We start from the raw sequence: 217,670 nt of genomic DNA, 5'->3' as shown, positions 1-217,670 counted from the left end.
ATATTGATTTGGCACTTAGCCTACACACATTTATTATCGATTGGAAACATATATTTGGCCAATTCAACATTAAGACATGTTTTAATATAACAAAATAATAATTATAATTTAAATATATTTTTAATCATTAATGTTATTTTCGTTATGAAGCTGAAAAGTGATTAGATTCAAAATGCTAAGAACCTTAATAAATGAAAGATATTGATTTTCATATTTGCCTCATTAATATTTAGGGGGCCTTAGATAAGATTTTATGATACTATTAGGGTGACTAGGGATTTTAAGAAAGTTCATTGACAATATTTCAAACAAAGATTCAAACAGTTAATAAGTTGTTATATTATTTTTTTTTATTTTTTGTGTCTGATGTTTGATATTCACATTGATGCTTAGTTAAATTTAAATTTGTATCAAAAAGTACTACATTAAGGGTGAAACGTCACCTCACCAGGACGACTCCATATTCAGACCTTAATACCAATAATGTATAATTAATTAGAATAAAAGAGTATTTACTATTCCAAGACGTAGATCGACATATCAATATTCCATGAAATAAAAAGTTGAATTTCATGTTTTCCACTTTGATATTTAAGGAGAGTTCCACAAGTTTATGTTATTTGACTTGTCATTGCCAATATTCTAAAATATATATACCTCTCTTAAATGCATTTCAAATACTTACTAATTAACAATATTATGAGACATGTTTAATTAAAAAAAGAATCATACATGTTTAATTATCAATTACTCCTAATAAAGGTGATTTTGGGACATCTAACGTATTTTTAGTGTAACACCATATAATTTAAAAGTCTTTTTTTATTTTCTTAATTTCCGTATCAAAAAATCAAATTAAGACAAAAAAAAATACTAAACAAGAAGACATTTATTTTCACTAGAATACAACATGAATTTAAGTTGTCTTATTTTGAATATATTCACATTATTGAAACTTGTATTAATTTGGTACTAGTCATTTTTTTTCATTTTTGCTCTCACAACACATTTTAGACTTGATCACTTTTAGTTTAGACGTTTGGTTTATTGAACTAAAAATGAAATATATGAGTATAATATAAAATATGTATTTGACTATATTATAAAATACGTGTTGTACATGTATGTCAAATCATGTCGTTTACAATTTTTTTTGTAAAATAAATTAATATGCAATTTAGCAAAGTGGACAAATGTTATTCAAGTAAAATGAAAATCTATTGCAAATTGTTGTATCGACTTCACCAAACATTCACAGATCACTAGTTGTCCATTAATTAATCACCAATAATTTTCTTCACTCTTTTATCATCAAAAATAAAAAGTTAATTAAAATACCTATTTATTGAAAATATCGACTGAAATATAAGTTGAATGATTTTGTAACAATTCAACGATTTTTTATAGATTTTCTTAATCGACTGACAAAAAATATTAAAAATTTTTTGGAGGGGGGAGAAAGGGCAGATGGAACCAAAGAATTTGGTGAAATTGTAGTAATTGGGTAGGTTAACTGTGACCTCCTACTGGATTTAATTAGGTCATCATATTTGAACCAATTTTTTTTTTTTTTTTTGGTTTCAAACATAATTGTAAGAAAATACTCACATGTTCCTCTTAAATTAGAAAGTCTATTAAAATAAGAAAGTCAAACCAAGAATGTTAGATGACAAATGTTTTCATGACACGTTTCTATTTTTAAAAAATAATAGATTAATAATTATTATCCACGAAAGATAGAGTAAGATCTACGTAGAATATTCTACTCTCGCCGGATCCTATACTTCTGGAGTTGTGTATTTTGTTGTTGTTGTTGTTGTTGTTATTGTTCTCTACTTGATTTGGATCCCAGTCGATTCAGATTTGTACCTCATAAAATTTATTTTAAAAAAAAGTTTTTACCAATTATTCGTTTTGAGAGTTCAGACCCGAAATCTCTAAAAGATAATACTAGCTAGACGAATTACTCATATTACATATCGTATATAGGCATACTACATAAACAAAAGTTCATACTTGGTCTTACCTAGCAGGTTTTAAACTTGGTCTTATCTAACAAGTATTATATGCGCTCAAGTTTTGAGAGAGAACATCTAGATACATTAATCCGTATTTATTATGTCAATTGAACGCTCTAATTAATTACAAATCGATCGTCTAATTAGAAATAACCTCTGAAATTTATATGTCACATCTATATCAGATGTCCACAAGCCACACTAGTATGGAGGAACTTGAAGTGTTTGGTTGTCAATTAAGGCAGTAGCGGAGTCAGGATTTTAAATAAGGGGGTTCAAAATCTGTAGAAATAGATTCACGAAGTAGTCGAAGGAGGTTCGACATCTACTATATATACATAATAAATTATTTTAACCATATATAAATAATATAAATTTCCGCTGGAGGAGATTCGAAAGAACCCCCTTATACTAAAATGACTCCGCCCCTGAATTAAGATGTCTAGACATGAATTATCAAAATTAAAATGCTTAATTACTCGTACCGAAATTATATGTGTGTATTATGCCTATCGTATATAATATGAAGTCAAATCTCACCCATGTATTGTTGGTTTCAAGAGTTAATTATTTTCTTATGTAACACCTTTATATTAATTAGTCAGCATCTTTATGAGACTGAGTTTGATATATTAATGTAAATCCAATGTATACATCTATATCATAATTCAAGTCCATTACCACAAAAATAAATTCACACTAAAAAATCACGTTCATTCGTTAAATTCGAAAAAAATCTAATATATAATAAGTATATTATCTTTGTACAACTCTATATTAGTTTCTTGGCACCGTAAACAATAAATGTCATTTGAGGGCATTGTTGTAGGTGCCTGCCCATGTGCTATGTAATTTGGTTTGATAGATATCGAAATTTTGATATTATAATATTTGATATTATTTTTTTATATTTAATATTTTATAAAAATTAAATAAAAATTCTTTTTATAGACCAGGACATTACCGAATTATTATTGATTGAATCGACTTTACTATGATGATCGATTGTGAAATGAAATTGTGTATTTGATTTGCAGCTATGAAATTTTCGATTAAGAAAAAACCGATAAGCACTAATAAGGAGAAATATTTTATTTTTTTTGAAAAATTGTACTCGATCATCAACACGACATATTTTTAATAGACATCAATCATTGAATAATTACATTTTCTCTTAATCGAGCTTAGATATGTTTGTAGATGTTTTCTAGTACTCAAGTAATTTGTCCTAATACTCTTTAAATAAGAACAATAATTTTACAATTATAAAAATGAAAATCAAATTGAAACGAAAAAATAAAAATGACATATCAAAATGAAACGAGAGACATTAATTAGGCTGAAAAAATAAAAATAACATATCAAATTGAAACCTATGACATTAATTAGGCTGAAAAATAAAAATAACATATCAAATGGAAACGAAAGACATTAATTAGGCCGAAAAAAGATAGAAGCAAAAGTCACACATATATACTATATATTGAAATAATTCACTCATGGTGTGAAATAGTAACATGTAGGGCCATAAAATAAAGACTTGGTCCTATTAATTGGACATACAATAATTATATATGTCATTTTGTTACATAGTTCTTATAATAATTATAATTATAATAATTATAAGGATAAAAGGCAAAAGTATCTTTTATATTACGATGGAAATCTTGAAAACACATTTTAATTTAGTTAAGGTTTTATTACTTTGTTGGATTTATTCTTTTTATAATTTAATACATTTTTGGATTTACGTGACATGTTCATAACTCCATCCAGTTGAGACACATAAAAGATATCTGAATGTCATGTGCGTCAAAAAGGTGTACATAATTATAAAAAAAATGGATTCAGAGGAATAACAAGACCTTAATTTAGTTAACATATGTCGCCTGAAATTTCGATCATACTCAAGGAGGCAGACGTATCTTATCCCTATAATTATTCAAGATTTGATCCCTCAACAAATTGAAGTTTCTTAGGAGTTTTTGACAGATCAAAAAATAGGACTAATTCTATTAAATGAATACATATATGAATAGAGACTGATGCAATGTACTTACAAAACTAGGTCGATTTTGTGTCAAAATCTAAAATTATGAGATAATTATTTGTTTTGAGACAACATGTTTTTTGAATCCATAGTTCAGTTAATCTGCCTAAAATAAAAAGTGATTTAATTTTTATATGTATAATATAAATAAATACCACATGAAATGCTTGATCAACCCCATTTCTAATGACTTAATTATTTTATACATGTATGTGTATTACGTGGAGTTCGTAGTTTAAAGGCTAAAAAAAATTGATAAAAAATTCAAAAGGGTTATATCAAAAAAAATTCTAACCAAAACGATAAAATCGTTACGTCAGTAGCGATTTATTTTAACGGTCGAGCAACGATTTTGCACAATTTTTATTTTTATTTTGAAGTTGCTACCTTGACAGCGATTGTTGTTATTGTTTTTTTAAGTTTCTTTTTAACAAATTGTTACCAAGGCAACGATATTAATGAAATTTTAAATTTTTTATTTGTGAATTTAAAATCGCTGCATTTGTAACAATTTCTTTTTTTAAAAAAAATTATGAAGCGATTTTCAATATATATATATATATATATATATATATTTAAATTGTGTTATAAGTCGCTGCAAAAGGCAGCGATTTTTAGTTAGTTTTTTTTTTTTACAATTTTAGCTTGTTTTTTTAATTGAAACTTTTCTTTTCTTTTTTTTAATTTTATTTTATAAATATTTCAGCTAATCATATTATGATTTAAAAAAATAATTGGCTGAAATATTTAAAAAATAAAATATAGAAAAAAAGGTTTCAATTTTAAAAAGATTAACTAAAAATCACTGCAAAGACTCCATTTGCAACACAATTTTTTAAAAAAAAATCGCTGTCTTTGAAGCGATTTACTTAAAAAAAATTTAGCGATTTACAATTCATAATTAAAAAAAAAAATTCACTAGCGATTTGAAATACACAATTAAAAAATAAGGCAGCAATTTGTTAAAAAAAACCAACAACAAAATCGCTGGCTAGGCAGCGATTTCAAAATAAAAATAAAAATTGTACAATATCGTTGTCCGAGCAGCGATTTTGCTTAACGCCGTCAAAATAAATCGTTTTGTCAGTAGCGATTTTACCGTTTTGGTTGGAAAGTGTTTTGATACACCCTTTTGAAATTTTTGTTAATTTTTTTTGCCTTTTAGGCTTCGGACTCGTATTATGTGCACGTCTTCAGAAATTTACCGACCACAATATTAAATTACCTTTCATATGTTTATTGTCACTACATCAAAAATGATCATTATCAACAATTAATTTTTAATTGTTATTAAATATGTATTTTTAGCAGCAATTAATACTCTTTGTATATGTCCCTAAAGTTTGTAATAATATTGATTCTAATGGCACTTAACTAATATCAGTATAGACTTTAGCACTCTTTATTTATATCAATATTTAATGTCGATAGTTATATTTATTGCAGTGTATGACTTGTCCTCGTTGACCCAGCCTATGAATTAAGTATTATATACACACTCCTTCGCTTAATTTGAATGTCATATCTTTGACCATGAAGTTTATGAAATAATTTTTTTTTTAAAAAAAATTATATACTAAAATAAATTTCAAATATTTGTATGACTACGTGCGTCTAATATAAATAAGAGTAAAATAAATTTTTGAAATTAAATTGTTTCTACGTATAAAAAAGTGACATTATTTCTTCGACAATTTTTTTTTTTTAAAAAAAGTGTACACTATAAAATGGAATATAAGAAGAATATATTTTTTTATTTAGAGTTCGGGTGTTATATTATCATCATATCATATCGATATATAATGTTCGTATGAATTTGATATTACAATGTCGTATTCACTTCTAATTGAAAAATAAATGTATATTTTAAAAATAAATTATGATTTAAATGAAAGAAAGTTGTTATGTAATTTAAAATAAACATCACACTATTAATTTAAATTTGAAATATATTATTTTTAGAACATTCTATTATGTAAAATATTTCCAAGAATGTTGGTTGAACAGGATAAACCAAACTTAGCTCACCCTTCTTTTCCAAATCCTTTTACCAAAATTACCAATATTGTGACATATATATTTCTTTCATTATAAATAATATGTAATGTTGGTGACCTCATCAAGAAGGAAACAATTTTCAATTAAAGAATAAAGAATAAAAAAAGAAAAAAGAAAAAAGAAAAAAAATATACTCTTAAATTAGTTTGACTTTCAAATTTTGGGTTCCCATCATGAGTTGTATATTTATTTATTTTCCTTTTGATTAATCTAAATTTATCTCGAAATAATATTTTTATTATGGAAATTCAAAAGATAAATAGTTAAATATACAAAGAAAATAAATTAATGTAATATCTATTATATATAAATAAAAGTAATCGATGTAGTTTTCTTATAAAGAGAATTCAGATAAATCTTAATATGCTATATAGTTCACCTCGAATAAGAATGTCCTTTATCGAAAATGATGTTATGTGATTGATACATGATTTTATGTTTATGAATTTCTACAACCATCTTGCAAATTAGTATTATTATAATAAATAATTGAGTTCACATACAAATATTTAGATTTATTAGTAAGTACAAGATTTTAAGTTACTCGTCAGTTCAATACAATAATTTTTACAGTATCTATTTATTAAAAATTGACTTTAAAGCTTCACTAGACAATGATATCTAACTATTACAACTAGGAGTAATAATTATTTTGAATACGTTTTGGTCCTTTTAAGTACACCATTTTATTTTATTTCTAGTTCCTCATTTGTCGTATGAAATCTATGTTGAACTTCAATCAATCTGAATTTACACCACAACCCACATAAAATCATATTCGAAGAAAAGCACTTCGTATAGAAATTTTTTATATTTTAACTCAAAGTGAAACTATTGATTTTTAAAAAAAAAGTAACTTTATCTACCGCATCATATACTGATTATAAGTATAATATTTTTGGTACTATCTAGCTATTAAAATTGACTTTCAAGTTTCATTGGACCATGATATCTAATATGAAAAATAGGTGTACCAAGGACATATATCCAATAACTTGCGTGTACTCCATCCAACAAATTATATGCTATCATTTGCAAAAAGTAAAAAAAAATAAAAATTTAAAAAATAATATTTTCTTTAAAGTCCCTCAATACTATATTATATAACACATGCACCTAATTTATTTCTATATATATTGCTCTCAACTCTATTGTGTTTTCTCATATTCTTCTAATTTAATACTTCAAATATTTTCATATCATTTGTGATCATTATATCTTACAAAAAAAAAAAAAGCAATGGAGATGACAAGTGTTCTCAATTTTCTTGAAAATAGAACCATTCTTGTTACTGGTGCTACTGGCTTCTTGGCAAAGAGTATACACAAATCTCTTTCTCTATTTCTTCCTTTTATTTTAGTCATATCGATGTTTGATATTTGCATTAATTAATTTAATTTTACGTTGAGTAAGGTTTATCATAAACGCTTTTTAAAAGGAATTTCTTTTATGTAAGAGAAGGAATCATTTTCATTCTATCACATTCTTTATTGGTTTTTTTCTTTCTTCTTCTTTTTCATCTAGTGTTTAGTATCTGCATTAAGAAACCGATTAATCTGGATTAACTTCATATAAGGCTCATTTAAGAAAGAAATGCTCCTTAACATATAATTTCTTTCGTACATAAAACATAAACTCGAGACATGTCCATCCCACCACGACTATCGTTGTTTTTTTTCCTTATCGTGTGTTTTCTATTACTCTCTCTATTACAAAAAGAATGTCTCAATTTTCTTTTTAGTCTGTTCCGAAAAGAATGACTCATTTCCTTTGTAGGCCACACTTTAACTTCAACTTTTCACGTGACATATTTAAGATCACAAGATTAAAAAACATTTTGGCATATTTGACATAACATTAATTTAAAATCACAAAATTAAAAGATTTTTTTTTTTATCTTTTTAATCTTCATTTCAAGTCAAACTAGATCATTTATTTTAACCGAAGAGAGTATGAAATATTAGCTAATTAAATACAATTTTAATTGTTTGATGTAGTTTTTGTGGAGAAGATTTTAAGGGTTCAACCATATGTGAAGAAGCTTTATCTTCTTTTAAGAGCTGCAGATGACAAGTCAGCCATGCAACGTTTCAATACTGAGGTACATAAAATATTTTCATTTTTCTCTATTTTTATTAGTATTCTCCGAACCTTTATGAATACGAGATACTTAATATATCGATCTATAGTTTTCTCGAAGAAAAGCTTATAGTGTTGAGTCTCTTATTTCCTTTACGGGGCTCCATAATAAATAAACTTAGTGAAAAATACAATTATTTTATCTACCAGATAACACATTTTCTTTACATAATTATGTTCTCGTAATGAGTTAAAGTACACGTGAAATTTCTTTTTGATAATATGTGGTTGTGAAATTTGAGCTATAAGATATTACGTGTGATATATTCAAAAGTTTAATTATTTCTTTTAAAAATTTAAATTATTAAAATGCACATTTTTATTTATTTGATTATTACTTTTTATGTTACATACTACTTTCCTTTCCAAAATACAATAATTTAGAAGAAGAAAAACAAAACTTAATAATGATCTTTAAGCAATTATGTGGTATGTAGGGAAAACATGATATTTATTATAGTATAATTTTCAGAATATTTCACATTATGTCACTATCATCAATTCTACTTTAATTTAATTTTTAATCAATGACTCCATGACATTAATTAATCCAATTCAGAAAGCTTATTTATGCAAATATTTCCCTTTTAGATTATTATTTTGATTTTGCTTTTTTCCCTAATAATGTACAAATATAATCCTTGAAACTAATTTCTAATTATTCTATACTAATTTTTATATGCTACAAAAGGATTAGACCTTTAAAATTGTGATCTAAAATAAAAAAAAATGAACTAAATAATTGATTATAACACCTTACATTTGACGAATCGAGAAAAAATAATTGTTATGACATATCATAAGCGTTTTAGTTTAATTAATCGAGATTCACACCAGATATCAAAAGTGTAAAAGTAAAATATTCTTTCAAGCTTCAATTTTTCTTTTAAAATCAATAAATAAAAGATTATTTATCTTTCGGTCATAACGTGTTCGATAAAATTAGTTGTCAATCACATGTGCAATGACTATTTATGTTTTTTTTTTTTTTTTTGGCTTTTAAATAGGTTGTGGGAAAGGACTTATTCAAAGTTCTAAGAGAAAAATGTGGACCAAATTTTACTACATTTGTTTCACAAAGGACCACAATTGTACCAGGTGACATAACTTGTGAGAATTTAGGTGTGAATGACACAAATTTGTTGGAACAAATGTGGAAGGAAGTGGATATTGTTGTTAATCTAGCTGCAACTACCAATTTTGATGAAAGGTATATATATATATATATATAAATATAAATATATTAATAATTAATTTGATATTAAGTTTATAAAATTTTTAATTAACCAATATAACTCTATGTTTCTATATATGTAGATATGATGTGGCATTGGGACTTAATACATTTGGAGCTAGTCATGTCCTAAACTTTGCCAAGAAGTGTAATAAATTAAAGGTTCTTCTTCATGTTTCAACTGGCAAGTGTACCTAACTTTTTCAAATATTAAAATTAATTTATTTTCTCGGACGTTGTTCGAAGTCTCCAGAAATGTTAATTGTCATGCCCGTCTTGAAACCTTCAAAAATATTGGATTGTTTTTAATAATCTGATACACACATTAACAATAATTTTGAAGAGTCTGAACAATATTAAAATTATTTCACTTTCTCCTATGTTGTTCGAACTCCCCATGACTGTTGTCATGCCCGTCTTGAAATTTCCAAAAATGCATTGTTTTTGAATAATCTGACACACACGCCGATATTCTTGAAGTGTTTGAGCAACAGAATTTGCTTCGATGCTTGTTACACTAGTTTTCCCTCCAATGTTTCCCAAATCAATTTTGTGAAAAAAAAGCTATACATAATTTTGTTATGACACATTAAGATCATAATTAACTACTATATAATAATAATATATTTTTAACCAAAAAAAAAAGTTATAAACTTTCACTAGGAGTTCGTCATCTACTATATACACATTAAAAGTTTGGCCATATATAATGTCATTTTTTCTAGTGCTCTTCCACCTATGTGAATAATCTTTTATAATAAAATATAAAAGTAAGTAATAATTAATTTTATTATTTGTTGTTTTTTTCAGCATATGTATGTGGTGAAAAGGAAGGGTTGATGTTGGAAAAACCATATTATATGGGTGAAACCCTAAATGGGACATTAGGGTTAGATATTGAAGCAGAAAAAAAAGTGATGGATGAAAAATTAAAACAACTCAAAGCTGAAAATGCTTCTGAAAAATCAATCACAACAGCAATGAAGGAGCTTGGCCTAGAAAGGTGTGCGTTCATCGTTAATCTGTTGCTAAATAATAGAATTATCAACGACTTTTTCTTGTTTAACATAGTAATATATCAACGTCCAATTTTATAGCTAATAATTTTTTTTGTACGTGAATATTATTGTTATTGTTATAATTAATTTCTCCGTTGATTTTGATCAGAGCTAGAAAATATGGATGGCCAAATACATATGTATTCACAAAGGCAATGGGAGAAATGCTTTTGGGAAAATTAAAAGAAGAAGTACCTCTTGTTATTAATCGTCCTACCATCATAACAAGCACTTTTAAAGAACCTTTTCCTGGTTGGGTGGAAGGTATCAGGTACTCGTTAAATTAAGAAAAAAAAAGAATTAAATTATATTTTTCATCGAACGATTTTTTTTTTTATTATCTTATAATTATTTTTGTGGAAAATTGCAGAACTATTGATAGTTTGGCAGTTGGATATGGTAAAGGAAGAATAACTTGCTTCCTTGGCAATCCTAAAACCATATTAGATGTGGTAAGTAATCATCCTACACTTATTAGAGAATATTTTTTCTAATCGATATACATAAATTATACATAATTATATACATAGTATACACGGATTATACATATTATACATCCTTCAACTAAACTAATTCTTAATTTAAATATCTCGGTGTTGGGGATATATGCGTTGATTCTTAACAATTTAACATGTTAATTCCATATTTTTCCTAGGTTATCAATTAACTCTCATTATGAATTTATTAATTATAATTATCTTATAAATGACTTGATCATGTGTATATATATATTGTTAGTGTGGAGTACTCACACTCTTCTACTTTTAAGCTAGGCTTGCTATTGTTTGTTGTTATTGTAGTGAAATCGTGATTTCTCTGTCTTAATCAAACGTCTCTAGTTCGATCCCTTAAATTGAAAAGAAGTCAATAGGAAATGTATAGGGCTTTGTCTTGTTCGAATCTGAATTAGTACGAACCTTATGCAAATTAACATCAAACATCTCATGAAAAATCTTGGTATTTATTATTTTAAGTCAATATAATTTGTTAACGTGAAACGCTCTTGCAGATTCCAGCGGACATGGTGGTGAATTCAATGATAGTAGCCATGATGGCTCATGCTGATCAAAAGGGGAGTGAGACCATATACCAAATTGGATCCTCAGTTTCAAACCCTTTGAATATCACTAATCTTAGAGATTATGGATTCAATTACTTTAGAAAAAATCCATGGATCAACAAAGTTAATGGAAAACCTATTATTGTTGGCAAGGTGAATGTTTTGAGTAGCATGGATAGTTTTCAAAGATACATGGCCCTTCATTACATACTTCCTTTAAAGGTTTGTTTCATTTCTCAACTCTTTAAAATATACATAAATATACAATGTACACTTTTTATATACTGGATATACATTATGAGATAAAAAAAATAGGCTCCTAATATACAATATACACTTGTTATATACTCGATATACATTATCGATTACTCATAAACGATATGTTAGGTGGGTAAAATAATAACTTGTGTCCTATCCATCCAGGCTTTGGACAAGTAATATCATGAAGTTTATATATTTGATATAAATTTTTGATAAATAAAATCATTTTAAATAATTTGATCTAGTAATTTTTAAAAACGGTTAACATAACTATGAATCATTCAGTTTATTAATTCAATATGTTTTAATTCGTCAAATATCGCTACTTGACATAAAAAAATGTTTAATCTTTTATTTTATAATAACTAATTTTATTTTTCTATATAGGGATTGGAGATAGTAAATGCAGCATTTTGTCAATATTTTCAAGGCAAATATTTGGAGCTTTACAAGAAAATAAAATTTGTAATGAGATTAATTGACCTTTATGGTCCTTATTTATTCCTCAAGGCAGCGTAAGTAATTAAAATCCTTAATTCTCTACATATTATTAAATAATAAGTAAAAATTATTTTTCCAAATTTTATTTTATTTTTAAAAATGTTATCACTTTATGTCTCTCAAATATTGTTTAAAAAAAATGCAATATCACTATATTTTATTTTCTTGGTTTTGTTATATATATATTTTATGCATTAATTTATCATATTTTCTACAGATTCGACGATTTAAATACGGAAAAATTACGTATTGGAGCAAAAGAGAGTGGTATTGAAACAGAAATTTTCTACTTTGATCCTAAGATTATCAATTGGGAAGATTATTTCATGAAAATTCATCTTCCTGGAGTTGTTAGATATGTATTTAAGTAATAAAATTAATATTGAAATTTTATCAATTAATTGCTAGGGATATTTAAAATTAAAAGTTTAAACCGTTTTAAAGTTTTAACCAAATGTAATTTTAATTGTTATGAATTTTATTCAATGTATCCATTTCAATTTGTTGTAATGTTATCCCTATTTGTTCTAAAAGAGGGTGTTATAGTATTCATTGTTTGAAATAATATTTTTTTAATTAAATCGTCGTTAAATTATTTATATCAAGATATAATTTACTTATTATGAATTTCATTCAATGTATCATTATCCATTGTTGTTGGATATTTGGTCTAGAGTGAGTGGCATATATAGTCTAATTCGATCTGGTTTAGGAGAGATACAATATATATATATATATGATGTATATTAATGGGCCGAAACAACCCAACACTTATTTGGGCTAAGAAGTTAATTCTAGGGCTCTTAAAATGTTTTGGACCGCTCTCTCTTCATTTGATCGATTTATATAATCTAATTTTATATTGTAAACTAGATGGTATTTGTCCGTGCTCTACGTCGAAAAAATTGAGGTATATTGATTAAAAGATATATGTGTATAATGTCTCTTTTTCTTCATAAAAGTAAAGATCGAAATACAAGTTATTTTTATTCCAAGAGAAAATACCAACAAATGAGTGCAATAAGCAAAGATTGAATAGGAAAAAAGACTTACCAGAACAACTTTTGTATTTAACATTTATCCGCATCGAGGGGCGGACCTACGTGGTTGTCAGGGAGTTCACCCAAACCCTCTCGATAAAAAATTATATTGTATATATATATGGTATATTTTTAATATTTTGTACATTTACTAATTTTAAACCACCTAAATCAAAGAAGAAAGATAATCCAGTAGTACTAACTGTGCAACTTGAAGTACTAATACTACAAACTTAGAAAATATATTAACCAAAAAACAAAGAGTTATATGTGATACACAAAAGGAGGCTACATGTGATAATACAATATGTAGAACACAAATTATCACGTAGGATATCACGTAACGTATATGTATCAATTTATTCAACTTTTATTTAAATTTAAATATCTATATGTGTACATTAAAAATCAAAAAAATATAAATAGTGAAAAACAACCATTGATTTAGAAATTTAATAGAAGCTGTCCATAGAAGTTAATTGGAAAAGGGAACATACCTACACATATCCAAGAATTCAACCTATATATCTTATTTTGTGTTGGATCTGTACATATATTTTTAGGAAAATATTTTTTATAACTTCACTACGGAATATAAAAAAAAATTAAAAAAGGATTGCGACAGGTAAAAAAACTTTCCTAAAAACATATGTATATTATATCAAACACAAAATAAGAAGAAAAAAAATAGAAGCGGAAGGTTAGGTGAGAGCGAGTGTGGTAGAACTTTTTTAAAGAAACAATTTAAAATAATATCTAAATTATTATTTGACTGAGGAGTTGAAGTAAGTATATATATATATATATATATATATATATATATATATATATATATTTATATATATATATATATATATATATATATATATATATATATATATATATATATATTGTATTCTCCTATATAAGAATTATTAGTTGTGCTTATTTTGATAGTTTGTGAACAAATTAAAGCTACTTCTTAGCCTTATGATTGAAAATAGGTAACAACAATTGTGTTGTTTCACTTGTTTATTTCACTTATTTTAGTAGTTTGTAACTAAAGCTTCAATTATTGTGTATGAGGTGGTGAGTTTATGCAATTGTATAGGCCTTGCTTTGTTACTCTTTCAATTTGTGTATTTTATTTTTTAAAATTTGTTATATATTTGAAAATTACATTAAACGTATTATAAATTACAAATAATTTACAACGTAAATTGTTGATTATATATATTTAAATATTGGGTACAAGATATCGTTAATATCACATCCTCTACCCAAAATAATCCGCAATAACTACAGCCTCTATCACAGCCTCTACCCTTCGGGTGAGCACTTTGTGTGCACGAAGTAACTCCCTCCCCCTCTCCTACTGTTTAATATCATGTAAACCGCACATGAGATATAATATGCGACAGACTCAACTCAGAAGGCATTGAATGAGGATCGATCCCGAATCATTTGTGTGAATAATCACCCTCCAAACCAACTGAACCATCCCGAGGGGCTATTATTACATTTGTATTAAGCAAAATTTCACTATATTTCAAAACTAAAGAAATTTTTTAAAAAAAATTTCTCTCTTTTCTTAATAAAGCTTAATGGACCAAAATTGGTTATAAATAAATTAAATGGGACACACTAGACCTTAAGAATAACCACATGATTTTACCTACATATTGTACCTTATGGCACATGGGCATGTTACATAATACAATACTAACATGCACAAGACATAGAAATTGAGTGGTCAAATTCAAAATATTGCCAAATTAATACTATAGGTTATCAACTTTCTACCTAATTTTTGGCATATACCAAAGTCCACAATTATATTTTGGTCCCTCATTCGAAAGACATATATTTGACATCTGTATTGAGATACAATTAAATTTAAAATTTGCATTGAAAAATTTCATATATAAAAAAATCGCGATTTTTAGAAATGACATACTCTTAGAAATAAAAAAATATAATTTTGAGCTTAGATGAGGTGATTAGTTCGGTTTTTCACCGGATGATCCTTGGTTTGAAATTTGGGAGAAAATAATGTTTTTTGAGAGTAGCGAAATTGTTTTTTAAACGCTTAAAATATATATATACATATTTTTTTTGGAAAGTGCTTTTCTTGTTTTGGAGAGCAGTATAATTTATCATCATATAATAATTCAATATTTAAAAAATCAATATATTTGTTAAACTAGTCAACTATCATGCAATGTGAGTTACCAAAATTATACCAAACAGGGTCAATCAATACATCTTGTGTTTCACAAATAAATCATACCAATTGACCAAGAAATAAAATAAAATATACCTTTCACATGACCAACATAATTTATAATTCTGTCTTATGTCTTGAAAAATAATTTGAAAAATAGATAATTAATGTTAAAAGTAAAACATAAAGAAAAACTTTCTTTTTTGATATGTTCAAATAGTAAAATAAAAATTTATTTTAAAAATATTAGATAAGTAAAAATAAACAGAGGGAACAATTAATAAGATAACAATAAAAATACTATAAAGAGTACTGAGAGGTTGTTTGGATGTCATATAAAGTATGTTATGGAACATTTTTTAAACAAGATCTTTGATTGGAGAATGCTCTCATACTCGGTACATTTCGTATTAGTTGATTATTTTTTTTATACACATATATTAAGAAAATATAAATAATAAGGTAATTTTATTAATTTACCTTTTAAAAAATTCTTGAATTTACAAATAAATGTAAACACTTTCAAAAAAAATTATTTGCTAGGATAATATAAAATGGAAAAAAAATTAATTAATACTTTCTTGATTTAGTAAGGTGGACAACTAATATGAGACATGTATTAGGGCCAAAAAATTTGGTCAGAATTTGAATTTAGCCTGATTTGGCCAATAATTTAAAAAACATTATAATATTTTTTTATTTTAAAATAAAATAATCATTTTTATTTTTAAATTAAAAGCTATTAAAATTAAAAGAATAAAAATGTTCAAAAAAAGGTAAAATAACATAGTATGAAATATGTTATTTCATCAATCTAGTCATTTTTTGGCCAGAATTTTTTTTTCTTTCGATAAAATGATTAACTATTATGAAATGGAGAGAATAATATTCTTTTATGGTAAAAAATGCTACTCCCTCTATCCGATATTGTTTGTCATGATTTCTATTTTTAGAGTCAAACTATAAAAACTTTGACTAAAATTTTAAGATGTATTTTTTTATCATATTAATATGCAAAATATTGTAATTTATAGTATTTTTCATATAGTTTTAGAATATCTAATTTTTTTTGTTTAAAATATCAAATTAATGTGATCTAATTTACCTCTGAAAATTAGTCAAATTGACTTTCGATAAGCGTAACATGACAAAAAATTTCGGACGAAGGGAGTAATTTTTTATAGTATGGGTTAAGTGCTTGCTTCCACTCTTTGCTTTTATTACCCTTAACTTGAAGCAAATGAATACCTAAATGTTAGGTAAGTGCATGTTTGAAAAAAGTGAAGCTAATTCCAATCATATTGCCTATATATACATTTGGAGGTGAGTCCAAGAGTTTCATAAATCAAATACTCTCATTTTCAATATTTCACTTTTTTTTGTTTAGTATATGAGATTAATTACATATTATTTATCTCTAAACAATTTTTTTACCCCTTAATTTTTTTTATTACCATCATGGAACCTTTTTTAGAAGGCAAGACTATTTTCATTACTGGTGCCACTGGATTTCTTGCAAAGAGTACACACTTTATCATTTCCTTTACATATAATATTATTTGTTATTATAGTATGTTTTGTTAAGTTTTTGAAATTAACTTATATTTATAAATTTACTTCTTATAAAAGATATGTATTGGAAAAGTGCTTTGATTTAAAATAAGGCTTAAGTCATCGATAGCCACTTAAAATTGTACGTAAATTTCACTTAGACACCTCTTTTTAAGGCTTGTTCCAATTGAACACCTAGAAAATAATATTTTTTACCTATTAAATCCTTTTTGTTGACATGGCAAAACGTTTGTAGTACAAACAAAGGAAGAAGCGTGAAAACATAACTTTTTAGTCAAAAACAAAAGATTTTATATCTTCTTCTTCTTTGAGAAAGCTCATTACCATTTTTTCATGGCAAGCTGCAACCATCACCGCTCATAATTCTGCAACCATCACTACTCATAATTCTTTCTCCTTCTTTTTCGATTTTCAGCAATTCTCTTTCTCCAATACACCAGCTTATTAAATCGGTTGATGTCATCCACAAGTCTACCATTGTCAAACAACCTTAGCCTTTCAAACAACCGACTACATATTTAAATTTGTCACCGTAAGTTTTTCAGCCGTAAAAAATGTTATCTCTGCTGCCACCAAAAGTATCCATCCCTTGTTCATCTATTTTGTCAAATTAAACCTAAACATAAAATAAATAAAAATCTTAAAACAAAAGAAAAACAAAAAAAAGAAAGAAGATGAAGCGGAGATTCCTTTCCATTGAAATGAGATGTTAAGCAAATTTCATTGAATAAAGATAATTTTTTTTAAAATAACAAGCAATTAGTGATCAATCATCTTTTTACTGTACTTTAGTGTTCATTATTTCTGGCAAACTCCATTTTTTCGGGTAAGAATAATACGAATTTGAAATTATTTTTTGAAATTGTTAATTTATTTAAATTTTAAAGAACTGACAACACACGAAGAAGAATGGTAAGATAAAAAAATGGTAGTCTATGGTGTATTTGGGGAAGGTTCTGACGAAAGAGGAAAAGGATAATGATGATTATCTTTTTCTTTTATTTCTAAAAAAATATATAATTTTTCCTTATAATTTTTTTTAGTTATTCTAGGTCCAATACCACGTGTCTTTCTTTAATTAGTTACTATGCCACATCATCCGCAAGTGTATAACACTCACTCTCTTATTTCAACTGATTGTCTATAAAGTGTTTGATAGGTAAATTTTTTTATTAGTACGGGTGTTCAATTGGAACAAGCCTAAGAAGAGGTGTCTAAGTGAAATTTGCGAATAACTTTAAGTGGCTATCGATGACTTAAGCCTTAAAATAATAACTACCATCTATTATAAATTTTTAAAAGATATGTTAAGAGTGTAAATGAATTTAAGCTGTCTAATTTATATAAATTAAATTCATTATTTATATATATCCTTGTTTTTGTAATATGTAGTTCTGATAGAGAAGATTCTTCGTATTCAACCAAATGTGAGAAAATTGTTTCTTCTAATAAGAGCTTCAGACGCAAAATCCGTCAGAAAACGTTTTAATGATGAGGTAAAACATATATTGTTTCTTTTGATTTAAATTCTTTTTATCGATAGACTGCTTAGCTTATTTGATTTATTTTAAAAAAAAATTCATTCGACATTTGATATTTATTTTTAGAGCTTTGAATTCTAAGATTAAAACCTTTTCTTGAAATTAGGGTAAAAGTCTTCGACAAATGTTGTTTAGGTAGACCGAAATATACAATCGCAACCTTCACAGCAAGTAAAACTATAGTTATGGAGCATAATTATCGAAAAGATATCTATACAACCTTTTTATGTCTATTATATCACAAAGGATTAACCTCCTTTGTTTATAAAATTACAACGCATATAAAAGGTCTCATAATTTTAATTTATAATAAATATTAGATTTTCTTGACTTTTTTTTTTTTGTATCTTTTTAATTTTTTTATTTTATTTTGAATCCTCTTACTAAAAAATGTTGAACATAATATTTTGTGAGTTTTCACACAGGTTATGCAGACTGAATTATTTAGTGTTCTAAGAGAAAAAATAGGTGCAAATAACCTAAATTCTCTCATAGAAGAGAAAGTATTTCCAGTTGCTGGTGACATTTCATTTGAGGATTTTGGAATTGAAAATTCAGATATGAAAAATAAAATGTTCAAAGAAATTGATATAATCATAAACTCAGCAGCAACTACTAGATTTGATGAGAGGTATATTTTTTTTTCATATGATTTAATTTTAATGCAAAATATTAATTTGATTTTTTTTAACTAATAATTTTATTATTTTCCTTCTTATTGTAGATATGATATTGCAATGGATATCAATGTACTAGGTGCTCTTAATGTCCTCAAATTTGCTAAAAGATGTGAAAATGTGAAGATTATTGTTCATGTATCCACTGGTCAGTTTTTAGATTTCTTAATAAAGGGTCCTTATGTTATTTATTTGTGGAAAAATAAATGTGGGATTCTTATTTTCATATTATACTTTTTCGTTTTCCATTTTATATGACAGTATTTTTCTTTTTAGTTTATTCGAAGTAACTGTCTTCAACGATAGAACTAAAGGGTAAAAGGGATTCATTCAAAATTGTTTATACAATCTTTTTGGTATGTATAATTGAAAATTTCCTTAATTAGTCGAAATTATAACTCCGCGATAGAATGTCATACTTCCTTATTTAGAAATAATCTGATGTTCTAATTCACAATTTTCGAATGTATTTCTTTTTTAATTAAGCTCTGTATTCAGTTGAAGCATGATCACCACATAAAATAAAATGAAAAGAGTATACATTATTATTAGGAAAAACTATCTAAATATGTATACAACTTATTTTATCATATTTTCTAAAATTTCATACCATTTGAAAAAATTATAAAAATCTCTGTTTCTCTCTCTCTCTCTCTCCTATTCTCGAATTTATCACTCTAACGCGATGAATCGGGACGCGATGTATCGAAACATGTATGTCTTGTATCAACAAATTTAATGTATCAGGACATTGAGCGACGAATCGAGACATATGAGTTTGTATCAACAAAGGTAATATATCAAAATACGATTTATTGAGATGTCGAGTGATGTATCGATACACGTGCGTCTTGTATCAACAAATGTAATATATCGGGACGCGATGTATGAGACATTGAGTGAGCCGAAATCCTTAAATTTTAAGGATTTTTTTATAAACTTTTTTAAAAAAAATAGAAATATAATGTAGTTACTTTTTAACACTATGAAATTCTTGTAATTTTTACTAATTATTAGTGCTCTAAGGTTTCTCGAAGATAACTTGCCTTTTCTTCCTTTCTTTTTAATGTTCTGTGTCCAGTTAAACTAAAACACATACATCAAAATAACAATACTTTTTATTGTCTATCATATGCAGCTTATGTTTGTGGAGAAGGTGAAGGAGTAATACCAGAAAAATCATTCACTTTAGGTGAAACACTCAATAAAAACTCAAAATTAGACATTGATGTGGAAAGGGAAGTGATAGATGAAAAACTCAAGGTGCTTGAAGCTCAAAGCTTGACAACAAAGGAAGTCACAATTGCCATGAGAGATCTAGGCATTCAAAGGTGCCTACAAATACTTAAACACATAAACAGAAATCTGACATTCTTTTCGAGACTGATCAAAACAGGAATGGTGTCACATAAAATGGAAAGGAGGAAGTAAATAGATATTGAAAAAAGTGAATTATATTACCAGTGTATTTTAACATGTTATTTACTTATTTGATGTATTAGGGCAAATTTGCATGGGTGGCCAAATACATATTCCTTCACAAAGGCAATGGGAGAGATGCTTTTAGGACACTATAAGGAAGAATTAAAACTTGTTATAATACGTCCAACGATTATTACTAGTACTTATAAAGAGCCATTTCCAGGATGGATCGAAGGTGTAAAGTAAGTAAAATCATTATAATTCATAAATTCAAAATTCTCTACACTAATGAATAACTATTGTTACTCAAATTCTTGAGCTAATTAAATAAAGTACCACATTTATTTAATTAAGATATGACTAATGATCTCTAGCTTATATATTATGTATGTATACAATTTTTGCATTTACAGAACAGTGGATTCCTTTATTTTGGCATATGGTAAAGGAGTAATGAATTTCTGCTTTGGTGACCCAAACACAAAACTTGATATGGTATATTATTTTAATTTTTTTTTTACATAATTGTATACTATATTTACTTAAACTTTGCATGTTTCAAAAGTTAAGTTGTATAACCACATAAATGCATTGGCTTTTTAAGATAATAAATTTAAAAAGTCTTCATTTTTATTATTAAATTCTATGTCAATTCAAACTATTGACCAGAGACAGAGATAGCAAACACATTTAATAGAATCTTGTAATTAACTCTGTCCAGACCTTTGTGTTCGTCTTATAAATTTATTTAATATTAGATAAATTATTATTCTAAAATCCAAATAACTCAAAAAAGCTACAGAATCCCCCCCCCCCCCCCCCAACCCCAACACACACACAAAAGAAAAAAAAGAAAGAACAAAGTCAAAGTTACCTACAACACCAATATAAAAATGGTTTTCTCATCCTTTCAATTACACGTTATAGCAAATAATTTATCTTATTTCTAATTTTAGAGATTTCATTTTTTTTAATAAAGAACTAGTTATAAATATCTTTAGAATGACCTAAAAATTCTCTTAATACTTATGATCATACTTAAATTCTTTCATAAATTATAGCAATAACTTCTTTTCATTTTTTATTTAAAATAATAATAATAATAATATTAATTTTTATTTTTTTTATCAAATACAAGTGAAGTTGAATCTCCTCCTAATTCTTTTACCTCTTGAATTACAGATTCCAGGTGATATGGTTGTGAACTCGATACTTGCATCAATTATAGCACATGTTAAAAATAATGAATATTATTATTCTGAAGAATTAATATATCATATAAGTTCTTCGAAAATAAATCCCCTAAAAACTTCAAATATTCTATTATTCTTATATAATTATTTCACAAAAAATCCATGGATGAACAAAGATGGAAATATCATCAAAGTGGGGAAGCCTACATTATTTAGTAGCATGGATAGCTTTCGAAAATACATCTCAACCTATTATTGGCCATTATTAAAGGTTTGTTTTTTTAAAAAATATTTTTTTAGCATAGTAATATTTAAAGGTCATAAAAAAATTATACTAATTAATTTAATATATATTTGTAGATAGTAGAGTTGGCAAATTTATTATTATGGCATCGTTTTGACAAAATTCACAAGGATTTGAAAAGGAAGATTGATATGGCTATACGTTTATCTGAACTCTACAAACCTTACTTGCTATTCCATGGAAGGTATATTTCAATCTTTATTTTAATTTAATTAAAATAAATGATAAGATTTTATTTAAATACTTGGAATAATTTGACTTTATTATTATTTGATCTGGATGAGAAAATTTTATAGCGACACAAATACTATGGTATATGTGATGATGAATTCAAAAGTTTTATAGCAAAGCAAATGCTATGCAATGTTTAAGACTAGGAGTGTGAAAATTAACGTGGATAGAGTTCGAAGTCTAAAGGGTGAAAAATATTAATAAAAATTTCAAAATGGTATATGATTTTTTTTAAAAATCAAAATGGCAAAATCGCTCACGGAGTAGCGATTTTGTCCGCCGAAAAAATTAAATCATTGCTATAATAGCGATTTGTTAAATTTGATTTTTTTAGAAATTATTTTTTTTAACAAAATTGCTCCCAAAGGAGTGATTTTCAAAATAATTTTTTTTTGATAATATTTTCAATATGTCAGCTACTGAGGCATATTTTCAAAACTTTTTTTTTATTATTTTTTGCTTTTTTTTTAGAGAAAGGTTTGAATCATTTTTTTAAAAAAATCAAATCGCTATCAAGACAGCAATTTTAAATTAAAATCTCTTTTAGCGATTTGATTTTTTTTTAAAAAAAAATTGATTTAAACCTTTTTTTTAAAAAGCAAAAAATAATAATAATTAAACTTAAGTCAATGCTGAGACATTTTAAAAAAAAGTTAAAAATTTTTGGAGCGATTTTGTTTAATTTTTTTTAAAAGAAAAATCAAATTTAACAAATCGCTGCTATTGCAGCGATTTTACTTTTTCCAGTGGACAAAATCGCTACTTCGTGAGCGATTTTGCCGTTTTGGTTAAAAAGAAGTTTCATATACCATTTTAGAATTTTTATTAACATTTTTCACCCTTTAGGCTCCGAACTCGCAAAAATATAACAAGGTTCCAGCATAACATACTTAAGTTGATTAATAACTCGTTCATTTATTAACCGAGTCTAAATATATATCACATATTGAACCATGAAAAAATTTGTCAAAATTTTGGTAAAATTGATCAAGGTGGATTATCACTCAATATTTAACTCGATTTTTAATATGTCTAAACTTAACCAACTTAACCCCCCCACCCCACCTTGATACTTCGTTTTAAGTTATAAATTTCAATAATTATACTAATTACTTGTAAACTTTTTTTTTTTATTAGCTTTGATGATGCTAATACAAAGAGATTGAGAATGACAATGAAAGAACACAAGATGGATGATGTGCTCAATTTTGATCCAAGTTGCATTAATTGGGAAGATTATTTCATGAAAACTCACCTTCCTGGTGCTGTTAATCACATTTTTTAGGGATTAATTATACATTCTACATTAATTAATTCTTCTTCATCATATTATATAAGAATGATGTATTTATTGTTTGCAACAAAAAATGTTCTAAAAAATTATGGTGTGTTTTTTCTATCTTTTTTTTTTAAAAAAAAAAATTGTATCATGTAACTCCTAGGTCATTAATACTATTATTCCCATCTTTTTTCCTTTTTAAAAAAAATATTATTTCCTATTTTTGAAAAAAAATTATTATTATGTTGGTGAATGTTAAAACTATTTTTATATAGTGGTTATTGTGGTATTATATTTGTATACTTTAATTTTATTTTTTTTACCCATAATAGCAGATAATTTGAGAGGAGGGAGTTTATTTATATTGTGAGTGAAAAATGTAAGTTAAGATTCTCTCCGTTCTTCTTTATTTGTCCTCTGTATTAGAAATAGTTATTCATTATTACTAGTTCAATATAAAAATTAATAGATAATTTATCACTTAGTTTTTAATTTACCCTTATTAGTAATAAACAATAGTTATTTTCTCAATACATTTTTTGAAGATATTGAATTTATTATTTAAAGATTGACTTAGAGAACGTTTGACATTTCTGTTGGGAATCATTAAAAAAAAATAGGTTTTGGCAAAGCCGTAAAACTATTTTTATATGAAAGCAGAAATAATTTTTCTATTGTTGGGAAGAAGCTAAAAATGTCTGCTCCTTAAACAAGTATGTAAAAACAAAAAATTATACTTTGAAGACTAAAATATTCCTTCCATATATACATATTTATCAATATATCTCTTACTAATTACTAATCAATATATATATAATAACAGATAATATTAAATAAATAGTATTAAATAATATTAGTATTTACTGTGTACTAATCCTAGTCCTATTAGGATTAGTACTCCTTAATCCTAGTCCTATTAGGATTAGTACTCCTTCCTATATCTCCTATATATATCTCCCATATATTCCCTTATTAGGTTAACACTTCAGTACAATCAATATTCCTTCATGGTATCAAGAGCCAGAAAACCTAGATCTTCTTTTCTCTAGGTTTTTTTCTCTCTTTAGGGCACCGATCGTTCCATCTCTTCTCTTGGGCGGCGGCAGCCATGACAACCGAGGTGGATCCTCTCGATTCACTTCCTTCTGGCGTTAAATTCCTTCTCAGGCATCTTCATGCCTGATTCCCGAAAAATTATCAGACATAAATTACCCTACATGGAAAATCACCGTTCTTACAGCCCTTGAGGCCAATTACCTTCTCAAATACATTGATGGAAGCACAAAACCGCCGCCGGCAGTCATCACCGCCACGGACAAATCAGAAAAAACCAATCCGGCCCATGCCGCCTGGAAAGCCGTGGATGGCCAGATCCGATCATGTTTTATTGCGGTCATCTCTCCCACGGTTTAGAAACACTTCCGATCCTGCACAATTGCTTCAGCCCTGTGGATGGCTCTCGCAACACGCTATGCATCAATTTCCCACTCTCATATTTTTCAATTGCGTGATCGTCTTCACACAGTTACCAAAGACACGAAAACTATGGTGGAGTATTTAGACGAGGTCTCCACCATCATCACAGCCCTCGACACCGTGAATGAAATCATTCCCGAAAAAGATCTCGTCATGTGCGTCGTTCGGGGGCTCCCATTAGCTTACTCCTCCATTAAACAGGCGGTTCGCATCAGTCCAACGCCCGTTGACCTGGCTACTCTCTCCTTGTGGCTAAAAAGTGAAGAAATCAACGTGGATCTGGAGAGCAAACTTCTTCTCCGAGAAACCGCTGTTATGGAGCCGGCCACCGCCTTCACCGCAAGCCAGAACTATCGCGGGGGGCGTGGTGGCGGCCGGCAGGGGAGCCGCGGTGGCTACGGCAGAAACAGCGGAGGCCGCGAGCGCGGCGGTCGGCAGGGCAGTCGTCCGCCGTACGACGATCAGCAGCACGGCAACAACAACAACCTGCACTCCTTCGGCAGCGGCGGGCAGGGCGCTAACGAGCGGGATCGTCCAACTTGTCAAATCTGTCAGAAAACAGGACACACCGCAGTTCGTTGCTGGTTTCGGTATGAGGAGAGCCGAAATAGTGATAACCATGCCAATTATGCATCTCAAGCCGTCCCTTCCTCTGAATGACTATTGGATACTGGGGCCAACATGCACGTTACTTCTGATCTATCCAAGCTTAACGCTTCAAATCCATATCATGGCTCCAATGGTATTACTGTTGGCAATAGTGAGTCCTTTAATATTTCTCACACTGGCACGGGTACCATTTCAACCCCCACCGCTATATTTCACCTAGGTAACCTTACCCACGTCCCTTCTATTAAAATCAATCTCCTTTCAGTTCACCAATTCACAAAAGACAATAATTGCTCACTCTTGTTCACCTCTAATGATTTTCAGATCCTAGACAATACTACCAAGAGGTTGATTTTTCAGGGCCCTTGTGAGCATGGTCTGTACGTTCTTCCTGGCATAAGTTTGTCTGCCTACCCAGTTTCAGAAAGCGTTCCTGTGGCTCCGGTGGCTCTTTCGGCTGATGGTCACAGTCTGTTGTGGCACAGTCATCTGGGTCACCCGTCTACTCAAATAATAAATTCTTTAATATCTCAATTAGGTTTTTCTTCCATTCATGTAAACAATTGTGACTCCTGTTCAATTGCTAAATCTCATAAATTACCTTTTACTTTATCTGAGAAGCGTACAACTACACCTTTTCAACTTATTCATTCTGACCTATGAGGTCCTACTACTGTTCCTTCATTTATTGGTTTTCGCTATTATATTTGTTTTGTGGATGATTTTACAAAATACACTTGGTTGTACCCACTAAAACACAAATCACAGGCATACACCACCTTTGTCACTTTTGAAAAAATGGTCAAAACACAATTCAATTCTCATGTTAAACTTTTTCGAAGTGACAATGGAAAGGAATATGTAAATAACATCTTTGACCAGTTTCTGCAATCCCTGGGAATTATACATCAAACCTCCTGTCCATACACTCCCGAACAGAATGGGGTGGCTGAGCGTAAGCATCGCCATCTCATTGAAACGGTGGTTACTCTTCTACATCAATCTCATCTCCCTGTCTCCTTTTGGGTAGAAGCTCTAGCCACCGCAAACTACCTCATTAACAGAATGCCCAGTCACACCCTCTCCAACAAATCACCCTATCAACTCCTTTACCAAGAACTTCCCAATTATACCAACCTCGCGTCTTTGGGTGTCTTGCCTACCCTTGGCTACGCCCTCATATTACTCACAAATTACAACCCCGATCCCGTCCTTGTATTTTTTTGGGCTATCATCCTACCTCCAAGGGTTATCGCTGTCTTGACCCACAAACTCATAAAGTCTACATATCTCGTCATGTCAAATTTGTCGAAAATGAGTTTCCCTACGAGTCTATTTCCTCCTCCACAAATACATCATTCATTGGCGTCCTTCCCTTTTTTCCAACATACTCACAGGGTCCCTCACCACCTTCCCCCACACCTCCACCCACTACCCAACCACCCCTCATCACCCCTTCGACCGTCACCCACGATACACCCGCAACCACCACCCACACTCACAACCAACCCGAACCACCCCATACCCACAACATCTCCAGCCCGATCTATTTTGGGTCCTTCCCAGCCATCCCCGAATCACCACCGCCCATGCCACCCCCAATACTCATCCCATATTAACCCGTGGCAAAGCCGGTATCTTTAAACCCAAAACCTTTCAGGCTACCATACTACCAAATACACCCCTTCCCGATAGTGAACCAACAACCTACTCTGTTGCCTCAAAAATGCTCATTGGCGTCATGCTATGGATGACGAGTTTAAGGCTTTGACTGATCAGAAAACTTGGGTTCTTGTACCTAAGCCCCATGGGCGGCACCCGGTGGGTTGTAAATGGGTGTACAAAATTAAACACAATGCAGATGGCAGTATTTCCAGGTACAAGGCTCGTTTGGTTGCTAAAGGCTACAATCAGGAGTATGGGCTTGATTACTCCGAGACATTCAGTCCTGTTATTCGGCAGGAAACCATTCGCCTGGTACTGTCACTCGCCGTGCGCAACAATTGGCTCATCAATCAATTGGATGTTTCCAATGCTTTTCTTCATGGCATGCTATCTACATGATGCAACCACTGGGCTATGTTGATCCCCGCTTCCCTCAACATGTTTGCAAACTCCAGAAGTCTCTGTATGGGCTCAAGCAAGCCCCCCGTGCTTGGTACACACGTCTGAAAACGTTCCTCCAGGGACTCGGCTTCACGTGTTGCGTACACGACACGAGTCTGTTTACTCGACATTCAGCACACGGTACAGTCATTCTTCTTGTCTATGTAGATGATATCATTATTACAGGCTCTACTGCAGCTCTCATTCAGGATGTCACTCGAGCTATGCATACTACCTTCAAAATGAAGGACCTTGGCCCGTTACATTATTTTCTGGGAATGGAGGTTTCTCGGACAGGCAGCGACTTGTTTCTTCATCAGTCAAAATATGCTCGAGATCTGTTGCAGAAAGCTGGACTGGAAAAATCCAGTCAACCAACACCGATGGCAGTCTCTTCGTCTACGAATGGAGCCGACACCCCCTTTGCCGATATCATCCACTTCCGCAGCCTCATTGGGGATCTACAGTATCTGGCCATTACCCTTCCTGACATCCATTTTTCTGTCAACCGAGTTGCTCAGCGCATGCATCAACCAAGTGAACATGATTACCATTGTCTAAAACGCATTCTCAGGTACATTTTTGGCACTCTTGGTCGTGATTTACTCATTCGACCCGGGGACTTGGAGCTTCGGGGTTTCTCAGATTCAAATTGGGCGAATGATAAAAATGACAGAAAATCTACATCGGGATTTCTCGTTTTTTGGGGCCGAACCTGATCTCCTGGTGTACAAAAAAACAACCCAAGGTCTCTCGGTCCTCGACTGAAGCTGAATACCGCGCCCTTGCTCTTCTTGCTGCTGAGACCATGTGGGTCACATATATTCTTCGCGAACTCCACGCCACTCACACTGTTCCTGCTCTCTATTGTGACAACAAATCAACCATCTCTGTGGCCAAGAATTCCGTCCTACACACCAGAATGAAGCATGTTGATACCGATTGTCTCTTTGTTCGCGATGAAGTTCATGCCAACACCATGACTGTGCAGTATGTACCCACTGAAGAATAACCGGCTGATATTCTCACCAAGCCTCTCCCGAGCCGACAACACGATTACCTCAGTTCCAAGCTTCCATTCGCTTCCGCTCAGCTCAGCTTGAGGGGGGATAATAACAGATAGTATTAAATAAATAGTATTAAATAATATTAGTATTTACTGTGTACTAATCCTAGTCCTATTAGGATTAGTACTCCTTCCTATATCTCCTATATATATCTCCCATGTATTCCCTTATTAGGTTAACACTTCAATACAATCAATATTACTTCAATATATATCATATATTTTAGTTAAGTTTCATGTAATAATTTTTTTATATAAATAAATTTTATATTCTATTTTAAGTTTATTATTAATAAAATACGTATTATTTTACGTATTATTTTGTACAATTAGAGAAATCGAATAACAACATTTTTGCAAGATAAGGAAAAAAAAGACTTGTCATAATACTTTAAAAAAATCTTAATATTAAAAGTACATCAATACTTGTTATTTTTTATAATTTAACTCTTAAAAACGCTTTTTGTTAAAAGATTTTAACCAAACTCAATTTGCATATGAAAAATACTTTTCAAACAAATTAGCCAAATATAAATTGCTTTTTTTTCAAAAATGTTTTTCTAACAAGATATTCTTAAAAAGTACTTATGAAAATAAATGATTTTTTGACAGTAACACCAAACAGACTCATAATATAATTTATTATTTTATTTATTGGTCAATCCTTGAAGTAAAGATATACGATGAAAATAAAATAAAAAAATAATTTTTCTTATATAATTAGAGAGATAAAAGCTTAATATAAGAGGTGTCACCAAAATAGTTTAATATTAGAACATAAAAATTAACTAAATAGACCACACATAAATATGGTTAAAAATGTGGGTTACCTATATGGATTCGACTACGTCGGAAAATGGTGGGTTGATTTTAGAATATCGATAGATTCATTGTATATATCGATAGATTCATTGTACATATCGATAGTTTAAGATTTAATAGCAGATACATATATAAAAGTATGAATTATTCAGATTAAATCAAAAAAATCAAATCAAACTGAATTGACCTTTGATTTGGATGGATTTTGGATCGAGAATTAGTTTGTTATTTGATTAATTTGTTTGATCTTGGAATTAAAAAAATAAAAATAAAAACATTTTTTATTATATCTTATTACTTATATAAAATTTAGGTTTAAAATTAAGATTCCTTTTTTTTAGTTTAGAATTAAATTGGAGTTCACCAATTTCGTCCTTTTTTAGTTATCGTCTTTTATTATGCTCTAGTTTATAGATTATGTTTAAACATTTATAATTGATCATTGATATACTTTTAAGTATCATGTTTTAAGTTTTATTTGTGTTTAAAAATAGAAAGTACATTTAAGAGATTCAATATTATTATGTTTCTCCTCTTATAGAAAGTACATGTAAGAGATTCAATATTGTTCATAGTTATGATTGAAAAATTAAATCGTATCGAAATTTGAATCAAATAGATTAAAGAAAATTAACATTTGATTTCATTTTAAATTTTGAAAATCAATATATGACAATAAACTCTAACTTCACGGCAAGATACACAACTATTTAAAAATATAAGTAGAATTATAAAGGAAAAATTGTATATAATAGCAAACAATTCAAATTAAATGTTATAATTATACTTTGATTTAATTGTATCCTATAGTGAACTATAGCTATTTTTGTCACTCTCCTTGGTGGAATCTCGCTCACCACTCTCGTTTGGTGGCAGTCTCGCTCGCATCTCGCTTATTATACATACACAAATATATAAAATGTGTCTGTGTTTATATAAAGCGAGAGGAAGTTGTATAAATACATATATTTTCGTTCCCCTCTCTCCCCTCTCCCAAATCTCGCTCATCACTCTCCCTTATCTCGCTCGCCACCGTCGCCTCTCTCACTTATTCTAACAGAAATAAAATGTATAAATTGCATTTCTGTTTGTATAAAACCTAGAGAAAATTGTTTACACATGCAAATACATATATTTTCGTCCTACACACTTCTAATTATACAATATAAATACTCCCCTGTCCAATTTCTTTTGCCTTTCTCTCTTTTTCGTTTTAGACATATTCAAATTGTATATAATTTCTCTCTTTCTTGTTTTATACAATTCGATTCATGTATATTCCCTGCCCAAGTCTCTTTTGCCTTTCTCACTTTCTCATTTTACAAATTCAAATTTTATGTAATCGTCCTATACACTTATGATTATACAATACAAATATTTCCCTGCCCAAGTCTCTTTTGCCTTTCTCTCTTTCTTATTTTATACAAATTCAAATTGTATATAATTTCTCTCTTTCTCGTTTTAAACAATTCGTTTTATACATTCAATTGTATATGTATAGCGAATTATACATATATATGTTTGTTATGGAGCGCAATTAAACAAAAATTTGCTATAACATAAGACATAAATTTTGTGTTTGCTATATGTGAAAATTGTCCTATTATAAAATATAATATGAATATATATCTAATAAAGTAATTTCTCTAAAAATAAATAATGTAAATATGATGAGGCCTAACATAACATGCTTAAGTTTTGACTGATTAATAATAGCCCATCCATTTGTTAACTAAGTTTGTCTTAGCCTGCTCTTCAACCTATCTAAAGTTGAGTTTATTCGATTTTAATATATATATAGCCCAAATCAAATCATGAAAAATTATTTAAAAAATTGGTAAGATTGATTAAGTTGAATTGTCACCCAATATTTAGCCCATCTTAACCTAATACATATTAGCCCAAGTAACAGTTTAGCAGATCAAGACTTATTTGTGTTTTTATTAACGAAAATTATTGACGTCTTATATTTTCCTTATTTTCAATATCTTCTTCTATTTCTAAAAATCTCTAAAATATCTTATTTCTTTAATGAATTCGAGCTACATATTAATGTATCCGAGCTGCATATTATGTATCGGTTTATCTTATAACGTATCGAGTTAGTTTTAACGTATCCGAGCTAAATATTATGTATTGGTTTATGTTATAATGTATAAGAGATACTCTTTAATGTATACGATCTACATATTAATGTATCTTATTTGTGTTACTTACTAAAGTAAGGAATTAACGTAATTACAAACTAAAGAGGAATGGATTGTAATTTCATATTAAAACTATGTGATTTCTAAAATTTATCCTATTCTTTAACTTAATTGGGAAGATTATTTCATGAACACTCACCTTCCTGGTGCTGTTAATCACAATTTTTAGGGATTATATATATTAATTAATTGATTAATTAATATATCTAATTCAGCATATTATATAAGAATGATATAATAGTTTGCAATAAAAATTTTTCTAAAAAAGTATTGGTGTGGTTTTCCTTTTTTTTTTAAAAAAAAAAAATAATAAAAAATTTATAAAGATGAATTGTTCATCCTTCATGTAACTAAGGAGGTTTGGACAAATGTATAGCCTGTTTAATTTGGTGATTAATACAAAGATTGGGCTTACACCCAATTCCATCAACAATATGGTTTAATAAATTATTTTCTCTCATTACTTTTATTTGTTCACTATTTTAATAATAAATTTTTATTTTTATTTGTCACTTTTAGCATATTAAGAAAGAACAATTTTCTCTTCATATTTAACGCTTATCAATAGTTATTTATTTCCCAAATTATTTTGTAAAATTTAATATTGAACATCAATTATTAGGGATGATTTGATGAAATAGTCATATTAATTGTTATTTTCTTAATTGATATATAAAATTTAAATATGACAAATAAAAATTTAACGAAAAGGATAATATAATTTGGTATGAATACTAAATGCAAATTTATTATTATTGCGAGTTCTTTAAATGCAAAAGTACTTATATGAAATAGCTTATCCATCCTATTCTGGTCCCTACCAATAGATTTACATACTATAATATTCTCCCCATTTCTTCTTTCCCTATTTGGATATAATAATATTACATTTTATAAGAATAATAGAGCAAATATTAAAGAAATGATCATGATGACGATAGATTATTAGCGATGATTAAAAAAAATTAGGTGATTCATTCAATTTGTTTTAATTTTAATGGACAGAGTTACTGTTGCTGGTGTGAGATAATATGTGTCCCGTGAAGATAGTTAAACTGCACGAAAATTGGTCCAGACATCACAATCATCCAAAAAAAAAATGACCATGAAGACTTGGGATATAGAGAAAGTCTTTTTTATCTTTCCCTCTTGTCGAGAGCCATGTTCTTGAATATTAATATAGGGAGTCGCGACGAGGAGATCAATAGAAAAAAGAGATTAATCAATTAAAAGTTTATCAATTTTTTATTTTTTTTATAATCTAAGGGGAGCTTAAGTTCGACCTATTGTTTCAATAGTTGCTTGGCAAAAATTAAGATTCTGATAAAAATTTTACACAAATTTACAAGTGCAGCGTGATAGACAAAATAAACTATAACATTTCAACTGCATCAAAATAAGTCTTACTCTGCAAAAAAACAGCAAAATCCGATCCAATTTATCGTAATCGATTAGTTAACATGTTGGTTAACCGTATTCTGAAACACGGAAAAAAATCATTGAGCAAACTTTGTACAACTCCTCAAAGGTCCATTAATTAATCACCACATTTATATTGTAAATATGTAGTTAGAATTAATTCTGCCAACTTAATAGAAATAAGACCTAATACAATTCCTTATTGAAGAAAGATTTGAAGAACCACTTATCTAAAATTTCAATTAAAAATCAGATTTTTTAGTAGTCCTCTTTTTTTTATCTAAATAATTATATTAGTAGCTATCCTAAAATTCTTATTGGTTATGTATTTCTCCATATTAGTAACTTTTAGTTGAAACACTCACTAATTTTATATGAAAAAAGTAAATAAAAAAAAATATGAAAACAAATTTGGCACATTTAGGATTTAGCCCAAGTCTATGTTAATTAATTAATTACACATTTAGTATTGTAAGCTAGCTAAAAAGAGAGCTTTAGTTGGGCCAAACCTTTGATACAATTGAACCCTACTTAATTATAGAGTTGGCTTAAGAAATTAATATGGACTATAACAATTATATTGGTCTCACACTATCCTTTTGCATTCTCTATAGTCTATACATTCATTTTATTGATTTATTAACTCTGATATTAATTGCGCAGTTTAAAATATATTTTTAATATAATATAATATAATATTATTCATTTTAGGGCAAATCTCATGTGATTTTCTTCCTATGTACATTTTTAGGCCTAGGATGAATCTATAACATAAATTACTAAAAATTAAATGCCTCCCCTAATGTTAAATTGTGGTACTAATCTTCTAGTTTGCCTATATAAAGATGAGTTCATGGATTCATATCATATATCATTTTTAGTATAATTATTCACAATTTTAGAATTTAGCTTCCCATTTTTTACACTATTTTCCCCCCTAACAATATCTACACAATGGAATTATCTAAAATTGAACCATTTTTAGAAGGCAACACTATTCTCATTACTGGAGCCACTGGATTCCTTGCAAAAAGTACACTTTCTTTCTCTCTCTCTCAATATATATATATATAGACACGTATCAACAATTTTTTATTACTGTATTTTTAAAGAGAACGATATATTTATATGTTTGAAAATTATTGAACTTTTGATTTGTGTTGATTTTCCACATCAATAGGAATATCGATTATTTGCCTTCTTATATATATGGTCCTTGAACACTTTTATCCACAGTTAATTTTTGAAGTTGAGTTAAATTTGAGATATTTCGATCTTGATATCCGATATGAAGCCTTATTTTATATTGTTCACACTTCAATATCCAATTCCGAGTGTATGTTCAGGGAGAAATCGAACGTTCCTATCTAGGTTGGTATGTGGATTATTTGTCTTCTAATACATGTTTGTCAACAATTTTTACTTTAACTAACTTTTGGAGTTGAGTACGATTTATGTTTTTTAGGTCATCTTTAATAATATAGATACATAAATCACATGATATTTTTAAGATAATAACTTTTTTTATATATATATTTATTAATTTCATATATATCCCTTTTGTAATGTAGTTTTAGTGGAGAAGATACTTAGGGTTCAACCGAACATAAAAAGACTATTCCTTCTTCTAAGAGCTTCAGACACCGAATCAGCCCGAAAGCGCTTTAATGTTGAGGTATTAAACATATTATTATTCTTTTTGATAAAGATTTGTTTGCGTGTACCTCAATAATTTTATTAATTATAGCCTTAATTATATTAATATGTTATATATTATCGATAAAAATAGAAAATTACTTTTTCTTATTAGAACCTAGATATGTGGAAAGAAATTTCAAAAAATATCATTTACTAAAAATTTACTTTCTTCGTACAATTATAGTCATCACTATCTATTTGCATCTGGAAATCATCACCACCAAGCATTAATCAATTTTTACTATCAATCATCATCGATCATTGTGCACCTATTAATATTGATGATCACTAACAACCATCATTACACGTCATAATTGTTAACCATCTCCGCAATCGTGATCATTATTATCATTCACCATCTCTTTTAGAATGTGTTCCTTTAAATAAGCAGTTTTTTAATTAAAATATCATATAAAGTAATATTTCCTCTAATATTTTGAAAGATATATTTTTTAATTAATATTTTATTTAAATTTAAATTATTGCTTTTAAATAATTAAAATAAATCACATATATGTGCGTCCGCACACACAAAACAAATATTGTAAATTATCGGAATAATGCACAAGTACCCCTTCAACCTATGTCCGAAATCTTAGAGACACACTTATACTATACTAAGGTCCTATTACCCCACTGAACTTATTTTATTAATAATTTTCTACCCTTTTCGGTCTACGTAGCACTGTCATGTGGGCCCAATACTAGTTGACTTTTTTTTCAAGCTAGTGACACGTAGGACGAAAAGGGGTAAAAAATTACATATAAAATAAGTTCAGGAGGGTAATGGAATCTTAGTATATAATAAATGTGCATCTGAAATTTCGGACATAGATCGAGGGAGTACTTGTGCATTTTCCCTAAATTATCCATAAATGTTATGAAGCATATATGATTTGATGGGATTTGATTTTTTTTTTAAAAAAATTGACTTGCCAATTTTATTCACAGATTTTGCAGGCTGAATTGTTTAATGTTCTAAGAGAAAAAATAGGTACAAATAACTTAAATTCTTTGGTAGAAGAGAAGGTATTTCCAATTGCTGGTGACATTTCAATTGAGGATTTTGGAATTGAAAATTCAGAGATGAAACATGAGATGTTAAAAGAAATTGATATTATCATACACTCAGCTGCAACTACTAGATTTGATGAGAGGTATATAATCATATGATTAGTTTTAATAATATATCGACAATCTCTTATATCAGTAAATTTCATTTAGATATTCGAATTAGATTATGTTTTAATTGAGTGCTTCAATATACGAATAGGAACACTTCCCGTTCTAATTTTGAAAATAAATTATTTGTGATATCAAACGTCTATTACATAGTTAAGTAATTATCTATATAAATCATGATACCTTCTTTAATTACATACATTAGTTGCAATTGGAATATACATGAGGTTTTACATGTTATTGATTGGCTAATGTGTATAATTAAAAAGAGTGATATATTTGAAATTTGTTATAACTTATCTACGCAATGAATACTTGAGAACATGCGTAAATATTTTTGTGTAATTTGAGTTAGAAGTGTCTAATAAAAACACTTTATTATGCACTCAAATGCTTAATCAGAACAAAACATAGCTTGAATTTCTAAATGAAATTAACTGAGAAATTTTAGAGGTTATCGATATATTCCTTAATTTTAGTGCAAGAAATTTTGATTTATTTCTTTATGTCTAGTTTAACTAGTATCATTTTTTTCTTCTTCTTGTAGATATGATATTGCAATGAATATCAATGTGCTTGGTGCCTTCAATGTCCTCAAGTTTGCTAAAAGATGTGCAAATGTCAAAATTCTTGTTCATGTATCCACTGGTCAGTTTATATATGATGCACATTTTGGGACATACTTAATCTATTAGGAAAATGTACAAGTACCCCCTCAAACTATGAAATCATAAATACACACTTATACTATACTAATATTCTATTACCCCCTTGAACTCATTTTATAAGTAATTTTCTACCCCTTTTCGGCCTACGTGGCACTAGCTTGAAAAAAAGTCAATCAACATTGGGCCCACAAGATAGTGTCACGTAGGCCGAAAAGAGGTAGAAAATTATTAATAAAATAAGTTCAGTGGGATAATTAGGATCTTAGTATAGTATAAGTGTGTCTCTGAGATTTCGGACATAGGTTGAGGGGGTACTTGTGCATTATCCTAATCTATCAGATTTTTGTGTTTATGATTATCATTATAACACACTTCGAAATTGACTCGATCAATTGTTTAAATATATTCATCAAAAAGGCGCGTGCCAACGCTTATAAAATTTCATCCTATGAAATTTGACTCATTAATTTTGAAGCGTGTTTTGATGAACAGAGTTACTGATAGTTCAAGTAGAAAACACAATCACCTAATAGTTTAGGTAGAAAATTCAAAAAAAAAAGTGATACTTCGAAAATGTTTTAACTATTATCTCAATATTTGACTATAAATTTAATTTATTTCTAGTGTATTATATTAACTCAAGATCTCCCACTACACTCCTAATTTTGATAAATCTTTATAACTAGATTAATTTTGAGACGATCAATAAATATGTCATCTTTTATGTATTGTTTGTCTCACAGCTTATGTTGGTGGGGAAGGAGAAGGTGTTATATCAGAAAAATCATTCAATTTTGATGATTACTACATAGACATTGATGTGGAGAGGAAAGTGATAGATGACAAACTTAAGGAACTTGAAGCTCAAAATTTGACATCAAAGGAAGTGACAATGGCCATGAGAAACCTAGGCATTCAAAGGTGAGTTGAATTTTTTTAACCATAAAGACAGGGGCGGACTCAGGTTGAGCGAAGGGGTGTCGTGTCTTGGCAAATCAACGCGCTTAAACTTCATGTACAATCAAACATGTTTCAATAAAATGAAAGGAGGGAGTATGTCTATAAAGAAGAATATTTTATTTTAAAACTCGATTTCTAGTCAAACAAGTTCATACTTATATTACATCAACATGACTATTGATCATTTAGGGCAAGTTTACATGGATGGCCAAACACTTATTCCTTCACAAAAGCAATGGGAGAGATGATGTTAGGACACTTCAAAGAGAATATACAACTTGTTATAATACGTCCAACGATTATCACTAGCACTTATAAAGAGCCATTTCCAGGATGGATTGAAAGCACGAAGTAAGTTTTGTAAAATTGATATACTTTTTCTATTTCAATTTATGTGACACGCTTCAGATTTTTGAAAGTCAAACCCGTTTACAGTTAAAATTTAAACTATTTCACTCTCGAAAATTGCAGAACATTGGATACCTTTATGTTGATATATGGTAAAGGTATATCAAATGTCTTCCTTGCTGACCCAAACACAAATGCTGATCTGGTATGTCCTTTCTATACTTGTTCAAAAAAATTTAATACGATAAAGTTATTTTCGTGTGATTTATTGCTTACGTTTTGTGACAAAATGGTCATGAAATTGTAATGACTTACAGATTCCAGGTGATATGGTAGTGAACTCAATCCTTGCAACAATTGTAGCACATGGAAATAATAAATCATATCAAAATGACTTCATATATAACATAAGTTCATCTAAAGGAAATCTCTTGAAACTTGAGGATATGAGACTTTACACATTTAATTACTTCACCAAAAATCCATGGATTGACAAACATGGAAACATCATCAAAGTGAAGGAGATTACATTTTTAAGCAGCATGGATAGCTTTCAAGCATACATTTCAAGATATTATTGGCCCTTGTTAAAGGTGCGTATCGTTCTAATTTTATCGAATATCCTAAAGAGATCTCTTTGTTAAAGGTTTCTTTTCAATATAAAGTTTTTAATTTTCTCTTTTTCACCATCTACGATAACTATTCTCGCTCTCTACCCTCTTATTTTTCATGTGTATCTGGTATCTCAGATTCACCAGATACATCTAGTCTATACTAGTGCGATTCACTTGTATCTATGATATATTAGAGAAATTCCACTCACATCCCTCCTATTTTAGCTCGCCTTCCTAGACGCTATTTCAATGTATCTGCACTGATAGCAAATATTTGCATCTAAGTGCATCTGACTTGAAGTCTAATATAAAATATTATTTAATGAGATAAAATCTAATTATTTCAATCTACTAGGAGAATTAATAAATATGATAGAAATATTCATATAATTAGGTAGTTTTCTCCTTATTTAATGATATAATAAAGTTACATTTTCACAATACTACTTTTTTTTTTGTTTGGTAACAATAATAACTTATGACTTGTTCTTTCATATGTTTTAGGTACTACAATTGGCAAATGTATTGACATGGTATTATCTTATTGATGGAACCTACACAAATTTAAAAAGGAAGATTGATAATGCCATACGTCTATCAAAACTCTACAAACCTTATGTGATTTTTCATGGAAGGTATGATTGAAATCTTGAAAATAAGATCGATAAAGATAATGCAATATGTGTGATGATCATTAAAAATTATTTATTTTATCGGTGCATATATTTACTTATAAGTACTTATATTAATGGTTGTTGTAAAAGATACTTTACACTATCAAGTCATCTAAAAATTATCTACATGTAAGCCTCTTTAAAATTTAACATTTTGTGATCTGTAATCTTGAAAATAAGACAATCAGAATACCTACTACTACAACATGCTAATTGGTTGATCTGATAGCGTAAAAATTTCATACACTGACGATGTATATTTTTTTAATAATTTATTCAGATTTGATGATTCTAACACCGAAAGGTTGAGAATGAGAATGAAAGATTGCAAGATGGATGATTTGCTCAATTTTGATCCAAGTTGCATCAATTGGGAGGATTACTTCATGAATATTCACATTCCTGGGGTTGTGAAGCGATTAGCCTAACGATCATATTTTTTTAAGCCGTTGAAGACATAATTAAGTAAATTAAATTATATTTTTATAATAATTTTAACTTTTTTTGGGATCATGAAATAATTATTGCACTTTATTATAAGCTTCAGGCATATTAGTTATTCAATCTACAATAATATACTTTCAACGAATTATATTCGTTACTAAGTTATTTTTAAATAGCATTTAAAATAATAAGTTCACAATAATGTAACATGCTTAGTGTAATTTCACGAATGGAGACTTAATATGTCAAGTTAGACTGACAATATCGACAAAACAAATTTATTAAAATCTGATAGAATATATGTCTTCACTTAACAAGTAATGGACCAGGTCCCTTACTACACTAATGAATAAAAACAGAAAGTTAAATGCAGTAAAATCAACATGATGATTTTACGTGGAAACCTCCTTGCTCAAGGGAGTAAAACCACGACCTGTCTCACAGGATTTTCAATCGTTTTCACTAATCTTCAAAAGTAAAAGTAAAACACGATTACACCAAATGTAAGAAAGAGTTATCAATCTCACAGTTAAGCAATAGTCCTCTATTGCTTAACAAGCCTAAGTAGAAAACAATCTACCCACTAAGCTATCCCACCTGGACAACCTAGACTTTTAACAATATACACCAATTCCTTTATAGATTCAGGAATGGTTTACAGTTTAAGAACAAGAGAATGTATTCCCAAACAACTAGACGAAAAGCTCCAGAAATTGTTGTTGTTCTTGGAATAATTCTGCCTTTGCTTTGTAGTAGCCTTTGCAAGAGTTCTTGTTGAATGCCTTGAATCGGACCCGCTACAAACAGAAAGGACGGGGGTCTCGCTGTGGCAAACCCTATTCTGTAATTCTGTTTTTGCCTCTCCATAATAAAACTGCTCCCTCTCTTCCCGTGGACGTAGCCAATTTATTGGTGAACCACGTAAATCTGTTGTCTTGTTTTTTGCGTTTATATTTTCTCGTATTATCTCAAATTCCGCACAACAGTTCTTGAAAAGTTTTCATCAAGTTGCAAAAACTGCTTCAAAATGTTTAGGAAAGTGCCTTTTGTATAGACAAGTCACTTTCCTAAACCTCTTTGCCATTGGTTGGAAAAGTCACACTTTCTGACGCCATCGGAAAGTGTGCACCTACTTTCTGTACCGTCTCCAGCTGGCAGTCGGCTGACTCATCATCATGAGAGCCTGGTACCTCTACTAGGTCCCTGGGTTTGTTTCATCTGCAACACTTAAGTAAGAACCTGCAATACTCAAGTAAGAAACCTGGTACCTTTACAAGGTCCCTAAGTTTGTCAAATCATCAAAACTACAAATAACAAAATCCATTCATAATAAGTTTATGAATATGTTTAATATATTTGAACAATAATAGTATTAAAGGGAATAGTTTATGAATATGTTTAATATATTTGAACAATAATAGTATTAAAGGGAATAATTTATACTAACACCCATAGTTTTATTTAGGTAAAAAGAGATCTTTATTATGGTGGGGTTGTCACACCTCGAACGTATAATTTGATCGTGATCGACACTCAAAATTATTATTGATCCCAAATAAAATTATTGACCTGACTTACTACTCCGTAAGACTAAATATTGTATGGATGTTTTTAAAAGATGAGCTACACAACTGATGTAGAAAACATAACTCAAATAGCTTTATAAATAATAAGTCTTTATTGAAATGAGAATAGATGTCATAATAAGATCCTCAATTACGTACCTTATTATGTTAGTGAAAAAACTTATAAGATAATAAAATTGCAAGGTTACAATAGAAAATAAAATGAAGAAATTAATCTTTTCAGGCTGAGGTGCGGATATCTCGCTCTCTTTAAGGAGATTCAAGCCCACTGCAGCAAATGTTTTCACCGGTCCAGCAGTAGTCCTCTTTGACTTGTCCCCTCCAGGATACAACAGCCTTCAGAAAGTATAACTCAACAACTCTGGACAAGAGTTGAGTCCAAAGCTCCACAAAAAAGAACACCTCCCTTTAACTAATAAGAACTCTCTTTTAGACTAATTCTTTCACTCTTTGTTTTCTCTTGTGTTTTTTGTGTGTCCCAAACCAAATGAATACCACCACTATTTATACTACAAGAAGTATTCTTAGAAATAAATAGGAAGATAATGGAGGTAGTAAATAGTAAAGATAATGACCTTAGGAGTTTCATAGGTTACAATAGGAATTACACAGGTTACATAAGTTACAATAGGAGTTACATATGTTACATAGGTTACAAAGAGTAATGGAGGTATTAAGAATGAAATAAAGTGATGGACAACCAATGTTAATGGATGATGTAGAAGTTATTCATTCCAATGTTTTCTTATAACTTCAAAATAAAACAATTTAATATGTTAAATATTAATATTAAAATGCTAATAACCTAACATATTATTCTACTAAGAAACAAATACTGACACAAGAATACTGTGAATTATTTGAGAATTTTTCCTACGAAAATCTTTTACAACTATTTCATGCGAATTTTCTTGCAAAAATTTCTAAATTCTTCAATATTAGAATATGTTACCTACGGAATGTATATTCCCAACAAATTCTGTAGGTAAATTTGGCGTCATTTTGCGTAAAAAATGAACTTGCGATATTACCTGGGGGAAAGTAATGGTAAGTACATTGTCTCTAGCTAAATCCGCACGTACATGAACCAAAAAGAATATTTTAAACTTTTTTCTTATGCCATAGAAAAATCCCCAGGTAATCAATCCTACAGGTGTTTCTGGAGATATTTTGGTGAAAATTTATCTTCTGATTTTATTACTTGGGAAATGATTTGGGGATTAGTTGCTGTGAAATTTGTTGGGAATTTATATTTGGAGATTTATGTAGGAATTTTATTACTTGGAAAATTATTTGGTGATTAATTGCTGTGAAATTTGTCGGGGATTTATATGCGGGGATTGACCTAGAGATTTTATTATTTTGAAAATTATTTGGGATTAATTTGTTGCGTAATTTTCTGGGGATTTATATAGATTTACCTAAGAATTTTATTACTTGCAAAATATTTAGAAACTTTTTGCTACAAATTCAGCTGAAAATTATTTTTTGAGAATTTACGTAGGAATTTCGTGAATTTAAAATTAACAAATTATATAAAGAACATTACAATAACATTAGTAAAGTAATTTTAATAGGAAAATTTTAAAATCGAAGATAACAAATAACAAAAAGAAATAAAAAGTTAAACTAGCTAGTGAGCACGTACTCGGATTAAAAAAAGGTGCTCAAGGAAATTAGTTTGTTGACTCATTATTGAGATTGTTGATGGGTCATCACCAAACGAGAAATCAAAGAGGTGAGAATTCGTTGTCCAAAGATGATAGAGAAGTATGTATATCTTCACGACCTGAACAAGGGGAATATATATATATATATATATATCTTCACGACCTGAACAAGGGGAATATATATATATATATATATATATATATATATATATATATATATATATATATATATAAAATCAATTCTTATTGATAAATATTCATTTGCACGCACCTCAATAATTTTATTGATTTTATCAATATGTTATAAATTATCTATAATTATTTTCTTTGATGGATATAGTATTTCATTATTATTTTATTTAAAAAAAACTGTTGATTTGCAAGTTCCATTCACAGATTTTGCTGGCTGAATTATTTAATGTTCTAAGAGAAAAAATAGGTGCAAATAACTTAAATTCTTTAGTAGAAGAGAAGGTATTTCCAATTGCTGGTGATATTTCAATTGAGGATTTTGGAATTGAAAATTCAGAGATAAAATATGAGATGTTAAAAGAAATTGATAATTGATATTATCATACACTAAGCTGCAACTACTAGATTTGATGAGAGGTATATATTCATATGATCATATTTACTTTGGCAGAATATATCGATAATCCCTTATATATATATATATATATATGGACGATGTCAGTAAAAATTCATTTAGATATTTGAATTAGGTCATGTTTCAGTTGAGTAATTGAAGAAATAAATGGAAGCAGTTTCCATTCAAATTTTGAAGAAAAAATTGTGTGTATTCTTAATCATTTGCTACGTAGTTAAGTTATCCACATAAATTTTAGGCATAATATATATATATTGGATCTTAAATTTTCAAATTTTAACTTTGACCTCCAACTTTCATAATGTATAAACAGACATTTTAACTATCCAACTTTTAAATAAGTAAACACATGAGTTCTACATGACACAATACATGTAGGACACCACGTAGGACAAAAATGACATGTTGGATGACATATAGGACATGCGTGTCTGTTTGTTCAACTTTATACAAATTTAAGTGTGTACTTGTGCACATCCAAAGTTAAAGGACATAAATGTGATTTGAAGCCAAGTTAAAGGGCATAAATATGTATTATGCCTAAATTATATTACCTCCTTTAGTTACACACATCAGCTTAATATACATGATGTTTTACAAGTTATTAATGTAATGTGAATAATTAGATAAGTTATATATTTGAAGTGGTTAACTTATTTACGTAATGGACAGTTGAGAACAAACACATATATTAGAAGTGGTTAACAGGAATATCTTATCATGTTCTTAGCCAGAACAAAACATAGCTCGAATGTCTAAATGAAATTAATTGAGAAATTTAAGGGATTGTCGAAGTATTCCGATCTTATTTATTTAATTTTGTTGCAAGACATTTTGTTCATATATCCACTGGTCAGATTTTTTTTTTTATATATGATACTCATTTTCTAAGTGAATTTAGAATTTTTATTTAATGAGTTCAAGATTTGTATGTTTGGAAAATGACTTGACTTGTTGTTCATATCATATTAAATACTATAATATAATTTAATACAATTATCATCAACAAAATCATTAATAAGATTAACCACTAAACACTTTTCATGACCACATTTTTAAGTTTGCCTAAAAAACATCACCCTTTTTCTTCACCACATTTTTAACGAGGAATATATCTGTTCTGATTTCAAAGTTATAAATAAATTGAGTTTATAGCCAAATATTAAAATAGTAGTACAAGCAAATTTAGCACTAGATAGCGTTTAATGACCTTTTATTAAACATAAAAATATCATTAAATATGAATAAATACAAGCAAGGGAGGCAAGGTCTTACCATACTAATTCTAATAAAATACCTAACATTTACTACCTAATAAGCATGAAAAAAATAAGAGGTAGAGAGAACTAAGTATTTTCTAATCACCACAGAGTTTGTAATACACTCCATGGTGATATTACAAAGGAGGTGCTTAATTGGAGCAACGGTAAAGTTATTTTTGTCTGTTCGAGCCGTGGAAACAGTCACTGATGCTTACATTTTGTCATGAATTATAGATTCCAGGTGACATGCTGAAGTCAAACATTTCATGTTTCATTATTTTATAAAAAATCCTTGGATTGAGAAAATGGGAACAAAATTAAAGTCAAGGAGAGATTACATTTTTAAGAAGCATGGATAGCTTTCAGGCACATATTTCAAGATATTATGGGACCTTGTTAAAGGTGCGTATCGTTCTAATTTTATCGGATGTCATCCTACGAACTATAATTTGGTGGCTCTAATCATTCAAACGAACGTGGGTGACATAAATTTAATCTCAAGATTGGCCCATGAGGTCATATATCATGTAGAATTTAGTTGAGAGAAAGATTGTGTGATGTCCCAACTTAAGATTAGAAGTCCCACATCGATAAAATATAAGAGAGATGTTGGATACTTAAATAAGCAGAGCTTACCATCGTTTAAAATTCGTGTAGGACTAGACCCAGATTAAAGCAAAATATATCACTAGCGAGCTGAGCTGTTAAAAATGGAGTTAGTTTTATTAGTCTATTCATATCTCTAGTAAACTATGAGACTTGAATTGTCATTTGGCCAAGTATTATTATAAAGTTATTTCTTGAATAAAGTCTTCCGTGTGAGTTAAGACTTAATCAAATGTTTGAAGTTCAAATATTAGGTTGGAGTCAATGAATTACTCTTCAAAATAGGATGAATCGATATTAATAAAATATTAAAGAAATAATTATCTCCTTATAAACATTAGATTAATAGTCCCCAAAAAATAAAGCTTTAACCATATTAAACGAAACATAAACAACAAAATATGTCTTTTAGCCATCAAAGTAGTGTTATCGACTCCGTATAATTTTGAATAATGGACTTGCCAAGACATCATTTAATCCAAATAATTTGAGCGACATACGTTATTTCATTGAACTCCAAGAGATGCGTTTTTATACTTTTAATAACTTATCAAGTCCACAACTAATTATATAAGATGTATAATATTTAGATCTGTATGTAGAGGCCTTGAATAGGAGAAAAACTCTCACAATGATGAATAAAATATTTGTACCACTTTTTGAAAATATAAATATATATTAATGAAATAATTACATATCTTTTCTAAAGACCTTAGTGATGAACAACTACATATAAATGAATAATTAATAACAAAATTTAGGGATAATGCCCAAGTACCCCCTCAACCTATGCCCGAAATCTCAGAGACACACTTATACTATACTAAGTTCCTATTACCCCCCTGAACTTATTTTATTAATAATTTTTACCCCTTTTTAGCTTACGTGGCACTATCTTGTGGGCCCAACGATGGTTGACTTTTTTTTCGAACTAGTGTCACGTAGGCTAAAAAGTGGTTGAAAATTACATATAAAATAAGTTCAGGGGGGTAATAGGACCTTAGTATAGTATAAGTGTGTCTCTGAGATTTCGTGCATAGGTTGAGGGGGTACTTGGATATTTTCCGCAAAATTTATAAACACTTAGAATCAAATCTTTTTCGTTTTAAGATTAAAAAAACATTTCATTTCTTCTTTGGATAAACTATTCTTGACAATTTATCGTAGAGTTATACTTTTGAAAAGACTTGTATTATCAATATTCAAAAGTAGATTATTGACGTAATTCACCATTGCGCAAAGTATGGATAAATTACCTAATATATATTAATACTGTTAAATATAATATAGTGACAATTTCTTATTGAAATTCAATCCTTTACTTATCGTAGAGATAGATTCACACATAATTTAATAAGACTATTATCTATTTGATAGTGTTGAATAAATATTGCACTAATTATGCAGCAATTATAATTTTACCATGACACAACCGATTAAATAAAATATTATATTATATAGACTAGCAGTATTTGGAGCGTCATGATTATTTTATTTTGGATGGTCAAATTAAAATCTATATTTATTGGACTTTATGTAACAACTTAGGTATCTTAAATCTTAATGCAATAAATAATTGATATTAACATTCCATAAATTTAAATTAAAAGATTATTTTTTTTAAAAAAAAGATTTTAACTATATCTGTTTAGGTAAGTCATTAACAAGAATTAGATTCTGCAATTTAATTATTTTTTCCATATTTTAGAATGTTAGATTGAGCATTTATTGCTTTATTTTTATTTTTCTCATCCTTTGTTTTGTGTTCTTGTTTTTTAATTACATTTCCTAGTTTCATGTTTGTTTATCTTTTCATGTTATTCTCGTCATTTTAGTGATATATGCAAGTTATTTTCTATAAAGTTTATTTACTACAAAAAAATGCTAAATTGTTTTACATTTCATTTGAATGGGTGTAACTTTTGAAATTTCTTATTCTTTATTTTTAATTTACAATTATACGAACATATAGAGTAAAATTTCATAAACTGACCTATCAAATCGTTGTTAAAATAACGATAACAGGAAAAAGTATTATTTTTATCATAAAATACATAGATATATATTGCGTACAAATAACTTAAAGTAGAGTCAGATTATTAATATTAATACAAAAGTCATACAAATTTACATGACAACTACGTTCGCCAAGTTCTAATACTTGTTACTTTTATGGAAAAGTTTTTTTTTTTTTTTCTATCTAGACTATTTCACCATCGACTACATGATAGAACCAGTTTGTTTGTCAAGCACCTCGTTTATCTAATAGTATATTTTAATTTGTTTTTATTTTTAATTGTATTATAAGTCTATGATCCTACAAAAGAGAGCAAGCCATTAGAAAATATATATCAATTAAACTCTCTAGTGAAAAATATATTCGCAAATCAAATGAGAGTCAGAGCCAAGATTTCAAGCTTATAAATACAGATTTTAGTTAATCTATATATTGCTAAATACATATATTCATGTTCTATATATAATAGTGTAAACATTACAACAAAGAAACATGTAGTGGCAATTGATTTTCCTTATGTTATTGCTTCCAAAATTATCTTTAACAACATTTAATATAGCGGTAAAAAAAATTTTGCATCTAAATACTTTATTTATCATAATGATAGATTCACACATAATTTAATAAGAGTGTTATCTATTAGATAGTGTGAAATAGATGTTGTACAAATTCATTTTGGATCGTGACACAAATATTCATGGGATAACTAATACATGATTATTATTTTTTTTAAAGAAATTTGCTAATTTCTATAAAATGACTCCTAAATTACCACGATCCCCCCCCCCCCCCCCCCCAAAACACCTTAAAGAGGGATCTCATAAAGTTATTTAAGAAAATCTTATCAGAAACCATTTCACTAAATAATGGAAAAGAAAATCTAAACATACGATGTATATGGAGATATATAATTTTCACTATTAGTAAATCGTTACTTTCTGATTGAATTTGTGGAATTTGACTCACCAAATAAAATAAAATAGAAATATATCAATTAGACATTCTTGAAAGAAAAAAATTAATCTAATGCAATTGAAATGAAAGCTAGAGTCGGGATTTCACGCTTATTTTATTCCGTATGCATATCATTTTATACATTCCAACAAAAAGACATATCGTGACAATAAATTTTTTTAGTGTAATTAATTAGCAATATTTATATAGAATATAAATTAGACATACATATATATATATATATATCTCAATACCGTTAAATATAACATAGTGACAATTTCTTATTGAATCTAAATTCTTTATTTATCGTAGAGATAGATTCACACATAATTTAAATGAGTATTATCTATTTGATAGTGGCAATTATATAATTTTACCATGACACAACGGATTAAATAAAATATTATATTATATAGATTAGTAGTATTTGGGGAGTCATTAAATAAAATATTATATTATATAGACTAGCAGTATTTTGGGAGTCATGATTATTTTATTTTGGATAGTAAAATTAAAATCTATATTTATTGAAACAACTTAGATATCTAAAATCTTAATGCAATAAATAAATTGATATTGACATTCCATAAACAAGATTTTGACTATATCTATTTAGGCAAGTCATTAACAGAATTAGCAATTTAATTATTTTTTTCTATACTTTAGTCAGGCTAATTCAACATTATTTAATGATTTGGTCTTACCAGACATGTATAAATACAAAGTCTTAATTTTTATTCAGAGATAGAAATTCACTCATATATTCTACTCTTTTATATCTTGTGCGCTAAAATATGTCTGAAAATAGGGTGTGTTTGACCAGTAGCGATCCTGGTGAAGAAATTAAGAGGAAAAAAATTCTAGATAAAAAATTAGCATCGCTGTGTAAGAAAGCACACGATCTATCTGTTCTATGTGATGTAAAGGTCGGAATAGTTTGTTCTATCCCTGAAAACCCCGAGGTTTTTTCTTGGCCGTCTTCCATAGAGGCTCAGAATACAGTAACTGATCATGTAGCTTTTCCAAAACACAAGATAACTATGCATAACGACTTTCTTCGATTAAAAATTAAAGAGCGCGAAGAAGAAATTAGGAAATTAGAGGAAACTGTTGACAAGATGGAAATGGAGAACCTCTTCAATGAAATTCTCAAGGGAAACAAACGCCTCGATGAAGTAAATGTTGCCGAAATAAAGGGTTTGTTAAAGTTAATTGCTGTTAAGAGGGCTCAATTTGAACAAAGGAAGATCCAAGTTAATCAGATTGCTGCTAATAACAACGGTGGAGATCCTTAGAATGTTAGATTGAGCATTTTAGTGACATATCAAAGTTAAATTGTTTTACATTTCCTTTTAAATGGGTGTAACTTCAGAAATTTTCTTCTTTATTGTTAAGAGTAAAATTTCATAATCTGATCTATCAAATCGCTGTTATAATAGTAAAAGCATTACTTTTTTTCATAAAATATATTCATAAATGAAATGAGAATCAGACAAGATTTCAAGCTTATAAATTCGGATTTTAGTTACTCTATATATTGCTAAATGTGTGTATCCATGTTATATATCTTATAGCGCATAAAATACAACAAAGAAACATATAGTGGCAATAGAACCATACTCGAAAAAATTGTTCTCATGTCCAAGTTTCACGAACCAAACTAGGGCTCATAGAGGCTTCTACAATTCGTAGAAGGGCCTCGTGGACTCAAAGTCTTGAAACACCCTGTATGCTTTCTACGATTGAACAATTTTGCATCATTTTGAATTTGGAGTAAATAGTTATGCTTGTTTTAGTGAAGCTATGTCAGGAAGTCAAAGTTCCACGAATGACACTATAGACGGTGGAATGTTCCACGAACCATAGAGCCTTTCGTGAAGGGTTGCGGCACTTTTCTTTAGGAACTTCCTGCACGTGTTCCAAGTTTATTTTGGTCCTTTTTCAAGCTTTTTAACCCCATTTTAAATCGTTTCGAGCTTTTTAACGGAGTATATCATTCAAGTAACTAGATTACCTTTCAAAATCATCAATCTAAACATTCATATATCTAGAAATTCTATCAAAGCTCACCTAGGGTTCCTCGTCTCAATCAAGAACACTAATACTTCCATATCAAAAATTCTATATATAAGCTATGAGCTAAAACAAGCTCTACGAGCTTGGTATAGTCGCATTAATACTTATTTCAATACGATAGCTAGGTTTTAGAAAATTTCCTTTTCATTTCTAACAAAATCACCTATAGTATAGACTATTAGTATTTGGAGTGTTGTAAATTTTTTTTATTTTTAAATAACATTAAAATCTATATCAATTATACTTTATGTAACAACTTACAAGTCAAACATCACAAACATTAATATAACTTATTGATATTAACCTTCCATAAACTCAACTTCAAGATAGATTAATGTATACCTTAAAAATCATTAACTCAACAACTCATAATTATTCAATTGTATGGTCTTATCAGACATCTATAAATATAAGCGAAACATTCAGGGATAGAAACTCATATCTCGGTTAAAAAAAATGCAAACACAAACACAAATACAAATACAAACAGAGGTTTTAAAAAAAAGTTACAACAAAAACAAAACGAAAAAACAGAGAGAGTGAATTAGGGCAGAGGAGGTGCATCTTCGGTCTTAGAGCCATCGACTTCATTTCTTGTCACAGCCTGCTCCACGGCTGCTCTTGCAGAATTAGCAGCAGCTTCAGCTTCACTGATAGCCAACGGGAGATCAAGCCCGTCTTGAATTTCATGAAGGGTGTTCACTCGGGTTTTTAGGGCCACCCAATTCCTGTCCATTTCAGCTTCATACTTATCAATGTTGTGTCTCACCTGCAATGCGTTTAGCTTGGCTTCAACTCGAGCTCTATCTATTGCATCCTTATGACGTAGCTCATGAACCAATGTCAAATCAGCCTCTAACTTAGCCACCTTTTCTTGCAAAGTATGGTGCGTGGAGTTAAGAATAGCGAATCTGTCCTTTCTTAAGGAGATTTCCCTGAGTAGATTCTTGTTTGCTTTGGTTAGAATGTACAATTCAACTTCCTTCTCCTCTTTCTGCCGTTTAACCTCTTGAACCTTTTGGTTCAAAGAAGTTATCGTAATCTTTAGAATCTCAGTGTTAGTCTGGAGCCCTTCATTCTTTGACCGAAGCTCACTTGCCACACCCTGGAGCTCAACATTCTTTGACTTGAGCTTACTTGCCTCGGCCTTGAGTTTTCTATTCATTGTCCGGAGCTCATTTGCCTCAGCCTCGAGCCTTGCATTCTTTGAGTGGACTTGACTATATGATGTAGGGTCCGAAGGCTTGAGGAATGTAGTTGACTCTACTAAGGCTCCCTTCACCTCGGGCATTGTACCCCTCTTATCAAGACTTTGGAGAAAACGCGAATTCATCACTTCTGAAACCCTTCTCTTTTTTGTTGAGACGGGTGTTTCAGAATGGGGAACCCCATGTTTTCGATTTTCTACAACCCTCATCATCATACTTTGAATGTTACTAGCAGCGGCCCCACATGAAGGTGGCATCGCAATGGGACCTACAAGAATTTCCAAAAATAAAATATAAGACATCGGAAATATAAAACCAAAAAAAAAAAAACACAATAGACAAGACACTTACCGCGGTTTTTGCCCTTGGATGGAGGTGTAAACACTTCCTCCATAGGTTCGTCTATAGGGGCTTTGCCTATTCGACGTTGTGGCTGAACAATTTCCTTTTTACCCCTCTCCGCATTGGGAGGAGGGGGTTGTGAGCTGTTCATCAAGGATAGGAAAGATAAAATGTCAGAAAAAACACATATGTCGTTTTCATTGCTAATGAAAGAAATCAAGTATATTGTATCGAATCGACCTTGGTACACTCATGGTTCCTTGTGACATATTTTCTATGTCATTTTCTTGTAACATGTCGTAGCGCGAAAACCAATTTCTTGGAGCCTAATCGAATAAATGTACAAAAAAAAAATTGTAATTATATTTATTTTGATTTACAAAAAAATATTTGAAAATGTAACAATTTATATGCATCAATTATTTAAAGAAAAAAAAAGAGTAATAAATTACCATAAGAGCTTTGAGAAGATCAGAGGATGACTTAGTTTCACTATGAGGGGAAGTAGAATCATTTGATGACATTTTTTCAATCAAATCCTGTAAAATAAATTGAAGAATTACAAAATAGACAAAAAGATTCATGTAATTTAATTATTATTATATAGCAAAATATATAATTAACATATATTGAAGTCTAGAATATTAAAATATATAAACAAGCAAGCAAAAAAAAACAGAAGATATTAATATGAAAGTTCAGTACTCTTTTTTTTTGTATATATCTATGTTACTACATGTTGTTAATGGCATTAAAGATTTGTGTCAAGAAAATCTATATTGGATTATTTTAATTAGTTGAAAAATTCAAAACAATCATTTAACTGAAATTAAGAATTCAACTTTTAATTATGTAATTAATGTTTTGATACATATAATTTTTCTAGTAAAAAATCATTAATTCTAAGTGAGACATTATATTGTTTTTATTTATAGTAGTCTAAAAATGTAGTTGGCATTCAACTCTTGCTTATTCATTTAAAAATAATTGTCTAATTTGAAATCCCCACCCAAAAAAAAAATTAATAAGGGAAAAATGATAAATTTTAAAATCTTTTAGGTATAAGAAAAATAATTTAAAAATTTTATATTTTTATTCACAGCAACTCACCCTGCATTAGGTAATTAGAATTGTGACATTATTATTTATTCAAAAAGATGTATATTTAAAGGTTTGCTACAATAGAATATATTCAAGTAAAATTAATTTAGAATTGTTAGCACGGTTTATATGGGTAAAATTATTTTATTTAAAATCTAAAAATGAATAAATAAATAAATACAAATGTATGAAACAAAAATAAAGAAAATAATCCTAATTTCTTTAGGTTATCTTTGAAAGTGATTTAACTTTTTTTCTTTTGAAACAATTCAATTTTTTAACTTTATGATATTTCAAAATTCAAATCTATACCATTTATGAGTAAATTTTAATGTTTTTTCCTTTTTCACTCTATATGTTGCGATGCAAAATTTAAATTATTTAATCTAAAGAGAGAAAAAAACGAATGTAGGTCTATAGACTTGTTAATTAGGACTCACAGAATAATTTGTTAAAAAAATAAAGAATTACAAGAAAAAATCAAGCGAGAGTATATATGAGAAACGAAACATAAAAAGAGAGAAAAGTACCTTTTATGAGTTTGAGATATCTGGAAAAATCATTTATAAATAAATGTTGATGTTTTTTTTTCTTTTTAAGTACTGTATATATCGCGATACAAAATTCAAATTATATAATCTAAAGAAAAAAACGAATGTAGATCTATAAACTTGTTAATTAGGACTCAAAGTATAATTTATAAAAAAAATGAAGAATTAAAAGAGAAAAATCATGCTAGAATATATATGAAGAAATGAAACATAAAAGAGAAGAAAGTACCTTCTATGAGTCTTGGGATTTGTGGAAAAATAAAGAACAATTTTTTACATTTATAGGATTTTATAAAATTCAATGAGAAAAAAAATGGTCAATCAAGTTACATCTTTATTTAATTTCTAATTATATTTATTATGACAGTAAGAAAAGGGTAAGGACAAAAAATACTAATTTAAATGATTTGAAAATTATTTTTTCTTGGCAACTTCTTAAATAGTTCCAGATCACACCACAAATATATGTTTTAAATAAATAACTTGTTTAATTTAGGAAAAAGTATAAATATATTTCAAATCAAGTTAAACATTTATAGAAATTAACTAAATGTAATCCCATAATATACACTATAAATTGAAACTAAATTTTTTACCATAGTTTTGATAGTTATACTGGGAAAAAAAATAACATTTTGTTAAAATCGACTCTATAAATCAAGTGAAGAGATTGTAATAATTTATGAATGAGGACTATTCAACAAAATATTATAAATCAACATAAATTATACGGAATACGTCGAAATAAAACTTCAAGGGCTATAATATAATAATTTTTTTTTGAAAAAAAATAACTCTAAAAAATAAAAGTTAAATGTTATTAGTACTCTTCTTATTAACAAAATTATCCAAACTTCAACTTGCTAATAGTTGTGCTTAGTCTCCTCTTGAAAAACTAAATTAAAATTATCCCAACAACAAAAAATTATCTTGGGTTAACATTAGAGAATTTTGAATATGGCATAATACATAAATATGTTCTGTAATTTTGGATGTGCATAAATAGACACTTAAACTTGTATAAAGTTGAACAAATAAACACACATGTCCTACATGTCATTTTTTTCCCTACGTATATTATGTTATGTAGGACTCATATGTTTATTTATTTAAAAGTTGGATAGTTAAAGTGTCTGTTTGTGCATTACGAAAGTTGAAGGTCAAAGTTAAAATTTAAAGCCGAGTTTGAAATTCAATATATGTATTATGCCTTTGAATATTGCGTCTTAATGTATTTCATTTAAAGTTTAAAGCGATAACAATATATTTAGTGCAATTTTATAAAGGATAAAAGATGCACAATTTCTTAAAATTTTCTTGTTGTTCATTTTGTAATATGGAGAAAATCAGATATGACATATATACTAATCAAAAGAAACTTTCATTCAGTGAGTATATTTTAAGTACAGATTACTTGTGATGACATTTTTAAGGCTTATCTACACTAGATACCAATAATACATATAAATAAAATAAAAAAACTACGACTTCTGTACAAGTTTATAGAGAAGATAAAGAATGATCCTTACAGAAAGTATGAAGTTTATTGATTTTAAAACATAACCTTTTTTTTCTTATCGAGGTTCTCGATAGATTATTTATACATATTAAGTGAATTTCTCCGCCCTTGTGGCTCTAAGCACGCCTGTATTCATCTCCGCAGTCGCCAATAACTTTTTGAAGATCTCTGCCCTTGTTTGTAACTTGTAGGATGTTGCTAATGTCTTCTTCATCAAGAACAAGAGAAAACACAGCATTGGCATCTTTAATGTGTTGCGACAGACCGAGCCGAACACCTATCATTGATCCTGCCACAGCTGGCTGCAGTTGTGTGCAACAGTTTTTGTCAAAATGAAACAGATTGACATGTATCCTTGTCGAGTTTAAGTTCTATACACCGTTAGTGTAAAGTATATTTTTAGGCTATCAGGCCATCCTAGTTTGCATTGACGGTGTATATAACTTAAACTAATTGTTCTCGTTCAGTACGCGAGAAAATGAGGAAAACTGGAAAATACCTGATCCAGTATGAATCTCACAGCAACTGTTGGAATGGAGACTCCATGTTTGTTGGCAACAGTTTTTAGTGTCCTGAGCAACTCTTGAAAGAGGCTCCACCCTCCCCAAGCATCAACCATCTGCAATTGTTTTTTCGAAACACAGTAAATTTGTTGATTCAAATACCTCATATAATACAATACGGAACTATATCTTGCATTTCTAATGCCAACGGAACACGAGGGCACATAATACAGTTTGTTAAGCTGTGGTTCCCTAAATATAGGTGGATCTAGGATTTGAAGGTTATGAGTTATGAAGTTTCTATGTTGGCATAACACATTCAAACATTAAAGCGAAAAGTAGTTTTTCCAGGGTAATTACCCTTTTGTACTTCTGTAGTGAAGGAGTGTTCAATGCAGGGCCAGCAAAAGGTATCGTTAAGTTGGTATCGAGGAACTTTTCAGATAATAACCCTCCCATTACTGTTCCATACCTGCATTCAAACAAAATTTAGTAATACACCAGAGTCATGTTACTAGACAATCACATTAACCGATTAAATAAATCATGTATCGTTCTAAGAGAGAGAGAGACGTTATAAGTTTGACTCCTGTAAGCTGACAAAGCTCAGCCATTTTCTGTTGAGGACGCATGTCAACAATTGAATGTTGTACCTGCAGAAACGAATCCTTTTACTTCAAAGCTGAAATACGAAGTAAAGGGCAGAACAATGAGAACTGCCTAGAACTCGATACCTGATTGCTAACAACCGGAATACCATTTTCCAGAATGATCCTTAATCTCTCGGTGTCAAAATTAGTCAGAGCAATGGTCTTAATCTTGCCTGCATGTAAGCTGTGTCACTATGTAGCCTATCGACAACTCTGAGATGAAAGCTCCAAGACAGAAATATACAACTAACCTTCTCCTTTGAGATCCGTGAGGTGCTTAAGTGCGTCTAAGTATCCAGGATTAGAGTAGTCCCACCTGGTTTTCAAGCAGAACAACAAAGAGTAAGAGAAACTAGCAGTTTTGATTCCTAATTTTTTCAGTAGATGACTGTAAGGACTATGAAATGCAGCCTGGATTAGTGCAATAAGCAGTTCAACTTGAAGTTCATAAAGGTAAAGATCGCGATATACTACATATTTAAGAAGTGGAACTTAACATGGTGAAGCAATTTTGTCCACTTAAAGGATAACATTTCAGAAGGAAACATGAAAAATCATTTCTCAAGATATTGCTCAAATGCTTCATCTCAGAAGATCGAAAACCTCAAGGAAACGAAATTTCATTACAAAATTATTTTGTATTGTACTCATGTAAGAGTAGAACAAGATAAGTTTTTCTTGACCTACTGACTTGTGCAACTTACAGTAAGCTCTTTTTGTGCTAAACCACTTTAAACCCCAAGATGATAAGAAGAACTGTAACTACTTGGTGTTATTTCATATCTAAACATCAGATGAACCGTCTATTATTAATTTATCACTGCCATTTCCTAACACGTGAACAATGACATATCAACAAAGACTAGAGATGGTTATTACCAATGAAATTGAAGCATGTCCAAAGCTGCGACATCCATCCTCCTCCTTGAAACATCAATGCTCTCACTGACAAAACTGCGGGTCATCTTGACTGGTGGTGGCACCCATTTTGTAAGACTGGAGGAAAATCAGAAAAATCACTTTACGGGTTGAATTCCTCCCTCAAGCTCAACACAGAAAATTCTATGTTACTATAGAAACATGCCTTTGTTACTCACCCTCTCACAGTTTCTAGAAGTTCTGGTGGGCGCTCTCTACGTACTCTGTTAATGAAGATGCCATAAAGATCTTCAGCAGGTCCATCTGCAAGGCCAACAATGATAAGAAAACTTCTACTTACAAGCATCGAGTCTTTGTAATCCAACTCAAACACTTCTCTAATCCTACAAAATATGTTCCGTTAGCATGTAATAACAAAACTAGATCGATTAATACAATACAAGTCACGCGCCCCAGAGAAAACATTCCGCCAGCATGAAATTACGACATAAACAAGAAGATTAATGTTTACATATATCAGCCAAGTCAAAAGTGTTAAGTCCAGCATCAGCATATTGAAGCATAGCATCAACTGCACTGTCTCGTTCAATTCTTCCCCATCCACCACTAGTCTGCCACATCCCATTGACAACTCTACATATATCCAGTGAATCTTTCCCATTCTTAACTATAGCCCGTTGCTTATCTTCAGTTAACAAGCACTGGAACGGCCTTGGCGTTAATGTTCTTGCTTCATTTGCTCTGAAAGACTTATTCTTGATAGAGTTCAACGAGAACTGACGAACACTGTTATTCAAGAGCTCTACCATTCTTGATCAATAAAATAGTTTAAAGGGTAGTTGAAGGCTTCTCTTATCTGTTTTTGATCTTTTAACTCCTTATCCATTATCTGTCCAGAAAAATATTTGGACAACATTTCGAAATTCTCTCTCCTTTTATAAAAAATAAAAAAGGAAAATTAACTTAAATAATCGCGCACCCAAAAAAATAGCAAGCGAAACGTATAACATATGTATACTAGCTTGCATTTTGTTAATATTTTAGGCTGAGTGGTCAAATGTGTAACTTCACTTTAACATATCCCTGTCAAAATGAACCTTGTTGGCAAGAGAGGACCATAAATGCAAATACAACAACATCTGTAGTACGAAATTGAAAATTCTCAAAAGTAAAGGGGGTCAAACAGAGAAAATCCAAAAAATAACAGATATATGCAGACGTGTTCAAACATATTACACAAAGTAGCGAAATCAAAATTTTTATTAATTTTTCTTTTAAAATATTAAAAGTACGAATTCAAAATTCAAATATATGATACTCATACTCCCTTTATTTCAATTTATTTTAACTTTTGACACAAATCTTAGACTAAAAATATGTTAATAGTCTGTAATCATAATCAAATTAAATGAAAAATTAAAATTAAATAATTAGTTAAATAAAATATGAAAAATAACTTTTTGTATAAAATAATTCATACAGTGGTCGGCCATGTCGAAAGTAGAAAGCCCAGCGTCTGCATAATTAAGCATAGCTTCAACGGCGTCGTTTCGATCGATTCTTCCCCATCCACCACTAGTTTGCCACATCCCGTTCAATACTCTGCATATTTCCAGCTTATCGTCGCCGTTCTTCAGCAATTCCCGCCGGTTTTCTTTCGCCGCCGTCGCTACCTCCGACGCCGGCGACGGCGAGCAACACTTAATCGGAATCACACATTTTCTCTTACTCCTGATACTTCTACAGCTGCTAGCGTAGCTTAAAGGTGTGAATTTTTGGAGATTGAAGAATGCTTGTTGGGTAGAAACGGCAGTCGACCCCATTTTTGCTCTCCGGTTCGAGTCTCTATTAAGCTTTGAATTGAACCTTTCGTTTATCAGCTGAAGGTTCTGGATGTATTCTTGTGTAATGACGATTATGACCCTACTATATGTTGAAAGTGGAGTTTAAACTCAAAAATATATTTAAACTATTAGTCGGTCGTTTAAAAGAATTACTAAACTAAATTTATGTAAAATGTATAAAACTATCCATTTAGTCGAAATTTTGTTTTTCTTTATAATACAAACTAGGTAAATTATTTGTGCTTCGCGCAGGATTAGACTATTTTATTGAACTTATTGATTATTTGATAATATGACCTACAGTAAATGATTAAGTTTCATAGAAAATGAGGAATGAAAAAGGTTCATAAGAAGTTTAATTAAGGTCAAATACATAAACTTGTTGGGTTTTTTCCCTTAGATACCTCAATTACGTCATTTTTCTATTGATCATTAAACCACGCATAATTTGTTTTTTCTTAAAACACCATTGCTTGATTTTGATCGGCTTTTCTATTGTAAATGCCTTCAATTGTATTCGAATCGTAATAATTTTGATTAAATAAATGAAGACAAACCGTGTTAGTCTCATTTGTATTCTAATGTATTCAAATGACTTAAGTAAAAGACAATTATTCTCGAACATTTTCACTATCAATTGGACTAATGAGTTGTGGAACAACATATGTATCCTCAATCAATATCCCTCACAAATCTGATTTCACATCAGACAACGGTGTTTGTTTAAACGGAACAAATTATGGGAATTCAATGATTTAATAGAAAAATAACGTAGTTGAAGTACCTGAGAGAAATAACCTAACAAATTTAGGGATCTGCTTATGTATTTGACCTTTAATTAATGTATTTCAATTCGATTTCTCTATAACAAAAAAAATTACAATAGTGGCAAAAATAAAAGTTTTGTTTACTAAAAAACCAAATGTAATAAATTCAACCATTTCAACAACGTTATGAGTTGTGGAATTAGAGGTGCAAGAGTAGTAATGTGACATTGCAATCGAAATCTATTTTCTTTGTTTATACGAAGAAACCTGTAGAAAGAGACAAAAGAGAAGATCAATTTTCAATCATTTTCTGTGTAACTTTTAACAAAGTTAAAAGAAAAATGTCACCAAAATAGCAAAAAGAGTTGTCATACTTACATGAATCACTACGACTTATAGTAAAGATTAAGCTCCATGAAATACGAGGATGAAAACTTTTAGGAATGACACGAACTTCATAAGAAGCTCAATCAATGTAATTAAATTCAATTATCCAACGGAAAAAAACCTTCAAATAATAGTGGCAGCAAATCCCTTTGTTTATAGATAACAGAGGATAGTGTGGATAAATATTTATTGTACCTTATCGAAAAGGTTACAACTCTTTGAAAAAGTTATAACCATTTGGAAAAGTCACAACCTCTCATAAAAGTCACAATTCTTCATAAAAGTCATAATTTTTCAAAAAAGTTACAACTTTTGATATAAAAGTTACAACTCTTCATAAAAGTTGTAACCATTGATAAAAGTCACAAATCTTAATTAAAATCGCAACTCTTCATAAAAGTCACAATTTTTCTTGAAGGGAAAGACTAGTTTTGAAAATAAATTAATTTAAGAGAGAGTTCTGATTTGTAATGATGCCACGTAGGCGGTCCTAATATTTTCTTTTATATATATATATATATATATATATGATCTTTTAGTGAAAATTAAATATTAAAGTAATTTCTCATATATATGTTTATTTTAATTAAAAATATATATTGTATTAATTTTGTGGTGTATGCGCTGGTGTAGTTAAATTATTTGGTGTATGTGTATGTATCTGTGATATATGTGTTCGTGTAATCAAATTACTAAATATTATTTTATTACATAGAAAGAAGCAATTCTTTTTTTTTTTTAAAAGTGAAATCTAATTTGCAAAGTCAAAAGGCAAGAGAAAACTATCTTTTACACAGATGGAAAAAAATACTAATGAAGTGAGAAAATAAGAGAAAGAAAATTTTATATATATATATATATATATATATTATCAGTAAAGTTAAATTTTATATTCTTGTAATTTTCACTATTTTTTATTTTCAAATAATTTATAAGTTATCTCATAATTAATATATATATTAATTTTTAAATTACAGATTAAATATATTAAATTGTATTCATAATAAAATGAATGTTAATATACTATTGACCATATTACAAATATTTATACATAAAAAGGGATACAAAATAGTCTTAAATCTATAGAAGATTAAAAATCGAAATTCTATCTATAACACATTCCCTATATTTTCATCAATTTGGTTGCGTTTTTCTGAATCAGGTTATTTATATTTCTCTCTTCTAACCCTTTTGAGTTTCTTGCTTAATGAAGAACTTAGATTAATGAATCTTGAACTGAATGCAGAATTTTTATGTGTATTTGTTAACAATAAAAATTTCATGTATTGGGGTGGTAGTTTAGCTTCTTGAATGCTGAATGTTTAGGATAACTTCATGTCCACATAGTGTTTGACAATATGCTTCACTGAATAAATTATTTATTGAAATCTTTTCATAGAAAACGACTCACTTTGGATGTCGCACCCATGTTGGATTCTCCGAAAATGCACTACTTTTTGGAGAATTCGACATGGACCATTGACATTTTTTAAGAGTTCGAGCAACGTTAAGGTACTTGTGGGGTTTGCATTGGATATGTTGTTGTTGACACTTGTGTGGGAGTTGTCTAAAGTTTGAAAATGGTGTGAAGTGTTTTTCATTTCAGTTGCTTATCTGTATGAAAATGTTTTAATTGATTTGGATTGTGCTTCAGTGGTTAATCTCTTTGTTGGTTGCTGGTTCCTTAACTCTATAAATTTAGAATGCTATAATTTTGTTTGGATGAGAATGAGCTGTGGGAATTGAAGTTTGTTCGAATTTGCGGATAATGGTACCAAATAGGAGATTACACTTACACAATGGAAAAACAAAAGATCTTCCTTTTCTAGTTTCATAACTTTCTTTTGGTTTGGTTTGTAGCAAAGTGCAGCAGTCTGTTGCATAACCTTTTTTTTTGGCCAAACACAAGAAATACAGTCGCCCACGTACCAAAGTACCCTGTGCATCTGTATTGACTTGGGATCTTGAAGAAACTCATTGAGGGTCTGTGGAAAATCACTTCTTTGGTGCATAGAATTGAACATCTGCTTGGCCATAGCAAAAGGAGGACACCATGGATGGTAACTCAAAACTCTTTGCATATTATTTCTCTCTTCAACGATTTCTTTTTTTAATTTTCCCCTTCCCCAAGCTTTCATTTTGATTTTCTTGAGCCTAGAGAAATGTTTATTATTCAGTAAAGTAGAAAGGTTTTCTTGTGTCAATTGTCATTGGCAGATTATTCATGTGTTCAGAAATATTGGCTGGAATGGTATTACGAAAACTCATACTTGCATTTGGTGGAGTGATATTGTGTTTTTCATTTGTACTAACATAAATTTATTAAAGTTATTTTCTTGCTTAAATCCAATGTTTTAAATAGCACACTCCAGGCGGGCTTAAGCCCTAGAGCTTCGTGCAACATGTTGAGATATAACATAATTAAGTAATTAAAAGTTATATTCTCTCTAACAATGTCTCTAAGCTTTTAGATAGAGATGGCCACACTCTTTAGACGGTATGCACCTCTACATGGTATGGGATGATCATACAGTTCTACACAACATAAGTTGGTGCTTGACCTCAACTAAGCTTTGGTGCAAGAACCAAGGCATTAAGTGCCTCAATGCAAGGGGCTATTCTTTAAAGAGGGAAGCTCTAAAGATAACTATTACATGAAAAATAATCAAATAATTGTTAATGATATAGTATGAATGGAGGTACTGGGGTCAGGGTCTGAACTATAGGAAATTAGAGATCTATAATAACAAAATTACAAAACTACACACTACTGTTAATTAGAAGTAAGCTTTTGTCTTGTATTTGGGTTCATAATTTAAAATGGTGTTTGAATTTAATTGACACTATTTTTACTTCACATTTCACTTAATTACAAATAAGTCAATTTCTTTGTCCGTATGTAGTTTTTTTTTTCCTTTGCATGACATATAGTTTTAAAATCTTAGCATTTTTTTCTGTTTGTGCCTTTGAAAATACCGTTTGAATAAAAGAAAAGAACAGACATAAAAAAAGGACCTTTTTAAAGAACTGCCACCTCAGCTTCTGAGACTCAACATTACTTGCACTTCTGCATTTGATTAATTATATTGTGAAAGAGGCAGTGCAAAGGATACAACAGTTTGACTTATGCTTGATATTTTGTTGTTTTTTTGTCTTTTAGTTGATTCACAGCAGACTATGGAGGAAACCATCCTGGTGGGTGATGATCTGATGATGGGCCCTCCATCACCGGTCATTCCACCTGAGATAGCGTCTCATGTGCTCGAAGGTGTTGATCTCTGTGACGGAATCTTGAGAAATCTGTTCCTCTGTATGTCTTATTTTCCTCAATGATCCTTCTCGACTCATGTGGTTTAAAATACTCATCAAGTCAAGGTTTTTCTGATTTAGGCTTACAAATCAATGATATCGAGCCATTCTGTCAGGATGAGATTGCTTTATATCGGCAATGTGCAGAGAGAAGGGTGAGAATGATTATAAAGGAGTTAATCTTTTAACATGTTTGCTCATATAAACTTGATTTTCGTGTATTTTAAATGGGGTTTTTGGTTGCTTGAAGAAGTAACTTTATTATGTATAGAGATTCTTATGCTAGTAAGAAACATAGAAAATTTCTAGTACGTTTTTTTTCTTTTATATAATGTTTTCTTGAGATGAATTTAAATGGGTAACATGCTCAGTGAGTATACATATAGCCAACTTCGATTTTCTTGGGATTGAAGCATAGCTGTTTTTAATCTGAAGTTGTCATCTGTAGGATAAGGAGCTCAGACGACGCCTTCAAGATAGTGAACAGAAATTAGGGATGTCAATGCCTCTAGATCAAGCAAAGGAAAGAGCCACTCAACTAGAATCAGAAGTCACATCACTGGAGAGGTTTGTTAGAGTCAAAGTTAGTAATGATATTACTGATTCTGTCTTTTCCTTGGCAATGACTCATTAAGTATTTAGTCAGCTGCAATTTACGGGCTATCTTTGAGCATCAATGCAGCTCCTATGCATGAAATTGCCACGATCATGTGCGCAGTTTATTTATAGTAGTTGCATTCTAGTGAAACAAAAATAACATACTTTACTTATTCATTATGTTCGAAACAGCCTCCTTACTAGGTCCGTGCACACACTACCCAGTGTAATCCAGCAAGTGGGAACGAGGGAGGGTAGTGTTGGGGAAAAAGCATACAATATTGGAATTCTAGTCCGTGGATACATAACTGCTCCTATTTAACATTTTTGTCAGATTTGACATATTTGATGGTATCATTCACCTTAAAGGTAGTTGGCGATCCCACACTCATCAAAAGAAATTTCTAATGTCTGATAAGTCGATCAAGTCCTCTACTCCGCTGCTGCCCTTTCTCTGTTTGCACCACCTATGTAGTATATACAATAAGTATGTTCTCTAAATATCTTCTTTTCATTCTAGGCACTTAATTTTGGCAAGTGGAGTTGAAGGTATGGAAGGTTTTCGGCAACGATGGAGTCTACATGGTCGCGTAACTGATACCAAGTATGATAACTGATTCTTATGGTACTTATTTAGATTTTGTGGATCTGTAAATACTGTTCTATTTTCTTAAAGTAACTCTAAGCATGCCATTATTTGCGCTATATAACTATAACGGAGCGGAACCATAAATTTGACAGTCGTATGCTTTCAATTTAGTGGATCACAATCTGTCATGTCAAATAGCTAGACATTCTATCTCAATTTTTCAGTGAGAATCCTATATGCGAGATGGATTATTTTGAGCATCAACCATGGTAGTGTATCTTATTTTGCCAATTGAAGGTGCAGCTTTAACTTTGATTAACAATGAGATATGCATAAGCTGAATTTGGTTGGTAAGAGACTAAGAGATGAATCTATATTAAACTTAAACCTAGGTTGTTGAACAAAATCAAAGCCACTAGGTCTTGGCAAAGTAGAGTTAAGCTCTAGTGTTTTTCACTCCGGTTCTTGAGGTTGATAACTATGCATATCCTACTTCCTAGTGTCGAAGATTTTGTTTGATTTTAATCCCTCATGCAGGAGGAGGCTGGAGGCCCTGAAGGGGGGAATGGAGAACAGAAAGAAGGATGAGCCAGCTGAAAATATCTCTGCCAAGAAAAACTGGTCCTTCTGGTGGAAACAATAGTTACTCCTCCCTCACCATCCAACAAATTGTTACTTTTGTACACTTCTATTGCCATTGTTGGTTTCGTTTTACACAGGTGAATCCAGGATTTGAAGTTTTAGGGTTCCTACAGCAACCGCATGTTGGTATACAATAATATTTGGGTTCACAGTTAAAGATAAATATAGATATTCAGTGAATTTCTTGATATGTACGTGTTCTGTGCAAAAATATTTGGATTCACGTGAACTCATGTTATATGTTTGAAGTTGTGTTCTTAGCAGAGTTGCATTTCTACTACCACAAAACATCAGTATCCCCTCTTTTCCTGGTTTGATGGTTTTCATTATGTTAAAAGAATGACACTATCTACTTAGTGACCAAAACTATGTTTTTTGTTATTTACTGATACACAGCAACAATAAGTCAAAAGTACGATCTTTTCAGACATGAAAGTTTACAGAAATTCTCAAATGCAGTAGAACGATAACGAATCAATTCCAAGTAATATAATGTCACAACAGATACAAGTCAACATTGTGACAAGATAACTAGTCATGAAGAAATAGATCAGTGAGTCGTTCCATAAACTATATATAGAATAGAGCCACATGAGTATGGAAATCTCATGAATTGTTTGGTTTGATTTCGAAAGTACACGACTTACACCTAATTTTAACAACCAACAAGGTCTGATACAGTTAGGTTCATCGTCGTTTACTAATCAAAAAGTAAAAGAAAGATGACTATGTACATTATCACTGTTCTTGCAATATGAACATCATACAGCTCAACTCTTGTAGCATAAATTAAAAAAAGTTGGAGGCCACATATTAGTAATTATTATCTGCATGCTTTCTGTATATAGCAATCAGTTCCCCACCAAACCAGTAAATCTGGAACTAAGGATGGGTATACCGATGCAAATACGAATCTTTTTTTTTCCTCTCCGAAGAAAGGGTGCAGTTGTATAGATAACTGGGACTCCTCGAGGGCGTAAGCCCATGCAGAGAGCTGAATTTCTAAAACAGATCAGCTCTCATTTCAAAGACTCCTCGAATACCTGGACGAAATTGTGTGTCAATAAGAAGTAAAATCTTTGTTTTGGACGCCATGACGCAGCCTTGCACCATGCAGAGCAGCCAGTGAATGTTAAGTGCTCAAACGATTTGTCAATGATAATGAGGTGAACTTATCTGATACTTGTAGTTATCTGGCTTCCAAAATCCAAGAAGTACATTCTTCGAGCAATTGGAACTTTTGATTTACGGCAATGTTCAAGAAGACTTGCATTTTATTGCGGAAATCTGAGACATCTTCCTTGCAGCTAAATGATCCGGAACAAGCACAGTGATCTGATAAATGTGCAGCTTTAACCTGGTGACATTTTACGCATACTAGATCCTGAAGGTGGTATAGCCTCTCTCTCTGTCGAACAATTTGAACAAGAGCATTTTCCATTGTTTCACGATCATAAGGTTGCCCACACTGGGGCACAGCACAACGCCACTCCTGAGAAATCAAAGCTCTGTCTCGACACAAGTCAAGGTCTCTGCAGTCATTGCAGTAACTGAAAGCAACAGATCATGGAAATTAGAAAGCAACTAATACCCTGGGAAGACAAAACCCAGCAGTGGCAGATACTCCCACCTGCTCATGTTTCAGGTTAAAGTAACTCCTATTTCCTCTACATTTACCTGCAAATGACATTTGGAAGGGTATATGATACAGAAAGACTACGAAATTCTGCCTCCGGAGCGAATTCCCTCACACGAACAAGTTTTAATAAATTTTTCCTCATGATCTGCATAATAAAAAGCAATAAACTAGTTAATGGCAAGCTGCAATTAAATGTTATTGTTGCAGAAGAATCAAACTAGTGAAATCCAACTTATCTTTAGCCACGCGCTACTTTAAAACACCACATTTCAATAGGTATCACTAAATAATTTTGCATAACGTTTATGTGGAGCCTTCATGAAACTTATTGGATGGGAGAATGAGACTAAGCAATAGATGTACGTGTGGTTACTATACAGAAACCGGAGTCCCCATGTACGCTAGACTAGACTTTCAGTGCCGGATGGAAAAAATCGATGTCAATAGATATTACTAATGCATATTTTGTTCATAGTAAGAGAAGCTAGAAAAACATTTAATACCAGAACTTCATGCTGCACATTCTGGTCAAGGGCCAAAACTGCACAGACATGCTTAATGAACTCTAAAGCTGGATCCCCCTTTTGGACATGGCTAATAGATTGTGAGTTTGCATCTGGTGTCTCCTGGATCTTCTGAGAGTTGTCCATCGCTTTCATTTGAAGATTAGGGTCACAAACAATTTTCAGAAGTTTGTCAGTGAAGTAAGTTCCAATCTGCAGGCAGAATTTTCTAAAAAGTTGAGTTCTCACACATTAAAGAACTCAGCACAAAATTAACGAAGACAAGGGATGCCTATGAATGAGTCCTAGCAGATACCTTCTTCTTTAGATCTTCTGCCATTTGCAAATCAAATGTTTCAGCATGTGCAGCAGTGATTGATGGTGTACATAAATCACCATCGCTAGTAGATGCTCGATGTGTAGCTTGTTCTTGTGCATATTTCCATGGACCATACATAAACTCCGAAACAATCAAAATGAAGTGATCCTACATGAAAGACCAGCATAGATTAATAAGGTAGAATATTTTATCAAGGAGACCGAGGATCAACTGCATTCTGTTGCAATAAACCATATTCGGGGTGTCCACTTGTATCTTGTTGCACCTTCATTCACATAATAAAAGCAATGTTCCTGTACGGTTTCTAGCTGGGGAAATACCTGAGTTGCCTTCGGTAAATTTTCTGCAATGTTCCAGCTTGACACGATATCAACTTGAGATTCACGACAAACACTTTCTTCACCTGGTTCTGAGTTAACTTCTAAAGGTTCATCACTATGTCTAGCTTGAATTCCGCCATAATTGTACTATCATAAAAGGAAAATTGTAAGATGGAACTTTAATAAATGAAGATAAAAAGAACATATTTGTTGTCAGAATCATCAAACGAAAGTTAGCTTACGAACTCTTTAGAACTCTTTACCCAGAATAAAGGAATATCCCATGAAGCAAGCAGCACCCAATTTTTTTCTATCCTATTTACAAATGAATTTTACCTACTGATTTGATGCATTGCAATTTAATTTAGATTATCATATCTAAAAATCACTTTGGTGGCAAAGGCAATACAAATCATCTCCCAGTACAAAGAAAGCTAGCTAGGGCATTGATAGCATGAAAATACAGCCAAGATATCGTGGGCAACATATTCATCACCGTGAACTCAAAACAGGGTCAAGTAAATTAATGATTCGAAGAAAATGTGAACCATTAGGAGACAGATAGAGACTCAAACTGATCAGCTCCTATCTAAAATTCTCAATGCATGTATTCGCATTGACTTAAACATAACAAAAGGATCTTTTGTGATTTTAAATGCATAAATCTGTTTCTTGGAGAAATGAAGGAAAAGACAGAACACAAAGCTAAAATGTTAATAACAAGAAACAAATCAAGTCAACTATCAGAGCTAACCTGATCCATGAAAAGCAATGAGTGCCAAAACTGCAACGGCTCAAGTTCAATCCACTCAAACAATTCTCTGCAGATATATAAGAGTAAGGGAAGAAAGATCCCAAAAAAGTTAATATACATACATACATACATACATACATACATACATACATATATATATATATATATATATATATATATATGTCTGTAAACAACTTTTGATTCAAGAGACTAACCTTGATTGTACATTTTTAATAACATTATCACAGTAGGCTTTGGCAGCAAAAATATCTGACTTCCCAGTGTCAATAATGATTTTTGAGAAGTCGGCAAACACAATAGCAGCACCCAATTTTCGGAGTTCAGCCACAAGCAATGCAAACATCTTTTGCATAACCTGCCAATTATAAATATATTAAAGCATCAGTTTTGATGAATGTAAGAAGAAATGGAGAAACCACGTGTGAATGAATTAGCATGCTGGGACACATTCCAGAGAAAATAAATGGCATCACTGTCTTATGTTTCAATAATGTATTTGTTTTAGGAGTAAGAGAAATGACTGTCCCAGTACTAATAGCACGAAGGCACGTCATGCATCTCGACTTCCAAATTTTAGACAACCCAGAAGTTTCTTATTCAATATATTACCTTGTGAAGCATACTGTGAAGAGCTGGGTCATGCAGTCTAGATCGGGGGCTGCAATAGTTAGAAGGACAATATAGCATTAGCAATCAAGTAGAATTGTGAACAAAAGTGAAAGAAGCAAGCCGACCTGCAGAGCCATCGGTACAAATGTTGCAGCATGGCATCAGCAAATATGTTTCCTGATGTTACTGCATCTGTAAGGCACCTTTGAATCAACTGCTTAAGTACACGAAATGCTGGTGCACAGGATGTTGTTGCGTCAAAGAAGTACTGTTCATTAGTAAAATTCGCCGTAGGGTTCAAGTCCTGGTCCAATCCAAACAGAGTGCCTCCTTCCATTTCATTTACTTGGTTGCTTTTCAGTAGAGCATCAACAGCCAGATGATGAATCTGATCACAATACCAGAAATAGGAAGAATCTTTTAGCCATAGTGTAATAGTATTATCTGTGTATTGGGAAAAAATTTACCAGACAAAGGAAAAAAAAGTAACTCAAAAAATTGATGGAAATTTTAACCTTCAGCTCAACAGTAACTTTTCTATATGCACCAGGATAAGTAAGAACTGGTTGATTCACCTGCTTTCATAAAGCACAAGATAGCATAAAAATGTGGTCAAGAAAAACATCAGAAGACTAATTCTCTTGAATAATCAGTAAGAGAATAAAGAAAGCAGATATTATTGTAAGAAGTTGATATGTTAAAGTTGACCTCATCCATAAACGATGATACTTCATCATTTATGCCTCCTAAGTCGGGGATTCCATTATCAGATATCCACAAGACCTGTGAGAATCAAAAAGATATATAAAATCATGCAAGGATATCTTAAAAAATGCACTTATAATGCACAAAAAAACTTTAAGTTGCTGAGAGTTCAACACAAATTCTTGCTTGGAGATGTGCAAAATGAGATGAACATAGGAAACAAACAATTTAAAAGAGCTACATATGAAGGTGGATATAATAGAACTCTATATCATCAGAAAGAATAAACCCCTCATCAAGAAGAAAAGTGCAATATGAATGAGATAACCTGTTGCTGATCACGAAGTGCTCTGGAAAAGAAGATATCTGCTGTATGCATGAGCCAATCAACATCAAAATTCCCTATGGGAACCTACAAATGAGGCAATTGGAAACTTAACATTCAGAACTCTCTTGATTGGGCAATACTAGAGAGGAGAGAGTAAGAAAAAAAATTACATGGGCATATCTTGAGAGAGAGATCCTTTCATTTAACCACTGGGAGGATGTCGCGCATCGCTGCATTCCAATCTTTGCTGCTACATTTTGCCAACCTAGTGCCTGAAATGGAGAATTTTTCATTGTTTCATTGAGTATAGATAAGGATCAGATGTACTAAGCAATTGCTCCTTCTTAATCAGGTACTATTAGCATTTGTTGGACCTGATATTGACTATCCCGAGCATTACAAGGGATACTGATGCAAGGAAAATCCTCCAAAGCCCGTATGCCAGACTTCAGTAAATGGGCATTAGGGCACTCGATCATGGCAACTGCAGGTCCATGATGCCTGAATGTCAACCAACGGATTTACATGAGACACTTACCAAATGATTGGAGCTAAATATAGAAAATGTTCAGAAAAAACTGAATCTCTCGTGATAGCTCAATTTCATATTTCAAGATAGGAAAAATTAAACAGAAACATAAATTCGATAATTCCAAAAATATGTCATCAGTTGATTCCCCCAACATCCAAAAAAATAGTCATCACACATGCAATCATGGTAGTCTATTGTTATTGGTGCTGCTGAAGTTTACAAAAATCTATGTTGCGGGGACTATTCATTTTAGCTGCCACACCTTGTCAACATGAATCATACACTGGTACTGGTAAGGGTGTGGGATTCGTACCGGGTGGTCAATCAAAATTGGGTACTTCGACAACAATCCATGACAAAACTTGAAGAGAAAATGGAAGATTGAATTTTATCTGCTGCCTGCCATTGATTAGTGCCTACAATATTGATATTCTCAAAATAAAAGATTAAATTATGGCTGCATCCCACAGCCTTTTAGGATATTTTTATAGATCCTTTTTTAGAATTTTGAATTTGAGCCGGATCCCCGCACCCATATATGTACATTGGATCCGTACCCCTGAATCTTACCTCTAGGTCCACAGTCGGATTGGTCCAATTGGATACCCACACCCAATCCTTGCAACATAGATAAACATGTCTACCAATGAAGAATTACGATTTGGGTGATACTATAATGCATGTATTAGCAAATAACAAGGTTCATCGGATTCAATATGTTCAGAATTCAAGGAGAAATAATTCATTCCTCCCAGATAAGTAGCTTAGAACTGTCTATCACATATTGGTTGAGGAAATGGATCATATCTTATTATATTGTTTAAGGCAATCCTCTCCTCTAAACTAGCTTTTTTTGTTGAGTTGGGCCATAAGTCCAATTTCTTAAGATGTCATCAGAGCCACACGCATCCCTATTCAAGGTTGACCCCATGTCCCCCCACCCCCACTCACCCACCCATATTATGTTATTCACACTTTAGATGACCAGCCCTGAGTATTCGGGAGGTGTTAGTATCCCCCATTAGTTGAGAGAATGGTTGGCTGTTTTGGCAATCCTCACCCATGAGTTAACTCTTGAATTCGAATTAGGCCCAAGGTCCCATTTTCTTAACAAAGATAATATTGTGCATCAACATTTCCTGACATACGAATAGTAAGATATAATGTACAAAAAGTGTACCAGCAGGCCACTAAGGATTTGAAGTGAACCTACGGAATGTTGTTTAGGCTAAAGAAATAGTATACTATCAGCCACCAGACTGAAAAGGTAAGAAATAAATTTCAAACTTAATGATTGACAAGACGGCATATTAAGAACAAATAGAATGACAAAGATTAAGATAATGAAAAATAACCTATGCTCATTAACTGCTCTCTGTAGAATCCTCTCAGCATCCTTGATGTACCCGACATAATCCAACTAAAACAAGAGACAAAAAACAAAAGGATAAGAATGAGAGCATAGCCAAACAGTTAATGCTATTTTGAGGAAACAATGACCTTACCTTGAAACTAATACCTTCCTTTTGTGTGATAGGCTGCCCAGACAATGTTCGGCAAGCTTCATGAAAATGTCTTTCGAGAACGTTTTGTGATAATTCCTTGTTTTGAAATGGATTAACAACCACAACATGTATCATCTTGGACGCAGGAAAATGTCCCACAAAAATGGCTCGTACATCCGACACACTGAAATATAATTCAGATATTACATATTAAGTCTTAGTAACTCGCAAAATCTGTAATGTGAACTTAAACAGTTGTGTGACTAAATCCAGAAGAAACAAGATTGTGTGTGAAAATCAATGCACGATTTCAGAACATGCCCCCAATAGAAGTTAAACAATTAATATTGTTCTAACAAACTGCTTAATCAATGCAAGTGATGATTCATATGTTTGCTTACACATGAAAAAATTCAAAAATTGATTATTCAAAGTAAAATATTGAGGCTGACTTGGTGCATTTGGATTAACGAACTACAGGTTTTTGGGAAAATTAAGGGTTCTTTTTTGGACCACAAATGTAAAAACGTGCCTGTTTAGATTTAAAAAAATTGATAACTGGTAAGATTCTATCTTCAGCATTAAGGGCATTCTGCTACCTGCCTACCTCTGCACCAAAGACAGACCAATTTAACACTATTTTCAAGATTGAAGTTGGAAGTCCCCATCCCCTAAAATCCAATATGATCTCACTAATAAATGGGAATAATCAATCTAAGAAACAATCCAAAGAGCTAAGCAGCAAGCAATATCCAAGCCATTTACGTAGAATGAGGCGAGTACAGTTTCACTTGCTTGGTAACCTCTTTCCCCGTCAAATATAGGAAAGAATCCAAAGCTTACAAGGATATTAGGCTTCATATGTTGTTCGGACGAATAAATTGGGAGGCTAGGACGAAATAACCTACCTTGAATACAAAATCAATTACTATACAGATTGGTTGGCCAACTTGTATGTAATTGAATAAATATCAAGGCCAATTCCCCTGATGGAAGTAAACATAAGGGTTCCTGACAAACAAAGCAACACATGGAAGGCTTATGGATGTAGTACTGGACAGCAAAGTAAGGCAAGAACTTTGGGTACCAAGTAAATTAATGGATGTAGTACAAGCCAGCAGAGGAAGGCAAGAACATTGGGTAGCAAGTAGATTTAACACAAGACCAATTAGATCATCAATGGTTTTGGAACTTCTGAGTTATTTTTAGATTATTAGCAAGCACTTCAAATTTGTTTGCTGTGACTCTTAGAAGGAACCAGGTTTGGCAAGTGAACGGGTTTTACGTGGTAATTGACAGGTGTCACGTCTATATAGTACCCAACAGTCGAGCATGGGTCATGCAAAGAGGATCTTTTAATACATGGAGAGAACCTTTTATAGTCAAGTAAGATTGTACAAATATATTCAAAAATTTGATTTGATGAAACAAACTGTTATATCTATCCTCGCATGTTTCCTTTTTAGGATAAGAATTAACATGAACATTGAACTAAACATAATATATCATGAATCATCATAGAACATAAAATATCAAACTTGAAATGGAAATCTTTCTGAAATTTTAAGCAGGTATATAATAGAATCAAAGGGGTCCTAACTTACCTATGATATAAGTAGAAGAAAGCTATTGACTGCTCCAAATACGGGCACTCAGTTGTTGTCCTCATATGCAGCTCACTCAAACTCCAACCATCTTGTGGATTCCTTTTCTTAGTTGCTTTATCAACTTTACAAACACAACCCATCTGAAGAATAGCACTGAACTCTAACGGAACCTTTGCTTCATATATTCCCTGATCAAAGAATCTCGTAAGACAATTAACATTCAACAAGAAGAGTAAGATTAAAGAGACAAGTTCTTTTTCAGTAAATATATGAAAAAAGTTGAAGTTGAATTACGGTTTTACCCTTTCTATAAATTAAATTGTTATAAAATATTTAAATATTTGATTGTATAAATTTAATTAAATGTTAATGACTTTTAGACTTCCTAAGATTAATTCCTAATTAAATATCTAATCTATTAATATTTACCATCTATAATCTATATGTATATAATAATTATAATTTTCTTTTAAAAAATCTTTACCTAAATTTCTTTTCTTTTCCTCTTCTTATAACTTTTTCCTTAACCCTTCTCATGAATAATATAATTGATGTGGATAAAGTATTATCCTTTATGATAAATAACAAAATTTAATAATTTAAAGGGTGCAAATCGACAAAATGGAGACGCACATTGATAATGTTCTCTTGATTATTATTAAAGAATGACTCTATCTTCACAAATTTAAATTCATTAATGCTTTACATGATAAGAACTTTAGTTGTTCTTTTTATATGGTTTGCTAACTTTAATTTTTTTTTCATATTCTTCATTTATTTATTGTTATTTTCTAATTACTTATTTAACTTTTATACTCTTAATATTCATAACTCTCATCTTTTCATATTCATAACCTCCAAATATTTAAACTAAAACTTTAAGATATCTTTTGATATTCCTTCTATTCTATTTATATAAATTTAACTTCTTTATCTCATGAAACCCCTACCAAGATTATTAGGCTATTATTTTTATTCTATAATAAAAACAGATGATGAAGACTCTTGAATTTTGATAGGACATGAAAGGAATCGATAAAAACTCAGAGAGATTATGTACTAATTTTGTACTTATTTCTTCATCTATATATACATCAATCTTATAAGAATAATGTCTATAGTGTATTTTTTCTTAAATATTGTGTTTCTTTTTGTCTTTTTTTCACTGTGTTAGACTTCTTAATTTAGTTTTCTATGAATGTTTTATTGTCGTAACAATGAGATTTAGTCATTCTAACGTGTCTATAAAATTCACATGAAACACACGTGCGAAGCACGTCCTCAGAAACTAGTATAAATATATATACACTGAATGACTGGAGTGCACTGGAAAAATATCAATTTTACCGAACCCCAGCAGGTTCTCTATGATGAAACTGGAAGTGAATCCTCCACAGCTTTGAATTACTTCTCAGGTATTGCTATAAACAAGGGGAAGATCCATCATTTTTTGTTGAGAGAATCTTTTGATCATGAAAAGCTGTCTTATATCAGATTCATAAAGTATTTTGCTACTGTTATTCATTGTCCTCACCTATTAACAACTTAAATTATATTACTAGTGATGAAAATTTTCTAAACTAAAATTTTGTTGAATCTTTTTTGTTACAATTTTGTTGGCATATAGAATTCACAAACTAAGTACATAGTCATGGAGGACTTCACTTTTTAGTGCATTATTTAAAACTAATCTTACAGAAATAAAATGGTACTGAGAAATAAATGTAGGCCATGTTGTACCAATTAAAACCATATTTGAGAGAGTTCTGTTTTGATTGATAATGCAAGTAATTTATTGATCTAAACCAACAAAAAGATTGCTGGTGAAAGTACATCCAAAAGGAGTAAGTACTAACTGTGAGTGTGAAGAGCTAAGGAAGGAACGTTGTCTTTCTTAGCTTTCTTACATGGCACAGTATACAGTATAATCATAGTTGGATTTAACCTTTAAGGAATGTTGTCTTAGCTTACACATTAATATATTGCCCCTTACTTTTCTTAATCCATTCTACAGGTCATGTGATCTGGCTGCCTTGCACAGTTGCACTTAGACATTTTAAGAAGATTCAAGAAAAAATTATGAAGTTTCAAATTTATCAATCTAAACTTTGTCTAAATAATTTGAGTTGGATCTACACCCACACTCTTATTATTGTCAATTCATGATATTCCATTTTTCAGCAAATCCTCTTAATAAAGTTCAAGACAAATATCAAACAATTATAAAGTAAAACTATGTCATCAAAATCTCAAGCAACAGATTTAAGATTTTGAATATAGAATGGCAAAAGAAACATCATGAATGGGAAATTCAAGAACAACCTAACAGAGAAAACATGTATGTGCAATTGGACAATTAAAACCATTACTAACAGTACACTTACAATACAAATTGATTCAACTTTTTAAAAAGAGAACGGAAGGCAAACACGTTGACAGATCTTATAAAAGAACTTGACATCAAAAGTAAAGTTCTGATTACACTTGCAATTGCATTTTTGAGTGAAGCGCATGCACCAAGCATGTTCAGGTTTATGAACAATACAGAACTTTAGGCGGAAGAAATACTGACCTCCACTTCTGGGTCAGCAAGGTGAGCTGCTAGCTTTTTGCTTTCTGACTTGAATTGATCCTCATCAATAGTGACCTAATAAGAAATAGAAATTGTGCAATGACGGAACCTAAAACCTTTGCAGCCAAACGCATTAAAGTATGATCAGAACTGATAATGATAATGTACCTCAATTAAATTATAGCTATGGCGTCCATGAGGAAGAATCTTGTTGACACGTCTTCCAGGAAATTCCTCAGTTATAGGAGCTTTGGAGTTGAGGTAAAACACTCTGGGGATCGTTACTGAAATTTTGTGCATGACTCCTTCCACAACTACCCATGCAAAAAATTGTCCATGTTGTGAAGTTGGTTCAAGCTGAACTATCTGAAGGAAAGACGAATTTACATAAGAACCAATAAAAGAAATGGATTCAGCAGAATACTCATTAAAATCATATGAGCTACATCACCTGCCAGTGATTACGTGTGAAGGCTAACTCGTGTCGCTCAAAGTAGGAATTAACCCCAGTTTTACCCTGACGTTTGCGATTTGCCATGCTATGAAACATGTCAGTACTGCCATTAACATGGTTTACTGTACTCGACGTATCCAACCTAACAAATACAATAACATCAAAAGAAGAACAAGCCACGATGCACCACAGGGAGTTCAATTGAAAAAGAGATGCTGAGATATTTGGATGTGAGTATCTGTTGTGCCTGATTTGATTAGAAATAGATATTTGAATTTGAGTATCTGTTGTGCCTGATTTGATTTATCTGTGCAAAAGTATTCAAGTAGGAGATATTTATTAAAAACCCAAGACAACAAAAATAAAAGTTATACAGCAATATGATATTCCTTATTATTTGGATAACGAGGTAGCTGCAGTAGGTGTGACCGGTGAAAACTGTGATGATATGAATGATATAGGTAACAGGTTTCCTCTACCCATAAATAGAGGTCATTCTTCCTTCATACTTGCAGAGGTTTCCTCCACCCAAAAATGGATGTAGTTATTTTGTTATATTAGTACTCTGTTACTCCCTCCGTCCCATTTTGACTTGGCACAGTGTTTACGAAAGAAAATAAGACTTGTGAAACTTGTGGTTTAAAACAAGGATAGATATTTGTGTGGCTATAAATTATTTCATCAAGGGTAAAATGGACATTTAAAGTTAAATTGTTACTTAATATAGAAATGTGTCATTCTTTTTGGGACTGACTAAAAAGGAAATCAAGTCATATAAATTTGGTTACAGGTAGTATGATGGTATGTTCTTATGGTACCAAGCACTATGAAGAAATAATGTCAGTTCTCACTGTAATTTTCAGGGAGTTTGTCAAAATTCTGCACCTGCACTTTCTATGCCCGCCAAATTCTTCACTACTTTCTTATTTGTCTGGCTATGGGATTCTTGTCATCACATCTATTCTAGTAACTCTTATAATCATGGTGTCAGGGCCAGCTTGGGTGCACATCAATTGATTCCACAAGGTACTTGCTATCTCCCACCAGCATAGGTAGAAACTGTCTACCAGGCTTGGACAGCTGGGACGAAATCACCCAGTGTTTTTGTCTCCAATGAGATATGAACCCGAGACTTATAGTTCAACCCACTTTATTAACCAATGCGTCATACCCGTGAGTAGCATTTAGCCACCGATCACCAAATATTTTTGACAAGTCATTTTTGGGTGAAGTTTAACCATACGTTTGGCCATAGGTTTTGGGATATATTTGACTTTTTAAAAGAAACATGTTTTATACCCATAAGTTCCAAAATCTATAAAAAAAAATATCCATAAGTTTGTATTATCATTTTATTATAAGCACGTTACGTGAAAATTCATGAAACCGAACAGAAAGAATATGAAATTGAAAAAAAGAGGAAAATACCAATTATATATCTACAAAAAACTACTATTACTACTTGTAATTGGAAGTGACTCCGTAGAGCAAACTCGGACAAAAACTGTATAAAATATGTATATAGCTGTATAAATTTTAACTATGAACTAGGACAGAAATTCTGTTCAAAATTACAAATGATGGGTATTTTTATAAAGTATAAAAACGGAGTAATTTTTAAATTTTTAAAAGTTCCCAAATACTAGTGTTTTCTACTATTTGAGAATTTGGATTGTTTACCAGAAATATTTGCCAAATAATAGCAAGTTGTATGGCCAAACAATATTTTCCAAGTTCTTTTCCAAATATTTTTGGGAAAATCTATGGTCAAACATGTCCTTAGCCCATGAGTGCCTTCTCTAGTGACTATTTATTATCTCACTATTCTTCACTGTTCTACTTATTAGTTGTAATTGTCAAACATGTGTTGAAGAAAGCTAAGGTTGCAGCCCAATACTTTTGAAAGCTTAAACTTATGTGCAAAAGAGAAAGCACCTGGACCAGATGGGTTTCCAATGGTGTTCTTTCAATTTTTTTTGGAATTTAATGAAGAAAGATATAATAAATACTTTCCAGTTTTTTCACTCCAACCAAGTCTTTGAAAAAAGTTTTAATGCAACTTTCATTGCATTAATTCCAAAGAAAGATGGAACGTCCATCCTAAAGGATTTTAGACCAATCAGCTTAGTAAGGGGCGTCTACAAACACATTGCTAGGTGTTTGGCTGAAAGACTGAAAAGAGTGGTGGACAAACTGATCAACAAACATCAGATGGCTTTTTTGAAGCGGAGGCAAATGATGGATGCTGCAGTCATAGTCAGATAATGTATTGATTCCAGAATAAAGGAAGGAAGTTCCGGCTTAATGTGCAAGCTGGATATACAAAAAGCTAATGACCATGTAAATTGGTCGTTCCTTTTAAACATTCTTAACCAGATGGGATTCAGAGCTAGATGGTTGAAGTGGATTGAGACATGCATTAAAACTTGTTGAAATTAAGTCTTAGGCCTAACTCACACCCCAAAAGCTAGCTCAAATTCCAGCAAAAGTAGAAGAACAATTCCAGCAAACTGTTCTTGACTCTGTACCCCTGTGATGTTCTTATTTCCGATTCCAGCAAAAGTAGAAGAACAATTGGACAAGTTAAGGAGAAACTTTCTATGGCAAGGTAGCTATAGTTTAGTTAACTGGAAGACTGTACTTCTTAGCAAAGATCTGGGAATAGAAACTTGAGATTGCAAAATGAAAGTCTGCTGAAAAAGTGGTTGTGGGAGGTACACTGAGGAGGGATGTGCTCTCTGGAAAGAGGTGATTAAAGCTTAGTATGGTGAATTAAGTCCTTGTACAGAGAACACAGTTGAACCTTATGGGTGGGAGTATGGAGAACAATCAGAAACATGTGGCCCCAAATGGAGGCAGATTTTTTATCAAGGTGGGAAATAGCAGTAAAACTAGATTTTGGAAGGATATCGAACAATCCTCACTTAGGGATCTCTTCTCATATCTCTTTCAAATCTGTGAGAATCCTGATGCTAGTGTAAGTTATTGTTGGTCAGAACAGGGCTGGAATTTAATTTTCAGAAGATTTCTCAATGATTGGGAGGTGGAAAGGGTTGCAGAATTACTAGGAAAGTTAGGTGGAATGAGAATAGACAAAAATGCCATAGACAGGATGCTATGGAGGCACAAAAATGATAGTCTTTACTTAATTAGCAGTGCCTACAAAAGAGGTCTCCAACTGATGGCAGGTGACCAAAGCATCAATGGAACTATTTTTATAAGGGGGACTTCCTACAAAAGTGAAATGTTTTACCTGGCTATTGATAAAGAGGGCTTGTTTAACACAGGAAGTTTTACAGAAGAAGGGTAAACAAATAGTTCCCAGATGCTTTTTGTGCAATTTGACAGGAGAAATGAACAATCACCTTTTTTGCATTGTAACTTTACCAAGCAAGTCTGGAATTTATTCCTTAGCATTTCAAACCTGAATTGGACGATGACAGAACATACATCAGAGTTGTTAAAGAGCTGGGTAAGGAAAGGAAGCAGCAAGAGTCAGAGGAGATGATGGAGGTTAATACCATCATGTCTATGGTGGTCAGTTTGGAAGGAAAGGAATGGTAGATGTTTTGAAAATAGATCCAATTCCATTAACAAGGTCAAATGGAATTGTATAGTATCCTCACTCTAATCTCTTCTTCAGAATAGTCTAGTAACTATGATTATTGGGCTGCAATACTTAGCTTTCTTAAGACATGTTTGACAATTGACACATCATGAGAGTGATAATATATAGAAGTTGTCTTACTTTCTATATTTGATCTTTGGATAGTTGTGTTTGCAATAAATATATTTCATATTATTCCTCTTATGGAGAATAAGAGATAAGCATACCTTTGGCGTTTCCTTTCTTCACGAATCTCTTTCCATTTTCTCTTTTTTTGTTGTAGCCATCCATGATAATCTACATTCCTGTCAATATCTTCCACATCAGCAATTTCTTGTGATGGTAACATCTTGGATGGACTGCTAGCTTGACCATTTTGCTGTTGACTGTCCAATCGATCACTAGTGTTCACTAGATGTTCTTTGTTGACTCCATGACGATGAACAACGGGCCTTGGACCAAATATAGACGATTTACCACTGAGTCTAAAGTCTTCCAGGTCTTCAAAATTTTGCTGATTTTTAGAATGTTTACTGGCCACTGTGTCGTCTTTGTTCACTGAACTGAAGATATCATTTAATTTTCGTTGGCGAAATTTGTCTTCTTTTTCACGAACCTTCTTATGCAGCCAATCAGGATGAACCACCCTTGGGACAGGGTTTGAAACCTGAAAGCACCAGAATCATGTACAGGAATTTGCAAATTACTGCATCTTAATCCATAAAATTAGACAGCTAGCTGTACCTTCTGCATTGCAGCAGGAATTGTGATAATCTTTTGAATTGCTGAACTGAGTCGTTGCTTGTAATAAGACCAATCAATAATGGAGCGTATTCCAATTTCCGATGATATTTTGCACCACTTTTTGACATAGTACCTCATGATCTCTGAAGAGCCAAGTGTATAAGAACTAATGCTCTTTATGTAAGGTAAAGGACAAATTAATGCAACTTACCAGCATTAGTTTCAAATATTGCAACAGGAATAGCACGTTCACTTACTGGGGTTCCCTGCATGATAAGACAATTGTTAAATTAACTGCAGAAAGAGAGTAGCCAAAATTATGGGAAGAAAGAACCATCAGAGTAAAAAATTAAATTCTCTATCTGTTCAATGCTAGTTCACCCTTAATCTGAGAGGCAACTGCATGCGTTTTGAAAGTACCTTTTTAAGCAACAATGATAGGAATGTCTTCAAAAGAAAACAATTGGCCTTCCATAATTTCCTCAGATTTTTATTTTTATTTTGATAAACAGTACTTAGGTATTACTGAAACCATATTTACAAATGAGACTCTAGAACACTTCTATCTCTATCTATAATGAATCAAGTACATCAATAATAGACAGACTCATTAGAATATATCTGGTTACACCAAAAACAGAGCAGCAAGATAAAGTTATATTTGATCTTCTGCATTTCATTTTCTACACCTTCATAGCATATGCAATTCCTCTCCTTCCACACTGTCCACCAGATGAATGCCAGGAAAAGTTTCCAGCTATACCTATTTTTAGCTATTTTACTCCTACTTCCGCCCAACTTCTCAGAACTTCAGAAACCCTAGCCTGGCATAACCCATTTTAGGCTTTTAAGGTTAAAAATTATACTCCATAACCTGAATGTGAACTTGCAGAGTAGAAATAAGTGGTTGACTTGCTTTAGATTTTAGGATAACCAATCATATTAACTTAACCTTCACTGGTTCTAGCTTAAATTTTCTTCCTTTTTCCCCCAATATTCACATGGAACAAACTTATATCAAGTGTGGAAACATCACAATCTGAGGGGCTACCCAAATGAATTATTGCAACATCTAGTTTGTGAATGATGCACAATAGAAGAGCTCACAATAAGCTGAGGAAGGTCTGTAAGCAAGTGAAGTAGCGAAAATGGCATGTACATAAGGCTGAAAAAGCATTGGGGAGAGAAGATGGAGGTCGCGTATTAGGGTAGAAGTTAAGTAGGTAGTGGCCCTATTCTTGTTAGTTCAAGTTTTAGATATCTATCTTCATCTGTTTATTATGTTTCGGCTACTGCACTATTCTGTTGTTATTCATATTCTTTTCTTCTCGGCTCTGTACTGCTTCTCCTATTAGTTGTTATGTTTTTGTCACTGTTTTCTTCTTCTTTATACCTGAAAATGATGCACTTGAGCCGAGGGTCTACTGAACAATCTCTCTACTTCCACGAGGTAGTGGGAAGGTCTGCACACACTCTACCCTCCCCAGACCCACTTGTGTGATTTCACTAGGCATGTTGTTGTAAATGGGGTAATTTGGCCCTTAGTAAGACTTTCACACTTATGATAAACTAGTATAGCTTCAGATAACAACAGTTGCAGTAAATGAAATCAATCGGTTCATGATGTCAAAGGAAGAAACCTGAAAAAATTATAGATCAATACTGAAAGAAAGCAAAAACTGGATATTTGTGTCTAGTGGAACACTGAGGGCAAGAACTTATAGGGGTTCTGGGAGGGGCATAGCATAGCATGTTTCCTGGCCAAGATAAGAATTATAATTTACTCAGAATTGACCACAACTTGTCCAAAAAGAACTATCTTGCATGTTAGAGACATCTTAACGGGACTTCATGCAAATGAGATAAGAATTATGCAGCTAAGAGCAAATTAATCCATCTCTATCAAAGAGCATTTGAAGCAGCACTTTCTAGTTTCCCTCGTCTTCCAGACCAATTTCTTGGATGTGTCCATTTCCCTTCACAATGTTATGGCTAAAGTAAAAGGCAACTCTAAAAAAATAGCCATGGAAATATATTTATTGAGTAGATCAAAAAAAAGTTCTTGATCAAAACTCTAAATACAGAGGGGAACTACCAAATCAAGCCGAAACAGGTGTACCTTTGGCTCACATGCAACAATATATTGACAAAGCAATCCTTTCTCTTTGACCATTGCATCCCCTAGAAAATCAGCAAGCCGTTTAGCAGTAGTTACTGCACATGACTTTTGTTCACCATAATCGGCTAGGGACTTGCTCATTGTGCTTGATTCAGATATATATCCAAGCAACTCACTGTCTGCAATATCTTGGCCTTGATTCTGGACAAACAACAGAGTTATAACTGCAACTATAAAAGATTTTTACAAATGCCACTTTTGATCGCACTTGCATAAGTTATTATACATTGCATGCTTAAAATTAAGAACTTCACAGCAGTTTGCTAAGATAACTGTTCACTTACATCAAGCAGGTCAAGCCACCGATCTGCCACAGCAGCAACTGCTGAATAGCATTCCTCTAAGGTTGATCCATGGAGGAACTTATCAAAAAGCTCAGCCTGCAAATATGTTCACTCAAGAATCAATTTGTATGATAATATAAAGTAGATATAACAAGTAACCACTAAAATTTCAGTAAATGATATGTTGGATCCTCATTGACGATACTATTCTATATTGAGTTGAATGGGCCATAGTAGATTAGATAATCAAAATATGCTAATTCATGAAATACCAAAGAAAATCTCACAGGATTAGAGTTGTGTAACTCTTCAAGATTGAACTATAGCTGTTTAGAGGAAAGAATGCGGCTACAACTCTCACATAGTACAGTAAAGTATAACAGAATAGAAAGGAATAAACTGTTGGCCAGTTCATAAAATGCCAGCTGGATATAATGGCAAGAGTAGCAGCTTCTTTTGTCCAGAATAAAATATGAGCAACAGTAATGATGAAATGGACTTAATTTTATCACTCATTAATATATAATATTCATACCTAACTTTGTTATAAATGGAGAAGTCAAAAAAACTGTACATTATAAGACATTTGTATGTGCATCCAAAATAACCAGATGTTCCTTTCTCAGTCATTAGCTAGGACCAACTCAAAGGTTGCAGGTGAAGCAAGATGCAATAATTCAAGTCAGGACCATAACCACGAAAGAAGCAAACATCTATTATAGATGATAGAATTCTCAATTTCTAAGATGCACACCATGTCAATCTTCCATTATAAATCAAAAACATAAGGGGGCAAGACAGAGGTATCTTCCACATCAGGCTCTCTCATAACCTCCTAAATAATTCTCACTATTTAATTTTTTAGATCAGCCAGTAAATCCATCTAATACTAAGAAATGGGAAGGCTAATGCCTAAGGATATTAACCTACAAGACAATGTGAAAGAATCATCTGACTTCAGATGTAAACAACCAGCAGACATGAACTTATAGTAAGGTAGAAAGAATCCATCTTATATTCCCAGATAATCTAACTTGCATCCTAATTAAGTCAAACTAGTTCTCTTTCAATTACTTTTCTCAACATCTAAAGTCACTGATTTAGCCAACAATGTATAACGACTTCTATATAAGAATCAGAAATTAGAATCCCTTTTGGGCCTAGAATAGAAAATTCCCACAAAAGATGTAATAAGATTTGTCATAACAACATATTGAGTCCATTATGGAAGGAAATACATAGGGTGTACACATTATATCTACTGGTAGCAGATACAAACCAGGGTCAAAAAGTTCAATATGAACTACTTCATATCGAGATAACCATATATTCACCCTACAGATGTGTACAATAAACGTCATTTCAGAAAACAGTACACTAGTACGGGATTCATAAGTTGAACTACCTAGATATTTGTCTCATAAACTGGACTACATATTTTGATGTAGTGTACCAGTGGATATATAGATTAACTGTTACCATTCTCAACATAAGAGTAACAGAGCCCTGAAAGGCACAGCCTAATAATCTGCATATTACTACTCCATTTTGCTAAACACTGAACAATGATTAGTGACCCATTTTATAACTTAAAATTGCTCTAAATTCAGAGAGAGAGAAAATACACTTTGGATGAGGTTTCTTTAAATGTACTGGTGGACTGGCGGTATCATTTAAAGAGGTCTAATCCAAGTGTTGTGCATCTTAAAAACAGGAGCAAATTTTGTCCCCTTATATAGTAAAATGTCTTAGAATTTGACAGATTTGACATAACAATAAAACAAGATGGAATAGGAAACAGCTGGACTCAGCACCCAAAACAACATGAAGGGGAGGAGATGTTTTCAGAAAGCACAACAACTACACTTCAGTCCCAAAAAAGTTGGGATAAGCTAAATGAACCCTCACAGACCATGTCCCTCAGAAAGTAAATAGGAGAAAAATATCTTTTAGTTGAAAGAAAAGAACAAATAGTGTATTAAACAAATGAAGTGAGTACCTGAAATACTTTGATGAGCTTTAGCTCACCTCTACGTTTAATTTCAAAACCTTTAAGTTCGGCAAGTGTACCATCATCATTGAAAACTGCATATCGCTTCTTTATTAGAATACCTTCTTCCTTGGAAGCAGGAAGAATCATTGCCTACTTGCAGAAAAAAATAAAAGAATAATCAACATAGTTATCATTCTTATTAAACAGCACAAAGTTATTAAAAGGGACAACACAACGAACACGAAGTTTGCTTATAGATGTGTGTGTAGGTGTTTGTGTTTCACCTTATATGGTCCATCCACTTCAAACTCAATTGAGCACTCACTGTGTATTGTATATGTCTTATTGATGGGGTCCTTGAGCGTCTGAAAATGGAAGAGGAAATAGTTTCTTTAATGCAGTAGAAAACAATGTTTCTAGTTTATTTAAGGTTACAGAAATGATAGACTAATAGTCTTGCAAAAACCATCTGAAAGTAAAACAAGCAGAGTACAGGACTCGCGTCCCCTCCAACCTGGTACTGATCATTGGTATTGTTTCTTGCCACATCAACATTCAGCATTACACAAGGATAAGATATTGTCAGCTTCTTATTTGGATCTCTGAAATACACATCCATAATCATCATGACATCCAGTATAACAGCAGAAAAAATACCATTCTTAATATAAAGGACAAACCTCTACAAAACAGAAATCATCTCAGAAAATAAATATCATGCAGCACAGATTAAAAGAACAGGAGAAAGGGCAACAGCAATAACACTTAAAGAAACAATGTTTCTTAAGAACCAAAGCTTACTTTGTCTTGAAGGTATAATTCTCCGGGAAAGAGCCTGGTAATGCACACCAAATACCATCTGTGTCTAATTCGAGGGGCTTTCCAATTTTTTCAACCAACAATCGAGCATTCTGAATGATTTTTGCACCAGTATATGTGACAACTCCAGCCATCTCCATTGAGTACCATCTCGCACCCCTGGAGGAGAGAAAAAGAGACTGTAGCTACACTGCTGGAAGGCATAGAACAAGGACAGGACAGTGTGCCGGAAATAGTGAAACCATATAAACATACTTGCGCATGACATAACCATAAAAGGAGTTCAAAATGCATTTATGAGCCAGCTGCAATGAATCATACACAACTACCATGTCCTGTGAAAATCAATGAAAATGTAGAACGGTTAGTGACATATAGCATCTCTCTACTTATCAAAGACAGAATGAGTTTTAAACAATAGAAAGACACATTAAAAAGGCACCTGTGCTTCTTGAATCTTTATGGAATTTCCACTAGCCTTTGCTTCAGACAGCTTACCTTTCCAAACTTTATTGAGCCCTTTGTATTCATACCTCCTATCTCGGAAACTTTTAACAGAAAGCAAAAATTCATATGTGCAAACTTGGGGTACAGCTGAAAAGCTCCAAACTGATATTGTTGACATAGTACAGCTATTAAAAATACTGGAGATAAATAAACGATCCATAAGCTTGTCTTACCTCCGTACAGTATCAACATAAAAAGGATTTTCTCGCATGCAGATCCCTGCTTCTCGAACTTCTGTGACCGGCTTTTCAAGAACTCTTTTATATGCCTTAAAATAGTTAAAAGGGACTATTCAGTTGTCCTAGAAAAAGAAGTTAAAGGAAGATGGCATAGCAAAGTTAGCAACTTACCTTTTGACAGTATTTCTTTAAACGGTCCTTGAGCTTTACTTGTTGTTCTGCTTTAGGCAAATCAAGAAAAGACTTTGATCGTTGACCATCTCCTACTTCAACAAGTTCAGATTCGAGTTGTCTCTTTATGTGGTAATAATCACTGATGTTTGGTATAAACAAAATATCAAGTTTCAGTAGCAATCTATCTGAAGTTTCCAATTTTTCACTAAATGACTAGAAAATATACCTCCTTTTTGCCATGTATATTTCACCACGCCAAACCCACTCAAGCTTCCGGAGACACTTTTTGCCAGGACGATTAAAATCGCATGCAGTGCATATCTCATCTGATACTATTGATGGTGGCTGATGGAATCAAGTTTAAAGTTAGATTCAAAAGGCTACCAAATATAAAATGCTACATCCACAATAAAGAGATAATGCACCCAACATGAAGCACCTCCTCAATAAGACAGCAGAAGTAAAAATCAGTATTTGTCAGCTGTTCAGCACATCATGTTTTAAAGCAATTGGGTGTCAGCCATAAAAGATCCACATAAAGCCCATTGCAAGCATCTAAAAGTAACTGCCGAATTGTTCTCTTAATTTTCTTAGGCTGCTTCTTGAAATGACACAATACAAAATATATTGATGATACTCGTAAATTCGAATTATTACTTTTTAGGCTGGTAACTACTCGTAAATTAGAATTAGAATAATTTATTAATGGTCATGCCCTAGAGGCTGCACTTAAACAGCAGCAAAATCAACCAATATTCACAGCATGGACTTCCAGGACAATAGATAAGTATAATTTGAGGGTATAGCAGTGAAAAATTAGAAATATCGTTCTAATCCCCTTCAGATATGATTGGTTTAGTGTTACGTAGACCCCGAGAATTTACTATTTAATTGATTCTCAATCTTCTAACTTGTTTCCGATTGAACCTTCTACAACTTGTACTTTCTTCTGCCTTGTCTCCCCCAGAATCTCTTACGGACTGAATATTATTGTGAAGACTGAAGACTCCCACATTAACCCCATAAAGGGATGGTGGTCTCATTAATATAGTTTGGGCAATCATACATTTTGAGCTAGCTTTTGCGTTTGAGTTAGGCCCAAGATCCATTTCTTTACATGGTATTGGACCCACATTAAATTGCTAACACATCACATATCCAGCCCTGTGCGTGAGGGATGAAGAGTACCACATTTACCATTTAAGGGTTGGGTGGCCTCATTAATTTGGGCAATCCTCACCTCTTGAGCCAACTTTGGGGGGTGAGTTAGGTCCAAGATCCATTTTTTTTTATGACAAGAAGAACCTGCAACCGCAACCCTTTGGGTGTATGAGAAATATAGGAAAAGAATATTATTGAATTGTTGTTGTGTCTACATTATTACATGAGACCCTATTTAATAGAATACAATCCTTTATCAAGTAGGATACTATTTAGTATTCCTATTTCTATTCTAATTGGATTGTATAAACATATTCCTATTCTAATAGGATTGTATTAACCTATTCCTATTTCAATAGGATTATATAAACCTATCCTATTCTAACAGGGTGCGCACGGGGAAAACCCCTGCTCCTAAGCAATAGCTCGCAAACTACATACGAGAGGTTACCTACCCTAGGCAAGCCTGATGCGACGATCTCGACCCAAAAGGCAAACCCCTTGCTTTCGCTGGCAAGGGGTTTCGACTTGAGACCTCCAACATGGAAGTCCCAAGCCCAAACCACTGGGCCACCCAAAAGAGTGCCCAAGATTTCTATACAAACATATACTCAAGATTGACTCTATTCGTTCGAAGTCTGGTGTTCCAATGAGGGGCTTAGTGAGATATTCGCAAGTTGATCAGTCGACTTCACAAAATTGACAGTCAGTCTTAATGTACTTGTCTTCTCATTAAATACTGGATTTGATGCAAATGTCAGTAAACACACAGATAAAATTTCAATGTTAAACTTCCCAAACTAAACCTGCAAAGACTGCTTCAAACAATAGAGTGACTCACATAATAGACATACAAGGCTACTAAACTCCCCCTGAGCAACAAAGTGCTCAAAACCTAGTATAAAGTATATGGATCATGTTGGAATCAAAAGATGAGTCGTATTAAACAAGTCACCGAAAAACTGGCTGGAACATGCTCATATGCCGGAGTATTAGGTTTGATGGCTAAAAATGGTCAGAATCTAAGAAATAAAATTATATAGGTAGGATCGGAATGATGTCACGACCCAACTAGAAAATAGAAATTAAATAGGATAATTCGAATTGATGGAACGACAGGGTAGGGTCGGAATGACGCCACGACCCTAATGAAAAAGAGATTATATGGGTAGGATTGGAATGATGGCATAACCCTGTACAAATCAGATTTCAGGAGTCATCGGAAAGACGAATGGAACTACGCAAATCAAATCTGAGGAGTCATCGAAAAGACACACGGTGCTATGCAACTCAGATATGAAAAAGTAGTTCAAAAAAAACTCATGGTACTATGCATATTAATATGAAAAGTAGTCCGGAGAGATGCACGGTGCTACGCAAATAAGATATGCAAAAAAAAAAAAGGTAGTCACCAGAAGGATGACATGGTGCTACACAAATTAAATATGAAAAAGTAGTCACTGATATGATGGCACGGTGCTACAAAAATTAGATATGGAAAAATAGTCACTAGAAAGATACACTGTGACCCAACTTTTGCTAACAAAATCATTGCTCGAACGGGCGGCATATATGAGTAATAGCCGCCCGCCGCAGCGGAAGCTCTTTGATTGTTTACCAAGATCGTAGAGGCTCTGATACCATGTGAGAAATATAGGAAAAGAATATTATTAAATTGTTGTTGTGTCTACATTATTACATGAGACCCTATTTAATAGAATACAATCCTTTATTCCTATTCTAATTGGATTGTATAAACATATTTCTACTCTAATAGGATTGTATAAACCTATTTCTAATAGAATTGTATAAACCTATTCCTATTTCAATAGGATTATATAAACATATTCCTATTCTAATAGGGTGCGCACAAGGAAACCCCTGCTCCTAAGCAATAACTCGCAAACTACATACGAGAGGTAACCTATCCTAGGCAAGCCTGATGTGACGATCTCGACCCAGAAGGCAAACCCCTTGCTTTCACTGGCAAGGGGTTTCGAACTTGACACCTCCAACATGGAAGTCCCAAGCCCAAACCACTGGGCTACCCCAAAGAGTGCCCAAGATTTCTATACAGATATATTCTCAAAATTAACTCTATTCATTTGAAGTCTGGTGTTCCCAGAACGCCCATAGAAATTCATCTTCTAATGATTAACATGTGATATTATCTTCATCTCAAGATTTACAAAATTTCAAGTTCTATGCAGGTACTTTAGACAAGGTAGCGTGCGATAACTATCCCCAATTACAAGAAGTTAATCGTTAAGGATCAACCTGCTGACTTTAAAGCAGAATGCAACAAGAAAAAGGAACAGGTTTAAAAGTCACACAAGACAGGCAGAGAATAAAACCCCACAAGTCTTCAACCTCTAGCATCGTGTATCACTAGTCTTTTATTGTTTTTCCTCGCTTTCCAATTTTCACATGTCTAACCAAGCTGCTGGAATCTAGATTGAAAATTTCAAGTTAACTCTGTTCCGCATCAGCACAGTTATCTGTGCATACATAATACTTCTTTAACAGTCAAAATACTGTGCTACCTTCTCTTTGCAGCCCGACAAATGAAGATGTTAAAGATATAGTCTTGTTGTTTGGTAGGTAATAAGCAAGTTGTAAAAAACTACTCCACTGATATAAACTGACCGCCATCCTTCCTCTAGGACATTTTTAAACTTGAAATGGCAGACTATTTTATCCTAGTCTATTAACGATTTACCTTGTCAATTTTGTATGTACAAAAAATTAACTTTTCTGCCCATGGTTTCTTCCATCTAAAACAGAAAACTGGATTTTCAATTCCTATAAACTATTCAGAACAGGGAAAAGAACACATTCAATCTGGGAAGAAAGAGTAACAAAAAAGCCAGACATAATAACATCTCAGAGAAGAACATTCTTCAAGAAATGGACTGTGAAAGCTGACATACCTGAAGCCTATTTGTAAGTATGATGTTTGGATACATGGCAGCTACATCAAGATGATATATGAGGGGGCATTCTTCCCTTAAAGGATCATCTCGTAAGCTCATTAGCTGTAAATAATATGGTTAAGATGGTCAGAGAGGAGAAAAATTTCTGCAAACATCTAAAGATTTTCTCTAACTATTAAGTTACGCAATAAGAAAGAGAGTCTAAATAAGAAAAAAAAATGACAAGGAAATCAGAAACTTCCAAAACAATAAATTCGACTCCTGTCAGATATGGCCATGGGTGCCGGCAGAATACTTGTAAAATCTCTCTCATGTGACAAACAAATGCCTCAACTCAGCTGAAATTATCAACAAATGAAACGAAGGATGCACTACCTTTTCCATGATGGCATTCTTCACTTCATCATAATTTGTGACAGACTGCAAGTCCATCTTCCCCTCAACTACAATAGAATACTGCAGATCTCTATCAAGGTTGCTGATCAATAGCTGGAGAGTTGAAAATCTTCATGTTAGTAACTGATACAATGGAACAGAAGAGCCTAGAATATATCAAAAGCAACTGTAATAGACACAAAGATCTCAAAAGGCGAGTCTTTACACAATTTAGGATGTAGTTACTGAACATAAGAGCAATACAGCAAGCTAAAAATGAACACTTCACAGTGAATTACTACATTCATCTACAGAAGCAAGAAGAGAATTGGGAGTTCAATTGGCCTTTGGAAAATGCTTTAGAGAACAAAAGCACCCCCTAAAGCAGTCTATTTAGAATGTATAGCTGAAAAAAGAGGCTTGTCTAACACAAGCTGCACTTCAAAAAGAGGCCTGTCTCTCTGCAATATATGTTTCTTATGCAAAGCCTCGTTGGAAGCAAACAATCATCTTCTGCTTCCAGCTTATCCACCACTCTCTTCAATCTTTCTGTCAGTACCTTAGAGATCAGCTTGTAAAAGCTACCAATCAAGCTGATGGGCCTGAATCTTTAAGCTCCTTTCCTCCTGTCTTGTTAGGAATCAGTGCAATGTAGGTTGCATTAAAGCTTTATTCCAAATATACCACTTGAGTGAAAATTATGAAAAACCTTCATTATGTCTTAACTCAACAACCTCCCAACACTTTAGGTAGAACCCCATTATAAAAACGTCAGGGACTGTCTATAGCTCGCGTCTTCAGACACTCAAAAACTTCTTGCTCTTCAAAGACTGCTGGCGATGCCTCTTTCTCATCCTCTGTGATTGACTGATGGTAGGATGGTTGCTAACATTTTCAGATTGCCTCCAGTTTTCAGTGTTTGTGAACAGCTTCTTGTAAAAAGACATGAATTCTTCCTTGATTCTGTTTGATTCAGATAAAGTCTCTCCTTGTAGCTCAACTGATCAATGTGATTGTATCTCTTGTGGGCATTAGCATTCTGGTGGAAAAACTTAGTATTCATGGCCCCCTCCTTGAGCCATAAGGCCTTTGAACTGTCTCCGGGCCACTTCTTCACTCTTCAAACATCCTTTACAATGGGTTTTTTGTTGTTGTATGAAATTTTGTTACGTTTGTTATAAGACAGTTGAAAACCAAATATATTTTCCTCTTCAAAGTCGATTATTCATAAAAATATAACCAACAGACATCCATGTATTTGACCAAACTCTCATGCTAGTCCAAAAAGTTTATAGTATTACCAACTAGATGGTTTGAGGAGAAACAAGACGTCTATTCCTTTTTTCTTAAAATAGATTACCTACTTCATTTCATGGGTCAACAGAAATAATTTTAGATAGATTGTTATAAGAAGTGATTCTGGTGATAGTTTAAAATGGTGAAAAAATAGAGTAACTAGAAGAAAAAAACTCATGAAGTAGTATTACATAAATTCATCTAATCTGGAAGAAGAGAAAGCTTTATAACATTGTTAACCTCATAGGCAGAGGGATCGAGTTTAAAACTGGTTGGGATGTCAGATCTGAATACACCACTTTCTAGGCATTCCACATGACCACCAATGTATGTCTCACTGTCAAGGAGTTGACTACCATAAAACTTCTCTGGATCAGACTGGTGCTTGTTTGGACAGATAACATTTGCCTTATAAGCCTGTACGCAGGTGAAATGCAGAAGAAAAACAAACAAGGCAGTTAGAATACAGAAGAAAAGTGGAAAACATCAGTGGAGATTTCCTTTGTCCTCTTTTCCTAGTCAAACAGAATCAAAACACTGAAAAGGCACCAACCATAAAACTAAAATCCATAAAGAAGGAACTTCCTGAGAACCACAAAGAAAAAAAGAGCTTCTAAAGACAGCTACCTGAACCATAAGAAGCATTTCACACAAAGTCCCACTTCCTTTGCGCAAGACTTCATCTGGCGGCATGGGTATTATGGTTGCAAGGGAGAAAATGAAGGGATGAACATAAGTCATGTACAAGTAGTATGTTGAAACAGCATCTGAAACAGAATATGAAGCCATCATCTGCAAAATCATTTAAACACAAAAAAGTTAGGTTATCCAGAATTCCAGACTGGTTTTCCTCCAGTGAATAAATGAAAAGACGATGAATGCATTTTCTCCTTTACCAAAGTAGCACTCATACACAAGTTAGAAACCAAAATAAGATTACTACTCTACTCACCATGATTAACAATTCAGATAATCATGGTTGTTTGAGGGGAAAATATAATACTCCCTTTGTCCCAATTTATGTGTCGCAGCTCAGATTTTGAGAGTCAAGCATCTTGATTTTGATCATGAACTCGGACATAGAGTCTTTAAATTTTTTGAAACAAAATTTCCATTTTTCAAAAACTATGTAAAAATAATATTATACGTCACAGCAATTAACAATTTGAAAATATTTAAAAGCCATATGAAAAAATTGTGGTCAAAGAAAAATTTCTTCAGCAAATCACAGTTGTTTGAGGGGAAAACATAGTACTCACTCAGTCCCAATTCTATATGACACGGTTTGGATTTTAATCGTGAATTTGGACATAGAATATACAAGTATTTTGTAATAAAATTTACATCTTATAAAACTATGTAAAATACGATTAAGTCACAACAATTAACAATTTAAATATTTAATAGGCATATGAGAAAAATCATGGTCAGAAGAAAAACTCGTTTGACACTCGAAATCCAATCACCACCATAGAAACTGGGACAGAGGGGATATTAGAGAGAATGGAAATCAGGGCCACGCAAACACAGTTGTTAAAAGAGCTCTGCTCTTGGCTGCTTGGCCGAAATTCCATGGATGAATAACCCAAAAGAAATTGGTAAAATCAAACAAGAATCCTCATACTAGGAGGCAGAAATTTTTTCACATAGTATCTTATTCTTCAATTTTTTCTATTGCCTGTTGCTTCTTTGCTTCGTTCATCCTGTTATTTCGTCCAACTTCTTTTGAGCCAAAGGTCTACCGAAAACAATCCATCTTACTCTCCCCAGACTACTTGTTGGATTACACTGGATATGTTGTTGTAATCTTCATACTAGGAACCTACTAAGGTAATTCTTTTTTTTTTTTTGAAACTGGTAACATTTGTATTTCAAATAGTACTTAGGTAGCACTGAAAAACCATATCTACAAATGCAGAAAGTATAATCTATCCAAAAAACTGAACCAAATCTAAATGGATCCTAAAATATCGATGATTGACTCAGTCTCATTGGAGTAGACATTTGTACACCAAAAGCAGAACAACAAAATACACTTAAGCTTAACTTCCTGCAGGGTGTTGTTCCAATTCTCAAAATATCTCTCGTTTCTCTCCCTCCATATAGTCCACCAAATTCTAGCAGGGATCATTCTCCACCTTTCTCTGTTTGTAGCCGCAACTCCAGCCATCTTCCAACTGAATAGAGTCTCATCAATCTTGCTAGGCATACACCAAGATATGCTCTGAGATAAAGGAAAATCTGCCACAGCTGCCCAGTAAAGTTGCAATGCAAGAAGATATGTCTCACTGTCTCATTAGCCTTCCCACACAAGGAACATCTATTGCATAGAGAGATTCCTCTCTTGGCCACATTATCCAATGTCAAAACTGCTTCATTGGCTAGTAGCCATGTGAAGCATGCCACTTTGTGTGGCACTTTGATCCAAGGTAATTCTTTCCATTTTCTGGCTATGAATCTCAACTGTTATAGTAGATTCATAGATGCGAGACTGCAACATCATCTAAACAGTGGGGAGGACTTGGGTTACAGACTTGAAGACTTTTAACGAAACACTTACGGGTTAATGTTTGTGGAGGAGAAGCTTTATGGAGAGAGGTGATAGGGAAAAAATATGGAGTAATGGAAGGGGATGGAGAACAAATGAGATCATTATACCTTTCGGGAGTGGTGTGTGGAGGAATATAACAAAGGGATGGAACGCTTTCGATGATAACATTACTTTTAGGGTTGGGGATGGGAGAAGAGCTAGTTTGGGGGTAAAGGTAGTGTGGAGGTTTGGTGCTTAAGGATGAATTTCCAGTATTGTAGAGGGTCTCCTGCCAAACGGAATTATATTCATCAAGTAAAGGGGACTCGAAAGGATGGGACTTTTTGGGATTTGAGGTGCAGGAGGAATTTCCATGATAGGGAGGTGACTGAGCTTCAAAGAATACTAGATTTACACCAAAAGCAATGTAAGTCAGTCAACAGACCCAATGCTTGGGTTGGGTGTCGGGGAATAACACAGTGTTCTTTTGTCAGGTTTTCAATGAGAAGCTTTTGGTGAGGTGGAGGATAGTTTTCTATATGGTGCAGTATGGATACCAAAGGTGCTGACAGTCGAGGAAGGTGTGCTTCATGTGGTTTGCTACTGGAGGGGTGATTTTGATGACAAAGAACCTAAGGAAGTGAAAGGTTTTCTACAGTGAGTGCACGGATCATATTTTGATACATTGCAGATTAGCCACGAGGTTGTGGGAGCCTTATATTTACATGGTTTGGTGTCACTTGGATAATGCCAAGTCTCATGAAGGAGTTGATGTTGGCGTTGAATGTTACTCATCTTGCTCTAATGTGGTCATTTGGAAAGAGAAATGGGAGAGCTTTTGAAGAGGTGGATAAGAGCTTTGTTCAACTTCAACTGAGAAGTAGTCTCGATCCCTCTTATTATCTTTTGGTGTAACCATGTAGTTCCTGATTTAAAGAGGATTGAGTGTCTTTTGGAGAGACCCATATTTTGTAGGCTTCTCCTTTTTTGAAATATCTCTTGTTTTTTATAAGATAAACGATATTATTAACAATGGGCCTTGTTTTTATTAATGAAAACCTTACTTGATCCAAAAAAGAAAAGGGGTACTAAAAGAGTCATGAGAAAGCTAATAAGATTCCAAAATGATTTTGAGTAGATAAATGGATCACAGCCCTCAAATCAGAGAAGGGAACTTAGCTACCACATGCAGTAAGAGAAATTAATCCTCAAATTTTAGCATGTAATATGCAAAAGGAGGCAGAAATTACAAAGTAACGATGATGGCTCAGAAGATAAACATCCCTTTTAATGGAACGGACAGGCTTTTGACTAGAAAGAATTTCAAAGAGACATGCTCATGCAGCAGGGGAAGAAAATGACTTGCCAGCTAAGGCTACACAATCTTGGATCCCCTCAAGATACTCGTAGTCATATGACATTAAATGATGATTGTGAAATCCTTAGATAATGGAAAGCTATAAACACAAACTTTTCATCATAAAATTGTAAAGCATGAGTTTTGGTCTGTGCAATCTGCAATGTGGCTTCCTTTGGGTCAAACGAACAAGTTATCAATCATGTCTAACACTTCTATAGATAATATCATCTTTGAAATTCATGGTGAACTTACTAAGATATACCAGTTTGAAATAACTCATACCTGTGGTTTTTCCTTTGCAAAGCGAACCATATCCTCAGGATTGACTTCTAGAGGGTCATAACCCAACTTGGCCTTCGTTACAGCCTGAGTTGGAGAGGAATAAGGCAATAGTTACATCAGATGCCATAGTGAAGAGTCTGATATACTTGAAGACAGAAAGTTCAGTCTAAATAGGTCGAAATTATAAATAAGCCAAGAAACTGAAAAGAGATATAACTTCTTCATTTACCACAAATGAAAAATCTCTTGAGCCAACGTATCTGGTCATAATTCTAAACATAAGGTGAACTCATTCACTTCTCATTTTTTTACTACTTTAAGAGAGCCATATTTCTTTCTTTACATTCTTAGGTTGATTATGTGAGCTCTTTGGAACTCTTTATTTTCAAATTTTAGAGGAAAAAAAAGTACAACAGTTACCTATGAAATTTTGTAGAATCTCAAGGGAGTGGGAAGCTTTTCTATGAGGAAAAATAACTCTACAATTATCCACCCAAAATCATTAGGATCTGAACATTTGATTTTGAGCCATACACAGCAAATGGGAGCTCCAAGATGCAAAAAAAAATGTAATCTGATTGTAAAGGAACTACCACCGTCCAGTTTGATAAATATCTTTTACAAGCATACAAGTTTCAATCCAGGCTAAGCTGCTAAGGGGTACGGAAAGAAGAGAACACACTTTCAACAGATATGAGCTCTTAGGCAAAAGACGTGTGGAGTCCACAGAAAACATAAAATATTGATATTACGTAATCAACTGAACAATTAATCAAAGTAGAGAACTAATGTGAATTTCACACTGTGAAGACAAGAAAGATCATACTGGAATACATGAAGGCTTCAGCAAAAGGTTAAAATCAAGTAAAACAAATATAAAGAGCATAAGCAATAAGAAAAGAAAAAGAGGTTATGAGTTGCACCTTCAGACCTTGGCTTCCTTGAGGAAGATAACTATCACGTTTGACCCAAGCAAAACAGTCCAGATGGCAAGCATATTTAGCACGACATTCCCCTTGATTCTTGTCAAAGGAAAACCCAAGCTCCTGCAGTGAAAAATAGAGAACAATAAAGGGTCATTGAGTGTATTAGCAAAATAATGCATGCATTAGCACTATGTATTAGTAGACAGTGGTCCCTTGTTTTGTACACTTTTTTATGTTATGCATAACTAATGCTTGCATTAGTTATATAATCTATTGTGTATTGCAGAGTGTATTACTAATACCATGAATTCTAGGTGTTAGTAAAGCAAAAGGATTTAATGCATGCATTAGCATGGTTAAAAGCCCAATTACCCCTCAAAAACACTTTTACATCTTTTCCTCCATAATTGCGAAGGATATTTTTGTACATAAATACTTTTATACAATGCATACTATTTTCAACATACCAAACCAAACAATGCATAAGAAATAATCTATGCATAATTAATGCAAGCATAACTAATACAAGCATTAATAATACAAGCATTACTAAATACTAACACACTCTATTGAGCATTATTTTAATACTCTATCTAACCAACCCTAAGTGTGTAACATGGGTTTCAGGCAGAAATGAGAAACTACAAAAACATAAAACGAAGAAAAAGAAGATGATACTAATTTCAAAAATGATGATTTTACAAATTATTATTGAGATTACAAATCAACAGAAACAGACAACCTTTGTTGTAGGAATTACAGCAATCCTGCAAGAGTTTTCTTTTTGAGAATGGTAACAGTTAGTCTATATATCCACTGGTACACTACATCAAAATATGTAGTTCCCTTCTAGTGTTACAACTTACATCTTGAACATCTATCTGTTGTTCCTATGAATAGTCTAAAACGTCAAAAATATCTTCTCTTTGAGCTATTAATTTATGTATACACCAAAAAATAACAGTGAAGAATCGAAAAACAAAATATTTTGGGCAGTATGGGTATGCTGAGCCAAAAAGGACCTTATCAAATACCTTAGCAAGAGAAACAACTAGTATATTTTTGTCCAAAAACACAGAGAAATTACACAATTATGAAGTTGGAAATGGACAGAGAGCAGAGCTAGATAATGAATTGGGTGCATCAGGAAAAAAATGGCAAAGTAGCACTGCTCTGGAAAACCATCTACAAGATGCTGAATCATAAACTACTTGAGATTACAAACACAAACACTTTTAACAGTAAGGAGCTACATACATCCTTGAGGCTCAAGCCATAATGAGTAGCTCTTGTCTCAACAAATGGCCAATCAAAGAAGTCACCGTTATATGTTACATAGATACCAGGCTTCGCCACTTGCATGTGTGCGAACCAGTGCCTAAGGAGCCCTTCCTGCAACAAAACAATGTTGTAGAAGAATGAATGTCTTAATGGTGAAGAAATAGAGTGTACAAAATTTCAGAAAAAACATTACCTCGTTTTTCACATTTGTCACTTTAAAATGCCCTTCATATTCTGGTTTTGGGGTATACTCTATATCCTCAATATCCTCCCCAACATACTGGAAATTCAGAAAAAATTGGTTACAATTGCATAGAAAAATAATTAATTTACTTTCCCAAAAAACAAATTAAATGGATCCTTGTTTGTAGATGTATTGCTAAAGAATTCGCTACAAGGAGGAGTCTCACTAACAACAACCAGCTATATAATCTATACGAAGACCCTAAATGGGCAAACACAGTGAAGAAGACCTGAAGAAAGTAGATCATGAAGCCTAACACTAATTTATCATATTTTTATAACAGATAGGAGAAGGAATTCAACAAAACCTAGTTCAGATTAGAAAGTAAGTGTAAGAAACACAAATGCTACAGATTAAGCACCTCTCTGTTAATAATGAGATAGCCTTGGCCATCAACCATGTATGAGATCATCATTATGGAATCATATTCGGCATCAGGAAATTTAAGAGGAAGCTTTGTGGTTTCAATATCAAAGGCGCAAACATGAACTTCAGCTCGCTGCAAGAGATCAGTCCTCCTCTCCAACACAACACCGGAGCTAGATACACTCACATCATACCACTGACCACATCGAACATCTAATAAATGTAAATTTCAACGTTAAGATCAAAGCACATAAACAGTTAATTCAAAAATTTAGATACTTCAGAAATCTTAGCATTGAAAAAGACATTACCAATGTCAATGGCAAAGCGAACATGGTAGGGTACATCATATTCACGTAGATCAGTGATATAATCTATAAAATCTTGACTTCGCTGCTTGCTGCATGTCAGGAAACAATCACTTCAAGATGGACGTACCCCATAATGAATCTTAAATGAAAGGATTGATATAAATTGATGAGGAAATTAAACAATGTCAAAATAACTGATAATCATCTAAAGATATGTGAACTTCACTAAATACTTAATGGATGGACTATGGTTATTGATATTATTTCAAAATATCAGAGATACCTTTTCCCCGTCAGTATAGATTCATATGCTTCTATTGTATCAAACTTCGTTTGATTTCTCTCAACAATGTGTGTTAGATCACGCTTCACGTCCATCAACTGTTGGACAGTGTCAAATGATATCTTTAAATATGATCTGTGTAGGCCAGACAGATGGTTTTTCTGAAAAAGAAGAAATAAATATCAGAAAGAGATCTTGATGGCATAAAAAATATACAGTGTAGGTATGAAGCAGCAGTGAGGCAACATGATAAAATCATGTTTGCAACTAATTGGTATCGCCTAACTAGATCTCGTCTTTCATTGTGCCCTATCTCTCGCTAAGTGTGCATAGGTTCTAAGAGATTGTAGGTCTTTCTACTGTCCTCAAAAAAAAAGAGAATGTAGGTCTTTCGGTGTGATTTCATTCCATTTGATTTTAGCTCTACCACCCTTGTAACACCTTTCTCCCCCTATGGACTGATGGACTGATGCATATGGGGCTTGACACACGACATAAACAAATCCTCAAGTGACATTCTCTCATTCTATCATCAAATGACTTCATTTTTAATACCGTCTAATCTTGTATGTTGCAAGTCGGTCTTTCATATGCATTTCCTTCTACCATCCCATTTTAATTCTATTTCACATCTTCATCTATTCCATTCTCTTGGGAAAATGAGCCTAGGTATCAAAATTCACCTTAAATTCAATCTTTCATGTTGAATAAACTTGCAGTGCATACATTTAGTCTTCTACTTAACCTACAACATATCTGGTTCCATTAGTTCTTTCTGCAAAGTTATCTCTTTAATAATAGTTACAAAGATAATTTGCAAACATTAAGATAGAAGTTGTTTTTATGCACATTTCACCATAGACAGCATAAATGGTTTCATTAAATTAGTCTTAGGCCTAACTCACACTCGAAAAGTTAGCTGAAAGGAAGGAGGATTGTCCAAGCCTTATAAGGAGTCCACCCATCTCATTAATCACCAATGTGGGATTTTTGTCATTTTTCAACACCCCACCTCAAGTTCAGTGCTTAGCATCTACTGCATGCCACAAGGACAATTTTTAATTGGGCCACCCAACCTTGGGCAAGACGGGTCCTGCTCTGATACTATGTTAAATTAGGTCTTAGGCCTAACTCACACCCCAAAAACTAGCTCAAAAGAAAGGAGGATTGTCTAAGCCTTATAAGGAATATACTCATTTCATCAATCACCAATGTAGACTTTTGTCATTGTTTAACAAATTCCTTTGGTAAAGATATTTCCTTATACCAAGTAAATGAAAAAAGGAGCAAACGAAATGGCAGGAAGATTTTCTATCACCTAGGTGTTACTTACAACTTATGAATAGATACCAAAATACCCGTGAAACTTCAAAAAGAGGTCTAATATAGCCTAGTTCACAAGATTATATCAGTGACACTGATGTCTAATAGTTTGAGCATGTTTCACATGCATGAAAGGTGAATAAACAAAAAAAACATGTTTTTCACAATGTTTCTTCTTCCCAAGACCCACAGACATCTTTAAATCCAATTCTCTTTCACACTCTGACACCTCATGATTAGACATATGACCAACTTTCTCTTGTGCATAGCATTCAAACAATGAGGACCCACGGACAAATATTTTAGTAATAACATGATATGGGAAGTGATGTAATGCAGAATCAAGCCACGTGCTTGCTGAATTTCTAGGCACACTTTACACATCCAATAGCTCTTTTTATGGGGTTTCATAGTACAATCCCACTCATACACACTCTAAACCTCCATTAACATGTAACTTTTATGAAAGCAGTCATGAAACAAACAAATCCTAAATTTGATGTTAATAGACTTACAAGATCAAGATCCTCTTTCTCTAAAACTTCAATATCTGCGATTTGAGATTCGTATCGCCTTCTCAGATATGAGTCAACATCCATTTCCATTTTATCCTGTTGAACAAATGCACAACAATCAGCAAATATATAAAATTTGGAAGAAGAAAAACTTTCATTGCTTGGAGTACAAAAGGAATTTAATGGACTGACCTTTGTTGCCACATAAAAATATGGCCTGAATTTGTACTTTGCTTTGAATGTTGAACCATCCTTCAACCAGAAGTTCATGCATAAAAACTCACCAAAATTAACATTTTAATACTTTCTCTTACCGAGTCAATAAACAACATTCCACTAATAATATCTAACCAATAACTCACATAAATAAACATATCAATATTTCCTCTTACCGGATCAATAAACAACACTTCCACTAAAAATATCCAATCAACAACTCATCTAAACTGACATATCCATATTTTCTCTTATCGAATCAACAAACAACAATTCCACTAAGAATATTCAATCAATAACTCACCTAGTTGTCATTTCGATATTTCTCTTTTTGGATCAATAAACATGTCATTTCTACTAAGAATATCCCATCAATAACTCACGGTAACTAACATGTTGTATCTTTTCAAATGAATAAACATACAAACAAAATGACAGCTATATTCCATCAGTATGAACTTTTACCTGACAAACAAAATAAAGATCGACACAACTGTACACTTTGCGAGTCTCCTGATCCTCCCATGACGACTACAACATTAAACCAAAAAAACTCAAAATTCACATTTTAACTAAAAATTCAAAAAAAAAAGTATAATATGTGATGTAGTAGTAGTAGTACAGAGGCAAGAGTAAGAAGCCAGCCGAGTCGTTTATCTCCTTCAGTGAAAACATCGAATCCTAGCTTGGATTCGAGCTGTTCTTCGGAGTTAAGTGTGAGTTTCTGCTTCTTTGAAAACCTAGAGTCCCGCCGGTCCCAGCGCCGGCTATTTTCAGCGGCATTCATACTTCTTTCCGATGGTAACTCCGGCGAATGAGATCGGAAGTTTGGAGATAAAGTTTAGATTTTTTGATTTCACTGTCTACTAGGGCCTGAAAGAGGGAAAAAATCTTCCACTTTACAGAGGGAGCTAAGGGGGTAGCGGGGTTTAGAGGGGTGGGGGTACTCTCTTTCCCGCGCTTTTTTTTTTCTATTATTTTCTTTATTACTCCTATTTAAAATGTGAAATGACAATGTTGCCATTATTTATTATATTCTCATGTTGCGGAAATGAGTACGTTTCCGATGGATGAGAGGGCATATTAAGGGAGATAGGACGAGAAATAAAGATATTCGAGACAAGATATAGGAGTGACCTCGATGAAGGAAAAATGTAAGAAGCAAAGTTGAGAAGTTTTGGATAAGTGAAGATCAAGAGATGCATGGAATTCTAATACGGAGATTTGAGAGATTGACTATGATGGTTTTCAGAAATGTAAGAGCAAGTCGAAAGAAATACTAGATAGAGATTATTAGACAAGAGATGACGTGGTTGCAGCTTAACAATCTTGGATGCGAAATTGTGAAAAATACAGCTTATGGTAAAGGTTAGTAGATAATCGAGTGTTGTCTTGCTTATCTTTCCATGCCGATAGTCTAAGCTTTTCTTGTATAGTTTAGTGTCTTTCAATTTCTACTACTATTTATTGTCTCTTGTACTTCGAGTTGTACATTATTTTACTGTAGTTACTGTTGAGTTAATTTTGTTTTTGAGTTGATTGTTCTAAATTTTTAGCTACGAGTACACATGTTTGAGTGTAACTGTGGACTCATAGAGAGCGACTAACTACAATGATTTGCACTAGAAGCGAATCGAAATCGTTGTCTAGGTAGTGACTTACCACAACACAGTGTTTGTAATAAGTTATTTACCACTTTATAATTTCAGTCCAATATCAATATTGTAGTAATTTTTCCAATAGCTACTGTTCTTTTTTTTTTCTCCATAATTATTATTATGCTTTATAACGTGTTTTCGTGATTTTATCACTTCCCTTATAATCCTGTGCTCTATTTTAATATATATATTTTTTGAATCAGGGGTCGATCTAAAATAATTTTTCTACCGCTCAAAATAAGATAAGATTTCTATATACTTTATCCTCCCATATTTCACTTGTGAAATTACATTATGCTAATAGTTTTATTTAGTGCACTGACTTATATATATATTGATTAATATTATTTTGAACAGTTACAAAACGTATTAATCTAAGAAGAAAAGAAAAAAATTATACAAATGTCTTAAATGTTGTTGCGTATTCCTTGTGTTATTTTATTGATTTTCAATGTAAAATATCATCTAATTAAATTAATTTTTGTAATGAATTACATAATCAAATCTCATATTCTCGACTTATTTTATTTTATATTGTTTATGTGCTGATTTTGTTAGCCTTGAAATGAAAGATATCATTAATATTTTAAATAATTTTAAACTAAACTGCTATATAATTGTGTTTTCTGAACTTTAAATTTTAAACAATCATGTCATTCTCATAAATGAGTGTCGTTATACCATTGAAATTCAAATCTTGTAAATGCCCTTTTAAAGAATGATACGTGAACGGAAATAAAGTCATTTTCTTTTAACAAGACTACAAAGATTATTTTCATAAAAAAAAAATCATATTATACAGATAGAAAATAACTTTATTAAATTGTGTTTTTCCTCTGATAATAATATATTTTAAATAATTGAAAGAAAATACATAGAATCCCTTAAAACTTATTTAGTATTCTCAATTATTACTTGTGATTTTGTGAGAATTTTATGACACCCCCTCCCCCTCTCAATTATTTTAAAGTGATTTTTTTTTTTAAAGTTACACTTAATATATATGTTACGTACTTATCACATGTCAAACAAGACAAATTAAAAAAAATTACTTCATTTGAATTTTGAATTTTAATTGACTTCAACCTAAATAAGTTTTGATGTTAGAAAAAACTTAATTTTTATTCAATTAAACACTCAACATTGTCAAATAATGTATTTATTTGGTTTCATATATAGTCTAAATTGAAATCAAATTAATATTGATCAATCCTTAAAACAAAATTCATGATTGAATTACTCATAACTCATGAGTTCAATATGCTTAGCTTTTCATTTAAAGTCCATTTCAATGTCCAAATAATATAAAATTGCATGAAAAAATTTAAGTATAAACTCGAAATCAAGTATTAATTATTTTTGTTCAAAATGTGAACAAAATCATTGCTCAAATTCTCAAAATTTAGTTCCCAATTCTAAAATGGTGAAAAATAAAAACAAAATAAACTATTCATACTACGCTAATTTTTGGCATGTATCGTAGGTCGTGCAACACACGCTCCTCGCACGCTTAACATGTCGTGCATCAAATTGAATATAAAAATTTTATCAAAACAATTGCCGAGGTTATAACCCCAACAAAGTGAGGCACTACGATTTAATTGTGGAGGGTGGTTATAAACCATAGAAAATGGAATAAAATTATTTCTTGAAAAAGAAATCTCGAAGGTTGAAACCCCCGCTAATTGTTGATTTCAGGGGTTGCTTAAAAACTCCTACTACTTAATTGTGTCAACTCTAACGGTGGAGTTGTTGAAACTCCTGCAACAACCAATTGTCGGGGTTTCTAAACCTCGCTATTTATAATTCTAACTCTCCCGATTTGCCCCTTTTTTTTTAGTGTATAGATAATAATCTTTATTTTTTTTTATTATCATTATAGTAAAAAAATAGTCCTTCGAACTGAATTTTACAAGTGATTTTTAAATTTTAAAATATTATGAAATTACATTGTAAGTATACAAATTTTTTTTCGAAAGGAGAAGAGCGTCAAGCAACTCCAACTCTAGCTCCAGAGGGCTCCGTAGAGTAGGAGAATGCTCAAATCCATCTACGTGTAATTTATATTCAAGATAATTTCAAAATACAATTCCAAAAAAGCGATATTAGTCAAGTGAATACATGAACGAGCAAATGATAACCAAAAAAAAAACAAAAAGTATATGGTGTAAACTAAAGAAATAAACCATAACTAAAGGTGCAAAAAAGCAAAATACTCGATATAAGTAATTTAACGGTTGAGATTTAATCTCTACATAAGAAAGGGCAAAAAGCCCTAACTATATATTCATAGCATTCACCACTCGTTCGCCTCTTTCTCTGTACATTCGGAAGCAGCAGCAACAGCAGCCCTACGCCATTAAAGCTTACAAATCTCACACAAAGTAAATTACTTGATTTGATTTGATCTCTTATGGTTTATCTAACAATTCATTTCTGTTGTTTTTTTCTTGTGTTTGTGTGTAATTATTATTAGTTTTGTGTGTATTTGTAGATAAGAAAATGAAGGTTATCGCTTCTTACTTGTTAGCTGTGTTGGGTGGCAACACCTCCCCATCTGCTGCAGATTTGAAGAAGATCCTTGCTTCTGGTATTGTTTTTTTTTTTTTAATTTCTTTGTATATACATTTTTTTTTGTATGTTAGTTTCTGTGTGGTGGTTTGAAAATGATTCTTATGAATGTGAGTATGAATATGAAATAACCAGCTGCTTAAGGTTACGTATAATAGATCCTTGTAGTCAAGCCCTTTCTCGGACCCTATGCATAGAACTTAGTTCATCGGGCTGCCTTGTATTCATAAATTGTTTTCGTTGCGTGTAATTTCACAAGTGGGGTTTGTAGGTAGTAGTGGAAGAGGATTTATGATTAGAAAACTCATATTTTGTTGAATATTATGGCCTATATAAGATTGGTTAAGGTTTGCGGTACACACCAACTTCCCTAGACCTGACCTGTGGGATTTTACGTTATGCTGTTGTTTACTGATTTATTGATGTGTATTGATGTATAAGTATCAAATGAATGGTTGTAAGACCAAGATGATTAATTTATCTTTCCTTGTTTATAGTTTCTTCTATTTTTACTGATTTTGAGCATGACATTTCTGAATGTGGTGCTGTTTTCTTTGTGTTAGTTTATTGTAATGGATCCTTGGAACTTTTTGACACATGTGTTTGGTTTATTTTATGGATGTACGGAGAGATGTTTACGTGCCTAATGGAGTAATGCGGGTTATTGTAGTATTAGTTATAGTTTTCCAAACTGCTATAAAAGAAATTTTGATTCCTGGAAAACGAGAGTAATATTTGAGGAAAGTAATATGAAGCACCTATCTATTAGAGTAGGTTTAGTTTGTTTTATACTGAGAGGCCTCGCCTTTCTATATTTGATGTACTGTTAATTTTATGTTTAAGTTCTATGTTAACAACACATCCTATAGAATTCCATGAGTGCAGTCTTGGTAGAGTGGTGTGTGCACAATCTTACCTTGGGAGGGTAGATAGGCCGTTTCTGATGGACTATGTCATATAATTCCTTCCTGAGGTATCCATGCGAGACTGGATTACTCTATTATGCTTACTTTCCTTGCATAGATAGGATAACCCTGTCGTTGATTTGTATTTCATGGATAAAATAAGCATCATAATACTGTTTACTTTCTTTAATTTTGCATTCTCAACTTTTTTTAATGTGTGGTGCAGTTGGAGCTGAAGCTGATGATGATAGGATTGAACTCCTCTTGTCCCAAGTAAAGGGCAAGGACATCACTGAGCTGATTGCTGCTGGCAGGGAGAAGTTGGCTTCAGTACCCTCTGGTGGCGGTGGTGGAGTTGCAGTAGCTGTATCTGGTGGTGGTGGTGCTGCAGCACCAGCTGCCGAGGAGAAGAAAGAGGAAAAGAAGGTGGAAGAGAAAGAGGAATCTGATGATGTAAGATTCTCCGTTTAGTTTAGGGGTCCTCGACTTTTTTCTGTTGTGGATGATGTTTCTTGTATATCTACTAACATGGTTGTCTGGTTTTCAATAATGCAGGACATGGGCTTCAGTCTCTTCGATTAGAGGAATGTTTAACTGGTTTCTGTATGAATGGTCTTGTTCCCCAGTTCCCGTTGAGTTTATTCTGGGAATCTTTTTGTCAACTTACTGTTTTCGCTTTTAGTTTAGTTAATGCACCTATATTTTGCTTGGTAAACATCTTGAGTCAATTGGAAATTACTAGTATTGTTGGATTTATTTGCTTCTTTTCTTGTTGATGTATTCGTTGTCAGTTCAACTCGTCAAAACCTGCAATTCTCAATTTATAATACCAAGTTAACTTGGAATTTCAATCCAACTGGAAAAAGTCATCTACAACCAACAAAATACCTGTGTAATTCCATAAGCTAGGTGTTAACCCTAGAAGCCATTTTCGAAAGTGAGAACTTGCAATACAGACGTGAGAAGTGAAATGAAGCTTACTGATAATTTGAATTCATAATAGGGTCTTGTACAGTAACTGCAGCTACAATTCAAATATATGAAGCTAGGACTTAAAAAGATGTCAAAAAGGTCTACACTTGTTGTAGTTCAGTTGAAACCGCGAAAACAACATCTAGGTCTCTAACTCTATAAATTACTGTCCACAACATGAACATTGATAATAAGCTAGGCCGTTCTGTCTCACTAATGAATCTTGAGTGGAAAACGCTGATCGTACACTCCTTGTGGCAATGAGCTAATCCTAATACCAGATCAGCCAGCAACTCCCATTCACTAATATCCTTTCAACTTGAGTGAAGCAAGTGGAATTCTACTTCCCGGAGGCACGAAAAGTTTCTTAAAACTGAAGGAATCTATGTTGTATAGCAGGTTTTGAGAAAAGTACCAGAAGTCATAGATTACACAGATACATGTCAGATCAGGGTCCAACGAGGATAGCAATACTTTCCAACGTAAAGTCGTAGTACTCCTTCCAGTTCTCCAGAATAAAGCAGATGTAAACTATCCAATAAGGAGCATAGCCACAACAAGAACCCATTTAAGACTTTGGAACAGTCACATTCAATATTTTTACATCCTGGTATGGCTTGTCACCTTTGTCGGTCTTCACTTTCTCTAAAGACTGTAAAAATCCAAAAGAAAAGGAATGGTTAATCAGGTCCCAAGAAGTAACCATGCATTAAATATCACATCAGACAAACTGCAGCAATTATCATTTCAATTTGAACTACAACATATTCACCAACTTTCTTCCTTTCTGGATAAATAAATAACTAGAGATATTGTGCTGATCAGGACAAAGCTCCAAGTGGTCTATTAGTTCAGTAATCAATCCATAGCAGAGACAGGAGGGGGAAACTTTATAAGCTAATAATACCTGTACAACATCCATTCCTTTCACCACTCTGCCAAAAACTGTGTGCTTATTGTCCAACCATGGAGTGGCAACAGTTGTTATGAAGAATTGAGAGCCATTTGTGTTTGGCCCAGCATTAGCCATCGAGACAGTGAAGGGTCTATCATGTCGCAGACTGCACAGACCAATATAATCGTTTAGATGAACTTAACCCAGAGCATAAACTAGAAAACATGTTTATCAGCTATTTAGAAAATCAAGTTAAAATTAGATGTCATGAGGCTGCGTCAGCTGTTATTTAAGGCAATGACTAAGCTATCCATTCTCTAGACCCTAGAAAAATCTTCTCGGAGTCTACAAAGCAAGCAAAATGAATCTCCAGAGTCAAGCAAGGAAGAAGACTACAGCACATGCTAAATATTATGACGTGTTCCAGAAGTATACTTGTGGCTCCATGAATGGAGTACAAGCTTCTGATTAGATTCAATCAGTCACTTTCATAATCATAAGCATTAGAATTGTATGATAATATAAAAAGCACAGAAAAGCAAAAGATACTTTTCATTGGTAGGGAGGAAATCGCTGGGTCATCTAGTTAAATTCATGATATAGCTAAACAGCTGTTGCCAGGAAGAATTAGCAATTTATTATTTGCAACTGAATTTAAAAATTCAAAACACTGACAAAATCATGGTCATCAGCATATTTAAGACGAGTAAAGGAAGGCAAGCAAAAGAGATTTCATTTTTGGCTAGTCATTAACTTTTATTTCTAAACTATGCACTGGCAATCTTCTATTGCATATTAGGGGCTGCAAAAGCTTCAGCAACCTTAAGTACACGGATAAAAAATTACACTGTACTATTACTATGGATCCATTTACTCCATGGATTGAATACTTAATTAGTCTTACCATTTGACTGGGTTTTTTTATTCCCTTTTACTGCTGCAGACACTTAAAAATGGGCTGATGTTCAAAGAAAAAAAAGGTCGATTGAACCTAAAAACACATTTTACACTCAAATGGAACAATCTTTTATTATGAGCCTAGACTTCCGGTTCCCACAGTCTACCATCACGTTCAACATTCCAAAAAACTAAATAAGCAGCATCAGTAAAACAACGGCCCTTCACACGACACATATCTAGGAAGGAGGGAGCATAGGAAATAAGTTAAGCCTGTACAATTATGCTTTTATGGATATATACAAAACAATACATTAACATACCTTTTATGGAACTCATCTTCAAACTCCCTTCCCCAAATAGATTGGCCACCCGTGCCATCTCCTAATGGATCTCCTGTCTGAACCATAAAGCCTCTGATGACCCGATGAAATATCAAATTATCATAGTATCCATTCCTGCAGTGTGTTGTAAAGTTCTCCACTGTTTTTGGACACTCTTCAGGGTATAGCTTCATATGAATGTCACCCATACTGGTATGCATGATCTAGGTCAGAGCAAAAGAAAGAAAGAAATGAATCAGCAAATTTCTGTCTATCTCAGGATTAGTACAAATACATAAAAAGGAAGGGCCTCTACCACGCGAAGTAATAATGGAAGAACATACGTTGCTCGGACTCTTAAAAATCCCACCAGGTTCATGTTGGATCCTCCAAAAGTAATGACTTTTTGGAGGATCTGTCACGGGGGTGGCAACATTTTTGTAGAGTCCGAATAACATAGAAAGAACTATAATCTTTTATGAATACCACAATAATGCAGAAAAGTGTCATTCTTCAGTTAAGAAAGGTTGCCCAAGAGCGCATAATAGGTTTGCCCATCGTGTACCAGCTTATGAAGACCATTCTCGAGGTAGCGGTTTTATAGCATGCTATACTGTTATCTCATTCATTGATTGATCAGGAATCAGAAAACAGAAGTAGAAGAAGGTAAGTCCTTTATTCAGGATTAAGTGACTTGATTTAAACGGACCACAAAAATCAATCTTACTTAAAACCTTTGTCAGTCGATACCAATCATTGTCACTCACATACAGTTCGGCTCCTACAAACTCATGGACAAGGATATCCAGTTCAAGAGGGGTTTTGGATAGGCTTAAAAGTTGGTCAAACCTACTTCTAAGTCAGTTTTTGACTTCTGCAAATGTTAGTCAAATATAAAAATAATTCAAAATAAGCAAAAAATGATTTAAAGTAAGTTGGGAAGTGTTTGACAAGGTTAAAAATAACTTAAAATAAGTTAAAAACCAAAAGTAGGCCTTCCCTACTTTTTATTTTGACTTAAAAGCTATTTTTTTTAAGCTAATCCAAAACGGAACCTATCTGAAATTTTCCATTTATTTGATATATGCCAAGTAAAACCATAACTTACCACATTATCTGGAAGGGATGTAGTAACGGACTTCCCAATGTCAGATACGGCCAAAAGTTCATCAGGAGGTGGCTTTTCATTGAAGACATCTCTTCCCTTGGTAGGATCATCAGGTTCCTCAGGTTCTCTCTGACTGTTAAAGAATAAAATCTGAGCTGTTAATAAGCATAAATTTGAAATTTAAACAAGAAAATGAGGTTTTATTCAACAGAAGAGATAACAAGAGGGCAAGGGCTGATACTTTATAGAAGTATGGAACATCAATTTAAATCACCCAATGTCGAAGAAACAGCAGCCAACTGAACTTTCCAATTTTTTCACGGCTCAAGATAGTTATCAGACAACTTTAAAGCTTAATTCTAGTAGAAAAATCGATATTTAAGCATCTCTCAAAACAATTCATTTTTCATCATGCACACGTCCTAGTTTGACTAGTTTAGATAAAGCTGTCACCATGTTTCCTTTACCATGCCACTAAGGTCTAGACTGAACAGGTCAGTGCAGTGGAAAAGGTCCAAGTTCATCATTGACCAATGGATAGAAAAGCAACAAAGTTCAAGATAGCCTTCTTTTCGTTCTCTGTACTATATAGCATATACGATACCTGAACAAATAGATTCTATGTTTCTTGAAAGCACAGCAAAGTAGATTGGGATCTATCAAGGGCTCCTTGCTTTCATTTGCATTTGCTGCCGCAGCAGGGATTTTTCTTACTTTTTTACTACTTCTATCACCTTGATACAAAGCAATTCTCAAAAATCTATCATTGCTCTCCACCTTCCCCAGGATACGAGATACCTTGTTAGTGTGTAGATTTATAATCTGACAATAGAAAAATTAACCCAAAATAAGAAAATGAACATCGAAGTAGCATGAAACTTATAATAACTCCAGTAAGGCACATGTACAAGAAACAGAAAATATAAATGCATCTTGACAGTTTACTGGACATTTTCTTACTTTAATTCCTAGGAGAGTTGCATATATAATGAAATTGGAACTTTCATCAAAAACAGCATTAGGTTGTGGTACACATTCTGTTTTCTCAATTTCTTTTTCCACAGCCATTCTTCGTCCAAAGTCAATAGCTTCAAGTCGGTATAAAGGAACATCACTCCTCTGGAGATCTTGTGCCACCTAAAAGATGGAAATTTTTCGATTATCACCAAAAATAAAAAGGAACAGAAGAAGACAAAAACCACATCTGTACATACATAAGTTAATAGATTATTTAAAGGAGTAATTTCTTACCTCAAGAGATTCATCATACACACGTCTTAGTTTACCTGTCTTGAACCAAAATATACGAATCCTGCGATCTGGTGAAGTTACCGAGAACTGTTTACCATCAGGGCTTACCTGGATACAAAGAGAAACGGATAAAAGGTTTTTGAAGACGCTGTCCACTAATTGATAAGAATAAGAAATTGAAACTGCTTATAGCTAACTTGACATGTACTAATGTACATAGTCAAAGAGTAGTAGTTATTGTTGTTAAGTAAAAGGGTTTAAGTACACATATTTTCCAGCAAAGGTTTTCCTGTAATACCTCTATAGAAGAAACAGCAGTTTTGCATTTCACAATTTCAAAGAGATCAGTATCACTCTTCAATCTAAAATTCACCCTGCAGGCAGAACATAATAAGAAAAGCATGAGCGGTGACTATTACAATTAGGAGCAAGAGACAAACTCTTGAATATAGCAAAGAAAGTGAGTGGACCTATAAATTAAATAATGTATGCTTATATTCTTAGATCGTATAAGAAAAACCATAACCGGTAGATTTAGTACTACTCTATTGAAGTGAATACACACTAAAATAACAACGGATATGGTCTAATAATAGATGCCATATAAGGCCTTTTTTGACAAGGCTATATTTCAGAATTTAAAATTGATACTCTTCGCCAACCCCAAAAAAACACCATTCCAAAGCAATAAAGGGCAATAGAGAAAAGGGAAACACAAATTCTTGGATTCCATACATAGAGATGTAATACAAATATCCAAATGGATCATTCTAAAACTTAGATTGGGGTTTGAGCTCCCTGAAATCAATGATTATTGCCTCCGTTAAGGGACCAGATACAAGGAAAATTACTTTTAGAACTTGAACACATACAGATTCTCTGGGAACTTAAGTGTGGCAGGACTCCAGTACTCAATGATCCCTTTGTCATCTGCTGATATCACAGTATCAAAGACATGATTGTATTTCATGACTTTGATGGGGCACAACTGTACCTGATTACAAGGAAACTAAGTTAGCAATTTGATTAGTGTGACTGCTGGTAGAAACTTCATATTAACATAACAAAGAAGACCAATGAACTGCACAAACGACATATCAACCTTAGTATTGAGTCAAGTCAATGAGAATACCTCTTTAGATATTATAGGATCATTTGTACCAGCTCTTGCATCATATATATGCACCAATGAGGAGTTACGATCACTAACGGCAAGTTTAGCCTTGACATCCCCTTGTTTATATACCCATTCAACACATCCAGGTATGAAGGGAAGACGAATCATGGACATCATGTCATAATTCACTACGTCATATATTTTCAGAGACTTATCACTTGAAATTGTACAGCAAAGCATACCATCAATGCTAACCTGCAAAGAAATTTAGGTTAAGTTGCGGATTGTTCTGTTCAAGCATACTGATAATAAACTGGAATAGGGAATACTGCTTCCAGTGAGCCTTTGGCTACTTACTGCAAGGCCTTCAATTGGTCCAAGATGAGATCTAAAATGTTTTGCAAACTCGATACCAGTAGGCTTTTTCTTCCAAAATTTCAGGTGACCTGGACAATAAAGAAGAGAATTTGGTGATTTAAGCAAACATCAAGAATTAATATGTCCTCTCTTACCATCAGTACTCCCACTAATGAAAAAATCTGCTGCTGAAACAGCAACATGAGTAACCACGTCTCGGTGCATGTAACTTTTTTCATACCTGCATCGAATAATACATGGTTTAGTAAAATTTCCGACATGACCATGTCCAACCTTTCAAAGTTGAGGCGCCATTATCCAATTCAAAGAAAAAGTTGAGTCATTATGATAATTCATCCTTATTTTCTAACAGTAATTATAATTCATCTCTTTTTAATTAACATTGGGTTTATCGTCACACCCAGCCAAAAGCATTGATTGTCCATGCATGCCACGAGTTGCCTAAACAGAGCAAGACAACAAAAAGAGGGCTGGAGCATACACAATCCATATTGAACAATGGTCGTGTGACCTGTGGTTACAATTGAAAATCGGGCCAGGCAGATATGTGCAAGTGTGACATGGAACATATTAGGAGATGTCTCAACATTGAAATGTGCCTAATAAATTGGAAGAAGCACAATAGAGCATGATAAAGTGAAGTTAAAAACATGCCAAGACCACTAAGCAAACTACATTAATGGACGGAAGTTTTAAGAATGTTCCCAAAGATGGCAAAAGTTCCCATGGATCCTAGAAGACTCAAGAACCTCAAAATATCAAAAGGGATCGACAAAGAACAAGCAAAGGATACCAAAGGACAGCCGAAGAAAGCTAGCAATTTGAGGAAGATTCTAGAAATACCTAGAAAGACTCGCCCTTGGGTACATTAGGTAGCCCAAAGCCCACCAGATTTAGTGGGGTTTCCACCAACTTTGAAGGATCCAAAGCCTTAGGAGCCTATAAATAGTAGGAGACCGAAGACTGCACCTTAGTAGGCATGAGCAGCCATTCACATAGACTGACACACGACACATCAAAACCCTTGGTCTAGTATCTTGTAAACCATTTAATGCATACATCTTCGGTAATCAATAAAAGGGGTATTTCGTTCACTTTCCAAGCTTCTCTCTAGCTTTCCTTAGTGTTTCCAGACACCACAACCATTCTACTAAAGCTATCCACCATACTTGAGCTAGGTGACACATCAACACTAGTAAAGGACTAAGTCACGTAACGGACTAGGTTGGTGACATTATGATTTTGGTTTCAAATCTCGAATGTCAAAATTCAAAGTATAGCTATCATATTCCTTTGTTGATTTCGTGAACTTCTACAATTTTACATTTGATCTTTTGTGATTTCATTTGAGGTTCAATGTATAATATGCCTTGGATTGCTTGTGAATCCACTTTTTCCCTATTTTTTCATTCATTTACTTAGATATAGTATAGCTTTAGTATGATTTTCTTTCATTTCCAGTCTCTATCCTCATCCTTCATTCCCGTAGTATTAGCACTATTCTTATAAAATATAATAAACCCTAAAAGCATTTTAAAAACAACAAACACTGTGAAGTTAAACATATCCATACATAATAGTATTACTACTTACAAGTTAGCAGACGGAAGTGAATCGAGATAAGCTTGCTCAAATTGAAGAGGACGTTTAGCACGAGCACGAGGAGCTGGACCCGGTCCAATAACCGTTTCGGTTTCCTCCACCACCGCCGCCGCCGGATTTCCGTTCTCATTCTGATCTGCTTCCTCCATCTCTCCCGTCGCCGTCGCCGGATTTCCAATCTCACTTCCGATTTGCTGCAGAAATTTGCTTTCTAAGTGAGAAGGAAAGTTTTTGTAATTTTGAAAAGTGCTGAGCTTATAATGTAAACCAGAAATGAGTCCCCGCCGATTTGACTCAAAACCCGAGGCTCCGAATTGGGGTGCGTTTGACCATGAAAATTTAAATTTAAGTTATTATTAAAATTTCGATAAGTAGATTGAAATGAGAAAAAATGAAAATAAATTCTTTCCGTGATTTTTGAATTCTCAAATTTTATAATTAGATATGATTTTTTTTTAAGTTTGATCACATAAGAGATGTCTAAGAAGGATAATGTAAACGTAATTTTATGAAATTATGTTTTCGATAGCACTTTAACTCGGATAAATTTAATGAACTTTCATTCCATTCGATATCATAACATAAACATTTAATGTGAGTTTCATTTCATTTTCCTGCTTCAATATTGTGTAGTACGTTAATATTAATTTATTCTTAAATATTTCTCAAATCTAATATTAACAACTAATAATCAAAATACTATATTATAGAACATGCATTTCATAAATGATAAAGATTTATCAGTTTAATCTCACTAAACACTTTTAAAAATGTAATTTGATGAATTAAAAAACATATTTTATTTTTAAAATAGTTTTGAAATTGCTTTCAAATAGGATTTTTAAATTTTGGCAATGTTCTGAATTTATTTTATGTAAAATTTTAAATATAGTTTTGTTATTAGTGCATTATTTTATACGAATATGCGCTTATTATACTGTCATTTGATAGTTGGTTTAGATATGAGTTATATATGTATCTAATTTTTCATAAGTAATGCTATGTTTAGTAGTTGAATAGGATACAAATTATTCAAATATAAAATTAATATAATACATTTTTAAAACCCGCTTAACTGATATAACTATAAGTTATGAGATAATTTATTTATTATTTAATACTCATTCCTTTATAAATAATTAAATTGTTGGGGTGTTTCTTGAACTCATTGCATAGAAAATTCAAATGAAGGATAAAAAAAAGGAAAGAATATTCTGAAAGTAGTATTGATGATTGAACAATTATGTTAATTCGAAATATAAAAAAATATCTCACTAGTTCAATTATTTTGAAACGGAGAGAGTACAAGATAGAATGTGGGATAACTAATACATGCATGAGATAATATATAGATCTACCCATGCTTAGGACATGTTTGGATGAGTTTATAAAAAGTAACTTATAAGTTAAAAGTCATAATTAGAGGGTACCCAACGACTTTTGACATATTCTAAAACATTTTTAGCCTAAGAGTGAGTGCTCAAAAACACTTTTAACCTTTCTGAACACTTTTTGAAACTTAAAAAAATACTTAAAAATAGGCTAGTTCAATCAGACACTTGGTCCTTAATGACCCTTTAGAGATCGATTGGTCGCTTGTTAGACATAAGTTATTCATGTATTAAAACCAACATAAATACTCCTAATCTACTACCATGTTTGGTAGCATATTAGCAGTTATATACAAAACTCAACGGATCATGTACGATGGTTGGTTATTGATCTACGATTTCGCTTTATTAATACATGTATAACTTACAAGGATATATATCGATTATGTAAGGTAAACGAAGAAATAACTAATGCACGTATAACTACTTTCTTGCAATACTAATACATGTATAACTTTAACTAGCAATTAAACGACCCAAAAATATATGTGATGATGACTACAAACTATACATAATAATTTGATTAAATCTTTTTAAATTGATTGACTAGAAATGTTAAAATGTCATAAATATACTCTTTGAGTTGGGTATCCAAATTCAATTAAAAGCCCAATTTGTTGCTTTGAAAAGTGCTTAGTTTAGCCCAGTTAGCTAAAGCCCAACAGTTCTTTTCTAACCATTAGTTGGCCCATAATCCATAGTCATAGTAATTGATCTATATAATTAAGTATAATGAGAATTATTTGTACAAAGTGTTAGCGAGTTGAGCTTAATTTGAACGCCGTAAAAATAAAAATAAGCTGAGTTAATAAATGAACGAGTTAATGACCCGCTCAAAATTTATTTGAGCTAAAACAAGTTGGACTAAAATGATTCAAGAAATGAATCTCAATCCACTCTGTCTAATTCTTATTAAGTTTTAATTTCTTTTTTATTTATTTATTTGTAATTTTTCTCACTACAAACAAATGAATTGAGTAAATAAAAATGGAGTGGAGTGGGGATTGTCTTCCATATAAATCTTTATCACTTGGCTATGATTAAATAATATACATTCACATATAAATTTGTGATGTTGTAATTAAAAATTGTTTTATCCAGTATAGTATTTTCATCTAATAATTTTAAGATAAATTTATATAAATTTCACTAGTTTAAGAGTTAATTATTTAGATACACTTTAATTGGAATATTATGAATCTTATTAGATTCTTGTGTATCAAAAAACGTCAAGATACATGTATATTGAGATACATGAGGTCAAAGTACGGTGTAATTTATTCAAGATATACTATACCCAAACGGATGCATGTGATTCACGTGTATCTGAGTTACATAACGAATTTCACTAGCTTTTCTCTCTATTTTGGTCTATCTAACAGTGGTATCGACGTATATCTTCCTCGTTATATGAGAGGAAACTTTTAATTAGTGATAAAATACGTAACATTTTGAAAATATAAACAGTAGTAACATATATTTTACGTAGTGAAATATGTCTAACTATGTAGTTTCCCCTAATTTGAATATTCCTCTGGGTGGTTCTAAACTTAACAAGTTATTGATTCAATAAAATTTAATTACATTTGTTATTCATATCTATATTTGTGTTAATCTTTTGAATATATATAAATAACTTATCTAGAATTTAACAAATACAAAGTATTTATGTCCAGAAATCATAAAATTTGAATTATATTTAAACTAGATAGTTAAGGTTCGTTCACGGACCCAATATAATGAATTATCTTTATAATTTTAATTTTTTTAATCAAAATTCACATATTATTTTATCATAGTTTTTAAATTTTTCTAGTTTTTTAAAAAATTACAAAAATTCTCTATCAAATACATTCTCTCCTCTGTCAGATACATCACTATCTCCTCTCGTATACATACATATTCTCTTTGAATACATCCTCATTCCCTCTTGAATACATCTCTATTGTTTCTTGGATACATCTCTTTCCTCTAGGGTACATCCATATTCTCTCTCAAATATAACTCTCTGCTCTCGGAATCATCCGTGAGCTATGTGTCTGCAAATTTTCTGAATATCAATGTATAATGACTGATTTATCCGTATGTCTGCTGATAATTTTTTTTTTTTAATTCTAAGAATTTTTTTGTAATTTGAAAAAATAAATAGAGATATAATGTAATTAACTCTTAAAACTGTGAAAATTTATGTTATTTTAACTTAATTAATGTGACATATTTTTCTCTTAAGTCAATTTCAAAAGAATGATGTATTAATATATTAATAACATTTTGACTTTATAATATACATATTATTTTTAGTAAGAAGCTTTATAGTCATATGAACATCTATGGTTTGTTTTAGACCACGAGTTTTAAAAATATTTTTTTTAAATAACTTCATTTTAAGTCAAATAAACATTACATAAATCAAAATGGAGTGAGTACAAACTTTAGTTAATTTTTTTTTTAAAAAAAAATTATTTTGCTATTTAACAAAATTTAAAATGAAAATGCTAATTCTTTTTCACAATTATATTTTATAGTTTTTTTAATCAATATCTAATCGATGATAACTAAAATTTTAATATAAATAAGGTAATAAAGTAACTTAATTCTGAAATTCAAGTATTGATATTAATTGAAAAAATATTTATTTATAAATCGTAAAGCACTCATAATTTATCATGATTCAAGATTGTAAAAAGTAGAAATCAAGACTAAAAAGTGCAACTCACTATCATATGAAGGGCCATAGTCTAATTTTTGTGGAAGTATCCTAAGTATATGATATAAAATTCTATGACAAATTAATTTTTGATCCCATATATTTATACTTTTCAAAATTTATCCCGTTAATTGGTTATGTATTTTCTTAAACTACAGTTATGCGGTCATTATTTATCAATTCTTACATTATCAACTCTCTATTTTTTTTTTATCTATTTAGAATTGAGCTATTTTTGTTTTCTTATTTAAGTCACAATTTCTAAAGATAAATAAATATTATTTTGGAGATAACATAAGTTAAATTAAACTATATGAATACTTATGTTTAAAAACATTATATATAATTAAAAAAGAAATTACATACATGAAAGATTGTAGGATTACACTGAATATGTTGTAGTAGTAATAATTATATATGAACGATTTTAATTGTCACGAGTATAAAGTAAAAATATTTTTCACATTACTATTATAATCAAATAAATACAAATTGATTTTAAAAATAAAATAAAATGAGTTTGTGGGCCACACATGAAACAAAACTTTTTGTGACTCTTGAAAAGAAAAATTGGATTCTTGTAGAAAACTATTTTGACAATTAATTATAAAATCATAAATTTAGAACTTTGCTCATAATAATGTTTAAAATTGCAAAATTATCATTGTTGTCCTACTACTTCACTCTTCTATATAATAGAAATACAAATATATCTCAGGAAAATGACGATAAAATTAGATCATGTTTGAGAAAAAAAATAGAAAGAAAAATACGATAATGTTAATTAAAAGTTTCGATAAGATTTTCTTTTTCTTATTTTAAATTTTTAAGGTATATAACTGTTGATATGACATATAAGATCCAAAAACGTACAATAGGCCAAAATAATAATAACAAAAGGGCAAAAGACAGAAATCACATACTTTTACGACAAGATTACTATTTGTCCCTTATAAGTTTATAATGACAAAATTCCCTCAAATGATACAATAATATAAGCGCTGATATATTAATCTGATGCACGAGATACATTAATTATTAAGTAAGATATAATACATCTTATATATATGATACACTAATTTGATGTACATTTTATACATGATACATTAATTTGATGCGTGAGATACGTTAATTTGATGCGCAGATACATTAATTTGATGTGTGAAAATAAGGGATTTTGGAAATTTGTAAAACTAATAGGAGATAATGATAATAAGAGAGTTTAAAGGTGAGATTTCTGTCATTTATCCCAAAAAAATTGTTTGAGAAATTTTCATAGCTAATTCAAACAAGAATCAATTCGTTTGTTGAAAATCAAATTTTAGATATTAAAATATTAAAACCAATCTCTATATTCAATTACTTTTAACTTAATATCAAATCAAACAGAAGTATTAGGTGATTTCGCTTTATTGTTCAAATTTAGATGAATAAAGCTATTCAATTCTCTATATTACTATATTGATGGAAGGTAGTCGGCATTGGGATCACAATGACATAACATAGTGTGAAAACTAACAAAATAAGTCTTGAACGATAATAAATCGTAAACAAAGAAAATATACGAAAAGAAACATAATCTTTAATAAGATTTGATTAATTAATCTACATAGAGAAAACTAATATAAAATACATAAAATTATTGAGAGTATAATCTCCTCTTTAACGAAACTCTTTTAGTGACTATATAAGATGGTATCGTGTGAAAGATATGTCAAAACTAAATTCTGAAAAATAATCAAATATGAAAAGGACATTTTTCTATAAAAAAAGAGAAAATAATTATACTGAATGAATTCGAATATTTCTCAAAAACAATTGAAATATATATAAGTTGATTCAAACATTATTATTATAGTAAAAATAAAAATATTTGATAACCAAATATCGTAATAAAAAAACATTTAATAACTTTTTTGTATCTTTTAAATTTTGATGGATAAAATTATCGATACTTATCCTACTAAGAAAGAATTTGGTGCGGAAACTATTTGAGAGTGGTTGAAAACTCATCCCCTTCTCCAATAATTTTGTCTTATTCCTTTTGTAGGAAACAATAACCCCTATGCATGGACCCAACTTGGTTAATTGTAGTAGGTCATTTTTAAATTCTAATTATTCGATTCGATTCAAAATAAATATCAAGTTAGTAATAGTAAAAAAAAAATTAAAATTAAAATTGTTTTAAAAATTTCAAACAAAAAATAATAATCGACTTTAACTATATTTAATGGAAATATCATACCATATTAATTTTCTCAGCAAATATAAAATAAGTTAAAACGATATTTGTTTCGAAACGAAAAAATCAATTCCTATAGAAGCTATCAAAAGTTATTGGCCATAATAATTTCTAATCACATTGCTCAAGATTCCAATTAGAAGCTACAAAATTATGTTTTGTTTGTTCTCTAATGAATTCTACAATGATCATAATTAGTCTAAAAGGAGCTTTATCTCCTTACTTTATTAAGTATTATAATTACACTTTTCTCCATAATTAACTCTTTCTTCATGACAGTCGATATAATTATCATAATCATCAGACAAAACCAATTTACCAAATCAAATCAAGAAAGCACATCAACCACCATCAATAAACAAAACTAATCCTACCAAAATAATTGCCACAGTCTAAAAAATAATAGTAAGTGATTTCTTTCGATCTATCGCGGTATAATAGTGCTCGTAAACTAACATGAACACCAACAACATAAAATGAATGCATAATACAGAACCATGGTCTTTAACTTACCGTTAGTTGACAACTATGATTTTTAACTTTAGGTTTGCACAAGTAGGCACTTAAAACTTCCTTTAAAATTGAGCAAATTGACTCATTTGTCCTACGTGGATTATACCAGGAAGGACGTGTGTATACTTGTTCAATTTTATAGAAGTTTAAATACCTACTTGTGCGTAATCAAAATTGAAGAACATAGTTATCCGCTGAAATCAAGTTATTTATGTATTATGTCTACAAAAAATAACAACACAAACATGAAATAGATGCATCGCGGATGTTATTGTAGAGAACACGTCCAACACTCTTGAGTGTGTAGGATGATATTTGAAATTCAATCAGAATAATCTACGGAAAAAAGGTCTAATAAATACCATGATAATTATTTATGTGGAAAATATTTTTATGTAATTTATGAAATTCACAAGGCACCCACCCATGACTAGCTACTACCCTACAACCTTACAAGATCCTAATAATTAAACAAATCACATGGAAACATCATGCTTTTCCACAAGGAAAAGAACAAGATTAGCAAAAACATGATGCTGACCCATATTCTTGACCTTCCACCACCCAACCAAATCCTTCACACAACCAGGCCCTTTGCTTGTGTAACAATTGTCTACATGTATTTTGTCAGGATCCAATGTTTTAGACAAAGGCATTGACTTATAAAAGATTTAGAAAATGAACCTTCCTTTCTTTGTCCACCTATAATAATAGCAATGTACAATAGAGCATTGGCTAGCAAACAACAACAAAAACTAATGTCTTTGTTGTATTCATATAGCCTCATATTCATATTGGTGGGTCAATATTCATTAAGATCCAACAAAAGTCCACCACAAATCACTTCTTTCTTCTTCTTCCATTCTTTTCTGGTCCAAAATTTTTGACTTTTTTTGAGTCTTTATTCACACTAGTTAGTAGTAGGATCTGATACGAGTGCAACAATATTTCTGAAGAGTCTGAGGGATATAGGCTAGTAGTATTCAACTGAGGTATCAGGGCAACTTCCATCAGAGAGAAATTCTTTACTGAATGGAGGAGGAATGAATGGTGGTGAAGTACATCTTAGAAGTGCCCAATTGACTCCTTGGAAGAATGGATGGTGTTTGATTGCTGTAGCACCCATAGTTGATCCCATTCTTCGCGCGGGATCCTTAGTAAGGAGTTGTGATATCAGGTCTTTAACTGGGGCTGGCATTGATGGTTCCTTAGGGAATTCGAGGGCTCGGGCAACGATGTTAGCTAGGGTTAGTTCATGGTCTATACCTTTAAAAGGTGTTACTCCATATAGCAACTCAAATATGAATATCCCTAGTGTCCACCAATCTACTGCACTACCATGACCTTCACCTGATACAATCTCTGGTGCCAAATACTCGTGAGTTCCCACGAAGGACATGGAACGAACATCGACTGGTTCAGCTACAAATTCAGGGCCACCAGCATGTCCTGCCTTCTTCTTTCGCTTTCTTTTCGGGTGGAAGCATGAAACAGCAGGTACTATACAGTTTGGAAGGATACATGAAGAAGCTGTGAACTTTGGTGGTTCAATTTTGTACTCATTTTGTTGAGGTCCACCATTAGGTGTATTTTGGCTTGAAATCACTTGAGCTGGTGTTGATGTAGAGGTGTCACATTTTAACGAGAGATCAAAGTCCGTGAGCATGATATGACCATCTGATCGGACCAAAACATTTTCAGGTTTCAAGTCGCGGTAAACTATTCCCATCATGTGAATGTACTCCAACGCCACCACCACCTCCGACACATAGAACCTGTAGATACCATGAGATTAGCAAGTGGTAACATGAGGATTTTCACTAAGGAGATTCGAAATGTAAAAAGTTAAACACAAGAAGATAAGACTAATGGAAGCATCTGAGGGAACAAAGAAAAGAACCATAGTAAATGAAGCAAGAACTTTATGACTCAAAACTTTTTAACGCCCACTTTTTTATCTAGTATTCGATATTTGTATTGATTCTGAGACACACGAGAATGATTAAATAGGAAAGTGCTCCCGAGCAAGATTTTTTTCATGCTAAGGTTCGAAACCAAGGAGGATCCAAGACCTCACGGCTGCACAAAGAAGTTTGTTTCAACTCTTATCATATGGGGAGGGGGACCAATATGCTTCTTTAAAGATAGCAAAACTACTCTATACTTTAGTTTGTGGAATATATGCTGGCCCCCCTAATTGTTTCCCCATGCAACGTAGCAAGATTAAAAAAGTAGGTCCTTGAAACATTGTCCCTATATCATGGCGCAACTTTACTGTCCTCTTCTCCTTTTTGTGCTCTTCGTTTGGTTGCTTTCCACAAGTGCAACATCATTACATTTTGTACTAGATTAATTAAAATGAGAAAAAAAAAAGTTTGTGGGATATCCATAAAAGAAGAAAATACCAAGGATTTTCACAAGTGCTATCTCTGAGAAAGGTTTTCTTCGCATACCTTAACCTTACCTTTATGGGATAGGGAGGGTTGTTTTTGATAGACACAAGGAAAATAACGATAACAAAATAGGAAGACGAACAAAGTAAATGAATCAAGTATAATAACAGCTGTCCGAATTAACATGAGCACAAACATCAACTAATTCCACGAGGTATATGTTATCTCCCACTAGGATAGGATATCGACTATCTAGGTAGACAATGAGCAAATTGAAAAGATAATGCAAGTATATTAGAATAAACTCACCCACATATTAGTTGAAAAGTATGGCCTACACAAACAGGGCATATCTTTATATGCAAAATATATCCTTGTACTTTGTAGGCAAAACAATGAACATGGGAAACAAGAAGGGAAAGACTATGTACCCCCAATAATTCTGATTAGTTCAGTAGGTAGTATTGCATTTTGACAAAGAATTAAATTATTATGAGACATTATTTTACGTCTACTATTTTAGGTGTGAATTGTTGATCTTTTGGTTAGTACAAGTTTGACCGACAAAGTTATTTGGTATAATATACTATGATCTCATAAGTGGGTCTTGGGAGGATGGGAAGTACGTTGCCCTTATCCTAACCTTTGTGGAGGTAGAAAGATTATTTCTCAGAAGCCCTCAACTTTAAGAAAAATTGTGTTTAAGAAAAAGAGTAGAAATCATATTGATAACCAAAAAAAAAAGAAAAGGAAGAACTGTAGTGATGATGTTACTCCAGACTATGACCATGCTCTACCACTGACAAGGGAGAAATTACTCGACTACTTACTAACTATCTAATCGATATAAGGTAACAAATATTCTATATAATTAATTAAAATACGTATAAACTGTCTAAACATAATGATTTATAAAAATATAAAAAATTATCTGATTTTTCTTTTTTTTTGTTTCATGTGTCACAAGGGATCGTATAATCAAAAGAGAGGTCCATCCAAATCATAAAAATCCAAATGTAGGCAGTGAAATGTCAAGTCAAAAAAAGTAATAATCTTGAGAACAGGATTTTCTGCTCAATCAAAAACTACTTCTAAAGTAAAAGCTAGAGAAATTAAATTTGAATCATTTCTACTAGTTTCCTTCTAGCCATATTATTATTTTTGGTCTAGATAGGTTGTGATTATCTGTATAACTTGTGTACCAACATGGCATATTTGTCAATTATAGGAATAGTTTATATATATATACAGGGGCCTCCCATATAGATCAATTTATTGCAATATAATAAGGGACCACTTTGGTAAAGAATATATATTAATAAGAAAAAAATAGTTTTCAAAATTAAAATTCCAAATTCCTTATATTAAGGAAAAGTTACAAGGCAAGACTATTCCCCTTAATTTTGGGAATGATAACTGGAAAAGTATTACATTTTAAAAAGTTTGTTTGACAAATTAACTTTGGACTCAATTACCAAAAATAGAATTTAAATATTTGAAGAATTAACTATCTTGATTTCATTAATAAATTTATATAGAATCTTCCAAGACTATCTTTCTTAAGAAAGAAGGTAAAAATCTTTTCGAATTCGATTCCACATAATATCAACGAAGATTAGTCTAGAGTGATCTTTAATTGAAAATAATTATTTTTGTTAAAAACCTTTTTTTTTAGAAAAATATAATTATTACTATTATAATCTAAAATTTAATTAAATCTCAATATAAACACATAAACATCAATCAAAAAACCTAAAATCTACACAACTCAAAACTTTAGTGACTCCATGTTCATTCTTTTCGAGTGTGATAACAAATAATAATCACAAATTTAATTGATAAATGATAAGAAAGTAAAGTATATAAAGATTTTATCTCTATTTCGTGAAAGTCTCTAAAAACATATTAGTAACAGAGTGAAGGTAGAGTTTAAAACAGAAAAAAAAATACTCCAAATCAAATATACTTGTAGTGAAATATATCATCAATTAATATTTTTCAAATTTAAAAATTTGATTTGAAGTGTTGGTTAATTTCAAAATCATTTTATTTCACTATTTATATTAAAATAAAATAATGAGAATACTATATGGTATCCATATAAAAGGCGAGATATTTTATTTATAAATATTCTTATTTATCTCATCGCATATTTATAACTCACTTTGATATTATAAAATTTTAGTATGAAATATATTCTTTTAAAAAAAGGACTAGAGAGGTGATTAGCTCCTTCCTTTTTCACATGCACCTCATCAAGTCAACTATTAAAAAAATTAATGAAATATGTATTGATTGATTAGTAAATAGTAATATAGCCCACTCCTATCATGATCATTAAAAGCTCTATCACTCCAACTAAACCATAATAAATAAATCCCAAAACAATTATAACACACAAGTTCTTTTTTCCTAAAAAATCATTATGCTTTTAAAATTGATTAATTCAAATTCACATTTTTTTTTTTATAATTTATCATAAAAATAATAACATTTTTAAAGATTCGAACAACTTAATTTCATATGGCGCGTAAGTTAAACTTTGACTTTTAAGTATAGAAGTCATAATACTAAGCACGTGTGGATCACAACTTATAATAATAAATTAGACTAATCATAATTTTCTAATTATCTTTCCTAATTAATTACCATTTTAATCAATGATCCAGTGTGCACAAGTCCACCATAGATCCAGTGTGGCCAAAGTGAAAAGAAGAAGAAAATGACACTGACCAACTTAGATGGAACCATAATACTGACAAATTATCAGCTCCAACACCACCTGGTGGACCCCACAGGAGCAAAACGATAAAGGTAGGATCGAAAAATTCATTCGAATTTAATCAAAACTTATACATAACTATTTCTTTTGTTTCATTTTTCATGTATTGCTTTTTTGCATTTTTGAGATTCAAATAAATTTATTCGTAGACTTAAGTCTTTTTATACATTTTGATTAATCAATTATTGTGCTTATTTTAAAAAATTTAAAAATTTCATACGCAAATACTCGATTAAAGAAAAAAGTATGACATAAAATGGAAAGAGAGAGTAGTATTTTTTTGAATTGGTTAGTGAAAATGTTTAGTTTTGTCACTATCAACATCAATATCAAAAAAAGTAAATTAGTTATGAACTTTGTAGCTAATTTGATAACACGAATAACAAAATTAGTATTGATTGAAGTTGATGTGTATAGTTCAAATGTACTATGAGAGTAGAGAATAGTGTACCTGACAGCGGATTCAGGGAAGCGTTTCGCCGGTTGACGTTGCCGGAGTACGTGTAAATCACCGCCGGGGCAAAACTCCGTTAATAAACACGACCATTTCGGTGAATCAATAGAAGCATAAAGCGTGGGAAGGAAAGGATGATCTAACATTTCAAGTATTTCCCGTTCAGTCCTCGCTCTTCCTTCCTTATTACGGCTCGCAAGTTCCTTCTTATCCATAACTTTCGCTGCAAAGTACGCCGATACCGCCGTCGATTTCGAAATCTCCGTTACCGGAGCAGCTTTGATTTCCGCGAGAAAAACGGAACCTATATCGCCGGATCCTAATCGATGGAGAAATCGGAGATCAGTTAGAGAAATTGCCGACGAAGTAGAAGTTGAAATACCCCGTGTAATGGCGTCCCAGTAAGGATCACCGGAAGGAGTAGCGGCGCGTGGCTTAGTGATATGGTGGTGAAGAGAGCTGGATGAGATAGAAGAAGCCGTAGCCGTCCATGTGGCTTCGGAGCCGGAGCTAGTCGACCGGTTAATATCAGTTGCGGTAGTGGTAGTAGAGTTGAAGCTGATGCTTTGAAGATCGTCGACTAAGTCGTCGAGCCATGGCTCCATTTTTGGCTCGAGTTTTTTTCTTTTGGGAGAAGAAGAAAAAAAAATGTGAGTGAATAAAGAGACGTAAAGAGCTTTTTTAAGGTGAAATTTTTATTTTTCTCGGGGAGAGAAATTCGCTTTGGGCCGTGAAAAAAGGTAGAATTGGGCCACGTAAAGTCCGTTGTTTGTGTAGTAGATTTTGGGTACCATTGGGCCCATAAAATATTTTCTTATTCTCGACACGCGATATGAAGTCGTGATTTCGAGTCAGTATTTGAATGTTACGACTTGGAATCATGATAAATCTCATGTTATTTTCTTCTAAATGATTTAGGATTCTAAATCAATGTGGCGACTTAGTTCTTTGTGTTCGTAGAACTCTGATCGCGTTCATAGAGAAGGATTGCTCTAGATATTTGTGTACGTGAGAGCTATAACGTGTTTGTGAAGAAGGATTGCTCTTGAACGTAGCGTTCGTCTTATAATGGATGAATAAAGTTGTGCTTGCGATTTTTTTTTTCGTTTCGTAAGGCATAATAACTTGTGTCTTACGAATTTTATTTGCCTAATAAAATTTTTTGTTTTCTAAAGATAATTTTGGCCACTTTCTTATTAATCAAAGTGCTGAAGACTAAAAGGACAAAAATTAAAGATTATTAATTTAAGAGGCAAAAATTAAAAGCCAAAATAAGAACATTATTTATGAGGAAGAAAATTAATTATCATTCGTATTTTATTTCGCATAAACTAATATTTAAATTTATACATAATTTTTATATAGAGAGAGACAACATAAGAATAACCAATTACAACATGACTAAAGCTATGTGGTGTATCAAATAAACAACCAAATATTATATTGTCAATGCTAAATTTCATCACGTCTTAAGTACGAAATAAAACTTTTTAGTATAACAATTATTTTATATAATTTCTCATTTAGTATTCGCTATCCAGATTGAAATTCGACTATTTCAGATTCACGTCGTATAGGATCTCAGTTTTTTTCATTTGCAGAGTTCAAACACGAGACCACTAATTAAGAAAACAAAAAAAAATCTCTATTATTAAATAAACTTACGGTATTTTAAAATTATGAATTTGTAAATTGTAGTGTTTGCTATTTATTGCAATTTTATAATTTTCCTCATATTTACTAATTTTCATGCTAAAGCTCAATCCATTGTTGGTGTGTTTTTGGTTATCACGTACTTATAGTTGAATCAGAAGCGTATTTATATTTATGAATATATGTAATTTAACAATGTTTCCTCATACTTTATATTTTATTCAAAAGATTTACTAAATATTTCATCGTAAATTTTATATTTATTTTAATTGCGATCTTGATTTGTCGTGCTCTTATTCAAACATCAAATTATTCAAATCAAAGGAGAAAATATTAAATGAGAAAACGATAGTAAGAAAAAGTTAAAGAATAGGGGAATAAATTCGAAAATGACTATGATGGAGAACAATTTATTAGCCCCTTAGTTTGAATTTTGAAATTGTTACATTTATGGTTGTTCGAGGAATAAAATAAAATAAAATTAAAAGTTTGGAGATGTTGGTTAAATTATTTTTTGGTAGTAATAATTGTGTGTATTCAACGTTACATCAAACAAGCAAATTTATTATAATATGTGTTTTGATATGAGTGATGCTTAAAATAAATAGCAATATTTGAAGGTAAAGTTGAAAAATTGGTTATTAAAAATTAAAGTTGTGATTGGATATACGTGAACTCACTAAAAATTGGTGGCTTAAAATCAATTTTAATGGAGTCTTTTATTTTTTCTGCTCAATATGTTTCAAAAGAAAAAATAATCTATAAATTTATGGGAAAATTACGCGGTTAAATAAATTTATACTACTTAATTATTCATCATAGTTATAGTTTACTATAATTACTATTAACGACTAACATTATACATTAATTATGTGGGCTGACTTCGAGTTTTTATTATTAACCACATTTATATATGTATAATTCGCCTAAATATACAAATACATATGTATATTATACAATTATATAATCAATATATATATATACAATTCACCTCTCTCCCACTCTCTGCTTCTCTCGCTCCCCTCTTTCCTCCCTCTCCCAATCTCGCTCGTCTCTTCCCTCTCTCTCTCTCTCTCTCACTTGTTTATACAAATGCATATGTAGAATATAAAATTATCTAACCTATATACAAATACAATTAAGCTCTCTCCCACTCTCTGCCCTCTCCGGCTTGCCTCTCTCCCAATATCGTTAACCTCTCTCTCCTTCTCTCCCAATCTGGCTCGCCTCTCTCCTTTCTCTCCCAATCTCGCTTGCTTTTTATACAAATACATGTGTATAATATACAATTATCTAACCAATATACATATACAATTCACCTCTCTCCCACATTTTGCCCCCTCTCTTTGGCCTCTCTCTCCCAGTCTCGCTCGACTCTCTCCTCCCTATAATATGTAGCTACGAATTGTAATTATCAACCTATAGCTATGGAGAGTAATTAGGCTATTTTTTAATGGCTGTATGTGAAAGTTCCCTTGAATGTATTATAGATTCATTCTTCTTTAATTAGAGTTGTTGGTTCGAGTCTTATAATAAAATATATATTGTGTTAGAAAATATAGTTGCTCTCACAAAGATTAAACATTAGATGAAACTATAAATCCCTCAATTTAGAAGCTTGATTATCCCTCTAATCAACTTTGTGGACACGCAATTTACTTGAATTTTTTTTCCTTAAAAAAAAATAACTTTTAAAAGTTAACCAAAATAAATAAATTTGTAATATATAGCCAAACTATATTTTGAAAAAAGAATAATATAAACCAAATAAGTCGGTGAAATATTTTCATATTTATTCAATCTTTGTCCTACTCCATATTTGTAATTATGTCCCACAAATTTATAACAATAGAAAAAATGTAGGTCAAATGGATCGAACGGATAATTATGCATTTATGCTTCATGATTTAGCTTGTTAAAAATCAGTATTTTAAATATATTAAAATATTAGTCAATCAGTAAGTTATTGATTGACTTAAATATCGAATTAGAAATTATTAGACAGTGCATTGACTCAATCATTTCAATAGTCATTTCATGCTCTACTTAAGTTGATTTATGGTAAATCACGTTGAGAAATATAAGAAAATTCAAATTTTGACAATAATTTTTAATGGATTAACGTCTCATTCAATAAGAAAATTAAGTAATTCACTTCCGCATCAATATATCTTTAATTTTAAAAAGTTAATCTGTTCACCAACAATTAATTCGATCATCCAATATCAATAATCAATAAATTGATTTTATAAATGACTTATCGATAACGATTCAATTTTGTTAATTCCTAACAAAATACTCATCTATCTAGTATATATTTTATATATTAAACAAGAAATTCTACCTTGCCTCCTAAAGTTATATCAAATTCACAATAATAGCCTATACCAATAATAGAGGACCACAACTATAAATTTAATTAATGAGTATTACTTATTATTCATATTAAAAGTTTGTATAAATAGTGATCATGTACACCTTATTTTTTCAGCCTGTATTGTTTTCCAACCACCAGTAATTATTTGTTCATCTATATTAATTAATTCAAAGAAGTTACTTTTTTTGGGACATTGAAAAATACATTATCATATTACTTACTTCAAAGTTTAGGGGACAAATTAAAAGTTGACATAAATATACTAGTACTAGAGTCTAGAATTTAAAATCTAAAGTATTTATTATTTTTCGATTTTCAACCAATGTTCGGAGTTCATATTGGAGCTCCAATCAAATTCGGTGCGCGCTCTGTAGGGCCCATTTGGGGGTGACGCTTCCAACAAGTTTTTCTTCATATCCAAAGCTCGAGCTACATACCTTTGGTTAAGAGTGAAAACACTCCCACCAATACACCACAACCCATGTTGATAAACCTAAGTATCTATATTATTACTCATATGAGCCAAAAGAAGACGCAAATGTAAGATTGACTTGATAGATTCAACTCAACCTAATATTTTTGAAAAGAAATACTATGTATTAGTACTCAATAAATTATTTATTTAAAATTGTATGTACATGTCAATACTCCTAAAACACATATGATGATTGCATATTTAAAATAGGCTTCTAAAAAAAACCAATCATATTATTTAGGGCAAATGACAGAAATCACATACTTTTAAAGTAAAATTATCATTTGTTTCTTATAAGTTTATAGTTATAAAAATCTCTAAAACTGATACAATAATATAAGCACTGATACATTAATTTGATGCACGAGATACATTAATCGTTAAGTAAGATACACTACATTTTATACATGATACACTAATATGATTACATTTTATACATGTTACACTAATTTTATGCGCGAGATACATTAATTTGATGCGCGAGATACATTAATTTGATGCACGAGATACATTAATTTTATGCACGAAATACATTAAAATGATGCGTGAAAATGAGAAATTTTGGGGATTTATAAAATTATTAGAGCAAAATGGTGATAAAATAATTTAAATGTGAAATTTCTGTTAGTTTCCCTATTATTTATATCATCTATTTACTAAGCAAGATAATGCAAAAACACATAAAAGAATCTTAATATAAGATTTGGGCTATTTATTTGACTTGAGAAAAAGAGTGGTCAAGCCCAGATAGAAATTGATTCGTGGCCAAGCCCAAATAAGCTTTCAAAACAACAAGTCGTTATCAAAAAATGAAACTTACGTAAATATATTATAATAAAAAAGTATTTATCATTTATAGTAATAATATTTTTTTTACTTGACCACTTTTAATTCATTTATAATATAAGTTTAATTATAAAGAACAATTTATTATTCACATATAATACAAGTTTTAATGATGGATAATACATTCATCACACATTTTAATACACTTATAATATAATGTGACAAATTTTTTACCAAACAAACATAATATATTTCAAAAACAATTATAATTCGAATACATTGCATACATAATTCACCTTTATTACATATTACAGATATATCACAATATTACTATAAATGATAATAAACAAAAAATATCGCTAAAATTAATAATTATTTTTTAAAATGTATTAATTTATGTAATTTTTCAGTCAAAAAATTGGAACTGAGCCTAAATAGATAGGGATGACAATGCGTTGAGACCGTGTTTGACATATGTTGGGAAAAGTGTTTTTTCTTAAATATATATGGATGTGAATCGATCAAAAGTTGAAATTAATTTTTTTAAGATTGAAGCGGATGCGGTTTTTCATTTTTAGTGTCTCTCTTGATCAATCAAAAGTATAAGCATACATTTTAGTTAGCAATTTATAATTTGAGCTCGATATATCTCATTTCTATACATTATATCTCAATTTTAAATACACCACTCAATATTTAAATACAACACGTTCAATTTCGAATACATTCCTCAATATCTTGATGGATCACGTAAAGTGATATATCTGATCGATATATCGTGTAAAATAATTTATCTGAGAATAAGAGAGAAAAGGTTTTTATATTTAGTAAATTTTAAAAAATATAATCAAATAAGTTGCATATTAAATAATATTTCCTTATTATAGATAAAGATATTGTTATAAAGAAGTAAAATATAATATTTTTTTAGAAAATTATGATTATCACGATGAAATGTTATTATAACGATGAATGTAGTTTGATTTGTCATTAAGTGGAGTAATTCATTTTGTTCGAGTAAATATTTCTTCATTTTTCATTAAAAGTTTTAGTTTGAGTATTTTTAGATATATAAAATCGTCTTTATTAAAAATTATTTATGTTAAATATTTTTTTTTTTTTTTTTTAGGTGAATTCGAGTTTAATCGAACTTTCGAAAATGAGAAAAAAGGATGTGAACACCGACTCATTGTTTCTCTTGTCCGCCATTTTTGAGCTCTTCAATACGAAAACAAAAAAAAAGCAAAAAAATAGAGTGTCACTTCTCGTGAAATTCCCCCCAAAAATTCAACTCTTTCTTCATTCAATTTCACTCTTCTTTTCTCGTGATCTTCAAAGTTATTGTATTAATCTCTTCCCTGTTTTCGTTATTTTCAATTTTGTTCTTGTATCCACTTCAATTTTCTCTATTTTATACGCAATTACAGTTCAAAAAACCTTACTTGTTTCCATTTTAATGGAGTTTTGACCTTTTGATCATCTTTTTTTTCAGGTTTCTACTTCTACACTCTCTCTCTCTCTGTATCCCTTTTATGACACAGCTGCATCTTTTTCTTCATTCAATTTCGCCCCTCTTTCTCCTGTGCAAAGTTTTTTTTTTTTTTTTTTTTGTAATAATCATTTGTGGGTTTTCGTTATTTTTCATTTTTATCAACTTTATCTTTGTGGGTTTTCATTATTTTTCATTTTTTTCAACTTTATCTTTGTGGGTTTTCGTGTTTTTCTTTTAAAAAATCAACTTTTTCCTTGTACCCACTTCAATTTTTTCTTTTTTATACGCTTATATTGTTGAAGGAGCCTTACTTGTTTCCATTTCAATGGAGTTTTGAGTTCTTGATACTTTTTCAGGTTTTTGCTTTCTACCTCATATAAATCTTTTCTCATTCAGTTTTACTCCTCTTTCTCATGTGTGGGTTTTCGTGATTGTCAAAAAAGTTCAACTTTGTACTTGTATCCACTTCATCTTTCTCTCTTTTGTATTCATATAGAGTTCAAAGAGCCCTGTTTGTTTTCATTTAAATGAAGTTTTGAGCGCTTTCTTCAATTCTGATCATTTTTTTCCAGGTTGCTGCTTATGGTGGATAATAACAAGTTTAGGTTGTTTTTTCCTTCTTTTTAAAAATATTACAAGAAGCTGCAAATTTGTCCTGTTGTATTGGATTTTTTTGATCTCGTCTGCTTTTTGTTAATTGCTGATTAAGTTTTTTTGGTGATGCCATGGGAGATCTATAGATTACTGAAGACATGGCCTTAGATAGGAAGTTATTTTGGTCGCAGATTAGGGTAATAGATTAGTAGGTAGTTGAGCGTCATCTCGTTGTTCCAGTGGATAGGTTTTTCCTTTCATACATGTTGTCCAGCATTAGTAAGATCTGAACTAACTACTTTATCAACATTAATTTGCTTTTAAGTTGTGAAGACCTGGCTGTTCATGCTCTAAAAGATGAACCATGCTAGACAAGGTTAATTATATATGTATTCTACAGACTTGCAATTCCAGGGAACTGCATGATGCTTTTATTCAGCTTGTTAATGCAGTCACAATAGCAATAATAATGGCGAGAAATAACTTAAGGCAATCAATAATATTGACGCTTACAATGTTTTAACTTGTCCGATTAATATCTACAGTATATCTGACATTCGCTGCTTGTATCAGGCGTTGAATGCTGGAAACAAGAAGCAAGAAGCAAGTACCCAGTATGGTCGCTCTTGTTCATCGTTGGAGTTAAACATGATTACTCTCCATTTTGGGGAGTTTCTGATGTACTGTTTGATTTGTGTTTTTCTTCCTCTTCATATTGCTTTGTTGGAAATGGGTTAGAGAGTTACTGGCGTTAAACTTTGTTTTTCTCAGTCTTATATATATATATTTAGTAATAATGGCTAGGTTGCCTGGTAGTAGTGAGATTACAGAGTTACTAGATGATCCTGCATCTAAACTGAATGAAGGTGCACAAAAACATCATAACGTAAAGCATATACAGAAGTATTGTATTGAAGATGATATTAATAAACTGTTTGAGGCAATAGAGATTAGGCCTTCCAGTAGGGGTGTCAAAGATGTGACGAGTAAACGTGCGATGAAAAGGCCAATGAGATTTAGCACCTCTCGTGCATCAGGCATAGGAATTTCTGAACCTGTAAGTTTGAAGCAGGCCTTGAGAGGGTTATGCATCTCTCAGGCATCAGAGCTGGCTGCTGTTAAGAAGCAATTGCCAAAAGCGTCCAGGTTGTCTACAGTCTCAGAAACAGGAGCTGTGAAGAGACTGTACAGTGCTGTCATAGTTGAGGCCAATGATCCTGAACATAATGATGATGGAGGTATACAGAATTTGGTGGAGATATCCCTCGTTCCGGAGAAGAGTATGGTGGATTCTTTGCATAAGAGTCCTGAAAATGTTCCAGTGCAAGAACAATTCACTTGTGAAGATGCATTGAAACATAAGGCAAGTGAAATAGCAGCAGAAAGTGATGCCCTTTGTCAGTCAACTGATGGTTATGAGTACTTGAAAGAAGTGTCTGGCCAGAAGACGACATTGGAGTTGCCACATTCTTCAACTGGAAATTGTACTGATAAAGTGGAACTAGTTCGAGATCAGATGGTGCCTTCTGTAAATGAAGCTCCAGCAGCTGCAATGGTAGCAGACAGGGAGTACGAGCAAGATTTAAATTTTGTCTCTTGCTCCTCGTTTTTTGGTGCTGGAAATACAGTCACTAATCCTACGTCTAACAGTCCAAGTCTGATAAAACCAGTTTTTAGAAGCAAAACCTTTTTTAAGAAGAAAGTTTTATCTTCTTTCACCAGCCGTCCGAAGCATTCTAATGGTGGAACTGATAGTGATTTGTCTTGTAGCACAAGTGAGTTTCCTCGTCAGACACCTGAATGTGCTCAGAGGAACAATCAGAAAGAAGAGGTAGAAGTTAGTTCATCTTCTCTGAATTCTGGTTTCGCCAAACTAGGTCTGAGCTCAAACAACTGTAACAAAGCAAGAAGTATACTAACACAGTCTGATGAAAAATCAAGGTCAAAGGAAAAGGGGCAGATGTCTCAAAGTTCGAAGAGTAGTATTGGGGATTATAGCAGCACCACAAGCCTTAGTGATGAAAGCTATCTCAGTGGGTCTAGTCGCAGTGGTTACCGGCCACATATGTCAAAAGATTTGAGATGGGAAGCTATTGTTTGTGTTCAAAAGCAGCATGGAAATATTGGCTTTAGGCATTTTAAACTGCTCAGAAAACTTGGAGGTGGGGATATTGGGAATGTTTATCTGTCTGAGCTAATGGGCACAAACTGTCTGTTTGCTGTGAAAGTCATGGATAACTACTTCCTGACCAGCAAGAGGAAGATGACGAGAGCTCAGACTGAAATAGAAATTCTTCAAATGCTCGATCATCCGTTTCTCCCAACTCTCTTTACCCATTTTACCAATGACAAATACTCGTGTTTAGTGATGGAATATTGTCCAGGTGGTGATCTGCATGTACTGCGACAAAAACAACCAAGCAAGAGTTTCTCTGAACAAGCTGCCAGGTAATTTTTCCTAAATAGTGTACTTATCTTTGAAATTATTTCTTTTTTCCCAATTCTCAATATGCATTTAAAAAACAAAGGTAAATAAATAAGCGATGAAATAAAGAACATGTTGGAGCCAATATGTTGTGAAAATGTCTATGTTCACAGCCCAAAGGAATCTCATCCATGTACCAAAATTACTTATACTGATAATTTACTGATAAATGATAGCTTGAACTTTGCTGTCACAATTATTTTTATTAAATAGATAAGAACTCCAGATGTGTTAATGTGCTGTTCTAACTCATGTTTATAAGCTAGCACAGGCAAGAAAGTAAGACAAAATTGGAAACTTACCTATTTTCTTTGTTTTTGAAGAGGTTGAAAACTTCTAATAGTTGTTTCTCCTTGAAATTGTTTTTTTATGGAAAAAAAATCATCTTTACTGCTTTTATAAAATAATGTGCCAATCAAAATATCAAAGTAGTTAGTTTGCGTTACAGCTATTTGCTTTTTCTGCTATTTAATGAAGATATTATTCCCAATAATTTGGATCTTCAAACAAATTGTGACTTTGTAAGGGAGGTTAATGAAAATACTAAGTTCGAAAGAGGGAGTTTCTGCATCTTTAAAATTTGAAGGGTCAGCGTGGCAGTATTCAGAAGCCTCCATGTTCCAACATTATCTGCTCCTTCCCTTAATATTTTCACTTTTGTATCTTTACCTTTTTGGCTTTTCCATGTTTCTTCCTTGAGCATTGATCTTCTGTGTTTGGCAGAACTCTGAATTTCTGGTAAATGCTGCTTTCAGTAGAAGACGATATCTAGAGATTGCTAAATGACAGCTAATGACAGGACGGCTGTGTACTAACAGTTGATTCAGTTCAACGTTAAGAGGGGGGAGGATGAAAATGTAGGAAAACAAATGCTGAAGCAGTGTAGTGAATAAATGGAAGTAATGTAAATGAGCTTCCATTTCAGTTGCATCCCTTCTTACAACATTATATAAGGAGACTTTTCTGGTTAATTAATTTGTGGGGGGGGGGGGGGGGGGGAATGAGTTGGGATTTGCAACCTTTTTTCGGATTGTTTCATCTCTTCAGATATTATGATTCCTTGATTTTGTTTCACATTTTAAGACGAGATATTCAAAATTAGTCTAAATATTTTAACCTATGGATGTTTTTTTTTGACTTTTTGTGCAGATTTTATGTTGCTGAAGTTCTTCTTGCATTGGAATATCTTCACTTGCTTGGAGTTGTCTACCGAGACTTAAAACCTGAGAATGTGTTGGTCCGAGAAGACGGTCATATCATGCTGTCTGATTTTGATTTATCTCTTAGGTGTGCTGTTAATCCTACCTTGGTGAAATCGTCTTCTCCCATCATTGAGCTTCCAAAAAAGTCTAGTCCGTGCTCAGCTAGCTGCATAGATCCCTTCTGCCTACATCCGTCGTGGCAAGTATCTTGCTTTGGCCCCAGGTTTCTATCTACAGAAGCAAAGACACGTAAAATAAAGGCTGACCTAGCTGCACAAGTCTCACCTTTAACACAGCTTGTTGTGGAGCCAACCAACGCTCGATCCAACTCATTTGTAGGAACCCACGAGTATCTAGCTCCGGAGATTATCAAAGGGGAAGGTCATGGCAGTGCTGTAGATTGGTGGACCTTGGGTATCTTTCTGTACGAGCTTTTATACGGAAGGACTCCTTTCAAAGGGCCAGGAAATGAGGATACACTAGCCAATGTGGTTTCTCAGTGCCTCAAGTTTCCAGCTAGTCCTACAGTTAGCTCTCATGCAAGAGACTTAATCAGAAGGTTGTTACAGAAGGAACCCGAGAACAGGTTAGGAGCTATGAGAGGGGCAGCAGAGATAAAGCAGCATCCATTCTTCGAGGGACTGAACTGGGCGTTAATTCGATGCTCAACACCTCCAGAAATGCCTAGATCCTATGACTTGACAAATGTCGTTGTCCCTGATGCCAACCGACTAAATAAGGAACGCGACAAGTGTCAAAATGAGTTGAAAAACATAGGAGAGGACATGGAGTTTCACATGTTTTAGATTACAGTAGTCTGAAGGTATGAGAAAGGAGAGTTTGGTTTTACATTTTACACATTGTGTCTGATCTATGTAACTAATAGGCAGTAGTGTAACATATATATATAGTGTACATGTTCTACAAAGTGCAACACATGAAGAACATATATGTAATCATGTTTCATAAAATTGTTGACTCTGCTATTATGTATCAAAGTGATATTTTCTGATGTCCAATTGGAATAGAAAAAGCTCATCTACAAGCTTTAGTGGGCAAACTTATCATTTAACTAGTAACCGTGTTGGTTGGAGGTAATAGATTTTCGTAGAATCAGTTGAGATATTTACGAATCAATTGAGATATACACAAGTTGGTCTGAATGCTATGATTCAGATATGTAATGTAAAATAAATTATATTCGATTTGATATCAACTCCAAATTAATTCTACAAATTTTATCTTCAAAAAATCATATTTTGATTGCGCTTTCACTATATTAATTGTACTTTAAATTTTTTAACATAATTATATAGAAAAAATAGAAAAAGAAAATTTGAATTGCAAAGTGACTCCAAGAATTAATCAAATTTTTCTATTTGGTCATTAGTCAAACAACAATCAACCTTATACCTCTGCATTATAATTTTTCTTTCATCCAAATATTAGTTTGAATAAGATTTTCTGTTCATAAATGTGTTCTTTCCCCTCCCCAAATTACTAAATGACAAAATATTAAGATCACACTTATGATATATGATACAATATTTTTTAAAAACGAAATATAGTTATATTTAGGGTGTTATACAAATACAAAACACATTATATTATATCAAGTATTTTTGGTTGATACAAGTCTAATATAATTAATATCTGTTGCACGAATATAATTCCGTCACCTAAAAATGATGATGCAATTTTTTTACACATATTTAGCTAATATGATACTATATAATATATGTTTGATACATATATACGTCACCTGAATATAATATCTCTTTAATGATTGATACGATTGATACCTACGTAATACAACTTTTTTGCTTAATACATAAACTATGATTATATCTATGTTTCATAATTATGATGTAAATTATATGACATTTTATCATTTTGGCCTTTTGAAATGATTTCTCATTTCTCAAATATCTTTTCTAGCTTTATTGTTGCATTACCAGAACCAACCACCATTGAAGTTTTGAGTGATGAGGTCCTTACTCTTTAGTACAGTGACAATTCTAGCCCCTTCAAAATTACCAAACTGCCATCATTCTCACTATGCTGCTCCTCACTCTCTCAAATTCCCATTTCTCACTTCTCTTCTTCCTACTAAATCCCCATTTCTTCTTAAAGAAAGCTATAAAAGTGTAAAAATCAAAGCTTTAATGGAATCAGGAATGGACTCAAGTACAAAACCTTTTTCTGTTCTCTTTGTGTGTCTTGGAAACATATGCAGAAGTCCAGCTGCTGAAGGTGTTTTTACAGATTTGGTTAAGAAAAGGGGGCTTGATTCAAAGTTTAAGATTGATTCTGCTGGTACTATTAATTATCATGAGGTATTTTCAATTGGGGGTCTGTAAAATTTGTAGTTTATGATTGATTCTGTTGGTAGTATTGATTATCATGAGGTATTTTCACTTGGGGGTCTGTAAAATTTGTAACTTTTTGATTGATTCTGCTGGTAGCATTGATTATCATGAGGTATTTCCATTTGGGTGTCTGTAAAATTTGTATTCAAGATTGGTGCTGTTGGTAGTATTGATTATCATGAGGTATTCTCACTTGGGGGTCTGTAAAATTTGTAGTTTATGATTGATTCTGCTGGTAGTATTGATTATCATGAGGTATTTTCACTTGGGGGGCCTGTAAAATTTGTAGTTTATGATTGATTCTGCTGGTAGTATTGATTATCATGAGGTATTTCCACTAGGGGGTCTGTAAAATTTGTAGTTTATGATTGATTCTGTTGGTAATATTGATTATCATGAGGTATTTTCATTTGAGTTCTGTAAAATTTGTTAGTTATGATTGATTCTGCTGGTATTTTTAATTATCATGATGTATTTTCAATGATAATTAAATGTAATTTTTTATGGTTTTGAATATTTCTTGGAGTTGATCATGTTATAATGTTGCTTTTGTTTTTGTTTGTCTTAAAGGGAAATGAAGCTGATCCAAGAATGAGGGCTGCTGCTAAAAGGCGTGGAATTGCGATAACGTCTATATCTAGGCCAATTAGGGCTTCTGATTTCAAAGATTTTGATCTCATTCTTGCTATGGATGAGCAAAACAAATGTGGGTTATTGCAAAATCCCGTGTCATATTCTGGGTTATGTTTTTTTAGCTTTTCTTTTTATTAGGCCCATTTCATTTTTTATAACCGTGGTGTCGTGTCAGTTTGTGCATACCCGGACTAATTCCATAGGTACCTGTTACCTTCCACCAACACATATATCTGGTAACTCTGCTCACCAAGTTTTGCTTCTACTGAAATTTGAACTAGAGACCTCATGGTTAAGGGTCTATCTTGATTTTCCTACTTTATGTTCAGCTCCACATCTTCTTGGTATAATCTTGATGGTTTGAACATATGTACCGTATCAAGAACTGATTTGTTTTATAACACAGCTGATATTCTTGGGGCTCTGGAGAGGTGGATCCATAGAGAGCCATTGCCAGCTGATGCAGCGGAAAAGGTTTTTGAATTGATAAGTCTTATACTGGTACTGGTTATCAACTGCATTTCTTAAGTCTGTTATCCTAAAAGTGCTTTTAAATTCAGGTCCGCTTGATGTGTTCCTACTGTAAGAAGCATCAGGAAACTGAAGTTCCAGACCCTTACTATGGTGGAGCTCAAGGTTTTGAGAAGGTAATGTCTGATAATCTCATAATCCATCTATCTTGTTACGCCATGATGAATAACCCAAAAGCTGCCTGATTTTCACATTTTAGATAGCGGAAGGCTTCTTGCTCCTAGCTATACTGGAGAATCTCAATTCTCACAGTGCTTACTTTGTTAATTTTAATGTTGGAGCATTATGATAGTCATACCACAATATGTTATGTTCTGTTGGCTTGAATTAAGTAGTTAATTCTCAATACTATGCCATATAATGCCTCGAGCTGTCAAATAATACAGAAGTATAATGGTTTAAAGACCCATTGCTCTTGATACACAATTGCTAACCACATTTTCATGGAAAGAATGGATGATGAATTGGAGAGATCATTGAATTTGTCCTCAACACTTCAGAATAATGAAGAAAAAAGTCTAGTTTATGTGTTCTTTGAAATTATGAGTGAATGACTTATTCTGCTTAGTTTATATGTCATCTATAATACAGCCTGCTGTCCTTTGCTTATACTAGAAGACTGATCTTGAAATACTAGTGCCATTTGAAAAGTGCACACAATAGTCACCTTACTCATGCTTACATGCAGTAAAGCCCTACTCAATAGAAAATTATCCAGCTTCTCACCTCATATTTCCTTCCCTCTGGCTGCACGGAGAGAAAAAGGAATGGTGTCTTGAGCTATAGCCCTGATAGCTAATTCTCCCTTCACTTCTTACCTTCTCGTTTAACCATTCTTCTAACTCCCTAAGACCCTAACAGCCTAACCCTTTCCAGTCCCTCAATCTCCCTGAAGTCATTAATTAACTCTGTTATCCTGACCTCAACCCTCCCCAAGTCCTACATATGAATCCTGATGCTTGTCTTTCATCAGCCATAGTTATAGTCTTATCGGTATCTTCAAGAAAGTACATAGGACAAAAATAGTCCTAAAATTTAGGCTATCGACAAGGATCGTTTGGAATATTTGGTTTGGAAAAATCCAAGGAGGTATTTTGGAGAACTTTTACCAAGTCCTTGTATGTTGTAAGAGGACTTCATATCTAGAAGAAAATTTTATAATTTGATGTTTCATTAAGTGCATGGAAATTTGGATACCTTTGTAGTTTCCCAAGGTCTTCTCAATAAGCCAAGCACATATTATCTTTTAATTCCTGTTGAATGATTTTCACAGAAAATGCTAGAAAAGCCCCATCTTAAAAAAGCAAAAGCTCTTTACAATGAGAAGAGTTTCTGCAAGAGGTCATTTCTGAAGGTCTTAAAAGACCTTATTAATTTACTAAGATGGTGTGTTGCTGCTACAATATATATATATTATGTGTAAACACTGTTCATTTGGATGAGTCAGTTCGCTTTTGTTTGCTGTTAAACTTGCAGTTGATGCTTACTGCCAGTGCCAGCAACATGCATCTAATTCTCAACTCTACATCTTGCTCACAGGTACTAGATATGCTTGAAGATGCTTGTGATTCACTGTTGGAAAGCATTGTGACAGAACAAAATTTAGGTTCATAGATGTACTTTAATCACCAGTATTCTTACTGCCAATAAGGCAATTGGTTATTCAAAGCATATACCATGTACTCTACTGCTCATTGTTTGAACTACCGCGACTTGTATAGCCGGTCTGGTTCTAGCCCATGGTATGCACTGATGTGTTTATTGTTTACCTGGCAAGTTAAGCAAAGATCTGTAGAAATACAAACTTAAAGTGAATGATGAAACCTTCTTGACATTAGTCCATGTACTTTGTCCTGTTTCCCACCTCCCTCCCTCTTGGCTCTTTCGCGAAAATTATCTCGAAGAAAAAATGATCCACTACCACCTGCCAATTCTGCTGATGATCTTTGGTCATGATACATTTTCTTCTTTTTGCTCTTGCTATTTTCTTATGTGGTAAGAAGCAGGAGCAGAGCTAGTGAATCCCTCTTGCTGAAAAAGTTATATTGTGCAAATAGGGTAAAAACTAGTTCTTTTGGTTATATGTAAGTTGTTGAATCCCCTGGAAATGCTATACATGGCATACTGCTACAGAATTTTCAACACTAGTATGTATATCGCGCAGATATATAGTAACTATACAAAAGCTTTAGGTAACAACACAGTATGCTTCAATCTCGAGCACTTTGGGGGTCGACTATATGAATCTCCACTGACAATTATCATTCCATTTGAGTTCATCTCAGGTCAATAGTACACACTTAAGGCTTAAGTAACAAAAATAAAACTTTCATATGATGAAGGACTGTTTAACTCCTTTTCGTGATCGTTTTCGCCTTGGGTTTGAACTCAGAATGCTTGAAAAAGCACTTAGAAGTTCTGTATCCTCCACATTGATTACCATCTTTGCAGCCTCTGGATTGGCAATAAGCAGCTTTGCCACTAGATATCCTGCAATAGTCCATGTCTGAAACAGACGTGCTTGTTTCCCAATGAACCCTCCTCGCCTTGTATCGTAGTACTCAGGCCACCTATCTCTGGATAAGCGTCTTTCCGCAATCTTAATTGCTTTTTCAGCTATTTCAGGCCTCTTCATTTTTATGCATGCCACAGTCAGCTGAAAACAGTTCATGTTTACAATAATCAACTCATCTTTTCTGCTGTCAATGTATCTCTTTACATGTTCGATTCTACTCTATGTTAGAACATTTCTGTGAATGACACGTACCTGCCAGAGCAACGTTGGCCAGGATCCTCCATTATGGTAAGACCAAGGCCTGCACCAGGTATTCAGAAACATCAGCAAGGTAAAGATAGAAAACAATCTACACATTACAAGAAGAAAAGAAAAAGAAGATGAAGACAATACGTGTTTTTCGGATCACCACCAGTAATAATGCGCCATTCCTGGCCCTCAAGAGCAGGATAACATATCTTCAGTGGCATATCAGCTACTAAATCCTCCCATTTGGCTTCAATAAGATCTAAAATGGCATGTGACTGATCTATGTTAGCAAGACTGCTTACAATGGACCAAACGTTCCCAAGTGAAAAGAACCGAAAATCCATGTGAGCTGGCTGCAGGTTTCCGATAAGATAACCCCCTTCACTAGGCATCCATTCCACCAGCCAGGGAGGAATTTGATCTGGATATATATTGAACTTATTGATTGCATCATATGAATACTCCTCCGTTTTGTATCTATAGATCTCGTTCAATTTTTTCACATCGATCCAGTAGTATTCCCTAATATGAAATGACAATGCTAGCAATCGATTGTTAAGTGCTCTAACAAGGTCTGTTGATGCCTCCTCTGGAGCAAGCATCTCCCGTGCACCAAGTAAGGCTGAATAATATAACGCCTGCAAAGCATGAAATATCATGATACGAAAAAAATAAGAGTTTCCTGAATGCTCCCCTTATTAGTTCTATGGTTTCTTCACTGTCGTTTTTCCTTTTCATAACTACTTTCATTTGCAGCACTTGAGCTGAGGATCCTTCGGAAACAGTCTCTCTACCTCCATAAGGTAGGGATAAGGTTCGAGTACTCTACCCTCCCCAGACCCCAGTTGTAGGATTTCATTGAGTATGTAGTTGTTGTTAATATGATTAGCTTAGAACCAAAAGTGAGTATCTTAACATGAATAATTTCACCTTTTCATTTGACAAGCTTGTTGCAGACAGGAAAAAGAAAAGACCTGAATTTCCAGAGGGTGGCCATGGATTCCCATGCGACGATCTATCATGCAAGAACCATCAGTCACCAACAAAGTCGGAAACATATCAAAGCCATCTGCAAGACATAGCCTGAGTATCATCTTCATTCCAGTTTGGACATCAACCCTCTCCTGAAGAGAAAGATCTCCAGAGCATTTCCCATATGCTCGCAACAATATAATCCACCATAATCCTGGAATCAATTCATGGAGTCACAAATCATCAGATATACATTAAATTTGCTATTCAAAAGACATGCATCAAGAGTTACCAAAAATCACCTGAATCAACAGGAGCAACTCGACCAATTGCTGCCTCACCGAAGTCTGGATCCAGTACATCTTCTGTTGCAGATTCGTCATTATCAAGTGGAATTGTACGCACTTTGAAGCTGGCGGGCATAAGTCCTTGACCTGGACTATAGCAATCCATTGTTTTCTCCCAACTCTGTTTGGAATAGAAGAAGATGCTTAACAGGCAAAAAGCTAATGGAAGTAAAAACTTTTTCAATTTCACAGAGTTGAGAAAAGTGAATCTCATGAATGAGTTCATGTGTAATATTTTATTTATTATATTGAAAACCATAATGTCCGGATCAGTTTTCTCGACTAATTGCAAGGGATACCTTTCCCTCCCACCACCTACAGCTACCAGGTAGTCCACCAAGTCTATGATAGACGGGAAGAAACCATGCATCAAGTAGCATTTTTCTTACACATTGTACTGGAGAATTACTTCTATTTCAAATGGAGCCATCTCTCACATGTAACTAGGTAAGAGCTAAGAAAGCTAACTTGTACATACCCACAACGAAATCACAGAGGTGGGATCCGGGGAGGGTAGAGTGTACACAAACTTTACCCAGTGAAATCCCAAAGTTATGTGCAAACTTTACCCAGTGAAATCCCAAAGTTATGTGCATTACAACAGACATGAATTTCAATATGAAAGCAATCAAGCTGAACACAGAACAAAGTAATTGTTTAAGATAGTTTGAGTCATTTTACCTGCAACTGAAGCGTGTGAAGTATAAAGTTCCTCACGATATCGTATTCTCCTTTAAGAAGGAATGCTATCCCAGAAGGTATAAAATCGCGTATAAAAACTTGATCATAGTTTAGCATAGTTGCTTCACTTGGATCATTAGCAGCTATAGTTCCAACTGGACTGCCACAGTAATAAACCATGGCAGCTCGCAAAAAATGCCACGCTTCATCCTCAATAGACTCCGTATTGGTTCTAGGCCTACTATTAACTGAAGCAGCAGTCTTAAAACCTTCACTGAAAGGCCTAGCTCCATTTTCCTGCTTCATGTTCTGTTCATCTGGAGCAAGATTTGGAATCTTTGGAGACACAGTGTGCATCGACTTCCCATTTCCACCTTTAATGATTGTCTCACTGACTCTTTCAGGTTGTTGACAATTGCAGATCAATAAGTTTGACTGACTAAGAAGCTTTTCTCCGCAGAAAACACTATGTAAGCCATGAAAAGCATGTAAACTCGAGCAATCTTGCAGCTTTTTTATACTGTTTATCTGCTTATACCTCCAGTCCCCGTAATTTCTAGCTTTAAAACAACGTTCATAACAAAGTAAAGAGTTTGACTTCGCCAAGATTGAACTTGTTCGGACTTGACATGAAAGCTCACCGGATAAAAGCTGTAGGGCAGCTTCTGAAGCCCCCATTGTCAGTAAGTATCTGAAATTGATGATACCTTCAGCTTTGCAGCTATTGTAATAATTTCTGGATTTAATCAACACATTTACATGAAATAACATTGTTTAATACAGAAAAAGGGACAATCCCCAACATGAACCAGTCATTCCTTATCAAGAAGACCATTTCAGCAAAATGATAGAGAAAACTGAAACCATAGTATCTCAGTTTACAAACCAAGAAGAGCTTCAACAATCATAAGAAAAGATTCCACCTTTCTCAAAGATCTCAGCTTTTCAAAACAAAGAGTTATTCACTGTGCTAACTACAAAGGGTCATCATCCCTTAACAAGAAGACCCCTTTTAATGGACATTTCAGCCAAACGATGGAGAAAACTGGAAATCAAGAAAGTTTCAATAAGACATAAGAAAAGACCCCATCTTTCTCAAAGATCTTAACTTTTTCAAAGAAAAGAGATATTCACTGAGCTAACTACAAAGGGTCATCATCCCTTAACAAGAAGACCCTTTCCAATTTGACATTTCAGCCAAATGATGGAGAAAACTGGAAATCAAGAAAGCTTCAACAAGACATAAGAAAAGACCCCATCCTTCTCAAAGATCTTAACTTTTTCAAAACAAAGAGATATTCACTGAGCTAACTACAAAGGGTCATCATCCCTTAACAAGAAGACCCTTTCCAACTTGACATTTCAGTAAAATGAAGGAGAAAACTAGAAACCAAGAAAAGACCCCATCTTTCTCAAAGATCTCAACTTTGCTTAAAAAAAAAACAGATGTCCACTGAGCTAACTAACTACAAAGGGTCATCAATCATCACCCCTTAACAAGAAGACACTTTTAAATTGAACACTTCAGCAAAATGATTGAGAAAACTGAAACCGAAACCATATAATCAATTTAGAAACCAAGAAACTTCAAAAAAGAGCTCATCTTTCTCAAAGATCTTAACTTTTCAACACAAAGATTCTTGAGTTTGCTCAGTAAAGATAAAAATACTGTGTTCTCCAGAAGGAAACAGAAGAAGAGAGCACTAACACAGTGATATATGTGGTGACAAGAAAAAGGGGTTACTGAATTTGCTTACCTATTGGAATATAATTTGTGAAGATGTTTACTTTATATTACTGATTTAAAGGTAAAATCTTGCAGAAAAATAACTTGGGCTTTTTTATGAATTTTCTGGGGAAATTCTTGAAACTTTTATAAAAAAATTGTATGAATAAAAAAAATTAAAAAAAATAAGAAATAGAAATAAAAAATAAAATAAAATTTAAAAACTCAGAAACGATGTCGTATCGGAGAGTAACCTGTTTTATCAAAGTGTAACTTCTCAAACCTCAAAAGTTTAAAGCTTTGTTGTCAATGGCGCGAGGCTTCTTGATTTCTACACAAACCAAAAATTCTTCACATTTTCTTCTAAACTCCATTTCTGAAACTTCAAGATTAACTAAATTACCCTATTACCCTTCTTCATCATCTCTCCGTTTCTCTCTTTCACCTCCTCCTTCTCCACCTCGGTTTCTGTGCAGTTGTTGCAGTCACTTCCAAGAAAATGGCACAATTGACATGTCAGTACACTCAGAGGCATTTGCAAAGCGTATGGCTATGGTGGGTCTCAAACCCCATCATCGTATTGGTAAGTTTTACCCCTCCATTGTATTTTTATTTTTATTTTACTTTGTGGATACAAAGAAAGAAGAGCTGAAAGTGAGAAAAAGATTGCAGTTTTATAGTATAGTCGTTTATTCTTTTTGTTATAGTGAAATGCTGATACTTGCATCTTCATGGAGGATTCAATTTTACCAGGTCCATGTTGGAGATATTGTATAAGATGAAAAAATTGGTTTAGATATGTGTTACAGGAGTTGAGGGTCTATTGGAAACAGTCCTTTTAACTTCATTACTAAGTCTCTGTACGGACCACCCTTCTCAGACTCCACTTGTGGGAGGGATTACACCGGGAATGCTGTTGTTGAAAATATTTGTTTAGAAAAAGACTTGGTGTTATAATGAAATGTTGTTATAGATGATGATGTGGAGGTCTCAGTGTACCTTTTTTCATTGGTTTGAAAAGTGGTTTGCATGAGTTAAAAATCTTAATATCATGAGAAGCTATTTTACATGTTTCATGGGATGATTAGTACTACCCCATTCCTAATCAGAAGTTTCTGATTTGAGTTTGGGGAATGGAGCTGTGTTTAACAGGGAGCTTTTTAGCCCAAGTGGATAAAAGATTGCAACTTTGTATAGTACCCTTTACCGTCCATTTGTATATTGGTTTGCTTTACTTAAAAATCTCAATATCATGAGAAAATGTTTCATGTGTTCCATGGGATGATAGGTACCCATCCATCTTTAGCCAGAGGCTTTAGGTTTGATATTTGTTAATGGAGTCCCCTTAAAGAGGGATCTCTTTATCCGAAAGTGGATAAAAGGTAGCAGCTTTATAGTGCCTTTTCGTCCATTTTGTTATTGATTTGCCTGACTTAAAAATCTGAAAAGCATGAGTTTTTGTTTTATGGATTTTCAATTTTCTTGTTATGTAATATAGCTTACAAAGAATTGCCCAAGGAAGAAAATTACAGCTCATGATTTATTTTTCTCTTTGATTGGTAGGTTTTGCAGTTATAAAATATCAAATCCAAGTAAATTTTCATGTTTGGCTATTCTCTCTTTAACGACTATTAGATTAAAATTTCAAATTCCAAGTGTGGTTTTGTGGTGACCATGATTCTTCTTGACCTTTTTTGTAGTTCTGGGCGTTTCTGGTGGCCCTGATAGCATGGCCCTCTGTGTCTTAACTGCTGCATGGAAAACCAATAACCTTGGTAATGCTGCTCAAAAGAATGAGTTTGTTGACGGGCTTTTAGCAGTGGTAGTTGATCATGGACTTCGTGCTGAGAGTAAAGATGAAGCTCACCTTGTTCATCGTCGAGTCACAAGCATGGGTATATATGTTCCTTTTAACTTCTTCTTTATCATGAATGTAGCAACATTGCTTAATACCTTTTTAATAGAGATATAATGTAGGCCTTGTATAGGAATCAAATGTGAGATTGTTTGCTGTGAATGGTCAGAAGGCAAGCCAAAGCAGGGTCACTTGCAAGAAGCTGCTCGCCAGAAGAGGTCATTACCAGAGTTTCAAATCATCTTCAGTGAAATGCTATTTCAGAGCCTTGTCATATCTGGTTATGCTGGTTTTTTGACTGACTATGTTATACATTCATCCTGATGTTAATATGTCGTCATTATTGTGAGTAAATAAGTTGTCCCTCGTCTTGTTCAGGTATGAAATTCTCCAAAGTGCTTGCATCCGGCATCAGATTGGTGTGTTGATGACTGCACACCATGCAGATGACCAGGTATTAATAGCATTTACTCTCTGGATTTTTGTATTTTGTCTCTAAAAACTTAGCACTTATAGATGGCAATCTGTTTAGTTTTGTCAATACATTAAAAAGAGCTAATGGTATTTGAATACAATTGATGTTGCGCTCATGCAAATGTAAGTTGAACATTATTGCTTTTGACAACATTGTTGATAGTTTTAGCAATTGCTAATCGGATTACTCTACAGGCAGAACTATTCATTCTTAGGTTATCTCGCAGTAGTGGCGTGCTTGGACTCGCTGGAATGGCATCTGTTTCAGAGCTGTTTTTTACATGTCCAGATTTAAGTGCTGAAGTGAGTAGCAATGGACTTTTATTGGTGAGACCTCTCCTGGAGTTACCTAAAAAAGATATGTACAAGGTTTGTTTTTTACAGTTTGTCTGTTTGGAGGATTTTCGTAGCCTTTAACCTGAATGACTTCTTCTATCTGTAATTAGAGTGTTCAGGGTAATATTTCATCAGGATCTTAAAATGATTAAACTACGTCTGCAGATTTTGCTAAAAAGATTCAGATGGTTATTCCTTTCCTAGTTCATTTGAAGCTTCTAAAATGGCATTACCTTGTATTGCAGATATGTCTAGCTGCCAATCAAGAATGGGTCGAAGATCCCACGAACAGAAGTGCATTATTTGCTCGTAATAGAATTCGGATGATATTGACTGACTTGGCATCACGTGAGCATTTGACTTAATTATGCATCTACTGTTTTGGAGGAACCTTATTAACAGAACCTGTATTTACCGTATCTTGATCATATATATCTTTTCCTGCAGCTATCTTTAGATCCGAGTTGCAAGCACTTATCGCTGCTTGTCGGAGAACAAGGTTGCATGTTGACAAAATTTGTTCCAACCTGATGCATCAAGCTGTGACTATCATGCCTGTGAGTTCTACAGTTTAGTTGGGAATGCATTCTAACCAATAATCCATTGTTTCATTATTGATACTCGATAGCCTTCAGAACAGGTGTTCTACATGTTTGAGAAATGACACCTATCTGCATTTGCTTTCAATCATGCCTTCTCTTGGGGGGTGTATTGGTCGTCAATTTGTAGTTTAGCACCCTTTTCCTTGCATATACTTGACAGCCCAGTACCTGTCTAGAACAGAATCAGTAACATCTTAATTCAACCTTATTTTTTGTATTCCACGCCAAAATGAAGCTCGTCTCTATTTGGAATGGGGGATACCTGTCTAGAACAGAATCCATAACATACTAATTTAACCTTTTTTGTATTCCCATGCCAAAATGAAGCTTGTTTCGATGTTTTGTTTTCTTTTTTCAGACCTATGGGTTAGTCATAGTTACCAATTTGGAAATGTTTCTACTCCCTCCCGAACGAGATATCTGAATGCATGTCCTAGAGCAGTTTAGGCATCGTAGTTCTAGCCTTCTAGGCATGTTCCTTGCATTCCCATTGTTTGAGTATTTGCACTTTCTTATTGTCACAATGTGAATGATTAAAATCCAATCATTAAATAGGTGACATTCAGTGAAGTATAACTGAAAAAAAATTAATGGATATAGATGAACTAATCATTTGGAAGAAAAACTTGGAACGGAATCCTTCAATGACTACTGGTACTGTTGGTAGAGGTATTTTAACTAGAACTTATCTGTGTAATATTTCCTTAATAATGATTCTCATCTGGAGAAGAAAAACACTGTATATCTGTACCTTGTCTTAGCGTGATGTTACTAATCTCTCTCTATCATTCTCAGTCTATCCCTTTAATTTTTTTTTCTTCTGGAAAGCAGGAAGGGTATGCGGTGATTGATTTAGGAATCCTCTGTCCTTCAGAATTAAAGGACATAGTCCTCTCCAAGTTTATTGCTTTGTTACTGCAGGTATTGCCACTTTTAGCTTTCAATGTAGACATAATACATAAACAGACGCTCAAACATGGCCTCACCTGGAAAGTAAACTCTCCAACTTAGGGAATGAACATCTTGATACCTCAACTCGTCTTCATTGTGTCAGTTGAACACTCCAACTTTCAAAATGATCATCTAGACACCTCCAAAATTTGTGTGCCATGTCAGCATCGGGTGTCCATGAGACACACTGGGAACGAGTTGAAGTGTTTAATTGTCAGTTGAGACCAAGTTGAGGTATCTCGATGTGCACTCTCTAAGTTTGAGGCTTACTTGTCAGCTAAGGCCAAGTCTAACTGTCTATTTAATGTTACCAGTTTCCAAAAAAAGTTAAGTGAATCTATTTATGTATTATGCCAATAATCAATTTTTTTGGCTATGTTGTAGAAAACTTTTCTTGACTTGTATCTAATGATAGATACCTATTTATGCCTCTTGTTTTCGGTGTAGTTTGTTTCACAAAAGCAAAGGCCTGTCAGAGGCAGTGCATCAAAATTGTTATTGGACTACATTCGGACTTCCCCATGCAAGGTGAATATAATCCAATTTAACTCTAACTGTGCACAAATTGTATAAACTTTTGTGGGCAAGAAATTCCTTTCTTTTGATACAAGACTGATGATTTTCAATAATACATTGTCTAATGTATATCAATAATGGCACCTGCAGACTGCTGTTACTGCATCCAGTTGTTACCTTTGTCCTGCTCCTGGCTCCAAAGGCACTAAAGTATTGATTTGCTGCTCTACTGAAGCTGAAATGACGCTAGAGTTGCTAAATCCATACTCGTCTGAAGGATATAACAGCAGTATCTCAAAAGAGGTAGAGCAAATTGTAGCAAATGGGAGGTCATACTCAGATCAGTGCCCTCAAAGTATGCTAGGAGTGCAATTTTTTAACCTAACATCTTCCGATTCCGTTTTAGCTGAAGCCAAAAGGGAAGGCATTCTTAGTGAATCTACTTACAAGAGCATTATTTCTCTTCAAAGAGAGGAAAGCAATAATTTCAAGTCCAAAACTAATATTGCGCTCAACAACAAGGTGGAACACAAAGTAGAATACACAGCTTCTGCTCCAAGCAAAGTACTCCATCCTGAAAAAGTTGGGTACTTCATGAACAGATTTATAGTGAAGTGGTATCTGTGCAAGCAAAAGACTTACACTTCATATTTCATGAATAATTGTAATCAACTCCTAGATTTTGGAGAAGAAATATGTAACTTTTGCAATTCTTGTGTCCTTGGCCATGATCAAATGGTCAGGGTCCGTTACATGATTGATGCTGATTGGTTGTACCTAGCAACGTTATCAAAAAGAGAGGATAGAAGAACTGTTCATGAAGAACGTTCCCTTTCAGTGGAGTCACAAGTAATCAACGATATAAACTTGTGTTCTGCTTGTACAAAAAAATCAGCTGAAAGAGCTCTCGTCTTATTGAAGTCCATTCCTGTTGCCGCAAGAAGAGCTTTACCTGTCTTGGTCAATGTGGATGGAGTGTTGCTAAGCATACCAGTAAGTCGATGTCTGTTTTTATGTTTGTGTTTGTGATACTAATCTGATAGTATTTTTCCTATATTTAATGACCCTCCCTGATACATCTTTTCTTCATCATTTATGCTATTTAGCCTAAATCTTGAGGCATTTATTGCCAGCTCATCATTATATGAACCTGATAAACGCAGGGGTTGTTTTAATGGCTAAAAGTTACTCAATTGGTTTTAGTTTCCTAGAGAGACTGGTGAAAAGCTGTTTAGGCCAAGATTTCTGGTTGATCCAAGGGGATTAGACCAAAGTGGAGATATTCTCTCTTTGAACTCTGCTAAAATGTCTACGCTGTTTTGTTCTGTCCTTGAGTAAATGAAGGGCCATTCTAGAAAGATCGGAAATGGCTCATATGTAGCTGTTCTGTTTTCATAGTGTGCCTTCTCTCAGGCACTGATCCTCTACTTAGTGCTTCTAACATCCACCTACGACCCAACAAGTGTTGTATTGCTGCTTCTTTTCGTTTTCTGCATCACTGAACATATACAGAAGGCATAGTAGCACAAACTTCCTGGTTATAACTAGCTACTGACCGGTAACTTGATCTTTCTCCTCTTCCATTTACTTGCGAAATACCAAATATAAGCTAGAAAATTACTTATTTTCCTCCAGGAGAACATTTCCCTTTCATACCAAACACACCAAAATGTAGTTTACTATTTCTAAGGGCATCAATAGCGTAAACAGCTGTCCCTGAAGATTTTGGTTTGTGTTCACACGTTCCATGCTGGTTTTCGTGTGTCAATTTCTGTTTCACTCTCCCAGTTTCTTCTTCTCATCTCAGTGGATTAGCTGGTAGCCGGTACTAATTTATTTCTTTTGCTTCTTCTCAGAGTGTGGGTTTCGAGCACTGTCCTTGCTTGGTGGCATCCGCTATATTTAAGCCAAAAATCCCACTCGGTGGAGGTTACAATTCATTCCTCTAGCTGGTTTACAATGTAAACTTGTTCATTTATCATTATTAGTTGAGCTGACCTTCTGATGTTTTCGAAGAGGGGGCAAAATCTCTGCTGAATGGAGGTTATAATGTATTCCTCAACTTGGTTCTTGTACCATGTTGCTTGTATCATTATTGGTTTAGCTGGCCTTCTAGTGTGTTACCAGAGGGTGGAAAGCCTCTTCTGAATGGACATTAGTATTCATTTTTCGAGTTGGTAGCAATGTAAAAACAATGTCAATTTGGTCCATGTACCATTGGTGGATAGAGGATACAATTCATTTCCTCTAGTTAGTTTATAATGTAAACATGGTTCATTTATCATTAGTAATGTATCTTTCTGGGTAATTCTTGTATATTAACCGCGCAAAGTAGAGATGGAAAAAACCGCATACCATGAAGCTGTAAAAGTAGTTTATATTCACAGATCACAACTTGCCACCCCATAACACAGTTTACCTAAGTTCAAGACAGCCTTTAAAATGGAGGTAAAAAAATATGCCTCCATTGACAATCTAGACCCAGCAAAACTAAAGCTGCAATTCTACCGTAAGAATCCCATCACATCCAATGTATTTTATCTCAGGGTGAATTTAAATGCAATAAACTAGTTGTACATTGCATTTTCTATAGTAGCCAAAAGAATATACATTTACACAAAAACTAACTACAATAACTATAGCATTTAGGCATCATCAGTGTGGTTATCGTTGTCATGGTCGCCTTCATAATACTCATCGTCACGTTGGATATGCTTATCTTGGGTATGTTCTGTGAATTCAAGACAGGGTAACAAAAAAAAAGGTAAAATCAGAGTTAGATCACTGTAGTTCCACATTTGAGCATGTTGTGTGCTTATTATATTCAGATTTCTACTTACGATTCACGCGCTCATCTGGATTTTGTTCATCTTCATCAAAATCAGGAATATAAAAGTCAGGTGGTACCTACAAAAATATGAAAATTTTTCAGACTACCAAGTCACTATCTTCCCCAGATACCTTACCTTCAGGCCTCAATCACAATCATGCCTAGAGGCGTAAAATGCACTTCTAATGACAGTTACGGCACATTGAAAATGCAGGCTGCTCTTTTATGCATTGGAGAAGCATTCTCACAATGGTGAATGTACTGAATGATTGTAGCAAGTGTAGAAAGCTGAAACTGCATTTTACATACTTTGTGTATTTTCAAAATCTACATAAAGCGTCAAAGAAGCAATCACTTAAAAGGGACAAAGCGCATCACAAGTGCAGTTCTTAAGCAATCCGAGTACATATAAACAAAAAAATAGCATGCAATTATGTCCATATAGTTTGTATGTGTGTGCTTGATTACTTGGCAACAAAAAACTCCAAAAGATGCACTTGACTTACCTCTTGCATCTGTACGCTCGGAGCATGCTGGAGGCAACGGAGATTTTCCATCACTTGCATTTTTATGGTGCCAATGTATGATTTGCTATTCAGGTTCTCCTGTTCAATCAATGAAACAGGTGATTAGAGCGAGATCACCATGCCAATTTGTTGTCATTTTTATTTGAAAATGCTTATTGGAACATGACATCACTGGATCAAGCAATCGGTCATCTTATGGATGCTACATTATAAATATCAACAGAATTTTGAGGAAAAGGCCTCCACACCTTGAGTGACTAAGATGATGACAAGTAAAGAAAAGCAACAAAACGATTCAACTTACTATGTGTCCACCAGGAAGCTTCAGCGAATAATCAGGGGCAAAATATTTGATGTAATCATTGTCTGGTATTTCTGCAATTATTTATAAACTCATTGTGTGAAATAAAATTATTTCTAAAAAAATTAAACCATTAAGCTCATTTAAATAACATCATACAAGCAGATAACTTGAATTTCTTACTAGAAAATAAGAACCATGAAGTAAATTTCAGATAACAACATTATAGCTGATCTTTTCTTTTTCCAAGTAAAAATCAATTGTTGAAACAGCTCAAGAAGTTCAAAGGAAGGAGTCGAATTCCAAGAACTTCAGCTTCCATATAAACCTTGCAAAGTTATTATCTAGCCATGCCTTTGACCAAAATCACCTAATATTAACGTGAACGGTTGAAACTAACACATTTTCTATCTAGTTACCCACTTAGAATATCTTACACCAACAACAAAACAAGAGCAGTTACATACTACAAAATGGAAGAGGGAATAGTAAATACAAAACTGTCGCACTAAGGCAACTGGGCCAGATACCAAAAACTCAAATACATCAAGCAACTGATCTATACTTAGAATTATGTTCAATCAATTAATATCCCAATGAACTATCCCTCAAAAACGGTTGAGCTCAGCTATATGACTAGCATCCAAAATAAGGAGATGGAGTTTCACAATATAATTCAACATATTAACCTTCAACATCAAATTTGCTACAGTGAACATCAGTCCACCATCTAGCTCAACCTGGAAAAAAAAATTCTTCTCTGCACTCTGTCAGCAATTCAATTCCTGTGCTCACAGCCAATTTAAGCTGCGAATGTTCTGTCCGAATCCAAACTATTCTAATACTACTCTGCTTATTAGTAATTTGTCTTTTAAGGCAAATAAGAGTTCTGAGGTTTAAAAGAGAAGTTCTCGGCATTCTCTAAATTGCATACTTATACCTAAACATAAATCTTGAACCTGACCAAAAGAACTCTACCTAATATTGAACTGGAACAATAATAACCAGAACTTAAACCAAAGATATCAGTGCCATCCTGTTCTGCATAACCAGTTAAGGAATCATCTTCATTAGAACCATATAAAGCAACACCCAAAACTCCCATTAAGAGAAAAACAGAACCCCTCGCCGTGTAGAAAATAAATTTTGTAGCTGAGTACAGACGTTTTTTTCCTCCTCACATGGCTAGAAGTAGATAAACAGGAATTCCCTTACGCATTTGGATCCTGACTAAGCCACTGACAGTCTCGAGGCATTACAGAAATAAGAATATGAGGCAGTGTGAAAACATTGCACAAAAATAAAAGCCTGCTCATCATACCATTAGGAAGTTCTGTGTCTAAAAGAACTCCAGTTTCCAGAGCCCAACAACGGGCGACATTCTCTTTTGTGTATCCCCCACCTCCAGTTACCTGTAAAAGGTCCCATGCAGTCAAACAGATGCAGGTAACTTGTTATGAACCAAAAAATGTAATCTGAATTGAGAAACACCTACCAGCAGTGGCAAATTAAATTTCTTCACAAACCTTACACATTCAGCATGTCCTATAAGAATCATTCATTGATAGAGATAGATTAAAAATCACCAGAAGGCAAACCAATGCATTCAAGCTCACCAAGAGCTGAGTATTAGAGATTGAACACAATCCTGGAAGTATTTAGAATAAGAAACCAAATACAAGTAGAATAGCACCATCAATAGAGAGGTTGAAGCAGCCCAGACGGTCTCCAGCAAGCGAATCTGCCCCACATTGCAGAACTATTGCGCCAGGTAAATATGTTTCAACAACCTTTGAAATAATCTATGAAATGACATGTTGCAAGTAAGATGCTACAAAACTAAATTAGAACATAGTAAAACTAATATGATAGAAACTTTCTTTACAAACTTACTGTTTTGAAGAGTCTAGTGAAACTGCCATCATCTATTCCATCCTTGAGAGGCACATTTATGGAATAGAATCTTCCATCTCTTTCCCCTGTATCCTTCAGAATAAAACCACGGTAAGCAAATCTAGAGGTGTTCATAAGAGGGGCAGGAGTTCCATCAAAAAGGATGAATTTACACTATCAAGAGCAAAAATGAAATTCAGATGCTCTTGCGCTACAAATGTACTTCAATTTTGCCCTACGCTGGGAGTAGCAATTAAAAAGCCAATAATTGAGAGTCAATCTTTGTATTATAAATCCTGCATTACCATCCTTTATATAACTATCAATACTAATACCTACATTACAATCCTTTGTATCACCAATTCATGTATTACCTTACACTACAATCCATGCATTGCTAATCCATACATAACTTGCTTCTAAACAAAACGACTCCTTAATGAGGAGGAAAAAGATCTTGCATACAAGGTGTACACAAAGCTGCATATCTTGATTTTAGAGAAGTATCAATGTTTCTGTTTTCAAACCTTGGATTAGTACAAAAGATATTACTTACCCCTTTCTCAAAAAAAAAGATCAGTAGTAAAGATATCAATAATTACTTTACATCCAAGAGGACAACCAACAATGTTCAATCACACACACACACATGACCTAATTTCCTTTTCAATTATTCTCATAATTTTGACTCATTTCCTAAATGGCTGAGTTCTCTGAAATTTGAATACCTTTTCCAAACTCTTTGCCTTGATATTAGTTTCTATGACAAGCTACCTTATATTTTGTGGGTGAAATATAAGGGTTAAAACGGGTTAGAAATTGGGTGGGTTTTAATTATTGTGAATCAAAATGTGGCACCAATTAGACATGACATGTGGCTTTTTAAAGAGTTAAAGTTGACCTGAATATTTCTGTTAGGTTGAGCCTTTGAGGGATATTAAGTCCACATATAAACCTTGAGGATATTTTTAGACCCAAAGGTGGAAGAGGGGTATGTATGAGCCTTTGCTCATTGGTTGGGTATTTATGAGCCTTTTCCCTATATTTTAGAGCAACTACTCCGTTTGCCACTTTACTTCTTTGGCGACAAATTACTTCACCTTCATGCTTGAAGGAAAACACAAGATATCCAAATTTATACACTAACTATGTTATATATTTTTCAAATTTTGATATGACATTTTACTTTACAACATTGATGTCTGATGCACTTTGACATCTATCGAATGCATGATAACTTCCACCAATACAACTATCAATACTTCGGCAGATGGAAATAAATCATTTCTTGTCACCATTGTTGGGATTCGAACCTTTGTCCTTAAGATTGTTACTCCAACTCTCTGACTAAGAGCCACCCCCAAGGGCTTGATATAACATCCTCTTAGCCATTTCAAGTTTTGACATTTCAAAGATTCTTCTCCTAAGTATTAATCTCTAAACTCGTTAATCTCTTTCTGAATGGAAGATTCTTTTTTTTATAACAAAGATGTAGGAACCAATGTGCCTCTATATTTTGAATAAATAAGCTTCTTAGGTCTTAATCTCTATATATCCAAGAGGATCGTAGAATAAGGTACAGTCACAATAATAAATAGCACATAGAAGTCAATGATATTCAAGTGAGCCCGTAAGAGATTAGCTCATGTTAGGTTTTCGACGTAAAAAGAAAAATCTAGAGAACAAAAAGAAGAATGAACTGTGAATATAGAAGTACCTTCATATCACCAGTTCCAGGAAAGAACTTATCCCCATACTTGTGGAAACTAACAGTCATTACCCTGCAAAGAGATCTAATATTAGGAACTTAAAATTCCAGCAACTGTCTAATAGTATTTTGGACTGCACCAATTTTGGTAAATATTTATCTCACTCCTTAGCCAAAACACATCACGAGGAAAAGTGCACTTTCTACACCAAAAAGGTTTTATATAAGGCTTATAGCATTTTGACAAAAATGTCAAAGCTATAGAACATAGTAGCAGCAAAAATCATACCAGACAAAAATTTTCCAACTGTGCAGTACGCAAACAAATCAACTGGTTAGAAGCCAATTTTTTTTTGAAAAATTGAAGTATTCAACTGGTGCCAAGGTGGAAGCTTCATTGTCACAGCTACTGAATAAACAGCAATTTAATAATCAAGTGAACATGTGACACTTTAATTATTCCTATGCATGACACAGATAATACGAGGGTAAGACGAAGATGCTTCTGAGAGGTCACATCTACAGTAGTATAAAGAATTTCACTACAGATTTCTTACTGGCAAAGTTGATCATCATTCAGGTTCTCGGAGTCTCACTCTAGACTCACTAGCTACTACTTTAAGCCTTCATATTGATTTAAAATTTATCCTCGGGTTTAACATTAGAGAAAGAAAAAACAGAGAAGGAAAAAGGAAAAATTGGAGAAAAACTACAGAAAATAATTCCACCTGTCAGTGAAATAAAAGGCCTCTTCTACACCATCACCATGATGCACATCAATATCAATATAGAGCACCCGCGGATGATACTTCAGAAGCTCCAATATCCCCAGAACTAGGTCATTGATATAGCAAAATCCTGAAGCCGCACACTTCTTGGCATGATGCAAGCCACCAGCCCAATTTATTGCAATATCACAAAGCTTATTATTCAATCTACGTGCAGCATCTGCCACTAAATCTTTGTTAGCAAGTGATTTGAGACTCAACAGTAATAGCATGTTAAAGGCCAATTTTACCTATTGTCCCACCAGCATATATTTGACAAAACTCGAATAAGTTGTCAAATACAGGGCAATCTTCTCCAAGATTATCTGATAAGTAAACAGATAAGCAATAGTTCAACATCACATTATCCAAACAAATCATCTAAAAAGACGTGATGCCAAAAAGCATACTCTTTAGAAAATTATGATATCAAAATTAGTTTCCATTTTGATCTTATAGTGAGTTGTTAACTACACCTATTCATCATACAAAAAAAGTCGGAGAAAGTCCAAAAAACCAAGACATGTACAGAAAAAAAGGAAGGAGAGAAACTAGAGACAGTACAAAGGAAAAGCTGACAATAATTAGGATGAAATCAAAATATACATTTTTGATGGCGACTTGATGTAACTCAGAATACACATGTGAAGTTGTCAAACTGATATAATCATTAGGTACCAGAATTAGTAGAAGGGATTACTTCCGTACGTTGTTGTAATATTTAGCACTCTCTTAGTGCTGCAAACAATGAAACTTATTTACCAATAAAAAAGTAGTTGGGTTGGAGGTAATTGTTGTTCTATATGCTCCGCATACCCCCCCCCTCCCCCGCCTTTTCAATCTCTAGAAATCCATTAAGACAGTTAATAGAGCACATGAAAACATTCATATATGTGATCTAGGAATGTTCGTAAATTCTCTAGTTTTGTGCTAAAGAACCTAATTTTTCAATATTCATTGAGACAAGTCTAAGTGTATTAACATGAATACTGAGGATTTAACTAGCTTCGGATTTAGGTGTAGCTGTTGGTGGTGGTGGCATCCTTGTTTTTTCGAAGACGACAAGTACTAGAACAAGCTAGATTCATATCAATAAGTATGCAGCTCAAAGATGATATTTCAAAGGAAAAGAGATAAAAATAAGACAATGTTCAACACTTACATCTTGCCATTTCACTAGGGAACAAGTTCTGAGTATCTGGGGTTATTCTATTCAAGAACTCTACATAATCAGCAGAATGAAACTGCGCTAGCTCCACTGGATATGCTTTGTGAGGCCTCTACACAGTTCAATCAAAAAAGGTAAACCAAAAATAGTAAAGTAAAAGAAAAAGATCGAAGGGTCAAAAACACACTTGAATTCAAGTTTCATATCTGAACTATCACCAACTATTTACCAGTAATACCTCAACTATTAATTGTTCCCAAAACACACCCGAATGATGGTGATATTTCAGGCACGAAGGGACAGCTGATAGCTGATTGTGTTTAGATAAATAGTTGGCGATAATTCTCGTAGGAACCTCACATACCTCATAATTCAAGTATGAAACTTGAAAAAACAGGATACTATTAGGCCGTACCTCATAACTCATGTATGAAACTAAAAAAATGTGTTTTTTACCATTAACTCTTAAAAAACGGAAAACTTCACATTCACAAAAGAGAAAAGGATAGAGTAACAAACATAAACTTCCATCTTGCTGTGAAGACCATAAGCTAGAACCAGATGATGAGTCATACACAACCTGTGCGGCTTCATTGGATGATTCGGTCCAAAGTATACGCTTCCTACATCACCTGCAACAAAATTTCAGCTTACATAAACAAAATAAACACTCGCATACAGAATGAACAACACCTAGGGTTTGTGATTTCTCCAGTGTGAAGTGAAAAAGGAGAAAAAGAGAAAACTCTTACCGTCGTAGAAGTAGGAGATTTTGTCCTTGGACCTCATTGTAGATGGAATAGCTATGCAGAGAGGAAACTACCGGAGCAGTTTTCAGGAACTTCGCCGGCGGGAGAGCTTTACCGGCTTGCCGTCGGCGATTTGCTGTGAAATGAACAATGGACTTATATGTATAATAATCTTTGTAATTCCGAAAAAAAGAAATAGGAGGATTTAATGGTCAAAAATACCCTCAATTTTTTTTCTTTAACTATTAGTCTTTTTTCGTAAAAAATTAATAAATGTGTTTTTGATTATTACCTCAATAATAAATTAATTATATATTTGACCAATAAAAGAATTGCACAGTACATCCAGTAGTTGGAAAATAATTTAGAATTATAATAAATGTTAAGGGCAAAAGGAAAATGATATTTTTTATACGCTTGAGTGGACAAATGAGGATTTATTAAGTGGACAAATGAGGATTTATAGTTTTAGTAAAGCGAACAAAAAAAATGAATTATTATTTGATCAATACGTGGCTAATCAAATGTTTAGAACTATTTTGAGATACGTGTTTTTTTGTTTATCGAGATGGTTATGATGAATATGAGAAAAGGCAGAAGTAAGCCGAACAAATACATGAGAGCGGTATTAGATAGGATATGACATACATACAACTTAAGAACATGACCTTAAATTATCGTCCAATTTTCAATATCAATATTGCTATTATTACTCTTCTACTATCTTATTCTCCACTTTTTTTTTCTTTTATTATTATTGTATTATTTGTTGTTATTATTATCTTTCTCCTTTATTTTAACATGTTATCTATACTATTGTATTTCCTTCGCATACTTATTTTCTTGTATGCTTCACTTGAATCGATCGTTTATACTTCCCATACTTATTTTCTTTGTTTTCTTTCCATACTTATTTTCTTGTATGCTTCACTTGAGTCGATCGTTTATCAAAAATAGTAGACCATCACACAAATTTTGACACTAAGGGGGTATATAGTTTCACTCTGTTTTGATTATTAAACCGTAACATTTTCATTAAAAAATATAATATCTGAACTATGGCAGTTACAGATGGACAAAAAAATTTGATTATTAGCTTTAGAACATCAAACTTTTCAATGTGCAGGCTGTATTGTCTGCTGCATCTAACAATTATTAGCTTCAGAACATCAAAAAATTCAATGTGAATAACTCAAAAAATCTCTTTTGTGCTTGAATCTCCTCGGAATGATCGCGGAGAAGTCACCATTTTACTGCTTCTTGCCAATGTCATGAGACATATTGTAGATCCCCCTGACCTGAAACATCATGCAAGAATAGATTTACAGCTGATTTTGAGAAACAAAGAAATGACTCGGACGATTTAATATGATAGAAACTCACAATCATGAAGGTAGCTGTAGTTGCCAAAGCAAGTGGAATGGCAACTGAAGTAATCTTGTCTACGGGACCTTTTAGGTGTGTATACTTGTGAACACTCTGAAAATACTTTTGCTTCGCAGCAAGCTTTTCTCGGGGATAGAAGGGTGTTTCTGACATCCTGCAGATTTTATTAACTTGTCAACGCAGAATCTCAAGACAAACAAAATATCACGGGTGTTGAAACAGGACGGTAAAAAAACATAGAAGAGGCTCTTTAGCATGCATCCTTTCGCTTTGTTAGAAGTGTAATTTGTGTGATTTCCTTGTCTTATTTACCACTTCAGAGACATACGTTGATCTTTCATCACTTTTGTGGCTCATAAGGAGAGAGGAAAAGAGAAGAAGTGAAAAGCAAGTGTTCCTCTAATGCAAGAAATATGTCAATCGAACATAAATCAGGAAAGAAGATGTCAAAGTCTCAAGACTAATTAATACAAAACAGAGTCAATCAAACACATATTCGGAAAGAAGATGGGTAAAACTCGAGACTACGACCAATCAATCAGAAAGTAGAAAATGAACCAGATGTCTATATATTGTTAGAAGGTACTAGTAAAAGACCTTCCATATTAATAATGCTAATCGAGATGGTCCGGATGGATATCACCCCCCCCCCCCCCCAAAAAAAATCAATAGTATACTGAGAAACATTGATAGTCTGACTTCCTTTTAAGGTTAAAAAGTTATTGTATTAAGAAATGTCATGAAGGTAATTCTTGTCAGTACACCACGCTCAAAGATTAAAAAGACCATTCAAAAGAAAGAAGAGAAACAAACATAGATAAAATAAGCTAACCATAACTTCACACAAAGATAGATCGACTTGGGTGCAATTTGCACACAAGTGTAAGCTCCATCTTTGCATCAGATAGGTTCAAGTATCAACAAATTAAGCAAGAAAAATTAAAACAACCAAAACTGGATACATCCTGTATCTTGAAACATGTCCCACAAATATCCAATATACCGACATTATTACCAAGCTTGCTGATAATATTTAGGCCAACAATTAGAGTGCCTTGTAATTTTTTACATGTTGATAACTGCCGAAAGATAATGTTAAGCAACATTTATTTTTCTTGATAAAGAAAAGGGGTAAGGATAGAAGGATAATGTAAAAGGAGACGGCTTTTATCAAGACACACTCACATGATTTCAGATCTGTGTTCACCAGCATTTCTCTTAGCACATGGTTTCAATATCTAACAGGCAGTAAGATTGTTAGAATTTCGAGCACACAACGTGTCCAATTCTTATAAAAAACGCTATGGGTCCAATTATCATCTCTAACAACTATAAGATCAGCAGGAGCTGCAACAGCCACACTTACATCATAAACATACTTCACATAAATGAAGCTCGACGTCTTCCACTACCATTTCCAAAATATCTAATCTTTCAGCCAATTTAACTCCATAACATGTGCTTTTAGGCATCAAATGACAGTGCAAATAACTTGCTAGTTGCTAATAGAAAAAGAAATATCATTTCCCTTTATTGGCATTGATAATCAGATTACAAATTCTCTTGTTAGAGTGACTTAGCTAACCAACGCGACATTCCACTGTCAAAGCCCCAACCTCCCCCCCCCCCCCCCCACAAAAAAAAGGAACTTTCTATCAAGGAACTTTTTTCCCATTGTCATTGTTAATGAAGAACTACGACAACCCCTGAATATCAAATACCAACATTATAGCACTCAAGGTTAACACCTAGAGGTCAATGAATTGGGTTGGCAAACATTAGGTCTCAAGCAATTTCTTTCCATTTGTTCAAGCCTAAATTGACAAAATCACCTACCTCTACTTGTGCAAGGTAACCAATGGCGGAACTAAATGGTATTCACCCAAACCCTCTCGTCAAAAAATTACTTTGTGTATACATGATAGATTTTCTATATTCAAGTACATATATAAATTGTGAATCCCCTAAAACAACACACTAAAGATTAGCTCAACAATCTAAGATATTCAAAATGCACCCCAACATCAAGTACTACATTGTTTTTTACATTTTTAATTTTCAAATCCCTCATTAAAAAATCATGGATCCGCCACTACATGTAGCAGCTATAACAGGTAGCGGCTACCCCTAAATTAATTGAGATACGGAAAAACTGAACACAATCATGGTAAATATCAAATTCAAAACGAAAAAACCACCCCCCCCCCCCCCCACAAAATCCCATCTATCATATCAATCAAATAGATCAAATCAAACATACCCATCAATCAAAACAAAGCCACACATACAAAATAATGTAAACAAGATATAATGAATCATGTAAATAACAAAAAAATTGAATCAAAGAACAATAAAGGGTCGATGAAAAAAATCAAATTCACGTAGAGAAATGAACTTACTTTGAAAGTTAGAGAGAACTTCGATAAAAAGCAACAAGTTAAGAGAGAATAGTAGACACAAAGAGAAATGAATTTGTTGAGCCAAAGGCTACAAGATTGTTACTTCCTATTTTATTGCCACTCAATTCGACATCATGGGACTAAAATAATTTTGGAACTAACTAATTTTTATATTTAAATAAATATAATTAATTCTTGAGTTAAATTATAATTTGTATTAACTACATAACATAAATTTTTAAATATTAAACTTGATTAATTTATATTTGTATTGTGTAAGACTCATTTAAAAGAAAGGGTTTTTTTGTTAAAAATTTGGTGTAGCGTCCACGAGAGGAAACACTCTCTATCAATTTCTTATTTCATATTCAGGACTCCAAATCGACATCTTTATTTAAGAAAGAGACCATACTTATTCATTACATTACATTTTTTCATGATGACAATAGATGTTAAAAATGTTGGTGTTTATAACTATCTATAAACAAACTCATGAGTTTTTAAATTGACATTTGGAAATTGAAATAGTTTGATCATCGAGAATAAGAATTAAACTTCAGATTATCAATACTTATAATAAATGAGCAGTTTTAACAAATATTGAAAACAACATCATTAATTCATAAAGATTGGCATAAGATTTACGAATACTTCACTTTTTCTAAATCTCACTTATAAAAATTAAGTATATTATCGTTGAATTCATTACTTTTTTTTTTTTTTCATTTCTCAAGTTTACACTTTACCCTATAATTTTAAATTAGTTGGTAACTTTTTTTTTCTTTTGGGATCCCAAAAGGAAAAGAAAAAAGAAGAGGTACTCAATTGTCTGTTATAATAAAGAATAGGGAGCATTCTACAATTATGACAATTTAAGGGGATATCTATGTAATTTGTTCCTATATTTTCTCTTTCGTCGCCGAACACAGAAAACGGAGAAGCATACTTCCCGTAGTTGTAGCAGTAGCTTGCCGGAGCCGGCGATCGGAGATACTTCCGTCCATAGCCGAAGGTAATTAAACACCTTCTCTACTTTCGAACAACTTCTATGTGCACAAAAATTGTTTCGGTTACTCGATTATAATTCTTTTTATGGATTTTTGTGCAATGATAATTTCGATGACGATCCTTGTAACTATGCTTCATTGAACGGGGTGTTTATAGGAAACAACCTCTCTAACTCGTAAATATAGGAGTAAGGTTTGCGTATAGTTTGTCCTTCACAGACTCCACTCGTGAGACTATATTGAATATGTTGTTGTTTATAATATCTATACCTCAAGGTCTGTGTGCACTCTTCGAGCTTGTTAGACTCTACTTCGTGGGACTACAATGAGTATGTTATGTTGTTAGAATCTCTCATGTGATGATAGTGGAACAAAACTTGATTGAACATAGATAGTGGTGGAAGTAGGAATTTATACAAAGGGATTCAAAAGTGGTAGCGATTTCTGAAATCCTTTGGGCTTTGTCACCTCAATAAAATTATCTTATGTCTAGGGGATTCAACTGTTTTAATTATGACAATAACGTCATACCAACCCACTGTAATTGTAATCTCACAAGTGGGGTATGGGGAGAATAATGTGATGGCTTTTGTAATTGAACGTCCTGGCATGAAATCGAACTGGTTCTCGGAAATAAACATGTTCCTCCTCACCCTTCTCCATCACCTCTCCCAAACCTTCATAGTGTGGCTTAACAACTTGATACCCTTATAGTTGTTGCAATTCTGGAAAAATTCCACTGTTTTTATAGAACTGAAAAATTCGTTTTTTAGCCCTGTTTGCATCGTATGGTTTTTTCATGAAATGGTCAATGCTCATAGTAGGTGTAGAAATATATTCAGACGGGAGATTATTGAGGAAACTGTGGAAGATTTAAAAGAGATTTAAGAGTGATCTTTAGAATTCTATGAGAGACTATTGTAGGAAAATGGAGCATTCGGAACCAGATTGATAGGATGATGATTTGATATTCTTAATACCAGAGTATAAATAATGTTACAAAATTCCTTAGAGAAAAAAAAATGAATCTATTTTTGGTAGAGAAAGTGAAGGCAGTTGTAATAAGCAATGTTCATGATAAGGCCCTTCGTCATTATTTCTGAGATGCCTGTTAATGTTGGAATTTTTTTTGAAGGGAACCTTTTTTGGGAAAGTTTTAGTGCCGCCTTTATTGCTGTAATAGCAAAGAACATAGACAGTTGAATTGAAAGATCTCAGACTAATTAGCCTTTAGTTAAGAGGATATAATCCTGCCCTGCTTGTTAGCAGATGATGGCCAAAATGCCTGTTCTATTTCTAGGGGTGATGGGGTCTCTCATCTTGGTGATAATATGGACCGTGAAATATGAGTGGATAAAAGGTTTTGGGATTGGTAAGTAAATAGAAGCATAGTGGAAGTATTGCCCTGCTTGTTAGCAGATGATACACACTGTGTGGTGCTGAAGTAGTGGTAGTCGAATATTTAAGATAATAGTGCTCCCAGCTGTTGTTGCTATTGCTGGGTATCACATTAACTTGACCAAGAGTAGCATATTTTTGGTGAATGCTAGAAATTTAGTAGATGAGCTGGCAAGTACACATATTGGGGACTACAGTGGAATATGTCCCGCCAGATTGGCCGGATGTTATCAAATGGTGTGGAACTAGGACCTTGAAAGAAGTAATATCTTTCTTTTGGAGGAAGGGTGACATTGATAAATAATGTATTAGATATTTCGGCTGTTCAAATTCTTACCGAAGTTGAGAAACAACTGGACTACTTGAGATGTAAAGAGATGCTGTGAAAGAAAGAAGGTATATTTGATCCAATGGTCCACACTGACAGTTGACTAAAGCAAAAACTAGTGGAGAATTAGTAGTGAAGAAACTAAGGCTTCATAATAGGAGCCTTCTTTTCCAATGGCTGTGGTATTCTGCAGAAAAGGAAGAGCTATGGAAGGAGTTGGTAAAAGAAAAATATGATGTGGATAGACAATTAGATAGAAAGCTCGACATGCTTGTCATGGTGGCTGTATGTAACAGAGTAGGAACCTATGACGAGTTTTCAGAAGTAATCAACTGAAACTGCATTGTGGTAAAAGATACAATTTTTATAGGATTAGGATAAGGTGCTGGATAACTACAGATCGAGGGAGGTGTGAGGTTATCTTGCCCCTTGGCCAACTGCCTGAATGATGATGAGGAACCTATAGTATAGAAGAAATCTGGAGGATCGAAATATTGAAACTGTTAGCTGTCAGACCGGACCGGATCCTACTCAAGAGTACCAGACCTAATGCCAGCATGAAGGATGATAATTTCTCAGTTAAGTCTTTTTATGAATGGTTATAAGCAGAGTATGATGGGATATTGGCCATTTGCCATGGAAAATGATTTGGAAAGCAAATGCTGCTGGCTAGAGTTTCTGTTTTGAATAAATTGTTTTGCATGAGGAATGTCTAAGACAGGACAACTTGCCAAAGTGAGGAATTAGTCTGTGCAATAGATGCTTTTTACTGCAGAGAGAGGCTGTCTTAATGGAAATACCTATTGATGTAAATAAGATAAATCCTTACTTGGTTAAAAGAAAAAAACAAATAGGGTATGGGTGAATTGTGGATGCATTAAGCAGCTTGGGTTTGATTTTGGGACTATATGGATGAAGTGTGGATGCACTAAGTAGCTTTGGGTGGGGTGGGGTGGGGTGGGGGTAGAGGTTTTAGAAGAGCCAGAGAATGCTTTGGAATATGATTTCTTTTCTATGTTTGGGCAGTCAAAGAATGGAAGGAAGCATAGATGTTTCAGGATATAACCTTATCCTTACTGGGAACTTTCAATATTCTTACAGAATATGTACTTTTGTAGTAATAGATGATCCTGTCAATATGGTGGAATTCATAGACTCCCTGCACTCTTACAGGGAATGATTCCTCACTCATTTTGTACTGACATAGCATCTTCTTGATGCTGGTTATTGACGATAAAGAAACTTAATTTTCCTATAAAAAAATGTTTTCATGTTGTTGGTACATAAATTATTGGGGTATTGCTACTTTTCTCTTTATGTTGTCTTACAGATGGAATAAGTCTCTTCATTTTTTTATTTGCAGCTGAAAATGCCTAGAGTTAAGACAAACCGTATAAAATACCCTGAGGGTTGGGAGTTGATTGAGCCTACGTTAGCTGAACTGGATGTTAAAATGAGAGAAGGTAAGTAATTTGATGCTAGGTGGAATTCAGCAATCCCATTTTGCCTTTTTTAATTGAAATTCCAGACCATTAACTTCTGTTTTATTTGGGTTTTGGTAGCTGGCAATGACTCTAATGACGGTAAAAGAAAGTGTGAAGCACTCTGGCCCATATTCAAGGTTGCACATCAGAGGAGCAGATATGTATATGACCTTTACTATGGAAGGAATGAAATATCTAAAGAGCTGTATGAATTCTGTTTGGAACAAGGTTATGCAGATCGCAACTTGATTGCAAAGTGGAAAAAGGTAATTGATGGCAACTTCCTTTGGAACTTATAAAATCTGTCTGTTCTAGTTAACCGCCCTGCCTCTTGCTCATCTAAAGTCAAAGTGAAAAAGTAATAAAGAGGGTGAAAATTTGTGATAGCTACAGTTTTTCTCTCTTTACATCTTTGGGATGCATACAAAACCCCTTCATCTTTTTAGTTTTTTTTGACAATTTGCCCATGACAAGGGAACAAGAGCAAATGCCCAAAAGCACAGTACAAAATGAAAAACTAAAAAAGGCGTTCTTTTCTTTTCTTCCTCATCTGCTGACTTCATCTATGTCTGTTAGATTTTAATATCCTTTCTAGGGAAATATTCATATATTTACTAATCTTTCAACATATTATCCATATTAAACATTGTTTGTCTTAGTTAGATGCTAGTTAATGGATGGAAAAGTTTGGAAGATAGGAGGCGTATTTTATTCCAGAAACTTGAAGCTTACCAAGATTTAGCATGTTTTGCCTCTGGAAACAGATTCATAGGCATTCTAGGAAAATGATTCTTCTTCTTTTTCTTGGAGAGGAGGTGTGATCTTTTTAAAATACCTGCACCGTTCTATTGAACTGTGTTTGACCCTTTGCTTCTTATCACCCATCAGATACTTTCTTGCTGAGACGGTAAACAAACGTTTTTCAGGCTTACAGCTTATTTACAGGCACTAAAACCCATCTTACCAGCCTTTGTATTTGGTCACTTGTATTTAACTCTTTCCTGTTTCCTGGGATTCGACTTGCAGCCTGGATACGAGCGTCTCTGCTGCTTGCACTGCATACAGCCCCGGGATCACAACTTTGCGACTACTTGTGCGTGTCGTGTCCCCAAACACCTCAGGGAAACTGCTGTAATTGAATGTGTACATTGTGGATGTCAAGGTTGTGCAAGTGGTGACTAATTTGCTTTTCCAATAGCTGTATGTTATGAGATCAGATGTTCTTACTGGCTTTTCAAAGCATTAGAAACCTTTTGTCTGTAATGACCAAGGATAGTGATGGATTATTCAGTCTTTAACCTTTTATCCTACTTGACTTTCAGACTATTTTTTTTTTTTGGTTTTTCGCCCGGTGTCTCATGCTCCCATTCAGACTCCGACTAATCCAAATTTGTGCTTCATAAATCGCTGTCTAATAGGATTTTTGATACTCAATACTCAAATTTGAAATCTCTGGTTAAGATGAAAGGATTCTATCTATCCACTACAACCCTCGTTGGTGCTCGACTTAACGAGTAGAGAATGAAATTAATTCATGACAAGTAAAAGTAAACAGATGTTCTTTTAGTTCTACGATCAGTTTAACATGAATTCTATAAATAAAACACAAGTATATATGATCATTTTTATAATACATAGTTATAAGTGATATTGTACTCTGTGTCTAAACAGTTGTACCTTTGGTCTACCATGATTATTGCTAAAAAAATACTTAAAGTTAAGCAGAAGTACACTATGTAGGATGTGTTTAATGGGTGTTTTCCCAACTAATCAACTTTATTACCTTAATTATTATAAAAGAAAAATCACTCAAAGTGGAACATAACCTCTCTCACAAGTCAACTAAGTTAGATTAATCTCCACTTAGTCAAATATTTTCTCTTTTCTTATCTTAATCTCACCTATTTAAATTATATATGTACCGAACTTATAAAATAACACTGATTATATTGTTGTATATCGAATGTGTAAATAACTTTTTATACCATTGATATAATTTAATGCTTTTTTACTTTTTAAATATCATTTAGCTATGAAGAGTTTCATTTTGCTATAAGTCAACTCAAGGACCTACATGTTTTAAGCTAATAGTTCTCGCTCAAATTTTAGGAAAATTAAAAATGTACATATTATTTTTCAACATCAAATCTACAATATTAGTTACGAATTCAAACGACTAAATATCTAATTGAGAACTCAGTAATTAAAACGATTTACTCTATTCGATAGCATTAGAACTTTGTCTCGACTTTGGAAGTTTTACATAACATAATATCTCAAAATGGCAAAATAACTGTTTTAAAGAGGAAAAAAAACACTCACTTCTCCTAATTTGACCAGAATTTTTTAGAAAAATTGTTCACTTTTTTGGTTAATCTTCAACCTCATCATTTCTCACCACCCCACTATCCTCTATGGGGTTGGGGGAAGTACTAAAGAAGATATTGCCTAGTCCACCATGAAGAAAAAAAAAGTTTTATAAATATAAGATATTTTTATGTTTTATAGTATCTCAAGAAACTTAAAAAGTTATATTCTTGAATTGAAACATTTCTTGATAATCTTGTATGCAACATCTAAAAATATTGCTTTTTTTATTTTTTATATGATCCTACAAAAAATCTTTGATCAAGAATTCATTTGATTATTGTTTTATGAACAACTCTCCAAAATGTTGTTCATTCTGTACTCCCTTTGTCGAAAAATTACATTATATACATAAGCTCTGAAGTTATTAGTAGACGTTGAATCCCTTTGGCTTCTTCGTGAGTTCTTTTCGTTATATTTTGAATCATGTTAGTGAAAATACTGACTTCGCTCTGGTTAAAATCTTGATCATTCTTCGGGAACTCTTCAAAAGATTTGATCTTTTCCTTGTTCTTGATGTGTTACTATTAGTGGTATAACAAGTGTTGAAAATGATGGAGGGGGCATTTGTGGGGAATGAGTTAGCAAGATTGAGAAGTAGTAATAGTAGGGGAACAAGTTGGAGGTCATCTCAAAGTATTATGGAGGTGCTAGGAGGGCAAAGGGATGATTTTTTCATGAAGAACTATAGTACGCGATGGCGAGAGATGGCAGAGGAGGAGGAGAAGGAGCTAAAATGGGCTGCTATAGATCGGTTGCCAACGTACGATAGAATGAGAAAAGGGATGATGAAGGAGGTGATAGGCAATGGGAGGGTGGTGCATCATGAAGTTGACATGACTAATCTTGGTAATCAAGATAGGAAGGTACTCATGGAGAGTATACTTAAGGTTGTGGAAGATGATAATGAGAAATTTCTTAGAAGACTCAGAAATAGGACTGACAGGTGATTTCTCGTTCTCGTTACTAATAACAATCGTTTATACTATCAGTATACAAAAGTTAAACTCGATGCACAATATTAGTACTCTTCGTTCTTTTTTTGATCATTTCAGAGTTTAGGTACGATGAAGATGTTACATGTTCTCTTTCTAGTTACTAATTTCACTTATTATGAATAGTTACATGTATTCTTTTAAATGGTGTGACATCATAACAATCGTTTATACTGTCAGTGTATAAAAGTTAAACTCGATGTACATACAAGTACTCTTCTGTTTTTGATCATTTGAGAGTTTTAAGTATGATGAATATGCTGCATGTTATACTATACTGATGTAAAATTTTACGCTGAAATAGGGTAGGGATAGAGATCCCGAAAATTGAAGTGAGATTTGAGAACTTAAGTGTAGAAGGAGATGCATATGTTGGGACAAGAGCATTACCTACACTGCTGAATTCCACCTTGAATACCATGGAGGTAACTGTTTTTCCTCCTTTTCACAAAATTGTATTCGTCATACTAAAAGCTATGTTACTCGTACTCCAAAAAAGGTTGTCTCATCCGTGTCGGATCCTCCAAAATATGCTAGTTATGGAGGGTTCAACATGCACCTGACGACATTTTTGAAGGGTCAGAGCAGCATAGACGAAAAGTAAGAACAACACCAAAACAAGGATGAATTGTATGGGGCTGTCCTTCGATCGCACGTGTCTGTTAGTAAAATTAGAAAGAATCATAGTAGAGTTGTAAACAAGGATTCTCCAAACATGTTGCCATACCCGTGTTGATACCTCCAAAGATGCACTACATTTGGAGGATCCGTCACACATGCATCAGCATCTTTGAAGAGTCTCTAGATAAATCATTCTTTCTAAATGCTCCGGTTTAATTAGGAGATTTTATAGAAGATATATGAATTCTTTGTTCTTAAGTTGAACTTATGACATGAACAGGCTGTTCTTGGATTGATTAATCTTTCTCCATCCAAAAAGAAAGTCGTAAAAATTCTTGAAGATGTGAGTGGAATTATAAGACCATCAAGGTATGTTGTCTTCTTACATCCTAAAAGCTTGCCTTTGTTTCTTGATTTACATTACAAAGTTAGTAAAAAATAAAAATTTTGAGTTCATTCCTAAGTTAGTAGTTGATTAATGTTCTTTCCCTTAAGTGGTACGAAGCATGTCGCTGCCAGAAGCAGAACCCCACATTTCTTCTAGAGAATCTCCGAATTGTTTTAGAGCAAACAAAAAGAGATCCTTAAGCCAGAAGTAATTTGGTTTAGATGTAGGATACCTATTCAGAAGTTTACACGACTCAATCATAGATGACTGAATCATCAAAGCTTTGATCTTTTTAAGTTATATTTTGCTTTGTCTTTAGCTTGTTGCTTATCACTTATGCTGAGTTGATTTCAGGATGACATTACTCCTAGGGCCTCCTGGTTCAGGAAAAACTACATTGTTGAAAGCACTTGCAGGAAAGAGCGAAGACGGTCTGAGGGTATGTTCATGCCGATACTTCTCTTTCGTAGAAATTGTTTACTTATATGTCAATGTAGTTTCAACTTATCGAGGACATGACCATAGATAAGACTTAGGAGGTTGCAAAGGACACAAACTAGGATAGAAGGTTAGTAGGTAGTAGAGTGTTATCTTGCTTATCCTTCCATGCTAGTGGCCATAGTGTATCTCCTGTGGTTTTTTTGTCCTTTGATTTCTACTACTATCTAGTGTCTCTTGTACTTCGATTATCGCACTATTTTGTTGTAGTTACTGTTCCTTTTATATATTAGGGATAAGGTCTACGTACTCTCTACTCTACCCTCCTCATACCCCACTTGTGGGATTATATTGGTTATGTTGTTGTAGCTGAATCGTGAGTTATATTTTGCAGGTGACAGGAAAAATTACGTATTGTGGGCATGAATTTCATGAATTTGTTCCTCAAAGAACAAGTGCTTATATTAGCCAACATGATCTTCATCATGGAGAGATGACAGTTCGTGAAACGTTAGATTTTGCTGGAAGATGCTTGGGTGTTGGAACCAGATATGACTTATTGGTGGAGTTGTCGAGACGAGAGAAAGAAGCGGGTATAATGCCAGATCCTCAGATTGATGCATTTATGAAAGCCACAGCAATGGAAGGCCTAGAAACAAGTCTAATTACAGATTATGTACTCAAGGTCTGTAACTTCTGTTTTTTTTTTTCTTTTTAGGTGTCAACTTTCTTGCTTGTGCCAAAATCCATTATATTAAAAGTAATGTCCCGTTTCCAAACAGATTCTTGGATTAGATATTTGTGCTGATATCATGGTTGGAGATGATATGAGACGAGGCATTTCGGGTGGACAAAAGAAACGTGTCACTACTGGTATATATTTCTTAGGAAATTATACATAAATAGACACTCAAACTTGGCATCAACTGACAAAGAAACACTCTACTTTGAGTGTGCACATCTTAACACTTCAACTCATATCCACAGTATCAGTTGAACTCTCCGACTTACAAAATGATCATCTAGCCACCTCCAAAGTTTATGTGTGGTGTCCATGAGACACACTTGAGACGAGTTGGAGTGTTTAGTTGCCAGTTGAGACCAAGTTGAGGTGTCTAGATGGGCACTATCAAAGTTGGAGGTCTTACTTGCCAGCTAAAAGCCAAGTTTGAGTTTCTGTTTATGTATTATGTCATTTCTTAGTCTATCTTTCTTCGTTGTTTTGACCGTTTTCTTATGTTCGAGCTCATCATTTTTTCATTATACTTTCCTTAATGGATTGTCTTTTTTTAATGAAATGAAGGGGAAATGTTGGTTGGACCAGCGAAAGCGTTTTTCATGGATGAAATATCAAAGGGGCTGGACAGTTCCACCACCTATCAGATTGTCAAGTTTATGAGGCAAATGGTTCACGTTAACGATATAACTATGGTTATCTCCCTCTTACAGCCTGATCCCGAGACATTTGAACTATTCGATGATGTTATTCTGCTTTCAGAAGGTCAAATTGTTTACCAAGGTCCGAAAGAAAACGTTCTTGAATTCTTCGAATACATGGGATTTAGATGTCCAGAAAGGAAAGGAATTGCAGATTTTCTAGTGGAAGTTACTTCCAAGAAAGACCAAGAACAATATTGGTTCAGAAATAGCAGGCCATATGTATATATATCTGTTCCCGAGTTTGCTGAGTCCTTCAATTCTTTTCAGATTGGTGAACAAATTATTATAGAACTTACGATTCCATATGATAAGTTCAGTGTCCATCGTGCAGCATTGGTGAAAAATAAATATGGTATTTCCAACTTGGAACTCTTCAAGGCATGTTTTTCAAGGGAATGGCTGCTGATGAAACGAAGTTCGTTCTTGTACATCTTTAAAACTACTCAAATCACTATCATGGCAACTATTGCCTTGACAGTGTTTTTAAGAACACAAATGAAAGCTGGCAATGTAAAAGATTCCGCTAAGTTCTGGGGCGCGTTGTTTTTCAGTCTGATCAATGTGATGTTCAATGGGATGCAAGAGCTCGCGATGACAGTTTTTAGGCTTCCTGTGTTTTTCAAGCAGAGAGATAGCTTATTTTATCCAGCATGGGCTTTTGCCTTGCCAATTTGGGTGCTAAAAATTCCTATTTCATTAGTGGAATCATCAATATGGATCATCCTTACATACTACACCATTGGCTTTGCTCCTGCAGCCAGCAGGTTAGTTGCACATTCACTTGACATGTGAAGCTTCATTCATTTTAGTACTACTGTACTGTGTAGTTTACTAATCTTTGTTCCCTTTCAGGTTTTTCAAGCAGTTATTGGCATTTGTCGGTGTCCATCAAATGGCTCTCTCTTTGTTCCGGTTTATTGCAGCAGCAGGAAGAACACAAGTAGTTGCAAACACACTTGGAACCTTCACTTTGCTTCTTGTGTTTATTCTTGGAGGCTTCATCGTCTCGAAAGGTCACAATTCCATTGCTTTAGCTCTATGCCTCAAATCATTTTTACTAAATTTCTAGTGCTGAAATACTAGAATGTTTTATACAGATGACATCCAAGATTGGATGATTTGGGGCTACTATCTGTCCCCTATGATGTATGGACAGAATGCAATTGCCATAAACGAGTTTCTAGATGATCGATGGAGTGCTGTAAGACCTGATTTCCGTTCACCTTCAATTGAACACACCAAGGATAACGGATTCTAACTTTTTCGTTCTTTTGTCACAGCCAACTAATGGTTCCCAACCAACAGTAGGGAAGACTCTTCTACATGACAGAGGCTTATTTACCACAGAAACTTGGTATTGGATATGCATTGCAGCACTTTTTGGATTCTCACTTCTCTTCAATGTCCTCTTCATTGCAGCTTTGACGTTTTTAAATCGTATGTTCCCTTTTTATGACATTAACTTTCACAACTCAATTGTAAAGAGATCGCGGTATATTAACTCAAAGTATGATCAATCTCAGCTCTCGGAGATATTAAATCTGTCAGTGTTGAGGACGACGACAAAAACAACAGTAGCCCACAAGAAAAAAGAAAAGTTGGAGGTAAGTAACTTCTAGATTTCTGTTTTTGTACATTTTCAATCAGCAACTTCTTCAGTTATTTTGTTGTAATGGAAATGAAATGATTGAAGTAATCAAAGAGACAGAAAAGGGCTGTTGTAGATAGATTTAATCAATAAACTAAATGAATTATTCACTCCGTTTCAATTTTTGTCTTACTTTCGTTTTTAGTCTGTTTAAAGAATGATGCTTTCCTTTTTTGGCAACTTTTTTATTCTAATTTTCCACGTGGCATGTTTAAAACCACAAGATTAGAAGACATTTTTGTACATTCTTCGTATCTTTAATTTAAAAACACAACATTCAAAAGTGACTTTTACTTTCTTAAACTTTGTGTCAAGTCGTAACCAGACAAACAAACTGAAACGGAGGGAGTATTTAATATCTTCTAAAGTTTGGACTTCTATACAAGCCATCAGAAGTCTTTGAATTTCTCTTTGCTGTATTCGTGACTTGTCATCCTTTAAGGTTAACCTGTAGAGCTAGAATAAACACACAGATTGAGACTAATTCGTCGTGTAATAATTACTACCACAGGTATTCAGATGGCAGCAACATGTTCTCAAGTAAACACCAGCTGTGTTGTTCCTTTACCGATTAAGGAATCAAGAAAACGGATGGTCTTACCGTTTAAGCCACTTTCACTAGCATTCAACCATGTGAATTATTATGTTGATATGCCTGCTGTAAGTTTTTTTTTCCAATCTTATTGATGATTCTCACTGTTTCTTTGTTATGAGGCTTATCGTGAGTAGTTGAGATTAAATGGAATAGTCAGGATTCATATAGCCGACCCCAACTTGTTTGGGACTGAGGCGTAGTGATTGTATTATCACTATAGCTCTCTAAACATGGAAGTTTTGTTTTATCAGGAAATGAAGACTCAAGGAATTGAAGAAGATAGATTGCAACTTTTACGAGATGTTAGTGGTGTTTTTAGGCCGGGGATTCTTACAGCCTTAGTCGGTGTCAGTGGTGCTGGAAAGACCACTTTGATGGATGTCTTAGCAGGTAGAAAGACAGGTGGATACATAGAAGGAAGCATAAAGATTTCAGGTTACCCAAAGAATCAGACAACGTTTGCTCGAGTCAGTGGTTACTGTGAACAAAATGACATTCATTCACCATATGTTACAATCTATGAATCTCTCCTCTACTCAGCCTGGCTTCGTCTTCCCTCCGATGTAAAGACAGAAATACGAGAGGCAAGATAGTAGCACTCCCCTCGTTTCAATTTTGTTTGTCTTACTTTCTATTGAAGTCCATTATAAAAAGAATGCTTCTTTCCGTTTATGGCAACTCTTATAATTTTTCACGTAACATGTTTAAGACCACAAGATTAAAAGGGCACTTTGGTACATTCCAAATATCCTTAGTTTAATACCACAAGATTCAAAAGTCTTATTTACTTTCTTTAACTCCGAGCTTAGTCAAAACCAAACAAACATATTGAAACGGGTTCACTTTGAATACAAACTGTGTGATGGTTTCACTAACCTTGTTTCTTTCCAAGTGCAGATGTTTGTGGAAGAAGTAATGGAATTGGTAGAGCTCAAACCATTGAGGAATGCTCTTGTTGGGCTCCCAGGGATAAACGGTCTTTCCACTGAACAGAGAAAGAGGCTGACCACTGCTGTCGAATTAGTTGCTAATCCATCCATCATCTTCATGGATGAGCCTACATCAGGACTTGATGCTAGAGCTGCAGCTATTGTTATGCGTACTGTCAGAAAGACGGTGGATACAGGAAGAACAGTCGTCTGCACGATCCACCAGCCTAGCATAGATATTTTTGAAGCTTTCGATGAGGTATTTATCGACTCTATCATGTATAGGCATAATTCCATTTTGTAAAATAAGTCATGATAAAACCAAATTTGTTGTTTTAAGCTACTTTTGATGAAAAGAGGAGGACAAGTAATATATGCTGGACCTCTTGGCGCTCGTTCCCAAACGATGGTTGAATATTTTGAGGTTAGTTGTCTCTCAATCCTCTGCCTTTTTTTAAAGGTGAAATTTGGAAATAGAAAACTTCCTTCTGTCATGTATCTTGATTAATGCAACATCAAATGCTATGTTTCATTCTCGATTCTAGTATTCCAGTGAAATGATTATGTCTAAATGTTCTGCATTATGGTCTAATTCTACTCTACTAGCACTAATAGACAGCATACAGGTAGAAGCATTACGCCTAGGAATCAACCACACGGAAACTTTGTTCTAAGTCTGTCCTTTCCTTAGCGGGCTTGGGAATAAAAGAATGATGAGGCTGTATATCAGAACTCTCTTCTCTCATAATTCAAAAGGTTTTTAATTTTAAACTTCATTTTTTTCGTTCTGCAGGCCATACGAGGGGTTCCTAAAATTAGAGAGTGCGATAATCCAGCTACATGGATGCTTGATGTCAGCTCATCTTCTATGGAAGCAAAACTTGATGTCGATTTTGCTGAAGTCTATGCCAAGTCTGATCTTTATCAGTAAGTTCTTGTGGATACTGCTAAGCTAATCTGTTGTTATGGTTATGACTTGACATAATCTTGTTGTCTTAAACGAACGATACGTAGAGCATACCAATATGCCACATGCCATATGAAAAGTTAGAAGTAAAGAGTTGTCAAAAAAGAAAAAAAACCGCGTTCTTTCTGAAACGGACTAAAAAGGGAAAGACGGAGGGATATTAACTAGAGTCTCAATTTGCATTGCAGGAGAAATCAATTGCTAATCAAGGAACTCAGCACACCAGCACCGCGCTCGGAGGATCTTTACTTCCCCACTCAATATTCCCAGTCCTTCTTAACTCAGTGCAAGGCATGTTTCTGGAAACAAAACTGGTCATACTGGAGGAATTCTCAATATAATGCAATCAGATTCTTCATGACAGTAATCATTGGGATTATGTTTGGTGTCATCTTTTGGGATAAAGGGAACAAAATGTAATCCTGAACTTCTTTGTTATAAGCTCGATTATGTTGACGAATTTCAAACTGTGAAATGTTTTTGACTTTTTCTTATCCTGTGAAACAGATACAGACAACAAGACTTGCTTAATCTACTTGGAGCTACTTATGCAGCTGTCATGTTTCTTGGAGCCACAAATGCTTCTGCAGTACAATCTGTTGTGGCTGTTGAAAGAACAGTTTTCTATCGCGAAAGGGCTGCTGGAATGTATTCAGAATTGCCTTATGCATTTGCTCAGGTATCACATAAACTTCCCTGAATACATGCTTGATCTTCACTGATCTCTTAGTCTAGTAGCGGAACCAGAAATTTTCCCCATAAGCACTTTTGAATCCTTTTAATATCGATTGATTAGACAATTAGTCATATTTAATATTCACAAAAAGAAATCTATCGGAAACAGCCTCTCTGTCCGAAAAGGTAGAGGTAAGGTCTCATACATCCTACCATCCTCAACAAACGCAGTATGTTGTAAGAAATATTGACATTTTTCAAGTTTCTCAAAGTATAGCAGTTGGTTATGAGATTTTTTCGGTTTTATGTGATTTGCAGGTGGCTATAGAGACCATATATGTTGCAGTACAGACTTTTATTTATTCTCTTCTATTGTTTTCAATGATTGGATATGAATGGACAGCAGCAAAGTTCTTTTACTTCTACTACTTCATATTCATGTGCTTCACCTACTTCTCCATGTATGGCATGATGGTTGTTGCTTTAACTCCTGGTTATCAAATCGCTGCTATCGTCATGTCCTTCTTCCTCAGCTTCTGGAACTTATTCTCCGGTTTCCTTGTTCCTCGTCCTGTAAGACAAACTACTAGCAACCAAAACTTGAACATTTTCTTGATATAGCTAAAAACTTACAAGGTGTTTGTTTGTTTGTTTTGGTTTTAACTTTGTACAGTTAATTCCAGTGTGGTGGAGATGGTACTATTGGGGTTCTCCAGTTGCTTGGACAATATATGGGATTTTCGCGTCTCAGGTGGGAGACAGAATCGATGAACTTGAAATCCCTGGTGTAACTGTGAAAATGCAGGTGAATCAGTTCATGAAAGAATATTTGGGATATGATCATGACTTTCTTGTAGCTGTGGTTTTTGCTCATGTTGGTTGGGTTCTTCTGTTTTTCTTTGTTTTTGCTTATGGAATCAAGTTCTTGAACCACCAAAAAAGGTAGAAGGGGAGAAATTTATCTGAATACACTAAAGTTCACCTTAGATACTAAGTTATATGTTTATTCTATGAGCCAAAGGGTTCATCGGAAACAACCTCCCAAGGTAGAGATAGGGTCTGCATATACGAACTCCACTTGTGATATTACATTGTGTTGTCGACGTTAGTTATATGTTTTACACCTTCAAACAAAAGAATTGTCTAGTGCTTTAGTTTGATACAAAGAAGAGCTTTTGCTTGTTGATTCTCATTCTAGCCAACTCCGCCCAGCAAATGAAATGAAATCACTAACATCTATGAGAATTAAAGGATATCATTTATTGTCTTTTGTTGTTACGAAATACTTCATCTACTAAAAATATAATGAATTATTAACATATAATTATTATTTAATATTTCAATAGTTTTTCTAATAATAATAAAACACTTCATCTACCAAACTCCATTTTAAAATTGATTCTATGTAGATATATAATGAATTAATACCATATAATCATAATTTAACATTTTGATAATATTTAAATTTAATGAAGGAGTAAAATCATAATTCAAAGTTGAAATTTTCTCACTTATAATAATACTAGTTCCTGGACACGTGCATCGTACGTGTTATCCAATGTCAATTGCATCACAAGAAATAATCTTAAATTGCTTACTTAACTTTTTAACTTTATTTTTCCATCACCACAATAATTGTTTTCAAAACTAAAGATATATTGAACCTTGATAAAATGACAGGGAACAAATTTTAGAAATTAATTAAATAAAAATAATAAAGCAATATTGTATTTCATCTATAAAACAAAGTAATTATAATAAACTATAAATAATGAACCAATGGATTAAACTAACAAAATCAGTATACCGGAGAAATCAATTATCTAAGCTTTTGAAGCTTCCCTTTGAGTTTTTAAAAATAATTTTAGTGGCAATTTCAATTTTCTTTCAAGATCAACAATCCATCTAGTATAGTAAAATTGCATCAACACTCTAATTTATCGATATTTATAATCATAATAAAATTTAAAATAAAGATCCGTTAAACCTTAGTAAATAATGACATGGAACAAAATTTTAGAAACTAATTAAATGAAAATAATTAAGCAATATATCATTTAACACTCCCAACAAATACACTATACAGTGATAACATATTAAATTGTACACATTGTTTTTCATCTTTAAATAATATAATCATAAGAAACTATAAAGAATAAATCAATTAATGAAATTTATAAAAATCAGTCTTTCAAAGAAATCAATCTTCTTTCTTTCATACCTCATGAATCTTGCTAATGTTGATTATGGAAATGGTAACCTTCATATATCATCCCACAAAGTTTAAATTCGGCAATTCTTTGATTCCATTATATATTCATTAACTCTACATACTTCATCATCTATTATTTCATGTAAATGTTGCTTTAAAGAAAAGAGAAAAATAATGAAAAAGAAGTCGTAAAACAAAGATTAAAGAAATCCTACTCAACTGAAATATGTCCATGAGAAAAATGGAAACAATTTTCTTTGATGCTCTTTGGGATTCCTTTAACAGATTTATTGATTATATGTATTAAATTAAATTAGTCTACATTTAATTACTATAGAGCTTTTGAAATTCAGCATATATATATATATATATATATATTATGCATAGGACATGTACCATTTATTATTTATTGTAAAAAGTTATTTTCTTAATGGTAATTTATCAATTAGTAATGACTTTCCAACTTCTTCATTGTTTCACTTAGAAATAACGTTTCATCTTTTTTTTCTTCTAAAATTCCATGATTTTTGATAATGTAGTACAAATGAAATAGATACATGAACTCTCTAATTCCACATTTAATTTCTTTTTCAATTTTTCTCAAGATAAAAAATAGTTAATGAATTTTGTATGTGCATTTAATATCTAAATAATTTGACGTGTTATAATATTTTAATTTGGTGAAGGACAGTTTCGTAATGTAACTTTAAACTCAAAATCTTCCCACTTATAATAATACTAGTATCTGAAATGTGCGTTGTACGTTTGTTCCTTAATATTTTATTTTAAATATTTCGTTATAAAGTTCAGTTATATAATAAGAAATGCAGAAATTAACAATTTTAGTTATGATTTAATCTCTTATGGTATGAATATGTCTATGAATAGCTAATTGTTTTTCCAGATCAAACAACTTATTTATTGAAGTAGTTTACAATGAATTTCTACTCGAAAAAAATATTAAACAGATATAAAAGTCTTTGACGAAAGTAGCAAAGACATGAAGAAGAAATAAATGCAATTCTAGTTATTGCTGAAATCACAAATATAAAAATCTTTTTCTTTTGTGCTTATATGAATTACATTCTTTTTTTAAAAAAATATACAATAGTATTTTTTAAATGAAAATAAAAAAATTGACGAACATTATTTTCATTTTCGAAGATCTTTTGATCTTTGTTTTCATAAGATGAAAATTAATTATACGAATCAAAAGATTAATTTAAAAAATTGGGATAAATAGTTCTAATTTAAAAATAATCATTCCCTTTTCATATCAAACACTATATCACTAAACATATTAAGATTGAGGCTTAAACCACACATACATATATAAAAAGGATAAATATACCTGGAAAAAAATAATCTCTAGCAGAATGAGAATGAATGGAAAATGAGAGATAGAAAACTAGTTTTGTAATGTAAAGAATATGAAAAGGTGGAGAAAATTATATGAACATTGATCAACAATAACTAAGAAAAATATGACATGAAACGTTTTTGAATTGTAATCAAAGAGATTATGACTATCTATCTTCAATCTTAAGTATTGAATTTAGTGTAACGCATTAAGTTCGGCTGGAATGAGTTTAACTGCAGAAACTCAAAGGATCAATAATTAAAGATTAAAAAATAACTGTTTTGCTATCATTATTTATTTAATTTTCAAATTTTGTAAATGACATTTTCTAATTTAATAAATAAGTGAAGGGCATTTTAATAAGCTAACTTTGAACTTAAAATCTTCCAACTTATAATAATATATGATATGATGATATATATAATAATATATATATATATATGATGATATTTGGGTGTATCTACTTTCATCAAGTTAGATAGCAAAATATAATTAGCTGCAAGCAAAAGCAAAACCCAAAGCCAAAGTGTCTAGCTATCATTCAGAACATATATTTTTGCCCTGCCAAACTAAAACTTGGTCTTTCCTTCTCATGGTGCAACTGCAATAACCTTGATCTGCTTCTTGCTCCTCACAGAACTTCGTTTCTTCGTTTCGAAATCAACTTTGTCCAGGTCTTCTGCAATTCCAAGGTAACCATAAAGGATTTTACCTACTTTGTCTGTCAATGGTTCTTTAGTTTCATCGTCATTGTTTCCAGACTGACCAGAACTTATACGCTGGAAATCCGCCCTTCCATGCTTCCGATGGGCGTAGATATCACACAGTCTCACTGCTTCTTCCAAACCTGAGAGAGTAGCGCTAAACTTCACCATAAGAATACTCTGATTTGCAGGCTTACCACGAGAAACCTTGGCCTTCTCCCCGAAGCCCATATCTGTAACAAAGAGCTGTTCAGCTAAACTAGCGGATACAAGGATAAAAGCAATCGAACATCTGAAAATCTCATCAAGCAGCAAATCGATTAAACAATGAGGCGAAATATCCTTTCGAATTGAGATATATCTCTTCTTAGTCCCTAGAGGAAGTAAGGTGAAACAAATGTCTTCATCAAAAATAAAATATGCCCGAGTTCTTGAACGAGTTTGAGGGTAAAAGTCCACAAGTAAAGGAATTTGAACCAGTACAGGTAATATCCTTTTCTAATTGTATTGCCTTTTAAAAGGGAGGGAATGAGCGGGTGGCTAGCTTTTTATTAATCCCCGCGACCCATTTTATTGACACACTAATAACATGATTTTATAACCAAACAAATGTATCCAGCGTGTTTCAGACCACCAAAAGTAACTTACCTCTCAGCTTAGACTCGAGCTCTTCAGCTGATACAACCACACGCTGATCCGGATTGCTGCTAGTTATGGAACTGTTATGGATGATAACAACTGGAGGCCAGATGATTAGATCTTCCTTCAAAGCCACAGTTTCAGCATTGGATAGCTTTTCACAAACCCAACTATCTTCATGAGAATCTGCACTCTTCCATCCCATCAAAGCACATAAAGCTTTGTGAAGGCCTAAGTGCTGCGATCTGAGACCAGCCTTAGAGGATGTTAATGCATGACGCACGAGGCTCTCTGAGTCTACAAACTCTTCTGAATCTCTGAAACAGCATAGAAGACGTCATAAAGAAAAGAGTCCAGTGAAGTTCTTGATGAAGAAAAGGTCCGATAAAGTTTTCAGAAACAAAACAAGGTCAATACAAAGCAAAGAAAATAAGCTATACAGTTCTCCAAGTAAACAGTAAATATAGATGGAATTTAGGAGCAAAAAGGTAAGCAATGACATTCTAGATACTTAAACAGACAAATAGACCGTTACTCAACTTACCAACCAAAAACACCTCTAAAATGAATTTAGTTTTCACAAAAGACAACAGAACTGCAGGTGTTTACTTAAGTTCTTCATTCAGGTGGCAACTACAACAGACATTATCTTTAAACAAGACTCATCAAGAAAAATTTCTCATCTCGTCCAATACAAAATAAGCCAGTGAGAGAAGCAAAATCCAAAGCTCACAAAGATTAACTGGATCTGCAAAGACTAGGCTAAAAACTATGTCTGCCTAACAAGATCTGGAATTAGTCGCTAAAAATGCAAATGCCTATAGTCGAGTATACATGTAAGCAAATTCTCCTATTTGATCATGCAGTAGGATCAACATTGACTATGGTTAAGTGGAGACGCTACTAATCATCAGACTTAAAATAAGAAATATGCAAACTGTTATAGCTTCTATTTAAACCCAATTATCAAACAAACTGCTTCAGCTACAGCCCCTTTCCCAAGCAATCACACCACTTGAACATCTGGTGTGTCAAATCCAGGTTAGTGTCAAATACTTAAGGGAACAGCAGAAGAGGTTTCTTTAGCAACTCATTCAACATCTTCCCTTTTCATTTCCTCAAAGTCATGGTTGTTTGAACAACCAAGGTATTTGATCTTCTTTGTAAGCACCATTTTAAGATAAGGGCAAATGTACTAACTCAAAAAATACATTTGCTCTTCATAATAAGCACCTTATATGAGATGGTGCTAACTAGCCAGATCGAGAGGAAATGCCCTAAGCTTTGGGTTATATAATTTCCTGAACAATAAGACTTCCGACCTACATAATTGAACTTTTTCTCCAACTCCGGAGTTTCCATGCATCAATAAAGTAATCCTTGAAACCACACTACTTAGAGCCAAATATATAAAAAAAATCCTTATATAACGACTGTATTCAGGCACATTTCATTCCATCCGTGCAGGATTTTTTTTTTTACTCCAACAGACTTCATGGGTTGAAGCAGCATGGAATGAAAACGCCTCATGGGAGCCCAGCTAGTCTCCTTATTTACTTTAGCCAAATGAGTCCTCATAAAACCAGTAATATGAATTACTTCCACTGACTTGACCGCAGCAATATAGTTATGAATAAGTTCAATTAAAAGAGAAGGAGTTTACTCCATCTATTAAAACATTTCATGATGTAAAAGACAGACCTACCTGCCACACACGAGGCACTTTAAACTACCAGCTTGCTCACTGAATTTTCTTCTTTTAGCTGGAGTCTCATTCAAGTGCCTCACGAACCTGAAGAAGGCATTTTGGACCAGCTGCTTAAAATCCTTAGAGTTCTCAGGAGGTTCAGGTTTTGCTGTAGTAGTAATACCTTCTTTGGGGTCATCACCTGGTTCAACAACACTTTCATCTAAAGTATCTTGATTTCTAGAGAGCTCATGAGAATTGAACTTTTTCACCCACGGCGGAGGTGCATGATTCTTCACTATACGGGGTCCCAAGCGCTTCTTCAGTGAAGATTTATATTTTGTTCCTAGTGGGCGTTCAACATCAACATTCTGGTAACGTGGCCCCAGCCGCTTCTTTATATCACTTCCACCAGATTTACTAAATTTGCTTGTACGTCTCAACATTGACACTGAAAGGTTTCTGGTGGAACTAATAGTTGCAGTGGCTTTGTGTGGCCTACCATTCTTCGCATATTTAGAGCGTGGAACATTTGGCTTTCTAGACATAACTACAGAATCCATATCCCTACTGATCCGCATTTTATCAGCATCTCCACGGTCATGGGTTATGTGTGCAGTCCTTATATCACTTGAAATCATAATTCCGGCACCATGATTGCTCATTGTGCCATGTTTTTCTCTAAGAGAAAAATTAGATGATCCAGGCAAGTCCCTTGAAATAAATCTTTCACGAGAACCTGCCTCTATCTTCTCTAAATGGGGGTCGTATTCTCTATACAAGGCATCAGATCTTTCTAGAAGATCATCATCCATCTGATACTTATGAAGCTCTCTTTTACGGGAGCTTTCATAGCCTCGATGTGATTCATTTTCATACTGTAGACGATTAGCCCCATAATCCAATATGTCCAAATCTGGCTTTCTTTGGTCTAGTGCTCTGCGGGACTCAAAATAATCCGGCGGTGACCGTCTTTGTGAAGAAAAAAGAGATTCCCGTGGCTTATCTTCCATCAAAATCTCCCGATGAGAAAATTCATCATATTTGCCCAATCCCATGTTCCTTGGAAGATTTTGAAGATGTACTTCTCCAGAACCCACTCTCTTCCCATAGAATTCACTAGACAGGGCATTAGGACTACCAACTTCACCTCTTTGAACGTCAGAATAACTGTATGCTTCACGCCTTTCCTCAGCTCGACCAAAGTAAGACTCCGTGTAGTTCCTGAACCCACTAACTTGCTTTTCAGGGTTCAGAGATGATATGGTCCTGGGACTTTTATCATATCCGTCATGGCCAATAGACTCAATAGCCTTTCCACTGTCCAGTCTACCACCATGTGAATGGATTTGGCCCTCTATACCATATGAACTGGCAATATCATCCTTATTAACTCCGGGCAACATGTTAGATTGAGATGATATCGCGTACTCAGTATTGAATTCTGAATATCGTCTGGTCTTCAAGGAGTCCTCCATGTATGGGTCCATTGATGTCGGCACTCCTCTTCCTGCTGCTTTATGAGAATGGAAACCTTCTTGTAAATGTATTTCCTCATCTTTGATAGGATCAGCATCCAAATAACGTGATGCCAAAGAGTAGCCACCACTATTTCCAATGCCAGAGATTCTTGGCTGTGCACCAACATCAGGGAGATGAGATTCATATGAAGAGTACAACGCCCTCTTATCAGCTTCTGAAGAAATGATACCATCACCGAAACCCGGATAAGGCCTTCCACGATTTTCTCTCTCGCTGCTTACTCTACTACCACTAACTCCATATTCTCTGGACCCATTAACAGTATCAAACTTTCTGGGCTTATCCAACAAATGGCTCCATGGATACTTATTAGAAGTTGAGTCCTCATTCCCTGAGCCCTCCTTTATCTCATGCAGCCTGTGTGAATGTTCACCAAGAATGTCAGTGTTTCCTCTATCACGATCAGAGATTCTCAAGCTCTGAGATGGCCCATAATCTCTATCTCCACCAACATAATTCATGGGTCGGGCATTCTGCAACTCTCCAAAGTCTCCACCACCATCAATTCCCATCCTTCTCGACCTCTCAAGCTCGTGAAAGTACTCACCCCGCTGTTCACTAATCATCTGGCCACTAGGTGAAAGGTGACGCTCCCTACTCCGTCCACGTGGTGAGCGCTGCTCCCAGTTCCTAGTCCTTACTGGTGGCGATATCTCCCTGTTCCTATTCCTTCCTGGTGAGTGCTGCTCCCAGTTCCTAGTCCTTGCTGGTGGCGAAATCTCCATGTTCCTATTCCTTCCTGGTGGAGAGTATTCCTGGTTCCGTCTCCTTACTGGTGGTGAGCGATCGCGGTTCCTGTTAGTTTCCACAGGTGAGTATTCACGCCCCTGATACCTCCTTGGTGGTGAGTTTTTCCGCTCTTGAATCCTCATTGGGGGTGAGCCCCTAATCCTCCGTGGAGACACATAATCCCTATCTCTTATCCTCCGTCTAGGCGAGTAACCCTCATCCCTAATTCTCCGTGGAGATGAGTAATCCCTGTTCCTATTCCTCTGTCGAGGCGAGTAACCACGATCCTTTCTCCTTTCCGGCAACCGTGGTGGACCTCTAGCATCTCCTCCAAATCTCCTCTCCCCCCTCATTATCAACAAAAGACTAAACTTCAGCAATTTCCAACCTAAATCAACCCAAACTTCTACAGCAAACAACAGCTTCCCACTTTCAATCACCAAAAATTTCACAGCACAACATAAAAAAAAAAAAACTAACTTGCTAATCAACAGCAAAACGACAGATCCCCGAAACCCTAACCCTAAAATAAATTATATATTCGTCCGTAAACTTCTTTCTACCGCTAAAATATATTCGATTCAAGCAAAAGGGTATTCAAAAATACCTCTTTCAGATCAAACAATCCGCAAAAACGCGATCAACAGATTATCAAATTCAAACCTTTTTAAGATGAGAATATGAAGGAAATTCCACTGTTTCTCCTCTAATCATGATGGTGATGATGCGATTGGTGCAAAGTTACGAAGATGGAGAACTGTGATGCGTCTGTAATGGCGTCAAATTGGAAGATTTGACAATGGCGGATCTATGGTGAAGGGGAAAAGATTGATGGATATGTGTGTCCAATGTTGGGCCGGGTTACTAAAAGGGCCATCTATGATGGGCTTAGTTGGATTTCGTTAGTACTTGAGTAAAAGGCCCAAACCAAACTACTTTGAGAGAATTGGACAAATAGCAAACATTTAAGGAAAAACTACAAAATATGGCAAACATTAATATACATTTAAAATAAATAGCTACAGTTCACTTTTTTTATGTTATATGGATATAATTACACAATAAATAGCAAAGTAATTATAATATAAATAATTAGAAAATTATTAATATTAAATAGGGAAGTTATTATTACACACCTAATTTATTATGTTTAGGCATATTTTATGTGATTGGTTCTCCATGTTTGCTCTCATTAATACTTTCTCTTTCACCAATTTTTCTATATTACAAAATTCTGTATTTTTCTCTCATATATCTTTCAATTTAATATCTTTTTGATGATTTTAGAAAGAAGTTTTGTAATTTGAAATCATCATATATCACTTAATTGATTTTTTCTCCTTATTTTAATGAAGAACATATTTGTATATATATGTTGCATCTTTTTTATAGGCTTTCGATTTACTCGTTTCTATATTACAATGACTACAGTTATTAAAAAAAAAGTAATACAAGAAGAACACAAACAAAAAGAGATTGAGGTTTGTGTGATTGTCAAATCTGTATATAGTATAATAGTTATATACATAGATACTAGTATTCTAATTATTATTTTTTTTGAATCACATGTATTCTAATATTAACACAAATTGGAATGGTGTTATCTGAATATAAGTATTTGGATACATAAGTAATCTATCGAATTTGAAAGGTTAATTAGGTAATACAAGTATAATTGGATACATTAATAATATTTTTTTATAAACAAATACATAAGTCAACACCAAGCCTCAAGTATTATAAGAAAAACTTGACCAAAAAGAGATTGTCGTTTGTTGATTTTTTTTCTCATTTTTTTAAACAACCGAATACTTGCATACTTTTCTTTCTACACATTCTATTATTTTCCATTTTTTTTGTATTGTCAAATATTCATCTTTTGTTAAATAACAAAGTATATGTATACTATATTAGTGTATTCATTTTTTGATTAACAAAAATATATTCATTTTTCAAATTATCGTGTTTGTATGCTAAATTGTTATACTTTATTGTGTTTAATATATAATATATTAAGTTTTTATAAATAATTGCATCCTTGATATATCAATACTTTAAATTTTATAAATAAAGATACTATTTTGATACAATTAATACAGTTTTTTATTTAGTTCATCGTAATTAAAACTGTATCAATGTATGAATAGAAAAATAAAAAACATATACAATAATATAGCTAGAAAAAGAGTTAAAATGTAGTCATTTTTTATAAATACCATACTTATAGCTATTGAGCTTTAATAACCCTATAAATATAGTCATTTTTGTAAGTTACTCAACATTTAAATCAAAATAAATCCTATAGCTACTGTTAAAGCTTTGTATTTCGTAGTAAATTTTGCACGATTTTTGCTATTTGGTTCGAACCCCCTCATCGAGCGGAAGATTCATTTTTATCCAAATTCATTCCCTATATTTTCTCTCTCATTTTCTTTCAGTTATCTCTAAAAGCTCTTCCCAAATCAATTATTTTTAATTGGTTGTGGCCCACCCTCTATTTTTATACAAATATATTAGCTATCTTTACTCTCACAATTTCTTTCAATTTTTTCTAAAATATCTCCCCAAATCTGAATTTTCTTTAAAAATTATATATCCTTATAAAACACAAATGGATAAAATTTGTTTGTGTTTGTATAAAGCGAGAGGAAATTATATAAATACATATATTTTTGTTCCCCTCTCCCAGATCTCGCTCGCCACTCTCCCTAATCTCGCTCGCCACCCTCGCTTATACAAATAAAAACGAATGTATAAATTATGTTTCTGTTTGTAAAAAGTGAGAGAAAAATGTATATACACATGCAAATACATATATTTTTTTATATACACTTATAGTTATACAATAAAATACTCCCCTGCCCAGTTTCTTTTGCCTTTCTCTTTTTCTCATTTAATACAATTTTAAATTGTATATAATTTCTCTCTTTCTCATTTTATACAATTTGATTCAATTGTATATTCCCTGGCCAAGTCTCTTTTGTCTTTCTTTCTTTCTCATTCTATACAAATTCAAATTGTATATAATTATTTTATACACTTATAATTATACAATTCGTTTTATACAATTCTCTGCCCAAGTCTCTTTCTCTTTCTCGTTTTATACACTTCATTTTATACAATTCGCTTTAATTATATATGTATAGCGAATTATACATTTATATGTTTGTTGTGGAGTGTAATTATGCAAACTTTGCTATAGCATACAAATATGAATTTTATGTTTGTTATAGGTGAAAGTTTCCCTTTTAACCATTAAAAATAAGTTCGAAAATAGCAAACATAATAGACATTATAAGGTTATATAGCTATAATTTCGATAATTACGCTCTATAACTATAGTTTCATTTGCTATGGAGGTTGCGATTGTATGTTTTTGTTCGTTTGGATATTTCATTTGCAAATATACAAATAGGGGAAATATATACAAATTCTGCATTTATACATTTTAGAAATTTTCAAAACTCCATTTATATATTTAACTTGTCAACATACAAACAGGTTGATTTATTATGAATTTTCATAAATCGTATACGAATAGATATGGCAAGCATATACAAAATTGTGAATTTATACAATCAGAATCCAAATTATACAAATTATGGATCTATACAATATGACGAATTATATAATTGTGAATAGCAAGATTGGGCGAAACTATAGTTGTCAATTAGAATTTCCTTAAACAATAGTTATAGCATTTAATATGATTTAAATGTTTGTTATTCTAAATAATTTTCCCATAAAAAACTACTATAGTCGAGCATTATCATACTTCCAATAGTATGATTTAGGTATCCTAGTTTTTTTTTCTCCAATGTGTATTAGTATTTATTGTACACTTGTTTTTTACATTGTTTGTCTCTTTTCTGATTTATTTACGTTAGAAAATTTGATCAAGGGTGTCATATAAACAACTTCCATAGTCCACAAAGATAGCGATAAAGTTTGTATATTTATGTTCTAAACTCTCAAATCACGCTTGTTAGATTACACTGAGCTTATTGTTATTGTTCTTTAATAATAATAAACAAAATTCAATAGAGATACCACTCAAATATAAAGAAAAGTCTAATATAATATATTGAAATTCAAAAAATTTACCGGTGAGACTATTATATTATATTGGAGTTTGAAATTCTCGATATGTGAACCTGGAAGAGGATAGATAGGGCGAATAATGAATTTCGTTGAACAAAGAAAGACCAAAGGAAAATTCTATTTACATTTCACTTGTAAAAATTCTAAACCTCCATACACTAATGAAGTTGCACATATTAGAGGTCTCAAACTCAAAGAAGAGTCCTAAAGTATGTGGTTCTATAACTCGAAAGGATTTCGTTATGAGATTCGTGGTGAATTCAAGAACAAAGTGAATCATGTTTCTAGAATTTTGTCTTTGATTTCAAAATTTTATTACATCGTGTTGAAATATCACATTTAAAAAAATTGACTTTGTTGGAGTTTCATATAATTGAGATTTTGAACTCTTACACACTGTACTAAAAAAATCATATTTTAGTTGAAAATATTATTACTCAAACATTATTTTCGTGTTAATATTGACTAATTATATTATATATATTCGTTACATTTAAAATAATCACTAAACTTAGAATTCTAATCTAAATAATAATAAACCCACCCAATTTTCACTCTATAGTGTGTGTCATCATTATCCATGACCAATAATTAGTCTTATATTATCACTAATTAGCAAAACTAAGAACTTTCTGAGTTTGAATTATCATTACATCCAATTAAAAATAATAATTTGATTCACAAAACATTTCATATTTACGTAGAGTTATAACTTAGTTCTATAATAATTTATATTTTAGCCTCTCTTTTTTTTTTTGGCTAGGTAATAAGCACATTCTATAGTTTATGAATGTTAGGTTGTATTAAGTAAACATTTTAATACGAAAAAATAAGTTAAAATTATTAAATTCTGTCAAATTTGTAACTGTAACGATGATTCCGCCCTCGATATAACTTTCTATCCTCATTTTGTAATCTCAAAGACAAAAGTACATTTGTGAAGTGTCTCCTACATAATTTTGGTATGATTTTAGCGTATGATAAACTCTTGATTTAAAGAATTACATAAATTCATCATCTGGTGTTTAATATCTATATTAGGATTTAATTAAATTTAAATTTACATCGAAAAATCTATATTAAAAGATAAAACACTTTAATTTTAAACATAGACAATTTTATATCTAGAAAAATTCGAATTCAAAATATTTTATCGAAGATAATTATAAAAAAATACTTATAATTACCCCACCACTACTTTAATTGGTTTGAAGACATGCTTTAGCTACAATTTTTTAAGTACTTAAAATGATTGAGATGTTCATTCATTTATCCAAAGTATGACTACACATAATTACTCAAAAATAACAATTATTATATCATATAGTATTCTCATCATACATCTCTTATGCCTCAAGTTTAAAGAATATATTTTTATAAATTCGTTCATCTCAATTTATATGATAATATTTAATTATATATATGAAATTTGAAAGAAAGATAAATTTAGAATTTGGTATTTTAAAAAAAAGGTCATAAACATTAATGTGACTATAAATCATGTTATCGAAGAAAATTGGGAAGAGAAGTATAAAATTAATTAAATAGTCTATAATTAGAGTACATATTCTTTCTAAGAAAGACTTTTTTCTAAAGAAAATGACACATAATTTAAAATAAAGAAAATATAATTAACTTACGAACAAAAATAAATATATTCATTTTGAATTATGATCATGTCGAGTCAAACATCGTCAAAATAAAACAAAATGGTTAGATAGAAATAGCACTAAAGGAAAAATAGAACAAAACTCTTTGTTATAAGGCATGATAATATTTTAACACAAATTCGAATTAGTCGAATTTTAAAGCGATTTTTAATTAATTTCTCATTTAGTGTTCATTCTTCATTTTAAAATTTAACTAATTCAAATTACATGCTTTTATATATATATTGAGATCGAAATTAAAAAATTTTTGATTAAAAATATAGAGATCTTAGTTATCCTTCGCTACTAAGCCACTTACTAAAAGTATTTTTAAAATTTCAAAATTTTGAATTATAAATCAAAGGTGGGCCTAAATTACTTCTAGCATAAATAATTACTTATTCAAGAATTTTTTTCATTTTCAAATTTTAATATTATATGCTCTCAATGATTCATAATTAGAAATATTTTCATCTTAAAGAATAAAACTACTTTACATTATTTTAGTCTTCATTTGGTCCCTACCTTAAAAGAAAAGGAAAATCTAACACACAAAAAAGAAGAAGAAGCTGTCATTAACCTTAATCATGATGATTTAATTTTTAAAAGAAGATTCATAAAACAAAATACCACTTTTAAAAAATTAAGGAACACAAAAAAGAATTGTTAAGAAAAATGAACTAGTATATAAAATGTTTCAAATTTGTTTGCAAAACACACACATATATATAATAACAATATATACAACGTAACTGTAATCTCATAAATAAAATATGAGAAAGAGTTAAATATTTACATATCTTATCTTTATTTCTGTAAGATAGAAAATTAATTTTTGATAAACTATTCGATCAGACGACAACACGAAAAAAGTATAGTCAAACTTATGAAATGGTCCAATTTTTTTTGCCTTTTTTTCTCTTAACACCTGTCAAAAGGAGGTGTGAAATTGAAAATATATGAAAGGTAAAAAAAAAAGTTATATATATTAGAATAATTAAATATGAAAAAAGGTAGCCAGCAATTTACACTAATCTCCTACTCTGTCTTGGACCCTAAGGCTCTCATGCAAAAAAAAAAAAAATTATTTTTTATTTTATAATTAGGTAAAGACTTATTATCTAATTTGTAAAGAAAATCTTGTAGGCCAATCACACAAATCTTTGTTGGAAAAATATATATATATATATTACACCAAATACTTTTAAAGACCCCTCAACCAATACCACTTATCCACTAAAGTTATTTAAGTTGGATAATCACTACTTAATTTTAGCTTTTCATGTTTCACAATTTTTCAAACTTTTCAAAAATATCATTTTATTACATAAACTATGATATTTGTTTTAGGAAATCTAATACGAGTGTGATATTAAAAATGAAGAATTCGCGATGCAATTAATTAAACTATTGATATTCAAATTGTGAATAAAGTTTAGATAAAGTAAATTATATCATAAGATCTGTATACAACACATCTCGTACTCACTCAAGATCTGGATGAATAGGCTGCATTTTGTAAGCAACTTACATAGAAGGAAGGATGAATGACTGAGTTTATAGCTTAAACTCGTAACATATAAACAAATATTTGAAAGTAAATTTTAACGATAAAAAATTATCAATTTTGGCAAGAACTATTGTGGTTTCATGAATTTGCCAATGCACCAAACTGTGGAAAAAAAGTAGTACTAACTATTATAACAAATAAAACCCACTAAATACTATAAAAAATTATTTATCGTAAAAGTGTAAAAAGTATAAATTCTTCGTAATAAGGTCTGCATATATTGTACTCGATCGGTCCTTTCCGAATCACACTTATAGAATATATTGTTGTATAAGTGGAAAAAAAAAAGTACAAGTTTAATTTTCTTAGGCAAGATGTTTAATTAATGATTAATCTTTTAGGAGGGTATTTTGGTCATTTCACTTCAACCAAAATTTGTTTTAAAGAAAGCCAGATGTTTTAGGTACCTTTAAAGTCCAATATAATCATCTTACAATAGTACCTAACATTTCATTATTCCAACCTAAGAAAACTCAAAGAGAAAAAAAAAACAAAAAAATGACAACTCCTAAGCAAATGGAACAACAACAACAACAACAAATTATAAAGATGAAGAACTCAGGTATGATAAGCTACAATGGTAGCCCGATGATCGATGATCGAGACGAGGAGATGACACGATCAGCATTGTCTGCTTTTCGCGCTAAAGAGGAGGAAATCGAGAGGAAGAGAAAAGAAGTTTCCGATAAGGTTCAAGCTCAATTAGGTCGCGTTGAGGAAGAAACTAAGCGTTTAGCTGAAATTCGCGAGGTAATACAATATATACTTTTGCTATTAACTTATCATTCTTCTTTTAAACTGAACGTCTATAAGAATTAAACAACATCTCAACATACTGTCTTTCTTAAACTGCACTTATAGAATTTTACTGATACATTGTTATGGTTATTGTTGACATATTGACTATGTTACTTGTAAGAGTTTATCATATTTTTTGTATTTTTTTTTTTAAAAATGTTTTTTTGACAATTTTTTTTTATTATGTTGAAAATGGAAAATCAAGTAGAAGCTTGAAACATTTGTTGATCCAGCTGGAAAAGAAGTAACAATTGTGAGGAAGAAAATTGACTTAGTCAATCGTGAATTAAAGCCAATGGGACAAAATTGTCAAAGAAAGGTGAAACATTTTTTTTTACGATAAAGTTATTTTCGTGTGATTTACTGATTATAAGTTCAAGTCATGAAAATAGTTATTGATATTTATAATAAAATAGACGATATTATATCAAACTCCTTAAAACACGATCTTTCTTCGAAACGAACCATATTTTTGTCCACTAAATTGCTTCTTTTTTTAAAAGAATTACTTTAGGAAAATTAAGTAACATTACTTTACTAAAAGACAAAGACAGACATATAATGTTTGTTTTATATCAATTGGTATTCTAAAAAAGACATTGGATTCTATGTTTGACTGGTGGCTAGGACCACCAAACCAATACATTTCGTCGTACGAACTATAGTTATCTAGTATTGATTTGATATATAAATTAAAAAATAATAAATAATAAATGTAATTATATCGAATTATTCTTATTAAATGTAAGTGATATTACTATTGACTAATATATAGTATTTAATATCAAGAATAAAATAAAAACAACATGATAAATTACCCAGTAATTTTATAATTTTAATAAATATGATTAGACATTTCAAAATAATACGCTGAACAAGTGAAGATAAATATATAAAGTAGCAGAGAAGAACATTTTTTGAGTTGAGTGTATCGAAAAAAAATCTATCTATCTTTTAAGATGAAGGGCTAGTGGTGTATAATCTTACTTGATGGATTGTATTAGGTATATGATATTATTTTTTGAGTGGAGAATAATATTGCTGAGGCATAATACGTAATGTGTTTTATTGTCTTACGTGAACATCGATATTGCTTGGATTTTTAAAAAAATGTTATCATATTTTGGTTGAAATTCATGAAAAGATGTATTTTTTTAAAGAACTTAATACACGTCAATAAGTATTTTAAAAATCACTAGTTTCAAAATACATAGTTGAATAAAGAAACGAATTCAAGATTTTAAGATAGTGATTTAGAAAAGATAGTTCAATCTTGTTATATGCTTACTAATTAATTTTTTTCTTTAAATATATTTCGTTTTAACTGAAAATAGTTGATCGAGTTAAACTAACGAAACTCGTTCTAAACCCATCTCTTAACATATCCAATTATTAAATTTTGATAATTGGAAATATATAATATGATGAAATTAGTTAATACTGAATCTTGTAATTATATTTATTTATTTTTTTCCAGGAAAAGGAATACAAGGAAGCACTTGATGCATTCAATGCAAAAAGCAAGGAAAAAGCTCAGCTTGTTACCAAATTAATGGAGGTAAGTCTTTTTTTTTTTTTGGCTTCGTTTAGCGTTTGATCATAAATTTAAAATTTATCTCTAAATATTTTTAGTCATGAAATTTGAAAATTTAATCTTTAAATATTTTCAAGTTGAAGAACTGACTTAGATCAATTTTTTCCAAGTCAAATGCATGTTCAAATATAACTTCAAATGAACAAAAATTACAACTTTAAAAACTCAAAATTTTCAAGTTTCAGCGTCAAAATCTATAGTCAAATAGAAGCTACAAGATAAATAGAAATCGACTACGAACAAATTCTACCGCTAAACAGCAAAACTCCGTCGTTATTCCTATGTAACGATAAATTAACAAAAAAAAATATGTTAACTACGTGCTATTTCACGATCATATTTCTAAAATGAATATATTTTTACTTTTAATCTTTTTTTTGAATTTTTTTTTTATGAACGATTGAACAGTTGGTGAGTGAAAGTGAAAAACTGAGGATGAAGAAATTGGAGGAGCTGAGCAAGCATATAGAAGCATTGCACTAATTAAAACTACTTTTATATAACCAAAAAAATTGATGTATTAATCAATTGAAACTCTCACATTGAACTTTTTTAGTTTGTTACATTTTTTTCTATGTTTGTTGTATTTTTTTTTTTTTGGTTTTAAGTTTGACAAGTCAGGTCTAATTTGACATCCTTAAATAGGATAAATGATGGTTTGGTATTTTTCTAATTTGAATTTCAGATGTAAATTGTGAAGATGTGTTTTTTTTTTAATTTTTGTATGATGATCATAATTCATGGATTTTTCCTTCATAAATTTCACTATATTGAACTGATTTTTTCCCCTTCCAATTCTCTTCATATTATTTCTTTTATCAACTTTAAGAGTAACAAAAGGTAGACGGAGTAAAGTTTTGACGCTATTCATTAAGGGCGGATCAAACAGGATTGAAAGATTATAGATTTGATAAAATTTTCAAGAAAAGATATATATAACACTTCAAACGAATTCCACATAAAATGAAGAGTTTTATAAGGTATAATAACTCAAATTCATATGATACACGTGCATTTAAGACTCGATATGACGTAGTCGAAAAGATAAATTTGTACTATTTTAAACCCAAATAGACGATATTTTAACTAACAAAAAGAGGGTACTTATATATATATATACACTTGGTGCTTCTTTATTTGGCAAAATTATTTTCCGGACAATTATCTATCACATCAAGGGCTAAAAATTTAAGCAAAAATATGTTGTGTGCGTGTCATTTTAAGGATATTTCATCGATAAAGATATAGCCTTGAGATAATTCACTTATTTGTTATGCTTCCATGTTTATTTCCAACATGCACGAGTCGCGAGCCTAATCTCTTTTACTTTCATTCAACAAGCTCAATAAAGGATGAGTCACTTCCTTTTGAGATGCTATTTACAATTTCAATTAAAAATTGAATTGAGAAATAAAAAATCATTTTATAAAGTCTATGCAGGACTTGTTCGAAACTAGCTAGTGGAAACGATCTTAAGAATGAATAATGCTATGGATCAATGACTTAACTCCAAGGATATCTTATTTAAAGCAATCTCTCGAGTTTTTCTTTATTCGAACCAGTCTTGCAAGAAAATAAAATTTCACGCATTTCTAAATTTAGGATGGAAGGAGTGAAAATGATTAGAACTAAAAACAAGAAGATCTAATTCTTTCTTTCTTAATGTTTGATATCTATTTAGTCGATTGATTCAGATTCATATCAAAAAATTTATTTTAAAGAGGCCTCTATTTCCGTGTCGGAACCAAATGAGTATTTATACTTACTTTTTCACTACAATCTTTCGCGATAGAAAACATAACTTTCGAAAACATAGAGGGTAAAAGTTGCAAATAGAAAAACATTGAGATGCTAAACTATTAACTATCTAAACATAATGAACTAGTGTGACAAAATACATATTATTATTACTCTTTTAACTTCTTGTCACTGAAAACATTAACCCTTTGAAGCTCAGCAATGGAGATTGTTGAGAAACTGCAAAACCCTAACAATGGAGGTGAAATTAAGCTCAATCCCACATCAAATTCAAAGCCAAAAGTAGTAGTAATAATGGGAGCAACAGGTTCTGGAAAATCAAAACTTGCTATTGATTTGGCTTCTCACTTTCCTATTGAAATCATCAACGCTGATTCCATGCAGGTGTTGATTGTATCTTCGTGTATTCTCATAAAGTTGAAATCTTTTTGTGTTTACTGCTAACCCTTTTTGTTTCTTGGTTAGGTTTATCAAGGATTGGATGTTCTTACCAATAAAGTTACTCCCCAAGAGCAAAAAGGTACTTCGTTTCCCTGTTTTTGCAGTGGAATTGTTCATGTATGTCAAAGATCAAACGCTTACCATTATGCCAATAGTCATATTAGATATAGCAAAGGGGAAACTAACTGCACCACACACCACACAAGCTCTATGTTTGATCATGACTCCAATTCGAGCCACCGAGAGCCCTTGTGGGCCTTGTCATAGGCAGGACGTTGTCCTTATCCAACAATTTGTATAATTTTAGATGCTTGTGTTTCCAGAGTAGAAGTTTACGTTTTGTTTGAATGGTTGTTATCAGGGACAGAGCTTAAGTGTAAGCTACTGGTTCGGCTGAATCCAGTAACTATGGTTCAAATTTTTTTTTTTTAAATCATTGAATATGTACAAAGTAGTATCTAATTTAGAACCTAGTAACTTAAAAATATTAAAATCAAGAACACATAAGGTTCGAATTCTGATTCCACCTCTTGTTACCTATTGTATTGTATATCGTTGTATTAATCGAAAGCCGGTTATAATTGTTTTTTAATAAATTTTATTGTATTTGTACTGTGAAATTCGTTTTTATGTAACGATGAATAATGCCAGGAACAACCCATTGGGTGGTGTCGTGTCGTTAGCTTATTTCTTTTCATCCTACTTTTATCATCTAAAAATCTTATTTTACCCTATTCCCTATCTTTGTTATAATAACTCTACTTTTTCTTTGTAATACTATAAGCTTATTCTTCAGATTGCTGGTTCATGGCATTATACAACGACGTGAAACAAGACATCTAGCCAAATGTTATATTCATCAAAAACAATACAGTAATAACAATACAATACATATGAAACAATATATAACAACCATCCAAACAAGCTATTAAGAAAGTGTAGAGACTCTTGACACATAAGTGGAATAGAATACTAATAGTATTAAAGAGTTTTCAATGTGTATTTTGAATGGACCAAAACAAAAAGGTTCTGTATAAAATGCAACAGAGTGCTTTATTTCTGCATAACTTTGTGAGTATCTGATTTTTTTTTGGGTTGCTGTGTCTCTGACAGGAGTGCCTCATCATCTTCTTGGTACTATCAGCCCCTGTGTTGAATTTACTGCCAAGGATTTCCGTGACTCAACTATCTCTGTGAGACCTCTTTCTTGATGATCTCAATTCTTGTATTTATGTACAAAGCTAATAGTATGTTCATGGTCATTGGATGCTGAAATAGTGATATTATAGTTACCATCAAACCTGCATCTTCAATTATGGCTCCAATGCTGATTCCTTTGCTTTTCGAATGAGTAAATATGTCCATGGGCGTTTTCTTTTGCCTTGTTGCTTGAAATTTTCTCCTTCTACTGAGGTTTGTTAACTTCTTGAAGCCTGTAGGCAAGGCATATGCTCTAAAGTTGTTGGTCTTTGATAGGAGGGGATCGGCTGTATCCATTGTTTTCACCAAATTTCAAGGTGAAAGGATAGACAAGAAAACCCTCTCTACATGCACATAGATGTAGGTATTTCCTTCTTACATACCACCCCACTTCCATACACCAATTTTAGTGACTAGGAAAGATATTGCTCGTTGTTTAATTAGTTAAACAAATGGACATAATACTCATGTCATTAATTTACTTTGTACGGGAACGAATATGCTGAAAAAGTTCACGACTAATTATCTACAGTTAAGTTTAAAAAAGTGACTGTATCCAAAAAAAGTTACAGAAAGTTGTTCTCAGAATGATCAGGAATTTTTAAGTGGGCCAGCTTAAAGGTCAGGCCTTTGTCTCACTAACCTGATAACTAGTATAGCCTCCTTTTTCCTTAACGGCAATGTTCCCTTCCTTTTCAATACTTAAGCGAGTATTATTACCACATTCTCTACCAAAGAATCTGGACTTCTGGGTAATCTAAGATTCTTCTATGAAGAACGTGGTTCTTCGTTTGAACAAATAATAACTGATCATCCAAGCAAATGTTAGTGGTGTTAGTGAAACAAACTAACCTTGGTGGTTTTTGTCACGAGGCTACATAACCAGCCTATATTTCCCTATAGTAAGTTTGATTTCTGCCTTTCATCTATCTCTGTAGGAGAATATCGTGCGGAGGAAAGTGTCCTGAAATGTATATATCCATCAATGGTCATACCTCTCTACTTTTTTAGCTAATGTGATTACTCTTATTATTTGTATTTTCAGATAATAAATGAGATATGGTTGCGCAACAGGCTGCCAGTAATAGTTGGAGGAACAAATTATTATATTCAGGTACATTTTTACGCATTCTCCTCTCTCCGGTTTCTTACTCGTGTGTGCATGAGTCCATCATGATAGGAACTTTCAAAGACACTAGGATCGAAATGATATTTGATGCAGAAGTTGTCTACCTTAATAGTTTGCATTATTCAGAAACTTACTTTTCTCCTGAATGATTCACAAGGTTAGTTAAGGGTTAGATTGCCAGGTGCTGCCCCTTAGTTTCCAGTGTTCTTTGAAATGATAAGCGCAAAATGGGCGACAAGGTCCATGAGGCTTGAAGTGAAAAGTGAGCCTTGTGGACCACACTGCTTTAAATTTGAGATTTAAATAATTGACAATTTTTCGTTAATAACATGACCAATTTCAGTATCTAATACACATAACATGACCAATTTCAGTATCTAATATGCAATAATGTTGTTATAAATCTAACTCAAAGTTGAGATTTAAATAATCAACAACTTTTCGTTTCGATCACTTTGCACGCCATGGTTTGAAGTGCAACTAGCTGTACCTATGACGCGATAGCCCTCACTTCGTGTTGCTTCATCGCTTTAAGTGACAAAGCATTAGTTTTAAATAACACTGTTAACTGCTAGTATCATATTTCTCCTCGAGTATGAGCTGTCCTAAAAATCTGCAGTAGACTCCGCGCCTTCACTCTTTTATATGTGTATAAGTATGTTGGCAAGTAGCTAAATCTTTTGGTTCGTCTTCTGTTTTTGGTATTTTTCTAACTTCTGTTTTTCATCTTTCCTAAAGTTCTTCCTAACTGTTTGGTGTTAGTTATAGTTATCTGAATTTGATTATTTTTGCATTCAGGCTCTTGTGAGTCCATTCCTTCTTGATGATTCTGTTGAAGATGCAGAGGCTAATTGCTTAAGTGACTTTCAAGGTAAACAATAAGTTGTTTTGTGTTTTTCGTCTTAATTTATTTACTCAGGATCAAGATATATAGCTACTCTATCTTTCTTTCTCTGCAGAAGATGAGAAACCTGATCTTGAAGTTGAACTTATTAACGAGGATTATGATTGTGCTTACAACCGTCTTAAAGATATTGATCCAGTTGCAGCCAACAGAATTCATCCAAATAATGGGAGAAAGGTGTGGTGATGTTTGTCTTCATATGTCTCAATTTATTTGCATGATTCAATCAGCTGAAGCTGTTCGTCCGGATATGTTGATTTAACTTTCTAACAGGAATCGTATTTGATTTTGCACGTTGCAAGTTACGGTCTCACATGTTTATATGTAACAGCTCTATGTGTAGTCTGGCATTGTTTAATTTTTTCATAGAGCTGAGCTAATTTGTACTGAAGACTTCTGTGTCCTGGAATGTACATTGAGCATTTCTGGTCTCTGAACCTATATCTTCAGATTTCAATGTTGTTATAGCAATGCCTCATTTGTCTGAACAGATGGTTACTTGTAGCAGAATGTTAACACTTATTGCTTTTGTCCTACATATTATGCCGTTTCTGAGGTGGTATGTAAAAGTAATAATGCTTCATATAGACTCATGATTCCTATATATTGTATAGCAGTTCTGATGCATCTGTTGCCTTAAACTGCAGATCAACCAATACCTGAATCTGTATGCACGATTTGGTGTTATTCCAAGCAAACTTCTTCAAGAGAAGACTGTAGAGGTGCATGCTTCTGTTCACTCATTGTTTTTACTAATTTAATTTTCCATTAATTGTATTGATTTCTAATGATAGTAAGATTTGGATTTTGCAAAATATTTTTAATTGTTTTTTAGATACTATACATGATGGGACAGCATTATTTCTTTAGGACTCTCTTCAGAAGATATTTGCATTAAAAGGATAGTCCTGCATTCATGCTAGGTCCAGGGAAGGGATGCACCCCAAGGGTATGACTTATACAACATACCCTAATGCAAGCATTAGTGGTTGCTTTCACAGCTCGAATCCATTACCTATAGGTCACACAGAGACTCTTTACTGTTGTTCCAAGACTTCCCTTCTTCAGACGATATTTGCATTGAAGTCTTATTGTAGAAATATGGAATAAGATGAAGGGAATGTCTATATATGGATCAGTTCATCGTATTAGATTCCTCGACTATCAACCTTCTTTCAAGTGGTTGATAGAGCTTTAGCTTCACTTTGCTAAAGCTCAAAATTGTCATTTTACAGTGCTCTTGCTTTTATCTTTTTCCATTCTTCCATCTGTGTAATTTGGAACTACTGTAAGTCTCGCTATTCCATGTTTCATATTGGAATATGAGCTCTCAGTATAGCCTGTTGGTTTGATGAAATTACCATAGCATACCTCTTCATGTTATTTTGTTGCTTGTGGCAGGGCAGAACTGGGGTCAAGTTGATAATTCAAGATATGATTTTTGCTTCTTATGCGTGAATGCATCTCTGACCACTTTGGATCCATTTGTCGATAGAAGAGTTGATCACATGGTTGATGCTGGTCTATTGAAGGAAGTTCTTGACATCTACGTTATGAATGCAGACTATACAAAAGGCTTGAGGCAGGCCATAGGTGTTAGGGAATTCGAGTCATTTCTTAGGTGTTACATACTGGAACATCAAAAACCTTGTAGTGGATCTCACGATCAGACACTAAATGATCAGATATTGAAGCAAAATATACAGCATTTTGTGGGTTCCCCTGATGATAATGAATGGAAAGCTCTTCTAACTGAAGCAATTCAACAAGTCAAATTGAACACACGGAGACTAGTTCGACGTCAAGTAAGTACTACTCCCTTTTATGGTAGGTAGTTATATCAGAAGCGAAAAGCACAAAGAACCTCAGAGGTTCGTTGGGGCTCGAAGCATAAAAGGCAAATAAAACGTGGGCTTTATTGAGAAAAGGCACAAATGGAGAAAACATACAAATAAATATATATATGTTAAGTTTAAAACTAATAACTGTAAGCATGAAAATGATTGTTTTTACGATAAAGTGAAATATCAATGGTTTAGCATCCTTCTTCAGGAAATGCTCATTCACTAGGAAAAATATGTCCTCAGGGCTTAAGCGCGCCTTTGATAACACTGAGTTGTATGTTTAAACAAGGTATATAACCAAGGAGAAATGTTTATGTGGAGAATTTTCAGTTTTTCAATTCAGCCTGGATGGGGTTTTCAAGTGCTTGGTTCTGGAAAAACCAGATATAGTTGCACTGAATATAGAATTTTGGGAAGTTTTCTGGTTAAAGGTGCAGGTTGATATGTTCAGAACAGAAATTTCTTGAAACCATTTGCTGTCATTTAAATAGACATATTTTATAAAACATTATTTGGATAATATAAAGCCTTCCAGAGTTCCTAAAAAGATAGAGCAGGTAACTCCTAATACCCTATTGCTCTTCCGTCTTCACTTTCATTAGTGATCGAAACCTTCTTACTCTATGCAACATCATTTAATACAAGAACAAGGAAGTACTTGCTAAATTTCTTTCTTAAGGCATACGCTAGCTGTTACTGGATACCGAGATTCTTTGAGTTGCATTTTTTAAAAAATGTTTATGGTTGTCTGGTTGTTGTCAGAGGAGAAGACTCAATCGTTTGCAGATGCTATATGGATGGAACATACATTATGTTGATGCCACGAAGTCCATAATAAGTAAGTGACGGGCTTTATACTTGAACGAAATTACCTAGTCCTTATCCATAGCAGGTATGCTGTGTTCTGGTTTGGTTGTTGTTCGTATCTCTGAATTGATTTGCATTTTTTGAGAAGGTGGCTCTGATGATATATGGACAGTAGAAGTGGTGAAACCTTCTGTAGGAATAATCAAATCCTTTCTCACCGGGGAATCCAGTACAGAAATTGGCAGCAATGCTTCTGAAGAAACAAAGATGATTCAAAAGGATCTCTGGACTCAGCATGTTTGCGAGGTTAGTAGTCAGCTGCTACATTCCTCCGTCCCCCCTTTTCCGACTCCTCTCGAGTAGTAGGAAAGGAAAAAAGAGTTGAAAGTATAAACGAAGATAAACTGCCAACCATGCAATATGTTTACAGTTTTACCAAATCACATGTTTATCATTCGTTTGATCATAGGCATGCGGGAATAAGGTCCTTAGAGGCATGCACGAGTGGGAACAGCATCGACAGGGTCGTGGTCATAGAAAACGAATTTCTCGACTTAAGAAGTCTGGAAGTTTGTGTTTGTGAAGCAAAACATATGTACACCACCTTGCTTATAGCACAGTTCTTTGCATTTCACCTGTGAGTTTTATATTATATGCATTCTCACTTTACATGATTTTGGGGCAATGTTCACCTATTCAAATCCATTTCAATTCATAACTTAGCTGATATTGGAACCTCAGACAGTACTTGTGGGATCGGAAACAACCTCCCTACCACACTATAGGTCTTGCATACATGCTACCCTCTCCCGACTTCACTTATAGGATTATGCTGAATTTGTTGTTTTATTGGAATACCATATTATTATATTATCCACACTCGATGTATCTAGTCGTGTGTGAGTATTGGTATATTGAAGTCTTACATCGATAGTAAGGAAGAGAAAAATTAATTTTCTTTTTATATGATCTCGGACAATTCTTACCTCTTAAATTTGTCAGTCAATATCCTATTCCTTTTTCATGTGGCTCAGAATTGGCAGGCCTTTAGTGGGCCAATGGGCTGCCAAGAGTTTTAGTGGGCTTAATTCAGAGCTGCACGAATGGGCATATGGGCCACTTTGACTCCACTTTTGTTGTCTTTTGATTATTTTTAATATTTGAAAATTGTTACTATTTCTCCCTCCGTTCTCGATTTATGTGACATTCTTTCACTCGATACAAAATTTAAGGAAAAAAAATTATGTTGACTAAAATAGTCTTTGATCATTTGTGTCATTGTGTGACTATAAATCATTTCGTTAAGGATAAAAGTAGATTCGAAATAACGAGTTTCGAGACCTAGCAAAGTGTCATGGAGTTTCATTTTTAAGACATGCTATAATAAGTAGGAACAATTTCAATAGGAAACTTTACCTAATTAGCGCGCTTCTCACCTCAATGCTATACTTATGCAACGAATACGAAAAGTACATTAAATTTGTATAGTTAATAACATTTTAAAGAAATTCAACAAACATATCAATTATTTGAAAAAAAAAACTCAGGTCACATTCTTTAAATTAAGTGATGTTATGTCAATGATTTTTTCATAACAAAATTCAATAAATGAATTAGAGACCACATAATATTTTGGACATGTATAAAAGTCCATATAAAATAAACATGGCTTGCCCTACTTAAGATATTAAAGCAAAAAACATGAGGACTAAATAAAAAGAGATATCAACCCCCCCCCCCACCCCCATCCCCACCCACACACACACAAAAAAAGAAATAATATTTCCTTTAATGCATATATGATATGACAATTGGAATTAAAAAGATTATATTTTAAAATATTATATATAATATTTTGACATATATTCACTTGAAAATAGTGGTAAGGATCTGCATATGTAATAATATATTCTCGACATGTTTTAGGTCATAAGTTTCAATTTTATTTATTTTCAACTCCATGTACAATGAAGTATTGTCACGTAAATTAGGACGGAAGACAACATAGTTTATCGTACGTATTTTGTAAAATTCACTAAAATCAATCAAAATACATAAATTTTAAATTCTGAATACGCTCGTAACTGAGTCACTTTCTCACTATGATGATGTTGCATTTTGTAAACAAATTCCAAGAAGAATATGGTTCAGAGTGACCCTACTTCTTTTTTAAAAAGCAAAAAGGATGCACCTTTTTCCATATATTGTTTTGCAGGTATTGTCTTTTAAAGGAGAGACTTGACTTCATGGTACAAAAATTGTGTGTATAGTGATGACAGACTGGTGAAATTGATAGAAAAGAAAAAAACTATGTGTGATATATTATTATATATATATATGTATATAAATAAGTGTCTTTTGGTGAACCATTTTGCTTCATTGGTTTAGTAATAATTTAGTTAATTACTAGACATGGCTAATGAATTCAAGCATTTGGTTTTGGTTAAGTTCAAAGAAGATGTTGTGGTGGAAGATATTCTAAAAGAGTTGGAAAAACTTGTCCAAGAAATGGATATTGTCAAGTCATTTGTTTGGTAAGTAGTCATTTTAATATTATGTAGATTTTGTTGTTCGGATTCTTCAAAAATATGTTGATAGGTGCATATCGGTTTTCCTAAAAATAGTGTTTTCTTGAGAGATCCGATATGAGTGTGACAACATTTTAAAGAGTCCGAGCAATAACAAAATTACTCTATTCGTTCTAATTATGTGTTAGTATTCCACTTGCACAGAGTTTAAGAAAGGAACTTGTGATTTAAAACGATGCCATAATTGTTTGTTATTTAAATTATGACAATCTTTTGGGACATAAAAAGGAAAAGGAAAGTATGTTATATAAAATTGCGACGAAAGGAGTTTTAGAAGTTTAGTTGTTATAAATTCTATGTTGCTCAGACTTTTCAAAAGTTGTTGTAAAACTCGTATTGGATAACTTGAAAATGTGTTACATCTCATACACATCCAACGACATTATTAAAGACCGAGCAACATAGATTATGATATAATGAATGAACTAGCTATATTTTTAATAATATAAAACCACACTTCATTTATCACTTTTTCGTAAGTTTTACACTTTTAACTATCAAGAATTTCCCTTTTCTATCTGAATATTAAAACACACCTCGAAGTTGAGTATACCAACTATCATTTGTTCCATTTCCTATCTAGACTATCATCATCTACTCAACTCGCACGATGTGTTACAATATATAAATAGTGATAGTTCAAATAGTTGAGATGTGAAACTCGCAACAGAAATAAATGATAGTTCAGATATGTTTACATAAATAGTGATAGTTCAAATAGTTGAGATGTGAAACTCGCAACAGAAATAAATGATAGTTCAGATATGTTTTTGATCGTTACATGATTTTTTTTGGCAGGGGAAAAGATGTTGAAAGTCATGAAATGCTTAGACAAGGTTTCACTCATGCTATTATAATGACATTTAATAGCAAAGAAGACTATCAAACTTTTGCTAATCACCCAAATCATGTTGGATTTTCAGCCACTTTTGCCACTGTGATTGACAAGGCTGTGTTGCTTGATTTCACTGCTATTTCAGGCAAAGCCACTTAATATCATCAATTGTCATAAAAAAGAAAAAAAAAGAGAGTATTATGTGTGTTTCAATGTTTTACTATGGTTTTTTTTTATTGTTCAAGTGTGTGTTAATTAAGTGAACATTTCTTTTAATCTTTGCTTCCAAAATTGTGGATGGTTTAAGATATGTGTAATGTATCACTATGAAATAAAAACTTTCTTTTTTTTGGGAACTTCTGGCGTGTATCGGTCGGTCCAGTTCGATTTTAGGTATTATCGATTTGGGTTATCGATTTTTGATTTTTAAATATGTTAAATCCAATAACAAATCAATAAGATATTATTTTATCGGTTTTTAGTTTTTTGGTTTAACTATTTTTGATTTACTCAATAAGAATATGTCCATAAAATATTATGTTTTCTTACTTTTCTGAATACTTTGAAATAGTAAAACAAGAGAAATTGCATCAATAAGAGAAAATATAGTACGAAGGCTATAATTACATGTTACCACCAAAACATAGTATGAATTTTTTTTATGTTAATCAGATTACGGATCTTTACAAACTTGTAATTGTTACAACCTACAATTACAAACTAAAACTAAAATAAAATAGTTCAACAAGACTAAAACTAAAATCAAATAGCTATAATTGTGAACCCCTTACTTTAATCTTTAGGTTTTGAGTAAACAGTAAAAACTAGTAAAGCGACGCAATATGAAGTTCCATAACTTATGCAAATTCGATGGGATTTTCTTGCTAAAGCACCTCGTGTCTAATTGGAAGGGTGATGTAAAACCTTTAGTGCAAAATCACCGTATCTACGAGATCAGTGTCAAATCAGGGAAAAGGGTGCTATTCCGTTTTCGCGACTCATTGAATATGTTAGTACACATAATTCACTTTCAAGGAATCTATGTCCTGAACTCGGTTCTAAAGGGGAGGGAAGCTCTTTTGGAGACATGATGGGAGTTGCCGGTGTATTGGGCACTGTTTTGCTATGCGCCATTCAAGGTGCTACCGTAGAAAAGACTTTATTTGAAGACAGTGGTGGTGCTAAGACATTCCGTGCTTTTAACCCAACTCAAGTTGAAGAAACTTATTCAATAGTCACTGCGGTTGGTAGAATACTAATAATTTGATATAGTTATAGTGTCTAATTATATATTGAATTATTAATATTTAATAATTAAAAAAGGTAAAATAATAAATTATTACCGTCTTATTGGGTTATCGGTTTACCTAATAACCCAATAAATTTTTTTATAAATCCAATAACCTAATAACCCAATAACATTTTTTTCAATTCGACTTATCGCTCGGTTCGATTTTTGCACACCCCTACTTACAAATGAGCACGTTATGATAACCTGCTCATTATACAATAATTCACAAATCACATACAAATATAAATCGTATTAGAAAATCTCACGTGAGTCCTATTAAAAAAATATAAATTATTATCAAAATTACATTTTAATCAGTATCACAAACGCTATTCAAACAAAAAATATAATTTAAAATAACAAATCTTTTTGAACTGCTTCCAATTCATTACTTTCCATATGGTGTTATATCCTAGAACCCCATATCTTTTTTTAATATGCTATTTTTAATTAAAAGTATTTTTCAAAAAAAAAAAAAACTTTTGAACATTAATAAGAATTAATATTTATTTTGATAAATTTAAAACAAATTGATAATATTACATTTTTTTTTAGCTCGAGGAAAACAAGTTCTGCTACTACTCGAAAGTACTTATTTCTTTCTTAAAAACTTGACCAAAAATCATTAACTTCTTAAATTACATGTGTATATATAAGCAAGTGACTTTTTATTTTCGTTTTTTCTTTTCTTTTTTTTTTAAAAAAAATTAATAAGACATGGTTCGAAACTTGATATATTTTTATAATAACACAATCATATATTCAGTGTAATTCTGTAAATGACGTATGGAGAGAATAGTGCATACGCAGTTGATATTTAATCACATGTTGTCAAGTCAAGTTAACATTATCTTTAATAAGTTCATTTTTTAGCCGATCCTAACTTGTTTAGAACAGAAGTATAGTTGTTATTCTTCGTCTTGATATATAGTCACACCACTTTTTTTTTGTTGTTGTTAATAATTGGTAAAAGAATTTGCTAATGATCAATTGATGTTGTCAAAGTCCATAAATACTAAGTAACATTTTTCTTTTAGGTTCGTTTTAGTTGATCCCGACTTGTTTGGAACTGAAACGTAGTTATTACTGTTTGTCTTGATGTATAATCACATATTTTGACAGGGGAAAAGATAGTGAAAGCCATGAAATGGTTAGACAAGGTTATACTCATGCTATTATAATGACATTCAACACCAAAGAAGACTATGAAGCTTGTCTTAGTCAGCCGAAAGAAGTCGAATTCGTGATTTTTTTTTGTCACTGTAGCTGAAAGTCAAAGCTTCTTCGTAAAGAGTCTGAGCAATATAACTGTGCCGCGTTTGATGTTCTTTAAGGCTATTTGAAGTTTCATGTGTTTTGAATGTGAACATTGTATACATTTAGTTGTATCAATCTCTATGTATGAAGTATATCTTGTAATAATATTTGATGAATTTGTGTCCTTTTTCTAATGTCTTGTTGCTTGTGTTGGTTAGCAAAAAGATAAACTTAAAACTACAAAACAAATCTAACTTTTGACTTTTCATTACCTATGTCTCTGCTATATTTGTTGGTTCATGTGATTTTTAGATCTAATTTATTCTGACAAGACATAAGTATCTTTATTTGATTCTGTAATTTAAAATTCGTAATTAGTAGACTACACGAACACAATTTTACTGTTGCTCCAGTAGCTTAACGGGATGTAATGTACACAATCTTTCTTTGATTCTACGTCTTGAAA

The 217,670-nt window shown here is 32.6% G+C and overlaps 23 protein-coding genes across 33 annotated transcripts; 15 read left to right on the top strand and 8 right to left on the bottom strand.

Moving 5' to 3' along the window:
- Nucleotides 1-7,255: 7,255 nt before the first annotated feature.
- On the top strand, nt 7,256-12,960 carry LOC101255461 (alcohol-forming fatty acyl-CoA reductase-like). Its single transcript, XM_004250995.5, has 10 exons — nt 7,256-7,444; nt 8,124-8,227; nt 9,273-9,475; nt 9,583-9,683; nt 10,310-10,502; nt 10,667-10,828; nt 10,928-11,009; nt 11,567-11,839; nt 12,266-12,393; nt 12,597-12,960. Exons 1-10 carry the CDS (start codon nt 7,366-7,368, stop codon nt 12,748-12,750), a joined length of 1,479 nt encoding a protein of 492 aa, XP_004251043.1. The 5' UTR covers nt 7,256-7,365; the 3' UTR covers nt 12,751-12,960.
- Nucleotides 12,961-16,959: 3,999 nt separating this feature from the next.
- On the top strand, nt 16,960-24,113 carry LOC101255165 (fatty acyl-CoA reductase 3-like). 2 transcript variants are annotated; one of them, XM_010315039.4, is made up of 10 exons: nt 16,960-17,144; nt 18,587-18,690; nt 19,161-19,366; nt 19,460-19,560; nt 20,551-20,743; nt 20,915-21,076; nt 21,248-21,329; nt 22,017-22,298; nt 22,388-22,515; nt 23,700-24,113. In XM_010315039.4, the coding sequence occupies exons 1-10, from the start codon at nt 17,081-17,083 to the stop codon at nt 23,845-23,847; spliced, it is 1,470 nt and encodes a 489-aa protein (XP_010313341.1). In that variant the 5' UTR covers nt 16,960-17,080; the 3' UTR covers nt 23,848-24,113. The 2 variants fall into 2 exon arrangements, with proteins under 2 accessions (XP_010313341.1, XP_069147505.1); XM_069291404.1 differs by lacking the exon at nt 16,960-17,144 and adding an exon at nt 17,627-17,726.
- Nucleotides 24,114-34,418: 10,305 nt separating this feature from the next.
- LOC101254867 (probable fatty acyl-CoA reductase 4) lies at nt 34,419-40,349 on the top strand. Its single transcript, XM_004250993.5, has 10 exons — nt 34,419-34,579; nt 35,118-35,221; nt 36,196-36,401; nt 36,974-37,074; nt 37,838-38,015; nt 38,244-38,405; nt 38,526-38,607; nt 38,720-38,995; nt 39,521-39,651; nt 39,971-40,349. Exons 1-10 carry the CDS (start codon nt 34,501-34,503, stop codon nt 40,116-40,118), a joined length of 1,467 nt encoding a protein of 488 aa, XP_004251041.2. The 5' UTR covers nt 34,419-34,500; the 3' UTR covers nt 40,119-40,349.
- Nucleotides 40,350-49,630: 9,281 nt separating this feature from the next.
- LOC101267680 (agamous-like MADS-box protein AGL80) lies at nt 49,631-50,131 on the top strand. The gene has a single exon (XM_004251328.1). It carries the CDS (start codon nt 49,631-49,633, stop codon nt 50,129-50,131), a length of 501 nt encoding a protein of 166 aa, XP_004251376.1.
- Nucleotides 50,132-55,479: 5,348 nt separating this feature from the next.
- LOC101254562 (uncharacterized) lies at nt 55,480-59,856 on the bottom strand. Of its 2 annotated transcripts, none has more exons than XM_004250992.5 (9): nt 59,146-59,856; nt 57,884-57,968; nt 57,666-57,782; nt 57,038-57,102; nt 56,871-56,959; nt 56,710-56,789; nt 56,497-56,608; nt 56,133-56,252; nt 55,480-55,935 (listed from the first exon to the last, which is right to left on the bottom strand). In XM_004250992.5, exons 1-9 carry the CDS (start codon nt 59,486-59,488, stop codon nt 55,750-55,752), a joined length of 1,197 nt encoding a protein of 398 aa, XP_004251040.1. In that variant the 5' UTR covers nt 59,489-59,856; the 3' UTR covers nt 55,480-55,749. The 2 variants fall into 2 exon arrangements, with proteins under 2 accessions (XP_004251040.1, XP_010313340.1); XM_010315038.4 differs by having other exon boundaries at nt 58,177-59,568.
- Nucleotides 59,857-61,432: 1,576 nt separating this feature from the next.
- LOC101254268 (uncharacterized) lies at nt 61,433-66,060 on the top strand. Its single transcript, XM_004250991.4, has 7 exons — nt 61,433-61,825; nt 62,524-62,723; nt 63,824-63,973; nt 64,054-64,127; nt 64,421-64,539; nt 65,090-65,173; nt 65,696-66,060. The coding sequence occupies exons 2-7, from the start codon at nt 62,717-62,719 to the stop codon at nt 65,799-65,801; spliced, it is 540 nt and encodes a 179-aa protein (XP_004251039.1). The 5' UTR covers nt 61,433-61,825; nt 62,524-62,716; the 3' UTR covers nt 65,802-66,060.
- Nucleotides 66,061-66,338: 278 nt separating this feature from the next.
- On the bottom strand, nt 66,339-104,479 carry LOC101253967 (DNA polymerase epsilon catalytic subunit A-like). Of its 2 annotated transcripts, none has more exons than XM_010315036.3 (49): nt 104,200-104,479; nt 104,043-104,108; nt 103,554-103,613; nt 103,362-103,457; nt 101,524-101,684; nt 101,241-101,329; nt 100,925-101,142; nt 100,513-100,599; nt 100,296-100,430; nt 99,036-99,158; nt 98,113-98,196; nt 94,568-94,732; nt 94,181-94,357; nt 92,645-92,758; nt 92,267-92,371; nt 88,402-88,520; nt 88,173-88,314; nt 87,996-88,090; nt 87,758-87,863; nt 87,571-87,650; nt 87,298-87,474; nt 87,011-87,098; nt 86,781-86,861; nt 86,503-86,646; nt 84,504-84,599; nt 84,160-84,360; nt 82,252-82,306; nt 82,041-82,183; nt 81,524-81,963; nt 77,687-77,831; nt 77,404-77,601; nt 77,236-77,310; nt 74,661-74,851; nt 73,057-73,240; nt 72,907-72,971; nt 71,394-71,520; nt 71,190-71,291; nt 71,020-71,103; nt 70,695-70,769; nt 70,502-70,561; nt 70,112-70,374; nt 69,987-70,035; nt 69,572-69,732; nt 69,357-69,423; nt 68,603-68,749; nt 68,259-68,429; nt 67,943-68,155; nt 67,478-67,584; nt 66,339-67,350 (listed from the first exon to the last, which is right to left on the bottom strand). In XM_010315036.3, exons 1-49 carry the CDS (start codon nt 104,362-104,364, stop codon nt 66,990-66,992), a joined length of 6,657 nt encoding a protein of 2,218 aa, XP_010313338.1. In that variant the 5' UTR covers nt 104,365-104,479; the 3' UTR covers nt 66,339-66,989. The 2 variants fall into 2 exon arrangements, with proteins under 2 accessions (XP_010313338.1, XP_010313339.1); XM_010315037.4 differs by having other exon boundaries at nt 99,044-99,158; nt 104,200-104,445.
- A 2,977-nt stretch (nt 104,480-107,456) lies between these two features.
- On the top strand, nt 107,457-109,467 carry LOC101253452 (large ribosomal subunit protein P2y). Of its 2 annotated transcripts, none has more exons than XM_004250988.5 (4): nt 107,457-107,619; nt 107,730-107,825; nt 108,938-109,164; nt 109,267-109,467. In XM_004250988.5, the coding sequence occupies exons 2-4, from the start codon at nt 107,738-107,740 to the stop codon at nt 109,291-109,293; spliced, it is 342 nt and encodes a 113-aa protein (XP_004251036.1). In that variant the 5' UTR covers nt 107,457-107,619; nt 107,730-107,737; the 3' UTR covers nt 109,294-109,467. The 2 variants fall into 2 exon arrangements, with proteins under 2 accessions (XP_004251036.1, XP_069147450.1); XM_069291349.1 differs by having other exon boundaries at nt 107,489-107,619; nt 107,712-107,825.
- Nucleotides 109,468-109,677: 210 nt separating this feature from the next.
- Nucleotides 109,678-117,720, bottom strand: LOC101253156 (peptidyl-prolyl cis-trans isomerase CYP71). The gene is made up of 13 exons (XM_004250987.5): nt 117,246-117,720; nt 115,787-115,872; nt 115,632-115,720; nt 115,290-115,529; nt 115,030-115,151; nt 114,456-114,531; nt 114,158-114,265; nt 113,867-114,043; nt 113,511-113,728; nt 112,907-113,039; nt 111,799-112,022; nt 110,591-110,744; nt 109,678-110,335 (listed from the first exon to the last, which is right to left on the bottom strand). Exons 1-13 carry the CDS (start codon nt 117,401-117,403, stop codon nt 110,252-110,254), a joined length of 1,869 nt encoding a protein of 622 aa, XP_004251035.1. The 5' UTR covers nt 117,404-117,720; the 3' UTR covers nt 109,678-110,251.
- Nucleotides 117,721-124,459: 6,739 nt separating this feature from the next.
- Nucleotides 124,460-130,406, bottom strand: LOC101252844 (serine/threonine-protein kinase D6PK). The gene is made up of 2 exons (XM_010315035.4): nt 129,734-130,406; nt 124,460-125,882 (listed from the first exon to the last, which is right to left on the bottom strand). The coding sequence occupies exons 1-2, from the start codon at nt 130,339-130,341 to the stop codon at nt 125,081-125,083; spliced, it is 1,410 nt and encodes a 469-aa protein (XP_010313337.2). The 5' UTR covers nt 130,342-130,406; the 3' UTR covers nt 124,460-125,080.
- Nucleotides 130,407-136,158: 5,752 nt separating this feature from the next.
- On the top strand, nt 136,159-141,819 carry LOC101252554 (serine/threonine-protein kinase D6PK). Of its 5 annotated transcripts, none has more exons than XM_010315032.4 (4): nt 136,201-136,519; nt 137,092-137,124; nt 137,687-139,561; nt 140,748-141,819. In XM_010315032.4, exons 3-4 carry the CDS (start codon nt 137,910-137,912, stop codon nt 141,604-141,606), a joined length of 2,511 nt encoding a protein of 836 aa, XP_010313334.1. In that variant the 5' UTR covers nt 136,201-136,519; nt 137,092-137,124; nt 137,687-137,909; the 3' UTR covers nt 141,607-141,819. The 5 variants fall into 5 exon arrangements, with proteins under 5 accessions (XP_025883906.1, XP_010313334.1, XP_010313335.1 ...); XM_069291550.1 differs by having other exon boundaries at nt 136,255-136,875; XM_026028121.2 differs by having other exon boundaries at nt 136,159-137,124.
- Nucleotides 141,820-142,965: 1,146 nt separating this feature from the next.
- Nucleotides 142,966-144,330, top strand: LOC101252251 (low molecular weight phosphotyrosine protein phosphatase). The gene is made up of 3 exons (XM_069291086.1): nt 142,966-143,136; nt 143,740-143,909; nt 144,132-144,330. Exons 1-3 carry the CDS (start codon nt 142,966-142,968, stop codon nt 144,328-144,330), a joined length of 540 nt encoding a protein of 179 aa, XP_069147187.1.
- Nucleotides 144,331-144,366: 36 nt separating this feature from the next.
- On the top strand, nt 144,367-146,170 carry LOC138339675 (uncharacterized). The gene is given in 3 exon segments (XM_069291551.1): nt 144,367-144,404; nt 144,406-144,438; nt 145,873-146,170. Coding segments are annotated over 3 exon segments (141 nt in total). The 5' UTR covers nt 144,367-144,371; the 3' UTR covers nt 145,948-146,170.
- A 404-nt stretch (nt 146,171-146,574) lies between these two features.
- LOC101251950 (alkaline/neutral invertase E, chloroplastic) lies at nt 146,575-150,987 on the bottom strand. Its single transcript, XM_004250984.5, has 6 exons — nt 149,098-150,987; nt 148,372-148,537; nt 148,072-148,283; nt 147,242-147,735; nt 147,101-147,149; nt 146,575-146,989 (listed from the first exon to the last, which is right to left on the bottom strand). The coding sequence occupies exons 1-6, from the start codon at nt 149,866-149,868 to the stop codon at nt 146,663-146,665; spliced, it is 2,019 nt and encodes a 672-aa protein (XP_004251032.1). The 5' UTR covers nt 149,869-150,987; the 3' UTR covers nt 146,575-146,662.
- A 21-nt stretch (nt 150,988-151,008) lies between these two features.
- Nucleotides 151,009-157,865, top strand: LOC101267381 (uncharacterized). Its single transcript, XM_004251327.5, has 11 exons — nt 151,009-151,406; nt 152,524-152,718; nt 152,812-152,896; nt 153,057-153,132; nt 153,348-153,521; nt 153,734-153,836; nt 153,936-154,045; nt 154,922-155,011; nt 155,489-155,569; nt 155,708-156,550; nt 157,414-157,865. The coding sequence occupies exons 1-11, from the start codon at nt 151,133-151,135 to the stop codon at nt 157,504-157,506; spliced, it is 2,124 nt and encodes a 707-aa protein (XP_004251375.1). The 5' UTR covers nt 151,009-151,132; the 3' UTR covers nt 157,507-157,865.
- Nucleotides 157,866-157,916: 51 nt separating this feature from the next.
- On the bottom strand, nt 157,917-165,714 carry LOC101251648 (histone deacetylase 9). The gene is made up of 14 exons (XM_004250983.5): nt 165,504-165,714; nt 165,271-165,383; nt 164,746-164,863; nt 163,835-163,909; nt 163,545-163,764; nt 162,826-162,889; nt 161,109-161,201; nt 160,909-161,017; nt 160,711-160,760; nt 160,537-160,627; nt 159,219-159,289; nt 158,894-158,992; nt 158,398-158,464; nt 157,917-158,288 (listed from the first exon to the last, which is right to left on the bottom strand). Exons 1-14 carry the CDS (start codon nt 165,538-165,540, stop codon nt 158,203-158,205), a joined length of 1,293 nt encoding a protein of 430 aa, XP_004251031.1. The 5' UTR covers nt 165,541-165,714; the 3' UTR covers nt 157,917-158,202.
- Nucleotides 165,715-166,507: 793 nt separating this feature from the next.
- Nucleotides 166,508-169,420, bottom strand: LOC101251150 (uncharacterized). Of its 2 annotated transcripts, none has more exons than XM_004250982.5 (3): nt 169,286-169,420; nt 166,884-167,040; nt 166,508-166,798 (listed from the first exon to the last, which is right to left on the bottom strand). In XM_004250982.5, exons 2-3 carry the CDS (start codon nt 167,037-167,039, stop codon nt 166,751-166,753), a joined length of 204 nt encoding a protein of 67 aa, XP_004251030.1. In that variant the 5' UTR covers nt 167,040; nt 169,286-169,420; the 3' UTR covers nt 166,508-166,750. The 2 variants fall into 2 exon arrangements, with proteins under 2 accessions (XP_004251030.1, XP_069147650.1); XM_069291549.1 differs by lacking the exon at nt 169,286-169,420 and adding an exon at nt 168,072-168,187.
- Nucleotides 169,421-170,195: 775 nt separating this feature from the next.
- On the top strand, nt 170,196-174,812 carry LOC101250862 (protein BUD31 homolog-like). The gene is made up of 4 exons (NM_001366539.1): nt 170,196-170,297; nt 173,382-173,481; nt 173,581-173,768; nt 174,529-174,812. The coding sequence occupies exons 2-4, from the start codon at nt 173,388-173,390 to the stop codon at nt 174,682-174,684; spliced, it is 438 nt and encodes a 145-aa protein (NP_001353468.1). The 5' UTR covers nt 170,196-170,297; nt 173,382-173,387; the 3' UTR covers nt 174,685-174,812.
- A 1,162-nt stretch (nt 174,813-175,974) lies between these two features.
- On the top strand, nt 175,975-185,734 carry ABCG51 (ABC transporter G family member 51). Its single transcript, XM_004250979.5, has 20 exons — nt 175,975-176,815; nt 177,169-177,289; nt 177,766-177,854; nt 178,228-178,312; nt 178,706-178,996; nt 179,094-179,184; nt 179,615-180,515; nt 180,604-180,764; nt 180,849-180,952; nt 181,032-181,188; nt 181,275-181,355; nt 181,911-182,059; nt 182,246-182,578; nt 182,892-183,182; nt 183,264-183,347; nt 183,717-183,850; nt 184,079-184,306; nt 184,398-184,569; nt 184,884-185,138; nt 185,239-185,734. The coding sequence occupies exons 1-20, from the start codon at nt 176,421-176,423 to the stop codon at nt 185,509-185,511; spliced, it is 4,395 nt and encodes a 1,464-aa protein (XP_004251027.1). The 5' UTR covers nt 175,975-176,420; the 3' UTR covers nt 185,512-185,734.
- Nucleotides 185,735-188,528: 2,794 nt separating this feature from the next.
- LOC101250274 (uncharacterized) lies at nt 188,529-194,277 on the bottom strand. The gene is made up of 3 exons (XM_004250978.5): nt 191,186-194,277; nt 189,490-189,797; nt 188,529-189,074 (listed from the first exon to the last, which is right to left on the bottom strand). The coding sequence occupies exons 1-3, from the start codon at nt 193,789-193,791 to the stop codon at nt 188,728-188,730; spliced, it is 3,261 nt and encodes a 1,086-aa protein (XP_004251026.2). The 5' UTR covers nt 193,792-194,277; the 3' UTR covers nt 188,529-188,727.
- A 6,893-nt stretch (nt 194,278-201,170) lies between these two features.
- Nucleotides 201,171-203,910, top strand: LOC101249789 (uncharacterized). Its single transcript, XM_004250976.5, has 4 exons — nt 201,171-201,508; nt 201,765-201,875; nt 203,034-203,114; nt 203,559-203,910. Exons 1-4 carry the CDS (start codon nt 201,257-201,259, stop codon nt 203,631-203,633), a joined length of 519 nt encoding a protein of 172 aa, XP_004251024.1. The 5' UTR covers nt 201,171-201,256; the 3' UTR covers nt 203,634-203,910.
- Nucleotides 203,911-205,041: 1,131 nt separating this feature from the next.
- IPT5 (adenylate isopentenyltransferase) lies at nt 205,042-212,197 on the top strand. 2 transcript variants are annotated; one of them, XM_010314888.3, is made up of 11 exons: nt 205,042-205,292; nt 205,374-205,428; nt 206,463-206,542; nt 207,595-207,663; nt 208,477-208,549; nt 208,638-208,759; nt 209,230-209,304; nt 209,989-210,387; nt 211,189-211,264; nt 211,382-211,539; nt 211,703-212,197. In XM_010314888.3, exons 1-11 carry the CDS (start codon nt 205,110-205,112, stop codon nt 211,814-211,816), a joined length of 1,404 nt encoding a protein of 467 aa, XP_010313190.1. In that variant the 5' UTR covers nt 205,042-205,109; the 3' UTR covers nt 211,817-212,197. The 2 variants fall into 2 exon arrangements, with proteins under 2 accessions (XP_010313190.1, NP_001244916.1); NM_001257987.1 differs by lacking the exons at nt 211,189-211,264; nt 211,382-211,539; nt 211,703-212,197 and having other exon boundaries at nt 205,110-205,292; nt 209,984-210,040.
- Nucleotides 212,198-213,434: 1,237 nt separating this feature from the next.
- On the top strand, nt 213,435-215,012 carry LOC101249327 (stress-response A/B barrel domain-containing protein At5g22580). The gene is made up of 2 exons (XM_004250974.5): nt 213,435-213,767; nt 214,620-215,012. Exons 1-2 carry the CDS (start codon nt 213,646-213,648, stop codon nt 214,813-214,815), a joined length of 318 nt encoding a protein of 105 aa, XP_004251022.1. The 5' UTR covers nt 213,435-213,645; the 3' UTR covers nt 214,816-215,012.
- Nucleotides 215,013-217,670: the final 2,658 nt, after the last annotated feature.

The sequence above is a fragment of the Solanum lycopersicum genome, chromosome 11 (assembly GCF_036512215.1).
Source record: "Solanum lycopersicum chromosome 11, SLM_r2.1".
In the NCBI taxonomy this organism is placed as follows: Eukaryota; Viridiplantae; Streptophyta; class Magnoliopsida; order Solanales; family Solanaceae; genus Solanum; species Solanum lycopersicum.
This window is presented reverse-complemented; position numbering and strand designations above follow the sequence as displayed.

Coding starts and splice junctions, on each gene's coding strand:
- ABCG51 (XM_004250979.5), top strand. CDS start 176,421: ATGATGGAGGGGGCATTTGTGGGGAATGAGTTAGCAAGATTGAGAAGT. Junction 178,313..178,705: donor AGAGCGAAGACGGTCTGAGG/GTATGTTCATGC, acceptor TATATTTTGCAG/GTGACAGGAAAAATTACGTA. Junction 183,851..184,078: donor GCCAAGTCTGATCTTTATCA/GTAAGTTCTTGT, acceptor TTTGCATTGCAG/GAGAAATCAATTGCTAATCA.
- LOC101252251 (XM_069291086.1), top strand. CDS start 142,966: ATGGAATCAGGAATGGACTCAAGTACAAAACCTTTTTCTGTTCTCTTT. Junction 143,137..143,739: donor GTACTATTAATTATCATGAG/GTATTTTCAATT, acceptor TTTGTCTTAAAG/GGAAATGAAGCTGATCCAAG. Junction 143,910..144,131: donor AATCCCGTGTCATATTCTGG/GTTATGTTTTTT, acceptor CTTTATGTTCAG/CTCCACATCTTCTTGGTATA.
- LOC101250274 (XM_004250978.5), bottom strand. CDS start 193,791: ATGAGGGGGGAGAGGAGATTTGGAGGAGATGCTAGAGGTCCACCACGG. Junction 189,798..191,185: donor AAGTGCCTCGTGTGTGGCAG/GTAGGTCTGTCT, acceptor ATGCTGTTTCAG/AGATTCAGAAGAGTTTGTAG. Junction 189,075..189,489: donor GCTCGAGTCTAAGCTGAGAG/GTAAGTTACTTT, acceptor TCTTTGTTACAG/ATATGGGCTTCGGGGAGAAG.
- LOC101253452 (XM_004250988.5), top strand. CDS start 107,738: ATGAAGGTTATCGCTTCTTACTTGTTAGCTGTGTTGGGTGGCAACACC. Junction 107,826..108,937: donor GAAGAAGATCCTTGCTTCTG/GTATTGTTTTTT, acceptor TGTGTGGTGCAG/TTGGAGCTGAAGCTGATGAT. Junction 109,165..109,266: donor AGAAAGAGGAATCTGATGAT/GTAAGATTCTCC, acceptor TCAATAATGCAG/GACATGGGCTTCAGTCTCTT.
- LOC101249327 (XM_004250974.5), top strand. CDS start 213,646: ATGGCTAATGAATTCAAGCATTTGGTTTTGGTTAAGTTCAAAGAAGAT. Junction 213,768..214,619: donor ATTGTCAAGTCATTTGTTTG/GTAAGTAGTCAT, acceptor TTTTTTTGGCAG/GGGAAAAGATGTTGAAAGTC.
- LOC101252844 (XM_010315035.4), bottom strand. CDS start 130,341: ATGGAGCCATGGCTCGACGACTTAGTCGACGATCTTCAAAGCATCAGC. Junction 125,883..129,733: donor TTCCCTGAATCCGCTGTCAG/GTACACTATTCT, acceptor TGGTATCTACAG/GTTCTATGTGTCGGAGGTGG.
- IPT5 (XM_010314888.3), top strand. CDS start 205,110: ATGGAGATTGTTGAGAAACTGCAAAACCCTAACAATGGAGGTGAAATT. Junction 205,429..206,462: donor TACTCCCCAAGAGCAAAAAG/GTACTTCGTTTC, acceptor TGTCTCTGACAG/GAGTGCCTCATCATCTTCTT. Junction 208,760..209,229: donor ATCCAAATAATGGGAGAAAG/GTGTGGTGATGT, acceptor CTTAAACTGCAG/ATCAACCAATACCTGAATCT.
- LOC101255165 (XM_010315039.4), top strand. CDS start 17,081: ATGGAACCTTTTTTAGAAGGCAAGACTATTTTCATTACTGGTGCCACT. Junction 20,744..20,914: donor AGAGATCTAGGCATTCAAAG/GTGCCTACAAAT, acceptor TTGATGTATTAG/GGCAAATTTGCATGGGTGGC. Junction 21,077..21,247: donor GGATGGATCGAAGGTGTAAA/GTAAGTAAAATC, acceptor TTGCATTTACAG/AACAGTGGATTCCTTTATTT.
- LOC101253967 (XM_010315036.3), bottom strand. CDS start 104,364: ATGAATGCCGCTGAAAATAGCCGGCGCTGGGACCGGCGGGACTCTAGG. Junction 86,862..87,010: donor ATACCAATGATCAGTACCAG/GTTGGAGGGGAC, acceptor TTCCATTTTCAG/ACGCTCAAGGACCCCATCAA. Junction 86,647..86,780: donor AAGTGGATGGACCATATAAG/GTGAAACACAAA, acceptor TTCTGCAAGTAG/GCAATGATTCTTCCTGCTTC.
- LOC101250862 (NM_001366539.1), top strand. CDS start 173,388: ATGCCTAGAGTTAAGACAAACCGTATAAAATACCCTGAGGGTTGGGAG. Junction 173,482..173,580: donor GGATGTTAAAATGAGAGAAG/GTAAGTAATTTG, acceptor GGGTTTTGGTAG/CTGGCAATGACTCTAATGAC. Junction 173,769..174,528: donor TGATTGCAAAGTGGAAAAAG/GTAATTGATGGC, acceptor TTCGACTTGCAG/CCTGGATACGAGCGTCTCTG.
- LOC101251648 (XM_004250983.5), bottom strand. CDS start 165,540: ATGAGGTCCAAGGACAAAATCTCCTACTTCTACGACG. Junction 163,910..164,745: donor CCCTAGTGAAATGGCAAGAT/GTAAGTGTTGAA, acceptor TTTACTTATCAG/ATAATCTTGGAGAAGATTGC. Junction 158,465..158,893: donor CGAGCGTACAGATGCAAGAG/GTAAGTCAAGTG, acceptor ATATTTTTGTAG/GTACCACCTGACTTTTATAT.
- LOC101251950 (XM_004250984.5), bottom strand. CDS start 149,868: ATGTTATTTCATGTAAATGTGTTGATTAAATCCAGAAATTATTACAAT. Junction 148,284..148,371: donor AGTTGCTCCTGTTGATTCAG/GTGATTTTTGGT, acceptor AATTGATTCCAG/GATTATGGTGGATTATATTG. Junction 147,736..148,071: donor GCCACCCTCTGGAAATTCAG/GTCTTTTCTTTT, acceptor CATGCTTTGCAG/GCGTTATATTATTCAGCCTT.
- LOC101255461 (XM_004250995.5), top strand. CDS start 7,366: ATGGAGATGACAAGTGTTCTCAATTTTCTTGAAAATAGAACCATTCTT. Junction 7,445..8,123: donor TACTGGCTTCTTGGCAAAGA/GTATACACAAAT, acceptor TGTTTGATGTAG/TTTTTGTGGAGAAGATTTTA. Junction 12,394..12,596: donor TATTTATTCCTCAAGGCAGC/GTAAGTAATTAA, acceptor TATTTTCTACAG/ATTCGACGATTTAAATACGG.
- LOC101251150 (XM_069291549.1), bottom strand. Junction 166,799..166,883: donor CTACAGCTACCTTCATGATT/GTGAGTTTCTAT, acceptor ATGATGTTTCAG/GTCAGGGGGATCTACAATAT.
- LOC101249789 (XM_004250976.5), top strand. CDS start 201,257: ATGACAACTCCTAAGCAAATGGAACAACAACAACAACAACAAATTATA. Junction 201,509..201,764: donor GTTTAGCTGAAATTCGCGAG/GTAATACAATAT, acceptor AAAATCAAGTAG/AAGCTTGAAACATTTGTTGA. Junction 203,115..203,558: donor TTGTTACCAAATTAATGGAG/GTAAGTCTTTTT, acceptor ACGATTGAACAG/TTGGTGAGTGAAAGTGAAAA.
- LOC101253156 (XM_004250987.5), bottom strand. CDS start 117,403: ATGGAGGAAGCAGATCAGAATGAGAACGGAAATCCGGCGGCGGCGGTG. Junction 115,721..115,786: donor CATTAGTGGGAGTACTGATG/GTAAGAGAGGAC, acceptor TTTATTGTCCAG/GTCACCTGAAATTTTGGAAG. Junction 115,530..115,631: donor GACCAATTGAAGGCCTTGCA/GTAAGTAGCCAA, acceptor ATTTCTTTGCAG/GTTAGCATTGATGGTATGCT.
- LOC101254268 (XM_004250991.4), top strand. Junction 63,974..64,053: donor CTTGAGAAATCTGTTCCTCT/GTATGTCTTATT, acceptor TTTCTGATTTAG/GCTTACAAATCAATGATATC. Junction 64,128..64,420: donor GGCAATGTGCAGAGAGAAGG/GTGAGAATGATT, acceptor TGTCATCTGTAG/GATAAGGAGCTCAGACGACG.
- LOC101267381 (XM_004251327.5), top strand. CDS start 151,133: ATGGCGCGAGGCTTCTTGATTTCTACACAAACCAAAAATTCTTCACAT. Junction 151,407..152,523: donor CAAACCCCATCATCGTATTG/GTAAGTTTTACC, acceptor CCTTTTTTGTAG/TTCTGGGCGTTTCTGGTGGC. Junction 155,570..155,707: donor TTCGGACTTCCCCATGCAAG/GTGAATATAATC, acceptor TGGCACCTGCAG/ACTGCTGTTACTGCATCCAG.
- LOC101254562 (XM_004250992.5), bottom strand. CDS start 59,488: ATGGGGTCGACTGCCGTTTCTACCCAACAAGCATTCTTCAATCTCCAA. Junction 57,783..57,883: donor CTTCTAGAAACTGTGAGAGG/GTGAGTAACAAA, acceptor ATTTTCCTCCAG/TCTTACAAAATGGGTGCCAC. Junction 56,960..57,037: donor CACGGATCTCAAAGGAGAAG/GTTAGTTGTATA, acceptor GCTTACATGCAG/GCAAGATTAAGACCATTGCT.
- LOC101254867 (XM_004250993.5), top strand. CDS start 34,501: ATGGAATTATCTAAAATTGAACCATTTTTAGAAGGCAACACTATTCTC. Junction 35,222..36,195: donor GAAAGCGCTTTAATGTTGAG/GTATTAAACATA, acceptor TTTTATTCACAG/ATTTTGCAGGCTGAATTGTT. Junction 38,016..38,243: donor AGAAACCTAGGCATTCAAAG/GTGAGTTGAATT, acceptor TTGATCATTTAG/GGCAAGTTTACATGGATGGC.
- LOC101252554 (XM_026028121.2), top strand. CDS start 137,910: ATGGCTAGGTTGCCTGGTAGTAGTGAGATTACAGAGTTACTAGATGAT. Junction 139,562..140,747: donor TTCTCTGAACAAGCTGCCAG/GTAATTTTTCCT, acceptor CTTTTTGTGCAG/ATTTTATGTTGCTGAAGTTC.
- LOC101267680 (XM_004251328.1), top strand. CDS start 49,631: ATGTCTGAAAATAGGGTGTGTTTGACCAGTAGCGATCCTGGTGAAGAA.